Genomic DNA, 262,093 nt, shown 5'->3' with positions numbered 1-262,093 from the left:
CCATTAAGGTCCCAAGAGACTCTGCAAGGCAATCATCCTCCACGAGAGACCTCAGGGATCCAGGCTGAGACAGGCTCTTCCATATTTTGCTGCTCCATCTGGGTTTGTGATCTCTTCGTGAAATGGCAGAAGAGGAGGATGGAGAGTCATGCAGCTGCCCTTAGAAGCATCCTCCTGGAAGTAATAGAATCACGTTAGCCACCAGTCTTCACACTTAGTCATGTGGTTCTGCCCGGCTTCTATGGAGCAGGAAAGTCTAATCTCTGTGTGTCTGAAAGTGGAGGAGAGCCCTCAGAGAACATAGTCAGGTGTACCGCAAACGTTTCTAAAAATGGGATTTATGTTGAGAAATGTTATTTTACCACTAAAATATCATCTCCCTTATTCTTCTTATTCCCTCTCATCGTCCTCCTCTGTACACCTCAACTCTGTTTAGCTTAAGCATAAATTTCAGGAGGATGTAAATTTATTTTCTTTGATCATTCCATTATTTCCAGAACTATCCTAATGACGTCCTATATATGATTTTTCTTAGAGAATGTTTTGATAGTCAGTAGAGTTGAAATTGGCTTAGAACAAATAGGTTGGCTCTGAATTGAAAAGGACTTCTTTAGAATGTTACCAAAAAAACATGTTTTTAAGAGGATCAGAAGAAATTGTCAAAATAAGAGTTCAATTTTCGTGTCAATTAACACTCCCTCTGGCACCTCTGTCAGTATCACCATTTAGTCCTTTCCCACTGTCTTGCCCTAATGTAGAGTCATCTTCCCTCCCTGGACCAGTTAATTGCCTCTTGACAGTCTGCTTGCCTCCCCAGACTCCATCCAACCTGTATCCCAGGATGAGGCCTGATCTTGACACTCATTTGCATTCATATCTGGTTGTAAATATTAGACACGGTCTCTCAGATTTTCTCATTATTTCCTAAGTGTGTTTTGTCTCTCTGTCAATACTGAAAGCTCCTGAGGATTAGAAACATTTCCTATACTGTGGCATATTTTCTCCCATCCTTGTTTCCTGCCTTCTCCAGCACCTGGCCCTGAACACTGTGTGTTCACACTGCACTCAATAAATACTAGATGAATTGAATTCTCTAGACTATACTAATTATTCATTCAGCTCAAGTCCCTGCGTCTATGTAGAATGATGGATTTCCAGACACCAGGACTGAGGGTCAATTCAAATCTCTCGAGAGCCTATTGGATTTACAGTTCCACATCACCTTCCCCTCTCCCCACTGGTAAATAGAGGGCACAGGATGATGTCCCCCAGGATGGCTAGGCAGCTGCCCTGCATTTTATGCCATCCCTAGAATTACTCCTAATGGCAGCATGAAAATAAACCCACTTTTTTCTCCATTCTGTCAACAAAAGGGCCAATGAATGTCAAATTAATGACTCATTGAAAGTCCACCGCATCCTGTGTCTGACTTTTTGGAGGAAGTGGACCCCAAGGTTTCCGAGAACACTCAGCAATTTCACCACTAAACGCGCTTTCAGATGTTTGCAAGAGTGACAGTGTCTCCATTATTATAAGTCTAAGACTTTGAAGGCGTGCTGGTGTGTGATATTTAAATATTATCATGGTTTATTTCTAGTTTGAACTGAAAGGGTGAGTAGATGAGAGGAATGCTGTAAGTCTCACCTCTTTATTTGTTCTTTTGTAATGTGATCATGCAGGTACAAACAAGAAATATTTATTACATAACAGAAGACACTTCTAGTGGTTGGGATCAATTTTAATACTCTATCAAATAAATTGGCAAAACAGCAGTGCCATAGAGTGCAAAAAGTAATAGCAAAACTGCACAAGTCATAACACATACAAACTTTGCCACTGAAAGGTGTTTGATAACTCACTGTGCATCATGGGGACATGCAAGAACTTCTTTGAAGAGGCCAGAATCTTCCTAGTGTTGGGTAATTCCACACAAGTCATCTCACCTGGTTAAGGTATATTATTTAAACTGTGGGTTTTTCAGCATTGTTTGTAATGTTGCGGACTGTGAGTACCAAGTTTTCATTTTTCATAGTGAAGTTCAAGACAAGATGTTGGTATAAATAATTCAAATGAGACAAGAAATCCCTCTGGGGGAGACTGATAAAGAGATCCCACTCTTTAAATATCTCTGTAATGTAACGTAGCTGTACAAGCCTGTATCTCTTACTAACTTTTAGTAAATTCAGTAAAATCATTGTGGCTGTGTACAGGAACAATGTTTCTGGGCTTACAACTACAGAGAGTGTCAGATGAAACTGAAAGTGTGGAATCAATATGAAAAATGTCAGATTCACTGTTTTGAAGTGAAATGCACCTTTACCAAAGGCAAAAACTAAGTTTTATATGAAACTTTGTAAAAGGTCATAGATTAAAATATCCTGGTATCAAAAGTTACCATACAATTAAAATGTATTTTCTTCCAAATAGTGGAGACATATTATCTGAGGGGTCCATTTATTCCTGCTCTCCACATAGAATAATAATAACCAGTTAAAGAATGACAACCCTTATTAAATATTGTTAATGACTGAACTTCGAAACAATCACAAGACTATTCCTTTTTCAAACTTCTAGAACAATTATGTAAGGAGCATTGTTAGATTTAAAGCAAGATTTTTTTTAAAAAATAAGTTTTTTGATTTCTATTCTGGGTAATTAGGATTTCTCAATATTATATCTTCAAAACAAAAAAACAGAGATCAATTGACTAACATGAGATTCAACTGTTATTTGTAACTTCAGATTTAAAGTCATCAAAACAGCCATATTTTGACTGATTGATTTAACAACACATAAATGGTATAAACTTGAAGTTTAAAAAAAACAAACTGATAAAAAATTAGGGATTCAGACAAAGATTTTTAATTTGATAAAAATATTTTTGCTAATACAAATGTTTCTTTAAAGTGAAACAAATTTTAATTATGAAGTCTTTGGAGTTCTAGGACCACGATTGTATCATATTGGGGCACTTTATGTATAAATAATTATTGTTTAATAGGTAAATCTGTAGAATTCAAAAAGTGCATGATAAAACAATATTCATGATTCGTGTATCATTTTACATTTGCCAGGACACTTTCATATTCCTTAGCTCATGTAATCTTCAGACAATCCCATGACATAGAAAATAGCCTTTTAGGGAGCTTGGGGGAAAATGGATACATGTATATGTATGATTGTTTCCCTTCGCTGTTCACCTGAAGCTATCACAACATTGTCAGTCGGCTACACCCCACAAAATAAAAAGCTTTTTAAAAAAGAAAATAGCCTTTTAGGGCTAGGTGGACCTTAGGCAATGTGCCACAGGACTCAGGATTTTGCTGGGTTACTTCAGAGTAAGAATGATGAGAAATCAGTGGATTTGGGGAAGTGACTCAGGGCAAATGAGGAGTGGACAGTAACAATGGAGTCAAATAGTTCCTTGACTTTGGTACAGAATTCTTGAGGGGTATCATGTGGGCATGGCAAGGAAGTTGAAACTAGGGGAGTCATTTTTCACTCTGGGAGAGTCGACATGAATGAAACAAACCAGATACACACAGAGGAAAGCCACTGTGAGTCGCCCACTGAGAACCTAGTCAAAGCTGGTTACACTGATGTGGTTTCTCTTGGTAAAGGACTCATCAAAGTGTTTTACTCAGAGCTGGGGAAACTGAATGGCCCCTTGCTGATAAGTGCACAAGAAGACTAGCAGAAATTTCTAGGTAGCTAAGATATAGAAGGAAACGTTTAAAAACTCCTTGGAATAGAACACATTTATTTTAATGCAAAAGCAGAGCAGAGGAGACTGAGTGAGAAGTCTGAAGTCTACCAGGGAGACTTTTAGGCAAAATCACAAAATTGTAGAAATCAACATTTTCTGAGCACCTGTGTTATTGTCTAATATCCTTCAAACTTTCCTTTAGCCCTACAGAAAAAGTAAGTCTCAAATAGTTTCACTCCCAACATCACATGGCCATTAACATAGCCCGTGTGGGACTTAAACTTGTTTTTTATAACCAACACAGTCTTTTCAGTTCTCTCAGCACTTTTCTGATATGTTGTAAGAAAAACTGTAAAGACTATTAATGCCAGTGGAGAATAAAGAGTTAACATAGCAGCCTAAGCCTGCTATCCTTGGAAAGACCTGTTTGCAAGGTTGGCCTTTGACTGGCATCTGGGAATTTGAATGTTAAACAATTCCCTAGACGGATACAAAACTTTCCCTAAATGATGAGTGGCCCACTGTGCCTGAAGTCTGTGTAAATACTGTAGCTTGTGCTGAACACCTGCTTTCCTTCTGGGAGTCTGGAATTTTGCTCTGTTCTGGGCAGAGGGTATCTATGTGACCAGCCCACAGTAAACACCTTGAATGCTGAGTCTCTAATGAGCTTTGCTGGTAGATGACATTTCACACACGTTGTCTCTAGTCATTGCTGGAAGAATTAAACATGTTTTGAGTGAATGCACTGGAGAAGACTCTCAGAAGCTTGTGCTTGGTTCCCTCTGGAGTTGGCCCCAAGCATCTTGTCCATTTGCCAATTTTATTTTGCATCCTTTAGCTGTAATAAAGCATGGATATAACTATATGCCAAGTTCTATGAGTCCCAGCAAATCACCAAACCCAGTGGTGGTCTTGGAGGCCCCTGATAGGATGCCCCATAAATAGCAAAAATAGTAGTGATGGATTTCAAGTCATTGAAATTCTGTTTTCCCATTTAGGGTTTTTTTTTTTAAGATTTTTTTTTTATGTGGACCACTTTTAATGTCTTTATTAAATTTGTTAAATATTACTTCTGTTTTGTATGTTTTGGGTTTTTTGGTCACGAGCCTTGAGGGATCTTAGCTCCCTGAACAAGGATTGAACTGGTGCCCCCAGCATTGAAAGGGAAAGAAAACCACTGGACTGTCAGGGAAGTCCCTCACATTTAGTTACTGATCCACATGATACCTGTATAGAGTATTAAAGTTCAACAGAAGAAGGGTAAACAAGGGCAGTTTCTTGCTTACATCTTCCTTATACCCCCAGTTCTACTCCTTATAAAGAACATTCCCAACTCTTTCAGACATTTCTTCCAAAATTTATATCCATACTGATATATGTGCTTATACTTAATATTTCTGGGTTTTTCAAGTTTAGTTACTATCTATTGCCTTCCGACCAAGAAGAATGAGGATTTAACTATCTTACACCCACCTGCCCCTCCAACACACCCACACAAACTTTTCTCTTTCTCCTCTTTTGTAGTATGCTCTTTTTCCAAGCATGATTTTTGGGTTAAAAAAAGTCAATATTCAGTGTTAACATTACTATGACTAACTATTATTTACAGCTGAGCCACAAACTGTAGTATGATTAATTTCCTTTCTTACATGAGTTTTTTTTTTTTTTAATGGCCTGGAGGTAATTATTTTTATTTTAATTTGGTCTATCACTAACTCTTCTTCTAAATTCTCTGTCAAAGTTTTAAAACTGCTCTTAGCAAGTCAAACAAGTAAGGTAATCTATCGTTTTCACTTCTTGTTCTGAGATTTCCCTTTAGGGTTCTCTATCCTCCTCTCCCACTACAGATGTGTTGTCTGGGAATTATCTGTCTGTGCTTCTCTCCTACACTGGACATCCTGCTTCACAGCTCCCATATTGTTCCCATTCTTGGTTTGATAAAGCCCGTCTCCAGTAGCCTCTCAGAAAACGGCATAAGGAAGTGAAATGTTTGAGCCTTGCACGTCTGGAAATGTGTTTATTCTACTCTCGCACTTGGTTGACAGCTTGGCTGGAAGTAGAAATCTAAATTGATAATTGTTTCTCTTCAGAATTGGGCAGGCATTCCTTCACTGTATTCCAGTTTTTAGTGTCGCTGATTAGAAGTCTAGTGATTTTCTGGTTTTAGATTTTGTCTTTTACCTAATTGTCTAAAATTTTACAGTGATGCATCTCTGACTCATTGTTCTGGGAAATTGTACTTCCCTTGTACATTAGGGAAGCTCATGTCCTTCAGGCCCAAAAGATTTTCTTGTATTATTTTTTTGAAAATTTTCTAACTTTATTTTCTGTTGCCTCTTTCTAGAATGTCTCTTAGTATAATTATACATCTTAGATTGATGCTCTAATTTTTGTGTTTTTCCATATCTTTGCCTTTCTGGTTAAATTCTAGAGGATTTCCTCCACTTTGTTTTCCAATCTTCTGTTGAGCCTTTGACTATCACATTTTTAATTTCCAAGAGCTCTTTTTCATTTTCTGAATGCTCACTTAAGAATTTTTTTTTTTCCCTTATGAATGCACTGTCTCATAACTTGGGTGATATTAAGCCCAGGGTGTTTTCTTTTAATTCATTTTGTTCTGCTTCTTTGATACTAAAATTTTGTTACTAAAACTATCTTTCATAGTGAAAAATTTCCTGAGACTCCTGGTGATTCTCAGATATGTATTCATATTTATAAGCAAGGAACAAAAAGCTGGTTACCTGCATAGATAGAGCTTTCTGACCAATGGCTTCACTGCAGGGCTATAATGTGGAGCCTGGCCACTTTGTTGCAAAACCTCAATGTGTCAGTGATGTAAACCTTTTCTCTCAAGTCAGTCAGTTTCTCTTTGGAGGAATCTCCTCCTGCCTGAGCGCTATAACCCTGCATGCTAGTGTTTTGGGAGTCACGGAAGGAAGGAAGCTGTGGATCTCACCTTCAAATATGAGGATTTTCATTTATTTCCTGCTTTAAAAACTTTGCACTATATCAAAAGACAAAACCACACTAGTAATTCAAATAGAGGAAATTTTAATATAAAGAAATGTTTACTAGTTAAAAATGGTTAACTACTTTTTTAAAAAAGCATCTAAAAGCTCCAGAACTAGAAAAACAGTTACTAGCTTTAGATTATTTAGACAGAGGAAGTATGGACCATAAAGGAAATGGGACTAGGAACTAGCAGAAGTACTCTGCTCCCCATTCTCACCACACGCACAAGCTGAGATTTGATCTCCTCAAAGAATACACAGCTGCTACAGGAACACGCAGCCTCCCTGGGGCAAAGAGACCTTCCAGAAATAACCCATAGAGGTGGCCTTTCACTGCAGAAGGCACGGATGGGCTAAGTTGTTGTTTAGTTGCTAAGTCATGTCTGACTCTTTGGGGACCCCATGGACTGTCGCCCGCCAGGCTCCTCTGTTCATGGGATTTCCCAGGCAAGAATACTGGAGTGGGTTGCCATTTCCTTCTCCAGGGGATCTTCCCGACTCAGGGATCGAACCTGCGTCTCCTACATTGGCAAGTGGGTTCTTTACCACTGAGCCACCAGGGATGGACGAGCTCCTGTAGAAATGGTCACTAGGTGGAGGCAGTGTCTGGAGGGCCCAGCTAGAGCTGCCATGGAAGTGGCAGTCAGACAGACAGCATGGGCTGAGTGTAGCTGGAACCGATCATGAGGGTCACTGAAGGAAGCACCACTAGACGCCCCCACATAAGTCCACTAGCTCCCTTACAGAATGAAATGGCAGGAGAAACAGATCCAGAAGGGTTGCAAGCACCTCTGTGCTGCTATCACCATGTAGAGTCATTCCAGAACCTTCTATTGACAAAGCCCAATATCAAGCCAGTCAGGTCAGCAAAGAAAAATGTTCATAACATCCAGCTTCCATGTAACAAATCAGGACAAAGAAGGGTAAACCGGCGAGAGACAGTAGACGGATAACTGCACGCCTGCCCTACCCTGGTCAGGCATCTCTGAGCCTAGAGCCTCTTTGTCAATGTCGAGAGCACACACCTGTCTCTTGCTGTCTCTTGCTGGCATAGGAGGAGAGACCTGTGGTCTGACTGCTGCTCACACAGACTGTGAATCAATGCTCCTCTTTTCAGCCCCCACTGCTGCTGCTAAGTCGCTTCAGCTGTGTCCGACTCTGTGCGACCCCATAGATGGCAGCCCACCAGGCTCCCCCATCCCTGGGATTCTCCAGGCAAGAACACTGGAGTGGGTTGCCATTTCCCTCTCCAATGCATGAAAGTAAAAAGTGAAAGTGAAGTCGCTCAGTCATGTCCGACTCTTCGCGACCCCATGGACTGCAGCCTACCAGGCTCCTCCATCCATGGGATTTTCCAGGCAAGAGTAGTGGAGTGGGGTGCCATTGCCTTCTCCGTTTCAGCCCCCACTCCTCATCCCTAAGTTCAGAGGTTTTTGGTACCTCTGATCACCAGGCGTCTATGAGGCTCACTTGAGCAAACTGACCTCCCGTTGTCACTTTCCCCATTGCTTATGGAGATTTCTATTGCCTCCACACCATTACATCATTTACCTCTTGTCTATCCACTTTATGAGTCCCAAAGTCTTGTGGACATCTGTCTTCCACTTTGTTTTTGTGGATTTATGGCTTTTACAAAAAATCCAGCCACAGTTATTTCAGGTGAGGTGAAAATAAGTATATTCTTCAATTCCCCATGTTTAATCCACCCATCTTTTACTGAAAGTTTAAATATTTATTTATAAAATCAACAAAATTAGCTAAATTAAGCAGCGATTAACAAATAATTCTTAGTTTGGAAGGGACTGAGTTTATATCCATAGGTATATACTTCTTCAAACCTTACTTTATAACTGTCAAAATTAGTCTCAGAAACAAAAGCATCAAAATCAACTTATCATATCTGTTCAAAATGCACATTCTCAAATCCATCCTAGATCATACGCATGAGACTCTTGAGAGGATGAGCCAACTAGTCTGCATTTTAAACATGTTCCTCAGATAATTAAAACAGCTCTAAAGTTTAAGAACCACTGTTCTATTTTGTATTATTAATGAATGATAGAATACTTTGATATTTTGATGAAAAGCTATATTTTATAAAGGAAAAGACCACTGAAAAACCACTCTCAAGTAAATAATATCTTGTTCATTTTCTTGCTTTTTGACCTAAACAGTCTTAAGTACCATCATTCATCTGCTGTTTGCTACCTGAAACTGAAGGAAAAGATCCTAAGAACTCATGGATTCCTAAGATTCAGACACATGAATGTGACAGTGAATGGTAATGCCTCTGTTAGACTGTGGATAAAAATGAACACGTGTTCCAAGGCCTTGATGAGCTAAACCAGTTATGCAAAGTGAAACTCTTTGCATAGTCTTTTGTTCCATTCCTAATCTCTAGTTGACTGTACAGTGGGAAATCAACCTCCGGGGGTTCCAGGAGGGCCTGAAGCAACCTCCACCAGGCCTTAGCCACACAGAAGTAGATTTTGTTCTCTAGCAAGCTCCAGGAGTTGACAATGGACAGGGAAGCCTGGCGTACTGCAGCGCATGGGGTCACAAAGAGTCGGACAAGACTGAGAGATGGAACTGAACTGAAGGCAACTGGTACTCAAGATTGTTTCCTTTTCTTTTAAAATGATTACATTTATGCTCTTTCTGATTGTGAAAGCAATATGTGCTCATTGAATAAAAATTAGAAAACTAAGACGGATTGAGAAGAAAATATAATTTACCACAATCCCAGAGATAACCAGTGTTAACATGTTCATATGTTGCTATCTAGACTTTTTCCTGCACTTATGTATTTTACATTGTTGAGATAAGGCCTTTTAGTTGGGTCCTCTGCTTTTTTCCACTTGGTATTTTGTAAGCATGTCTCCTCATAATGTTAAGTTCTTCATAAACTCTTTTAAAAGTTGTATATTACTAGTTGTATATCTATGCATTCATTTAGCTACTTGCCAACTGTGGGATAATTGCAATGTTTCCAACTTGTTACTGTAACAAATAATATAATATGAGGCTTTGCATATACATTTTAGCCTACATTGCTAGCTTCATCTAAAGGATACATTCCTAGAGGTGATGAATATTTTTTTTTTGAGGTGGTGAATATTTTAAGACTTGATAACTGGCACACTATTTCCCAGAAAACTTGCCTCAATACATACCTCTACCAGCAACAGAGAAGACTGCTCTTCTCGCTAACATTTCAATAGGTCTGGATATTAAAAATATTTTCAAAAAATGATATATGCATATTGTTTCAAAAAATAAACATTATCAAAAAGTATAATAGAAAACACTAGTCTCCTGGCTCACTGAGCACCCTTCCTGTTCACAGCCCAGGGGCACTCAAATTTTTAGTTATTGTTTTAGACGCTTGCCTCCAGTATTACTTTTATTCTGTAATTTCAAAGCTGTAGGCATTATTCACTTACTGTTGTGACATGTTAGGATTTGGCTCATTTATATCAGTTGCCCCTGCCCCACTTGCCATTCCCATAACCTTCCAATAAACATATCGCTATATAGTTTGGTAATATTGTTCAGTCGTTAGTTAAGTCATGTCCAGTTCTTTGGCAGCCCCATGGATTGTAGCCCACCAGGTTCCTCTGTCCATGGGATTTCCCAGCAAGAATACTGAAGTGGGTTGCCGTTTCCTTCTCCAGGGGATCTTCCCAACACACAGATCGAAACTGCATCTCCTGCATTGCAGGCAGATTTTTTCTTTTAACCACTAAACCACCAGAGAAGCCCATGTTTCATTTAGCCAACAGTAAGTCAATAATTAATTATTAAGTAATATGACAATGATATCTCTGTGATTATCATTAATATATTTATTAATACTTATGATTAATTTAATATGAATTATTATAACTGCATAAATACTATTCACTGCAGACCCTTGCTGTGTATTAATATTACAGTTACTTTCCCTTCCCTTTTTGTTTGGGCTGGAGTTTCTAGCTGTCCTTTTCTTCTTGCATTGTCTTCTTTGTCATTGTTCACATTTTTAAAAATTACCATTATATCAGGTATTATGTTAAGTCCACCATGATCATGAAGATCTTTCTGCCTCAGTTCTTCACAATCCTGCTTCAAGATGGATCAGGAATCAAAATATTCTTTAAACAGCTTTCTACTTAATCCTCTGGGTTTTAGGGTCCGAGTCTTCTCTTCCTTTTGGTGTATAATCTTTCTGAGAGGGGATGCAGATGTGTTCTGCACCCTACGGTGGCTCAGTGGGCACAAAAAGCTTTGGCTAACTCCAGCCTGTTACATCCAACACCACTCTTCTTCAAGAATTTTTTTGAGATCCTTCACCATCAGATAGCCCTCATCCAGTGGTTCTCAACTGGGGGCAAACTTGCCCCCCAGGGAACTTTTGGTCATATCTGCAGATGTTTCTGGTTGTCACAAGTAGGGTGAGGGGTTGCTACTGACTTATAGTGGGTAGAGATCTGGGACGATGCTGAACATCCTCAATGCACATGACAGCTCCTACAACAATTAATTATTTATCATTTTAGTAGCACAGAGAGGACATCAACATATATATTCAAATTGACATAGTATATTACTCAATCTCAATCTCTTAGAGATTCCGTTTCTTCATTCATACAATGGGATGAACACTTAGGACTAGATGAGATAATGTATAAACAGAATCCAAAGCATAAAACATTCTTCATAATTAGCCAGAAGGTTGTTAGAAATCAAATACAAATGGAAACCAGACTTGAAAATTAACTGAGTAGACAAAATCAGTTCAGTTATACAAGCAAAGCTTAATTTAAGCTTACTTTGCAAGACAAGTCTGGCTAACTTGACTTTGGTCACTTCTTCGTTTTGCTTCAAAAAACCATAAGTGAAACTTTAATTGTTCCCTTGCATTTATATGAGGTAAACACTAATAACCAATTATCTTCATTTAAGAAAATTATATTAATAATATTGTAACAATCACTGTGAAGAGCAAAGATTCACTGCTTCCACCCACAAAAGTTGCTTTGTTACAGCATTCCTCTGAGCCTCATTAGTGTTTTAGTCTGAGTGCTCTTGGTTTGCAAATTGCCTTCTTGGTGTGTGCACAATAAATTTTAACTAATTACCACTTCAGTGATTCATTGGTTTTACTTCTGTTTTTTTTTTTTTTCCCCCTAAACTCTTGACAAGTTATAATTTTAAAATGTGATGGTTTGACAGATTTTAATGTACTATCTTGTTTACATTTCTTTGTACAGGTAAGACTGAAATATTTTCATAGGCTTATTTTGTAATTTGCATTCATTCTGCTAAATCCTTTACTAACATTTATTGATATTCTATGTTTTCTATAACTCGAGCACTCTGGCCCCACCAGTTTGTGACTGTAAAATAGAGCCTCATTTACTATAATACCCAAATTATTACTCTGAATTGCTGTCTCAATAAGAAATCCATTTGTATTTCAGCGATGTTCAAGTATTACTGGGAGTCGCTTGAATTAGTTGAACATTGCTCCTCGGCCCTTGCTGCCCCCTGCTGGGAGAGCAGGAACTTACACTCACTCTGCACCAGAAGGGTGGCACTTTGGGGTTTACCCTTCCTGCCCTCCCTCTGGAAGACCCTACAGGTTTTACGGTGCCTCCCACGCCACCATTCAGCACCGGATGGCCGCCAGTGGTGTCCAGGATAACATGATTGAGCCCTGAAGGCCTGTGGAGATAAAGCCCAGCTGTTCACCTCCCTGTACTCTTGTACTCTTGCCCTCCTGCCACTGGGGTAAGAATTGCCCGATCCTTCCTGGTGGAGATCAGTCCTCCGGATATGATGAAGACCTCAGTGTTCTTTAGTTACTTGGCTGATTTACTTGGCTGTGTCTGGTCTTAGTTGCATCATGCAGGATCTTTTGTTGCCGTGCACGGGACTCTAGTGGCATGCCAGCTCAGTACTCGCAGTGCACTGGCTTAGTTGCTCTGAAGCTTGTGGAACCTGTTTCCCCAGCAGGATTGAACCCACCTCCCTGTATTGCAAGGCGAATTCTCGACCACTGGACCACCAGGAAGTCCCGAGACCTCAGTATTCTTGTTGCCAAGGTCACCATTATCTCCGCTGAATGAGTCACATTTTGTGAGATCCCTGTGAAGAATTTCTAGGGCTGGGACCTGTGTCTGCCCACACAGACACTTATAAAAACCCAAATCTTGATCATCTATTTCCACATTTCAATCTAAGTTTGACCCGGGAGAGAAAATGCTCCGTAAGTTTCAAGCTTATCTAATAATAGAAAGACCTTAATATGATCATGAGAATCCCTACAATTTTAAAGTTTGTATTTAAATTCACAATTTAACTGGGTCTTGATTTTTTTTTCTCTCTTAAAAGCAAAAACACAAAACCTCTAAAGAAGCTTTCTTAGAACTACGAGAGTACTAACAAATCATATGTGTGTCTGAAATAAATGTGAATGAGTGCAAATAAGGAAGCTATTTCCATACATGGCACTGGGTGCCTTGCTTCTTCATTCAGAATGAAGTTGCAATTGGCCAGAATCAGTTACATTTCTATTTCATTCTGTCATGGGAGTAACTAATGTTCTGCATTCAATTTATAATTATTATTCTAAGCCACCATCATGAATTTCTTTTTGTTTTCATTTTTATCACTGTCACCATAACTATCTTTTAAAAAAATTGATTGGAGTATAGATGACTGACAATGTTGACTTAGTATCAGGTGTGCAACACAGTGATTCAGTTATACAGATATCCACTCTTTTTTTTCTCATGCAGATTATCACAGAATGTTGAGCAGGGTTCCCTGTGCAGTAGGGCCTTGCTGGTGTTCTGTCTTATACATAGCAGTGTGTGTATGTGTTCACTCCAAGCTCTTGATTTATCCCCCCTCCCCCGTCTTTCCTCTTTGGTGGCCCTAAGTTTGTTCCTGATATCTGTAAGTCTGTTTCTGTTTTGTAAATAAGTTCATTTGTATATAAATTTATTTCTTAACTCTTTTTAATGAAGGAGTAACATTTTGGTCCTCATAGCTGTGTGTGCCCAAGTTGCACTCACTGGCCAATTCTGCCCCTGGCCGGTTCCTGACGGGGATTCCCACGTGTCAGAGACTTTAGTCTCCTGGGGAAATCACTCACCTTCTCCAGACCTCTTCTCAGAGGCAGACATTCGCTCCTCTGTTCCTCTCATTTTCTCTCCTGTGGTCCTCCAGGTCTTTTTGGCTGCATGTTGAAAGCTCAGAGGTCTGGCTCCCCCTGCTCCACACCGAGGCCCAGCCTGAGCTCTTACTGCCCTGAGGAGGAAGTCTCTCCCCGCCTCTGTCTACCTCCCCCATCTCACCCTGTGGACACTCAGGGAGCAGAGGGCAGTCTGCAGTTTTGGAACCTGGTTCTTAGATCTGACTGGTTTTGTGTCCTAGCAGCCGGACTCCTGCCTAGAACCAAAGTACGAGTTGGGGGTCCTGCTGCTGCTGCTGCTGCTAAGTCGCTTCAGTCGTGTCCGACTCTGCGCGACCCCATAGACGGAAGCCCACCAGGTCCTAGGTGTCTTCTTTCGTTGCCATTTGGGCCTGGATCCCTGTCCCGTAGCCCATGCATACTCAGATCTCCGAATGTCCTCTGACCATGAGGATGGACAACTGTGGCATCTCTGCTTTGGCTGCTCATTCTTTCTGAGTCTACTTCTGGTCATGCCTGAACTCACACTTCCTTTCAGGCAATGGACTTCTTTATTTGTGTACTTACTTACCCCTGTAACCAGCCTGTTTCTCCCACCCTGATTCCGGGTCCTGGCCCCTTCCCTGCTCTGTTCCATCCTCCTCCAGTTGCCCCTCCTGACTGGGCCTCAAGTTCTGATGTGGACAAGAGCTCAGTTAAAGGGATACTGAGGGGCTGGAACAACCAGGCCCAGAGAGTATGCCTTAATGGATTACTGTGTGAACTGCAGACTGAGATTGACAGGGGCCGGACCGTCTTCATCTTTGTAACCTGAGTTCTTTGTGCATTCACTGGATAAATTAATATTTATTTGAGAAGTGCGTATTCAAACAAATGAGCAAGCAAACCTGAGGGAGTTCCCAGGTAGAAGTCTCCCAAACGCTCTCCTTGGCCCTGCCCAGTTCAACGTTTTCATCAGTGGCTGCATGCTATGAAAACCCAGTAAATGGTACTATGGAGGATATGTTTATCAAATTGCAAATGACAGAATGTGAGAGATTATTAATACCATATTTCACCAACTCTAAGATGCACATCCTAACGTGTCTAAAATCGAATGTATCATACAGTCAGTTGCATGTCATAGTTTAATTGGCAATATTTCTTCTTTGTGGTAGTTTTTAAAAATAGTGCATCTTACAATTAAGAGTCTTATACTCCATGAAATGTGGTCTATTGGTTGATGTAATACAAATAAAAAATTATCAATAGGCTAGAACAAATAGGAGTGACTCGAACAGGATGGAATTTTGTAGTGATAAACAAAATAGTCCTGCACTTAAGTTCAAAAAATCAATTGCACAAGTATAAGATGAAGACAGCTTGGCTTCAATTCAGTTCCTGTCACAGCAGCGGGAGTAAGTTTGAGTAGACACTAACAAAGAGTCAATACCAGTGGCGCTCTGCAAAAAGCTAATGCAACTGTAAGCTGCGTTAATAGAAATATAGTTTGCCCAAACAGGCAGTAATTTTCTTTGGTTAGACTGAATTTGAAATGTTTTATTGCCAGATTTTAAGAGGCACATTAGCACACTGGAGTGTCTGCTTTTATTGAAATTAGGCTTTGGAGTTAAGACTTCGATCTACATTGAGAGATAACTTTCTTTCTTTCTTTCTTTTTTTTTTTTTTTGAGAGATAACTTTCTAAGAAACAGTTCAAGTAAGTGTATTATTGAATTTATCATAAGAAAATTGTTGGGTGTGTTTTTCAGGAAGACTCAGAAAATTTTCTTTCATTTCCAGATACAGGCATAGCAGTGTTTCCTATTTTGCTCTTAAGGACATTAAATTGTATAACCACCCATATTTTCCGTTTTGCTTTGGTTGTCAGCAAGTTTAAAAGGCAAATTTAGGAACTACACGGGGCTAAGTTCAGAGAACCGAATGGCACATATCTGTGTACTTGGGTTGGTATTTCCTGCATTTATTTTCACTTCACTAATATCTCCATTGCTTTATAAACCTGCTGTTATCATTTATGGCTTGTAAACTTCAAGTCTCTTTTGGAATACATTGGTAATATGAATGAATAAACAAGAAAATAACTAAGTGGAAAATGGATGCATATTCAGAGGAGAGCAACTTGCAAGGCAAGTGATAAGGAAATCATTCCTGAGAGACAGGAGTGAAAAAATGGGAACTTTTTATAAAGCAAAAGACTTTTGGGGACTGGAGAGCAATCCTACCAATGTTTACAAATTGGAATACTCTTGTGTCAGAAAGCTATGGAATACATTCTATGCAACTCTAAGTAAAATCAGTGGAAGTTAGAGGGAGATATATCTATTTTTTTATATAGAAGAATAATTTGCTAAAAAATAGGCCCAAAATTAGAACAGCTGCATTGTGAAGTAATATGCTCCCTGTTTTTGGAAGTGCTCCGGTGGAGGCTGGAGGACCACAGTTCAAGGATGTGAAAGGTGGGATACCCAAAGAAGCTCCAAATACCACCTGCCGGTGAGTCAGCGTTTTGGCGCGATGCGGGGAGGGGAAGTCACCTGCCAAGGGACGGGTCTCAGCTGAGAACCTTGCCTTGTGGGCCAGGATTCAGGGAGGCCAGGGCCTGTGGGGAGAGAGGCCACCACCCAAGGAGGGTTGTGCCCCTGCCCCGTGGGGCTATTCTTCCCAGCACACTGAAAGCAGCACAAAAGGAAATCTGGAGCACAAAGGTTAACACTGAGCCGCACGGGCCCCCGACTGGCCTTCCTGCTCCGCGCCGTCCTCTCTCACACGGTCTCAAGGGGGGCACAAGAATGTGGCACTCTTAGTTCCCCAGGGGTCTTTTCTCTTCCCTTCCCCGGTTCAAATTCCATTCTTCACTCCGATTGGCCCACAATTACCTCATTGTTCCTCGCTTGTTAGAAAATCACATCCGCCCCCCGCCCCCCTCCTCTCCCAATCCCTCTTACTCCAGAACGGCAGAGAGTCTTTCCCTGGCTGTGTCTTCTTCCCCTCAAGTTCACAGCTCCCCACTGTCCGCGACCTGCTGTCCCAGGGCTCCCAGCCCGCTCTGTCCTGACTTCATTAGCCATGCAGATTTATGCAGCTCTTCTCCCCGTCCCCCACAGCTTCCCTGCTAAGCTAATATTCAACGTTTCCCTTCTCCCCGCTCTGCTTTCAGCAGACTATACTCCAAACTGCCTCAGACCCTCTCTCCCAGCTTGGTGGGGGCAGCCAGGGTGGGAACAGAGCTGGCTAGCGGAGGGGACAGGAAAGCCCCCCGGCCAGCTGCTGAGAGATGAAACTGGGAGGAGGAGGGGAGGCAGTAGCGAGTGCCACCGGCAGAGGCTGGAAATAGACCCGGCTGCCTCCTAGGTTCGCAGGATTAGGACCCCCTTCCTCCTTCTCCATTCCTGCCATCACTCCAAAATAGCCAAACTGCAAATCTCACAACCCTGTGTGGCTTCTCCTGTCAAAGCCACTCAGCATGTTTATCTTGATGTGCTTTTTTGACAGACACAAAGAGGAGGGGGAGGAGCGCTGCCTGTCTGTCCTCCTCCCTAACCCACCTCCCAGGGCAGCCGGGCCCAGCCAGCAGGATCTACGGCCTTGGGATGATTTACAGTCAGAGACCTCAGAAGGCTGGCCCCCAGCTAAGGCCATAAAATTGGTTTCCAGTGCTGTTTGATAGTTTATGGTGAAGGGTAGATGCTGCTTCCTGACCTGGGGCTTGTCCCTTCATTACAGAGCGCCCCTAGTTGCTGTTCTTCTCATAAGGTCCACAGAGGTCTGGAGTCCAGTCACAAATGGATCCTGTGCCCTGGGTCTTCACACACCCAGTCTTCATTCAACCAGGGCCTCACATGTCCAGGTCCTTGCATGCCTGAGTCCTTATGTGCCTGGCTGCTGGGCAGAAAGACAGAGGACAGGGTCACGGAGTACGCATGTAAAGCCCCAGTATCTCCTGTGTCATCAAGTTCTCCCTCCACTGGGCCATTTGCAACACACTTTTGTTCCATCTTTAAAAAAGAAAAAGACACATGGAAAGATGCTCTATATTGTTAGCCATGAGGGAAATGCCAATCAAAGCCACGATGATACATAACTTCACACCTACTATTGATAGAATGGCTATAATCAAAAGAATGAATTAAAAAGTGTTGGGGAGGATGTGGAGAAATTGGAACCCTCCCACACTTCTGGTGGGAATGTAAAATGGTACAGCCACTTTGGAAGCAGTCTGGGAGTTCCAAAAAAAGCTAAATGAAAAGTTACTTCATGACCCAGAAATTCCACTTCTAGGCATACATCCAAGTAAAATGAAAATGAATGTCCACGCAAAAACCTATACATGGATTTTGTAGCGGCATCCTTCATAATAGCCAAAAGGTGGAAACAACTCAAATGTCCATCACCTGATGAATGCATAAGTCAAATGTGATATATCCACACATGGAATATTATTTGGTAGTAAAAGAAATGAACTGCTGATACATGCTACAACATAGATGAGCCTTGGAAACTATGCTAAGTGAAAGAAGCCAGCCACAGAAGGCCCCATATTATATGATTCCACTTATAGCAATGTCCAAACAGACAAATCTATAGACATAAAGAAAATGAAGCTTAGTGGTTGCCAAGGGACGAAGGAGTTGGGAAAAATTGGGAGTGACTGCTAATAGGAATGGGGTTTCTCTTTTTGGGATCATGAGAATATTCTATAATTGATGATGGTAATGATTGCATAACTCTGTGAAAATACTAAAACCCACTGAATTTTGTACTTTATATGAGGGAATTGCATGATATGTTAATTATATCTCAATAAGGATATTATTTTTAAAGAAAAGAAAGAAAAAAGATCTTCTTTGAGCCCTCATTCCCCTTCATCCACTGCCTCATTCTTTGTTCTCCTTACAACCAAAACTTTTTGAAAGTGTTGCCTTTACCTACCATCTCTACTTTCTCACCTTTCCCCATCATGTATCATCATCATCATTGTTATTGTTATGATTGTTGTTACAAAATCGGTGTTATTCTTTTGGAGCCCGGGGTGCAAGGAGCTGAGTTATTCTACTGCTCCGCCTGTGAGTATCATCCTCACTGCAGACAAGACCCCTTTGTGCTTTATTTTGTTCTTTACCCTTCGTTACTGATCTCAACTCTCCTTTCCCTCTCCACCACATGCACACACAAATTTGTTTTGCTTGAGTATCTGAATTTGCATTATTTTTAAAGACAATTTTACTGTGCAGTATTAAAAAACAGTACTGTACCATTCTCACTTAGAGACCATGAGCATGCTGATGAGAATGTAGTCCTGGAATCACATCTCTGCCACCTACTCACAAGGTGACTTTATACAAGTTATGTAACCCTTAGTTTTTCCATACCATGTGTGTAAAAGGAGGACTTACTCAACAAAGATTCACAAATATTTACTGAGGGCCTGCATGTGCCAAGCATTGTTCCAAGTACAAAATCCTTGCCCTCATGAAGCTTATATCTATAATTGCTGTGAGGATGAAATAAATTAAATAATGAATTTAAATTAATAAACAATGATTCATAATTATCAATAATAAATAAAAATAATTCAATTATGTCCAACTCTTTGTACCCCTCTGGACTGTAGCCCACCAGATTCCTCTCTCCATGGGATTTTTCAGGCAAGAATGCTAGAGTGGGTTGCCATTTCCTCCTCCAGGTGATCATCCTGACTCAAGGATCAAACCAGAGTCTCCTACGTCTCCTTTATTGCAGGCAGATTCTTTACCCACTGAGCCCTCAGGGAAGCCCAAATAATGAATTTAAATTAATAAATTAAACAATAGTTAATAAAGATTAATTAATAATTACATTTTTTAAATCATATTTTTAAATATCTGTGAACTATATGTATTGGGTTGGCCAAAAAGTTCATGAAGATTTTTCCGTAACATCTTATGGAAAAATCTGAACAAAATTTTTGGCCAATGCAGTGTCTCTTTCTTCCTGACAACTGCTAGTGGTGTCCCATGGTTTGCATCCCCACCTTATGTTGTATGAGACTCAGAGACAAGGTTATTTAGAAGAGAACAGCAGTTTACATGCAAAGAGGTGCGAAGGAGTCAGCATCCAGAAGAACTGGTTTTTCAAACAAAAACCACGAGGGGTATCTAAATGGAAAGGTTGTTGTTTAGTCTCCAAGTCATGTCCGACTCTTTGCGACTCCTCTATCCATGGGCTTTCCCAGGCAAGAATACTGGAGTGGGTTGCCATGCCCTCCTCCTACAGAGTTACCAATGTTACCAAGCTCTCATATATCAGTTCACAGTGGGAAAAGAGCGTATATTCTTTTTATATGATTTTCCTGTCCAATGAAGAAGGTGACCATCAGCCTTCAGCCATCAGCATGGCTAAAGTCAGTGTAGAATTGTCTCCTCTAGTTCTATTCTCCAAAATAAATGAAAGGACAGATAAACCTGTCCTTTGCCATAGTTGTTGTTATCGTTATATACCATATCTCAGTATTGCTAGAACAAGTAGATTTTTAAAAAAAATAGAAAGGGCTCAGAATATAAGAAAAAACAGTATCAGCCAAATATCAGTTTATTTCAGTGTGCAAAATGCCCTGTCCCAAGATGGCAGGAAATGCACACACTCATAACTGCATGAGGACAAAGGAGGAGTTTTGCTTCCATGATTGCTTCAGAATTCTTACAAGGACAGTACTGTGATGTACAGTCTTGCACATGCCCTCATGGACCTATGCATGAGTCCTGTGCAAAATTACTCAGGAGTGGAAATGCTGAGACATAGAGTAAAAGATAGAGTAAGCAATATATTTAAATAGTACCCAAATATGGGTAAACTATCTAGTAATAAATTTAAAAGGAGCAATAGAGGTGGCAGACAAATGTTGCTGTCTTTTAGTCGCTAAGTTGTGTCCAACTCCTTTGTGACCCCATGGACTGTTGCCCGTCAGGCTCCCCTGTCTATGGGATTTCCAAGGAAAGAATACTGGAGTGGGTTGCTATTTCCTTCTCTAGGGGATCTTTTCAGCCCAGGGATCGAATCCAAGTTTCCTGCAACGGCAGGCAGGTTCTTTACCACTGGGCTGCCAGGGAAGCCAGTGGACAAATATACCAGAATATATTACATAAAATTAAATGGAATAATTGCTCCAATTAAAACAAACAAAGATTGTCAGATTTAATAAACTATTTTGACAGATTGCCTAAACCTAAGGCTATAGAAAGTGTAAATGGAAAAGATTTAAAAAAAAAAGTGCTATGTAAAAACTAACCAAAAAAAAAAAAAAAGGTTAGTGTTACTATGTTAAAATTACACAAAGTGAATGTTAAGGGAAAAAGCGTTACTAGCAGCAAAGAGATACTCTTTATAATGATAAAAAGAGTCAATCCACCAGGAAGATATAAATTTTTAAGTCTATATACAGCTACAAAATAGCCTCAAAATGTATAAAGTAAAAATTGACAAATGTAAGAAAAAAATAAACAAACATATAATGATAGTTGGAGATTTTAATATATCTTATCTCAGTATTGATAGAACAAGCAGATTTAAAAAAATAGAAAGGGCTCAGAATATATGAAAAAACAGTTTCAGCAAAACTGACCTAATTAACATATATAGAGCATAGCACACAACATCTGCAAATACACATTCTTTTTAATTGCACATAAAACATTTAAGAAAAATTGACCATATGTTTGGCCATAAGACAAGTCTCAACAAGTTTTGATGAACTGAAATCTTGCAAAAATTGTTCTCTAGTCAAAACAATTTAACTAAGTCAATAACAAAAATATAGCTAGAAGAACTCCCCCAAATGTTTAAAAATAAAGCAATTTGATTCTAAATAACCTGCAGATAAAAGATTAAATCACACTGAAAAATATAAAATAGTTAGAACTAAGATGAACAATGGTTCTATGAAGACCTACAAGATCTTCTAAAACTAACACCGGAAAAAGATGTCCTTTTCATCATAGGGAACTGGAATGCAAAAGTAGGAAGTCAAGAGATACCTAGAATAACAGGCAAGTTTGTCCTCAGCGTGCAAAATAAAGCAGGACAAAAGCTAACAGAGTTTTGTCAACAGAATACACTGGTCATAGCCCAACACAAGAGACGACTAACGACTAACAACTAATGACTCTTCTAACAACACAAGCGACAACTCTACACACGAATATCACCAAATCAGTTCAATTCAGTTCAGTTGCTCAGTCATGTCCGTGACCCCAGGGACTGCAGCATGCCGGGCTTCCCTGTCCATCATCAAGCTCAAACTCATGTCCATTGAGTCGGTGATGCCATCCAACCATCTCATCCTCTGTTGTCCCATTCTCCTCCTGCCTTCAATCTTTCCCAGCATCAGAGTCTTTTCCAGTGAGTCAGCTCTTCGCATCAGGTAGCCAAAGTGTTGGAGCTTCAGCTTCAGCATCAGTCCTTCCAATGAATATTTAGCACTGATTTCCTTTAGAATTGACTGATTGGATCTCCTTGCAGTCCAAGGGACTCTCAAGAATCCACAGTTCAAAAGCATCAATTCTTCAACACTCAGCCTTCTTTATGATCCAACTCTCACATCCATACATGACTACTGGAAAAACCATAGCTTTGACTAGACGGACCTTTGTTGGCAAAGTAATGTCTCTGCTTCTTAATACACTGTCTAGGTTTGTCATAGCTTTCCTTCCAAGGAGCAAGCATCTTTTAATTTTATTGCTGCAGTCACCATCTGCAGTGATTTTGGAGCCCAAGAAAATTAAGTCTGTTATTGTTTCCATTGTTTCCGCATCTATTTGCCATGAAGTGATGGGGCTGGATGTTGTGATGTTAGTTTTTTGAACCTTGAGTTTTAAGCCAGATGAGTTTTAAGATGGTCAATACTGAAATAAAGAATACTATACATCAAAATTTGTAGGGTAATTCTTAGAAGGACATTTTCAATTCTTAATGCATATACAGAAAAGAAGAAACGCCAATATTCATCCCAAGAAAGTAGAAAAAGATCAGCCAATTGAACTCAAGGAAAGTAAAACAAGTAAAATAATAAAGACCAGAAATCTACGGAATGTAGAACAAATATACAATAGAAATGGCCAATAAAATAAAAGGTCAGTCCTTTGAAAAGATTAATAATATTGTTAGACCACTGGCAAGATTGATTGTAAGAGAGAGAGAGGAGATACAAATAAACAATATCAGGAATAGAAAAGGAACATCACCTGTAGGGAGAGAATCGGGAAGAAATACACTGACTTTACTCTCCTCTTTTTTCTGAATTCCTGTGAGAGAATCGAAAATAATTTAAAATAAATTATTAGACAATAAGAAATTATAAATAACTTTTTGCCAATAAATTTGAAATTTTTAGTGAAATAAACTCCTAGATTAATATAATCTACCAAAAGAAAGAAAACTTCTAAATCACAAATTATTACAAAAATTGAATCCATAATTGAAAATCTCTCAAAGAAAATTCCAGGCTCAGATGACTTCCCCAGCAAATTTTACCAGCCACTTAAAGTGGGAAAATGTCAATATTATATAAATCCAAAGAACAGAAAACCAGGGAACATTCTCCAATTCATTTTGTGAGGCCCACATAATCTGGGTCCTAAAGTTGTTCAGCTAGGAGCTCATAACAAGGAAGAAAAATGTTAGGCTGATCCCACTTATGAACACAGATGTAAAAATCCCAAACAAAAAATTATAGCAAACTAAATCCAGCAATATATAAAAAGGATATCACATCATAATCAAGTTAGGTTTATTCAAGATTGAAAATTGGGTTAACACTCAAACATTAATAAATGTAATTAACAGAGAAAACAGGAAAAATCATATGATTATCTCATTTAATTAAATTCAGCATATGTTTGTAGTTTTTTTTTTAAGCTCCTAGCAAACTAGGAATTAGCTGTAATTCCTTCAATGTAAAAAATATTTTAGAAATTAACTACAGTGCAACTAGAATGAGAATGCTTGCTATCTTAACTTATTTATAGCACTGTACCTGAAAGCCTAGCGAGTATAACATAGCAATGAAAACAATTGGAAAAGAAATTAAACTGCTATTATTCACAAGTGACACACTTGTATACAGAGAATTTTTTTTAATTTAATATAAATTACTAGAATTTTTAGGGAAAATTAGCAAGATTGCTAACAAAAAACAATCGTTTGCTTATCTATATTTCAGCAGCAGAATTAGAATATGAAATTTAAAAAAATATAACAAAAAATATAAAAACTTTCTAGTTCTAAATCTAAAAATGACATGTAAGATTTACATAGGAAAAGCTATAAACATTTTTAAGAAAAATTAAATGCTTAAATAAATGGTGATGGACAGGGAGGCCTGGTGTGCTGCGGTTCATGGGGTCGTAAAGAGTCGGATGCAACTGAGTGACTGAACTGAACTGAAATGGAGTGGGGTATACAATACTGATGAATAGGAAGACTTGATGCTGTAAAAATGTATATTTTCCTGAAATTGATCTATGAATTCAATTCAATCTCAGTGAAAATTCCAAGGGTATGTTGGGAATTTCTGGTGGAATTTGACAGACTCATTCTAGAATTTATATGGGAATGCAGTGGCCCAAGGATAACTCACACTCTCTTGAAGAAGAAAGGGTAAAGATTTTCTCTGCTTGAAATCAAGACTTACTGTGATGCTACGGCAGGCAATGCGTTGTGGTATTGCCGCAGTGATAGAAAAAAGAAGCCAGGAACAGACTCATGTGTATATGGAAATTTGCTATGACAAAGGTGGAAACTCCAGGTACATCAATTCCGCATCTAAGTGTGACATAGAAATAATCCATAAATTTATAAAGAAGAATATCTTCATGGCCTCAAGTTGCGTGCCTTCATGAGTGCTAAGTCACTTCAATCATTCTGACTCTTTGCGACCCCATGGACTGTGGCCCATCAGCCTCCTCTGTCCATGGAATTCTCCAGGCAAGAATATTAGATTGGGTTGCCATGTCCTCCTCCAGGAGATCTTCCTGACCTGGGGATTCAACCTTTGTCTTCTGTGTCTCCTGCATTGCAGGTGGATTATTTACAAATGAGCCACCAGGGAAGCTCAAGTAAATATTTTTAAGTTAGAACACAGAGAGAACTAACCAGGAAGATTCTGATAAATGAGACCACTAAAATTAAGAATTTCTGTTTATTGAAAGACACCATTAGGGGACTTCCCTGGTGGCCCAGTAGTTAAAACTCCGTGCTCCCATTGTAGAGGGCATGAGTTCTATCCCTGGTTGGGAAACTAAGATGTTGCATGCCACACAGCATGGCAAAAAAAACAAAACAAACAAGCAAAAACTCATGCTACTGAATAGATTTCGTTAAATTCTTCAAAAAAAAAAAAAAAAAAAACTCCATTAAAAGGGTGAAAAAGAGCCACATAGTGATGTGATATTGTGATTTTATAAGAAATATTTATATATATATATATATTTTTTTTTTTTTTTTCTTCATCCCATTTCTGGCACAGAGCTCCTAAAACCCTTAGAATTTCCTAAGGGATAAGAACAACACTGGTGTCTTTTGTTATGATGATACGGCAGTTTCTGGAAAGCACCTAAGTATGAGGGCTGGAGCCACCATGAGATTTGAGGGTTGGAACTTTCAGTCCAAACCCCTGACCTCCTGAGAAGGGAGAAAGGCTAGCGGTCCAATCAGTTGCCGATGGCTAATGGTTTAATCAATTATGCCTATGTAATGAAGCCTCCATAAAAACCCAAGAGAATGGGGTTTGAATAGCTTGAGGGGTTGGAGGTAAGCACATGGAAATTTGCAGAGTGGAGCAACCAGAGAGGACACGAAAGCTTTTTCCCCGTACCTTGCTGTATGTATCTCTTCCATTTGGCTGTTTCTGAGCTATTCCTTTAACAATTACTGGTGATAAAGTAAGCACAATGTTTCCTGAGCTCTGTAAGCCATTCTGGCAAATTAATTGAACACAAGAAGGGAATTGTGGAAAGCTCTGATTTATAGCCAGTTGGTCAGACATACCAGGTAATAAGCTGGGCTTGTGACTGGCATCTGAACTGGAGTTTTATGGGACTGAGCCTTGAACCTGTGGAATCTGATGCTATCGCCAGTTAGACAGTGTCAGTATTGAGTTGAATTATGATACCCAGCTGGTGTTGGAGAACTGCTTGATGGAATTGAAACATACAGACATATACACATTGGCCTGGGTATAGAATCGTTTACAGTGGTAAAAGATATCTGCAAGATAAGTAATTGACAAAGGGCATAAATTCAGAATATTTAAATGTCTACAAATCAACAAGAAAAATGTGGTAGGGAAAAGTACCAAAATCTTGAATAAGCACTCCCACCTCCATACACACACACAAAAGAAACTCAAATGGCTAAAACCATATGAAAAAGATGTTTGTACCAGATTAGATGTCTTCTGTTTGCTCCTCCACATTCATCAAATATCCATCCCTATGAGGAGTCCCATAAGAGTTCAGAAAAAGGATGAGAGTGAGGACAAGGTATTTATCCCTTGCTTTCCTCCCTGAGAGCAATTGCCTGAACTAGCTATATTCTTCAAAGGGCAGTGCTTCTTTGAAGGTGGCCTGCTCAATGGAACTCTGTCTCTACCTTTTTGACCTAACACAGAGTCAGACACGACTGAAGCGACTTAGCAGCAGCAGCAGCAGATTGTAACAGATTCACAGCTGCTAGCCTTGAGCTTCTGTATTATACACCTAGATTAAAGTACTCTATACACACACATACAAACACACACAATTATCCTAAGTCAAGTATAGAGTATGCCATCTTCCTCCTGTTGGGGATGTTTTACACATTGCTCAATTTCATTGGTTACAAAGTGAATTGCAAATTAAAACAATGACAAAATACCGCTTCACACCCACCAGAATATCTAAAGTAAGAAGACTGACAAAACCAAGTGCTGATAACAGTGTGGAAAATCAAGGACTTTCTTACAGAATTTGTAAAGTTTAAGTTGGTATAATCATTTTGGAAAACAGATTGATTTTGTCTAACAAAGTTGAACACAAACCCAGCAATTTAATTCCTAAAGACATATCCTAGAGCATAGTTTTCAAACTTCACTCTGCCATTAGCATATCTGGGAAGGTTTGTTAAAACTGATTACTGGAACCCTCTTTCAACATTTTTTATTTAATAGGTCTGGAGGGGAAGTCAAGATTGTGCATTTCTAACAAGTTCCCAAGTGATCTGATGCTGAGACCATACTTTGAGAACAACTTCCCCAGAAAAATTCTTGCATGTGTGCAACAGAAAACATGAACAAGAAATTCCATTGCACCTAAGATTTAATAACAACAACAACAAAAAATGGAAATAACCCAAATGCCCATCAACTGTGCATGCTAAGTCACTTCAGTTGTGTCCAACTTTTTGCAACCCTGTGAACTGTAGCCCACCAGGCTCCTTTGTCCATGGGACGCTCCTCTGTCCATGGAATTCTCCAAGCAAGAATACTGGAATGGGTTGCCACGCCCTACTCCAGGGGATCTTCCCGACCCAGGGATCAAATCGGAGTCTGTTATGTCTCCTGCATTGGCACGCGGGTTCTTTACCATTAGCACCACCTGGGAAGCCCCTCCCTTCAACTGTAAATTGGACAAATAAACTGTGGTATTGTCATCAGCAAAGCCCGTTAGCAATTCCTGGGAAATAAAAATAGAATCTTGGTAATAAAGTCTAACATTTTTTGTTCTCTTTCTTTTCCTTTTCACTTGCTCCTAGGGTGCCACATGCATAGGCTCTATACTGAGCACTTCAGACTGTTTCTAATGCTAAATGGCCACACCCAGTAGTTCAGCTAAGTGGACCACGTGCAGAGATGCTGTAACTGGCACTGTGATCTGGAGCACCATGAACAGTACAGCTGCAACTGCTGTGCAAGAACTCCACACCCCACACGACTGGCAAGAACCCTAGAAAGCTGCCCTGCCCGTGGCCTAGCAGGTAGAGCATGTGCTCTAGAGTGTGAACTCACACCTTTCCATTCTTTGATTAAAAATAAAACTTTCCTTTGCTTTTGAAATGAACTCAGCCTCATTCTGTTGACTCAAATTACACTGGGCAGGAGGACCCCTGTTGGGGCCCAACTCTGAAGTGTCAGTAACAAATTTTGGCAACCCAGATAAGATGGACCATGGCCTTTAACTCATACCTTTCCACCAGGCTATGGGCTCACTCTGGCTCTAGTGGAAGGACAGCAAAGGCTTTGGGAAGTTCACATGGTGTGACTGACTTTGGTCTTTACACTCTGACAGGGTAGAACAGTAGTAGCTTTTGATCAAATTCAGAGCAGCTCTACCCAGTAACCTGATACCCAGGTGTGGCGCATACACAGCATAGCCTCCAGAGTAACCCGGACTGCACCCCCTTGAGAGGATCATACTGTGGCATTACAGGGGACGGAAGACTGAAACTCACATGTATCTGTCCAGTACCTCTGGCTGGTCTTCCCTGAGTTCTGGATGCCCAGGAACAGTGGGGACCTGTGGATGAGCGGGAGCCATGTCAGTCTTGCTGCTTCTCTCCAGTGGTACAGCCCTCTTGATGCCTGTACAGGGCAGTAGCAGCTGCACCAGGGCTTTTTGCCTTCCTTGCTGATGCCCAAGGGTCAACAGTAGTATTCTCCATTGTTACTTTTGTTTTGGTGAAGAAAAGTGGCCAGCCCCATGAACCAAGAGGTGAGATCAGGAAAAGGCCCAGGTAATGAAGATTGCCTGACAAATCAGAATGAGGAAACGATCTGAAATCAGGAAAAGGCACTGGGGACTCCCAAGTGGAAAAGGGTCCCAGGGTAGGTTGAAACCAGTGACTTGACTTCTTTGGGTCAACAATTGTTTCTCACAAGAACAGGAACCCCATTATTGGTCAGCCCTGTGAGCTGCTGGCAAAAACAGGAAACAGTCACCCCCTGACCTCCCCTTCCCCCTCTGTTTGTGAGGCAAACCTTGGGTGATTCTTTATCAGCTGGGATTCTGGGGTAGAGAATTTCCTGGTATAAGCACAGAATACCAGTTGCCGTAGTGATCTGGTACCTAAAATACTCTGTAGGAATTCCCTGTGCTTTTAGCTCTCACCCAGGCAAAAGTCTGAAAACTCCTTTTTTTCTGCTCACCCATTCCCGCTCCCCCTCAGGCAGCTGTACCAGTCTCTAGCGGACCCAATTGGTTAGGAACTAGCATGATGGTTGCTCTGGCTGGGCAGTGGTCTTATGTATCATCAGTGGGCTATTCTGACTAAGAAGGGACTGACTATCTCAAGCATGGGCCATTACACATTCAAGGCAGACCCTCAGTTATACCAGAGTCCATGCATTTGGACACCTCCCATTTTGGCCTCAAAATTCTCCAAGCCAGGCTTCAGCAATATGTGAACCGTGAACTTCCAGATGTTCAAGCTGGTTTTAGAAAAGGCAGAGGAACCAGAGATCAAATTGCCAACATCTGCTGGATCATCAAAAAAGCAAGGAGTTTCAGAAAAACATCTATTTCAGCTTTATTGACTATGCCAAAGCCTTTGACTGTGTGGATCACAATAAACTGTGGAAAATTCTGAAGGAGATAGGAATACCAGACCACCTGACCTGCCTCTTGAGAAATCTGTATGCAGGTCAGGAAGCAACAGTTAGAACTGGACATGGAACAACAGACTGGTTCCAAATAGGAAAAGGAGTACATCAAGGCTGTATATTGTCACCCTGTTTATTTAACTTATATGCAGAGTACATCATGAGAAACGCTGAGCTGGAGGAAGCACAAGCTGAAATCAAGATTGCCAGGAGAAATATCAATAACCTCAGATATGCAGATGACACCACCTTTATGGCAGAAAGTGAAGAACTAAAGGGCCTCTTGATGAAAGTGAAAGAGGAGATCTGTGAAAAAGTTGGCTTAAAGCTCAACATTCAGAAAACTAAGATCATGGCATCTGGTCCCATCACTTCACGGCAGATAGATGGGGAAACAGTGAAAACAGTGGCTGACTTTATTTTTCTGGGCTCCAAAATCACTGCAGATGGTGATTGCAGCCATGAAATTAAAAGACGCTTACTCCTTGGAAGGAAAGTTATGACCAACCTAGACAGTATATTAAAAAGCAGAGACGTTACTTAGCCCACAAAGGTCCGTCTAGTCAAGGCTATGGTTTTTCCAGTAGTCATGTTTGGATGTGAGAGTTGGACTATAAAGAAAGCTGAGCACTGAAGAACTGATGCTTTTGAACTGTGGTGTTGGAGAAGACTCTTGAGAGTCCCTTGGACTGCAAGAAGATCCAACCAGTCCATCCTAAAGCAGATCAGTCCTGGGTGTTCATTGGAAGGACTGATGTTGAAGCTGAAGCCCCAATACTTTGGCCACCTGATGGGAAGAGCTGACTCCTTGGAAAAGACCCTGATGCTGGGAGGGATTGAGGGCAGGAGAAGAAGGGGACGACAAAGGATGAGATGGTTGGATGGCATCACTGACTCAATGGACATGGTTTTGAGTACACTCCGGCAGTTGGTGATGGACAGGGAGGCCTGGCGCGCTGCAGTTGATGGGGTTGCAAAGAGTCAGACACGACTGAGCGACTGAACTGAACTATTTTGGCCTTCTGAGGAATTCTTTAATAGCTTGGTGCTGGAAATTTCTCAAACTGGAGATCTTATTTGAGTCAAATCTTGTGACTGGTGTCCTCTTAGGCCAAGGGCACAAGATGATAATGTTAATGGCTGAGGACAAAGCTCTCCAGACAGAGCAGATTGACCACTCTGGAGTAAATCCTGAGGGTTGGGCCCAGGGAAAGGTGGGACAAGCTATAAGGGCCATTCCTGTGATAGTCCATCTACAACCTCCGACATATATGGCCCAAGAAAAAATAATACCTTCTCTGTTGGGAGGCCTGATTGAGCATTGCCCTGTTATACAGAACCTCGTTGGTCAGGGCCTTATTAGACCGTGCCAATCATCCTGTCATGCCCCCATTTTCCCCACAAAGAAACCCAACATGGAATACCAGATGGTACAGGGCTGCAAGTCAGTCAGTGAAACCACTGAGGATATATATTCAGTAGTCTCTAATCCTTACACTTCTCTGGCCACTCTACCCTCGACCTGCTATTCTGTATTAAATTTAAAAGATGTCTTGTTCTATATTCCATTAGCCCCAGAGTCATGAAAGTTTTTTGCTTTTGAGTGGCAGAAGCCAAACGAGAAACAAAAACAATACTGGTGGACAATCCTGCCCCAAGTGTTAAAAAGGTCCCCCTGCGTCTTTAGGAAAATTTTACCTAAAGGGCGTGAAAGATCTACATCTGGAGGAGCAAACCCTCCTCCAGTATGAGAAAGACATTCTGATCACTAGCCCTACAATGGAGGCCTCTGATAAAAACATTAACCACTCTGAACCACCTAACTGATAAAGGATAAAAGGTGTCCAAGAAAAAGGCTCAAATACCACAAACTAGGGTGACCTTCCCAGGCTTTATTCTCATAGAAGGTCAGAGAGGCCTATCCCAGGAAAGGAAAGAAGGTATTTGAAGCCTCACCCCTCCTAAAACTAGAAGACAGCCTAGGGGATTCCTGGGAATGGCCAAGTTTTGCCCCATCTGGATCTTTAACTATGGTCTCATAGCAAGGTTTCTATATGAAAATTTTAAAGGAACAGATTATGATCCTTTTGAATGGAATTCAGAATGTGGAGGGGCCTTTCAAGAATTGAGAGAGAAATTACTTCAGGCCCCTGCCCTGGCCCTCCCAGATTTAGCTAAACCCTTTGAACTTTATATTCATGAGAGAAGGGGACTTGCCTTTGAGGGTATTAGCTTAAAAACTGGAAGCAACCTAGATGCCCATCAGCAGATGAATGGATAAGAAAGCTGTGGTACATATACACAATGGAGTATTACTCAGCATTAAAAAGAATACATTTGAATCAGTTCTAATGAGGTGGATGAAACTGGAGCCTATTATACAGAGTGAAGTAAGCCAGAAAGAAAAACACCAATACAGTATACTAACACATATATATGGAATTTAGAAAGATGATAACGATAACCCTGTATGTGAGGCAGCAAAAGAGACACAGATGTATAGAACAGTCTTTTGGACTCTGTGGGAGAGGGAGGAGGGGATGATTTGGGAGAATGGCATTGAAGCATGTATAATATCATATGTGAAATGAATCACCAGTCCAGGTTCGATGCAGGATACAGGATGCTCAGGGCTGGTGCACTGGGATGACCCAGAGGGATGGTATGGGAGGGAGGTGGGAGGGGGGTTCAGGATGGGGAACACGTGTACACCCATGGCGGATTCATGTAGATGTATGGCAAAACCAATACAATATTGTAAAGTAATTAGCCTCCAATTAAAATAAATATTTAAAAAAAAAAAACTGGGACCCCTCACTCAGGTGGTTTCTTATTTCTCTAAACAGAGGGATGGCCTCCTATGGGTAGTAGCTGCTACTGTGTGAGTGTGTGCTCAGTCGCTCAATCACATCAGACTCTTTGCCACCCCATGGACTGTTGCTTGCCAGGCTCCTCTGTCCCTGGAATTTTCCAGGCAAGACTACTGGAGCAGGTTGCCATTTCCTACTTCAGGAGATCTTCCAGACCCAGGGTTTGATCCCACATCTTTTGCATCTCCTGCACTGGTAGGTGGATTCTTCACCACTCCACCACCTGGAAAGCCCAGCGGCAGCTAAAGGAGGCTGAAAAGTCAGCGTTTGGTCAGCCCATCTCTGTGGGGGCTCCACACCGGGTCTAGGCTTTACTAAGTTCAAAGAGAACAGAATGGCTACCCCTTGGGAAGTTGATTCAAGTTCAGTTTATGCTTTTAGACAGCCCACTGGCTACTACAAAAACCTATCACTCACTAAATCCTGCCACCCTGCTGCCCACAGAAACAGGGGCCCCGAAGCACAGTTGTGTAGAAAACAATAGACATGATCTCTTCCAGTCACCCTGAACTAGGAAGTGAGCCTCTCCCAAATGCCAAAGAGGAATGGTTCTCAGGTGGGAGTAGTTTTATGAAAGAGGGAAAAAGGCTAGCAGGATCCATAGGGACCTTCGAGACCCAAGTTGTAGAAGCAAGAAACCTACCCCCAGGAACTTCTGCCCAAAGAGCAGAGCTGATGGCCCTCACCTGAGCTTTACAGCTCAGCACTGGGCAGATCTTACATGTTTACACAGAGTCCCCGTATGAATACACCATCCTAAATGCACACAGGTCTATTTGGAGGGAAAGAGTTATGCTATTTCAGAGAATAAACAGGTGAAACATGGCTTAAGCATATTGCAGCTCTTAGAAGCGGTACAGCTTCCCAAAAAAGTGGCAATGATTCACTGTAGGGGTCACCTAAAGGGGGATGCAGAGGAAGAAAAACAATAAGGCAAACACAGCTGCCAAAAGGGCAGCCCTAGAACCAGTGACTTGGCAACAACCCCTCATACCTCAGAGGCCAGATCCATCCAATTACTCCCCAACATACACAAAAGGAAGAGTCTAACTAGACAGAGTCTGAAAACGGGGCTTCAGTGGAGATCCAGGAGCCCATGGGTGGCTGGTTAATGAATATAGGCAATACTTCTTTCCCCAAACTGCAGCTTGTCAAGTCATCAGGGAGGCTCATCAAGCTACTTGCTATTGGAGGGATGCCCTGAATAATTGATTAGTTGAGGTCTTGGTAACTCTTGGCTTGAAAAGTAGAATCAGTCAGATAGTTGAGACATGCCCCATCTGCATAGTAAACAACTCCAACACCAGCTCCCCCCAAGCCCCAGAGGTTCCCAGGTAAGGCCCTTCAGACCAGAGGGACATACCCTGGGGAAGATTGACAGACTGATTTCTCTGCATGCTGAGAGTACCGGTCAATGTCAGGTATTTCTTGATGCTCTTGCTGTCGTTCAATTGCTAAGTCATATTTGACTCTCTGCAACCCCATGGACTGCAGCATGCCTGGCTTCCCATCCCTCACCTTCTCCTGGAGTTTGCTCAGACTCATCTCCATTGACTTGGTGATGCCATCCAACCATTTCATCCTTTGTCATCCCCCTTCTCCTTTATTCAATCTTTCCCAGCATCAGGGTCTTTTCTAATGAATTGGCTTGGTGCTGGTAGACAAATTTTCTGGATAGACAGAAATTCCCTGCTAGAACTGAACCCACAGCTGAAGTGGCTATGGCATTACTAAAAGAAATAATCCCCAGGTTTGGGCTCCCAGGATTCCTACAAAGAAATAATGGTCCAGTGTATACTCTGCTATATTTAAATGGATAACCAACAAGGTCCTACCGTATAGCACAGGGAACTCTGCTCAGTATTATGTGGCAGCCTGGATGGGAGGGGAGTTTGGGGGAGAACAGATACATGCATATGCATGGCTGAGTCCTTTGGCTGTTCACCTGTAACTATCACAGCATTGTTTGTTAATCAGCTATACCCAAATACAAAATAAAAGCTTTTAAAAAAATTATGTTTCAGTATTTGTATCTCAAGTGATGAAGAGGTAATGAATGCCTGGGTATAAAATGGACCTTGCACTTAGCCTGGAGATCCCAATCACTTCGGAAAGCAGAGAAATGCAGGCAGATCTTAAAACAGGCTTTAGCCAAGCTATGTCAGGAAACTCAAGAAAATTGGATTAAATTGCTTCTGATTGCTCTTCTCTGCATCCGGTTAGCCCCAAGGGATAAGTCAATGTTAAGAGCACTTGAACTCTTATATGGTAGACCCACTCCTCAATCCCAAGAGAAGGGACTCTTTAGCTCCCCTGAAATGGAACAAATCATGTATGCCCTCCAGGGAAGAGAAAATGTGAAAATTCTCACTGCATATAGTAACCAGGTGCTATCTGCACCCACTGACCTGGCCCAGGGGACCACTGTACCCCTGCCAGCCGGGAAACGGGTAGACCTAAAAACCTGGAAAACTGGTAGCATCAATAAGATCAGCTCACCCCTGACTGGAAAAGAGCCCACTTGGTGGTCCTAACCATCCTCTCTGCCCTGAAGTTGCAGGGCTCACTCTGAGCACATCATGCTCAAATAAAGAGGGCCCTGAGCCCCAGCCTCCACACAGACAACCTGGGCACCAGACCCCTTGACTATTTATGTGAACCTCTCTCCAAACGGAAGCTTCTCTTCATAAAAACAACAAAGTGTGACCAGGGAGATTCAGGCCACAGCAGTGATCCCTCTACACCAAGGCACGCTTGTGCCTTCAGGCAAAAGACTTACGGGCCTATATTTTTTTTTTTCCTTTATCTCCAAAAGGTTAGATAAATGGTGGTTGCTCAGGGATACAAACAGGGCTGAGGCCTGGTGACCATCAAATACATCTGAAGGCAGCAGGAAGGAAGTTCTGCTCCTCTGTTCCGGGTAATGACGACACTCCAAAATCAGGAGGAAGCAGTTACAGAAGGCAGACCTGCATCCTCGGTGCCCTTCATAGAGGAGCAGGACAAAAGACAGAGGGGGGATTTTTCACCAGCAAAGCCCATTAACGATCCCCCAGGAATAAAAATAGAATCTGGGCAATAAAATAAGGTCTAACCTTTTTTTTCCTTTGTGCTTAGTCTGGCTTCACTTTCTCACCAGGAACTACATGCGGAGGCCTCACAGCTGGCACTTCGGGGTGTGTGCAAAAGCTGCACACAACATTCAGTTTGACCTGGCAGTGGGCTGTGTGCAGAAAGAGCTGTACCCCACACTGTAATCTGGAACCTAAGCAAAGGCCTGTGCCCTCGTTGTGAGAGCTCTGTCCCGTCCCCTCTGTGCTGACAAAAAAGCAGCCGGGTCCACAGCCTGTCGGGAGAGTGTGGACAGCAGTGGGAGAGCTTGCACCTCTCTGTTCCTCAATCAAACAGTAAAACTTTCCTTTGCTTTTGAACAGAACTCAGTCTTACTCTATTGGCTCAAATGATGTCAGGCAGGAGCACCCTTGTTGGGGCCCTACTTGATCAGATCAGTGACAATATAAGACTGCTCAGTTCAGTTCAGTTCAGTTCAGTCGCTCAATTGTGTCCAACTCTTTGTGACCCCATGTATTGCAGCACGCCAGGCCTCCCTGTCCATCACCAACTCCCGGAGTTCACTCAGACTCACATCCATCGAGTCGGTGATGCCATCCAGCCATCTCAGACTCTGTCGTCCCCTTCTCCTCCTGCCCCCAATCCCTCCCAGCACGAGGGTCTTTTCCAATGAGTCAACTCTTTGCATGAGGTGGCCAAAGTATTGGAGTTTCAACTTTAGCATCAGTCCTTCCAATGAACACCCAGGACTGATCTCCTTTAGAATAAGACTGCTAATGTACCAGAAAAGAATGAAATACAGAAAGACATCAACATGGGTGAATCATGAGTAAAAAGAGCCAGTCAGAGAAGAAGACATGGACGATGAATCAATCTAATTAACATTCAAAAACAGACAAAAGTAAGAAAATGGTCTTTAGGGATACCCAGATGTTAAAACTAAAGACAAGCAATGGGACAATAATCACAAAATCGTCTTACTGGTTCCATCTCTGGGAAAGAGAGGAGCTGTGATTGAAAGACAGCAGGTACTCGATCTTGAAATCAGTGGTCTATTCTGATTGCTGACTGATCACAGAGGTGTTTGTTTTATAATTATTTTTTAAATTATCCTTTTTTTTTTGAGCTGCACCAGGTCTTAGCTTGCAGCACATGGGATCTTTAGTTGCGGCATGCGGACTCTTAGCTGTGGCATGTAGGACCTAGTTTCCTGACCAGGGTTCAAACCCTGGTCTCCTTCTCTGGGAGCACGGAGTCTTAGTCACTGGACCACCAGGGAAGTCTCCTAAATTATTCTTTAAATCTATCCTTGGATCAGGCTCTGAGGAACACTGGCCCAGAGACTCCACATGAATCCATCAAAACCTAAAAATTCTATACCAGTAGTTTGCCCACGTCTGGTTCGCTCATTCCTGGAGAGCGAGTGGGACATAAATAGTCTGAACTGTGTCTCCAGCTCAGGATGAAGGCAGGCTAGCTTGGTCCTCCCACGATCTTCTGAATCTCTCCTGAGGTAACTGCTGAGACAAAACACACATTCACACACCTCCACAGGGACAAGTCATAATATATAAATAGTGCATAGACTCCAAATCTGCATTTAGGAAACATTTTTCTCCCAGAAGCTCAATCAGTAGAGATGCAACTTTTCCCACAAAAAAAAGAAAAATATTTTTCATTATTATGCAAGCAGTTTAAGCTCCTGAGAGTTAGGGTCTCAAACCTGTCATTCTAGAAAAGGGTCATTGTACTATATTTGCATTACCAAAGATTCTTCAGGAGGTTTCCACCCACCCCGCCCCCCCCAGAAGAATGAAGCAGTCTGACTCAAAATTAATTGAAGGCAGAAAACTACTTCCAACCTTAAAATGAAATCAGAATGTGTTGTTACTTCTGAATAGAAGCCTCTGGTTTTCTTTTTTCTTTCTTCTTTTCTCCTTCCTTTTTCTTCCTTTAAGTCAGCAGTAACACCCAAGTCACTTCCATTTATGGATACGCCTGCCCTGTTAGAAAGCTCTTTCTTTATTGAAGTATTTCACACTGGGAGCTTTCAGTCATTTGGTTCTGTTTCTGCCCCTTGGGGCCAGAGTATAAATCTAATCCCTCTTCAACATGACAGCCTTTCAAATAGGTTAAGACAGTTACCACATCTTCCTGGAATTTTCTTTTTCTCTCAGTCCCTTGGCCATCTCCCAAAGGGCAGTTCTGAACCCTTCTCATCCTGGTTGATGTGTTCCTAGGCTCCACTTTACCTCTCCCTAAAACAAAGAGGGAGCCCAGACCTGAAGTTAAGTTTCAGTTGTAGGGGAAAAAAAGCTATCTTTCCTTTACCTATCTCATATTCATTGTCTGGGGCTCTGCAAATTAGACCAACAAAAGACAGTTTAACAAGAGAAAAACAAGCAGCAGTTTACTAGCGTGTGCATTCCGCTTACACAGGTGAGGGCTCAGTTATGAGTAACTCAAAGTGGTGGCTAGAACTTGGGCTTATATTAATAAGCATCTTAACAAGAGAACAAACTTTCAGAGAAGTAACAAGGACCAAAACTTTGAGCTTCTAGGAGCAAGAAATTTCTAGAAGGCAAATATATAGGGAAAGTAATTGTAAATCAGGGCTGGTTTTAGCAGGGGTCATTATGTAGATTTCTTTGGTGCTGGCGTCTGGTCTGAGAAGGGTCTCCAGTTATCTCTGGCGATTAACTTCTGCCTCTCCTAGTAGGGAAGGGACAGGGGACCCCTTATTAAATGTGTGTCCTGCTTTGAGGCAAATAGAGGGAGAACAGAGAGCTTTCCTGTATCTGCTTCTTCTCAAATGCCTTTAGATAAAAATAATCCTTGTGCCAAGGGGGATTTGGGATGGCATATTGTGCTACTCCTCACGGTCATAATGTGACCAGCCTAGATTGCAGCAAGATCATCAACCCCTACGTTCTAGAAATGTTATGCCTATTAATCCCACAGTTTTAAGGATGATAATGTGCATAGCATCAGAAGCAATTTTTGACTGATGCCAAGTGTAGGTACTAGAGGAGAAAAAAAGTAGGAAATTAGTTTGTCTTTTAAAAAGCAAAAGCTATTACAGCCACTTTTGTAAAATGTTTATTATTGATGCCTAGTTGTCATGCAGCACAATAACAGCTGATGTCAAAACCTGAAGGGCTGCCAAACAAATGAGGGATTTGTCAGATTACATTTGCCATGCATTGAATTTGACAACAGCAGTTAACTCTAGATAAGTGGCCTCCATCTTCACCATTGTGAAACTCATTGTGTTAGTAACAGATAAACCCTCAAGGCTCAGTGATTTAACACAATAAAAGTTTATTTCCTGTCTCTTTTTATCCCGATGTGGGGCTCCTGTTTGGGTGGTTCTCTTCTAAGCAGGGATTCAGAGATCCAGCCTCCTTCTCTGCCTTTGTCAACAGGCTGTTCCCAAGGTTGCTCTGGGGATGAGCGGCTGGGGCGGGGTGGGGGACAGGGGCAGGGAGAGTCTGTTTCATTCCAACCAGCCTGTGTGGGGAAGAACATAGATAGTCACCCATAGGAGAACTTTAGGGCCATGTGTGGGAGTAGAGGGCATCACTTCTGTCTAGTGGCTAGAACACAGTCATAGGGCCAACCTAACCATAGGCAGTTTGCAAATATAGTCTAGATATATGCCTAAAATGAAGAATTTACTTCTTGTCTCAACATTCCAATGTAGAAGAGACTATATGGAGAATAAATAGCATCTTAATATTGCGAAAATTGTTTTGACGTTCTGGGCCACAGAAAGGGTCTCAGAGACCTCCAGAGGTCTCCAGACCATACTTTGAGACCACTGCCTTAGACTATCAGATGAGGTTTAGGTGGGCTGATTTCACAATAACACAGTATGATATGAAGAAGCATGCAGTAATCTTTCACCTTCCTGAGCATTTTTAAATTTTATTTATTTATTTTTATTTATTTAGGTTTTTGGTTGCTCTAGTCTTCATTGCTTTGCACGGGCTTTTTTTAGTTGTGGCAAGCTGGGGCTTCTCTTGTGGGGCACAGGCTCTAGGCATGCAGGCTTCAGTAGCTGTAACACTCGGGCTCAGCAGTTGTGGCACATGGGCCTAGTTGTTCTGTGGCATTTGGAATCTTCCAAGACCAGGGATCAAACCCATGTCCCCTGCATTGGCAGGTGGATTCTTATCCACTGAACTACAGGGGAAGTCCCCTGAACATTTCATATTTAGAGTTAAAATATTCTTCTTCAGTTTTCTGCCTTCCCCAAGGCCCAGTTCTAAGGGACTTGGCTGAGTGCCTCTCCTCCAGGTTAGGGACCCCTTCAACTGGCCATAACTTCTCAGTTCTTGATTATCTCACTGCTGTGCTCCCGTCTGTGGCTTATGGCCTCTTCCCATCTGTTCCTTTTAGCTCAGACAATGTATGGCTCTCCTGGGGCACCTTGTTCCTGCTGAGTCAGTTCCCACCTCTCCTCCTTGAAAATGACCAACAGAGAACAGCCATGTTCCCTGGTGGTCCCCAATGGAAATGCCATCCTACACCAGGAAATTAGTTTGTCTTTTGAAAACCAAAAGCTATTACAATCCCTCTCCTGGGTTTTCTCAGGAAAAGGAGAGAGCGCTGCCCTCCTGTTCAGCCCAAAAAACCTGGGCTGGTCCCATTCCTCACCACTCAGTAGCCCATGCAACCCTCTCTCCTCTCAAGACTTTCGGACAGGAGACTCTCCAGGCTCTAAGGCAATTCTCTTTTGATCCTGTTCCTCCAACTCCTTCCATCTGGGGATACCTTTTGTCAAGATATCCAAGATAACCAGATGTTTGTACTCTGATTGACTCCTGCTTCCTGACAAAGACTGTCCTCTGAACTGTCTTCTCATCTGGGTTCTGATTTTGGGGCTTCTATGTTCATCACATGCTAAACCACTTCAATTGTGTCCGATTTTCTGCGAGTCTATGAACTGGCTCCTCTGTCCATGGGATTCTCCAAGCAAGAATACTGGAGCGGTTTGCCATGCCCTCTTCCAGGGGATCTTCCTGACCCAGGGATTGAACCCGAGTCTCCTGTCTCCTGCATTGGCAGGGGAGTTCTTTACCACTAGCGCCACCTGGAAAGCCAGTGCCTAAATTTAGCAAGAATCCTACTTAGTCAACTTAGCAAGAACTCCCATCTTAATATCTGATTATCTAAAATATCAGATCGAAAAAAATAAAATAAAATAAAATATCAGATCGGCTTTCTTCTCCCCCACCATCCCCTAGGTGATGTCCCATCACCCTGACCTGCCTTCAGCAAGAATCCTGGTAGGCCAGTTGAGCCAGAACCCTTCTTTATGCCTCAGGCTTCCTCGTAGCAATTTTCTGTCAGCCTACTCCTTGGTCATAAATTATCTCTTTTCCTCATTATATTCAGAGTCGAGCCCAATCATTATTTCCTACTGGAAAACTCCATTGCACCTGAATAAAGTCTGCCTTGTCATGCTTTAATATGTTTCATAATTTTTTCCTTAACAGAATAATTTGTTGTTGTGTCCAACTCTTTTGAGGCCACATGGATTTTAGCCCACCAGTCTCCCCTGTCCATGGGATTTTTCAGGCTAGAATACTGGAGTGAGTTGGCATGCCCTTTTCCAGGGGATCTTTCTGACTCAGGGATTGAACTCCAGTGCCCTGCATTGCAGGCAGATTCTTTACTGCTGAGCCATCAGGGAAGCCCAAACAGAGTAATACTTTTTCTTTAACATCTCATACCTACGAGCTCACATGTAGGAACACTGAAGGCAAGAAGCTCCTAATTTTGAGTTCATCTATATATTCCCTAGGAGAAGGCAATGGCACCCCACTCCAGTGTTCTTGCCTGGAAAATCCCATGGACGGAGAAGCCTGGTGGGCTGCCATTTATGGGGTCGCACAGAGTCGGACACGACTGAAGAGACTTAGCAGCAGCAGCAACATATATTCCCTAAGAACTCCCAGGGAATACATAGATGAGCTCAAAATAAGTCCTCTCTAAGGCAGCAGGAAATGACGCATCTTCTCCTGGACTCTTGCGTAGTTTATCCTGTCCATTGCGGGGACATTGGCTCTGTCTTCCCAGCTCCTGAGACCACAAGGAATAGAGGCAGAGGAGACCCTCTGGAGATGTTGGGAGGTCACAAAGGTAGGAGAAGGGGATGAAGTCAAAACAGGTACAGAGTCAACCATGTGGACATCCGTGTGTGTTGCCCACACAGAAGGGAACTTTAAGAGAGTAGAACTGGATGTTCTACCTGGCCGCCACTGCTGTGCTGCACAGCCTTCCCAGTTGTGCTACAAACACAGATGTATGTGTAAAATTTGGTTTTGATACAACAGACCATGTATTCAAAACAGCAATGATATGTGAGAAAGAACATTGGGTTGAGCAGGCAGTGGGATGTAGTGCGTGCATGCTGAGTTGCTTAAGTCATGTCTGACTCTGCAACGATATGGACTGTAATCCACCAGAGTCCTCTGTCCCTGGGATTCTCCAGGCAAGAATACTGGAGTAGGTTGCCATGCCCTCCTCCAGGGGATCTTCCCAGCCCAGGGATCAAACCTGCTTCTCTTGCACTGGCAGGTGAATTCTTTACCACTAGTGCCACCTGGGAAGTGGGATATAGAGTTGAGTACAATTTGTGGCAAAAAAAAAAAAAGGGCAGGGGGTAAGGTGGAGATGGAGACAGTTTTTCCTTTGAGAATTTTCCTAGAGAATGTTGCCTCTTGAGGATAGGCGTGTCCAGACAGGGCTGTAAAGCTGTACTCAAATAGAGACCCAAGGTTAAAGGATATACAAAAGACCAGGGTGTTGGTAATGGATACAATTGAATGTCGTCTTATGTATTAATAAAATCCTAGTATTTAAACCATGCTAGGATGCTAGTGAGGTCTCACAGATGTGGACATTAGAATGACACAGAAATCATCACGTCCCCTGCACCAGATCACTTGCACCTTCGTGAAGCACTCAATGTTGAGGGACATTTTTCTGCATGATTGAAGACATTCTAATAATATACACAATATTTCTCAGTTTTTCCAAAACAACCAACAAAGTAGTTAAAAAAAAAAAAAAGAATAGAAGTAAGTAAAGGATTAGTTGCTCAGTCATGTCTGACTCTTTGTGACCCCATGAACTGTAGCCTGCCAGGCTCCTCTGTCCATGAGGATTCTTCAGGCAAGAATACTGGAGTGGGTTGCCATACCCTCCTCCAGTGGATCTTCCCAAACCAGGGATCAAACCCAGGTCTCCCACACTGCAGGCAGATTCTTTACTGACTGAGCCACCAGGGAAGCCTGAAAGAAGTAAGTCATGATGTAAATGATGGTAATTCACAGTTGTGAGAATATGAATGGTTGTTCTTTTCTTTTTTGGATTTTTAAATGTTCTCAAAATAAAACAAGGAACTTCCCTGGTGGCCCAGTGGCTGGGAGTCTACCTGCCAGCCCAGGGGATGTGAGTTCTATCCCTGGCCCAGGAAGATCCCACATGCTGTGGAGCAACTAAGCCTGTGTGCCATAATTACTGAGCGCGCCTGCTGCAGCCACTGAAGCCAGAGTTCCCTAGAGCCCATGCTGTGCAACGAGAGAAGCCACTGCGAGGGGAAGCCTGTGCACCAGAATGAAGAGCAGTCCCCACTCACCACAGAGAAAGCCCACGTGCAGCAACAAAGACCGAGTGCAGCAAAAAAGAAAAGAAAAGAAAAATAACAAAATTTAAAAATAAAAACAAAATGAAAAGGCATCAAGATAATAAAAGAAGCTCAAACAAGGCTGACTGAAACTCGGTTTCATAGGTACAATTTTATATAATTCTCCCAGCATCTCTGTGGGACACGATTATTTTTCCCATTTTCAGAAGGAGAAACTGAAGCTAAAGCTGTTACATAATTTCCTCAAGGTCACACAGCTAGAATGTGAGTGAATCTGGACTTGAACCCTGGTCTTTTGACCCTAGCTTCCACGTTCCTCCTTCCACTTCTCTCTGTCTCTCAAGAACAGTAGTCTCTTCTGATGGCTAAAGCAACAGGGTACTTTTCTTTTTTTGGCTAAGCCTTGCAACATGTGGTATCTTAGTTCCCTGATCAGGGATCGAACTCTCATCCCCTGCATTAGAAGCGCAGAGTCCTAACCTTGGACTGCCAGGATCCTTTGGAAGGAAAGTGACTAGTCTTCTCCTGCCATCACCCAGAATGAGTGGCACAGCTGCAAATACCTAGGAACGACCAGGCAAAGGTACTGGCCCTTTAACTGGAGACAGGTGACAAAGACATAACAGCTACTGAAGAATGAATGATCAGGGCTTGCCCACAGACTCAAGGAAGCCTCACATCAGAGCTAAGAAGTAGGCCCCCTTTTAAAAAAATCACCCCTGTAGAATACCTATAATACATAGGCCTTGTTGACTGAAGAAAAATGGGAGTCACGAGTTATGTTTCATTCAGGGACATTACTGAGGACAATAACCCAAGAGACAGCCTCTCAGACATCTCTGAGGAGCTGCTCCAACAAGGTAATGGAAGAGCCAGGATACATAGGAGTTTTTGTGAAAAAACAGAAACCAGAACAAACCTACATAGTCGAACATCAAAAGATTACTACTAATCACAAACAAAGCAGACATCTCAGTTTTAGCGCTTTCAATGTATGTGTGTTTGTGTCTCTCAGTCGTGTCTGATTCTTTGCAACCCTATGGACTATAGTCTGCTAGGCTCCTCTGTCTATGGAATTCTCCAGACAAGAATACTGGAGTATTCCCTTCTCCAGGGGATCTTCCCAAACCTGGGTCTCCCACATCGCAGGCAGATCCTTTATGGTCTGAGCTACCAGGGAAGCCCTTCATTGTATGGGAAGAGGCAATAGTCTGTACTCATTGAAACTATTCCTTTGATATACATCTCAACTAGGTAAGGACAGTATCCTGTTTTTCCTCCATCCTAAATTCCCCTCAGGGCACACCGATGTAGGGGTGGCTGCAGGGGCTGATGGTTTCATAGTGGCAGTGTTCATTGTTTACTAGAAGGGCAGGTGACATTCTTTGTCCCCCGCCTACACACAATCTTGATTTGTCACCTATGCAGAAAAGTCCGTCTAGAGCTCTATTCTAGTTACTACTGTGGAATTACCAATTACCCTAAAACTTGGCACCTTAAAACCACCATATCATTCTATTTAACAGTTCATGGCTGGGCAATTCACACGCAGGTCTTTCACGTGGTTCCAGTCAAATGTCAGCTGGAGCTAACTGGGTTGAATGTGCAAAATGGCTCACTGACGTGAGTGGCAGTTGATGTTGGCTGATGAGCTGTCCACTAGAAAGTCCACATGTGGCCTCTCCAATTTGGCCAACTCAGGGCAGTAGGACATCACACCTGATGTCTAGCTTCCCCCAGGACAGACATTCCCAAAAATCCAGGCAGAAGCTGCAAGTCCTTCTCTGATCTAGCCTTGGAAGTCACGCATCACTCCCATGGCATCTGTTGGCTATAAATGAATAATTAAACAGACTACCTTCAAAGGAAGGAGAATTAGGCTCCACCTCTTGATGAAGGAGTGGCAAAATCACATTGTAAAGATGCATATAATTGGGATTTTTTAAGTATTTTATATTAAGTTCTCATTTAAAGGCTTTCTTCTCTGCAATCAGCCCTCTGCTTTGCTTTTTTTTTTTTTGTCTTCTAATGGTATTGAAGCCTTCAATGGCTGTGTCAATGACCTCTCTTGATAAATGTCACATTTCACTTGAAAATAGGTGGGTTATTCTCAAGTATCTTTTGATATTAATCTCTAATATAATTCCACGGTGATAAGAGAATGGATTCTGCATGTTTTAATAACTTTAGATTATGAAATTTTTGCACCTGGTCTTATGTTCCTGGATATGTTCCAATGTCTTGTAGTTTATAGTCTATAGGAACTTGAATAGAATTTGTATCCTACTGTTGTGCGAAAAGTGCATAAATCTTAATTATGTTGAATTGGTTCATACTGCTTTTCAGGTCTACTATATCTTTCTACTTCTTTGTATATTCATTCTATTAATTTTTGAGAGTTTGATATTTAAACTCCCAGTAAAAAATCTTAATTTATCTACTTAAAAATTAATTGTAATATACAGTGGAACTATATGTAACTTTGCTCTGTATTTTCCAAGTTTCCTGTAAATGTGTTATTGTATTTTCATAATTTAAAAATATGAAATAAAGAAGTAAGCAAAAGAACAAAAGAGGCATGTAAGGTGAGAGATGTTTTAGCCAACTCCAGACAATAAAATCTGCTCAGGCATTTAATCCAGTGTTTCTCGACCTTTGTCACCTCATAGCACACACAGAAAGCATAATATACAGAAAGCATAACAGGTTCATGACACACCTGTTGTGTAGTTCTGACAGGCTCACTATCTATGATCAACAAAGCTTCCTTCCTTTACTTTATGGCTAGTGTGCATTTGAGGACAAGATTTCCCACATGCTTCAGAGTAATTTTTAAGTTTTATTTTATTGAAGTATAGTTGATTTACAATGTTGCATTTAATTTCTGCTCTACAGCAAAGTGACTCAGTTATACATATATCAGTTCAGTCGCACAGTCATGTCTGACTCTTATTTCTCAGGAGGCTTCCCTGTCCATCATCAACTCTCAGAGCTTGCTCAAGCTCATGTCCATTGAGTCAGTGATGCCACCCAACCATCTCATCCTCTGTCGACCACTTCTCCTCCCGCCTTCAATCTTTCCCAGCATCAGGGTCTTTTCCAATAAGTCAGCTCTTCTCATCAGGTGGCCAAAGTATTGGAGCTTCAGCTTCAGCATCAGTCCTTCCAATGAATATTCAGGACTGATTTACTTTAGGATGGACTGGTTGGATCTCCTTGCAGTCCAAGGGACTCTCAAGAGTCTTCTCCAACACCACAGCTCAAAAACATCAATTTTCAGCACTCAGCTTTCTTTATAGTCCAACTCTCACATCCATACATGACTACTGGAAAAACCAAAGCTTTGACTAGATGGACCTTTGTGGACAAAGTAATGTCTCTGCTTTTTAATATGCTGCCTAAGTTGGTCATAGCTTTCCTATCAAGGAGCAAGCATCTTTTAATTTCATGGCTTCAGTCACCATCTGCAGTGATTTTGGAGCCAAAAAAATATAGTCTCTCATTGTTTCCATTGTTTCCCCATCTATTTGCCATGAAGTTATGGGACTGGATGCCATGATCTTAGTTTTCTGAATGTTGAGCTTTAAGCCAACTTTTTCCATCTCCTCTTTCACTTTCATCAAGAGGCTCTTTAGTTCGCTTTCTGCCATACAGAAAAGCGAGGTGGTGTCATCTGTATATCTGAGATTATTGATATTTCTCCTGGCAATCTTGATTCCAGCTTCTGCTTCATTCAGCCCAGCATTTCACATGATGTACTCTGATACAAGTTAAATAAGCAGGGTGACAATATACAGCCTTTTCTGATTTGGAACCAGTCTGTTGTTCCATGTCCAGTTCTAACTGTTATTTCTTGACCTGCATACAGATTTCTCAGGAGGCAGATCAGGTGGTCTGGTATTCCCATCTCATTAAGAATTTTCCACAGTTTATTATGATCCACACAGTCAAAGGCTTTGGCATAGTCAATAAAGCAGAAGTAGATGTTTTTCTGGAACTCTCTTGCTTTTTCGATGATCCAACAGATGTTGGCAATTTGATCTCGAGTTCCTCTGCTTTTTCTAAAACCAGCTTGAACATCTGGAAGTTCATGGCTCACGTACTGTTGAAACTTGGCTTCTAGCCCCACAGGGGCTGCAGCAGACCTGGGTGTGGCATAAGCCCTCTTGGAAGAAGTCACCATTAACCCCATCATAGAGCCACCAGAACTTACACAGGATTGGGGAAACAGACTCTTGGAGGCACAAACAAAACTTTGTATGCACCAGGACCCAGGAGAAAGGAGCAGCGACCCCACAAGAGACTGATGCAGACTTGCCTGTGAGTGTCCAGGAGTCTCCAGCAGAGGCGTGGGCCGGCCGTGGCCTGCTGCAGGATTGGGGGCGCTGGGCGCAGCAGTGCGTGCATGGGACCTTTTGAAGGAGGACTTTCTCTTCATTACCTCCACCATAGTTTGGCCTCAGGTCAAACAATAGGGAGGAAACACAGCCCCCCACCCCGACCCAACAACAGAAAATCGGATTAAAATTTTCCTGAGCATGGCCCTGCCCATCAAAACAAGACCCAGTTTCCCCCTCAGTCAGTCTCTCCATCAGGAAGCTTCCATAAGTCTCTTAAATATATGTATTCATTTAATATCCTTTTCCATTATGGTTTATCATAGGATGTTGAGTATAGTTCCCTGTGCTGTAGAACCTTGTTCAACAGAACAGAAACTTGTTTATCCATTCTTTACATAATAGTTTGCATCTGCTAATTCCAAGTTCCCAGCCCTTCCCTCCTCCACCTGCTCCCACTTGGCAACTACAAGTCTGTTATCTGTATCTGTTAAGTCTGTTTTGTTTCATAAATATGTTCATTTATGTCATATTTTAGATTCCACACATAAGTGATATCACGTTATTTGTCTTTCTCTTTCTGACTTAGTTTGCTTAGTGATAATCTCTAGGTCCATCCATGTTACTGCAAATGGCATTATTTCACTCTTTTTATGGCTGAGTAGTACACCATCGTATATATGCTCCACATCTTCTTTATCCAGTCATCTGTCAATGGACATTTAGGTTGTCTCCACATCTTGGCTTGTAAATAGTGCTACTTCAGAGTAATTTTTGAGCCAACAGAAAAGAAACTCCCAGCTCTCACTCCACTGAACTATAGGTTTCTCTACTGTAAGAGTTTCTGTGTCCAAAAGCTTTGAGATAGTTTTCCATTTTGTCTTTCATAAACACTAAAGGAGAAAACTTGCATTCTTCATGCATTGGGTCGGCTTTAAATATATGCTGCCAATCAAAAAGAATAGCTGAATTGGACACAACAAATATGCTAAAAATTTTTAAGTTTATAATGGTTTCCAAACAACAATGACAGCAATAGAAACCATTATGGCAATCTTTGGAGGTTTCCAGGGTACTAACTCATTCAGAAAGCTGGTTGGTAAAGGGAAAAGACAAAGCATTTATTCTGCCTTTCAGATATGAATTACATTTTATGACATGTCAGTTGTCATTGTATCAGCTCCTGATCTACCCTTCCTGTCTCTGTGTTGTGATACTGCTGGACCCTGTGAATACTTCTCCTGTTGCCACCAGTGGTAAGCTTTGATCAGTAGAGGCTGTTGGAAAGATATTGCAGGAGGAAGGAGTTTCTCTTTCTGGCTCTATTGTGTATTCCTGCTTGCTCCTGCCATGTACGGTGGCCAAGAGTGTGGAGGATACTCAGTGAGTTTTAGCAGCACTCTGGTTGGTTTCCTATGGAGCTTTGTCAGCATCCCAGTGGGTGGTCTTGCTTGCCAGCCCTGGCTTAAACTCCTCCACTATCCAGTGAGGTATAGCCGTACTCTCTCCAACCTCGGGGATAAGGAGACCCCGTCCAGTTCGTCACTCCCTTGGGTGCTCTGACTCAGCTCCAGAGCTATAGCTATTCCCTGGATCTGCTGTTCTTTAGAGTTTCTTAATCCCTATTAGTTAATCCTCTATTACTATTTAATAAATCCTTATAGTAACATTTTTCTGTTCAAGTCACTGAGTGGTTTCTGTCTCCTGTGTGAACCCTGACTGAGTCACATGGTAATCAAATTATTGACATGGGATGGTTCTTTTATATAGAAGAAGACCAGCTCATAAATGTTTAAGGAATGACAGATTAAAATACTTAACAGTTAAAAAAAAAAACATATCTAGGCAATGATAATCAGTGATGCTTAGCCACTCAGTGAAGCTGATGGGGAACCTAATAACACAGGCTGATTTCACCTGAATCCAGAGGCGGATTTACCCTGAGCAGATATACTGTACATTTCAGCAGCCCTCACTTCAGCGATTCTTTTCCAAGTCCTAGAATCTAATTTTATATTTGGAACTTGGATTTCTTTCTCATAAAGAAAACTCTTCAAATGGAAAATCTTCTCTTCCACATACCTGGATCACTGTGTCAACCCACTGATCAACATCAAGATCATAAAAATAAAGACAATCAAACATAGCCCCCTGCTGTGATGGGATAGGAAATAGCACCATTCATGAAACATGGCTGCCATAAGTTTAGTCTCAAACTGATCAAACATCCAGATAAATCACTAGTTGATATTAATACAAACTACTGGGGATAGAAGAACATGTAAAACACATCAAGAGAATACAATAGCCAAATCCAAAATATGGGAGACTTTATAGGACAAATTACCCAATTTTTCCAACTTTTCAATTTCCTGCAATTTCAAATAAATTGCAAGTAATAAAAAAATGGGACAGGGAGAAAGATAATCATATAACTTTTAAAAGACTTCTTGAGAAATATCAGTAAAAGTGATGTGTGTATCTTGTTTGGATCCTGATTCAGATAAAATAACTGTGATATAATCAGAATGTTTATACTGACTGAATATTAGATGGTATTAGGGAATTATTAAGGACTTCCCTAGTGGCTCAGACAGTAAAGCATCTGTCTACAATGCAGGAGACCTGGGTTCGATCCCTGGGTTGGGAAGATTCCCTGGAGAAGGAAATGGCAACCCACTCCAGTACCCTTGCCTAGAAAATCCCATGGAAGGAGGAGCCTGGTGTCCATGGGGTCACAAAGAGTCGGACACGACTAAGTGACTTCACTTTCACTTTCAGAGAATTATTGTTTATTTCTTCTAGATGTGATAATGGTGATGGATATATTTTTAAAAGAGGCCTTATCTATTAGAGATATATATTTAATGATTTTTGAATGAAGCGACATAAAATCTGAGGTTGTTTAAAAAATAATCAGCAAATGGGATTTCTCTGGTGGTCCAGTGGCTAAGACTCTGTGTTCCCAATGCAGGGAGCCGGGGCAGGATCAGTTCTTGGTCCGGGTATTAGATCCCACATGCAGCAACTTAGAGTTTGCATGCCACAATTAAAGATCCCTCATGCTACAATGAAGACTGAAGATCCCAAGTGCTGCAACTGAGACTGGGCACAGCCAAATAAATAAATATTCTAAATAAGAAAAATCTAGCAGAGAGTAAGATAATAAAGTTCAGTTGGCCTTACGTTGATAAATGGTAAAGTTAGGTAATGGGTACATGGAAGTTTATTACAAATATATTCATTATTTTCAAACACTGTAGTGTATATTTTAAAATGTCATCATAAAAAGTTTAGTGAAATAACATACATGTTACCAGTTGATATGTTGTCTGGATATTAATAATAACCAAATTCATGTCATATTTTGTAGTTCACAATGTACTTTTTATGCATAACAACATAATCCTAACCTCAACCCTAGGAAATAGGTTTTATTATCCTCTTTTCACAGGAAACAGTTTCAGAGTCATTAAGTCAGTGGCTCAAAGGCTTTGAGCTAGTAGGAAGCAGAAATGTGATTTAGATCAAAGTTCTTGATTTCTGAATCTCATGTTCTATCTGGGGAGGTAGAGGAAATGCTGAATCTTCCTGGTTAAGTCATTTAACTTCTCTGTCTTAGAAGAACAGAAGCAACACTACTCAACCTGCCTTTTTTTCAGTTGTTGGGAAATTCAAGTCTGAAAATTTCCAGGAAGGAGCTTTGTTAATTGTCAGGTGCCTTATAAATTTATTTTATTTATTTATTTCTAAATAGTTATTTATTCATTTGACTGTATTGAGCCTTAATTGTGGCATGCAAGCTCTCTAGTTGTGGCTCAGTTGCCTTGCAGCATGGGGGATCTTAGTTTCTGAACAGTGATCAAACCTGAGTCCCTTTCACTGCAAGGCAAATTCTTAACCACTGGACCACCAGGGAAGTCCCAAGGGCTTTAAAATTTTAGATTGTCATACATCTATGTTTTCTAGCAGTGTGTGTGTTTGTATGTTAGTATCTCAGTTGTGTCCGACTCTTTGCGACCCCATGGACCTACCAGGCTCCTCTGTCCATGAACTTCTCCAGGAAAGAATACTGGAGTGGGTTGCCGTTCTCTTCTCCAGGGTATCTTCCCAACCCAGGGATCAAACCTGAGTCTCCTGCATTGCAGGCATATTCTTTACCATCTGAGCCACCGGATAAACCCTCTCAAGCAGAGCCCTCTATACAAATGCAAGAAAGTGGAGAGCTCTGGGGGCTGGTCTCAGGCAAGGCAAATCTTCCTTTTGGCATGCCTGTCTTCCTTTTCTGTAGACCTCCTTGCATTCCAAACTCCATCCCTTACATCACTATTAACAGACAGTGGTTAAGATGCTCTTCCTTGTGGTGCATTTGAATACTTGCCAGTGTCCTGATGCGTCGTTTTGTAGCTTGTGGGAACAGAGGCTCTACAACAGCTGTTTATAACTGAAAGTTTTATGGCTTGATTTTAGGCTAGTAAAATGAGTATGAAACTGCGTAGCATTTTCTGGTGTTGTCCAGAATTCTCTATTAGATTATTTGCACTAAGTCATCCAGACCCATGAATTTTCATCAAGCAACACTGGAAAACAAATGAGACACTTTTGATTCTCAACAAATGAGACACTTTTGATTCTCTGGGGCGGGGCTGGAGGGTAGAAATGAAGAACTACAGCTAAAATGGCCAGCGTTAAATAACAGCTACTACAGAAACCAAACACAAAAACAAACCTTTTTGGGGACTCGGTATAGACATCTAAATAACCATTTCAAAATGGCTGCATGCAAACAACCACTTCAAAACATCTGACTCCGAAACACACATTTAATGATTGTGACGTAATTTTGCCAATGTATTATTTAAACACCAAGAGGAGCACTTAAACACCACTATTTGTTTTAAATATATAAGACATTTCACTTATGATTATTTCTTTTAAAATAATAGTTTTAACTATAAAAACTCTGGAAGTTCCATTACCTCTCTGTGTCTCAATTTTCTTAGCTCTAAATTAGGAACAATAATATCTATTTCATGGGTTAAAAATTAGATGGTTATATGTGTAAAAGTACCCGGTACCTTGCTTGGGGCCTGGCACAAAGCAGGTACTAAATGTTAGTATGCCTTTGAATATAGGAGGAGGGCATGGCAACTCACACCAGCAGTCTTGCCTGGAGAATTCCTTGGACAGAGGAGCCTGGCTGGTTGCAGTCCATGGAGTCGCAAAGAGTAGGACTCATTAAATGTTAGTATCTCTTTGAAAATTGTACGTTTAAGTCTATAATTGCCGTAGAGCTCAGAGACAGAGTTTCGTGGTCACCAGGACCAGCGTGGTTGCTGAATACCCATGGTACTGAAAACAGGAGGCCTGGCTGTCTGACAAAATAGCATAGCATGTCAAAGTCAGGATCTCAATGCTGAGTATATGGCTACTCCCTGCACATTTTTTTCAACTTTTCTGAATATTTAAAAATTGTTATAATAAAATGTTGGGACAGAGAAGGGAGGGACACTTAGGGAGTTTGAGATCGGCATGTACACACTGCTATATTTAAAATGGATAACCGGGCTCCTCCCTTGCTTTTTTTTTTTTTTTAAATTTTATTTTATTTTTAAACTTTACATAATTGTATTAGTTTTGCCAAATATCAAAATGAATCCGCCACAGGCATATGAAAGTAATTTGCGAACCCAGAGCTGTTTTTATCTTGTCAGATTAATAGTACATTAAATAAAATAAGATAAATACAAAAAAAATAAAATAAAATAAAATGGATAACCAACAAGGACCTAATGGATAGCACAGGGAACTCTACTCAATGTCATGTGGCAGCTTGGATGGGAGGAGAGTTTGGGGGAGAATGGATACGTGCATATGAATGGCTGAGTCCCTTTGCTGTTCACCTGAAACTATTAATGTCATTGTTAATCAGCTATACTCCAATATAAAATAAAAAGCTTAAAAAAACGTAAGTAAAAAGTCAAAAGTAAAATCTGGTGGCCCCTCTGAGCTATCACATCATAAGCAGCCTCAGTGGAGTAAATGGAGATGCACTGTTCAGATGTATAAACCCATTAAATTGGCACCAGGAAGTAGAAATGGAGCTCCCGACTGCACTGAGGGAAGCGGAGGAGGCAGTTCTTTCCTGAAGGGTGGATCTGGCGAGGGAACCCCAGCCCCCAAAGGGTCCTGCTGCTGCAGCCAGGAAAGTCTGTATCACTTAGAACATCTGCATAGGACTTCTCCTGCCAGACAAGCTGTGATCATTTCCAGTTCTGCTTCCAGCCTGCCTGGGGGAACAGCATTACCAACAAAGACTTTGCTTTCAAAATGGAAAATTGTAGTCCCAGGATCTCAACAGGGGCTTCTGGAGTTTGTGAAAGGCATCTTCCTTCTTGAGAACTGAATTAAATGGGAAAATTTCAGAACTGCTGCAAAAGTGAGCCTCAAATGTCCTGAAAATAGCTTATATGGGACTACTAAGTATTGTGTGGGTGATTTCATTGAAACTTTAATGCCTTGTTTTGGTTTAATGGATCACTCGGGACAGAGGTTAGGAGAACGGTGCAGTATTTATGCCAAACACACAGTAGAGGGTTACTATCGTAGTAGCAGTTCACAATGAACAGAGTTATGGTTCCCCTAAAATTTAGTCAAATGTATCATGTATAGCTTAACTCTGGACAAAATATTTAAATATTTTAAACATTATTAAAGCCAATAAACATCTGTTGAGCACCTACAAGCTACTGAGAAGTACAGCAAACACTCCTTTTTCTATAATGCATCAATTGTATAATTTCAGGAAAATGAGATATTCAAAGCTTTGCAGACACCATCTCTTTAGCGATACTTCTCTGTGAAAATCAGTGTTTGGATGTCTTCATAGTCACCCAAGTATCATATGAGGGAAAAATTGAGACTCTGTTCAGCTGGCCAGCAGTTGTCATCATTATCCGTTTGTATTGTCTGAGCGATATAATTTTTAAAACTGTTTTTAAAGAGGAAATGCTCATGGACTGGAAGGATGTAACCTGAAAAGTAAAGTCTATCTCCATGCAACATCCCAATCTCACTTCCCAGAGGTCACCCTAATAACAGATTTTTGCATCCAACTCTAGAGAATTTTTACATATATACAAATATATATATGACCCAGATGTTGGCTGTCTACTTTATCCATATGACTGGACTCTCTTTTGGTCCCATGCCATGCTTGAGACAAAACTCAGCCCCTGGTCAAGGGGCGTTTACAAGAAACCCAGTCATAGCAAATATATCTGATGAATAAAGTATTATTAAAGGTTGATGGGGTTGGGGAGAAGGGTCACATTGCCGGAGGTTGGCATCTCTTTATTAAACATAACTATGTTTAACGTGCCTCTCCTTCATAGTCTTGCCAGCCCATACTGGGCGTTCTGTATGGGCCTCTATACAGGGTCCATAGTTTTGCCCCTGTTCACACACACACACACACACACACACACACACAGTCTCAGTGATTATAGTCATGCCTTTGTTCCAAGGCCTCTGCATCCCCATCCCAACCCTTTCCTTCTCCCAACCACCCCAGCCAAGTTGTAAGGATGCACTACATTTTATTTCATCAGTCCCTTTTTGATGTACATTTAAGCTGCTTCTAGTTTTCTTTTGCTGTGTTAAATGATGTGATTATTAATATCCTGAAAGATAAATCTTTGGATACTTGTTTGTTGTAAACTCTCAGAAGTGCAATGTCTGGGTCAAGAACATGTACCTTCACAATCTGGATATATTTTGACAAATTGCTCTTTAAAATATGACATGTACATACATTCCTATTGAGTCTGGGAGCCTTGGCCAACACTAAACTATATCATTTTTCCTAATCTAATGGCAAAAAATAGTACCTCATTATCACTTTAATCTGCACTTCTACATTGATGAATGGGATTAAACATCTTTTCAAATACTTATATGACTTTTTCTGTAGATTCCATAGGTATTGATACCAGCAAATCCATATCCTCTTGAAATGATCTTTTTCTTTTGCTTCCAGGACACTCCCGTCTTTTGAATCCTTTGTTGTCTCTTTTCTGGTTTCTGCTTCTTTATCTCGTTCTGGCCTGTTGCTATCCTCCAGGGTTCCAGCCTCATCCTGCTTCCTTTTCATTGTACACGCTTTCCCCCTGTGATTTCATCTACTTATCCAATACTAGTTACCGTTTATTGACCACTTATTATGTTCTAAACATGCTGCTGCTGCTGCTGCTGCTAAGTCACTTCAGTCGTGTCCAACTCTGTGCGACCCCATAGACGGCAGCCCACCAGGCTCCCCCGTCCCTGGGATTCTCCAGGCAAGAACACTGGAGTGGGTTGCCATTTCCTTCTCCAATCATGAAAGTGAAAAGTGAAAGTGAAGTCGCTCAGTTGTGTCCAACTCTTAGCAACTCCATGGACTGCAGCCTGCCAAGCTCTTCCATCCATGGGACCTTCCAGGCAAGAGTACTGGAGTGGGGTTCCATTTCCTTCTCCAATGCACATGCTACTAGACATTCTAAATAAATGCTTGCTTTAACTCTGTGAGGTTGGTATTATCACCCCCATGTTTACAAATGAGGAAACTAGGGTCACAGATTAACTTGCTGAAGATCCATGTACTACCAGTAAATAACGGAGTTGGGACCTGCTCTCCCTAGTGCACAAGCTCTTTTTAATACTCACATGCCATGTCCTCATTCACCATCTACAGGGAGAGCATCGCAAATCTATATTTCCACTCCAAGCCGCTCTCCTGGCCTCCAAACCCAATTCCTCAAGAAATCTCCACATGGACAACTGCAGAAATCTTAGATGCAACATGCTTCCCCATGAATTTCCCTTCCAGTGATCCCTTTCATGGTTTATAGGGCCTCCCAGTCTCCCAGCCTCAGCTAATCCATCAAGTCCCATACAAACAGCTCAGACATCTGAACTTTTCTCACTTTGCCTCTGCTGCCCCTTAGCTCAGGACCTTGCCATTTCTCTCCTAGATTGTCACACGCTTCCTAAACTATTCTCCCTGCCACCAGGTTTTATCATTCTAGTTTATCCCCTACTCTGCTACCATAAGTAGCTTTTTCCAATAAGCACAATAACCCATAAATGATGATGTTCTCTTTTTTAAATATAGTATTACTTCTTCTGTTACTTAAAAAATTTTTTTAATTTGTTTATTTTTGGCTGTGCTGGGTCTTCATTGCTGTGTGTGGGCTACTCTCCAGTTATGGTACACCAGCTTCTCATCGTGGTGTCTTCTCTGGTTGAGAAGCGTGGGCTCTAGAGGGCAGTCTCAATAGTAGCAAGGTTAGTTGCCCTGCCACATGGGAAATCTTCCTGGGCCAGGGATCAAACCCATGTCACCTGCCTTGGCATGCAGATTTTTAACCACTGGACTACCATGGAAGTCCAATGGTGATGTTTTTTATCTTATAAAGCTCTTATAAGAAAGGAGTGAAGTAACTGATGTAAGATATGTAGCTTATGTTAATTCTGTAATAAATATTATCAGGACTTACTTTTTGCTCCCAAAAAGTAAATTCTGGTAATACAAATCCTTTTGGTCTGCATAATAAGGTTTAAAGGCCCAATGGATTCCGAGGACCTGACTTACCACCCTTTCTTCCGGCCTCACACCTCTGCTCTAGTCAATGAAATTTCTCACTTTTCATGTTTCTGTGCTTTTGCATAGACTATTCCCTCTATTTGGAATTCTCTTCCCTGTACTTGCTCCACTAGTGATCTCCTTTGATTAAGATCAAGCTCAAATGGTACCTTATCCATGATGCCAGCCCTGAATTTCTCTGGTCAGATTCATGGGCCCTTTCTCTGCACCCCTTTATTTAATTACAGATTTGCACTACAAATACAAGCTTATCTGCCTATCTAGTATGACAAGGCTGAGATCAAGGGTTGTTTCTTATCCATTTTCATGTCCTCAGCCTGTGGCACACAGGAAGTGCTTTCAAAATGTATGTGGAATAAACATGCTCCCTTGCCTGAAAATCCCATGGACAGAGGAGCCTGGTGGGCTACAGTCCAGGAGGTTGCAAAGAGTCGGACACGACTGAATACATACACACACACACACATACACACACGTGTTAAGAAGCACCAGTCATATTCTCCAGTCTCCTGGAGTTAGTGCCCTGCAGGCAGGAGGCCCAGGCCCAGCCTCTAAGTCCCCACCCTGGGCGGGAAGCTAGATGAGTCATTTAAAGCCTCTGAAACCTCTTGTTTAGACTTGTATAGCCAACCTCAGCAGACTCTTGGACCATTAAGAAGATCAAAGGTCATGCATGAGGCAAGATAGAATGCAGTCAAGATGCAAGATGTTAGGACTGCCAGCCAAAGCCAGAGGGGGAATGACTGCTTTAGGAAATACAATGATTCTGGAAAGAATGCAGGCATTGGAGGCAGATAAATGTAAAGCCACTATGTTATCCTGTGCTCACACCTTAACGCTATGTTATCCTGTGCTCACAGCTTAATACAACAAAGAACCAGTGTCACTCAGTATAAGTCCACCATGAGAATGGGCTCCTGGACCCAGGTGGACAGGTGGCATGCGGCAGGTTGGTGTTCCTGCAAAGCAGGCTCAGATGGGAAATTAACATGCAGGGGGCATGTTAGGGAGCACTCCTGGGATCAACACCTGTGTAAAAGAGCAGAAGGAATAGGATTGTGCAGAGGGAGGAACTGAGCTGATGTATAGTCCCAGAGATGACCTCAGCCAAACCCACAGGATCTGCAGCTTGAGTAGTCTTTTAGACCTGTCCCAGGTTGGACCAAGATGGCTGGATCCCTTATAACCTCCATGGCAGTCCTGGGGTGGACCCCAGGCAAGGTGACTCTCCGCAGCTGAGGTGATCCCCGCAGTGACTGAGCATGGAAGGCTGTCTGCAGGCAGCACTCCAGCCCCTGGGGTGACAAGCCTTTCCTAGAAGGGGATGTGAACAGTGCAACCACGTAGGGTCCGCCTCACATGGTAGCTGCATCCTCAGAACACACACTGAGGTACCCAACTTGAATTCTCTTCTAGAGGTCGACCCTCAGCCCAAGACATGAACACAGATAGCTTATTTGGCCATAAAGAAGTGAGATGGGGAACGAAAGGAAATCAGTGTGAAGTGCTTTAAGAAATTGGATGCTGCTAGAAGATCATGTGAGACAGACTAGAACTTGCCCTGTGTCATCCCACTCTAGGGACAAAGAAGCAGTTGTATTTATCCTCCAAATCCTGTGTGTCATTATGAAAAGCCACTCCTGGAGGCAGTCACTCCCTGGCAGTTCCCACGTACCTGGCTGACTTGAGCAGACTTGCAGGCAACTGTGGGAAGAAGCAAGGGCATGAATGGGAATGGTGAGCACCAGGGAGGGGAGGGGGCAGATGTGGGTCGAGCGCTAACAGAACCTACCACGCTGGGGAGGAGACAGCCTGGGCAGTCTCTTGGGGACATTATGTTGCCTCAGTCCAGGAGTGACATATTCACAAGCCCAAGGGCAGAGTAAGTGGCCTGGCACTCCTATGATGGGTCTGGGAGGAGGAGGTTGCCTTGCCTCCGGAGAGGGAGGGGAGGTGGGTACTACTGAACACTGATAACTTTTTGGTTCATGAATACTTGATCATGTTCAACTCTTTGAGATCCTATGGACTGTAACCCTCCAGGTTCCTTTGTCCATGGGATTCTCCAGACTAGAATGCTAGAGTGGTTTGCCATGCCTTCCTCCAGGGGATCTTCCCAATGCAGGGATTGAACCTGAGTCTCTTGTGTCTCCTGCATTGGCAAGTGGATTCTTTACTGCTGTGCTACCTGGGAAGCACAAGAGAATGACATAGCCTGAGGGCAGGACATAAACTGATTAGAACCATTAATCCAAGATGCTTGCTTGCCTGCTAAGTCACTTCAGTCGTGTCTGACTCTGTGATCCTATGGACTGTAGCCCACCAGGCTCCTCAGTCCATGGCATTCTCCAGGCAATAATATTGGAGTGAGTTGCCATTTCCTCCTCCAGGGGATCTTCCAGACCCAGAGATCGAACTCAAGTCTCTCACGTCTCCTGCATTGGCAGGCAGATTCTTTACCTCCAGTGCCACCTGATAATGTTTAGAAGTTGCTTTATCTCTCTGACCCTCAGTTTACTACAGGCTCTTTACCTCCAGTGCCATCTGATAATGTTCAGAAGTTGCTCTATCTTTCTGACCCTCAGTTTACTAAACTGTATTGAGGAGAACAACACATGTGTCATAAAAATGTGATAGATGGGACTAAGACACATAGAGAATGTACCACAATGTAGCAGTACTGGTAATATTCGGGGTTCCCACCTTGAATCATGTGATAGTTTCATTTTTATTCATTTTATTGTTATATTTCATAACACACATATATTATCTATACTCTTTTTATGTATCAAATGTAATGTTAAAATAGTAAAGGACACTTGCTTGACTTTACATATTATTGAAATTCCTAGATGAATTTCAAACATGTAAGAGCTGACTCACTAGAAAAGACCCTGATGCTGGGAAAGATTGCAGGAAGGAGGAGAAGGGGGCAACAGAGGATGAGATGGTTGGATGGCATCATGAACTCAATGGATATGAGTTTGAGCAAACTCCGAGAGATAGTGAAGGACAGGGAGGGAAACCTGGCCTGCTGAAGTCCATGGAGTCACAGAGAGTTGGACATGACTGAGCGACTGAACAACAACAAAGTATTTGACTATATAAATGTTTTAAATATGAATGTGTATATACGTATTTCTAAATAGTCTACCACAGTTTCTAGTACCTAGCGTGCACTCAGTTAATGGTAACTATTATTGCTTGGGAAGTCCTGATACTCAATCTCATTAATCACAGGCAAACAGTGGATCTGGAATGTGAGTTTCCCAGATAAATAATCAGCTCAAGGGTCTGCTTGGAGAGGAGATCTGATCTAGGCCTGTTGACTCACCATGTAAACACAAGTCATGGTAATTTACTAACAGCAAGACCTATTTCCTGCTGAGAATTCCAGTCCAGTCTCCAGAACTAGACACAAGGAAAGAGGTCAAATATACTAGCATGTAACCTGTTTCCCTTTCCACTAACTTTTGAGCAATGAAACGCTTTGCTTGTTGCAATGTCATCAAAATGAGACATAGAGATTTTTCACCTGCTATAAGCTAGACAGAGCTTTTGAGATGCAAACCATAGCCATTCTCAGAGGAGAGCAGTGGAATAGGAGAGAGAAGTCACTTTCAGAGAACCATCCCCCCTGCATTCCCCTTCCATACACATGCTAAGCACACAGAGCTTTTGCAATCTGCTACGAAAACAGAATTTTAAAATAAACCCTCGTCTGCTCTCTCAAATAAGAATTTAGAGGAAAATGGATTTTTGTAGGGTGAATTTGTTCTCCCAAATTAATTTCATTCACACACACAGGCACACACACATACACACAATGAGGCATTTATTAATAGGCCAAATAATGCAATGAGTGAGTTCACTCTCAGCAACAGAGACATCCGATGATTATGCGAACAGGCTTGAAGCTGTATGAAAATAAAACCCACAGAAGCCAGCAGATGGCACTTAATCATAATTTTTCCTATGATTTCTATTAATTGTTAAATATTTTTTTCATTCTGTCTTCCCAGTAAGACAAATGATATGCTAATATGGCATAGTAAGTAATGTTTTCCCTTTGAGATATTCAATAGGCTTGTTACATAAAATGCCCCCACCTACATAACTAGCCCGAGACCCATTTTCTTCACGCATATATTTATCACATCACAGTATGCATATGCATGCCCATACATCTGTGTGCTTCCAAGCATGCAGAGCACTTGATAAATGTCTGAGGTAAAACCTCACACCTTCAGTTATCTCCACAACCAAATCCAATTCAAGGAATTGTTGTTCCTGAAATAGTCATAGAAAACCATATAAACCACATTGTCTGCAGAAATAGAAATGTAGAAATACCTCAGGGAGGCTGCTTGGCAATTTCCTTCAAGGCTTCTATTACAAGCATTAACAAGGTGACTGACCCCTTATAGGCTGTTCTGCCTCACCTGCCAATTCCCTTATCCGCCCCCCCCACCCCCCCAACCCCCCGCCGTTTTCCCCTCCTCTATGACTCTTCCTTTGCCCCACACTCCATGAAGCCTCAGCCTTTTCTGCTGCCTAACGCCCCTTCTTTATTCTGATTCTCCTGTTTCCTTTGATCTCTCCTTTTCCCTCGTGAGTGCTGGCATCAGCCTCTTAAGTCTTGAGCGGGGACAGATGCTGTACCAGGCAGGGTTCTTGGTTTCTGACACCAGAAATTGACTCTGTTAAGTAGAAAAAAAATACTGGAAAGCCATCAAGTCGTTAGCGGAATCGACAGGAAGCCTGGAGAATCTAACTCAGCCAACAGGCAAGAACCAAAAGAGATTGGCACCAGAGAGGACAGCCAAGGTCACACCACTGAAAACCACTCAGCTGGGACAGTGCCCTCAGCACTACGGCCCCCAGCCGCTAACAGCCACGGCTGCCACTGGACTCTACTGAAAAAGCCTGCTCTCCCTCCAAGGGCTTGATTCATTTCCTCCAGATTCCCAGTTCAGGCTGGAGGACCCAGTGCCAATGCTGGAAGGACAGCCCTCATGAGCTGCTGCCGAAAGCAGAGCTGTAGTTCTGGCTCAGGCTGGAGGGAGGTGAGGGGCGCAGAGCCCAGGCGCTGGTAGTCTATCAAGAAAGCAGGCAAAAGCAGATCTCAAGAATACCAGGTGTCATAGTCATCACTCATTTCAAATCCTCCCCATTCCTGGTTTGCAGATGGCAAGGTCTGTGCTTCCAAGCTGAGTGGGCATAAGGGAAAGGGAAAGCTATTGGGTTGTTAACATATCAATTACACCAATTCTGGAAAAACAAAGTGAAATTCAGCTGATGCTATAGCCTGCAGAGTCAACTAAGTTATTTCATACGTGCTTTTTCCTAGACAAATGGAGGAGTTATAGTTGCTACTCTGAGCACCCTTTGCTTCCAGGATCTGTTTGGCCAACTTCAGTTCCAGCTCCTAAGCACTATTCCTCTGACCTCCCACATCTTAACCCTTAAGGGAACAAGATGAACTCCTTTCTAGGGATGAAATTTGTAACATGATTCCTGGCTTGGTGCAAGAGGCCTCTTTTCTCATCCTGCCAGCTGGTCCCAATTATGAGCTGGTTTGGTAATTTGAGAGTTTGGAGGGTGTCTGTGCAGTAGGAGAAGGGTTTTCTTAAGCACTTAGCTTCCCTTAGGACCCTAAACCCAACGAGAACTAATGGATCCTTTAATAGCCTGAATTATGAGGTGATTTTCACTGGTTTTCCAAAGAAGGGAAATAAAATATATGAATAAAATCACTTGGTGGTGTGCCTGATAACCACTGCCAACGCAGAGTGAAAAATGAAGGCAGCTGTCTATATCATTCGGGCAGAGCTCCAGCTTCGCCTACAGATCTTGGGTGATTGCTTCAGTTTTCCTCTGTGTTTTAACTGAGTGGGCCTGTGTTGCCTCAAGTTTCCTTTGTGATAGGTGACACCCAGGCAAGTCTTTGGGGGAACATCAGCCTAGTTTTAAAGGGCCACATACATATCTGAGTTCAAGGTTACTTTTTTTGTTTGTGGTAAGGTTTATTGAGCATCTATTATACCCAGGCACTACAGATTCTGGGACATCAAAACTGGATAAAGTTTACTATCGAAGAGGATGAATCTCATCCAACCAGTGGCATTCCAAGGTGGTGGAGGGTAAGAGTCAGCCTTGGCTGGGAGGAGCATTTTGTCAATGATATTATTTAGAATCGCCATGGTGCATGGTGATAATACAAACCAGATGGCTTTTAGTTGGTTTTATTATTTTTTTTAAACTCTCTACAGACTAATACATGCCTTATTTGCCTGCACCTGGACTGACTTTTCCCGCTGGCCCTTCACCATAATCTGTTTTCAGTCACTCCCCTAGTTTAGGCCATCATAGGCATTCTAACAAAGGGCAAGAGAAAAAGCTTACATTTGAAGACATGAATGTGGCTGGGAAACAAGTGCCCATAGCTATGTGGGCATGCGTTCCTTTGGCAGGTCAGTGGCAATCTTAGTTGTTTAAACTTCATCTTTGGGGGCCTGTCTAAGGCACATCTCTCACTTCTGTTTCTTGAGTCACATTATCAGCATTTAAAAGCCAGCTCTTTTTTTTCTCACTAAGTTATTATTTCATGTCTTTGGGCCCAAATGTCTTCACGTGTAGAGTATGGATGAGAGCAGTCCTCCCTGGAATTATTGTAAGGATTAAATGGGAGAACACATGTGAAATAAATATTTAGCTATTATTTTATCATTACTTTACTAAAAGATTACAATATGATGCTTAACTCTAAGGAACCATTTTTTAAAATCCTTCCATAAAATTTAGTTCAAGCTTGTGATTTAGAAAGGTCATAAGCAATAAGGAAAGAAGCAAAGCCCAGGAGACAGGGAAAGGTGTACATCCAGGTCAGCCATGAAGGTACAATTCTGAGGGAACCTTGCCTGGCACTGCTACCCACACTGATTCAGGAATGCCCAGGAGATGTGGGATGTGCTTTGGGTCCTCTCCTCACCAGACTGTTACCCATATTCACCACCACCCATTGATGTTTCTTGCCTAAATTATTAACACTGATGATTGTCAAATGGTGTATTTCTAATACCACTATTCCTTCTACATTTATTGGTTGACTTTTTACTGTAAGAAATTTCTTCACATTTATTTGTTAATGTCCATGACTCTATCTGGGGATTCCCTGATGGATCAGATGGTAAAGAATCTGCCTGCAATGCTGGAGACCTGGGTTCGATCCCTCTTTGGGAAGATCCCCTGGAGAAGAAAATGGCAACCCACTCCAGTATTCTTGCCTGGGAAATCCCATGGACAGAAGAGCCTGGCAGGCTACAGTCCATGGGGTCACAAAGAGTCAGACATGACTGAGGAACTAACACCCATACACATGACTGTATCTACAGACTCATAGCTTCTGTTTTTTTTAATGGGTTATCATTATTCATTTTGACCCTCAAATTGTCCCAGATTTGATCAATAGAAGCCCCTTCAAGATTGTTTGCAGAGAAGGCAATGGCAACCCACTCCAGTACTCTTGCCTGGAAACTCCCATGGATGGAGGAGCCTGGTAGGGCTGCAGTCCATGGGGTTGTTCAGAGTTGGACATGACTGAGCGACTTCACTTTCACTTTTCACTTTCATGCATTGGAGAAGGAAATGGCAACCCATTCCAGTGTTCTTGCCTGGAGAATCCCAGGGACGGGGGAGCCTGGTAAGCTGCCGTCTCAGGGGTCGCACAGAGTCAGACACAAATGGAGCAACTTAGCAGCAGTAGCAGCAAGATTATTTCTGTGTTGTTTCAGCATGTGATCATCATTCTTAGAGAAATTCCTTCCACTGTGGTACAAGATGTTCCAGGTCAATCTTGTTCTTTCCCAGCCCCACCCTTGGAATCAGCCATCTGTCCAAGGAAACCACGGTTCCTGTAAGGAGTGGTGTTGAGTAGCACGGTTCTGAGCACTAAGTGTACTTGTTGCTACTTGAGTGTTAGACACCCCAGGTTCTTTCACTGGACAGAGCTAGACAATAAATATATGGACATGTATACACACATTTACATCTCTTTTCCTTCAGCTCTCCATCTATGTATGTCCCTAACCCGTACTATACACAGATAAGTTCCAGTTTCAATCCAACACTGTGAGGTTTATTTTTGTTTCTCCCTTGCCATATTTGTGCCTTCCTTCTTCAACAGTGGTAAACTTGCTCCCACCATCCCAAACTATCTCTATGTAGTCAGTCTCTTACCTCACCAGGTCATGCCCCCTAGCTCACTGCTCCTCCAGCTTGCATCCTCCAAACCGGCTACCTACCTCGTTAAGACTTTTACTGAAGAAAGGAAGCCACCCAATAAATATTTCCCAAAGACAAGAAGAGAAAAAGAAGATAAGCAAATGGGATAGAAATGTAAAGCAAAAGAGTTGGGTTACCTTTTGACTTGCATTTTTAAAAGAGCATTCAGGCAGATTTGTCGAGAAGGAATTGAAGGGCAACAGAATGGATTGTCCTCTTCCTCCTCTTGGCATTCCTAGTAGAATGCTTTGAGAAAGGCACTAAGTAAATATTTTGAGAAGGAAGGAAGTGGTGGAGGGGAGAAGACAGAAAGAGAGGGGAAGGGAGACCAGAGGCTTCCCCACAGGGAGACAACATAGATTAAACTTATCCTTTGCTTTTCTGCAGCAGGAGTTGCTTCTCTCTGTAGTCAAGGGCAGAAAATTGCATTAGAGTGTGTCTGTATTCTCTGAAGAACCTCTAAGTAGCTTCCTGCAGTTGCTTACATAACATAGGAGTATTGGACCTATTGAATCATCCTGAAGCAGGTGCTCCTTGCTCAGTGACAAGTCACTCATCATCTCCCTTAGTTGCATAAATGTAGGACAAATAGGCCCTTTGTCCTAGGAGAAGCTTTGTGTGTCTTATTCGCTCATTGTGTCCGACTCTTTGCAGCACAATAGACTGCAGCCCACCAGGCTCCTCTGTCCATGGAATTCTCTGGGCAAGAGTACTGGAGTGGGTTGTCATTCCTTTCTCCAGGGGGATCTTCCCAACCCAGGGATTGGACCTGGGTCTTCCTCATTGCAGGCGGATTCTTTACCATCTGAGCCACCAGGGAAACCCCTTGGGAAGAAGTTTTAGTAGGTTGATTTTTCCCCCCCTCTCCCTTCTCTCACCCCTTCCTGATGAAAACCATCCCCATTCTTTCTTTTGCAGATTTAGGCCTTGTGGAAGTAGAAGAGCTGTTTGCCTGAGAGATCAATGCCTCCTGGGAGGGAAAGGATTAAAGTTCAAGTCCCTGCTCCCTGAGCCTCCCTGAGTTATCTCATGGTGGCATGACTCAGGGTCTGGGCAATAAAATTCCCAGGAGGCAGGAGAGCAACTGGCATTCCTTTGTCCTTGATAGAAAGCTTTACCAGGTGGTCAGATCCCCAGCAAGTCAGATGAGGCTGGCACCAGTCCTAAACTCACTGTATTTGGCCAGCTTGACACCAGGGAAGTGGGTGGGTGGGTGGGTGTGTGTGTGTGTGTGTGGACAAAAAAGTTGTCTGGCAAAAGCTATAAACTCATGGTATTCTGGAAGTCACTCATAATGGCTTGCAAGAATTGATGGTAAATTTTTCAGAAATTGTGCAAACCAATTGTTAAATATAATCATTATTAAATATTAAATTATGTAAACTTATAATTAAATGATTATATTAAAAACAAAGACAATAAACCCTTGAAACTCATCACCTACTAATTATTTTCTCACATTTTACTATTATCTATGTTCTGGAGGTTATTTACATCTATTGTTGCTGTATGGGGGAAGTTTTGTACATAATGGTGAGCCACTATAGATTACCAGCTCAGCCTTCAGTGATGTCCACATTGCTAGCTTGAAATCAGTCATGGTGAGAGTATTTATACCTTAAAATTGACAGACTCTATTAATCAATGCTTCCTCCCAATCCCCACTCCCTGGGGGAACCAGTTGTTATACATTTAGCAATATATCCAGGACTATAACCTATAACCCTGAAACCAGCTAGGGTGTAAGGTCCTCGTGACTGAGCACACTCAGAGAGCATACACTGGAGGATCTGGAGCAGCTCAGAAACTACCACTATTCTCCAGGCTTGACTGATTCTGGAATTGCTTCCAGTGCTGAGTCGCTTCAGTTGTGTCCAACTCTGTGCAACCCTATGGACTGTAGCCTGCCAGGCTCCTCTGTCCATGGGATTCTCCAGGCAAGAATACTGGAGTGGATTGCCATTCCCTTCTCCAGAGGATCTTCCTGACCCAGGGATCAAACTGGCATGTCTTGCGTCTAACCTGCATTGGCAGGCAAGTTTTTTACCATTAGCATCACCTGGGACCTGAAATACTTACCTTCCATCAGAGAGACTCAACCACTGATCCAACTTTTCCTCTGCCAAGTTTCTAAGTTAGCTTGTGGTAATATCACTCCTTAGTCCACATCTTTGCTCCTGGGTGTCTATGAGATCCTACTGTTCCTTGGGGAAGCAACAGAAGGAGGGACACCAGGGTGTTCTGAACTGTCCTGGCAGTTTGGTCAAAAGTATCCATCACTGAGCATAGCTCTGGTTGAATGGGCTAGCCCTCAGAAAGATGCTTTTGCAAGACAAGGCAGGCCATCCAAGGACCCGAGGTTGATACTAGAGGAAAGGACTTTGAGTAGTCTCCAGATTCTAAATAGGATCCATGTTGGCCAAACTTTACTCAGCCACCAGCATCTCTCTGCCCAGAGAGCATACTAAGAGAGGCCCAGACTGGACTGGACTCTTATTTACACTCTTGAGATCCTCAGATGTAAAATGCTGGCTACAGATTTAGAAGGGTAAGACCGGCTTCTCCTTTTGGGCTTCCTGCTATTGCCAATTGGAGAAGGCAATGGCAGCCCATTCCACTACTCTTGCCTGGAAAATCCCATGGTTGGAGGAGCCTGGTAGGCTGCAGTCCATGGGGTCACTAGGAGTCGGACACGACTGAGCGACTTAACTTGCACTTTTCACTTTCATGCATTGGAGAAGGAAATGGCAACCCACTCCAGTGTTCTTGCCTGGAGAATCCCAGGGACAGGGGAGCCTGGTGAGCTGCGGTCTATGGGGTCGCAGAGTCGGACACGACTGAAGCGACTTAGCAGCAGCAGCAGCAGCAGCTATTGCCAATACATACAATGAGGTGCTCTGTCAACTGACTGGGCACACATTTTGCATCTGAAACTAGGTAGTGAGACATCCCACTTCAACAAGAAGGAAAAAAAGGAAGGGAGGGAGTGAGGAAGGGCACAAATTAGGAAATTAATAAACACAAAATATTCTCCCCAAGACAGCTCCTTCTATTTTATCCTCCATCTCAATTAATAGTGTCTTCATTGTCCAGCGGCTGAGACCTTGGTATCATGCTTGATGCCTCACTTTCTCTCTCAACCCAAATTCAGTCCACCATCAGTGATAGTTTCAAAATAAGCCAGAATTCAACCTCTTCCTCACCATTTGCTGTGGCCACCACCTGGATCCAAGCTGCTATCATGTCTCTCCTGCAAATTTGTGTATGCCTACCCTCTTCAACCTCATCCCCAGCCATTTGCTCTCTGCCCCAGCTACACCTGCACTGCTCTTGGTTCATGACTCAGAAATCATTTTCTCAGTGAGCCTTCCTTAGCAAACCTAATCAAACTTTTCCCGTCCTCCCATACTTCATACTCCCTTTTTCTATTATACTTTATTTTCTCTTAGTGGGTTCATTATTCACATATTTATCTTTTTCATTGCCTATCTCTCCCACTAGCATGTGGGTTCATAAGGGAACGGATTTTTGTTTTGTCCACCTCCAGATTCTAAAACAGCTCATAGTAAATAAATGCTCATTTTAATGATCTGTGATGTACCATAAACCATCTTAAAACATAGTGACTTTAAGCAACAGTTCATTAAAATCCCACTATCCCATGGGTTGACTGGGCTCAGCTGGGTGGTTCTCCAGTGGAAATCTTTCATGCTTGCAGTCAGGTGGCATATGGGGCTGGTGTCATCTGAAAGACATGGCTGACATGTAAGGCTGGCTACTGGCTAGGAGTTGAGCTAAGTCTGTGGTCCAGAGTGCCTGCATATGACCTCTCCAAGTTCATTGTGGATAGCATCTCTGAAGATCAGCTGCCACCAGATTCACTAAGTATTTGTGGGTGGAAGGAAAGCAGGAAGGGAGGGGAGGTTGTGGGAGGGAAGAAATTACAAACTTTAGAAAGAAGGAAAAAAGGAAGGAAAGGGGGAGGGAGGAGAGGAGGGAGAGAAGGGAAAATGGAACTCAACTTCCTTTCCTTCATGATACAATTAAAAAAACCTGTCCTTCTCCTGCCGGACTCTCCTTTCCCATCTCTCCCTCAAGTTGCATAATGACCTGGCTTGGAAGCAGAGACTCATCTAGCATTGCCTATCAGAACTGGAATACTCTTGGCAGAATCTTTTACAGTTTATACCCCAAGTTCAAATTTGAGTCCAGGCATATTTCCAAGGGAAGAACAACACAGCACTTTATCTTGATGTAGCTCTTTCCCCTTAGTAATTTCAAAGAAATTTTATAAACAAGCACTATCATTGTACAAGAGAGGAAATGGAAGGAAACTAGTAATATTTAGGTAACCAAGAGCAAAATCGTTGAATCGATGCTATACTGAAGTGATTAAATAAGGATGTGCATCAGAGGTAAGCTGCAACAGCATCGAACTAATAAGATATCATTTGGAAGAAATCAAATATTCAGTTCAGTTCAGTTCAGTCGCTCAGTCGTGTCCGACTCTTTGTGACCCCATGAATCACAGCATACATTTCCAAATAAAAACTGAAGTCAATGAGGATATTAGGAGTTAAGTAAAAATAGGTTTATACCAAACTAGATGGAACAAAATTTAAACAGTTGTTGGGATATTAAGAATGGATTTACTTTTTCAACAGTTTGGAATAGTTGAGTCATTTTCCAGAGCCACAGATATTCTTTGCCAGTTGGGCAATTTTTCCTAAACCAACTTGGCAGACAATTATCTAAAAAGGGGGCTTTGCAGACAAGCTCCTTGGCTAAAACTCAGAGAAGTAAATGAATTTAATTTCTGAAGCTCCAGTGCCTCAATACAGAGGGATGGGTACTCTTGTTCCCAACGATCCAAAAGTAGAGAATTCCTAGAAACCTTTCCTAAGTCAAGGTGGTGTGAAGCAAAAACCAATTACTTTACAACACATCTTGCTAATAGATGCACAAAATAAATTGAGATACAGCACAGATGCTCACAGTTCACATCCATGGTGGTTTGATACTGAGTGTAGATCCCCTGGAAGGAGCTTGGCAGTGCCATTCTTATTCCTACAGGTGCACGCTGCTTCTAAAACAGCTCACTGTAAAATAATTGTCAGTAAAGCAAAACTTCTCTTCAGATTTCTTTTGGTTAGGGAAAACAGGTACTAATGTAGGTTTTTCTTAAAAGTGAACTGGTGTGAAGCAAATTTTTGAGACCAAGGGATACTTGTATTCGTGTCTCCTAGAGATACTGATGATGAGATAAACTGTAGTATAACAGAATGTGAACACCCTGAGCGTGGGGCCCTCCTACAACTTATGTATCATAAGGAAAGGTGGTATCATATTTACTTTAATTCATAGCTTCTCTGAATGTTTTTGGTCTTCAGCCTCTAAAATATGCTTGTTTTGGGGGAATTGGGATAACTCAAGAAAGTAGTTTCTCATGTACTAGTTAGGTTTCAGAGAAGGAGGCTGAGCTATCCTTACCCTTCTCTCCTGATCCCAAACAAACCAAAACAGTGGCTTAAACAACACAGAAATTTATTTCTCTTTCATATAAAGCTAGATAAGTGGTTCATTGATTGTAAAGTGCTACACAGTAGCAGGGATTCGGGTTCTTTTTCCTTAATTTTCTGCCTGGCATAATCTCCAGTTCCCAAATGATCTCATGATCCAAAATGGCTGCTTTAGCTCCAGCCCTTCATCCCCATTTCCTCCAGGAGAAAGAAGGTAGAAAAAGACAAAGAGAAGAGATCATCTCTCCTGGCTAAATATTAAGGGTTCTAATGCTATAAAGTTGAAGAAGACTAATGTTTTGGGACAATTAAGCAGTTTCTACCATAATTTACCCCTTTGGCCTCCTAAAGGTAAACTTGTACCCTTCTTCCTCCTCATAGGATGCACTCTGTCCCCAAAAGAAGGTACACCCAAATCTTATCCTGGGATTGTCTCCAACTCAGAATCAAGATTTTGGGTGATATATAGTCTCCCTGTTTGAGTCCAAATGCGATGTTACAAGATCTTGCAAACCAGAAACTAAAAGGCTTCTTATCTGCCCCCATCACGTTACATATACAGTGTTGGAGTAAGAATGGGAAAACTATAATTAAAACTGCCATTCAGAAAACGGGAAACCCTCAGAAGTCACAGTCTAAAACATCGATCAAATCCTGCTGAGCAAAAATAGAGACTGTCTTCTGAAACAGAAGAGGTCAGCCAACTGTCCTCTGGGAGGTTCTTTGGCATCCATTACTCTCCATGGCCATGGCTGGGGCAGCAAACAGTGAGTATGCCTTTTGAGGGCTGCTCAGCTTTCAGAGTCTATTTCCTGCTGACGCAGGTTTGGAAACACAAGTTTTGCCTTAGGCGTTGAATAGTCACAGACTTTTGCAGGTTAGGCTTATGGTGTCTTTGGCCATGCAATTCCCTCAAAAACTCAGTAGGCGTCTCTTCCATGTGTCTTCTATCAGTTCCATGCACAAGTAACAACCAAAGATCTCGTCTAAAATTAGCTTTTAAACCTGAAGACTTAGATCTTTGAATTGTAGACCTTTGTCCTCTTTCCATCCCTCCCCTGGTTTAATGACACTTAGTTGAGGCTATCTGAAATAGTAAATTTTGGAAAGACAGCAACACCTTTTTTTTTAACATAGCTAAGCTATCACCTATTGTCTGGCAAAGAGATGGTTTTTCTTTTTCTTTCTTTTGTTCTCTTTTTTCAGTTCAGTTCAGTTCAGCCGCTCAGTCATGTCCGACACTGTGACTCCATGGACTGCAGCATGCCAGGCCTCCCTGTCCATCACAACTCTCTGAGTTTACTCAAACTCATGCCCATTGAGTCAGTGATGCCATCCCACCATCTCATCCTCTGTCGACCCCTTCTCCTCCCGCCTTCAATCTTTCCCAGCATCAGGGTCTTTTCAAATGAGTCAGCTCTTCACATCAGGTGGCCAAAGGATTGGAGTTTCAGCTTCAACATCAGTCCTTCCAATGAACATTCAGGACTGATTTCCTTTAGGGTGGACTGGTTGGATCTCCTTGCTGTCCACGGGACTCTCAAGAGTCTTTTCCAACACTACAGTTCAAAAGCACCAATTCTTCAGCACTCAGCTTCCTTTATAGTCCAACTCTCACATCCATACATGACCACTGGGAAGACCATAGCCTTGACTAGACAGACCTTTGTTGGCGAAGTAATGTCTCTGCTTTTTAATATGCTGTCTAGGTTGGTCATAACTTTTCTTCCAAACAGCGTCTTTCAATTTCATGGCTGCAGTCACCATCTGCAGTGATTTTGGAGCCCCCCAAAATAAAATCTCTCACTATTTCCACTGTTTCTCTATTTGCCGTGAAGTGATGGGACTGGATGCCATGATCTTAGTTTTCTGAATGTTGAGCTTTAAGTCAACTTTTTCACTCTCCTCTTTCACTTTCATCAAGAGGCTCTAGCTCTTCTTCACTTTCTTCCATAAGGATGATGTCATCTGCATATCTGAGGTGATTGATATTTCTCCCGGCAATCTTGATTCCAGCTTGTGCTTCATCTAGCCCAGCGTTTCTCATGATGTACTCTGTATATAAGTTAAATAAGCAGGGTGACAATATACAGCCTTGACGTACTTTTTTTCCTATTTGGAACCAGTCTGCTGTTCCATATCCAGTTCTAACTGTTGCTTCCTGACCTGCATACAGGTTTCTCAAGAGGCAGGTCAGGTGGTCTGGTATTCCCATCTCTTTCAGAATTTTCCACAGTTTATTGTGATCCACACAGTCAAAGGCTTTGGCATAGTCAAGAAAGCAGAAATAGATGTTTTTCTGGAACTCTCTTGCTTTTTCCATGATCCAGTGGATGTTGGCAATTTGATCTCTGGCTCCTCTGCCTTTTCTAAATTTAGCTTGGACATTTGGAAGTTTCATGGTTCACATACTGTTGAAGCCTGGCTTGGAGAATTTTAAGCATTACTTTACTAGCTTGTGAGATGAGTGCAATTGTGTGATAGTTTGAGCATTCTTTGGCACTGCCTTTCTTTGGGATTGAAATGAAAACTGACCTTTTCCAGTCCCATGGCCACTCCTGAGTTTTCCAAATTTGCTGGCATATTGAGTGCAACACTTTCAAAGCATCACCTTTTAGGATAAATCTTTTTTTTTTGGTATTAAATTATTTTTATTTTACTTAAATAGTACAAACATACAGTATAAACTCCTTAGGCTTATAGCTTTTATACAACAATTAAAACAAATTTTAAACGTAATACAGACCATATTATAAAACAATCAAATAAAAAGTAATTTTAATCGCTGAAGTTAAATTGCCACTCAGTGAGACTATGATACTGACCGTGCCTAAGACCTCTCCTCCTGGCCTGTTCAGTGACTTGAATAAATTACCCTTTTAGGATAAATCTTTTAATATTTATTTATTTATTTACTTGACTGTGCCAGGTCTTGGTTGCAGCATGCTTCAGGCCACCTGAGGCTGTCTTCATAAACAAAACAGCCATTACTGAGAATAGGCTGGGAAATGGCGACCCACTCCAGTATTATTGCCTGGGAAATCCCATGGACAGAGGAGCCTGGCAGGCGAGAGTCCATGGGATTGTGAAAGAATGGGACATGACTTAGAGACCAAACAACAACAACCACCTATAGGATAGGACCTTTTGCTATGAAGAGCGATGGAGCCCACCTGCAATCTACACAGCAGAAAAATACATTTTGCTAGGTAGTCAAAACTCAGAGTTTTCATTGAATAGAGTTTTACATGTATGACAATAGTGTATCTATATTAGACAATGTTCATCCCTTAACTGAGAGACTAGACCAGATGTCCAATACCCTAATTCAACCCCACAGCCCCAAGGAGCTAACATAAGCTTTGCAAAAACCTGGGTAAAATATCCCCTACTCCAATTACTTACTACCTCTGTGACTTTAGGGAAATTACCTTATGAATCTCAGTTTTCTTAAATATAGATTAAAAAATAAAACTACTTGTACAGATATGATTATATATACACATATACGTATATGTGTATACATACATGTAGAATGGTCATAATAATTTTATAATGTATATATATTAACATAGATATATATATATACATACACACAATGTTTGGCATTTAGTATTTACTAGATGGCAATGGTAAAGAATCCACCTGCAGTGCAGGAGATGAAAGAGAAGCAGGTTCAACCCTTGGGTCAGGGAGATACCCTGGGAAAGGAAATGGCAACCCACTCTAGTATTCTTGCTTGGATGCTAGAGTATTCTTTGTTGTAGCTTTTTCTTTCATCACTTTGAATATATCATTCCGCTCCCTCTGGCCTGAAAAGTTTCTGCTAAAGAGTAAACTGACAGCCTTAAGGGAGTTCCCTTGTACATAACTAGCTGCTTTTCCCTTGCTGCTTTTAAAGATTCTCGCTTTATCTTTAATTTTTGCTATTTTAATTACAATGTGTATTGGGGAGACCTTGTTGGGTTCATCTTGTTTGGAATTGTGTAGATCTTGGACCTGGATGTCTGTTTCCTTTCTCAGGTTAGGGAAGTTTTCAGCTATTATTCCTTTAAATAAGTTCTCTTCCCCTTTCTCTCTCTCTTCTTCTAGGACACCTATAATGTGAATGTTAGTATGCTTGATGTTGTCCCACTAGTCTTTTAAATCATCCTCAGTTTTTTTAATTCTTTTTTTTTTTTTTTTTTCTGTTTAGCTTGGGTGACTTCCATGAGTCTGTCTTCCAAATCAGCTTGTTGATCCTTCCCTATTTCATCTAATCTACCACTGATTCCTGTTACTGTATTTTTCGTTTCAGTTATTGTGTTCTTGGGTTTGTTTGGGTCTTCTTTATATTTTCTCTCTGTTAAGCTTCTCACAGTGTTCATTCATTCTTCTCCCCAGCTCATTTAGCATCTTTATGATCATTGCCTTGAACTCTTTATCAGGTAGATTGCTTATTTCTATTTTACTTAGTTCTGTTTCTGGAGGTTTATCTTATTCTTTCATCTGGAGCACATTCTCTTGTCACCTCACTTTGCCTAATACTCTGTGTTTATTTGTATGTAGAATGCAGGTTGGTTACACTTTCTGATCTTGCTGCTTCCGTGTGCTTGTGTGCTCAGGTGTGTCTGACTCTTTGCCACCCAATGGACTGGCTCCTCTGTCCATGGGCTCTCCCAGGCAAGAATACTGGAGTGGGTTGCCAATTCCTACCCCAGAGGATCTTCCCAACCCAGGGATTAAACCTGCATCTCTTGCATCTCCTGCTTTGGCAGGTGGATTATTTACCATTGAGCCACCTGGGAAGCCCTGAATCTTAGAGAAGTGGCTTTAGGTAGATGTTCTGTGGGGTCTGGTAGCACACTGCCTTCTGGTCACCAGAACTATATGCTTTAGGGGCACCTCATATGTGGGGTGCATGTGCCCTGCTATGGTGGCAGGACTGACTGCTGTGAGTGTGCTGGTGGGTAGGGCTGGCCCCTGGCACTGTTGGCTGCCAGGCTTTGTGAGGTGCAAAGGCTGCTGGCCCACTGGTGGGCAAGACTGGGTCCTGGCATAGCTGACTACATAGCCTGGGGTGCTGAAGCCAGTGCCTGTCTGAGTTTATCATTTTTTTATTACTTCCTGATTAATAAGGCAGTGTATGCTCAATGAAGTTTAGAAAATACAAAAAGTTAGGAAGGAGAAAATTAGTCAACTGATCTCTCTCTACTTGGGATAACACTGTTAGTATTCTATCATGATGATTTCATTTCAGTCTTCCTTTTTCTATCAGGCTATTATATTTTTAAGACTGCGGGCCACAGGGTACCCTTTGATTCTACACACAGGCAGTTTCCCACTCCGTACTATGAAAGGGAAGCCAGCATTCTCTGCCAGTGTAAAAATAACTCCCCCATTAGAAACAAAAGGACTCGATATAAAACGAGTTTCAAGGAAAGAGAGGGTAATCCTTCCTAAATTACTCTAGATTTATTGCCACCTCAGAAAGAACCAAACCCAAGGAAGAGGAGGCACTGACACCATCTGGGGAAGTGTGTGAGTTTAGGGCGACCGGAAATTCTGGGCCAATTCACAATCTTGCTTCAGGCTAATTCTGCTGGGGAGTGTCCCGTTCATTCCAGTCAATAGGGTATTCTGGTTACCAAGGGGCTGTGAAATTTGGCAAAGAGCATGAAACAAGAAATGCAGACGAAAACACTTAAAAACTGCAATTTGGCACGGAGCAGAAATAAAACCCCAAACTCGGGATTCACATATTCTCGCATACCCTGTCAAGCTGGAATAAAGATTAAAGATTTAAGTTGGACAGCTACCAGTCAGGACTTATTTCCTCCCCAATGGGCTGTATAGATTGGCACTCAAGGAATATTTTTTATAATTATCAGTGATAATCTGATAACAGAATAACAGACCAGTTTGTCGTTTTTAATTTCTATGCCTCCCCTTACCATCATCACTGCTTAGACATTTTGTGTTAGTCTTTAAAATGTAAATTTACCTACAGCTCTTCATTCTGCCTATTCTAATGCCTGTCAAGCAGAGATGAAAGGAAACTGTACCCAGGCAAGTCTGAGATCTCCGTCTCAATCGTAAAATCTTCTGTGGAACCTTGCACTACTTGAGCAAGGCAGATCTGAGCTCTTGATATGGTTAGAAAATGTGACCTACTTTAAAACCCAGCAGTGTGTGTGTGATGAAATGAAAGTGAATTGTTTTGCTGAAATCTGACACTAAAAATAGGGCACCGGATCCTTCCCCTGCTGGAAAAAAAAAAAAAAGGCATTTAAATGAGTGTGTGTCTGTATGTCTGGGAATATGTCTCCATGGCAACCATTGTCCCACCTCCCCTATCAACAGCATTACCCCTCTCTACAGAAAGAGGTCATATGAATGCCTTTCCCAGCACCCCTCCCAATCCCTTACTCCATGAAATCTAATTAAAGAGTGAAATGAATTTTAGTGATGGTCCTAGAGGCTGGGAGAAGTCCAAGATTGGGGGTGGTAAGGGAGGATAACTGAAGGGGAGACACACGGAGACCTGCCCTTCCGCACTGGAGCAGCAGCTCGCAACTCCGTTCTCATTTTTAAAAAGAGCCACAGCTCCCACGCTGAGGAGCTGTAAGGGGGTGATAAACCCGCCATGCAACGATGTTATTACTTTAATGGATACAGGACTGGTGGAGCACTTTATTTCCACCAGGGCTTTTTACTGTTGTCTCTTCTTCCCTTTTCACAACATCCAGTTTTCCTCAAACACACCCCCTCCCCTTTAGTAAGGAAACTTGTCCCCATTTCCAATCCCACTCTGGTGAAGAGGAAAGAAAGCATTACTTGAATCGTAGGTCTGTCTCTAGAACAAGATATGTAAGACAGTCACACTAGTGAACAGCCCCTGCCCTCCCCCAACCTCAAATACTCTTCTTTCGTGAAGATTAGAAGCCAGAAAAGAATCGGGGTAGGGGATGGAGAGGTAAGGATTGAGGAAGATACTCTGGCGAGATTGAAGCTGATGTGTGCAAATGAGCTTGAGGTTTTGTTTTTTTTTTTCCTAGCCTCTGCTGGGGACCTCCCTTGTTCCTTTTCAGCAGCTGCCTCTCGTCCTTCCTCCTCTCCTCACCCTTCGTGTCCAGTCAGCAGCAGCCTCAGTCACTCGCCTCCCACACTGACCATCCCTGCCCTTGGTCTGTCTGGGCATCTGTTCCTCATTCCTGCATCCAGATGTTTTCTCCAGGTTGGATGTCAGTCCCCTGTCATGCTGCATGGGGTCTCAGCTGGAGCAGAACTGTCCTCCCGTGAGGATACGGTCAGGTCTGGGCTTGTCCTGCTGGGAAGAGCGAGGTGGCTGGCAAGAAGACAGGTGGGGCCTCCTGGGAATAAGGGCAGAGTCAGCCACACACAGTCTGTGGCTCATCACTGACTCAGCGGTGGAAGGAGGGGCAGGGTGGAGAGTAGCAGTGTTGTCACTCAGACCTGTCCCGTCCCCATGGACTGAGGGTGAGCGGGCTGCACACACATGAAAAGTGAAAGCCATGCTCTCCCCAGGACAAGGTGGTGGCGCACAGAGGAGACTCACAGTGGGCAGCCAGCATGTGACTCTGGGCATCCACAGGAGATGGCCCCAGCTTTGGCATCTGCATTAGCTGCCGCCCTGACCGCCAGCCCTGCAGCTTCAGCAGCGGGTGCCTCTCTGTCCTTGGAAGGGATAACCAGCCTCTCCACGGTGGGCAGCAGGACTCAGCAAGAGTGGTAGCCAGGGGCAGTGGGGAGGCTTCCTTTTTGCCAGCCAGCTGAGGCAGCCAGGACCCCCTCTCTTTCCAAATACTCATGAATCGTCTTGGAAAAAAGTCGGAGAAGACCTATGAGAATGGGTCATGGTCAAGCCAGAGAAATTCCTCTGACTTAAGCTTTCTGCCCAGGCTGATGTTTCTTGCATCCACAGTATAATCATGAGAGCTAATATTTGCTGAGTGCTCACTCTGGGCCAGGAATTTTTCTAAGCACTCTACATACACTAACTCGCAGCAACTTGTAATAGCCTATGTAACAGACACCATTTTTATCTCTATTTGACAGGTGAGATAAGAATATGCTCAAGGTCACGTTTCGACAAAGTGGCAAAATCGGATCTCAACCCAGACAGGTAGAAGCCAGAGTCCAGGAACTTCCCTGGTGGTCCAGTGGCTAAGACTCCATGCTCCCAACGCAGGGGACCTGGGTTCAATCCTGGTCAGGGAACTAAGACCCCTTATGCCTCAACTAAGACCTGGTGCAGCCAAATAAATTCATTAAATAAACAAAAAGAAATAAAAGAAGAAGAAACCAGAGCCCACACTCCAGCCTGTCACACTGGGGTCTGGACAGTCACTGAATGACACTAATCCCTAGTCTTCATCAGATCGTCTTCCTTTTTTTTCAAAGTACTTAGAAATTTTTTGGACACCAATATCATTATATAGATAACATCGTTAAAAGCATGTTTAAATGAGAAAAAAAATCACCACACCCATGCAAACAATTTTATGCATGCATGTTTCTTCTGTTCATGCACTCATGTATTTCATTCAGTGAACATATAGTTCTGTATTCTGGATTTAAGTGTTAACATTATAAAGATATTTTCATAGGTCATTTTCTCACTTATTTTAATTGCTGTATAGCATTCCCTCAAGTTGCTGCACCGTAATTGACTTAGCCAGTTCCTTGTTTTGGGTATTTAGATTGTTTCCAGCTTGTCCCCATTTCAAAAGAAAGAAACAAAGCAAAAAAGACGATCTTTGCTTCCATTTTTGTCCTTTTCTTGGATACTCCAACTATTCAGTGAAGAGCTGCTTAATCTGTGCATTTGGAGCCATTTTGATAGCCTTTGACCAACCATCAAGGTTGACTCAAAGGTTAGAAGTGTGTGAGCTGGAAGGATTTCATGAGATGTTGTTCTTTACTAAAGGACCTGGAAGGAATCAAAGAGCAAACGGAATTACACTCAAACTGTTGGTGCCAATGTGCTAGAAACCGAGCAGAGAGAGCAGCCAATTTGCAGAAGTCACATTTTTAACTCAGTAACAGATGGCCCACTGGTCAGAGCTTAAAAGGCCAGGGCTCCTTAAGCCAGCAGGATGCAGGTGAATGACTCAAATGCTCCCCACAAGCAAAGGAACTGCCACCAGCCACTTACCACAGGCCGCAGTGACGTGTGTGTATGCAAGAGACATGAATTATTTCTCCTCCCCCAATCTCTGCGATTTCATTTTTCCTAGCCTCAAAGACTTTCAAAACTCTGAATCACCATGGGCTCCATTCCCAACTCCATCTGGGCTCAGCCCCTCTGGACTAAAACTTCAGAGTCTGGTGTGTACTTAGACCAGATGGGATTCAGCTTAAACCCTGGCAAAAAAAAATTATTCATCTCTTCACATCTCAGCAGCTCTATCCTGGGCACTAAGTCAGTCTAGCCAAAGCTCCAATACTTTGGCAACCTGATGCGAAGAGCCAACTCATTGGAAAAGACCTTGATGCTGGGAAAGATTGAAGCGAGAAGGAGAGAGGGGTAACAGAGGACGAAATGGTTGGATGGCATCACCAACTTGATGGACATGAGTTTGAGCAAGCTCCAGGAGATGGTGAAGGACAGAGAAGCCTGGCGTCCTGCAGTCCATGGAGTCTCAAAGAGTTAGACATGACTCAGTCACTGAACGATGAACAAAAACAGTCTGGAGAGGAAAGGGACCCCAATAGCAAGGTAAGATTTGAATAGGCATCTGTCTCAGGTGCCAGGCCTGCATGTGGGTGATGCTAAGACTGATACCTCCTAAAGCTCAGCACCCTGGGCACCTCACTTGCCTCACCCTAGTCTGGTCCTAGAACCAGAGCAAGGCTGTGGCTTATTCATTGCCACGCACCTTAAGCCCACCTCCCTAACAGACTCTGAAAAACCAGTTAAACCTGGGTTCCCAACATCAGGCAGTAAAAATGAATAAATAAATAACCACATCCTCCAAAATGTAGCAGTGATGAAAGAGGGTAGGCAGACAGGCTTTCCATGACTGGTTGGAAAGTGTAAGCCCATGGACTCCAACCAACTCCCAGCCTTGGGGTTATTGACAAACAAGAGGACCAGACATTCCAAAGCTTGACTTTAGGACTGACTGGTGCTTGTGTTTTAAAGCCTGCCGAAAGAATTAACATTCGACAGCTGTGCGTATTCACACTGCTGAACTCATATTACACAATATTATCAGACATTCGCCTACGCAGAACAGCAGTATTGGCCCACCGGGTGATTCACAAGGTTCCAACACAAGCCGCCAGAGAAAGGGAGCTATCAAGATTTTGGTGATGAGAGAAACTGTAGCACATGGTAGCAAAGGAAGACAGACCGGGTATCTTTTCAGGCTGGATCAAGGAAAAACTTTGGCAGAATGAGACATGATTTTCCTTTATTTGATATGTTGCAGGTCTATAGATCTCCATGCAGTTTGTTCAGTGGCTTGAACAATGCAGTGAGTATTCCAACCCTGAAGAACTGGGAAAGGAGAGAGATGAAGAAATCCAGGAGGGAGCCAGGTGAGTTCACTCTGAATAATAGATTCTCTTTGGTAACAAAACCACGGCAAGGGCTAGGGCTCACCGAGGTCTGGAGATAATAAGCACCACCAACCTAGATTTCCTCCTATGCCACCTTGACCTTGTCTCTTCTAGGATCAAGATCCTTCAAAGCTTCCCCATTGTCTGAGCCAGTGGCCTCTAACATTAAGTGTGTGTGCTCATCTGTTGGGATACAGAAAATAATTAGAAAAAAAATTTTAAATAAAGATAATTAGGATTATCTTTAATAATTATCTGGCCTCTGCTTTAATTCTCTTCTTGGAAAGGTTGTATAATGTACACCATTTATTAGTATATCCATGATGAGTATTTATTTCAACAAGGGGTGCTCAAAAAAATGTCATATTATTGGATTGTATGATCAAAACTGTTTGGAAATAACTGGTCTAAGTAAGAAGATACTAGCCTGATGTTTAGGAGCCTCTGCAGTTTACCTATCTGAGCTTCTGTTCCACTATTTCACTTCTCTGACCACTCACTACAATAAAACAGATTCAGCCATCCAGTGAGTCCTGGGTGTGTGTGTGTGTATGCGTGCGTGTATTTACAATTTCTTGCTTTTTTATCTTGGCTAGAAATCAGCAGCTGACACAGTGCTTACCTGGATACATTGAGCCTCCATCCACTGTCCTACCAGCAATTCCAGTCTTTTCCAGGATACTCCTTCCCAAATAGGCTCTCGAAGGGTAACCACTATGTTCGTAATTAATGAAATGCAACCTCCTGGGGAGAGGTAGTGACTCAGGTATCATCAACTCTCAGGGACAAACACTACAACTACCACCCACCGTCTGCCCCCACCCCCCATAGCCGCCCCCCTGTTGCAGCTTCCCCCACTGCCTGGGAGACTGGAGACCTTCACATCGTTGGGTATTTCTTCCTGTGCACCTAGCTACACCAGTCTTGCTAATAAGACCTTGGCAACGTAAGGTAAAAATGATCCCAGGTGGTACAGCATGGAGATTCAGAAAACACTCTCTCCCTCGGTGATTCACCCAGGTCAGGGTCTCCCAAAACACAACTGATGGGCCCGAGGTTGCTGCGTGGGTTTCTAGTTTGTGCACTGCACGATGGGCCTGGCCAGGCAGGGGGTCAAGCCCTTCCGTCTGTGGACCTTCTCCCAAGGTACTCCCAGGCAGACTGCATTTTCCAAACGTAGGAGCCAAAATATCTCCTACGCTTCATGCTCCTCTGACAATGTGACTTTGGTTCTCCTCGCATCCGGTGGTGAGGTCAAAGTCCCCTTTACTTGGGAGGGTCTTTGGGACTGCTTTGATCCATAGAGTAAGGCAGAAATGATGGTGGAGATCATAAAAAAAATGCCATGCACTTCTACAAAAATCTGCCTAGATATGTCTTCATTATCTGTGGCACCTACTATGGCATGGGCCAGATGAACAGGGTAGCAATAAGCAAGCTGCCTAAGTTCTTGGAATCTTAATTTCCTCATCCGTAGAATGGGCACAGTATTTTTAAAAATTTTTATTTATTTATTTACTTTATTTTTGGCTCCTCTGGGTCTTCATTGCTTTGTACAAGCTTTCTTTAGCTATGGTGAGTGGGTGCTATTGCTGTGAGCAGACTTCTCATTGTGGTGGCTTCTCTTGTTGCAGAGCACAGGCTCTAGGCATGCGGGGTCAGTAGGTGTGGCACACAGGCTTAGCTGTCCCTTGGCATGTGGAATCTCTCCAGTCCAGGGATCAAACTTGGGTTCCCTGCATTGGCAGGTGAATTCTTAGCCACTGTGCCACCAGGGAAATCCCCTGGTGGTAATGCCCATTTCCTAAGGATTAAAAAAGGCAACCTTCAAAAGTGCTTAGAGACATGTCTGGCATATAGTAGGCACTCATGGTTAGCAATTATTATTATCAACACCTGGCATTTGGTAGGTGGCCAATTAACGTTTGTTTGCTGATAAGTCAAACTGTGCTGTGCACAGACTGAAAAGAAGATGAAGATCCGATTGGTATCCAAAGACATAGGGAGCTCTTGGTGTCCTGGTTCTGTTCATGTCTCCAGGCTCTAGCCTTCTTTGCATTAGATGCCCTGTGGTTTCATCAGAGCACATCCCCACTACTGCGTGCCCCTACCCCCTACCCCCTTGGTCTTCTCTGCGTTTTCCTTCAAACTCCATAGTACGTCTGGCATTTGCTTTTGCAGTTCTCTCTTCTTGAACGATGGAGAAGGAAATGGCAACCCACTCCAGTATTCTTGCCTGGAGAGGCCTAAGGATAGAGGAGCCTGGTGGGCTGCTGTCTATGGGATCGCACAGAGTCGGACACAACTGAAGCGACTTAGGAGCAGTAGCAGAGTCGGGCACGACTGAGCAACTTCACTTTCACTTTTCACTTTCATGCATTGGAGAGGAAATGGCAACCCACTCCAGTGTTCTTGCCTGGAGAATCCCAGCCTGGTGAGCTGCTGTCTATGGGATCGCACAGAGTCGGACACAACTGAAGCGACTTAGGAGCAGTAGCAGCTTCTTGAAAGATGCCCTTCAGTGCTTCATTCCTGCTTCAACTAAGTTCTGCTGGTACTTCAGTTTCCACTTGCAAGGGCCTTTGGAAGCCTTTCCCGACCTCAAGATTAAAGTCCTCCTCTCCCTGTACCCTAGCAGGGTAGTAGCTTGCTGTACAGCAACTGCTTGTTAACTTCTCTATCTCCTCCATCGCCTGAAAGCTCTTAGAGGACAGGATTCATGTACAGTGCATTGTATTCCCAGGAGTTAGGAGGGTCTAATCCTTACTAGCTACGTACAAAACATCTGTTGAACAAACGGTTGCAAATGAATAGTAACTTAAAGAAAGGCTACATTTCTGAGGTAATGCTAATTGCTTGTAGGATAGTTAAATGTCAGTATTGAAACCTAATCTTTAGCTGCTGTCTTGCAGATAAAACGGATGTTCACCAAGTATGTATTTTGTATTTTGTTGCACTGTACACCCCAACTAGTAAGCCGAGGAATCGACATATGTTAGATAATTGTACTGTTTCTAAAAACCACAAACTGAGAATGATAAATAATCAATTCAGTTTAGTATTTACTAATTAAAAAAAAAAAGTATTTACTAATTTTAGCACACTCTTTTGTTATGTAATGTAGGGGAGTCATAGGGATTATGCATTCTATTTGAGTAAACTTTAAAACCAAATATTTTATGGTAAAGAGCTTTTAAGGTAGCCAAAGCACTGATATGATATATCTGCTGTAAAGAGAACTGCAAGAGTTTTATTTATATTTCTGATGTTAAAAGTTACTTAATAAAGACTTGTTTCCATTAAAAAAAATAAAGACTATATCATGTTCAGTACCATAACTTTAAGAAAATAGAAGTAGAATTGAAGACTTTTTAAGGTAGTGAATTTACACATATATGGGGGTGTGTGATGATACAGATTTTAATCGTCTTTTAATCTCTTTGACCATCTTCTAGTTTTTAGATTTAGGAAAATTGTAAATAACACCCAATGTTCTTAAACTCTTTAATGTCATGTCGTAAATGCCAAAATTTGCTGCTGAAGACAAAAGTGGAAAATAGAATGAAAATAATAGAATACACTGTATTTATTACTTGGTCAAAATGTAGACTACCTAACCGAATCATAGAGGGAATAAGAGCATGAATCTATACAGATGCGCCTTTTTGTTTTCTAGACTATGGTATCTTTGGCTAATGAGTTGCCTATTATTTTGGAAAACAAAGCTAATATATATATACAGTTTTGTTTATATTGTAAATTTTAAAGATCATGCTAATAACATATAAATTTATGTGACTCGGGCCTATAATACGATCTATTACTTTACTAATTCATAAATCTGGAGGGTGAGTTTCTTATGGCATAGGAACCAACTGCACTGCCTTAAAAACCAAGTCACTTTCTATATAAATCTCATGTTAAATTTTTTTTAATTATTATTTTTTTAGGTAGTATTTAAACCAGCAAACACTTAAAGCTTTATTAAACTTTTAAATCAGAGAAGTGACTAAAGCTTTTTATTTGCCATTTGTACTCCTCCGTTCAAAGTGATGAAAAAGGGTGTTTTGCTCTTACAGCCGTAGCAGCAGTTTGAAAGAGCCAAAAACCATGATGTTTATTTACTGGTCTGTGGCCTTTTACTGTGCTTTGTATCAGAGTTCCTGAAAAGATTAATAAATCTCCCCAGTCTTAATTTTTAAAAAAAGAAAAGAAAATAGAAAGCTGTATGATACATTTTGAAAAGATTTCCATCAAAACAAGTTCAAATAAATCCTTGGCACTTAATGAAGTAAGTTTCAGTTATCTGGAAAAGTAATTTGCTTGCAGGGCTTTAACAGAAGATGTTAAATAGATGTGAATGCTCTTTAGTTTTATTCACTGGTTTTTCAAACAGATAAGCTCTTGGGATAATGGGGGATGGGAAGAAGAGACCCTGTAACTTCCATAGAGTCAGAGATAGACCCTTGGATACTTAGTTACAAATGGAGAATTTGATGACAGACTCATAGAAATTTAGAACTTGACGACTGATTGAAGGCTGTTTGATTGACAACTGAGCCATTTAGACCCTGGACAGTGGACCACAAAGCAGCTGTCACCGGCCGGGATAAGAAGGGAATACCTCTTTTGCTCCAGGGATCTGGCCCCAGGTGTCTGCACTGAATGGGTTTCCAGGAACCCCAGTGGTTTCTGCCAAGATTGCATTTTCTGGTTTCACTGCTGAGGCTTTCTGTGTGGAACACGGAAATATCTGCAATACTTTTTGTCCAAATGTGATTAGCACAGCATTCTGTAGTATTCCTTCCCAAGGAAAGGACACCCTTCCTAACCTGAAAGAACACCCAAATTTTCCATTGTGATAGGATCCACTGGTGAGGCTAACAATGATTTCTAACATAACCAAGGCCACTTTAACTTCTTACAGAAGGTTTTCTACCATTCAAGTCACTACTTTGGTTTGTGTGGCCCAGAGCCTGTTGGAGCACTGCATGCCATAACCTGTACTTCTCTGTATGTTACCTGTCTGTCAAAGAACCTGAGACTATGACCTAATGGCAATAACTACGGAATGCTGAGGGAGCCTCCGGCCTGCCTGGGAAAGCCCTCTTCTAGACAGGATGTGACATGCGGCTCTGCGAAATCTTGGGTTAAGCTTTTTTCAGTCACCACCCAGGATAATATGTAGATAGGCATGTCCACTCAGAGATTTTGCCCATTGCTTAGCTTCTTCCCCCCAAAAAAGTACCTCTGCTGACAGTCAAATAACATCAAGTCTAGTGCAGGTGATTCAAACACACAATCAAGTTTTAACGCAACACAAGGAGTTGTGGGGGCCCAAAGAACCTGAGCTCTGTGTCACACAATTCCAGGGGGCACCATTCAGTCAGCTCCTCTGTCAAGCAGCTGATGTTAGCTATCTCATAGTATTTCTTTTTTTTTTTTCTCATAGTATTTCTTTGTTCCTTTAGCACAAAGGTAAAATCTCTAACCCTGGGTTCCTAGGTGCCTCTCTCATCTTAGTCTACAGCCTTCTCTCTCGGGCCCTAACCTTGGGGGCTGACTTTCTTCTGGTTAATACCTTACTTTTGTTTATAGGTAGCAAAACTCTTTCAGGGTTTTTGTTTTGTTTTGTTGATGGCTGTGCTGGGTCTTGGTTGCCAGGACGCACCTTCTGTATTGCAGTGAGTGGGGGCCGCCCTCCAGTTGGGGGGCGCGAGTTTCTCCTTGTGGTGGTTTCCTTGTTGTGCAGCTTCAGTAGTCGCAGCTCGTGGGCTCTAGGAAGCAGGCTTAGTCATTGTGGTGCGCAGGGTCAGTGGGGTCAGTTGCCCTGCAGCATGCGGAATGATCCCAGACCAGGAATCGAACCCATGTCTCCTGCACTGGCAGGCAGATTCTTAGCCACTGGACCACCAGGGAAGTCCTTCAAGGACTTTATATCACATGAAACTCAATATTCTTGGAAAGGAATCAGGCAATTATTAGAGTCCTGTTTTACAAAAGAGGAAAGTGAGGATCAGAGAGATCACCAAATGCCAATGGTCACGTGAGTAGGAAAAAGCAGAGGTCCTGACTCCTGGTTTATTGTTTCTTCCATCAGAACAAGAGAGCGTAGGAAATAAATAGACTAACCCTAATATTTGCTATAGATGGCTCTCTGGTCCTATTCTGGGTACCCTGGGAAGGCTCACCTGTGCTCATCAACAAGTCCTTCCAAGTCCCACGTGACATCCTCCATGCTCCTCCTCTCCTTCTCTGGTCTCCACGGGTCCTCTGATGTTCTGCTGCTGGTACCTGTGGTGAAGAGCACTGAGCTCACTACTCCTCAGTGCCAGAGCCGCATTCTGGATCAGGAGAGGAAGCAGGAGAAGTCGGGGAATATTCCGAAGGTCCCTAGGGCAAATGGAGCTGCCACTAGAAAATGGGAGGTGCTGAGACAAGTTTGTGGGTCTGACTCATTAGGATGCTTCTTTTTCCAGTAATCCTTTCTTCCATGGCCTTTCTTGGCCCTTCATGCAAATAGTCTCCTGGAAGCCTGTCCCTTTAATCTTCCAGATATGCCCAGATGCCTAGATTTCAGTCAGAGCTGGATTAATAAGATCCAGCCAAGCAACTGCCCAGGGTAACAGAACACTGCTGTTATAAATTGGAACGATTGCCACTTAATTTAGATTTCCCCTGAAGTCATGTGACTATTGGTCTGTCTCCACAAAACACACAGCACCCTTGAGTAGTAAATTTAAAAACAGTCTGTCAAAACAGATAAACAGCAAAGTACTACTGTGTAGCACAGGGAACTTTACTCAGTATCCTATGATAAACCATAATGGAAAATAATATAAAAAGGAATATACATAAATAAATATATATATAATTGGATCACTTAGTGTATATCAGAAACTAACACAACACTGTTAATCAACTATACTTAAATTAAAAAAAAAAAAAACAAGACAAAAAACCCACTCTGCCAAATTGACCTACCTCTGTGGATTGTACACAGAAGTGCCACATACACTTGCCTGATGCAGCCATATCTGAAGTTAGCAGTCACGATTACATGAATACCAAACCTGAATAGGGGCAAATAGTGCTACTTACTAAGATCAAGTCAGCTAATTGTTTTTATTTAAATTGAAAACCCTTTCATACTCCCATGATGAAGTTGTCATGTTTAGAAAATTATAAAAGAAAATGGAAGTGAGAATAAGAACATCAGAAAAGTGGAAAATATTTTACCAGGTTTTTTTGGTACAAAGACTCTGTTTTGGCCAATAGGTATAAATTAACAATAGGATCCATTTCTGTACGCAATTTTTATTAACAGAAGATCAGTTTATCCATGGAATACCAGATAAGTGTTGAACAAATATTTCAAAACTAACAAGTTGAAGGGACATCAACTCATTAATCTGCCGGGTGCTCACGGCTTCAGTCTAGCCTTGATCCTAGGGGTCAAGTCAGGTCAGGCTCGTTCAACCTCACTTGGTCTTCAGTTTGCTCTCCTGTGAAATGGAGGTATTAAAGTAGAAGCTTAAAAATTTACCTTTACAAGCATATGACTCTGAAATTCTTCCTTGAAAGAAATAAACAGTCAGCCGGAAAGCAGAAATGTTTACTAGGCGAGGGATTTTACCATGTCAACTTTGCTGTGGTATTAAGATTTAACGGGAGGAAGTAGTAACTGTTCCATTGTGCTGAATGGAGCCTCACCCAGGCAGGCTCGAATCCTCTGTATTACGGCTCATTTTCTTCTACTTCTTGCTTAACTTCTGTTCAGTCACTGTTTGGGAAGAAAGTTGTGGTTAATGTATCTAGAGATGGGTTGAATAATTAGAGGGGATGCTTCCAGAGGCTACCAATTAGGGTCTCCTTAAGGGGGTGGTCAAACCCTACAAAAAAGTGTGTGTGAACACACACACCCAAGTACATGCTCCCCACCCACCTATGTTAACCTCTACCCGCCTGCACCCAGCCTGCTCAAATTGGAATGTACTGCACAGATCATCTGAAAGTGAAAGTGAAGTCGCTCAGTCATGCCTGACTCTTTGTGATCCTATGGACTGTAACCTGCCAGGCTCCTCCGCCCATGGGATTTTCCAGGCAAGAATACTGGAGTGGATTGCCATTTCCTTCTCTAGGATCTTCTTGACCCAGGGATCAAAGCCGAGTCTCCTGAATTGCAGGCAGACTCTATATGTGAGCCCACAGGGAATCCAATCAGATCATCTGGGGTACCTATAAAAATGCAAATTCTGATTAAATAGGTCTGAGTGGGGTCTCAGAGCCTGCATTGCTAATAAGCTTCCAAGTGATGCTGACACAGCTGGTTTTCAGACCACATTTGGAGTAGCAAGGCTCATCCCACATTCTCTGACACATGAATACAGCATTTCTGGTGTTAGGGGCGGGATGAATCAGGGAGACCAGAGTCTAGAAGTGATAAATACACAGGCCAGTGATTACACGATGATGTTATAAGGGTTCGTAGCAAGGAGAGATAAGAAAGCCTTCCTCAGCGATCAATGAAAAGAAATAGAGGAAAACAACAGAATGGGAAAGACTAGAGATCTCTTCAAGAAAATCAGAGATACCAAGGGAACATTTCATGCAAAGATAGGCTCGATAAAGGACAGAAATGGTATGGACCTAACAGAAGCAGAAGATATTAAGAAGAGGTGGCAAGAATACACAGAAGAACTGTACAAAAAAGATCTTCACGACCCAGATAATCATGATGGTGTGATCACTGACCTAGAGCCAGACAACCTGGAATGTGAAGTCAAGTGGGCCTTAGAAAGCATCACTACGAACAAAGCTAGTGGAGGTGATGGAATTCCAGTGGAGCTATTTCAAATCCTGAAAGATGATGCTGTGAAAGTGCTGCACTCAATATGCCAGCACATTTGGAAAACTCAGCAGTGGCCACAGGACTGGAAAAGGTCGGTTTTCATTCCAATCCCAAAGAAAGGCAATGCCAAAGAATGCTCAAACTACTGCACAATTGCACTCATCTCACATGCTAGTAAAGTAATGCTCAAAATTCTCTAAGCCATGCTTCAGCAATATGTGAACCGTGAACTTCCTGATGTTCAAGCTGGTTTTAGAAAAGGCAGAGGAACCAGAGATCAAATTGCCAACATCTGCTGGATCATGGAAAAAGCAAGAGAGTTCCAGAAAAACATCTATTTCTGCTTTATTGACTATGCCAAAGCCTTTGACTGTGTGGATCACAATAAACTGTGGAAAATTCTGAAAGAGATGGGAATACCAGACCTCCTGACCTGCCTCTTGAGAAATTTGTATGCAGGTCAGAAAGCAACAGTTAGAACTGGACATGGAACAACAGACTGGTTCCAAAGAGGAAAAGGAGTACGTCAAGGCTGTATATTGTCACCCTGTTTATTTAACTTCTATGCAGAGAACATCATGAGAAACGCTGGACTGGAAGAAGCACAAGCTGGAATCAAGATTGCCGGGAGAAATATCAATCACCTCAGATATGCAGATGACACCACCCTTATGGCAGAAAGTGAAGAGGAACTAAAAATCTTGATGAAAGTGAAAGTGGAAAATGAAAAAGCTGGCTTAAAGCTCGACATTCAGAAAACAAAGATCATGGCATCCGGTCCCATCACTTCATGGGAAATAGATGGGGAAACAGTAGAAACAGTGTCAGACTTTATTTTTTGGGGCTCCAAAATCACTGCAGATGGTGACTGCAGCCATGAAATTAAAAGACGCTTACTCCTTGGAAGGAAAGTTATGACCAACCTAGATAGCATATTCAAAAGCAGAGACATTACTTTGCCAACAAAGGTTTGTCTAGTCAAGGCTATGGTTTTTCCTGTGGTCATGTATGGATTGAGAGTTGGACTGTGAAGAAGGCTGAGCGCCGAAGAATTGATGCTTTTGAACTGTGGTGTTGGAGAAGACTCTTGAGAGTCCCCTGGACTGCAAGGAGATCCAACCAGTCCATTCTGAAGGGGATCAGCCCTGGGCTTTCTTTGGAAGGAATGATGCTAAAGCTGAAACTCCAGTACTTTGGCCACCTCATGCAAAGAGTTGACTCATTGGAAAAGACTCTGATGCTGGGAGGGATTGGGGGCAGGAGGAGAAGGGGATGACAGAGGGTGAGATGGCTGGATGGCATCACTGACTCGATGGACATGAGTCTGGGTGAACTCCGGGAGTTGGTGATGGACAGGGAGGCCTGGCGTGCTGCGATTCATGGGGTCGCAAAGAGTCGGACACGACTGAGCGACTGAACTGAACTGAAAGGCATACAGGTGTGTGTAAGTATAGGGGAGAAAGGGACTAGGTAGAGAGGACTAAGACTTGAAAGAATTTTAAAAAAAGGTCTGGCAAAAAAAGATGCATTTCTATCTATGGATTCCCTTGACAGTGTCTAGGAAGGAAATGAGTCTAGTTTGGCTAGACTGTATTTGGCACCTTGGATGGTGACCTCTTTGGGAGCAGTAACATTTTTTACTCTCTGTTTGTATTCGGTCTAGTAATACAACACTGGCATATGAGTTCCCCATAAATGCTCATTAACTAAGTGAATAACTAAATTACTTAATGCGTTTCATTTAATTTTTGTAGTAAAATATACAGAAGTTTACCATCTGAACCATTTAAGCGGACAATTCAGTGGCATTAAGCACATTCACATTCTTGGGCAGTCAGCACCAATATCCATGTCTAGAACCTTTTCATCGGCATGACTGACGTCTTTATTAACTCTCCATTCCCTACTTCCCCTGGCAACCACCATTCTTCTATCTCTATCCTTTGACTACTCCAGGTACCACATATAAGTAGGATCCTATTTGTCCTTTTGTGACTGTCTTCTTTTACTGAGCACAATGTTTTCAAGGTTCATTGATGTTGTAGCATATGTCAGGTTTCCCCTTCCTTTTTAAGGCTGAATAATATTCCATTGTCTGTATGTACCAGGTTTTGTTATCCACCCACCTGGTGATGGACATGTGGGTCACTTCTGCCTTTTCACTATTGTGAATAATGAAGCTGTGAAGGCTGAGGTACAAACATCTGTATGAGTACCTGCTTTCAACTCTTTGGGGAATATCTAGAAGTGGAATTGCTGGGTGTATGATAATTTTTAATTTTTTGAGAAACCTTCACAGTGTTTCGTTTAATTTTAAAGTTTAAAAATTTAATTAATACAGGACATAGGAGATTTAAGCATCCAGGTTCTCCTTGCTGGGTTTCAGGGGGAGGGACCTTCAAATCTGGTGGTTTGTAAAATGGGTTAGCTTGCTGAACGTCCCCTGTGAGATGCCACGAAGGTGGAGCTGGATGTCATATCATTTTACCCAGGCTGGAAGGACCACTTAGCAAGGGGAGTGTCAGGCTTTCATTGATCAACCAGCACAGGCCTTCCAGCAAGTCTCCCTATCCACACTGCAGTTGCGGAGAAGAGAGCTCCCCTCATCCTCATCCCTCCCCTCCCTATGGGAGAGCCTGAGAAATTAAAGCCAGCAAGGGCCCTCATGCCAAAGGCAGAATGCTTTCTGCAACCAGTGACATGGGCAGTAACATTTTCCAGGGAGCCGATCTAACTCCACCACAGCCAAACCTCAGGGAGCACAGACTGCCCAAAAGCAGAGTGCTCTGAGGGTGTGGTCAGGGCTAAGGCCTGGGAGGGGCTGGCCCGGCAGCTGGAGGACATTAAAATATGGCAAAGTCTCCCTTCTTTGTTCTCAGGATCAATTTAAAGTGCTACCAGCCCCTGGGGCAGCAAGCTAAATTCCAGGACAGGGATTTAGGACTACCCAGATGAAATCCTGACTCTCAAACACAGGATGTCATTTTTAAAGAGCTATGTATTGAAATAACAGATTTTTTTTAAAAAGCATCCACCGTCCCACCCTCCCCCACCAGCAAATTCGCTGTTTTCATTTTTCCTTGTTCTCCTCCATAGCTAATGCAATTTTTATTGCTCTTTTTACTCAATCTGTCATGCCTTAGATGTCTCTTGTCTCCTCCCCACTTCTGAAGGCAGTTCTACCCAAATTATTGTCATTTTCAGACTTCTTGGCATTGGGGAGAAAGACGAGTCCCCTTCCTTCTGTCTCTTGGCTTATATCCCTACAACACACACACACATACATGCACACACTCCCCCCATCCCTCCAGGTACCCTCCTTTCTGTTGGTGATGTGTTTTCACTGCCTTGATGACTCATTCTGGTTTATTGCCCAACCTATTTGGGAAAGGCACTAGTTAGGAACAGAAATGTGCTTTTTCAGCCTCATGCCCATTCTCATCTTGAGTCTGCCTAGAGTCAGTCATTGCAGAAGGATCTTTCTACAATGATCTACTGGATCGCCTGGATCCTGTGCAGTTGACCCACTGGACCCCAGCTCTGGGCTTGCTGCCCTGCATCAGTATGGCTCATCTTCTTGCCTGCTCCTGAGTTTCTCCACCTTTCTCTCTCTCTCTCTGCTGACAGCAGCTCTCAGAAACTTCACTTATACTAAGTGACTTATAAAGAGTTTCCTAGAGGATTTACTCCGTATCCACCAGAATGCAGTCCATTTTTATATCTCTCAAAGTTTTAAAGCTATCACTTTGGCATTCCTAGCACAAACAGAGTAAGCTTTAAGGGCTGTGGCTCTTTCCCTCTTTCCAGCATCTCTAAACAAGCATCGTTCAGTTTCCTGATAGCAGGGCTATGACATGGGACTCTGGGCTTTTCCCAGCAACTTCTGTTTCCTACCTCCTGTATCCCTGACTCTGACTTGAAAACTTCCTTCAGGATGGGTGGCCCTGACAATGCTCCCTGGTTGCTGTTTCAGCCTTGTTGCACATCTGGATCTTTTGCTGCTGGGGACCTAACTCTGATTCCCAGATGCTTGCCTGCTTCAGGTGGTCTTTATTCTGATTGGGCCAGCTGTCCTGACTTAGCAGAAAGCACTCAAACTTTATCCTCAGAAATGGCAGGCAGGGGAATTTAGGATCCAGGACTAGATTAGAACTTTCTCTCTCCTGACTGAGCTAACATTTGGGTGTCCTGATTTCCCATCTTGAATGGTACTTTTTTTCATTGATCAGTTTTCTCCTTTTAATGAAAAGATCTGTGGTCTAGATTAAGTTTAGGGACTTAAAAACCAGTATTAGAAAGACTAAATAACAGTGTAACTTTGAAGTCAGAGAAGCCAGCGATTGGATTAAATCTGCAAGCTTGAAAACTGTGCTTTTCTCTCAGCCTCAAGTTCTGCATCTGTAAAGTGGGGTTGGTACTCACTACCTACTAGGTTGGCTATGACATGAAGTGAGATAGTGAAGTTAAAGTCGTTCAATCGTGTCTGACTCTTTGCAACCCCATGGACTATACAGTCCATGGAATTCTCCAGGCCAGAATACTGGAGCGGGTGGTAGCTATTCCCTTCTCCAGGGAGTCTTCCCAACCCAGGGATGGAACCCAGGTCTCCCGCATTGTAGGCAGATTCTTTACCATCTGAGCCAACAGGGAAGCCCTAAGTGCGATAATTACACATAAATCTCTCAGTGCACAACCTAGATGGCACACAGTGTTCTACAACTGTATATCTTTTATTACTAACGAGTACTGAGCATTTGCTATTTTATTAGTACATTAATTTGTATTAATTACGATACCTTTGATGTCAAGTAACAAAAACTGCAACCCAACTGGCTTAAAAATTAAGAAAAAAAGTTTTTCACATACCAATAATTCTTCAGGAGGGGTTCCCCAGTTGATTAGTTCAGTGGACCGATGATGTCACCAAGGACACAGGCATTCTCCCTTTGTCCCTGCCACAATTTTTTAAAAAAATGAATATTATTTTATTATTTATTTTTGGCTGTGCTCTGCCTTCGTTGCCGTGCACGGGTTTTCCCTGGTTGCAGCGAGCAGGGGCTACTCTTCATTGCACTGTATAGGCTTCTCATTGCAATGGCTTGTCTTGCCGTGGAGCATGGGCTCCAGAGCATGAACTCAGTAGTTGGGGCGCCCGGGGTTAGTTGCCCTGCAGTGTGGAATCTTCCTGGACCAACGATTGAACCCATGTCCCCCGCATTGGCAGGCGGGCTCTTAATCACTGGACCACCAGGGAAGTCCCTGCCATTCTTGTCATATTAGCTTTGTCTGCAAGCCAGCTTTTCTCAAGTCTATTACTTGGCTAACACAGCCATCATCACAATCAAGCACAGCAGCCAAGAAAGAAGACACCATGTGTGTATGTGTTTTGCTTTGTTTTTTTTTAATAAGAAAAAGGAGACTTTTCTGTTTCTGGCTATGAAACTGTAGCTGATATTGGAATTGATTTCTGTCACAAACAACTATCAAACTGGATATAATATATGAAAAACTGTTTTCCATCATCATTCACAAGCAGTGCAGGGTAATCCCCAAGAGAAGGGAAAATATAGATGAGCCCCACAATTGCTTTGACTTTCTTCCTGCAGACATTTCTGGATCACAGAGCAGGAAGGGGACCCATGCAGAGAAGGTAGCCTCTCTGAGTTTGGGAGACACAATCAGAATCTAGGATGTAGGGTTTGAAATGCAGGGCAGAATGCTAGAGAGACAAAAGCCACAGAGAGAAAGAACCCCCAGTGATCAGCTTTAGGGAAAACTTTGAGTCTTTGGTTGAATACTAAGCTGAATAAACTCAGAGTAAAACTGTACAAAACTGGGCAATAAAACAAGTCTTGAAGCTGCACAGTTCCCAGTTCTCACACAGGAAAAACAGCTGTCTGTATAGCAGCTACATGAACAGGAGGGTCTTCTCTGGATACCTGAGCATTCAATAGAGATTCAGAAGGATCTTGCATTAGTAGTAAGGCTAAACTAACGCTAGAGTAATTCTCAAAATTCTCCAAGCCAGGCTTCAGCAATATGTGAACCGTGAACTTCCTGATGTTCAAGCTGGTTTTAGAAAAGGCAGAGGAACCAGAGATCAAATTGCCAACATCCACTGGATCATGGAAAAAGCAAGAGAGTTCCAGAAAAACATCTATTTCTGCTTTCTTGACTATGCCAAAGCCTTTGACTGTGTGGATCACAATAAACTGTGGAAAATTCTGAAAGAGATGGGAATACCAGACCTCCTGACCTGCCTCTTGAGAAATTTGTATGCAGGTCAGGAAGCAACAGTTAGAACTGGACATGGAACAATAGACTGGTTCCAAATAGGAAAAGGAGTACATCAAGGCTGTATATTGTCACCCTGCTTATTTAACTTCTATGCAGAGTACATCATGAGAAATGCTGGACTGGAAGAAGCACAAGCTGGAATAAAGATTGCCGGGAGAAATATCAATCACCTCAGATATGCAGATGACACCACCCTTATGGCAGAAAGTGAAGAGGAACTCAAAAGCCTCTTGATGAAAGTGAAAGTGGAGAGTGACAAAGCTGGCTTAAAGCTCAACATTCAGAAAACAAAGATCATGGCATCCGGTCCCATCACTTCATGGGAAATAGATGGGGAAACAGTAGAAACAGTGTCAGACTTTATTTTTTGGGGCTCCAAAATCACTGCAGATGGTGACTGCAGCCATGAAATTAAAAGACACTTACTCCTTGGAAGGAAAGTTATGACCAACCTAGATAGCATATTCAAAAGCAGAGACATTACTTTGCCAACAAAGATCCGTCTAGTCAAGGCTATGGTTTTTCCTGTGGTCATGTATGGATGTGAGAGTTGGACTGTGAAGAAGGCTGAGCGCCAAAGAATTGATGCTTTTGAACTGTGGTGTTGGAGAAGACTCTTGAGAGTCCCTTGGACTGTAAGGAGATCCAACCAGTCCATTCTGAAGGAGATCAGCCCTGGGATTTCTTTGGAGGGAATGATGCTAAAGCTGAAACTCCAGTACTTTGGCCACCTCATGCAAAGAGTTGACTCATTGGAAAAGACTCTGATGCTTGGAGGGATTGGGAGCAGGAGGAGAAGGGGACGACAGAGGATGAGATGGCTGGATGGCATCACTGACTCGATGGATGTGAGTCTGGGTGAACTCCGGGAGTTGGTGATGGACAGGGAGGCCTGGCGTGCTGCGATTCATGGGGTCGCGAAGAGTCGGACACGACTGAGCAACTGAACTGAACTGAACACACATTCAACTGGAGTTCAGAAACACAAAAAGGGCTTTTGCGTCAAAAAATATATTTGAAAAAATAGTGGCCAAATTTTTTAAAATTTTGATGAAAACTATAAGCCATGGGTCTTAAAATTTTAATAAACTCAAGAGAAGATAAATATAAGGAAAATCTCAGCAAAACACATCATAATAAAATTATTGATGGCTTTCCTGGTTGTCCAGTCATTAAGAATCTGCCTTGCAATGCAGGGGACATGGGTTCAATCCCTGGTCCAGGAAGATCCCACATGCCATGAGGGCAACTAAGCCTGTGTGCCACAGCTGCTGAAGCCTGAGTGCCCTACAGCCCATGCTCTGAAACAAGATGCCACTGCAAACAGAAGCCCACATACCACAGCTAGACAGTAGCCCCCTCTCTCTGCAACTAGAGAAAGGCCATGCAGAGCAACGAAGACCCAATGCAGCCAAGAATAAATATATAATACATATTTTTAAAATTCTTTAAAAAAGTTATTGAAAACCAATTTTAAAGAGGAACTCTTTAATGTAGCCAAGAAAGAGATACATTGTGTACAAGAAAACAAAAATAAGGCTGACAGGGCTGACTTCTTGTCACAAACACTGCCAACCAGAAGACAATGAATGACATCTTTAAAATAGTGAAAGAAAAACTTACAATCTAAAATTCTACATCCAGGGGAAATAGTGTCCTTCATAAAATGAAGACAAAATAAAGACGTTTTCAGGCAAACAAAAGCTGGAGAATTTATCATCTGCAGTAGCACACATATAAGAAATGTTAAGGTAGTTTTTAGTGGAAGGAAAACAATACTAGATAGACATTGGCAACCACAGAAGGGAATTAAGAGCTCTAGAATGTAAGCATGTGGATTAATATGAGATATTTTTCCTTAGTTTAAGACTACTTTAAAAGGCAACTGTCTAACCACAAAATAATAATAATGTAGTCTGCGATTTATAACAAAGGTAGAAAAAGTTAATGAAAACAATAGCACAAGGGAGGAGAGAGGAAAAAGGAAGTAGTTTGTAACTTCTTATATGAACATGAGGTAGACTGTGACAAGTTAAAGATGAGACTGTAAATACAGAAACCAATTTTAAAAAGAATAGCAAAGAGGTATACATAAAAACCAAAAGAAGAGATAAAAGAGAATACATAAAAACCAAACAAAACTCAATCAAATAAAGGCAGAAAAAAAAAAGACCATATGAGATGAATAGAAAACATCAGAATCATAGAATTAAACTCAACCATACTGAAATTACATTAAGTGTAAATGTTTCAAACAATCCCATTACAAGGCAGAGACAGATTAAAAAGGCAAAATCCAACTAGGTACAACCTGTTAAAATTGCATTTTAAGTAAAAAAGTCACAGATAGGTAAAGATAAAAGGTGAAAAAGATATACCATGCAAATATGAATCTGGAAAAAATGTCTGCAAAACACGTAGCTGATAAACGACTTGTTTTCAAAAACAATGAAATTCTATAAGTTATTCATAAGAAGAGAAACAACCAGATTAAAAAAATTCAGATGGCAAATATACACATGAAAAGATACTCCACATGATTAGTCTCTAGAGATATACAGACTAAAACCACATTGTAATTCTACTACAGACTCACTAGGATAGCTTAAGTTAAAAATTCCTGACAAAACCAAGTGTTGGCAAGAGTGTAGAAGAACTGAAACTCTCATATGTTTCAGGTAAAGATGCCAAACAATATATTTCAAAATGTTATCTGGAAAACAGTTTGGGAGTGCCTTATAAATTTAAACATAAACCTACCATGTGATCTAATAATATCACTCTTAGTCATTTTCCCAAGAGGAAAAAAAATGTCAACATAAACACTTGCTTGCAAATGTTCATAGTAACTATGTTCATAATAGACAAAAAAAACTGAAAAGAACATAAGTGTGCATCAGCTGATGAGTGCATAACAAATTGTGTTATATCTATAATGGAATACTGCTCAGCAATAAAAAAAAAAAAAAAAAGATGAACTGCTGACACATATAATACCATGGATAAATCTCAAAAGCATTGTGCTAGGTGAAAGAATCCAGACATGTAAGACTATATCTGTATGGTTCAATTTATATGACATTTTAGAAAATATAAAACTCTAGTGATAGAAGGCACATCAGTGGTTGCCAGTGACCAGGGTGTGGAGGAAGGAGACTGATCTCAAAGGAGCATGGGAAACTTCTGGGAGAAGAAATAATTTTTATAATGATTTTGGTGGTTGTGGTTACATGACTGTCTAGATCTGCAAAAACTCATCAAACTGTGTATTTATATTGGTCAGTTTTATTATACGTCATCTCACTAAATCTTAAAAATAATAAAAAGAAAATGAAAATCAAAAAAAACAAACCAAAAAACCCTGTAATGAGAAGAAAGCTAAAATACCTATATTAATAGAAGAAAAAGAAAACCTTTCCAAAAACAGCTCCCCTTCAGAAGACCTACCCGTCACATCTCATTGACCAGATTTTGCTCATGTTCATGCTTAAACCACTTCCCTGGTGGCTCAGACGATAAAGCATCTGCCTACAATGCGGGAGACCTGGGTTCAATCTCTCGGTCTGGAATATCCCCTGGAGAAGGAAATGGCAACCCACTTCAGTACTCTTGCCTGGAAAATCCCATGGAGGGAGGGGCTTGGTAGGCTACAGTCCATGGAGTCCTAAAGAGTCAGACACGACTGAGCGACTTCACTTCCACTTTCACTTTCATACTTAACCAATCACTGACAAGGGAATGGAATTTCTGAAGCTTAACCTTGGAGCTCTGGAGATCTCCTGTTATAGAGCAACCAGGAATTACCTATCAGACCTGAGGGGATGGAGGCAGTCTCCCTTGAGGTATATGGTTCAGTAGAAGTGGGTGGGCCCCTTAGCAACAGTGAGGTTCTATTAGAAAAAGAGGAAGGGAGGTGCATTACTTACGGTAACTGTAGCAGCTGTAACAAGTAAGCCCTCAACTTTCAGGGACTAAACACCTTCAAAGCTAATTCCTACCTAGCCTGGCAGGACAATACAGATGTTCCTGGTTGCAGGCAGCTTTCCTCCATGGGGAGATTCAGGGATTCTTATTTCTTCCCCATCCTGTGGCCCTGAAACCTTAGGTGTCTGCTTCCATCTAGCAGATGAGGGAAAGAGACTGTAAAGAACCCACAGAATTACTTTAACTGCTCCCCTCAAAGTTACATGTGGAATTTCAGCTCACCACATAAACACTTGGAAAGGGAGCTGGAAATATAGTCCCTGGCAGGAGAGCCAGTGGTAACTCCACACTGTGGAATGTGACATACATTTTGGTGGCAAGCTGGGTGTCCCCTCTGATGGGGGTTGGGGGGTGGGGGCACTCACTGTTGAGTGACAAACCAACAGTTTCTACCACGGAAATGTTATTTATGCTTTCTCAGTTATGCCCCAAACAATATTATTTTTGTCCCCATCTTACAGATGTGGAAAAAGATCCAGAGAGGTTAAATAATTTGTGTCAGGTCAGAGAGCTTTTGTAAGTGGCAGAGCGTGAATGTTCATCTATGCTGTGTGATCCCAATTCGGTTCCTACATCACCTGAAAAAACCCATCACCACTTCTTTCTTTCTTGTTTGACTTTCAGTGTTTCTGGCTCAGATGAGTGTCAGAAGGAAAACTTTTAAGAATGGACCACACAGATGAGGAGCAGGTATCTGCCGTACACCCACCAAGTTCTTTTTTTTGTCACCGTAATTTAGACCATGGAAGTGCTACACCAGCCCCTCTTTTCTAGAGTAATGTTGACCCATGTCTGGGCAAATAAGAAAAGTGTAGTACAAGCAGGGCTGTTCAAATAAATCCTAACTCTCTCATTTGTCAGGAATAAGTAGTTCTCATGACAACCCCCACTCTTTCCCCACAAAATACAATGTTTCACTCTTTTCTCTTTCTTATACTAGCATGCAGGGCCTGAGTTTGTGTGCTCAGTCCTGTCAGAGTCTTCGCCACCCCACAGAGCATAGCCCTTGAGGCTCCTCTGTCCATGGGATTTTCCTGGCAAGAACACTGGAGTGGGTTGCCATTCCCTTCTCCAGGAGATCTTCCCAACCCAGGGCTTGAACTCGAGTCTCCTGTGTCTCCTGCACTGCAGTCAGATTCTTCAGGGAAGCCCAGCCTGCAGTGAGAAGTGATCAGATCTTACTTTTCTTGGTTTTCATCATAATCTTTCACCACGCCTGGCATTCTGTATGTCACACACGTACCCAAGATGGCAGCAGAAGTGTGGTCTTGAAGGAGAAAGGATGTTCAGGCAAAGGGGAGGGCTGACAGAAAGCTTTTCCAATTTATTCAAATGGTAGTACTGTCCACATCTCATTTTTAAAATTAAAAACAAACACAACATTTTCCCTATGCTGCCACTGTGAGATGAACAGGGTGGAGGAAGAAAATGCTAAATGAGTTCCTCCTGACTCAAAGTCCTTGGTACGTTACCTGAAAATGTGTTTACCGAGGATGAATTTCTTCTCCTCGAGGAGAGAGCCTCATTCCAGCCATTCACCTCTTTAATCAGAACTCAAGAACTTTCCAAGTTAATTTATTTTAAGCAATTTCCTCCTGGAAACCCAGCACAGAGGTGGTCATACCCTCCATTTGAAGTGCTAATAACTCACATTGTAACTCCAGTCGGCTCCCTTGTCTGCATTTGGCGTATTTTGTGAAATCATTTTAATATTCCATAATCACTTTAATACATGGTGTAATCGTGAACAAGTTACTTAGGCTCTCTGGGCCTCAAATGGCTCCTCTGTAAAATGAGGAGGTTAGAGTAGATAGTGGTTTTGGATTATTTTTCCTTCAAATAAAATTTTTACATGGCGTTCCAATAGATAAGGGATAAAATTATACCAGTTCTAGTTGGAGAGGAAGCCTTTACTAAACAGGCCTGCTGCTGCTGCTGCTGCTAAGTCATTTCAGTCGTGTCCAACTCTGTGCGACCCCAGAGACGGCAGCCCACCAGGCTCCCCCGTCCCTGGGACTCTCCAGGCAAGAACACTGGAGTGGGTTGCCATTTCCTTCTCCAATGCATGAAAGTGAAAAGTAAAAGTGAAGTCGCTCAGTCGTGTCTGACTCTTATCGACCCCAGGGACTGCAGCCTACCAGGCTCCTCCGTCCATGGGATTTTCCAGGCAAGAGTACTGGAGTGGGCTGCCATTGCCTTCTCCACTAAACAGGCCTACCAAGTGTCAAATACTGGTGCTGGGTGAGTAGAACACAGCTTCTTTTCTCATTCTGGTGGGGGAGACAGAGGTAAATACAGGACAGCTGTTCAACTATAAGACACATTCAAATACAGAGCTAGAGAGAGGCACATGGCACGGGCAGGTGGGGGACAGCAACCTGGGGGAACAGGGAGGGCCGTAGCCATAGCAGATGGTCCAGGCACAGTGCTGGGGCCCTCCAGTGGTTTCCACACAGTCATGTGGGACAGTTCAGCGCATGCTGCCAGTGGCCCAGCCCAAGCACACCTGCATCTGTCCACCTGCCTGCATCAGGACTCGGGCTCAAAAGCTGCAGACAGAAGCGTCTCAGCTGTCAAGACATGAGGACCAGAGGGTCAATGCTTGAGCCTTCTGTCCCCTAGAGGACGGTTCTGAGGCACAAGGGACACAGAGGGCCCGCAGCAGGGCCTCCTCGAAGAGCACACTCTTTCTTCTCTCCCTCTCCTTCCCTGACTTGCCCCCCTGCTCCCTCAGCGCTGCTTTCTGAGAGCACTTCCCAAGTCAGCCACTCACACCCAAGTCAACATCTCCAGTTTTGCTTTCAAGGGAACCTAACCTAAAGGGGTGGCCATGTGCTGCAGTGTGAGAGTGCAGAGCTGGGACAGGACAGCAACAAACACTGAGAATGAGAAGCCGCGGAGTAGGTCAGGGGCTGGCTGGACCGGCACATTTGAGCTCGAGCTGTTGTCTGCATAGAATCTGGGGTCAACTACCATCCATCTGCCCAGGACGCTCTCAGACCACTCCAACCCTCCAACCCATGTGTGCTTGGAGAGGGCAAGCTCATTCTAAGATTTGCTAATCAGGGCAGACGAATCAACAGTGCACTTTTCAAGGGTGAGCAGAGGAGAGGCCACCGCCAGCTGCTGGGTTGCAGCGCCCTCCTCATCCCACCAGTCCTCAAGCTGAAGGGCGGCTGACACAGGCAAATCAATAGCCAGCCTTTCCCTGGAAGCAGAGTTCATTCCTTGTGATTATTACCTTATTGTATTTAATCTGCAAATGAGGAGTTAGAATTTAAAATGTGTCTTGAAGAGCAGGAGGTGTGGAATAGAATTTTACAGTAGGGAGAATAGAAAACCACTTCCTATGTTGTGCCCCTACCTGAACATAATAAGAGAAATGAAAATGAAAAAAGGTAAAATGAGGGAAAGGAGTTCCTTTCCCTTGCCAATTATAGTGGCGAGATAAGGAGGAGCTGAAAGTGAGGCAATTCAAAATTCATGGGGGATGTCCTATTCCTGTCTGCTAGAGGAAGGCCACAGATTGGACCATAAGCTTTCTAACCACTATCATGAAAAGGAAAACTGCCAGTTACAATATTTACAAAGTCCATAGGGAAAGATGGAGGGCAGGAGGAGAAAGGGATGACAGAGGACGAGATGGCTGGATGGCATCACTGACTCAGTGGACATGAGTTTGAGCAAGCTCCGGGAGGTGGTGAAGGACAGGGAAGCCTGGCGTGCTGCAGTCCACAGGGTCGCAAAGAGTCGGACACCACTGAGCAACTGAACAACAACAAGGTAGAAAGAAACCGGTCGCCGAGATCAGCACAAGTCTTTGTAGCACTGAGACCACGGTAAAATTTCTCCATGGGTCCTAAGTAGAGAGGCTGCTGCTGGAAGTGATGAAGCGCATCTGTAAACCTGTCCTTAGGGCTGTTCCTTAGGACGTCCCTCAATGCAATTCAGTAAGAGCAACTCTATGGGGTGATATTAGGATAGAGCTAGGTGTCACACTCGCTGATGGTCTACTTAATTCATAATTCAGGGGTAGGTTCTCAGGGTACCTAAAGGAATATATAGACCACATTCACATAGGGCAATCTTCCGGAAATATTGTTTCATGCAGCTGAGCTCTTAAAAGTGTCGGGCAGAAGAAAGTCTGAAATCATTATCTGGATGGTGGCTGGTCCAGGTGGCTGGTTAAACACAAAAGCACCTGCTCTAGCCATCCATCAGCCCACCTGGGGCGGGTCTGCCGTTGTCTTGTGAAATGCTGGGGCCAGACCCAGATGCCCACTATGACTGGGATGCAGACCTCCACATTTCCTTGGGCAGGTGGCCAAGATTCTCCTCGGAAAGTAACTTCGTATTATTTCTAACTCAGAGGCAAATGGGTGAGCTAGGCCCCACAAGCTTTAGGTCATAAAGCATGGATGTAGCAATTTTAGACCACCAAAAAACATATTGAAGCAGGGACCCCAAAGGCTTCTGCCACAGGGAAAGAAAAGCCATTCAGTAAAGTGTTCCTGAAGTGGTTTGCTGTTACCATTCCCCACGCACCTTCCAGGAGAGACAAAGTTACCAAAAAAAGTACCTCTCTATTAAATGACTTGCAGAAGACGATTATGAGCTACGAAGTGGATGAAAATGGGAAGATGTCTATCAGAAATGGTGGCTTGGTTTTAAAATCACTACTCAGCATCCCCACATAGAGTAGGTAGGTAGCAGGGGTAGTAACCCTCCTTGTTGTCTGAGTTGTTCAGTCTTAACTAACTCTTTGTGACCCCATGGACTATAGCCCCTCAGGCTCCTCTGCCCATGTGGTTTTCCAGGCAAGAACACTGGAGTGGGTTGCCATTTCCTTTTCAGAGGCTTTTCCTGACCCAAGGATTGAACCCAGGTCTCCTGCATTGCAGGCAGACTCTTTACCCTCTGAGCTACCAGGAACTAGTTTTGTGCAAAGCTTCCACAGACTTTGCTCTGTTCTCTAACTGCAAGGGCACACACCAGCCCAGCCCTAAGGGGTGGAAGTTCAAGAAAAGGAAACAACAGGGACAAAGACTTAACTTTGGAAGAGGAACTAGAAAAGACAGTTGGCTGGATTTAGATAAATCACACAATCTTGAGGACTTCCTTCCAAGGCAGCTTGTCTGGGTCCCCACCCAGTACAGTAATCCCCTCACAGCCCCCCTTACAGGTAGGCATGTAACTTTTCACTAAAAGGATAACACCAAATAATAAAGCTCCTCTCATCACTGATGACTAACTTCTAATGTCAAATGATGCCAGTACAGTTCTCTAAGCAATTTTTACCCAATGACTCAATATAACACCCGAAGCAAGTCTATTTCTCCTTTGAAAGGCAAAACTTCCACATAATCCAAAGATAACTACTCAGAGCTCCCTGTTGTCTTCTCCAAGTCTTCCATAAGAGCCTATTTCCATATAAGGTAACTCCTCTCTGGAAGAGGGTTGCCAGATTTAGCAAATACAAATGTGGGATGTCCAGCTGAATTTGTGTTTCAGATAAATAAGGAATACTTTTTCAGTATAAGTATGCTTCATGTAATATTTGGGATGTATTTACACTGAAAAAGTATTCCTTATTTATCTAAAACTCAAATTCAACCAGGCATCTTGTATTTTAGGTAGCAGCTCTACTCTGGTTGCATTTTAGTTTGCAAATGTTTTTGAAAGGTAGTGCCTAGAACTTAAGGCATTGTTCCATTTGAACCTTCAAGCAGAGCTCAAGGTGGGTGAGAAAGTCTGATAGAGGAACGGGGACCCCCTCACCCCTTGACCAGCTTCCCATTACCTTCACTCATGCTTCTGTGTGAAGAACAGGGTAAAGCGCCTTCCAGTAAAGGCAGAAAGCCCCTTCCCTGACATACCATCTTGGGACCAGGGCACAAGGTCAGGCCAGGTGGGCACCTTTGGATACCATGATGCTTGGCAGCCGTAACTTGGTAAAGCATCTCCTCCAACATCCCTAAGCCCCCTCTAGCTATTTCCGACTTCTGTGATGTGGCCACACTTCCTTCCCGTAATGGACTCTGCTGTCTCTATTCATTGTTGGAGGTATTTCCAGCCCGGATGATAGCATATTGGCACAAAACTATACACGATAACTGGTGCCTCTCTCTCTACTTACCTCCCCTTCAATTTCCTTTGCTCTTTTGGCATCAATCTTCTCCCCCTTCCTTTACAGCATTTCAGGTCTTTTGATACATTAAACTAGATTATAAACTCCTCTAGGGCAAGGGCTAGGCATGCTCTTAATATAGTAATAATGCCTCACTTCTGTAGAAAGCTTTTATTGCAAAAGCCTTGTCTCATTCCATTTTCTTATTTTTCTCCTCACACTTTCACCCCAGCGTCGCTGCAGGAGTAAATGATTGGAAGTCACTCCTGGTCTGGAATCAGGGTCAGTTCTGGACATCTAAGAACACTTTCTCTGTTATCTCCCATTTTGGTCTTTGAGGCCAGAGGTCACAGAGCACAGCCTTTGGCAGGACCATACTTAACCCATTCCAGGCAGATAAGGCCCCTTTCTGTTTTTGAAACTTGTCAGATGGGCATTCCACAACTTCCCTCATGGCCTCACTGAATGACTTTCACTCATCAGGAAATGAAGGCTTCCTCTCTCCAACCCCTACCTTTTTAACTCTTAATTCCATTGTCTCATTCTGTGATTAAATCTTAAAGTTCTTTTTGATTAGTAATCCCCGTGTTTAACTTCAATAGGAGAAATAGACACCTGGAACCAATACGAAGGAAACGTTGTGAAAATGATTAGTGGAATGAAATGTTGCTGTAGAACATATTCTTTTGCTGGCCATTCTGCTAAAGTAGCATCAGGGTCATCTGTAGAGAAACAGAGAGAGGCAGAGAGAAAGTGAGGGAAGAAGAGAGAGAGAATGGGTTGATGGAAGCAGAACAGGTAACACACAGGGTCTGGGTGACTCTTAGGATAATCGGCAAATTCATTCATTGGGACCTTTTGACATTTGCATGTTCACCTTTAAACAGTAAGGTGATTTTACTGATCTCAGCAGGAAAACCTGTTACAAGTGAGAATGTAGGACCCTCGGGGGTTTTCAGGGGCAACGCCTGCAGACAGATCCCTGTAATCAAGAGACAGTAACGGTTGGCTGTTGTGACCGGAGCCTCTGAGGGTCTCCGTGATCTGGCAGGAAACCTACAGAGGCGGGACTCTCCTCCTTGGGGATGGGTGTGGATCAGAGTTACTGGAGAGTGAGGCTTCCTGCCCCAGGCAAGCCTACAGACTAAGCAAACTGAGAACAATTGGTTGGGGCAAAAGCCTTACCAATGGGGTTACTCACTCGAAAATATTAATAAAAGCCTTTCATAATGAAAGCATCATCAGATTCCAGAGTTATGACTTAACACATTGTGTTGGTCTGTTTCAGGTGCTCTGTTCCTTTAGCTGGAAACATATTTTATCCTCTGGTAGTCAGGGCTGTGCAAAGGGTGTGGTGCTATGTCCAAGCACCTGTAGTGATTAATTTAGCCTCATTTTCTGCTACATAAACGGTTATCTAGGGCTGACTCTCATGACATGACACAGCTGACTACCCACTACCAAGAAACCATCCACTTTTGTCCTCATTGTTCTGGCCCTGCCTGGACAGTCTTATTTCTTCTTTCTATTTCAACTAACTACTGCTGTTTCAATGACTGTAAGATGCACCATTAATTTAATAACATCTGGGTGTGGGGAAGGGAGGAGAGAAGAATCCCTTCCGCATTGAATGCACAATTGCTATTGTTGGCTCATCCGTCCACCTCACAGCTAGAGACCTGCTGGTCGTTCAAGACTTGGTTCACAGTCATCCCCGCTGAGCTTTTTTGGACAAGCTTCCTCAGGACTGACCACTCCCTTGTGTCACAACTGCATCTGGCAGTGCTTTCACACCTGCTGAGTCAGGACACAGACTGTAAGCACCTCAAGGGCAGGAACGGTTATATTTACCTCTGTTTCCCCAGGCTCGAGCCCAGTAAGTGGCATTAATTCACTCCACAAATGTTTACTGAAGACCTACCATGTGCCAGGCACACTTCCTGACTTGCACTTTGTTAAACAAAAGAGTTTTTCGCAAACATCGACTCTGCAGTGATGTGAGAGACGTAAAACGAGTGTATGACAGTCTGTCTTCCACTATCAGACAGAGACGGAGCACTGTGTTTGCCGTCAGCTTGAGCTGATACAACAAATATCATGAACTGGGCGGCACAAACAACAGACAATTATGTTTCCCACTTCTGGAGGCTGTGAAGTCTAAGATCAAGATGCTGGCCCATTCAGTACCTGGTGAGGGCCCTCTCCTGGTTTGCAGACAAATGCCTTCACACAGCACAGATATAGATATAATGCCTCTCACGTTTCTACTTATAAGGGCACTAATCCCATGCATGAGGGCTCCATCCTCTGCACTTAATTACTCCCCGAAGTCCCCACCTCCAAATACCTTTGGAGATTAGGGCTTCAATATATGAATTTGGTGGGGGGACATAGTACATTCAGTGCGTAGCATGGGCTAAACTGAATGTGACCAAGTGCCAGAATGTGTGCTTCAGGTGTTAAGCACTGTGGGTAGTTAAGAAAGGGAAAGGTTTGAGCTTCTGGAGGGGTCAGGTCTTACTCTTCTCTGTAGCTTCAGCATCTCTCAAGGCCTAACATGAGGCTTGCATTTAAGGCTGATTGAATTAAATTGAAAGACTTCCCAGAGAAATTCTAGAGGATTCCATGGGATGGGAAATGCAAAGGAACTGCTGGGTGGGTGAATAGCATGAAGAAAGGCTTGGTGATAAAAATAAATCTAAAAAAATTTTTTTAGCATGTTAAAACATATATAACCTTTTGTTGTTTAGTTGCTAAGTGTTCTTGCCTGGAAAATCCCAGGGACGGGGGAGCCTGGTGGACTGCCGTCTATGGGGCGGCACAGAGTCGGACACGACTGAAGCGACTTAGCAGCAGCAGCAGTTGATAAGTATTATCTGACTCTTTGCGATCCTATGGACTGTAGCCTGCCAGGCTCCTCTGTCCATGGGATTCTCGAGGCAAGAATACTGGAGTGGGTTGCCATTTCCTTTTACAGGGGTCTTCCCAACTCAGGGATTTAACTGGAATCTCCTACATTGGAAGGCAAATTCTTTACCACTGAGCAACTAGAAAGTCCCATATATAACATAGAATCTACCATTTTAACTTTTTAAAGTCTACAGTCCAATGGCATTAAGTACACTCATATTATTGGCCCAACAGGGACGAATTTTTAAGTTTCTTGCAGATGGGTTCATACCTGGCTAAAGTCACTTTTGTTAGTGGAAATAAGAAACACTTGTTAGTGGAAAAATGACGTACTGAGGTAAAAGCAATGTTCCTCTCCCCAGTTGGGGCAGTTTCCCACTAACATCTGTGATTTGTTTTGCATATATTAATGAGAGGCTGTGGCACTGGGTGGGGGGGGGGGGGCACCAGTGCTGTGTTTGAATTATCCTTGAGAAGTTTTAAACAATGAACACTAAAAATTTCCCCCTAATACTGGGTCTTTTGTATTCAAATTAAAAGCACAAAGCCCCATTGTGGGAGAAGAAAAGAATCTTTATTGGCAACCAGTTCTGTCCACTTAAAGCAATAAATAAAAAGTTTAAAGAGTACATTCCATATGAAGTACTGAAGCTATTAATACACTTGGGTTCTGAGCGTCCGCGTCCCCCCCACCGTGGGTCTATTTGTGGTAAGTGTTAATCAATGCCATAGGCACTCCGGAGAAGGAAGGAGGTGGGCGAAGGGAGGTGAGGCCTACCCAACCACAGGGCAGTGAGCAGAGCCTGTGAGATCTGGGTTTTGATCTCGACACTTCGCGGTGAATCTTCGGGCAAGGCACCCAAACACTTCACGCCTCTGCACCTTGGAGGCTGGCATCCCCGGAGTTTACAGTCCTTCCATCTCTTTCAGTCCTATCTGGATAATATTTAGCCAAGTCCTAGCGGCTGGTTGCTGGGTGCTTCGTTCGGGACGAATGGGTGACCGTGCGGGGAGTTAGCTGAGGGACCCGGAGGCCCACGTGGGGACTCCAGAGTGGTGGGACGCGGGGTGGCTCGGAATGGCGCTCAATCGATGGGATTTCCAGACGAGTCTTTCCAAGGCCAACTTTTAAAGGTCGGAGGAAAGTTTGTGGCGGGGCGGGGGCCCCGAGGTGGGGGGAGCTGGGTGGGCTGCGACGCCTCCTCCCCTTTAAGCGGGTGGTCCCAGCGCTGCCTCCGTTACCTGGAGCGGGGAGGGGCTTGGGAAAGTTTGTGTTTGTTGCTGGCAAAGCGCCGGATGGGAGGCGCGGGCGGGCGGGTGCTGCGGTTCTTCCCTCCTGCTTTCGGGAAGCGGTCGGGGTTGCAAGCTCGGCTCGGCGGGGCGGCCCTGGCGCCCGGCTCCCGGTGCCCGGCCGGCTGGAGGAGGCGGGCAGAGGCGGGCGGGAGCGGAGCGGAACGAGGGGCGCACGTCCGCCCCAGCGCTGGGATTTCTCGGCTCGCGAGGAGAGCGGAGCAGGCGCGCGGCCCAGGCGGAGGAGCGCTGACTCTGGAGCAGCCGGAGCTGGAGGAGGAGGAGGAGGAGAGGCGGCGGGGAAGGAGGAGGAGGGGGAGAGTCGCTCCCGCCCGGCGAGCATGGGGCGCCTGGCGCCGAGGCCGCTGCTGCTGGCGCTCCTGTCGCTGGGTGAGTGCGCGCGGGGCCCGGTGAGGCGCAGGGGGCTCGGCCGGGTGCGGGGGGACTGGCGGGGCGCGGCTGCCGCGCGCGGCCTGGAGCGCCAACGGGGCCGGGGCCGCTCCCGGGAGACCTGGCCGGGGTCCGCGGGAGGTAGGGCCCGGCTGGGGAGAGGGCGCGGGGCCGCCCGGAGCCGGGCGCGGGGTGCGAGTCGCCGTCCAGTAGGCCGAGCCTCGCCCCCATGTGCGGGGGGGAGTGGCCCGCGGCCGGCTTCCCCCGGCCCTCCGTACCTGTTAGTCGCCAGCTGCCGGCTCACCTTGAACTCCCGGCCCGGAAGGTGCCCGCGGTCCCGGCCCTAGTCCCAGGCTTGCGAGCGGAAATCTGCGGCTTTCATCTGCCCCGCCATGGCCGAGAGCGGCAGAACCGCGCTCCGCACACCCTACCCCGCGCCCAGCTGCCTTTCCAGGGAAGCGAGAGGATCCACCAACTTCCTTCTCCGAAGGTCACTGGGTGGCCCCGAGCGCTACAGTCAGAATGGGTGTGCGGGGCCCTCCGTTGTGTTAGCTGTAACTAGCTCTTCTCCCTCAGTCTTCTCCTTCAGCGCTTGTAGAAGCTGTCTCGCTGCATATTTGCACACAAAGACCTGGGTGCCTTGGCTTCTTCAACTTTTCCTACCTGTTACTTTTCTCCCTTGCTGTCCCCTGTCTTGCACACTCTCTAAACCTAGGTCCCTCCTGATCATTTGACCCAGCGCCCTCCACCCAACCCAAGGAATCTTTGGTGTTTCCCCCCCCCCGCCCCCATCTTCCATACACACAGACACCATCTTCACCTCGTATAATGTGGTTATATTAGTATAACCAAGTGGTTATCAGCCACAGAAATCATCTGCTTATTAAGTGCCCACCGTGGATCAGGGAGGCTGACTCTTAAAAGCTGTTCTTGAAGCCTTCAGTCAGTGTCAACCAGAACAGAAGGAATCCTGTGACCTGCACGGGGATTTTCTTCCTCACCCCTGGAGATGGCAGAACTGAATCTTTTATAAGGCCACACAGTGTGTGGTGTCTGTCCTAGCCAGGCCCCAGCTGCACACAGGCTAAGTGACTACACTGCACTTATGGTCCAAGGGTCCCAGTGGAGGCCTTGCATTGCCACTCCCAGCCTGGCATCAGGTCTCACACTGCCCCCACCCCTGTTACTCCTGCCGCCGGTGGGGGCCAGCCTTTCCAGCTGCTACTGTGTTTTCTTCCTTCCCCTCTGAGGGGTTTTCTGGAACTTCCTCCCTAAGAGAGCTCACCCAGCCACCACACTGCTTTAGATGCCACCAGGTGCAGAAAGCTTGCACACCTTGCACTTGATTTTGTGGCGTCTCTTCTGTGCTCTCAGATCCTAGTGCTTTAGTTCTCTTCCTTTCACTCTGGGACCCTTGTGGGTTTTCCCTTTGTTGCACACCGCTGGTGATAGTCCACACCCATTACATAATTGGCTGATGTGTCTGGGTCAGGCAGGGCCACGGCCACTGGTTGCACTGATTGTGCACTGCTCAGCTCTAGGAACAACTCGAGGAGCTGCTGTCACTTTCTGCCTGTGTGAATGACCCTCCCTAGAGTTGTGTGATTCACAACCCTTGCACTAGTTAAGTGGGTGGGGCCAGGTAGAAATTTGAAAAGAATGTCCTTGAGTAACTGTGGTAAGAGGAAAAGAGAGAAAGGGCAAAGAGAGACTAACAAAAGCAAAAACAGAAGTGGGGAGAGCCCGGCTTGTAGCTTTGAGGTATACCAGTCCACGCTGCCTGGCTGGACATCTCATGTCACCTATGCACAGGGAATGTCTCTGGTGTCACCAGTCAATGCCTTGTCCCCTAACAGTTACTGAACTTCATGTTTATGTGGTAACTCTGCCATACCGAATCTCACTTGGTGTGGCTTCAGTTTGACCTCCCAGATGCCCTCCCTGTGATACTCTACGCTGTACTGATCCCTGCCACCCAGCGTGTTGATAAGCTAGATCATCTTTCCTCTTGTATTGCAACCTGGGCATGATCTTACTGTCACTCTCTTTGACCTCCACATTCACTCTGTCTCTCAACTCTGTCGCTTTTCCCATAGTGCAGACTCCAGCATCTTCTGTTCTTCCTTTATCTAAAACTACTGTCCTAGCCCCAGTTCTGACAGCTCCCCACACAGATCTGACATCTTCCTGTTTGACTTTTCCTACCGGCCTCCCTTCGGATTGTTTTTGGAGGTGCCACCTTAATTCCATGATCCCTTATGATTTTCTTCTGAGGATGTTCTGTCCCTTGTATTCTCTCCCCTACTACTTCTCTCTGAGTAGGGACTCTCATTCTAAGGAACTTGTTTGCTACCCTTTACATTGAATGTATGTAAACCTTCGGGCCTTTCCATTTCTCATGATCTGGAAAACTGTCTCCTTCTTCCCTCTTACCTGTCTATTTCCTTTCCCCCTTAAAACTGCTTCCTCCATAAAGCTTCTCTAAATGAGTCTACCTATCACGATCACAGCAGAACACACTCAGCTTCAGGTTTTCACTTCCATGGCCTATGTCTCATCCATCCATTTAATACAGCATTTCTAGAATGCCCACTGTGGCAATAAGAGTGTCCCAGACAAATGACCAAGACATAGCGTCTCACTGAGTGGTCAGGTGGGATGGGCGGACAGTTAATAATAAAAGCTAACTACAAGCCAGAATGACGTACCTGACATAGAAACCAGGTACTGGTAGGAAGCAAGGAAGAGGATGATTAATTTTGACTTGGGATTGAGGTTGATTTTGCTGAAGAGGTGACATCTGAGCTGAGCTGAGCCTTGAGGATAATTAGTATTTTGAGAGAAAGGATGGGAGAGGCTTCCAGGCTCCGGGGAAAGGCATCCAGCATGGATGAGTGGAAGGACATGGTTCATTCAGAAAGGGCATGGAAGTTCCATGAAACTGGAGAACGGTGGAGGATACACTAGGAGGGAAAAGTGGGTCTGGGCTGGATTCTGAAAGCTGTGCCTGCAGTGCTGAAGTCCTTGCCATTTGGATGGGCTTGTTGGCCTTGTAGGTGCTGCCACACAACTGTGCTTCTCCCATCAGAGCACTTATTTATCACTGTATATGATTTTTCCTGCTCTAAATCCCCACTCTGATTATATCCCATGAGGCAGGGACCAGGTTGGTATTGTTCGCTATGGTATTCCTCATACTGAGTGTCCAGCACAGAGTAGGTGTTTGGTAAATACTGGCTGCCTGAATGAAGGCATGTATATATCATTTTGTCTGTGGGTTATGGTCTGCCATTGCAAATTCGCAGTGTGAGATTGATACAGCATGGTGATGTGTTTGAGGAGGTCAGTCCTAGTGTGCAGCATGAATTAGAGAGTGGGAGGTGTGAAGACTGTGGAGAGAGATTAAGATACTCTCTTCATGTGCATCTTTTTTAAAAAAGTTGCAAATCCATCAAAATAGTTTCTAAACAACAAAAACATTACATCTTTTTTGAAATCCAAATTTCATGGATGGGTGCTGTATTATTCTATTGGGTAGGCTGAATTGTTCTCACAAATAGACTGAAAGCACAGTGGTTCAAACAACAGAAGTGTCTTTCCTAGCCGTTCTTGGGGGGCAGGGTAGGGGGTTGGGGATGTTTCCAGTGAAATGGTTGGGTGGGATTGCTGTTCCACATGGGCATTCTGAGCTCCCAGGCTGATGGTGGTTTTGCTGTCTTCAGCCCATAGTTTCTAAGTTTACCTGGGTTGTCATCATCACCTTTCCAGCCCAGTAAATAGGGGGCTTCCCAGGTGGCTCAGTGGTAAAGAATCCGCCTGCCAATGCGGGAGACACTGGAGATGCAGGTTTGATCCCAGGGTCAGGAAGATCCCCCGGAGTAGGAAATGGCAGCCCACTCCAGTGTTCTTGTCTGGAAAATCCCCTGGACAGAGGACCCTGGCAGGCTACAGTCCTATAGGGTTGCAGAGAGTCAGACACACTGAGTGAGCGCATAGCACAAAGGGAAAAGAGCATGGAGGAGGCTATCTAGAGGCTTCCTGGGCTAAGCTCGGAAGTGGCTCCTATCACTTCTGCATACACTTCATGGCAGAGGATTTGGTCCAGGCCACACTAGGTGCCAGGGAGGCTGGGAAATGCAGAGGAAGCTGGTAGCAGTGTGCTGACCACTGTGGAAGAAGAGAAGAAAAGATCTGGGGGACAGCTGGCTGTCTCTGTGTTACTTATAAAGAATATAAGGTAAAAGGATGAACGTGCCCACCCTCCCACTGCCCAGGCATAGCCACTCGTGTATAATGTACATGTGTCCATATACTAAATATTGTGTTTGATTTATATATATATAATTTTATTTATATATTTTTATGGTTGTCCTGGCTCTTTGTTGCTGTACGAGTGCTTTCTCTAGCTGTGGAGAGTGGGTGGGCTACTCCAGGTTGTGATGTACAGGCTGCTCCATGCGGTGGCTTCTCTTGTGGAGCCTGGGCTGTAGGGCACACGGGATCGGTAGTTAGGGCTACTGAGCACAGTCTCAATAGTAGTGGTGCACGAGCTTAGTTGCTCTGTGGCATGTGGGATCCTTCTAGATCAGGGATCAAACCTGTGTCTCCTGCGTTGGTAGGTGGATTCTTTACCAATGAGCCATCAGGGAAGCCCTGTTCGGGCTTTTTTCATAGCTTCTGCACAGCGTTCCACTCAGAACAGGCACAGAGTAATAATAGCTGCTATTTGAAACATGCATACCAAGCATGAGACTATTGAATTCTCTTGACAACAGTTTGAGAAAGGTACTGCTATTTTCTCCATGTTACAGATGAGGAAACTGCCAGCCAGAAAAGTTAAATAACTTGTCTGGATTCATACAGCTAATCCATGGTTGAGCCAGGATTTGACCGCAGGACCCAAATTTGGTCTCTGCCGAGTTAGGATTGACTAAGGTTCGCCATCATCTTCGGCTATGTACCCTGAAAGATTAGTTTAAGTGAAAAAGGATGCAAGTGGTTTGGGGTGAGTGCAGCCCAGGCAGGATTCCCGAAGGGAGGGTCCATGTCAGGATGTAATCCCTAAGGCATCACCACCCTGCTCTGAGGACACGGACCAAACTACAGCTTCCTCCAGAAAGCTCTGGAGGAGGAAGGCTGGCGGGAGGAACCCTAGTCAATCCATCCAGCTCCACCGTCTTTGAAGTGCCGTGGCCTTCAGAGAGTCCTCAGCTCTCATTTTAGCCTTGTTAACAGAATTCCTGTATCTGCCAAGCTGATGAATGCCTGCCCTGGCTATAATTATTCTTATTAGCCTGCCGAATAGGAATTCTAGTCATCGGCAATCATTCCTTACAAGGCAGTCGGGCCAGTCGGCATGTATAGGGCTATTTTGTTGCTGTGCCTAGCTGCCGAGTTGATTTCTACCCCATAGACTGAATGTACATTTCCATACTGGCGCTGTGTCTCACAGCTGAAGAAGGTGTGTGCTTATCTGTCAGTGTACGTCTGTGTCTCACTTTATCAAATGAAGTTGGGGGAAGCTGTCAGGGCAGTTCATAGCTGTTTGGTTTAATTGCCTTGGTTCCTTAAAGGCAGGGTAGCAAGGCCATTTGACGCTCTGCTTTGGGAAAATAACTTGAACTGGCAGAAAATTCGTCATAATTTATCTTCTGGAAAAGGCAAAGTGCTGTAGTTGGCACACCCAGTGCTTTTTAGATCTTGGAATATTTTCCTCCATACCAACTGTAGTCTTTGTGAAGCAACAGAATTAAACCCAGTAACTAACACTCTCATGGACCAACAGTGTGGTTTCCAGGGTCTAGAGATACTGGCACTGTGGGCAGATTTGTGTTCTTCGAAGTGTTGATTTCCCCCCAACACTCACAGTGTGTTCGTACTGGATTATGCGGTCGCTAAGCAGCTGGATTCAAGTTTAAATATAACATTCTGGGACCTCAACTGCATCCTACTTTGCGCTGTTATAAGTGGCTGAATGTGAAGGCATTGATATCCCTCAGGATGTTGCAGGGCATTGGAGAAACAGTGTTTGGCTTAGAGTTGCTCTTGTCTAGGATGAATTTGCCTTAGAACTGTGAAGAGCAGCATTGTACATAAGGGTTCAGGGGACTTTTCAGAATGGGTGATACCTTGGAATCCTAATGAAATAGAGGCAGCAATGCAGACAGATGGGTTACTTCTCAGACCTTAAAAGTGATAGCAGGACTTCCCTGGCGGTCCGCTGGTTAAGAATCTGCCTGCCAGTGCAGGAGAGATGAGTCCATCCCTGGTCCAGGAAAATGCTACATGCTGCGGAGCAACTGGGTCCGTGTGCCACCACTACTAAGACTGTTCTAGAGTCCAAGGGCCACAATTACTGAAGCCCGTGCGCCCTGTGTTCCGCAACAGGAGAAGCCTCTGCAATGACAGAAGCATTACAACTAGAGGGTAGCTCACAAGCTGCAACGAAGATCCAGCACAGCCATAAATAATAATTTTAAAAAGTGATACTAAGCCAAGAACATCCTTATAATGGTTCTTCCTTGTTGTTACTTAGGGTTGCTGCTGCTAAGTCGCTTCAGTCGTGTCTGACTCTGTTCGACCCATAGACGGCAGCCCACCAGGCTCCCCTGTCCCTGGGATTCTCCAGGCAAGAACACTGGAGTGGGTTGCCATTTCCTTCTCCAATGCATGAAAGTGAAAAGTGAAAGGGAAGTCAGTCAGTCCTGTCCAACTCTTCACGACCCCACAGACTGCAGCCTACCAGGCTCCTCCATCCATGGGATTCTCCAGGCAAGAGTACTGGAGTGGGTTGCCATTGCCTTCTCCCTACTTAGGGTTAGACTGGACCAAACTTCCCTGCTTGTGGGTCATGATAAGGGACCCACATGGGGTTCGAGTGGGTTGTAGGTATATCATTATACTGACACCCTCAGCTCCTGGAACTCACAGGTCAGAGCTGCCTCAAAACCAGAAGCCCTGTCTACCCTGACAGCCATAGAGCTATTACCGTTTCCTGTGTGTGCTGTGATCAGATGAGATTGGCCATTCTCCCTCTTACCTGGGGGAGAGCCTTGCAGCCCCTGAGCCCCAGCCTGGCCTTGGGATGAGTAGTTTCAAGATGGAAGATGAGAAGCTAAGTGACATGGCATGTCGCTCATTGATTTATTTAGTGAATATTGAGAGAGTACCTCCAGCCAGGCCAAGCATTGTTCTCAGCTCTGGGGATGCTGCATCAGACAGAGCCAGTTCAGCTCTGCCCTCCAAGGATGGGACAGGATGGACTCAATGCGTGGTTGGTGGTGTCCCCGGAAAGTGCAGCACCACCTGCCCTGGATGATAGAGGCAAGGGTCAAGGGCGAGTTCGTGGGAATGCCTATAGCAAGGGGACAGGAAATGGGAGGGAGCGTTCTCGAAGGAGTAGTCCCAGGGAGGAGAACCAGGAGATCACTGTCAGAAGCCAAGCAGAGGTGAATGCTGTAGATTTGTTAAAGGACAAATGGCCAGTGGGCTTCCCTAGTGGCTCAGTGGTAAAGAATTGCCTGCCAGTGTGGGAGTCATGGGTTCGATCCCTGGTCTGGGAAGACCCCACATGCCATGGAGCAACTAAGCCCACGTGCCACAACTGTGGAGCCTCTGCTCTGGAGTCCGGGAACGAAAACTACTGAAGCCCATGTATCCTGGAACCCGTGCTCCGTAACAAGAAAAACCACCACAATGAGAAGGCTGTGCTTTGCAACAAAGAGTAGACCTGCGCGCGCCCCCCCCCCCCCCCACTGCAACTAGAGAAAGCCTATGTAGCAATGAAGACTCAGCACAGCCAAAATTAAAAAAAAAAAAAAATATATATATATATATATATATATATACACACACACACACACACACACTTGGGGGAGAAAGAAATGGCAACCCACTCCAGTATTCTTGCCTGGAGAATCCTGTGGACAGAGGAGCCTGGTGGGCTGCTGTCCATGGGGTCACACAGAGTCAGACATGACTGAAGTGACTTAGCATGCATGCATATATACTTGGGCTTCCCTGGTAGCTCAGCTGGTAAAGAATCTGCCTGAAATGCGGGAGACCTGGGTTCAATCACTGGGTCGGGAAGATCCCCTAGAGGAGGGCATGGCGGCCCACTCCAGTATTCTTGCCTGGAGAATCCTGTGGAGAGAGGAGCCTGGAGGGTTACAGTCCATTGCAAAAGAATTGGACACAACTTAGGGAGCAAAATGACAACAGCAACATATTAATCCCTAGAACTTTGCTACTCAAAGTGGGGTCTGGGGGCCAAGAGTGTCAACAGCTCCTGAGAAAAAGCTCAGGACCTGGTCCAGTCTGCTGAATTCGAGTCTGTGGTTTAACCATATCCCCAAGGGATTCAAATGAGGGATTTAGAGGGATTCAAATTCTCTGAATTTTGAGATAGCCTTATCTGGAAGAGTGCTTGACACATGGGCTGTTTGGTGGCCTGGACATCCCTGGTGAACTCTGAGGCAAAGGCCGTGGTCAGAGCATCAGAGCTAGAGGAGTATGGGATGGTGTGGGCTCTGTGGGAATGAAGCAGGTCGTCAGTTAGCCATGAAAGAAGGTCTATAGTGGAGGCACTTAGCCTGGTCTCCTGACCTTCTCTACCAGGTTCAGCAGCTGAGGAGCAAGACAGGGATGTGGTGTGATCTCTCCAAGAGAGGAGGGTGCAGGAATTCATAAAAAGTTCTGACAACATCATGGAGACAGTTGGCCAAAGGGTCCAGGTGGGACTGGCAGCTGAGGGGCTGGAAGGCCTGGTGAATCACAGAAGGTTTGAGGGCGTGGGGGACAAGATGAAGGTGAAAAAAGGAGATTCCGAGGTCCAAGGGCACAAGTGGGCCAGGAAGGTAGGAGGTGGGGGTTGGAAGAGGTAACTTCTGAGTCCAGAGTCTCAGAAATGCAAATCTGAGGGGCAGTTGGCCTGGTGGGTAGTAGCCAGAGCCTTCACCTCTCACATCATTTTGGCCAGTTTCTCTCTAACATCTGACTGGGTTGGGCTGAATGGATTAAGAGACAAAGGTGTGAGGTTTTAGAAGCTCCAAGTACTGTAGGAACAAAGTCTTAACCTGTGACGAAGATGCATGGGGGTTGGGAGCAGGTGTGCTGGGGAGGAACCAACATTAGGATGAGGGTTATTCCTCCTTAAGAAATTCCTTCTTACGTGTATATGTATGGCTGAGTCCCTTTGCTGCCCACCTGAAACTATTACATTGTCAATCGGCTCTGCTGTGCTGTGCTTAGTCACTTAGTCTGAACCTTTGTGACCCCATGGACTGTAGCCTGCCAGGCTTTTCTGTCCATGGGGATTCTCCAGGCAAGAATCCTGGAGTAGGTTGCCCTGCCTTCCTCCAGGGGATCTTCCCAACCCAAGGATTGAACCCAGGCCTCCCGCATTGCAGGCAGATTCTTTACCACCTGAGCTACTAGGGAAGCCCATTAATCGGCTCTACTCCAATACAAAATTAAAAAAAAATAAAGAAATTCCTTCCTACCATTTATATAGCACTTATTTTGTGCCAGGCACTGTATTTTCCAGTTATTAACTTATTCAGTAGGCTACATAACCCAGTGTTGTTCAGTCGCTCAGTCATGTCTGACTCTTCTTGACCCCATGGATTGTAGCACTCCAGGCTTCCCTGTCCTCCACTATCTCCTGGTGTTCGCTCAGGCTCATGTGCATTGAGTCGATAATGCCATCCAACCATCTTATCCTCCGTTGCCCCCCTTTTCCTCCTGCTCTCAAATCTTTCCCAACGTCAGGGTCTTTTAACCCAAGGGGGTAGGTATATAACCCAATGGGGTAGGAACTATTATGACCTCCATTTGATAGAAGAGAAAACTGAGTCACAGAGAGGTGAAGTAACTTACTCAAAGTCACACAGTAAGTGGGTGAGCTGCTGTGGTTCAAGCCCAGATGGCCTGGCTCCAGAGTCTGGGCTTATCCCCACAACACACTGTTCTGCCTCTCTGTCTTAGTCCAGATACTCAGTCAAACACATATTTGAAAACACAGAAAGGAATTGATGCGGTTAGTTAATATGTGATAACATTTGTGTCCTTGTCTTTTAAAACAGGAGGCTGGGATTCTGGCCCTTGATCTTCCACTCACTGGTTTTGTGACCTTGAACAAGTTGCTGAATAGCTCTCAGCTTCTGTAAAGTAAAAGGCTGGGCTAGGTGATTGCAAGGCCTCGGTTCATCTCCAGAAGTCTTTGAGTTCACGCTGACCCCTGCTGCGGGCCAGATGGGCTGCTTGGTCCAGCCCTGGCTCCTCGCCCATCTTTCCCACCACTCCTGTCTGCAGCCTAGGCCTTTTATCTCTCACCTGCCTGGCATCTCTCCACAATGGGGCTTTGGTGCCTCAGAGGGCTGGGGAACTGTTTGCTGTTTAGTCACTGCTGCAGCAGCTTTGTCCTCCTAGCCCATCCCGTGCCCTGAAACTGGGCTCTCTTCTCATAGTGCTCTAGGTTACTGAGATGTCCCTCCCATGGACTATCTGCGGTTTCCAACGGATCTCTGAGAAGTCACAGAAACCGTAAAACTGATCAAGATTTCTGGGTGGCCGTTGTTGCTTAGTTGCTAAGTCCCCATGAACTGCAGCACACCAGGCTTCCCTGTCCTTCATCATCTCCCAAAGTTTGCTCAAACTCATGTCCATTGAGTTGGTGATGCCATCCAACCATCTTATCCTCTGTTGCCCTCTTCTCCTTTTGCCTTCATTCGTTCCCAGCAAACTGTTCCTTATTACTGATTGTGTGTGTGTGTGTGTAAGTTTTGTTGAGGACCTCAGCCACAGGTAAGTTTCAGTTGAGTAATATGTGTTTTCTTCCCCATTTAGAACTGCCCTTGAATCAGTAGATGGTTATGCACCACTGGTTCTCCTTTTCCTGACTCCCCCAAACCACAGCGAGAAGAGACACAGACACCTTTCACTGGATCCAAATGTTGACACTACTTTGGATTTTTCCACACTCCTATAGAGTAGGAGAGTTGAAATTCCAGCATCTCCAATCCATAGCCTTAGTTGGCTGAGCAATGTGTTCTAACGTTTGTGGACTTTCTTCCTTTTCATCCTCTTAGTCTGAAAGGGGAACGTGCAAATGATGTTGGCTACAATAGCAATGAAAAGGATACATTCTCAAAAACTCCATATTGTTGGTAGGAGCTTGTGTTAGGACCTCAGTCCTTACTGCATGCTGGCTGCTGCCCAGACCTCCTGGCTACTCTGAGGTACACCTGTGGATGGTGGTGTTGACCCATGTCCTGGACGGGGGTCTTTCTGAGGCTCATCAAGGACCCTCATCAAGCTTCCCAGGTGGTGCTTGTGGTAAAGAACCTGCCTGCCAATGCAGGAGACATAAGAGATGCATGTTCGATCCCTGAGTCTGGAAGATTCCCTGGAGAAGGGCATGGCAACCCACTCCAGTATTGTTGCCTGGAGAATCCCATGGACAAAGGAGCCTGGTGGGCTGCAGTCCATAGAGTTGTACAGAGTCGGACACAGTTGCAGCAAGGACCCTCTGGGAGTGAATTCTCCACTGTGTTTGAAGTGGCTTGCTGTCATGAGCTATCCTGGAGGCAAAGCAGAGGATAGTGCTTTATAAATGCATTGTCCCTCTAGGATGTCCTCAGAACAGAATGTTAGCTAATTTAATGTCTGTCCTGCATGCTGCTACTTGGCTTATGCTGTGGTGAGGAGTTAAAAAAAGGCAAAACCTAACCACTTTTGGCACAGCTTTTCATCTTTCCATTTTCTCAAGGCTGGCACACCCAGATGTTTTATTTATTAGAAGGCATTATAGTCCATCATCTTTGATTGGGAAATACATGCAGGAAGTTCCAGCTGAAGACCATAGTGCCCAGCCCAGAGCCTGGCACATGACAGGTGCTTGGTCACATTGGTCAAGTGAACACAGATGTGAATGAATATGTTGTGCCCAACTGTTAATATACAACACTCCTGCTTTTTCTTATGGCCTTATTTTTTTCACACTTCAGCAGCATTTCGGGACTCTTTACTATGTTTCTGGTCTTCCCTGGTGGCTCATATGATAAAGAATCTGCCTGCAATGCAGGAGACCTGGGTTCAATCCCTGGGTTGGGAAGATCCCCTGGAGAAGGAAATGGCAACCCATTCTAGTATTCTTGCCTGGGCAATTCCATGGACAGAAGAGCCTGGTGGGCACGGGGTTGCAAAGAACTGGACACAACTGAATGGCTAACACTATCATGTTTCTGACACTGAAAATGACATAGGGATTAGGAAGTGGAGTCCAAAGTGGAAACTGAACCAGTTACAACTGAACAGCAGGAATGGATGGTGGGTGCTTTTTTAAAATCTTGAGTGGATGGATTACTGGACAGCTGTGCATATGGGGCTTTCACAATTATAGGGATAAGATTGAGGCTGAGAGCTGCTTTATCATAAAGCTCCATGGAGCAGGTGGGTCTGGAAAGCTGTTTGAGCCAAGAGCAGGAAAAAGCACTTCAGGTGAGAAAATGACCAGCGCAGCATCTCAGATATGGGGAGTAAATCAGCATGTGCGGGTGGTGTGCTGTTTGGGGATTAGCTGACTTAAGGTGGAAAAGGAAAACAGACCTCAGGGGTTGTGGAAATTAAACTCTGGGGCCAGGAGGTTGGTGGAGGGGAAGAACGGGAGCAGAGTCACCCTGAAAGGTGTCAGCAGCATTTTTGGTGCCCACAGAGCAGCTAAGAACCCACATACATGAGGCTGGCAAGGTCCACTGGGGCCCACAGGAAGCTACTCTGCTAAATTAAGGTGATAAGTCAGGCCATAATCTTATTTTTGGTTGTTTCTTAGGAGGAAAATGGCTCACAAAACAATTGCCGATGTTCCCCTTAGGTAGTGTATCAGAGCATTTCTTCAAAGGACTATCGCCTGATAAGAGACACAGATAAGTTTCAGAGGAAGGATGGAAAGTTTTAGATGGTTTTCTCTGGGACCAAAGCTAATGCAATCATGTGGTCTATTCATCAGAGTCCCACTTTAATAACAGTTTATCCCACAAACTAGTTCTTTCTGAACATCAATATGAGTCCCAGAAAGCTTAGTGTTGAACCTGGCTTCTAAGTACCTGGGGATGGTGCTTCTGTTGCTGCGTCTGTGGAGTGTCCCAGAGGCACGAGGTGGTATGCACTGCCCAACTGCACCTTCAGGATCCACAGACCTAATGGGAATTACCCCACAGCACTGTGGTCCTAAGAAAATGGCACAGGTAAGACAAGCTCTGTGTTCTCTCTGGTGTGTTCACTGACAGTGTGTTAAGTCTCGGAACAAAGAAGTACAAAATCAGATTTAGAAGAAATTTTATTTGGCTGTGCTGGGTCTTAGTTGCAGCAGGCAGGATCTTTAGTTGTGGCATGTGGGATCTAGTTCCCTGACCAGGGATTGAACCTGGGCCCCCTGCAATGGGATCATGGAGTCTTAGCCACTGGACGACAAGGGAAGTCTCCATAATCAAGTTTTGATGACACCTGTTGAAGGCTTTTCAAACATCCCTCATTTCATGCCCTTAGAAACAGCTGTATAATCTGCCCACACATTGCCCCTGTTATGCTTATATATTGTCTTGGAGTTACTGCTGTTTGTTTAATTCTTTGGAGCCCGGTTCAAGCCTCACGCCCTGGGAGTGGCGAGCACGCATCCTGACCCAGGGGGAGACTGCCTGTAACGTAAGCATGCAGCTGCATCCTTTCCTGTGTCTTGGGCTCTCACTGGCCCCATTCCTTCAGAGCACAGCCGGAGATTTATAACGATCTGCTTACTAGGTTGAGTGTCTGTCTCACCCCAGACTATACCATACAAGCAGGGCCAGGTCTGTTTCTGTTTACTCCAGTGTCTTAGGACTTTGAGTCTTTGAATGATTATGTATTTAGAAAACGCCTATATATCTCATGTATATATCTCATATACATACATATATATATATACACACTACATATGACATGTACAAAGCATATATGAGATACATGTATAAAATCTGTATTGTGGGCCTTAAGCCACAAAGGGGATGGAGCTTATCTATGTGTCCTCAGTATCTTTATCTTCCGTTTGTGTACTTTACTGGTTTTTTTTTTGTTGTTACTACCATAGCATTTTCGAAGTAATTGCAGAGCAGGGGTTTGTAGGGTTGGGTAGGGGAGGGAAAAAAATGGAGTCCACCCATGAAGAGGAAGAGGTGAGGAAGAAGTCCTCTTTCTTCCTCATCTTTCTCAGTTTTTCCCTTTGCAGCTCCTGTGGAAGACAAATGACTCATGTGTTCTCACTATCATCTCTCCACCCGCTCTGACCTTTGTGGGACTGGCACAGCCTCTCCCATCCCCGACTGGCATCTGCTCCCTCCTAGGCTTCACCTTAGTTGCTCACAGCGTGGGGAAGCACTCTTGTTGAGTTCCAGTACAGGTTTCAAGGGCCTGGTGGCTGGGTTAACCACATACTGCCTCCTTGCCATCACTGTTCTCATAGACGGCAAGCTCTGGGCACGTCTGCAGGAAGGGGCAGTGGGGCTGCTGCCTGCAGCATGTGTTGACCTGGCTTGTGACGACTCCTTATTATCTACCCTGTGCCAGGCATTAGACCTGAGCTCTGGGCATATATAAGGACGTAGTCACAGACCCTCAACTCCTGGAGCTGCCGGTCTCAATGTGGAGGCCTGACATATACCCAAGAAGAGAGGTGGCCTGGAAGAAGTGTCTAAGGGGATTTCCCTGGCGGGTCCAGCAGTTAAGACTCTGTGCTTCCACTGCAGGGGGCATGGGTTTGACCCCTGGTTGGGGAACTGAGATCCTGCAAGCAGTGTAGTGCAGCCAAAATAAAAAGTGTCTAAGGATTGTTAGGAAAAAAATGCTACAACTTCAAAGGAAAGGCGGAGTGTTCTGGGCTAATTTAGACAGAGGTGCTCTTACAGAAAAGGTGGGACAGCTGACATAATCCTTTACACCTGCTTGTATCACTACCTGTATCCTCTCTACCTGTACAGAATATGCATTTTTTAGGTTTTAGTGCCATGCCTGGATCGGGAATATTTTGTAAGGATCCGGAGCATCCAGGTCATTGGCTTCTCTAGCACCAAAGAAGAGTGATAATAAAACTGACGTGGCAAATTTGGGGGTTTGGATTATTGAGATGTTATCACTTCCTGAGTGATCACTTCCTGGGTGCTGAGAACTGGCTTCTTTTTTGAAATGTATTTATGTTAATTAGAGGATAGTTACTTTAAAAGTAAGCTGGTCTTGCCTGAAGAAAACCTTTCGGTGGCTTGAGTTGGGGGTAAGTTGTAGGGGCTTCAGAAGGAAAGGGTTGAGTCTTAAGATTGGGAAGAGCCTGGAATGTCACCTGGAGGAGTTTAAGCCTGATGTTGTGAGTGAATGTCTATTTTTCACTAGTTCTGCCTGCCCTAAGTCCCTTGTGTCCTTTATTTACTCGATACTTTAAAAGGTTCTCATTGTTGGAGGACTCATCTCTTTTTTTTCTTTTTTTATTGGGGTATAGTATTTATACTGTGTTAGTTTCTGTGTTGTGCTGGTCTGTGCTTAGTCACTCAGTTGTGTCCGACTCTTTGTGACCCTATGGACTGTAGCCCACCAGGCTCCTCTGTCCATGGGGATTCTCCAGGCAAGAATCCTGGAGTGGGTTGCCATGCCCTCCTCCAGGGGATCTTCCCAACCCAGGGATCGAACCCAGGTCTCCTGTATTGCAGATGGATTCTTTACCATCTGAGCCACCAGGGAAGCCCGTGTTAGTTTCTGGTGTACAGCAGAGTGATTCAGTTATATATGTGTGTACATGTGTGTGTGCACAGGCTCAGTCACTTCAATCCTGTCTGACTCTTTGCAACCTATGGACTATAGCCCACCAGGCCCTTTTGTCCCTGGGATTCTCCAGGCAAAAATACTGAAGTGGGTTGCCATGCCCTCCTCCAGCAGATCTTCCTGACCCAGGGATCGAACCTGATTCTCCTGTGTTTCCTGCATTGTGGGCAGATTCTTTACCACTGAGCCACCAGGGAAGCCCATGTACACATATATGTACACATGTATGCATATGTGTACATATATATATATTATTTTTCAGGTTCTTTTTCATTATAGGTTCTTACAGGATATTGAATATAGTTCCCTGTGCTATACAATGGGACCTTGTTGTTTAACTATTTTATATATAGTAGTTTGTATCCACTAATCCCAGACTCCTAATTTATCCCTCCCCACCCCCACCCTGAGATTTTCTATGAATCTGCCACATTGTTCCAACATCCTTGACGTTGACCCTTGGCCAGGTGTTGACTCACCTGATGATATGGTTCTGCACCCAGCAGGTGTGCAATAAAGAACCGCTGAATGAAGGAATGAGAGGTCAGAGTGATGGAGTCAAGGCCTGTTCCTTAAAGGGCATGTGAACTCAGAGTCATTTTCAAGTCAGTCTACCACACTACACCCCTCTCTGGGCCTCTCCACCACCCATGGCATCTGGTGGTGTGTCTGTAAATATCAAGGATAGGCTTAAGCCTTGCTGGGGGAGAGGGATGGACAAGGCAAAGGAAGGGCAGAAAATGGGAAATGGTAAAATCGGGAAGGAGAGGACACAGCTGCCCAAGGAAAGGAGCAAGGGAGGATTTCCCCAACAGTTGTCTCAGGTGCATTCGCGCCCAGATGCACGTTTAAACTCACGTGAATCCTCCATTCTCCATAAACTTGAGACTGCAAGGAGGGCCAGGTGTTCACACACAACTTGGCAGGCTCTGCTGGCCTGTTTGAACACAGGGAGGATTGAAAATGGCTGAATAGTAAGGGGTGCAGGGCAGTGCTGAGGCCTCCAGCAGCTGTTAATTTTACAGAATGTTCTAAAATAATCCTCTTGGATAGATCTTGCCTCAGCTCTTCCTGTCTCTGGTCCTTGGACAGAGAATTGTTTGAATCATGTCACGTGTTGTTATTTTGGTTACCCACCAGTAAAGATTGTCTCAAAGTGCTTTTTGTGTCTTTTTGTTCTTCTGTGGTCACCTAACTTCTCCGAACCTCAGTTTCCTGATTTAATCCTCTCAAGGTTGAGTATTAAATCATGTGAACAGGATTTCCAAACTGTAAAGCCATGCTATAAATGTAAGGTGGTTTCTGTCAATTACTGAGTCCTTGAGGGCAAAGCTTTCTGCTCGATACTTGGCTTACGTATCAGGGCTCCATCAGAGGAGCAGAGCCGCTGTGAATGTTATGGAATAAGACATCTAGTAGAGGAATTAGACTGTACAATTTTGGGAGGAGCTTGGTAAATGAAGGTCTGAAAGGGGTCAAGGAAAAGCCGGCTGTCCTGAAGCACTGGTAGGGGTGGACATGTCGAAGCTGGCCGAGGAACGGAGGAGCCAGGCAGGGTGGGGCCATGAAGAGGCGGAATGGTCTGGCATAAGAGTTTATGCAAAGACAATTGCCTCTTCATAGCTACTACCTGGTGGCCCTGGAGCCACTTTGGCCAGTAAAGTTAACATTCGGGAAGAAACCCAGAGCAGAAAGAAGAGCAAGAACAAACTAGAACCCACCGACACCTGCGCATCTGTCTCTCGCTTCCTTGAACCTTGATGACCCCTATAGCATTATGGCTCCTGCTTCGTTTCTGCTCCCAAATCTTGCATGTACTCACTTCCCTTTTGTCCAGCTCTAACCCGGAACTGCACAGGAAGGAGGACTCTGGGAGGTGTAGTTCATATAACCATATTGACTCAGTACAAACCTGCACAGTGTCATAAGGCAGAATTAAAGATTTGGCATGACTCTGGCCTCTCAGGATCTCTCAAAGGCCACATTGCTGGAGTGATGTCATGATTACATGGTCTGGGGCTTCCCTGGTAAGAAGTTCACTTGGTTAATGATCCAGTCTTTAAGAAGTGACTTGCAGCTGTGTTCCTCATTTGCCTCTCCTGTCTTCCTTGCCTTTCCTACTTGTAGTGCCGGAGGGAATGGTTATCTCAGCAGCAAAAGCTGTGGAAAGTTGCATTGACTGAAGAGCCTGTCAATTCCCAGGGAGCGTGAAGTCTTTTTTAAGGTTTTATTTATTTATTTGTGGCTGCTCTGGGTCTTTGTTGCTGCACATGGGCTTCCTCTAGTTGCAGAGAGCAGGGGCTGCTCTACTCGCAGTGCCAAGGCTTCTCATTGTGGTGACTTCTCTTGCTGTGGAGCACAGGCTCTAGGGCATGTGGCTCAGAGGCTTTGTTGCCTCTTAGCATGTGAGAGCTTCCAAGATCAGGGATTGAATCCATGTTCCTGCATTGGCAGGCAGATTCTTAACCACTGAACCATCAGGGAAGTCCCAAGCACGAAGTGTTTCTACCATCAAGTTCCTGTTTGACCTGGAGAAACACATACTTACTCTTTCTTCTCTTCCATTACGAAGGCTAAAAGAAAATTTGCAGATGTGAATGATTGCAGACTAGAGCCAGGAACTGTCGTGTAAACGCTAAGTGAGAACACAGTTTAGATCCCTGTACCACCCTTCTTCGAGGTTTCCCAGGCGGCTCAGTGGTAAAGAATCTGCCTGCCACACAGGAGACACTGGAGATTTGGGTTTGATCCCTGGATCAGGAAGATCTCCTGGAGAAGGAAATGGCAACCCACTCCAGTATTCTTGGCTGGGAAATCCCATGGACAGAGGAGCCTGGTGGGCTACAGTCCATGGGATCACAAAGAGTCAGAATGATAACTCCACCCTTCTTTACTCCTGTGGTCTGTTGGTCATATGGCCCCTTCCTCGTGTTTCTGCAGCTATCTCAGGTCAGTGAGGGCTAAGGAAGTGCCTTCTATGGTCACCTTAAGTCGCTCACTCTGTTGTGTCCAACTCTTTGCGACCCCGTGGACTGTAGCCCACCAGACTCCTCCATCCATGGGATTCTCCAGGCAAGAATACTGGAGTGGGTTGCCATTTCCTTCTCCAGGGGATCTTCCCAACCCAGGGTTCAAAACCAGGTCTCCTGCATTGCAGGCAGACATTTTAACCTCTGAGCCACCAGGGAAGACCATATGGTCACCTTGCTGCTGCTGTTGCTGCTAAGTCACTTCAGTCGTGTCTGACTCTGTGCGACCCCATAGACGGCAGCCCACCAGGCTTCCCCGTCTCTGGGATTCTCCAGGCAAGAACACTGGAGTGGGTTGCCATTTCCTTCTCCAATGCATGAAAGGGAAAAGTGAAAGTGAAGTCGCTCAGTCATGTCTGACTCTTAGCAACCCCATGGACTGCAGCCTACCAGGCTCCTCTGTCCATGGGATTTTCCAGGCAAGAGTACTGGAGTAGGGTGCCATTGCCTTCTCCATGGTCACCTTAGCCCCTAAGAAAATAACACACTTTATAAGATTTAATGGCCACACCTGGACCTTGTCGTCATTCAAAATTCTTTCACCTTTTTGATTGTCCATTCTGATATTTCCCTCTGTGACCACAATTGCGTCTCTTTACTCCTTACAAGTTCCCTCATATGTGTTGAACCTACTCTTCATCCTCATTGTTATCCCCTGATCTTGAAAATTCCTTTTTCTCCAAGCCATTTTCAGTTCATGAGCTCTTATCCTGGTGGTCAGCATGTCAGCAGTGAGTTTGTTAACATCCTAAGGACCCTCTGCCTCATTTCTTTGCCAGTCCTCATATTGTGGTTGAGTAACCCACATCAACCATAGTCTCTAAGTCTAAGCTTTATCATCTTGCAAAATCTTAAATCCTGCCCACCTCATTTTCTTACCAGTTAGGTTGTCTTTACTGCATCTCAGTGAACCTTGTAATAATTTTGTGATGGTTTGCCATTATATTCCTTCTAATTCGTATTCTAAGCCTTGTCCACAATCTCCAGGATCTAATCCCTTTTCTACTACTTCACTGTGACACTGGAGACTAGCCTAAGGCTCCTCGAGCTTTTTTTGCCTTAAAACCTTGCTGTATTTTTACCCATCCTTTTCTCCTAAATTCTGAAAAAAAATAAGGACCCTGTCTTTGGCTCTTTTCTCTTCTGTATGTATGCAGTGTGTCTTTCTGTGACTCCCGGGTCACTTGTGGCTTTGAGTACCATCTGTGTGCTGAAGACTCTTCAGTGATTGTCTCTGGTTGGACCTTCCCCCTGAGCTTCAGACATATGTACCCACTGCCTACTCCACTGCACCCCTACTCATGTCCAATAAGCATCTCGAGCTTAAAAGGGCTGGAAAAGAGCTCTAGTCTTGCCTGATATGAATTCCTTCCTGCCAGTTACTTTCCCATCTCAGTAAATGGCTTCACCATGAACCCATATGCTCCAGCCAGAGCCTGTACCACCCCTATTCCTGTCTTCCTCATTCTCCACATTCAAAATAGCAGTGCATCTTTTCACTTTATTTATAAAACATGTTTTGGATCTGACTCCTCCTGAGAGTCACCACTACTACAAGCTGAGGCCCAGCGTCCCTCATCTTTTGCCTGATTTACCGTAACTTCTCCCATTCCGGTGTCCTTACATCCAAATTAGCCCACTGTTGTCCATCTTTCACAGAGCAGCCAGGGTGGACTTTCTGTGATAAAGTAAGCTTCATCATCCCCTAGTTTATGTGCTTCCCATTTCAACCAGAGTCCAAGGCCTCTGCCCCCTTGTTCATTATAATCCAACCACACTGGTCTTTTTTTCCATCCCTTGAATACCCCAGGCTTGCTCCGGTCTTAGTGTTTTTATATTTGCTGGTCTCTCTGCCTGGAGCAATCTTACCCTGGAGTTCTGCCCCTGCCTCCTCCTTATTCAGGTCTGAAATCATTGGTGACCTCAGAGGAGACTTTCCTGACCACACTGGCTAAAAGCAGCCCTTCACCATCCCCATCCCCAGTCACCAGCTCATCAGCCTATTTTATCTTGATAGCATTTATCAGCCCTCCCGGCTTGTTTCCCCACATGCTCCTTAACTGGAGCTCAAGCTTCTTGTGAGCAGGGACCCTTGGCTGAATGTCCGCCGTGCCGAGAAGGTGCTTAGAGGACCAACTGGCTGACTTTCCAGGATAAACTGCCCACTTGTGCCCTTCATTGCCGCTTGCCTACTTTGGGGTCTCTTTCGTGGCTGTACCCTCTCTTCCTTGCATCTGGATTATTCCTTTCTCCTGGCTGTTACTCGCCAAGTCCCACACCACATCATTGCAAATGCATTTCTGTGGAGGTTACCAGTGGTTACTTGATCATCAGTTCAGAAGTCTTCTCTCAGTACCCATCTTCCTTGACTTCTCTGCAGGTTTGAGCGACACTGTTGCTCGTTTTTTTCCAAACCGAAACATAATAGGATTCTGCTCTGGATGCTGTGCAAGATGCACGTAGTATAGGAGCCAGATCCTGCCATAGGAGCTTGCAGCCTCCCAGGAGCAAGTTTTGGGTTGGCCATCAAGTTTGTTCCGGGTTTTCTATAACACCTTATGGCAAAGTGCAGACAAACGTTTTGGACAGCCCATAGATGGGTATGTCCGTAAGGAAAACAGTAGATGTCACTCCCCACCTTTGCTTCTTGGAATTCTTGCATCCCTTGGTGGCTGCTAGGACATAAGCCTTTTCTGGTTTTCTTCCTAACTGGCTGCTGTTCCTTTTTCCTTTTTTTTTTTTTTTCTGGTCCCTTTTCAGTCCTTTTCTTCCGTTTGTGTTTAAATAATAGAAATTTGCAATGGTTCTATGGTTTTGTTCCTTTCCTCTTGTTTGCACTCTGTTCCCTGGTGACTCCATGGACTTCCATATCTCTGAGATCTTCACCCACTCCCCTCTCCAGGCACGTGACTCCACATTGTTATGGGGCTCAAATATCGCAGGTTTCCATTCCTGGTGGACCTTTCAACTTGTCTGAGTCTCACTGACTGCTTTCCTCCTCAGTATTTCCTCAGCAGCTCTCGGCTTCCCTGGGACATCTCTCATCTCAGGTATGTCAGTGGATTCTTCTTCCAGCATGGCTCTCAGAGCTGCTGCCTTTCCACTCCCGCCCTTGTTCTTCTTTTGGTTGTTATACCAACCTCCCCACCCCCATCTCGTTGAGGATTCCTGATTGACCTCGCCTGTGTGTGTCCGTTCCAGCCTGCTCATACTGCACTCTCCACTCGCCCTACTCTTCACCGCAACCCACATGTTCCCTCTAGGCCTTTGCTTATGCTCCTCCTTTTAACACTGGTCACCTTTCTCCTCAGTGTCCCCTGCCCAACCCCTAGCCCCCAGCCATTTTTCAAAGGCCCGATACAAATGTTGACACTGCATGAAGCTTTTCCCTAATCTCTTTAGGGACACACCCTCAGTTTCTGTCAAACCCCTGGCACTTGTTAGTACCTTTCTTTGGTTACAAATATTCTTCCTCCTGTTAGTTTTTCATGTGCCCCTAAGACTCAATATGCCTCTAAAACTCAATATACCGTTAAGTCTCTTAAAAGAAGGTCCAAGGCTGATTTACCTTCCTCTCTCACATATCATCTAGCTAGGGGGGGTTCTTGCTCAATAGTTGTTTGTTTAAAAAGTCATATTGTATTTGTCTAGTTTATCTCTGTAAGGTCTTAGCTAAATCTTTTTTTTTTAAATGATTATGAGGCCTGCTCTAGTAGACCCTTATTTGCGTTTGGATGAGGTTTTGAAGTAGTGCCATATGTGACTTCATTACACATTCTCTGCTGGCTGTAACTTGTTTAATGTGTACATTGCTGCATTTTCATCACATAGGGACTGTCTAAATGAAAGCCGGCGTATTCCCTTCTTGCCAGACCTCTCAGTGGCAGTCATGCAGAGACAAAGGTTTTGCATTTGTTAAGTCAGATGCTGCAGTGAAGGCCCCATGAGGGTTTATAGGTTTGACCTTGTATATCCATTTCTAAATCTCGTGTGGACTAGAAATTTCATGTAGAAATCCATAGGCCCCTAGTCTCTCTTAAAGGGCTTGTAAGGACTGGGAAAGAGGGATTTAGGTGTCATTTGACAAGGCAAAGTGAAAATACCACAAGCTCTTCAGTTTCAGTATTTCTGTTCTATCTGTGCTATTGGGTTCAGTAACTTTCAATACTTTTCTTAGAAATTACTCTGATTGGAAAGTCAGATTGTTGCTTCTAGACTGCTCAGTGAGGTGATAACATCTGAGCAATAATAGAAACAACTGCAAATATCCTTTGCAGATCTTCTTTACTCTGCAGGTCTTGATTTAGAATAATGTTGATGGTAACCCAGGAAATAAAATCTATTTCCCATGGCTATCATGAGGGCGTGAAAGAGGCTGGATAAATCCAGTTCGTCTTCATTAGCTGGTCTCTCTTAATGATTCCTCATGGTTGCCAATAATGCTTATTGAAATAAACATTGCAGGGATGATTGCACTGAAAAAGTTGCCTGATTTTTCTTGCCTCAGTTCCGTTCAGTCACTCAGTTGTGTCCAACTCTTGGTGACCTCATGGACTGCAGCATACCAGGCTTTCCTATCCATCACCAATCTCTGGAACTCGCTCAAACTCATGTCCATCAAGTCGGTGATGCCACTCAACCATCTCATCCTCTGTTGTCCCCTTCTCCTCCTGCCTTCAGTCTTTCGCAGCATCAGGGTCTTTTAGAATGAGTCAGCCCTGCACATCAGGTGGCCAAAGTATTGGAGCTTCAGCTTCAGCATCAATCCTTCCAGTGAATATTCAGGATTGATTTCCTTTAGGATTGACTGGTTTGATCTCTTTGCAGTCCAAGGGACTCTCAAGAGTCTTCTCCAACACCATAGTTCAAGAGCATCAGTTCTTCGGCTCTCATCTTTCTTTATGGTCATACTCTCACATCCATACATGACTGCTGGAAAAACCATAGCTTTGACTATGCAGACCTTTGTTGGTAAAGTAATGTCTCTGCTTTTTAAAATGCTGTCTAGGTTGGTCATGGAGAAGGCAATGGCACCCCACTCCAGTACTCTTGCCTGTAAAATCCCATGGACGGAGAAGCCTGGTGGGCTACAGTCCATGGGGTTGCTAAGAGTCGGGCACGACTGAGCAACTTTACTTTCACTTTTCACTTTCACTTTTCCCTTTCATGCATTGGAGAAGGAAATGGCAACCCACTCCAGTATTCTTGCCTGGAGAATCCCAGGGACAGAGGAGCCTAGTGGGCTGCCGTCTATGGGGTCGCACAGAGTTAGACACGACTGAAGTGACTTAGCAGCAGCAGCAGGTTGGTCGTAGCTTTTCTTCCAAAGAGCAAGCCTATCCCCATCCATTCTACATGATGGAAGAAAGTTGAAGGCATTTAATTATTTTCTTGAATACTTCAAAGGTAGGCAAATAGAAATCTGGAAACGGTTACCGCTTGCATATTAATTGTCTGTACTGAAGAAAGAGCAGTAGGCTTCCAAAAGTCCTTCCTATATGTTTTTAGAATAAAGTCCTCTTCACCTTATTTGAATATGAAAGTGTAAGACATAGAGTTAGTATCACTTAAAATAATGAAGACAGTCTGTCAGAAAAAAATTTTTAAGAAACTGGACGTTATTTTTAATAATCCTGTTTTTCTATTTTTCTCCTCTGTCTACTTTATATCAAGAATATATATTTCTTCTCTTTAGTAACTCATTTTGGTTACTTTGCTGCCTATCTGATTCACATTGTCCTTGGAGAATTTGAGATATTTTATAGGGAATGTCAAGCTGTTCCTTCTTCCCACTCAGCACAAAGACAAAATCAACAGAAGGTGGTAATATCAACAGTGCAGTTGAAGACAAAACCAACCCAGCCAGTCTTTGTCCTGACAGGGCAGTGCATGGACCAGATAAACCTGGCTGGAGTCCCTCACTTCATGGTTTCATGCAAGTTATTAGCTTGTCTGAGTCTCGGTTTCTTCGGTTCAGTGATGGGGGTGTTCTGGCGTATAAGAGAGACATGGGATGTTACTATTCCTCCTCTTACTCCATCTCAGCCTTGTGGAGAGAAATCTGGTGATGAATCAAAGTGAACAGATTACAAAGTAAATACTTGAAAAATGCTTATGTCATTTTAGCTGAAATTATAGATTCTTTTATTAATCAAGTTTTTAAAATATATGTTTTAAATTTATTTAAGAATGGACTAGAACGGTGACTCTTTTTTAAAAATTGTTTTTGTGTTTATTTGTTTTGGGCTGTGGTGGGTCTTCGTTGCTGTGCATGGGCTTTCTCTGGTTGCAGTATGTGGGATTCTCAGTTGTGGTTTCTTTTGTTGCAGAACACGGGCTCCAGGGCACGCAGGCTCAGTAGCTGTTAGGCAAGGGCTTAGTTGCCCCGAGGCTTGTGGGATCTAAGTTCCCAGAACTGTGTCCCTTGCGTTGGCAGGTGGATTCTTTTTTTTTCCTTAATTTATTTATTTTTGGCTGTGCTGGGTCTTTGCTGCTGGGTGCGGGCTTTTCTCTAGTTGCTGCAAGCAGGGGCTACTCTTTATGGTGGTGCATGGGCTTCTCAATGTGGTGGGCTCTCTTGTTGTGGCTTGCAGGCTCTAGATGTGTGCATCATACATCGCTTCACTCCTATCTGACTCTGTGACCCTATAGACTGTACGGGGCCTGCCAGGCTCCTCTGTCCATGGGATTCTCCAGGCAAGAATACTGGAGGGGGTTGCATGGGCTTCAGTAATAGCAGCACACGGTCTCAGTAGTTGTGGTAGAGGGCTCAGTAGTTGTGCCTGGAGGGCTCTGGAGCCCTGGCTCAGTAGTCATGATGCAGTCTTTGGTTGGTCTGGAGCATCTGAGATCTTCCTGGATCAGGGATCAAATCCATGTCCTGGGCATTGACAGGTGGATTCTTAACCACTGGACCACGAAAGAAGTCCCTAAGCAAGTAATTTTTATTATCCCTCTCTCTTTAGTTTGTTATCTATTCTTTTATTTTTATGATTATTCTAGAGATTAAACATATATTGTTGACTTTTTAGTGTCTACCGATGATCCTTTTATCATATGCAAGACCTTAGAAAACATTTAGGCTCCATTTATTTCATTCTTTCCCTCATTTTTTGTGCTGCTGTTGTCATATATTTTAATTACACATATATTTTAAATTCCCGAAGACATGATTAATATTGTATTATATAGTCCCCACTCAGTAGGTTTACCCACACACTTAACCTTTCTATTGCCCTTTATGTCTTTGTACATCTCCATGATTCCATCTGGGATCATTCTTCTCCTATTTGAAGAATGCCCTTTCGTATATCTTTTTGGTATTTCGTTACTATTTCTTTTTATTAATTCTCTTTCCCTTGTTGAGAGTTAGTTGAAAGCATATTTATTTTGCCTTCCTTTTAAAATTTATTTTGGCGTTTCTGTGTAGAATTCTCAGTTGGTGGTTACTTTCTTTCATCACTTTAAAGATGTCATTACATTGTTTTAAGAGCATCATTTCTATTGAAAGTCAGAATCATTGTATTGTTGCTCCCTTCTCTACTATTCAGCAGTTTTACAGTCGTGCACTTAGGTGTGGTTTTCTTCGTCTTTGCACTGCCTCTGATACGCAGTACTTCCTGAATCTGTGGCATGCTGCATTTGTCAGTTTGAGAAACATCTTAGCCATTATCTCTTCAGAAATTAATTCCGCCCAATTCTATCGCTTTCTTTCTCTCTCATCCTGGGTCTCTGTTACATGTTTGGCCTTTTTGCTATCTCTCATGTGTCTCTTAGACTGTTTCCTATATTTTTAATCTTTTTTACACCCTGGGCTTCAGTTTGGATATCTTATGAGTGACTGATAGTCGCTCAGTCATGTCCTACTGTTGCAACCCCATGGACTGTAGCCCAGCAGTCTCTCTGTCCATGGAATTCTCCAGGCAGGAATACTGGTGTAGCTCGCCATTTCCTTCTCCAGGATTGGATATCGTATACTGACTTTTTTCTCTGCATCTAATCTGATATCAAACCCATTTATTGGGCTCTTAATTCTAGATTTTTTTTTTTTTAGTTCTAGATTTTTATCTGATTATTTTAATAGATTAAGTTAAATGAAATCCTGTTGTCTATTTCTTTGGTAAATTAATTGTAGTTATTTTAAGCCCATGTCTGATAACACCAGTATCTGGGTCCCCGTGCCTCTGTTTCTATTGTCTGTTTTGTTGCCTTTTGTTTTCAGTCATTTGCTGCTGTCATATGGGGTGTCTGGTAGGTTTTGATTAAATATTGAAAAGTTGTAGAGGCTCTGTATGATGCCATCTTCTTCACAAGATGTACTTTCTTTTTTTCTTAGCAGGCTAAAGAGTAAGAGAAACTCACTGTCACCCAATGAGGAATTGAGATGTTTTGAGATGAGATTTCAGTATTGATAGAGCAGGTTTTTTTCTTCAGCTTTGCTCTTACTCCAAAGGCATAGCCCTTTCCAGGGCTGTAATCCATTCTGGGGTGTTTACTATAGTCCACCTTCCTTTGTGAACTCAGAACTTCAGTTTTTGTTTCCCCAGCTCCCCAGGTGGTGCAGTGGTAAAGAATCTGCCTGCCAGTGCAGGAGATTGAGGATAGAGGAAAGAGACAGTTACTAGAAAGTTAGGTTGTGATGGTTTCCGTATTTCACTATCATATTTAGTACTAGATTTGCTTGAAGCTAAGGCACAAAAGTGAAAGTGTTAGTCACTCATTCGTGTCTGACTCTTTGGGACTCCATGGACTATAGAGCTCGCCAGGCTCTTCTGTCCAGGGAATTCTCCAAGCAAGAATACTGGAGTGGGTTGCCATGTCCTCCTCCAGGGGATCTTCCAGACCCAGGGATTAAACCCAGGTCTCCACCATTGTAGACAGATTCTTCACCCTCTGAGCCAGCAGGGAAGCCCAAAGTACAAAAGGACACGCGAATTTTATATATGATGGGGAAAACAAGACTTGGAAGTTGGAATAGAGAAAAGAGAGATGATGAAGTTAGTAGTCCCAGTTGTATTCAGGGGTGTGTGTGTGTGTGTGTGTGTGTGTTTACTGGGAGGTTTAGGCAGAAATTTTAAAAACAGGGATTAGGAAGCAGTGCAGGGTTCTGAGACCTATGTAAGAAGGTCTGATCTAGTCGGGGCATGGTGATGTGGTACTGGTCCACTTAGTAATTGGGATTATGAGGAAGAGCCTTAGCATCAGAGCCTTAATATACTGCACAAAATGTGCTATTAAGGTGCCCTAATTTTGTGTTGAGTTTCAAAGGTACTTGGGCTGTGGTTTCTGGCCTGAGAGATGCCTATGTAGTTCTTACTTTCTGGGGAAAGAGCACACAGTGGGCCGTCAACAGGAGTTCAGGTACTAAATTTTAAGAGTCTTAGCATATGTTTTCTTGTGTCACTGAACAACACAGTAGTGCCCTCAATAGTCCTTCTAAGGCTAATAAAGAAATGTATCTCATGTGAAGGTCTCTTATATTGACCTCTGAAAACAAATGAAACTACAATTTTAAATTATTTCTTAGTAAAGATATTTTTCTAGAACGTGAAACGAATACAGTTCAGGTGCCAAAGTATTTGGGACTCTTCATGTGAAATTTGGTAGAATTTGGAAAACCAGAGGAGAGTTTTGTTCTTTTTCCCTTAGTTATCAGCTGTTACGAGAGGTTTCAACTAAAGTTGGCAATGTGTGACTTTGCAGATATTCTTTTTGATTCTGAAAGAGCCATCTGCTCTATGTTTCACAAGTTGTATTTCTTTTTAAATATTATTAACTGTTATCCAACAGTATTAAAGGAAATATGTGCTAAATACCAGCTTGCTGTTAGCAAGTTGAAATTCTGTTCTCTCAGCTTCAAAATCTTGCTTTGCCCAGATGAGAGGACATCCCAGATCTTCATGTATGCCACCACGCAGGTTTCTATCTTTTTCAGATTAGAATTTGATCTTTCAAGCATCTGTTCATATCTCCTTGGCTTTTCCCAGTGGCACTGTAAAGTAGCCAGCATGGAAGAAGGTACTTCTGCAGGTTGAGTTGGATGTGGAGGCGGGCGTGCCTGAGTGACCCCTGGGGAGATGAGGCAGGCTTCACACAGGAGATGGGGCTGGAGCTGCTTCTTGCAAGAGGCTGAGAGGTTGTTGGGATGGCAATTCCAGATGCATGAGGCCCAGAAGCAGAGTCTGTGGCACACGAGAGAAGCATGGCATTTCCAGAGAACGAACTGTCGTTCGTTTTGTTAGCACTAAGCTAACTAAGCACTAAGGGCTGGAAGAGTGATAGCTGATGAAGCTGGAATGGTAGCCATGGTCCAGACTCTGAAGGATCTTGTGTATTTTTATTCATCCACTCATTTAGCAAATATTTACTGAACATCTGGTATCAGGTCCAGTTCTAGGCACTGGCATTCAGGAGCAAAAGAAACAGATAAAATCGCAGCTCATATAGTCCTTACATTCTAGTGGGAGGAGGTGGATAATAAATAATAGTAAAAATATATGGATACACGTAAAGAATATTATTGATAAGTGACAAAATACGACAAGAATAAGGATGGGTATGTGCAGTTTTAAGATGGTCAGGAAAGGGAAGGCAACATTGTAATGAAATGTGGAGCTGATGATGGAGCATAGTGAGCATCTGAGAATATTCTGGACTTAGCAATGTGCAGAGACCCTGAGGCTGGAGTAGTTCTGTTTGCTCAAGAGCCTTAGGAATTAAGGATGGCTAGAGTACAGTGGAAGGAGGAGCAGGAGGGTGGAGAAGCAAAGAGGGCCCTGTCCTGTGAGGTCTTGCCTTTTATCTGAAGCTTTAAACAGAGTAAAGATGTCAGACAACTTGAGTTGTTAAATGATGGCTTGGCCATGTTGAGAGTAGAGGGCAGGTGGGCAGCCAATTGGGAGACTGTTGCAGTAATTCAGGTGAGAGGGAAGGTGGCTTGAACCAGGGGGATCACAGTGGGGGACCTGGAAGATAGAGTGAATCCTGCAGGTGATGAGGAGCCGTGAAGGACTTCTGATCAGTGAAGTGACACGATTTATGCCTTAAAAGATGATTTGGGCAGCTGTGTGTGGAAGCAGGACTGGACAGCTGAGACGAACCGGCTGTCCCCCAAGCTCTGCTCACTAAGAATAAAGACAGAGACTTTACAAGGAATATAGCCTCATGCCAAAGGGCCCTGTTGAGCTGGTTATTAACCTGGTCAGCCTCTTGACAAGGGCTAGGAATTGCAAAGATTGACACATTAGGAAATTCCTTTGTAAACCTGCCAGGGAAGCAGAGTGAATGAATGTGATCAAGTTTATTATAGATGCCACCTGCAAAGCAGAGCCTTACCGAATTTCATGCACTGTCACGGGGGCTCTGTGGCTCATTTAAGCTTTACAAAGCCCTAAGGGGTCATGTGTCCACTTCATAGAAGAGGACACTGGGCATGAGGAAAAAAAGCATTAGGCTGTGACCCCTCTTACAGGTCTCCATTGTGACCTTCCTTCTGAAGGGTTTCTGTGAGATTTGGGATTATCCGGTCATCTCTGAAATTAAATATAAAAAAGATCTCCTGTTTCTTTTGTGAACTGTGGTGATGATGACCTCACTGCTGGGTAGGTATGTTTTATTTCAATGCCCTGAGTTGCCAGTGGCAGATATTAGCTTAAGGACCATAAGTGTGAGTGGAATTGTAAGGAATTGAAATGTCTGGGGAAGACGTGCACATGTGTGTGCACGGGCGAGAGTGTGGCCAAATCTAGTGGCTCAGATGAGGCTATCTGTCAGGAGGACACATTCCTTGCACCTCTCCTGGTGTTGGCCTGAGTCTCTTCTGCCATAGACAGCTTTCTCGCCTAGTCAAGAGGGCTGCCCATGTGCTGCTTCAGAGCAAAGCATCCCTTTGGTACCCTGATCCCAAAGGAGGTAAAAATGTCTTTCTGAGAAGTTTCAGCAGAAACGAGCCAGGAGGACTTGGACTTGGTTTCAGTCTCAGTGTCTGTTCCTGAGACTGGGGTGCAGGGCATTCCTTGGATCGTAGACAAATCTCTTCCTTGAGCTTCACCTGGCACTCTCCTTGAGTGCATATCTACGTTCAAATTCCCTCACCCCCCTTTAAAGGATACTGGTCATTGGATCAGGGGCCCACCCTTCTCTGTGTGACCTCATCACGGTTAAGCTAATTACAACTGCAACAACCTATTCCCAAATAAGGTCATACTCTGAGGTGCTGAGGGCCTGGACTTCAGCATATGAATGGGGAGGTGGTGGTAGGGAGACACAATTCTACCCAGAGCAAATGACAAAAACACAAAATTGAAAATAAATAATAGAAGATCCCTTTGGTTGAACTCTTCTTACATGATGGAGTCTCAGCTAGCGGTTTTATTTCATCAGCTCAATGACTCCTCCTTTCCTCATTTTATTGTTGAGGAAGCCAAAGCTAAAAGAAGTCTCTCAAATTTCAACTTAGGTCCCCTTGATTTCAGGGCTTCTCTGGTGGCTCAGACAATAAAGGTCTGCTTGTAATGCAGGAGACTTGGGTTCGATCCCTGGGTTGGGAAGGTCCCCTGGAGGAGGGAATGGCAATCCATTCCATATTCTTGCCTGGAGAATTCCATGAACAGAAGAACCTGGTGGGCTACAGTCCATGGGGTCACAAAGAGTCGGACACAACTAAGAGATACACACACACACACACACACACCCCCCCCACACCCCTTGATTTCAGAGCCCATCCTTTCTCCTGTATATCTTAATGCTGGACATATTCATAGAACCTCAGGAAAGAAACATGCAAGTTCTTTGGGTCCAAACTGAAATGCTTACACAGGTGGTAAACTCACTACAAAGAATGTGCCAAAGTTCATCACAAAGAAGCTATCTTAAAGGACACCCACGACAGGCCCCAAGGGCCTGCCCAGAGGCCCGAGAGGTCTGTGCTCTTGGGGCGGGAAATGCCAGTGAACTCTTGGTGTTGTCCACCCGGCCCATGCCCAGTAAGCTGCTGCATTCCTACCAATGCCCAGCAACAGGCCAGAGCAGCACTCTCTCACTTTATGCTTCCCTAGCCTCATTCTGCATTTGGATCAGGGTGAAGAGTAGAGAGAAGGAAATGAGCCAGAAAATAGAAAATTAATACTTGGTAGAGTCGTCATATTTTAAAATTAATTTATAGGCAATGTCAGATAACCAGAGCTAAATCATTTTATCAGCAGGCTGCTTCAGGATTTAAAAAATTGGCATCTATCATTGTAAATCAGGTCTCAGGAGCCCTGGGGAATGGTCTCTAGGGAAGAGGGTTGATATAGGGTGGGCAGAAATGTAAATACTTGATTAGCTGTGTCCTTTTCTTTCACACAAAACCTAAAATATTTCCACATCACGTTGAGTGATCACAGTAGGTTAAATAGTAACGGGAGGGAGAAAGCTCTTCAAATTTATAGTTAGCCTACTTTTAGTACTTACCTTCCTCCCTGTTGATCCTAGGAGACTGGTGCATGAGAGATGCTCACTGTAGGGGCTATTCCTGGCTCGGGGTCCTTGGGGTGGGCTGAACCTTTTGCACAGACACTGGCAGCATGTTGGTCAGTGTCATGTTTTCCATCATGTGCCTGGGAGCTGAAGCGCCCCCAGGCTTGCCACATTTATTCCGGGAAGAGCTTACTGGATTCAAGCCTGCCTCTTTGACTTCTTGTCGTTGCAGCTCTTTGCCGAGGGCGCGTGGTGAGGGTCCCTGCGGGCAGCCTGGTGCGGGTGGTGGGCACCGAGCTGGTCATCCCCTGCAACGTCAGTGACTACGATGGCCCCAGCGAGCAGAACTTTGACTGGAGCTTCTCGGCCTCGGGCAGCAGCTTCGTGGAGCTTGCCAGCACCTGGGAAGCGGGCTTCCCAGCCCAGCAGTACCGCGAGCGCCTGCAGAGGGGCGACATCCTGCTGCGGCGGACGGCCAACGACGCGGTGGAGCTGCACATCAAGAACGTCCAGCACTCCGACCAGGGTCACTACAAGTGCTCTACCCCCAGCACGGACGCCACCGTGCAGGGCAACTATGAGGATACAGTGCAGGTTAAAGGTACATCCTCATGGGAGGAGGGGAGTGCTGTGCCAGGGGGCCATGCTTCCCTCTGCCACCCCACCATGAGTGACTGTGCCTGGGGCTCTGCTCCCTCCTCTGTCCAAGGGAGTAATAGTATCTTACCTGATGAAAGGCAGAGGATGGGCCAGGGGGCCTCTGAGGTCCACTCTTCATTCCATGGTGCATATGAACTGTCTCGTGGCTGGAGAGCTGGAGGCAGCATGGTGTGTGGTGGAGAGTCCAACTCTGAGCCAGGTTGCCTGCGCTTGGTTCCATGGCTGGCTCTCCCGTTGGTCACCTCTCTGGCTGTTTGTGTGTCCCATGCCTCAGCGTCCTCCTCTGGAAAACAGTGCCTCCCATAAAGGTCAAAGTGAACTGCTGTTATTTAGTCGCTAAGTCTTGTCCGACTCTTTTGCGACCACCTGGACTGTAACCTGCCAGGCTCCTCTGTCCATGGGATTTCCCAGGCAAGAATACTCGAGTGGGTTGCCATTTCCTTTTTCAGGGGATCTTCCTGACCCAGGGAAGATCCTGCATTGGCAGGCAGAGCCTTTACTACTGAGCCACCAGGGGAACCCCCAAGGTGAATTAGCACATGTAAAGCCTCAGCAGTGCCATTGTAAGCACTCCATCAAGTTAGGGATGCGAGGGTGGTGGTCACGTGGACACTCTTCATGTTTATGGGGATAAGAGATACTTCGGAGCTCATGTCTTTCTCTGTGCTCTTCATGATTTAAGTACCTGTGTTTTCTAGAAGTCGTATGGGTCATATGTAGAGAAAGCATGATGTGGTCACTGCAAGCTGGTGGGCCTGGCTGTGCAAGTGATCACACCTAACATAGCTGGAATATTTGGGTTTGTTTGTTTTTTCATTTTCTAAGTCCTGTTTGATTTACTCACCCATTCAGTTCTCAACCCAGTGAAGAAGAGAGGGCAGGGTATTTCCCTAATTTACACACAAGGAGATGGAAAAGTGTAGGTTAATTACTTGCCTAAAATCACACAGCTAATTGGTAAATGAGCTAGAACAAACAATTTTAATTTGAGGCTAGCAAAATAGAAACATTAATGTTGTTATTATTATTACTTAATTATGCATTTATTTGTATCCTGCCTTGTTCCAAAAAGAAATTATGTCAGGGTAGTAGTGTATTAAATGATCAAGAAAGCAGAAAATCTACATGATATGATATAAAAAGAAGGGGTTGATTCAGGCATTCATTCCTTCTGTAATGATTTCTTAACTCCTACCATATTCCAGATTCTGTTCCCCGACTAGACTCATAAGGGGATAAAAACAGCCACTTCCATTATACAAGCATTAAAATGTCAAATCTACCTCTTCTATTACCTCTTCTCATTCCTATACAAAAATCAAATATGTCTTTTTAGAACAAAGTCTCATAATGCATTCTTGCATTGGAGTTGAGTGATCCATTGCTTCTGTAGTCCTCACACACATGCTACACCTCCATTAGATCAGATACACACTTGTCTCCATGTGCGATGCCCATCTTCAGGAGTTGGAGGCCGCAGGAGGAACTTCCTGCCCCCCCCCTCCCCCCCACCCCAGTATCTTTCTGTTTCTTCTCCAGTCTTTGGAAGGAGAAGCAAGGAGAGGCTTTCTTCAGGGTCAGGAAAGCAGATGGATGGCCATGAAAGAGACTGGCTGGCTGCCCAGATGGAGCCTCTGGTGGCTGCCATGCATGATCTAGGGTCTCTCTGGCCTTCAGCTTCACAGGTCTTAAAACTATATATCCATGGCCTCAGAGATAACTGGTCTTGGGAACTGAGTCATGTTAGCTGGAGTCACAGACTGATGTATATACTAGAAAGTCATTATATTCATTTGCAGTAGAGATAGGACTTTGGGATATGTCCTTCTAAAAATGTAGGAGTTTTTTCTGTTATTTAAAGTAGTCCCTTTTCAAGGACATTGAATTCATTTCCGAGCGTGGAATGGCAGGAGAACCCAAGGAGATGGTGAACAGTGGTGTTTGGGGAATTCTCTCAGCCAGCCCTTAGGCAAACCTGAGAGGTGGTGGTCCCTGCAGTCTCTTTGGTAGGGGCCTCCTCACTGCTACATCAAGTGTGGCTTCCCTTCCTCATAGCTCTCACCAACACTTGCCTGATCTCCTGCCCCCTTTTTCTAGACTGTAGAGAAACCCGGCCTTTTCCCAATGGGTCCTAATAAATAACTAAGGCTTCGGTTTTCCTTGATGGGTTCCTACCCTGCAGATGCCCTCTTCTCAACCTAGTTATTCTTACTCATTGCCTAGACCTGGGGGCGCAGGAAGTTCTCCCACACTTTAGTGCTCTTCAAATTACACTGCTTTAACTTCTGGACAATCCCCCAGGCTCCCTACTCCAGCCTGTGTCCCAACAAAGATATGTTGGACAGTCATGGCTGGTCATCACTGAGTACCAAGCGCTGTCCTGGGAACCTTCCCTTATATCTAGTTGAATTCTCAGTCAGCTTCCTGAGTTGGGTCTAGTTGTCATCCCATTTTAGAAATGAGGAAACTGAGGCACAGAGGGGTTTAAGTGATTTGCCTAAGGGTCACAGAAGTATAGCCCAAGGCACAGCTTCCCAAACGGAGTTTGCACCACCCAGTTCTAGCAGGGGGGTCTTATTAGTGCTACCTGTTTCCTCAGATCAGAATGTCAGCTGAGATGAGAGATGTAGTGAAATGGGCAGATGGGCCCATCTGGGCATTAGAACAGGGGAGGGGAGGAAGAAGTTGTCCCTCAAGGCCTGGAGGTTGGTGGGCCCTTGCCCAGTGCTTGGGGCAGCAGTGTTCCGACCGCTCTGCTTTCTCCCCACAGTGCTATCCGACGCCCTGCATGTGGCCGCCAGCCCTCAGCCCTCCCCGGGCCCCAGCCTGCGCGAGGGCGAGCCCTTTGAGCTGCGGTGCTCGGCCTCCACCACGTCGCCGCTGCACACGCACCTGGCGCTGCAGTGGGAGGTGCGGCGCGGCCCCGCCCGGCGGAGCATCCTCTCCCTGACCCACGAGGGCAGGTTCCGACCCGGCCCTGGCTATGAGCAGCGCTACCGTGGCGGGGACGTACGCCTGGACACTGTGGGGAGCGACGGGTACCGCCTCTCCGTGTCCCGGGCCCTGTCCTCCGACCAGGGCTCCTACAGGTGCATCGTCAGTGAGTGGATCGGAGAGCAGGGAAACTGGCAAGAAATTCAAGAAAAAGCCGTGGATGTGGCCACCGTGGTGATCCAGCCAACAGGTAAGCTTCTGAAAATTGCATGTTTTAGACTATTTGTTGTTGTTATTTAATCACTCAGTTGTGTCCGACTCTTTGCAACCCCATGGACTGTAGCCCACCAGGCTCCTCTGTCCATGGAATTTTCCAGGCAAGAATACTGGAGTGAGTTGCAGTTTCCTTCTCCAGGGGATCTTTCCCACCCAGGGTATAACCTGGGTCTCCTGCCTTGCAGACTGATTCTTTTCCGCTGAGCCATCAGGGAAGCCGGATAAAGAGCTAGGCCAGAGCCTTATTCCTCTCTGACAAGATCTCTCCTCCTCCTGGAAGGCCTCCTGTTGATGGGTGAGGGTATAGGGTGGTGGTGATGGTTTGGAAAGGATGCATTTGTTTTGTGCCAAATGCCGAGTTTTGCTCTGCAGCTGCTTTTTCTCTGGATTCATACCCATGGGAAGCTGCAGGTTACATAAGACACACAGAGAATTTTGTGACTGAAAGATTAAGTCCTTTTAAGTGCCAGGACAAGGTCCAGCCTGGTGTTCAGAGGGGCTTTGGGGTGGGGCTGCCCCCGCCTTGCTCCCATGGCTTCATTTTGTTTGGTGTTTCCTAATCTCTGGATCTGCCCTTCCCCACAGCTGTTGGGGGCGTGTTTGGCTCATCCCCAAACCTCTGTCTGACTTGGGTCCCCTCTGATGTGACATCCCCTTGTAGGTGAGGGATTCCCTAGGGCTGGGCCTCTTCTTATCTCCTTGAGGACACAAACCCCAGAAGCATCCAACTCTGGGATCTATATGCAAGGAGTTGTCTTCATCTGTGAACCATCTTTTTAAAAAACAATAACCAAAAACCTTCTTACTCTTACTAGAGAAGTAATTAAAGAAATGCAAAATACATTTCCAAAAACCCATAAAAATAAATGACAAACAAGAAAAACAGGCCAGTTTTGCCTCCAGTGTCCAGCAAGCATGAGTAGAGAACCTACTGTGGGCTAAGTTCTGTCCTGGGCTCTGGGGTCAGAGATGCTTGGGGATTGTGCCCAAGCCTCACGGAGCTTCTGGCTCGGCAGAGGGAAGGTGTAAAGAGACCCTCTCAGGGGGATGTCCCTGCGGGTGGTTGGATGACTTGGTTTGCTGGGAGTCTGACATTGCCAGATTGCAGAGTGCTTTGCACTGTTGCTGCTGTCTCCTGTTTTGGAAACTGAGAAGACCTTGGGTGGACTCGTTTCCTGACTGTAAACAAGAGAGCGTGGCCACTCTGTTGCTCAGATTCCCATCTGAGGAAAGCAGGCAACGATACACATGGGAAGTGTTTTTCCTCTGCAAGCCGTGCTGTCCTGAGCACTTGCCCCTGAATTTACACCACAGCATGAGAGCTGAATTTGGTAAAAAGCAGGACCAGTGTTCTTGACTGTGGCAGTCAGGCAGGTTGGAGGTGTTCTCGCCGACAAGAAGGGCCACAGGTTGCACTCAATCTTGATTCTCCTGGCTGCCGAAATCACTTTCCAGATGGATTCAGGTCACCTGCCTTTTCGGAAATGATCTGTCAGGAATCTGACATAGGAAACCTTGGATGTTCATCTTGCATCAAACAACTATTTTAAAAGGAGAAAGGGTTAAGAGTTTCAGATTTAACAAATGCAAGAATTTCAGTTGTAAAGGTTTGTTTTTTTAATTTCAAACAAGCCACAAAACCCAGAATGTAGTTATAAGGCTTGAACACTCTGAGCCTATTAGGCAGGCAGTAGCATCTGGCTCTTACTCAAGCCTGAGGATTCATAGCCTTTTGTGCATGGGTGTCTTTGACAGTCCTTTGAAGCTCACAAGCCGTTTTCAGAGTTAATATATTTTAATTAATAAAATACATAAAGAGGATGACATAGGAAAACAATAACATTACAATAGTTATCAAAAATCTTTAAGATAAGTTTGTTGTATAACAGTATAGTGTTTTATTGCGTGTGTGTGTATGCAGTCTCTCAGTTGTGTCCGACTTTTTGTGGCCCCATGGACTATAGCCCTCCTCTGTCCACGGAATTTTCCAGGCAGAAATACTGGAGTGGGTTGCCATTTCCTACTCCTGGGGATTTTCCTGACCCAAAAATCAAACCTGCATCTCCTGCATTGGATTCTTTTACCGCTGAGCCACCTGGGAAGCCCAGTGTTTTATTAATGCATTAAATAATAAGATAGAGTGGCAGACCTAACAACTACTGTAATTTCTGATAAGTGAGGAATGTAAATAATATTTTAAGATATCTGCAACAATTGAAATGTAATGTGAAAATATCTGTGATTTCTATTGGGAGCAAGATCCCAGGGACAGATAATACTAACTGGTTTGTTGCTTAGTTTCATAATGAGAGGAGATGTTGTCTTTCAGGTAGAGGTTAGTAAAAGAAAGGCAATTTGTTTTCACATCCATGTCACAGACTCCTTAAATTCCCTTTGTGGATCCTGGATTAAGAACCACTGCACTAGAGTGATAGTCTTTCTCTCATTGTAAACACTTGCATTCTCCCTAGCTAGCTTCTTTTTTTTTTAAATTAGAGTTTATTTGATTTATAATATCATATTAGTGGTGTTGGAGAAGACTCTTGAGAGTCCTTTAGACTGCAAGGAGATCCAAGCAGTCCATCCTAAAGGAAATCAGCCCTGAATATTGTTTGGAAAGACTGATGCTGAAGCTGAAGCTCCAGTACTTTAGCCATCTGATGCAAAGAACTGACTCATTGGAAAAGACCCTGATTGTGTGAAAGACTGAAGGCAGGAGGAGAAGGGGGTGACAGAGGATGAAATGGTTGGATGGCATGACCAACTCAATGGACATGAGCTTGAGCAAGCTCTGGGAGATGGTGATAGACAGGGAAGCCTGGAGTGCTGAGTCCATGGGGTCGCAAGACTTGGACACGACTGAGGAACTAAACTGAACTGATTAGTTTCACAACATTGTGATTCAATAGTTTTATAGATTTTGCTCCATTAAAAGTGAAAGTGTTAGTCACTCAGTCGTGTCCAACCCCATGGACTGTAGCCCATCAGCTCCTCTGTCCATGGAATTCTCCAGGCAAGAATACTGGAGTGGGTTGCCATGCCCTTCTCCAGAGGATCTTCCTGACCCAGGGATTGAACCCAGGTCTTCTGCATTGCAGGCAGATTCTTTACCATCTGAGCCACCAGGGAAGCCCCATTTATTCCATTAAAGTTATTTTTAAATATTGGCTCTATTTTCTGTGCTGTGCATTACATCCTTGAATCTTACTTACTTTCTACTTAGTAGTTAGTACTTCTTGCCTCTTGACTCCCTGCCTCTATCTTTTTTTAAAAAAAGTATTTACTAATTTGTATTATTTATTTGGCTGTGTTGGAGCTTAGTTGCAACACGCAGGATCTTCAATATGTCATGTAGGATCTTTCCTTGTGATGTGCAGGCTCCGTGGTTGCAGCATGCAGGCTTAGTTGCTCTGTGTCTTAGTTCTAGGGCTTAGTCCTTCAACCAGGGATCAAACCCAAGTCCCCTGAATTGCTAGGCAGATTCTTAACCCGTGGGAAGTCCCCCCTTCCTCTATCTTGCCCCCCCCACCTCCCCCCTCCCCATTGGTAACCACTAGTTTGTTTTCTGCATCTGTGAGCCTTTGTTTGTTTGTTTTTGTTATATTGTTTATTTCTTAGATTCCATCTATAAGTAAAAACATAATATTTGTCTTTTTCTGTCTGACTTACTTCACTAAGTGTAATCCCCTACAGGTCCATCCATGCTGTTGCACATGGCTAACTTTCATTCTTTTTTATGGCTGAGTAATAATCCATTGTCTATATACACCATGTCTTCTTTAACCATTCATCTGTTGATGGACACAGGTTGTTTCCATGTCTTGGCTATAGTAAATAGTGCTGCTATGAAGTTGTCCATAGCTAACTTCCTAACTATTCTTACTGCATTCTTATGATAAATGGCACGAAGTGACTTACATGGTGGGGCTGTACCATGTAGGTGGCAGTAAACCCCCTGTAATGCTGAACCTGGTGTCTTAATTTATAGGGTCAGTTATATCCAGTAGGAGAAAGCTTACACCATCACAGACTTTGTCTGAAGTCTCCTCTATGAGTCCTTAGAACTGATTTCCTTTTTCCCTTCACCGTACTTCATCCCGTTCCAGTAGTGAACCCTCCGATCCCATAGAACATGTAAAAACTGTGCTGAGTGATGTGATGAGATATTTAGCCACTTGCAGAGAAAAAAATCAGAAAGCGAACTATATTGTTACAGAGATGCTAATATTTCTAAATGCAAGAATCCATTTTCTCCATGCATACTGTCCGCAATTGCTTACTGTCTACTTCTTTTCTTGGCTGGCTCCCTCCTGGGCCTTCTTTTACAACTGCTGTAGTGGTGGCTGGCATAGAGCAACTCTGGTAGTATTCCAGAGTCTCTGACTGTTGCACATGGAGTGGTTCAAACAGCAGCACGGGCTCAGAGCAGCAGTTTCCTGACTCCTCTCAAATGGTATCTCATATTGTTTTTGGCTTCTTTAAAGGGGTGAAGGAAGAGGAAGACTTTGGAAGGAGGTGGGTGGTGGTTAGAAATTAGACTTTAAATTCCTTTTTCTAATACTATGCCTACCTCATTTTCTGTCTTCATCAAAGTGAAGCTTGAACTTGGCCTGAAACTCTTGTTTGAAGTATCATCAGTCTTTGGAAAAATCTATAATGAAAGTCATTTACTTCAAAGCACATGGGTTCGGGAGGTTGGGTCTTTTCTGAACCAAGTGCCAGCGTTTGTCGCTGACCTGACCCAGGTCTGTAGCTGATGCTGAGCAACTCTGGCTGGAAGACCAGGCCTGTGCTGTGCTTCCACTTGAATCCCCTGGGAGGTGTCGGCTCCTCATCATCTAAGCAGTTGTTCCCAGAGCATTACCACGTGTTGAATGTTTTTCTACTCTGATTTCAGATGTTCAACTTCTTTGCAAAAAAATCCCTCGAATGAAATGAAATGTTTCCATATAAAAAGCTTTGATAGGGGAATGCTGAAACCAGATCTGCCTGGGGACTGTCACACCAAATCCTTACTTTTAATTATCCACACTAATGAGAGAGGGCAGTGGCATTGTCCAGAAATCACTGTGTTTTGGTTTTAGAATATCCTTTATCCTTGACTTTAAGGTGGGGGTGTAGAACAGCATAAATGATGCTCTAAGTACATTGCATTTGGGAGACTTGACCTGCTCGGCATGTGGTCTGGTTTCCCTTTCCCAGTCCTTCTGTTTACATCCCCAACCCCGTTTCACCCAGAAGATGGTTTTACCCTCACTTCTACCTTCCATCTCCTAGCCCCCAAGTGACAGTATATACCAGCCAGAGCTGAGCTATCCTTTCTCTGAAAGTCACCCAAGTCTATCATGCATGTGGAAAAAATATAAATTTAGTTTTGTAATGTTCAACAGAGTTGTTTTCAAATGGTAATGTACGTAATGATGGTGTAACACTGAAGAGCAGAGTCCCTAGAGGCAGGCAGCCTGAATTTGAATCCTAACCCTGCCACATAGTAGCTGTGTGACATTGGGCAAGTTACTTAACTTCTCTGTGGTTCAGTTGCCTTATTGGTAAAATGGAGATGATAATAGAACCACCTCGTAGGGTTGTTTTGAAGATGATATTTATAAAGCACTCAGAAGAGTACCTGGCATATAGAAGGATCTATATAAGTGTTTGCTGCTGTTATTGTTTTAATGCAATAAAAAGAAATATGTCGTTCATTTATTCAGTATATTTCTCAAGCACATAAAACTGTACAAAGTCTCCTAACTTGAATGTCGTACATAAGAAGGTAAAAGGAGGTGATCTAAGGGGATGGGGTGGAAGTGGCAAATGTAACTGAGATGATCTCGATGACCTTGTTTTTGGTTTTCCAGTTCTCCGAGCAGCTGTGGCCAGGAATGTGTCCGTAGCTGAAGGCAAGGACCTGGGCCTGGCTTGCAACATCACGACGGACCGAGCGGACGACGTCAGACCCGAGGTGACGTGGTCCTTCAGCCGGACGCCCGACAGCGCGTTGCCTGGCTCCCGTGTGCTGGCTCGGCTGGACCATGACTCCCTGGTGCACAGCTCTCCTCGTGTGGCCCTGAGTCACATGGATGCACGCTCCTACCACCTACTGGTTCGAGATGTCAGCAAAGAAAATGCTGGCTACTATTTCTGCCATGTGGTGCTCTGGACCCCCGGCCACAACAGGACCTGGCACAAGGTGGCGGAGGCTGTGTCGGCTCCGGCTGCCGTGACTGTGACCTGGCTAGGTGAGTGGTTTTGGAGGGTGGCTCTTCACCTCCCTGGCTTAATTCTTCCCCTGGGATCTGGAGAGGAGTCAAGGAGCTGTGTGTTTTGCATTATTGTGGCATTCTTGATATCGACAAGCATACTTTCTCCTGGATATCCCAAGCTGGGGAGGAGAGAAGGCAAAACTGGCTGAAACAGAATCTGGCAGTCAAGGGAGATGTTTAGATGATGAGGCCTCAGTTGTCTCAATGCCCTCATTTGAGAGGATACAGTTTCCTTTTGTGGTCAGAGATTTGCAGGCTCGGGGGTCCTGCTGATTGGCTCTTTGAAATGGATCTTTGTTGGAGGGAGCACACTGCCATTCTCCCTCTCTTTTCCCTAGACTCCTAGGTATTCTCTGGTAGGAGGAGCTGTTGCTTTCTAAAGCCCAGGGAAGAAAAAGAATTCCTTCAGTTAATGGAACACAGTTTTTCACTGAATGCCTTGGCATCCCAAAATGATTTTTTTTTTTTTTTTTCAGATACCAATTAAATGTAAGGGCCTTCCTGTTTCCCCACCTTTTCTGGAGGGTCCTCTCCCCAAGTCTGATTCCCTGGGGAGAGGCAGAGTGCCCTCAACCGTTGCCCACCTTGCCACTCATGCAATTGCTACTTGTCATATATATGAAGGTCATTGTCATATCCTTTTCTTCTTCTTCTTCTTTTTTTTTACCACTGTCATCTTCCCCATCTCTTATTTTTCTGAGTGCTTTTCCTAATTTTGTTACCATCTTGTAATTAATTGCAAGTGAACTTAGGCAGGATGGGACCAAGGGGAGGATGAAGCGCCTTGCTTCCCATGTCCATTACTGCAAAGATGGACACAGGCCTGCGGGTCAGCCTCTTCCCTGTTTTGAGCTTGATCTCTCTACTGTCCTCTGACCATTCTAAGCCCACACGAAGGCATTTGGCATTGCTCTACTAGGAGATGAAACCGATCTTTAAAGGCTAGGAAATCATTTCCTCCTTTGTTTAATGCTATACATCCTCGCTCCATGAGCCCCAGCTCATTCCTCAGCCCTTTCTTGTCTCTGCATTGAAATCTTCTCCCAGGCTAGTGGCACATTCACTGTCTTGTTTCTTCCTAATAAGCCATTATTTGGCAGAGATGGGGAGTTGGCAAGTGGGGACAGAAGGGGGGCAGGGAGGGGAAGAGTAATAAGAAAGTAAGCAGAGGGTCCTTCCAATTCAGAGCAAGACGAGGCGGGCTGTTAGTCATCCCTGGTAGCAAAGTGATTCTTTGATATCTACAGAGTGAAAGGAGCGGGGTTTATCTGGCGAGCTTTTATTCCTGCCGCCTGAACCCTGCGCAAAGAGACTCACTATGAAGTACTGAACTGGAACAATGTTAGCCCAGCTAGAACTCTCCTTAGCAACCTTCAAAATAAAACAGATGTTGTCAGCACCGAAAGAAGAGTTTTCATCTCGAGCTGAATGTGTCTCACAGCCCTGATCCTCGGTGCGTTGTGCCCTGCTGTCAGATCCCACCCCTGCCTCCTGCATCCCTCCCCCACTGGCTTAGACTCACAGCTCCGGCGGGTTTTTTTTCTTTCTCTTTTTTTTTTTTTTAAAGAAAGTGCTGCCTGCACTCCAATTTGAGGGCCTCTTTGAAGTCCTCCTGCATTGATCCCAGCCTACCCTGGGGGGAGATGGCGGGACTGGCGGGAAGAGGATGGGAGCTCTGGGAGGGAATGGGCTCTTTTAGCTGGGAGGGATTTGTTGGTGGCTGTGTTCTCCGGAAAGTGGGAAGAAATAAGGAGACTAAATTGCGGGGAAAGGTTTAGTTATTCTCCTAAGGGTTCAGTACTGCTGTTGTGAAAGCTGTGAGTGTGCTTTTCCCTGACTGACCTACCCCCCTCCCACCTCCACCCCGAACCTTTGTAAGTAATGGACCCTCGGTAAACATTGGGCAGATGGGGAGATAAGGCAGCACCAACACACAGATATGTTAAAATATGTGCATCGGAAAAGAAGAATTGCAAAGAAAGCAGTAATGTTCAGCTCAGAATATTCAGAGGCACACGGGTGAACCTGCCAGAAGTGTAAGTGGTATTCTTGTCTTCCCTTAAATCTCTCCTCCTTCCGTGTGCCTGCGACTCACACCACGAAGCTCTCTGGACATTTGTCAGAAGGCGAGTTGGGCACGAGTACAGCAGTTGATCTTCCCCCAGGACCTCCTGAAAGGATTCTCTGCCCGGCAGGGATCAGGCATGGCTTGACACTATGTGACATTCTCTAGATTTACAACACGTATGCATATGCATGTCGATCCCATGCCACATGCGGCCTGTTGGAGGTAATAAGACAGGAAGTATTCTATTTATGTAGGTCATCTTATGTTGTGTGACTGTGGAGTGTTGTCACAAAAGAGCTCTTGAGAAAGCCGGCTCCCTGTGCAGGTATGACTCAAAATGCTCAGTTTTGTTACTTAGACCAGTTAAAAATGATCACTGCCATGTGTTGAACACTTACTGCATGCCAGGGACTGGGCCAGAGGCTTTCATGCATTAAATATTTGATCCTCGCCATAGTGTGAGTTAAGACACTGTCCCAGTCCCCATTTGAAAACCACTGATTTTCATTTTGCTTACAATTTTGAGGGTCAGGAATTAGGGAATGAGTCAAGATTCATCTCTGATGCACATGGTGACAGCTAGGACAGTTCGGGCTGGGGATCCCCTTCCAGATGGCTTTCTCATGCATGTGTCACCATATTCTGGGGCATCTCTCTCTGTCCCCACATGGTGTCTCATCCAGGCCCTTTCCTTGTGGTGCTTTTTATGGCACTGTCTTCTCGGGACAGTCATGCTCCTTTTATGGCAGCTGACTGCCAAGACACAGGAAGTGGAAGTGCCAGGCTAGTTAAAAGCTGTCCCTGGGACTGGCACAACACACTCCCACTGTTTCCTATTGGCCAGGCCCACTACAGAGTTTGTCCAAGTCCAAAGGAGTAGGGAAAGAGACCCCATCTCTTAACGGGAGACTAGCAAGGTCCCTTTGCAAAAAGGGCGTGTGAAATGGGAAATGTTACTGCAGCTCTCTTTGGAAAATAGAATCTACACAGTGGTTAATGCTTGTTTCTTTTATTTCAAAAAAAATGTTTAGAATGGCTTGGACAAATTATGGCTGTGGGTCAAGTCTGTCCCAAGTGTTTTTATCTTAAGGGGGGGTCTGTCCCAAGTATTGTCATCCTGAGTGAAAACATTTTGACTTTGGGAATCAGCTTGACTCCTGAAGCTTGAGAGCATAAAATCCTAAAAGCTGGGTGGTCCTTGTTCTCATTTGCTTGGGGTTGGTGCACTAAGTAGGTGAGGGGTTGAAGCTGATTGGGGTCTTCTCATGTTCACCGTATTAACCAGACAGATTAGGGCAAAGGCATGAATGGGTCTGTCAAGTCCAAGAGCACTTGTAGCATCTGGGAGGACTATGATTTTTCTTAGAGGGTAAGAAAAAGCCTCTTTACTTAGGATGGATGTCCTACTTTTGAAGGGAAAAAGATATAAGTTGGCTTGCAAAACGAAGTCCAATTTAAAGCAGGAGGCACAAAAATAAAATCAAGATCAAAAGGGGTAAAAAAAAATCAAAGAATAGATATGGCAAGATGGTTGGGATGAATTAGTTATTGCATTTGAGTACTGAATTTGCCTCTGAAGTTTTGGAGAGTTGAGGCAAAAAGAGATGTAATTATGCAGTCCTCTTCTGCATATACAAAACAAATAAAAGAGAAACAAACTTTTTATTGGCACTGAATATATCACGTGCTTTTTCTTTAAGGGGCATCAGATAACATAACGGACAGTGCTTTCAACTGTTCTTTTACAAAAGCTCTGGGTGATTGTTTAAATGGATGTTTCTTATATCCATTCCCTATAAAAGCCAAGGGCATAAACCTTAAGCGTATGAAGGAGTTTTTGTAAGAAGCTGAGTTACTACAGAGGACAAATGTTGCCTTGTGTCTATCCCATTTAGTATATGGCTAAAACTATAGAGAATCTGGAGGAATGGCTGGTTAATCTGCATATTAAGCCATCTCTCTCTGCTATCAGATGTCTTAAATGAGCCCTTGGCGAGAGTTGGATACTAATCAGTTCATGGTTGAGCTGTCTGCCCGAAGTCCCAGACTTCTCTGGTATTAATTGGAGAGGGTTCCACCGGCTTCAGATAGGAGAGCGGGAGGAGGCAGAGCCGAGTTCTGCTATTCCGGCTTAAGCACTTAATTTGCATTCTTCTCCACTCGAGGACTGTCCCCTCTTCCAGCCGAGAGCCAGTGAGGAAGGTAATTATTTTTCTTTAAAAGGAGCTGTTAATCTGCTAAGTACTTGGGAGAGATTTGAAAGTTCTTTGCCATCTATAGAAGATAAGGTTTAGATCTGCAGAATTTTACAGGCAACTACAATCCACTGTCTGTCCAAGATTATCTCTGAAGGCCGAAGAGCGATGGAGTCCTGTTCCACCACCTTCTAGGCCTTCTGTCTCAGGCTTGATGCCTGTGATTTCTAAGCTTTGGTTTTCTTGGCTTTGTGGGATAATGCATATGAAGTGCCTTAGGGCAGTGCCTGGCACTTAAGTGCTCCACACATTTTCGTGGTGGCAGTGGCAGTTACTGATTTGTGTTTTGGAGGAAGAGTCCATATAGAACATGCTGTTCTCCATCAAGCTCTTAACTAAATAAATCATGGGAAAAAAAAATAAGCCATTGGGGGTGTCTTAGGACATGGAGAACGAGGAATGTGTGGGTCCAAAGAGGAGCTGAGTTGAGCACACCTAGCCCTTATGCCCCCCCAAATCTGATAACTTTTTCTTCTTTCTCTGGGAGGAGTGAGTGAGGATGAAGAAAGAAAAAACAAAATGGAACAAGTGTCACTTGGGGTGTGGGGCACTGGTATCCCATTTGAATAATGTTATCTCTGTTGCCCTGAAATCCATAATGCTGAATGCAACCTCATCATAACGGCTTTCCTAGGTGGGGTAAAGTGCCACCCCTGCCGATAACAGCTACTTATTTATAGTCTTCTCTGTTTAAATGTTAGAGAATATTTAATTATGGTATGGTAAAGAATCCACCTGCCATTGCAGGAGACACAAGAGACGTGAATTCGATCCCTGAGTTGGGAAGATCCCCTGGAGGAGGAAATGGCAATCCACTCCAGTATTCTTGCCTGGGAAATCCCATGCACAGAGGAGCCTGGCGGGCTATAGTCCATGGGGTTGCAAAGAGTCAGAGACGACTTAGCGACTGAGCACACATACACGTACCAATGATGATAATGGCAGCTCTTTGACAGTCAACTCATTCAGCTGCCTCTAAAGTACCTGCCCAGTTCAGGATGATAAAATCGGCATTGGCAGAAACCAAGGCCCAGTTCCTGCTGTTTCTTCTGACATGTGCGTGCAGCCTGTTCATCTAATTAGCTCTTCCCAGTTAACTAAGCCTCAAAGTGGGTATTAGAACATGGCACTGTACACAGTTCAGGATTAGTGCCTTAGCTGTTATCATCACTCTTGTCTTCTGGGATGGAGCCGGCCTTGAGAAGCATTAATCATTGGGTGTGTAATGATGTGCAGTTTGGTGCTAGTGGAAGCCAGGCCATGGAGCCAGAGCCTCTCCTATGATTCTGCTCCCCTACACCATGCAAGACCTTAGTCTTTGAATTTAACCTCCTTTGAGCTTTGGTTTTAGCTTTGTTTTTGTTTAGGAAATGTACGTAAATAAGTAGTACCTATTACATAAGGATATTCTGAAGATTAAACGAGATTGCAAGGAAAGTACATGGCGTGGTCCCTGGCTCACAGGAGGCCCTGCACACATTCCAGTTCTTAGTATTCTTGTACCTTCCGCACAGAACTGTGAGAGTAAAAGGAGGAGGTAACCCATGGAAACCCCCAGTTCAGGGTCCTGCATGCAGTAGGCACAAAATACCTGCTTTTACACACTTGCCAATAATCCTGAATATTTTCATTGTCTTGAAAGTAGTAACAAAGGAGTTTAATAATCCATAATCAAAAAATAAAGTCTTTCTTGATGGTGATAGGGTTTGCACTATGGGAGGCGAAAGCTTCGGGAGGTGATGTGTAAGTGAGCAGGTTGACCTGAGAGACAGGTTAGGGGGGATCTTTGTTTCTGGAAGGTTAGTGATGTCGTGCCTTACGCTGGCCTCAGTACTCTGTGAAAGGGTTGACTATGTGGGTGGGCTGTTTGTTTTAAGCTTTTGGAACAGAAGTTTACACAGTAGTAGAACAAACCACCAGCTTCAACAATTACCAATATTTTGAGATCTTACTTCATCTCTCTTCCCTCCCCTGGATACACACACACACACACACACACACACCCTGTTCCTCTCTCTCTTTCTTTTTTTCCCCTGCCGCCCTCTTTTTTTTCCTTCTGAAAGAATTTAAAACACATCCCAGACATCATGTCATTTTGCCATTAAATACTTTAGTATGCATCTTTCACTGATAAGCATTTTTTAAACATAACCACCATTACGTTCTTAGATGATTTCTTGATGAGATCAAGCAGAATATAGCAGTAATCAGTAGTGGAATGCTTATGCTGAAAATGAGCATTTTTATGCAAAGTATTAAATTTAGTCCAATTCAGCAAGTGTGTTAATGTCTTTTATGTACAAGGCACTGTATGCACAGTGCACACAGATGAATCAAGTCGGGGGTCCCAGACCCAGTGAAGGGCCCTAATGAAGGTCCGTGAGGCAGACAGACATGTAACTGAAATTCAAGGCAATGTTCAAGGAAAGTCCTTAGAGAGCAGGGAGCCTGGCAGGTGGTAGGGTCTCTCTGAACGTTTGCTGAATAAGAAGTAGAGATGGGATGGGCTGGTGAGTTCAAAGGAAGCCTTCCTGTTCAGTAGGAGAGGCTGTTTCTGTCTGTTCAGAGTGAGGTCTGTGTACCTTGGACCATGAGGAACAGGCCCAATCTCTGCCAACAGTTTTTAAAAATTGTGAAACAGCAATAAAGGAAGATTTCCACACATGCACCAAAACAAAAAGGAAATAAGAACCCATGCACACCCCTACCAGTCGGATGCAGTGACGTCCTATCTTCTCCAGCAGTGTAAGTCTGAAAGACGATCTCCAAGGCTGGGGGATAGTTCAGATGACCTTTGAGCATCCTCTAAACCAGGGGTCCCCAACTTCCAGGCCTCAGACCGGTATCCTGTTAGATCACCAGTGGCATTGGGTTAGAAATAAAGTGCATAATAAGTGTAATGTACTTGAGTCATTCCAAAACCACCTCCCCCCTTTCACAGTCCATGGAAGCATTGTCTTCCCCGAAATCAGTCCCTGGTGCCAAAAAAGATTAGGGGCCACTGCTTTAAACCACCGTAACTTACGCCTTGTAAGTTCACAAAAATCCACGTGTCTGTTTGTTTTTTAATTAGGTTCCTCCTCTGGGGACCTAAGATTTAGTTTTAACAGAGAGCAAGGAGACCAGCCTGTCAACGAAGAGACTTTGCTCTTCTGCCAAGCCAGATGCACACGTGCTGTACCCCCTGTGCTGTCCTCGCTCCACATTTGAATACACAGACTTAAACAGACCCTCTGTGGGGAGCGGAGGAGAGGAATCTGTTCAGTCTTTTACTCAGTGCTTGACTCAGCAGGTGTCCCAGGCGCTCAGGCAGAGGCGGCAGCAGGAAGAAGGCAGAGGAGGCGATGAGGGAGTGGAGTCTAGAGTGGATACTGAGGGAAGCGGGCAATGGGGCTGGACAGAGCGGTTCTGTAGGGCCTTGAATACCAGGCTGGGGAGTGTGTTCTTAACTTAGTGCATGTGTGTGTGTGCTCAGTTGCTTCAGTTGTGTCTGACTCTGTGCGACCCCATGGACTATGGCCCTCCAGACCCTGTCCATGGGATTCTCCAGGCAAGAATACCGGAGTGGATTGCCATGCCCTTCTCCAGGGGATCTTCCCGACGCAGGGATCAAACCCGTCTTCTGCACTGGCAGAAGTGTTTACTGCTAAGCCACCAGGGAAGCCCTAACTCATTAGATGACAGGAAAAGCTGTGGCAGCCTTCTTGAACAGATGCCCTAGTGCTGGTGTGAACTGAGAGGCACGTTGGAAGGTTATCACTATAGTCTTGGATGGAGGCAGCGAGCCAGGATGGGAGTGGCGGTTGTGAGGTTTTCACTTCTATGCACAGCTATCTATCCAGCACCTACTATGTGTGAGCCCTGGACATCGAGAAGTGGCAGAGACACTGAGGAGGTAGAATTGTGAGACTTAGGGACCATCTGCACGGAGAGTGGGAATGGGCACAGGGGTGAAGGATGGGGTCTGGTACCAGGAACAGTGGTTGAAAAGGTACAGGGAGGAGCCGGCTGTCTTTGTGGGGGGTGGTGTGCTTGTGCCCCTGCTTTGGCCCCAGCTCTTTCTTAGTCTCCAGTTTCAAACGATGGCACCAAGCTTTGTCCTTGGCATCTTGACTTGGTGTCTCCATTGCATCTCAACAATAACGTGTTTGCAACCCAGTTCATCTTGCTCCCCACCTGCCTCTGCCAGTATACCCTCTCTCCCCCAACCCCAGGACTAAGCAACCAGTCTAAGCACTTTCACCTATATTTTAACTACTAATCCTCACGATAACATCATGAGGTAGTTACTGTTATTCTCCCCAGTTTTGCAGATGAACCACTAGAGAGCTTGAGTAATCTGCCCAGTGTCAGACAGCCAGTCATGGCACAGTCAGGTTCAGACCCAGTCTGTCTTCCAGACCCCTGGCTCCTCACCACTGCTCTTTACGGCTTCACGGTTTGTTGTTCAGGTTAATGTGGTGACCCATGGGAAGGGTCAGAGCGCAGCAGGTTGCTCCTGCTTTGAGAGGACTCTGGTGATTCGGTGTTCGTGGCTGATCCTGCCAGGACTGAGGAGGGCAGTCTGCTGCATGCACAACCTGTTCAAGTCTGTCCTTTCCGCGTTAAGTAAACTTGGGTGACCTTGTCCTCACCCCTGCTGCCGTGCCCAACTCTGACATGAGGGAAGGATCTGAAACCCTGGATGTGGGGTCATTTGGGAATGCCTTGCCTTATGCATGTGACATTTCAGTGTCAGCTCCAGAGTCAGCAGTTGCTGGAGAGGCAGTGTGTGTGTTAGCACTCTGCCCAGGGCCAGGAAACCCCCCAGCGATGCGTCGTCAACGCATTCACCTGAGACAAGGTGGCAGATGATAGTCTAGCGTGTTTCTCTGTAACATCCGTGTCACTGCAGACATTCTCTCATCAGCAGGCAGAGCAGCATTGATTGAACTTTTTGTGGCACGGGGTCCAGCCTCACTTGCAACTAAATGCTTGTGAATATGACATTTGAGGGAATTAAGATTTTGAGTTCTTTCCATTTCCTGGCCACTGAATCACTCTTGGGGAAGTCATGATGTTATACATTTCGTTAGAAGTATAAATCACAAAAGAACAGTTCCTTGACCTCAGCAGTTTATAATTTGTATGAGTCATAAATAAAAGCAACATTAAATAAAACTAAACTGTCTGATGGAGGTGATGTGAATATCGTATTGACAAATGGAAAATTCTGTGTAGGTAGAATTATTCTTCTCCTAACAGGCAAAGTGCTACAGGAGAAAAATGTAGCCTTTTTAAAAGGCTTCACACCAAGTGACTACTGCATAGAAGGCTGTGTATTTGGAGCTTGGGGACAAGACCTTCAAACAGGGAGTAACTTGCTGCTTATGGGAGCGTAGAGAAAGGGTGTCACGCCCTGGGGACCCAGGAAGGGGGCGCAGAGGAGATGAAAGAAAGAGCGCATTTGTAGTGAAGTCAAGAGGAGAGGCCTCGGCAGACAGGTCACCAGAGGTGTGAGACTGTGATGAACAGAGGACTTCAGATGACTAGGTGTGACACCCAGAGAGGGTGGTGGTGGAGGGAAGGAAGTGTGAAGGGGCCTCGGTAGGAGTTTCTGGGAGGCTGTGAAATGTTGAGTTGCAAAAATGGATTAGATGCCAACATGACCTCGTAGCAGGAGGGCTTTTTATACAAGTGAAAAAGAACCGGCCTGTGACAGTGGCAGTGGGGACATGAGGAGAACGCTGACTTCCCTCCCTTCCTCATCAGAACCTGCCTGGCAAGAAGCAGAGTGGTCATCATGAGCAGGCTTTACTAGAGCCAGGATCACAGTGAGCTAGCTTCAGGGTTGGTGGAATTGAATGGGAGAGTTACATGTGTCAGTGGAAAAAAAATGCTATTTGGGGAGTTTAAGTATGACTATACATGGGGACTTCCCTGGTGGCTTAGAGGATAAAGAATCTGCCTGCAGTGCAGGAGACCTGGGTTCAATCTCTCGGGTTGGGAAGATCCCCTGCAGAGGAGAATGGCAACCCACTCCAGTATTCTTGCCTAGAGAATCCCATGAACAGAGGAGCCTGGCCAGCTACAGTCCATGGGGTCGCAAAGAGGTGGACATGACTGAGCGACCAACATACATGGGAAATGAGGACCTTACCTGTGGACCAAAGCCAAGGAGGGCAGGAACCGGAGCCATGGGGGGTTGACTGGCCTCAAGGACAAAACGTATTCTGAGATTCTGAGATTTTCCAGTGAGGGCTTTGGAGGTCTCTGGGCACTGCCTGCATGCTAGAGGACATGTTGGTCAAGCATGGATACCAGTTAAGAGATTCTCAAAAGACTAACCTCCAGGGGAAACTGACAGCCGACCCCACCCCTCTGGGAAGATAAAGATTCTGATTGGAGATATTTAGCTTCTGGCCTTGGGAGTTTTTCTTGAGGGTCATAGTGGGGCCAGTGTTTGTCAAGTTTTGTGATAAAAAAACTTGTGATATCAAGTTTTGTGACAACCTCAGAGGATCCTTGTGCATTGTAAAGACTTCAGTTTCTTTCTCTGTAGTTGGTAGGATGGGCATTTAATCGTCAGGACAAGAATAGTGCTTGTCTTGTTCCTTTTGTTAATTCTTGGGAAATTGCTGTGTCTGATTTGATTGGTTGATTTTTTTTTTCTTTTATCCTGGCCCCCTCTTATTCAGAACCAGACTATCAGGTGTACCTGAATGCTTCTAAGGTCCCCGAGTTCTCAGACGACCTCACCGAGCTAGAATGCCGGATAGTGGATGTGAAGAACCCAGAGGCGAGCGTCCGTTTCACAGTGTCCTGGTACTACAGGGTGAACCGGCGCAATGACGATGTGGTGACCAGCGAGCTCCTGGCCGTCATGAATGGGGACTGGACACTCAAGTACGGAGAGCGGAGCAAGCAGCGGGCCCGGGAGGGAGACTTCATTTTTTCTAAGGAGCACCCAGACACGTTCAATTTCCGGATCCAAAGGACTACAGAGGAAGACAGGGGCAATTATTACTGTGTTGTGTCTGCCTGGACCAAACAGCGTAACAATAGCTGGGTGAAGAGCAAGGATGTCTTCTCCAAGCCCATCAACATATTTTGGGCGTTGGAAGGTAGGCACTTTCTTCTCGTTCATGAACATTTTTGGTTTGTTTTGGCTTTGGTCGTCCTGCTCTGCATTTCAGATTCACAGTCACCTGGCAGGTTTCCCTTTAAACTAGGAATCTAAGAAATGCAGTCAAGAGACTGTTCCTTTTATCCTCAGCATGAATCCCTTTGCAGTGCTGACCCTGAGAGGGATAAGTCCTAATGAGAGGGCTGGGGCTTGGTTGGAGATAGAAGACTATCTCACGGAAGCTCTCAGGTGCCCAGAGAAGCCATCAGCACTCTTGCTCCATTGGCTGGTCTCAAGCGAAACTTCACACAGTCCTTTGGGGATATTTCAGTGTCCATGAGTTCCTGCTAGACGCAGGCACATTCGAGATAATCCCAGAGTGAGTGGGCAGCCCCAGGCCATGGCACCTGCCCCTGAGCGGCCAGTCACCCATTCAGAGAGACCGTTCCTGGGGCTAGCTGACAAGAACTCCAGGGAAACAGTTTCTTTGATGCAGTCTCCTCCTGAATGCTCAGAGCCCTGTGTGCCTTGGGACATCAGACTGGTCAAGGCTTTTATCCTCTGTCTAGTCTGTCACTGCAGGAAGGCCAGGCCTCCTGGGACCTCCTTCACAGCCCTCCACATGCTTTTGTAGCCTCATTGCCATGCCTCTGAAATCCCCAAACCCCACACTGGGCCCTCTAGAACTTGGCAAAATCTCCCGCTTCCTGACCTCATCTCTGAATATTCCTTTCTCATTCTCCCAGTAAATATGCCCCACCTAGCTCTCCCCAAGGACACCATTTTCCCCGAAGTCTTCCTGAGTGGTGCTGTTTTCTTCTCACTGTGTAATCCATTCTAGATGGGGCAGGTGCCCTGCTCATCCCTCACTGCAGCCTCCAGGCCCTTTTCCCTCCTCCCTAAAAACATCCAACTTCAGGTCTCCAGTCATCAGATGGTTGAACCTCCTCTCATTGCCATCACTCCTGGGTCCTCCCCATGCATTCTGTGGAGATGCTCACTCTTGTTTCACAGTCCCTCTGTCCTGCTGTCTTCATGATCCTTATAGGCACTGGGTCATATTTGGCTGCATGTTGGAGTCACCCGAGGAGCTTTAAAAAAGTACTGAAGCTTAAGTCGCACAAGAGGTTCTGTCTTAACTGGCCTGAGGTTACTTGCAATCTGGGCATTGAAATTTTCAGATGCACCCAAGATGGTTCTCAGGGGCATCTGAGGTTGAGAAGCCTTTCATTCTCAGTCTCCTGTCCCCTTCTCTAGTCATCATGACCTTTGTCCTGTTTGGGTTATTCACTTTCAAGCTTACACCCTACACTAGAAATCTCACTTCTGATAACTGAGAGCCCTCCATACTCTGAATTCCACGCAGCCTATCCTCTCAACACACCTATCTTTCTAGATCACTCCCATTGTTGCCCATTGGCCTATTAACATGCTGTTAGATCTCTTGTTGTGGTCTTTTTAAATTAAAGCTAAGCTAATCTTGATCAAAAAAGATCTTCACGACCCAAATAATCACGATGGTGTGATCACTCACCTAGAGCCAGACATCCTGGAATTCGAGGTCAAGTGGGCCTTAGGAAGTATCACTACAAACAAAGCTAGTGGAGGTGATGGAATTCCAGTTGAGCTATTTCAAATCCTGAAAGATGATGCTGTGAAAGGGCTGCACTCAATATGTCAGCAAATTTGGAAAACTCAGCAGTGGCCACAGGACTGGAAAAGGTCAGGTTTCATTCCAATTCCAAAGAAAGGTGATGCCAAAGAATGTTCAAACTACCCACACAATTGCATTCATCTCAAACACGGTGGTAAAATAATGCTCAAAATTCTCCAAGCCAGGCTTCAACAGTACTTGAACTGTGAACTTCCAGATGTTCAAGCTGGATTTAGAAAAGGCAGAAGAGCCAGAGATCAAATTGCCAGCATCCTTTGGATCATCGAAAAAGGAAGAGAGTACCAGAAAAACATCTACCTTTGCTTTATTGACTATGCCAAAGCCTTTGATTGTGTGGATCACAACAAACTGTAGAAAATTCTTCAAGAGATGGGAATACCAGACCACCTGACCTGCCTCTTAAGAAATCTTTATGCAGGTCAGGAAGCAACAGAACTGGACATGGAACAAGAGAATGCTTCCAGATTGGGAAAGGAGTACGTCAAGGCTGTATATTGTCACCCTGCTTATTTAACTTATATGCAGAGTACATCATGAGAAACGTTGGACTGGGTGAAGCACAGGCTGGAATCAAGATTGCCAGGAGAAATATCAATAACCTCAGATATGCATATGACACCATCCTTATGCCAGAAAGCGAAGAAGAACTAAAGAGCCTCTTGATGAAAGTGAAAGAGGAGAGTAAAAAAGTTGGCTTTAAGCTCGACATTCAGAAAACCAAGATCATGGCATCTGGTCCCATCACTTCATGGCAAATAGAGGGGGAAACAGTGGAAACAGTGACAGGCTTTATTTTGGGGGGCTCCAAAATCACTGCAGATGCTGACTGTAGCCATGAAATTAAAAGACTCTTGCTCCTTGGAAGAAAAGTTATGACCAACCTAGACAGATTATTAAAAAACAGAGACATTACTTTGCCAAAGTAATAGTAATCATCTAGTCAAAGCTATGCTTTTTCCAGTAGTCATGTATGGATGTGACAGTTGGACAATAAAGAAAGCTGAGCGCCAAAGAATTGATGCTTTTGAACTGTGGTGTTGGAGAAGACTCTTGAGAGTCCCTTGGACTGCAAGGAGATCCAATCAGTCCATCCTGAAGGAAATCAGTCTTGAATATTCATTGAAAAGACAGATGCTGAAGCTGAAACTCCAATACTTTGTCCACCTGATGCAAAGAACTGACTCATTTGAAAAGATCCTGATGCTGGGAAAGATTGAAGGCAGGAGGAGGAGTTGACAGAGGATGGGATGGTTGGATGGCATCACCCGCTCAATGGACATGAGTTTGAGTAAACTCCCAGAGTTGGTGATGGACAGGGAGGCTGGCGTGCTGCAGTCCATGGGGTCGCAAAGAGTCAGCCATGACTGAGCGACTGAACTGAACTGAACTGAATCTTGATCTTGCTTCCCCCACCTCCATCTTTCTATTCTCCACACCCCTTGCCTACCCCTTTCTATTTCTTTCCTTTGATTTGTCTGTCCTCAGCATCTCTACTCTGTCTCCTCCTGTTCTCTAATCTCCTCTCGTCTGGCTTTTGATCCAGATGACTAGTGAGTGACATATTGCAAAATCTAATGGTTAGTCATCTTACTTGACTTACCAGGATTTACCACGATGATCATTCCCTCTTCTTGGAAATACTTTGGGTTCTCCTTGGTTTGTGGGACACCATCCTCTCTGGGCTGTTTTCCAACCTTGACCTCTTCTCAGCTTCCTTTGCTGCTTTCTGTTTACTTTTCTGACCCTCAAACATTAGATGCCTGAGGACACAGTCCTTGAACTCTTTTCCTGTTTAACCTCTAGTTATCTCTTCTAATCTCACAAATTGAAGCTTCAAGAAAGAATGTGAATGGCTCAGTGGAACCTCAGGAATCAGTAATTCTGGAGAGACCCTGTGACATACGTGTTGTCCTAATAGTTTGATGGAACAACTATTCCTCAAAAAACCCCAACATAAAAATTTTGTTTTGTAACTGGATGGGTTACAGAATTATATCATTAAAGGGTAAAAGGGTTATATTTAACTCATTTATCCATCCACTCAGCAAACATTTAGGTATCTTCCAAGTGCCTGGAAGATATTGAGCTATTAATATTATAATATAGATGAATTCTAATGTTTATATGCTTAGAGATTAATTTTTTTTTTTTTTTTACAGAGAGACAGGAAGTAACACACTTAAACCTTTAAGATAGTAGCCTTGGATGCTGGTTCAGAATTAAAGTTAATTAAATTTTAATTGCGTCTCTGGAAATGACTATGCATCTTTGTAGTCAGATCTTCATACAAAGATCTACACGTGTATGTTGCAGTCACTTTAGTAATGACCTGTTCTATAATGTTACCATCGTATGGTGGAACAGCAGTAGAACCCATTTCTCACTTGCTCTGGTACTGTCCTTGCACCCAGGGGAGCCCCAGTGGGGAGAGGCAGGTGGAACTGCCTAGAGCTGCATCTTCCCCACTTTACTAGAAGCAAGTTCTCGCTCACATCCGTGATGGCACCAGTAGCTTCCCAAATTCTCACTCTGGGTGAGACTTCTCAAGGACTTGAAAATCCTTAAAAGCAAATTCTCACCCATCGATCCTCTGTTCCCTCACACCTATTAAATTGAGGCAGACTGCTCTGCCTCCTGCAGCGTGGTGGTGTTCAGTCTACTTTCTGACACACGCTATTTTCTTTCTGAGTTTCCAGATTTTCCCAAATGCTATTGTGCGGCAATTTGCAAATAAATTTCTATTTCCTTGACATTGTGCTTTCAGATACATATCCATTTAGCTAATCCTGTTAGAAATCACATCTTTCTGGTACTTCATTGCAGATTCTGTGCTTGTGGTGAAGGCAAGGCAGCCCAAGCCTTTCTTCGCTGCCGGAAATACATTTGAGATGACTTGCAAAGTGTCTTCCAAAAATATTAAGTCGCCACGCTACTCTGTTCTCATCACGGCTGAGAAACCTGTTGGGGACCTCTCTAGTCCCAACGAAACCAAGTACATCATCTCCCTGGACCAGGATTCCGTGGTGAAGCTGGAGAACTGGACAGATGCATCGCGGGTGGATGGTGTTGTGTTAGAGAAAGTGCAGGAAGATGAATTTCGCTATCGAATGTACCAGACTCAGGTCTCAGATGCAGGCCTATACCGCTGTGTGGTGACAGCCTGGTCTCCTGTCAGGGGCAGCCTATGGCGAGAAGCAGCAACCAGTCTCTCCAATCCTATTGAGATAGACTTCCAAACCTCAGGTGAGCAGGGGAGCTTGGTAAGTCATAGATTGACTGGAAGAGACCCTAGGGTTTTGATCCAGTGTCTTCATTTTTTTTAAACAGCTTAAATGAGATGTAATTCACATGCCATGCAATTCACCCATCTAAATACATAGTATGTATTTAAATACACTATGTGTGCGCTCAGTTGTGTCTGACTCTTGGTGACCTCATGGACTATAGCCCACCTGGCTCCTCTGTGCATGGGATTTCCCAGGCAAGAATGCTAGAGTAGGTTGCCATTTCCTTCCCCAAGTCATCCTTCCAACCCAGGGATTGAACCCGAGTCTCCTACATGTGCTGGAGGATTCTTTACCACTGAGTCAACAGAGAATATACTATACTATAGTATATTTAGTATTTAAATACTATACTATGGTGTTGGGTTGGCCAAAAAGTCCATTCAAGTTTTTCCATAAGATGTTACAGAAAAAACCCAATCAAGCTTTTTTGGCCAACCCAATATTTATACTACACTATTAATATAAATGCATAGTATATTCACAGAGTTGTGTGACCATCACCACTATCAATTACAGAACATTTTCATTACAATCAATAGAAACCTGCACCCTCAGCTGACACCCTCAGTCCTCCCCCTCAACACCCCCAACTCTGCTCCCCAACCTCCTGTCCCCTGGCAACCACTTATTTCGTTCTGTCTCTATAAACTTGCCTATTCTGGACATTTCACATAAATGGAATGTAATATAGAGCTTTATGTCTGGCTTTTTTCATGTAGCATGTTTTCAAGAGTCACCCACATTGTAATATGTATCAGTACTTTGTTCTTTTTATTTTTTTAGTATTTTTTCTTTTTTGTTCTATGTCTATATTTTTTTGGTTGTACCTTGCAGCTTGTTGGGTCTTAGCTCCCTAACCAGGAATTGAACCTGTGCCCTCAGCAGTGAAAGCAAGAATCCTAACCATTGGACCGCTAGGGAATGTTGTGTATATACATTAATGTTAGAGAGTTGCAGCCTTTTATTTAGTACCCAGAGAATGCCAGTAATTTAACATGCTATCTTGGTAAATGTTGCTCACAGAGTTTTAACAAGAACAAAAATAAATGTAATAATTTCTGTGTCATTTTTGGCATGTTGTAAATTCAAAATGTTAGCTGCTTTTTCTTTTTAGCAGCACTGAGAGGAAAAAAACAGTAAAAAACTGTAAAATGCAGTTCTGGATTTGGTCTTACATGAAAAATGTAGTACAATGAAAACTTGAATGTCAAAAGGAACAGGGCTTTAAAGAAGAAAAGGAGAGTTAGTTGCTCAGTTGTGCCCAACTCTTTGCGACCCCATGGACAATAGCGAACCAGGCTCCTCTGTCCAATGAATTCTCCAGGCAATAATATTGGAGTGGGTTGCCATTCCCTTCTCCAGGGGATCTTCCCAACTCAGGGATGGAACCCAGGTCTCCTGCACTGCTGGCAGATTCTTTACCATCTGAGCCACCATTGAAGCCTGCTTTAACTAAACCATTTATAAAATAAATGAGATATAAACTCCTAGTCAGAAAAAGAAAATATCATTGTCTGAATATTGGGGACCTTTCGTTTCATTTGCAGCTTTAAAGTTTTTAAGTACCTGTGAATCAAATTTACACACAACTTTTACTTAATGTCATTTTTGTCTTGAGAAATGCAAAGTAATGCCAGTAAATACATTTTGTATATCAGAAAATAAGTTTAGGAATCTCAAAGTGCTTGGGAAGTGTTAGCAAGACTTTTTTTTTTTTTTTTTGGTGGCTCTAGCAAACTGTTCTCTCTGCAAAAACCCATGTAACTCACAACTACAAATACCACTGATTGTTTTTTAAAGAATCAAACACAGGAAAACCACATATTCCCTCCTTTTTGTACTTGAGCATTTAATGCAAAATAAACTCTCATTAGCACTTCATTTTTATGACTGAATAATATTCTATAATGTGAGTATACCACATTTTATCTATTCATCAGCTAATGGACATTTGAGTGTTTGCAGTTCTTGATTATTCTGAGTAATGCTGCTGTGAACATCTGGGTGCAGATTTTTGTGTGAACATACTACCTTTACTTTGACCCTTAGTTAGTCCCCAAATATCTATCTATTTCTTTTTGGTTGTGCTGTGTCTTTGTTGCTGTACACAGGCTTTCTCTAGTTGTGGAGAGTGGGGGCTGCTCTCTAGCTGTGCCCTGTGTGGGCTTCTCACTGTGGTGGCTTCTCTTGCTGCAGAGCACAGGGCGTAGGCGTGCAGGCTTCAGTAATTGCAGCTCCCCAGCTCTGGAGCACAGGGTCAGTAGTTGTGGTACACAGGCTTAGTTTCCCTGCGGCATGTGAAGTCTTCCCAGGCCAGGGATTGAACTCATATCCCCTGCGTTGCAAGGCAGATTCTTAACCACTGGCCTCCCAGGGAAACCCAACCCCCTCATTTTTAAAACAGATCAGTTGACACACAGCTATATCAAATCCTTCAGGGAACATGGCAGAGTATAAAGATAAGAGGGAACTGGGCCTCTAGAGGGATTAAATGACTTGCCAAGAGTGAAAGATTCAGAGCTAAGACCCAAGTTTTATCCAGCTCATAGCTTTCACTCTTTGAGGTCCCTAGGACTGAAGGTGGTAGGTGCTATTCTTGGTCTGATTTATCACAGCAATATTTCCATACACGAGTGAGTATCCCAACCTTGGGCCTCACCTTTGCTTTTGGACTGGGAAAAGATTTCCAATTAGTCGAGTCTCCAGAGCTGTGCTGGTATGTGTGACTGTGTCTGTCAATCTGCTTTGTTAACAGTAGTTATTAGCAGTGTTCATCTGTGAGAGGGTTAATTAAAACAGGAGCATTTTGGTGTCTGTTCTGAATGATTTATCTTTGGTAAGTCAAATGTTTTTATTTTATTTTATTTTTTTATGCCTTAAGTTGGGAAGATCTACTTTTTTTTTTTAATAGCACACATCAGTTCAGTTCAGTTCAGTTCAGTCGCTCAGTTGTGTCCGACTCTTTGCGACCCCATGAATCGCAGCACGCCAGGCCTCCCTGTCGATCACCAACTCCCGGAGTTCACTCAGACTCACGTCCATCGAGTCAGTGATGCCATCCAGCCGTCTCATCCTCTGTCGTCCCCTTCTCCTCCTGCCCCCAATCCCTCCCAGCATCAGAGTCTTTTCCAATGAGTCAACTCTTCGCATGAGGTGGCCAAAGTACTGGAGTTTCAGCCCCAGCATCATTCCTTCCAAAGAAATCCCAGGGCTGATCTCCTTCAGAATGGACTGGTTGGATCTCCTTGCAGTCCAAGGGACTCTCAAGAGTCTTCTCCTACACCACAGTTCAAAAGCATCAATTCTTCAGCGCTCAGCCTTCTTCACAGTCCAACTCTTACATCCATACATGACCACAGGAAAAACCATAGCCTTGACTAGACGGACCTTTGTTGGCAAAGTAATGTCTCTGCTTTTGAATATGCTATCTAGGTTGGTCATAACTTTCCTTCCAAGGAGTAAGCGTCTTTTAATTTCATGGCTGCAGTCACCATCTACAGTGATTTTGGCGCCCCAAAAAATAAAGTCTGACACTGTTTCTACTGTTTCCCCATCTATTTCCCATGAAGTGATGGGACCGGATGCCATGATCTTTGTTTTCTGAATGTTGAGCTTTAAGCCAACTTTTTCACTCTCCGCTTTCACTTTCATCAAGAGGCTTTTTAGTTCCTCTTCACTTTCGTATTCTCAAATGGAAATGTTTCTTATTCATCTGTGTAATTCATTAAACTCCTCTGACAAATCTATGTGTGTTTCAGCAGGTAGATAATTTAAAAATTTTTGATTCCCAATCTTATTTAGAATATCAAAGTGAAGGATCATCACTTTTGAGTTTAATACTGAATGTTTTCACTAAATCTGCCAGTTAGAAATTTCTAAATGTATAAAATCATACTCACCTATAAAGATTCAAGTGTTAATTGAATCAGTACAATGAATGCAAGATATTTGTTGAATTGTACTTATATTAAAGGTAAACTAAATCTTAGTAAAGTTTATTTTATTTTAGTATTATTTTGTATTATTGTAACTTTTTATAGTGTATAATGAAATAATCTTCTGGCATCTAATAATCTCTTTTTTGTTTTTTGTTTTTTTAATTTTTTAATTGGAGGATAATTGCTTTACAGTGTTGTGTTGGTTTCTGTTCTGGCATCTAATAATCTCTCAACCTTTAGATTAATAAAGAGTGAATATTGATTTTAAACCCTTGGAATTAGAAAGAACAGAGAAAATACCAAGTGTCTCTTATTTATTTTCTAATAATAGCTTTATTGAAATAAGGTTAATATACCATAAAATTCACCCATTCAAAATATCAATTCAATGGTTTTTAGTATATTCACAGATATATATTGTACAACCATTGCTAGTATCTAATTCTAGAACTTTTTAATCATTCCAAAAAAGCACACTCTGTACCTGTTAATAATCACTCCTAACTCTACCCCTAGCCTCTGGCAACCACTATTCTACTTTCTGTCTCTATAGATTTGCCTTTTTAAACATTTCATATAACTTGAAACGTATATGTGGGCTTTTGTATTGTCTTCTTCTCCTGTAGCATTATGTTTTCAGAGTCTATCATATTATATCATGTATCAATAACTCATTCCTTTTTGTCGCTGAATAATATTCCAGTGTGAGAATATACCACATTTTGTTTAGCTGTTCATCAGTTGATGGACCTTTAGATTGTTTCCATCTTTTGGCCATTATAATAATAATATGCTGAATAAACGTTAGTGTACAAGTTTTTATGTAGACATTAAGTTTTCATTTCTCACCTAGGAGTGATGCTGGGTCATAAGATAACTCTTTAATTCTTTGAGGAATTGCCAAATATTTTTCCAAAGCAGCTGCACCATTTTGCATTCCCACCAGCAATGTGTAAGGGTTCCAATTTGTCCTTATTCTCACTGGTTAGTTATTGTTATTCTCCATCTTTTTTTTTTTTTTTTTTTTAATTATAGCCAACCTAGTATACGTGAGGGCTTCCCTCGTGGCTCAGTGGTAAAGAACCTGCCTGCCAGTGCAGGAGACATAAGAGATGAGGGTTGGATCCCCGGATTGCGGAAGATCCCCTGGAGAAGAAATGGCAACCCACTCCAGGATACTTGCCTGGGATATCGCGTGGACTGAGGCCCGTGGCAGGCTACAGTTCATGGGGTCATAAAAAGAGTCAGACACGACTTAGTGACCAAAGAGCAACAACAAGTGTAAATGAAGTAGTATTTCATTGTGGTTTTAATTTGTATTTCCTTAATGACTGTTGATGTTGAGCATCTTTTCAGATATTAATAGCTTTCGGTCATATGTGTATCTTCTCTGGAGGGATGTCTTTTCATACCATTTACCCTTTTTTCATTGACTTTTTTTTTATTGTTGGCTAGTGGAGCTTTTCGTAGTTTGAATACAAAAGTCCTTTAGCAAAATATGTGATTTGAAAATATCTATTCTGTATGTAGTCTTTTCACTTTCTTAATTGTGTCCTTTGAAGCACCCAAGTTTTTAATTTTGATGAAGTCCAATTTATCTATAGTTTATTTTTGTTGCTTGTGGGTTTGGTGTCATATCTAAGAAACCATTGCCTAATCCATGGCTGTGAGGATTTACACCTATGATTTCCTCTAAGAGTTTACGGTTTTAGCTCAAACATTCAGGGCTATGGTCCATTTTGAGTTAATTTTTGTCTGTGGTATGAAGTTGGGACTCTGCTTTATTCTTTCGTATGTGAATACTTAGTTGTCCTGGCACCATTTGTTGAAAAGTCTATATTCTTTCCCCCATTGACTTTGGTACACTTGTCAAAAATAATTTAACCATAAATAAAAGGATTTATTTCTGAACTTTCAGTTCTATTCTGTTGATCCTTGTATCTTTTCCTGTACCAGAATCCCATTGTTTCATTACTATAGCTTTCTAGTAAGTTTTGAAATAAGTGTGACTCTTCTCTGACTTTGTTGTTTTTCAAAACTGTTTTGGCTTTATGGGCCACTTGCATTTCCAAATGAATTTTAGGATCAGCTCATTAATAGCTGCATTTTACAGATAACTGGGACTTTGATAGGGATTGTGCCAAATTTGTAAATCAGTTTGGAGAGTATTACCATTTAACAATATGGTTTTCTAATCCATATACATTAGATGTCTTTCCATGTATTCGGGTCTTTTAAAAATTTTCAGTGGTGTTTGTAGTTTCCAGCATACAAATGTTGAACTTCTTTCATTAAATTTGTCCTAGGTATTTTATTGTTGATACAACTGTAAATTAATTGCTTTCCTAATTTCCTTTTCAGGTTATTTATTGTGAGTGTATAGAAACTGAACTGACTTTTATAAATTGGTCTTATATCCTGCAACCTTGCTGAAATTGTTTATTAGTCCTAATAGTTTTTTGTTGTTGTTTTTGTTGGTGGCTTAGGCTTTTTAAATATAGGACCATATCATCTGCAAATAGAGGTAGTTTTACTTCTTATATTCAGTTTTCCTTAATGCCTTCTAATTACTTTTCTTGCTTAATTGTCCTGGCTAGAATCTCTAGTAAAGTGTTGAACAGTACTGGAACAAGTGGACATCCTTGTCTATTTCCTGATCTTGAGGGAATTTTTCCTGTTAAGTATCTTTTACCCTTAAGTATCTTGCTAGCTTTGGGTATTTCATAGACAGCAAATATTGAGTTGAGGAAGTTTTCTTTCATCCCTAATCTGTTGAATGTTTTATCACGAATTAGTGTTGGGTGTTATCAAATGCTTTCTCTCTGACTATTGAGATTCAGATGAATATGTGGGTTTTGTTCTTTGCGTTATCTGTTTTTATTGTCTATAGGATTTTATTCCATTTTGTTTTGCATTTGTTATTTGATGTTTCTTTAAAACTATTATGAGAAAGAAGGGAGACATAAAATCTTTTATATGTATTTCTAGGTGAGGAGTGGGTATTGAATCTATTACTCAGTTCTTTAAATCTCATCGTAACAGATAAAATCACTGTAGCTTACAGGCTGAATAGACTGCTTAAGGTTTTTGCTTTATTGAATCCAGGGAGTTGTCATGGGCTCACAGTTTAATTAAGAGGAGCTGCATCAAATCTAACACCCAGCACATTACAGTAGCCCTGCATAGCTCCACGAGAATATTGACTTGATGCTGAAGAGCTTTCACTTCCTAAAAATCATCGGCACACAGTAAAATACATGTAACAGAGAGGTCTTTCCTGGTACCCACCTTTTTGTCCTCTGTTTTCAGCACACTTACCTGTTGGTATAAGGACCATGTTCCCCAAGGGGCCTTACTGAGTTGTGACATCTTCTGACTCAAAGAATCAGGGGTTTAAATGTGGTTATATGGTTTAAATGTGATGATGTTAAATATTTAATATTTGATGTTAAAAGAATAATAATAACATTTTTCTTCTTAATGGAGAAGTTTGAAAATATAATAAAATACAAGGAAGAATCACCCAATCACCCTTCATCTTACCAGAGACTGTTAATTAGTGGTATTTGTTATCTTAGAATTTTTCCCTTACATGTTTTCTTCGTGAGTTTGAAATCAGGCTGTATATGCAATTTTATGACCTGCTTTCCCCCACTTTAACATTATAAGATAAGCATTTTCCATGTTATAAAAAATTATAGGTAAATACCAACTTTAATGACTACACCTGCTAGAATTTGACTAACCACTTCCCTACTGATGACATGCAGATGGTCTGCAGTTTTGGCTTTCACAGAAATACTGTCCTTTATAGCCTTTTCTTAGGGGCTAGAGTTGGAGCATGGTTTGTGTCAATGTTTGTGTTTAAAAGTTAAGTGGTCCGTGTACTCTACAGATAGGAACCTGGGGACATGTAGTGGCCCTAGAAGTTCACTTAGATTATCTGTGCCATAATCTGTCATCTGTGAAGTTAAGCAGACACATTCCCTCACAAAAGCAGCATTACCCAGAAATTGACCACAATAAAAATATTTCTAAGCCTGGGATAATGACCCGTATTAACAGTGAGTTGTTGATTTCGTCCGAAGGAAATCCACTGCTGTGACCAGTTCACAATGCAGGCCTTTTCCTTGGTCCTCATCTGTGTGGTGAGAATGGCACAGATCCTCTGTTGTTCCCACGGCCACGAGGAGAAACGAGAACTGTAACGTGTGATCCAGAAGGCATGTTGGGTTTCTTTGGAAATGTAAAGGAAAGAAAGTGAAATTTGTCCAAATTAGGTAGGGAAATGTGTCCAAATAAGGTAAAGAAAATATGTCCAAATTTCTTTGCTGTTTCTAATTAAGTAAAGAGGAACCGGAATTCACCATGAGGCTCTCCTTGTGTTTTATTATCTCATGTTCTCTGAGAAGGCGCCTGGAACACTTTAAGAAAGCCCCATAGTATAGTTCTATTTTTAACCATGAAATTTCGAGTCAGAGAAAAAAAACGTAGTCCCCGTTGCTCACCATGGTTGCTACTAACCTGTCCTCACAGATGACCATAAATGGCATGAAGTCCCCCCAGTCATCACCACTGAGCCAACTCAGAGCAATGGGCTTGATCCTTTCCCACCTCACTGCTATAAACAGAGCAGATCCAGGGTGGTAAGGACCTGAGCAAACCGTGGCCAAGAGCCCAGTTACTTGAGGGACATGATGCCCAGAAGTGCGTAAAGTTTCCTTGTCCTGTTCACTTTCATCCCATTCCCTGTGTCCTGGAACTGCCATTCTGTTGGGTTCTCCATCCCCTAGGCCCAATCTGAGTGCTCAGCAGAACCAACCAGAGCTGTCTGATGCCTCAAGGTTTCCATGTTCTACAACCATCCTTCACCTTTCTCCCAGCAAACACAGATTACTCATGAACTCCGTGTTAGAAAAGCCCTCTGTTGAATTCATCTTACTACTCATGTTGAAATAAAAGTATAGGCTTTTCAATTCTTTGCCTCATTGGTTCACATGACCTTTTACTCTCTTTCTCACAGTCATTTCTTTTGGATGTTAAAAAGTACCTTTTCCTTCCTGATAATCTGATTTTAAAGGTAGCTACATCTGTATTCTTAGCTTCGAATGAGTTTCAGAATCAGTGTCCAGGGCCATCTATCTTTGCTTTCAAGAAAACACAAGGGAAATCCCATAGCATTGGTATTCTGGAATCATCTTCGGGCTTGCCTATTCCTAGATGTTAGAATTGGGATATGGTAACTATTAAGCTCTTAGGATCAGATTAGCTTAAAGCTGCTTAATAATCTCACCTAAAAAGTAAGCTATCAAAGGGTTAAAACCAAAGAATGCAGTACCTAGCCCCTCTCTCTGCCTCAGGAGGGGATTGGAGCCACAGATTTCTTCCATACAAGGCATACCTTTTTTTAATATAAGTCATTTATTTGTGCCTAGTAATGAAACAGCCAATGATGATTATCCCTACAGCCAAATGCATCCAACTGACTGTGGTAAATATTACTAACTTCTAGCCCTAAATTTTTATTTTACCCTTCATATTTTCTTGTCCATACATATGCTCATTACCTTACAACTTACAGCAGTGAATCAGTGATACTGTGAGGAGTCAGCATGGTTTGTGTAGATCCATCTTCTGGCCTTTGGGAGAAGTAAAGGGGTCATTTATAAAAGTAAACTGGGTATTGAGGGAGAATTCCAGTGAAGCAGGCAGGGACAGGTCCTGTCTGGGTGGTATTTAAAAGGAATTTACAAGCTGCCTCCGTTTCCCCCAGCAGAGTGAAATCGCCTTCAGCCGAACCTTGTAGCAACATCATCATTGTTGGCTTGCCCATCTCCCTACTGGATGTCAGCCTCGTAACAGCAGGGCCCGTTGCCAGCACCCAGCACAATGAAGCTACTCAGTCTGTTGGGACCAAAAGCGTCCCTGACTTAGTCCCAAGTGCTCTGATCTCTGAGCCACTCTGGCCTGGAAGTGAACTGTGTGGAGCCAGAAACATCCCTGACTGTACCAGGATGGGAGGTGGGGTGGTCTCGAAATGAGACAGTGGTTGGAATCTTAAGGTGAAGCTCAGTTGGAAGTAGCTTAATTCATGTCTCTCTGAAAAGAAGAAAAACATCCTTAAAAACCTATTTTGTGGACTTAAAAACCTGTTTAGTGGATTTCTAGCCCAGTTCCAAGGAAAGGGAGCCCACATTTAGATGTACATTTGTGCACCAAGAATGGGGTTTAAACAAAAGTGTGAAAGAGGATCATGAAGTGATGTTACTTTCTTCCAGGTCCTATATTCAATGCCTCTGTGCATTCGGACACGCCGTCGGTTATCCGGGGAGATCTCATTAAATTGTTTTGCATCATCACTGTCGAAGGAGCAGCCTTGGATCCAGGTACCTCTCTCCATCCTTTCCCCTTCCTCATACTGCTTTTCTAAGTGTTTCTCATATCATCCCTACTGTGTTACAAATGTGAAGGTCGGGGATTGGATTGGCTATTTATTCCCAAAGTGCCTAGCTCGGTCCTTTGTATTCAGTAGATATTTACTGAGGACTTGTTAAAGTGGATGCCACTATCTGTTAGATGGTTTGAAAACACAGCTAGACATTTGAATGTAAGTTCTCATGGTGATCCAGTGGCCACTTCAGGGGCTAATTCAAGCTGGTTTGCAACCCACTGGAAGAGTCCAGCTCCCTTCCATTTTGTCTTTCGTTTATTCCTTCAAATAGTTATTGAACTCCTATAAACAGGTGCTGTTCTAGATACTGGGAATAGAGAGGCATGATCAAAATTTTCTACGTCTTCTTTCATGGCGCTTGCAGCCTGGTTTATTAAACAGACAAGAAAGAAATCACCATATATGTAGTATCAGATAGTGATTAACACTTGAGAAATACAAATCAGAGTAAATGAGTGGCAAGTAACCAGAGTATGCTATTGCAGTTTAAACTTTTAGGAAATCTTTGTAAATCTTTTCTCTGCAGAAAATATTAGCAGGGCCAACAGGATGCCCAAGAGTTGTGGGCCAGCAGCCTTACACCTTTCCTGCTTGGCCCCCTTAGTATGAGGTGCTGTGCTTCTCACTTAGATCCTCAGGGTTTGAAAGAATATTAAATGTATGCAGGTGTGTCTCTGCCTCCTACAGAGCCTGTGGAGACCCTGACTCCCTGCCTAGGGGCCGCCCGTGCTCTGACCTCTGGTGTCTTGTGCTGCCTTCTCCATCGTAGGCAGAGCCTTGACCTCACACAGATTAGCACCTTGAAAAGGCCAAATTGTGCAGAGCTCACTGAGTTCTTTGCGGAGACCACTGGACATGTGGCCCTGGGGTGGAAATGAAGCAGGTCTTCGTTCTATGTTAAGGGCAAGCTGTCCGTAAACTGCGGGTGGGCTGTAGTTGATCTTGTGTGACCAACAGGAGCAGAGGCCCGGGCCTCCACCCCCTGAGGTCTGACTCCTGCATGGCCCCCAGCTGAAGGTTCACGTGTGTCTAGCTCAGGGTCAGCAAATCTCTCTGTAAGGGACCCAGGTAGGGAGTATTTTCAGTTTTTTTGACTCTGTGGGCCAGATGATCTGTGAGGCAGTTACTCTACTCTGCTGTTGTAGAGGGAAAGCAGCCAAAGAGAATAAACAAATGGGCCTGGCTGTGTTCCAGTGAAACTTTATTTACAAAAACAGGTGGTGGGCTGGCTTGACCTGCAGGCTACAGTTTACTGAACCCTGCACAAGTTGATTGATACCAAAATTGACTCTTGTCAGGAACCTAAATATGATTGAGCTTTAGAGGGGAAAAAAAAAAAAAGGAGAAGGGTTTATGGAAAATGTAAGAAAAGGAAAAGGGAAAAAAAAACCATCCAAAACAAAGATCAGTCAGCTCTGTCCTCTGGGGTCAGGAAGGAGCCAACGCTCCTGTGGAGGCTGCCAGGAAAGGGGGAGCAGGGAGGTACTTTGCAAAAGTTGAAAGATTTAATAGTATTTTTGCCTCTAAAGTTTATTTATAAAAAAAAATGTTTTTTAAACTTTTTATTTCGTTTTGGTGTATAACCAATTAACAAGCAATGTTGTGATAGTGTCAGGTGAGCAGTGAAGGGACTCAGCCGTAGGTATACATGTATCCATTCTCTCCCAAACTCCTCTTCTCTCCAGGTTGCCGCATAACACTGAACAGTGTTGCCTATACTATATAGATGGTCCATTGCAATATTCTTGCCTAGAGAATCCCATGAACAAAGGAGGCTAGTGGGCTACAGTCCTTGGGGTTGCAAAGAGTTGGACATGATTGAGCACAAGCCACCTAGGTTCTTGTTGGTTATCCATTTAAAATATAACAGTGTGTATATGTCCTCCCTAACTATCCCTCCCCCACAATCCTTCTGTTTATAAAAAATTTAAAAAAAAATGTTAAGCTCATTTATAAGTATACAAAAATGTAACATTTCAATGTCTTTCTCATAAATTAATGGGTCACCAATTGTGCCCTTAACATAAGTCTTTCCCTCCAATGTAATTTCAAAAGCTATAGGTAATTGCAATGTAATTGCAAAAGCTATAGGTAGCTGTTATCTTACACATCACAATTTTCCAGAACTTTGCACTCTTGGACTACATGGGTAGAAGATTCTGAATAATTAAACACAAGTTGTGGTTTCATTTTTCCTCATGTTTCCTATGGGCTGTGAAGGAATTCTCTTCTGGAAAGGACATGTGGCCCAAGTGGGCTGAGTGCCACCGCAGCGGGAGGGGTGGAGAGGATCACAGCTCTTTAGAGGCGGGGTCTTAAGTCAGATTCCCTAGAAGCAAAGCCTGAGACAAGCGAGCGAGTGATTAATTGAAGATGTGCCCTCAGGAGGAACCACAAGGGACTGAGGGAATCAAGGTAGAACTAGGAAAGAAGCCAGGCAAAGATCTGAATTCAGAACAAGTGTAACTCCCTATGGGTTGCTGCAGAGCATGGATTATACCATAAGTGTGAGTGACCTTGTTGAGCTAAGGCTTTTATACCTACCCTCCCCAGTCGTTGGTCATGGTCCACAGTGAATGGCTGGGGAGGGGTAGCGTTTCTTCACCTCCAGGGGTGGCTCTCCTGGAGGTGGCTTCTGTCAGCTAAGGACAGTCCTCTGGAGAAGGTTCAGGTGTGAGAGCTTAGCAGCCGACCCCTGGAGCAGTTGGGGGCCCAGCGCTCCAGCTGGTCAGGGCAGAGTGCCAGGAGCATCTGCTGCAGGCGGCAGTGCCCTTCCTGTCAGAGCATCTCCTAGTACAGAGTGTGTATGTTGAACTGTGGAGATAAGGATGTTCATGGTGGCCACCTTTTACTGTGCACTTACTACATTCCTGGTGCTATTTTAAGCATTTTATACAGCTGACTAACCATGGGTGCTATTGTAATTTCCTTTTAGAGAGGAGGCAACTGAGTCACTGTGAACTTAAGTGACTCACCCAGGTCACACAGCTGATGAGAGCTAGGATTCTAGCCCGAGTAGCCTGACTCGACAGCCTGGCCACCATACTGTAAGGCATAGCGGGACAGGGGTTAGAGTCCGGGCAGAAGTAATATGGACACAGCTGTGACTCTCTGCCTTCAGTAACACCCAGCGTCTGCAGGTGACAGCCGCGCTGAGCTGGTTTTCACTGAGGGCCTGGGAGTGATCTGCTGTGCCCAGGCACTGGCCAGGATGTGAGGACACTGACCACACGCCCTCTGCCCTCCGGGAGTGGGTCATTTGCCAAGAGATGGCCTGCATGCTGGGAACAATCAAAGGTTTTGCTCAAATGCCTTGGTGGATTGATGGGAAGGAAAAAAATGATGTTTTGGTGCCTCAGAGTAGAGAGCTGACATCACATGTAGAGTTGAGATTTGCCTGTGGCCATTAACAGTATTCTTGCCTGGAGAATCCCATGGACAGAGGAGCCTGGCAGGCTACAATCCACGGGATCGCTGAGTCGGACATGACTAAAGCAACTGGGCACTTAACATTTTTATTGTGAGTTGAAAAGGAATTATCATCTGAACAATTTTGTAGAAATTCTCACTTTAGGGGAATTCTTGGTGGTCCAGTGGTGAGGACTCCATGCTTAACCACTGCAGGGTTCTATCCCTGGTTAGGGAACTCATATCCCACAAGCTGAGAGACGTGGCCTCCCACAAAAAAGAAAAAAATTCTTGCTTTTAATTTTGCTTACATTCTTTTTCTCTGTGTAAGCATCTGAATATGATTTATTTGCCTTATAATGTGCTTTTTGAGGTTATTAGTGTATTTTTACCAAATGGATATTACTTTTTGTTTAATAAAAATTGTGTCATTTAACATTTGTATAGAAAGTCTTGTCAAGTGAATTTAAGATAAAGCAGTGTTTGTGGCCCGCTTTCTTGCCTGCTGGGTGACTCTCGGACCTGACGCAGCTGGTGTCACTTGGTAACTGTTAGTAGAAGAGGTCAGAGGCTTAGGATGTGCAGTCTTATTTCCACGTTCGATGAGAATTACCACTTGTGCCAAAGTCATCTTACTCTTGTGCCCACATTAATTTATTTGAGGCTGTTAGAACCTTAATTTTGCAGAGTACTTTACGATTCCACAGCATTACTCACTGGGACTGTTAAACCGTGTTCAATTTTCTCAGCTTGACATTTTTTTCCTCTTGTTTTGAACTTAAGCACTTCAGGGGGGAAAAAAAATCACAGTGAACGATAAAAATCTAAACTGTTTACAACTCTCCATTTTGTACGATTCATTTTATTATTTTTTTTCCGTTTTTCCCTCCAGTTTTATTAAGATAAAATTGACATACATCCCTGTACAGGTTTAAGGTACACAGCATAATGATTTCACTTATATACATCATGAAATGATTATCACAATAAGTTTAGTGGACATCCATCATCTCACATAGATACAAAAAAGTGTTTTTTTCCCTGTAATGAAAACTCTTAGAATTTATTCTCTTAGTGTTCATATACATCACGGAGCAGTGTTAACTATCGTCATCATGTGTATACTACATCACTAGTATTTATTTTCTTATAACTGAAAGCTTGTATCTTTTTTTTTTTGAGCCAATTCAACATAAATAAGATTTATACAATTTTCACACAACACTAGAATACAAATTCTACTCAAGTTCCCATAGACTATAAACTAGGAGACACTGGAACATATCCAGGGACATAAAACAAGGTGCAAAAATTTCATGATCTAAAGATACTGAAATCATACAGAGTCTTTGAACAATTCACTTTATGTCCGTATTGTCGCTTACGACTAGTGACCTTCCAGTCTTGGGTTCTTCTGCCTGAAATGCTGAAGGGCCTTGCTTTCTTTGGAGGAGAGAGCATTCTATGTCACCACACACAAGCTTTCCATCCCAAGTTCTGTAGAGGAGACATTTTGGGGCTGTGCTCCTTCAGCTGGGTGGTGGCAGTGGCCTGGTTAAAAGGGTGGATTCTGCAGTTGAACTCCTGGGTTAAGCCACATGCTCTGCAACCTCCCGGCTGTGTGATCTCAAACAAGGTTAATGGGTCCCTCCAGAGATTAGAAAATGTGACCGCACCTTCATGTATGGTTGTTGAGAGGATTCGGGGACACCTAAGGTCCCCAGAGCCGTGCTGGCCCCCAGTCAGGCTGCACGTGTGCTAAGTCACTTCAGTTGTGTCCGACTGTTTACAACACTGTGGAGCGTAGCGTGCCAGGCTCTTCTGTCCATGGGATTGTCCAGGCAAGAGTACTGGAGTGGGTTGACGTGTCCTTCTCCAGGGGATCTTCCCAACCCAGGGATCAAACCCGAGTCTCTTATGTCTCCTGCATTAGGCAGGCGGGTTCTTTACCACTAACGTCACCTGAGGTGTGTTATCCATACATGGAACTTCTTCTGCCTGTGCCACTGATCCCAGGGTTTTGGCTTGGTCATCCGTAGACGACATGGCCTTTGACGTGTCCTGGTTTGCCGTGCACTCTTTTGGCCTGGACAAGGCTCCCGTCCTCCTGTCGTCACTGGATCGGAAGGGGATTGTGAACACGGCCCAGAGGGACTGGAAGAGCAGCCTCAGCCTGGAGCGCATGAGCATGCTGGAATTCTTGCTGCAAGTGCATGGCTCCGAGGACCAGGACTTTGGCAACTACTACTGCTCCGTGACTCCGTGGGTGAAGTCACCCACAGGTTCCTGGCAGAAGGAGGCAGAGATCCAGTCCAAGCCCATCTTTATAACTGTGAAGATGGATGGTAAGAATGACACACAAATAACCTTCTCAGTGTTTGGGGAATGGCTTCTCCGCGTGCTTTGCCACCGCTGATGGGATCCAGGTTCTCACCCTTGAGGAATGTGCCTGCTTTCTCTCTAGCCTGGCTCAGGCGTGTACCCAGAAAGAGCACACTCAGCCCTTGCTGTTTTCCCAGCTTAGGTACCGGGTGTGCTGGAGGCACCACTGGGAAATGATTTTTTAAACTTACTGGACAGATTTTCAATGCATTCTGTAAATTCTAGACATAGTCGCTTTGTTGTATGCTAGGGTTGGCACGGATTCTGCCAGGCAGGGGCAGAGAACAACATTGAGAGAGTGGGTCAAGGTCTCTTGGAGGGGCCGTGAGTGAGTTCCTGCCCCTTTTACCCTTCTACTGGTCCTGTGCTGTGCTAGTCGCTCAGTCGTGTCTGACTCTTTGAGAACCCATGTACTGCAGCACACCAGGCTTCTCTGTCCTTGGGCTTTTTCAGGCAAGAATACTGGAGTGGGGTGCCATTTCCTCCTCTGGGGGATCTTCCTGACCCAGGGATCGAACCCCCAGTCTCCTTGTCTCCTGCATTGCAAGTGGATTCTTTACCCACTGAGCCATCTGGGAAAGCCCCTTACTGGTCCTACCTTTGGTGAAAGGGGGCTCCTCCCATTCACTCGCACGGGGAGGGTTCTTCACAGAACCCTGAGATGGGAGGGGGAGCTCCCCATCTTGTTGGCTCACACTGAAGACCAGTCAGCCTAACTAAGTGGTCAGGGGGCCCCCTCCCCACCCTTCTGCTCTCTAGCCTCCTGGAGTGGGGGACACATTTTCCTTGGTTAACGGAAAACTTGTCTTCTCTGCAGAAAGTGTCAGAGTAAGTGTGAATTGAAAAAACTCACAGACAGAATTCAAGTCCAGGTGCCTGGAAGGATTAAGTAGGAGCCTTCGAGTGCGTTTCCCTGACGATGTGTCAGTTTGGTGGGGACTGGAATTGGAGCCCCAGCTCTTCCACAGATGACTTAGTCTTTCTAATCCTGTGTGTCCTCTCTTGTTAAATGGGATGATAATCTCTCATGGGGCTGTTGTGCTAAATGTCGGGCAAACAACCATGGTGCCAGCCTCCACCCAAGGTTTGCTGGTAATTCGGGGGACGGGGACTTTGTAGGTGCAGGATCTGAACTGTATGCGTTCCTGCAACTTAGTCAGTGATACCATATTTGCCTCTTAGAAATGTCTTGCTTGAAGTCATTCCATATGAAAATCCAGATTTACTGAACAAGCAGGGAGTGATTATTCACTTTGCTAGATAATTTACTATAGTGTTACTTAAAATAGCTCCCCTAGTACACTTCAGTTATCTGATGCATAGAATTGATTTATGTAGGTTTTTTTTTTAAGGATGCATCTGCTGCTGAATGTGTGGTGCCCTTATACTGACTTTTAAAAATCAATCTCCTGCCAAAACCCTAAAAAGCAAGTTGACATTCAAAGATATTGAAGGAAATCTTTTTTTTTTTCTGGGTTCCCCCCACCACCACCCTGCCTGCTATGGAATTGGGTGGGGATATATTTGCTCATTTTTGGACACCTATGGCTGAGCTGCTCTTGTTTCAAGCCCTGTGCTAGGTGCAAGACCTGTGAGGTCAGACTCCTGGGGGAGACCCGGGGCAGTGGAGAGGGGAGGCGATGGTCTTCCCTGAGCTGTCCCCATCCCCGCAACACCCCCTACACCCTGCAACTTGCATCATGATTTCTATCCCTCTGATCTCTCCCTCCCAGTGCTGAACGCCTTCAAGTACCCGCTGCTGATTGGCATCGGCCTGTCCACTGTCATCGGGCTCCTGTCCTGCCTCATCGGGTACTGCAGCTCCCACTGGTGCTGTAAGAAGGAAGTCCAGGAGACCCGGCGAGAGCGCCGCCGGCTCATGTCCATGGAGATGGACTAATTGGTGCCAGAAAGGCCGAGACCGAGGGACGGTCGAGGAGCGGTTTGGGCGAGATGAGGACAGCAATCTTTTAACGCGAAGTGTGTTACACTAAAAACCAGTCCTCTCTAATCTCAGGTGGGACTCGGCGCTCTCTCTTTTCTGCATGTCAAGTCCTGAGCGCAGACATGTTTACCAGCACACGGCTCTTCTTCCCACGGCACTTTCTGATGGAACAATCGAGTGTGTGTTTTCCTGACGGCGGCTTTTTAATGGTTAACCTCTAATTTTTTTCTCCTACTGGCTTATAGATCTCTGACTTGTGTGTGTTTCTACCTTTTGTTTTGAGGGGTTGCAGTGAGAAAGGGGTGAAGGCGTTCAGAGTTCTTTGTCTCGGGTGAGATCCGTACGTCTTCCGAGTCAGAGGAAGATGTGCTGAGAGAGCTGCTAAAGGCGACCCTCTACCCCGGCCGAGGGACAACACAGACCAGTGCTGAAGGCTAATGTGTGGCTTTTACTACCCTCCCCACCCCCTATTTTCCAGGGGGTTTAGGCTACATTTAAAATCTAAACCTGCAGTCCGTGACTTCCTATCAAGCCCAAATGCATTTTGGTTTTGGTTTTCTGCTTCTCTGCCCCTTTCCACTTCTTTCGTATTTGCTTTATGTGCGAGTGCTGAAATGGCCCTGGAATTGAGAATTTGGCTCTCCACCAAGCACCTTATCTTGCCACCTTAGCCTTAAGAATGAGTATGAAGAAAAATGCACAGCCCCCTCTGTCCAGGGCAGTGAGAAGCCCTGCAAGGAAGAGGTCGGAGACAAGGAAAGGAACAGACAGTCACTCCCACAGTTCCGAGGCTACCATGCCTCAGGGGGCCCCAGGGATTGCAGAAGGGGGATATCCTGGAAGTTCGATTTCTGCAGTTTGTGCCAGAGGGTCAGTGGTGCAGGGGTGTGTCAGGCGGACGGAGCCACCTCTCTTCCCTGTCCTGCCCTTTGTTAGAGGCTAAAGCCTTGTGGGTCTTCAGGGGGAACCACTGACACCCCATGTCCTTCACGAGCCACTTGGGCTCTTTAATGTGAAGTCGAATTGCTGCTTGCAAGACTGACTTCACAGAATCAGAAATTACCCAGAAGAACCATGCATTTTCTGTCACCTTGTCAGTCCTTCAAGTCTTTTAAAAAATCCCCTGCAGGGGGTTAGTGAGAAAGGGTATACTTTGTGGTGTGTTTGCTTTCCTATTAGGAACACAAAGGAAACCCAGCAATTTATTGCTGTGTGAACAGCCTACAAAGTAGATCTGAGAGTGGTCCGCTTTGCCCGATCACTCGTACCAGGAGTAGGACAGCAGTCCCAAAAAGATTTGTGTCTTGCCCCCACACAGCGCTGGCCTTTCAGAAGCATCCCAGTGGGGTTTCCTGAGGCTCACTGGTGACTCAATCCCCACATTGCATTCTGCCTGCTTTTACCCTGAAGGACCTAATACTACTTTGTCTTCCAAAAGGGAAAAAAAAGATTGGTTTGTTTTGAGCAATAAAGTAATACAAAATGATGGCCATTCACGTGTGGCTCTCTGTCACAATGGGCCGGACGAGCTAGACTGCTCCCAGCTCACCATCTTCCCTTCTACTTCCCTCCTCTGTTGCCCACGATTCGTTTTGCACATATGACCAAGTCACCCCCCAGACAGCAGATTGCCACCAAATTTTTCCTTTTGGTTTTGCCCACCCAGGGGACCCCTCATATGATTGAAACTAGATTCTGTACTAACGGTAGCAGAACAGAGGGATTCCGGGCCTAGCATCTGTGGCGGGAAGACGTACCGCAGGCCCGCTCTCCCAGAGCACGAACGGTCAGGGGAAGGGGAAGAGGCTGCGATAGCGCTAGATTTGGGTATTTCCTACATGCCATTTCCCAACTGTGCCGTCTCAGAGGAGGTGAGTCACAGGTGATTGTGCAAACAGGAAATAGACACAGGTGCTGCGTTCAGAACAGCCAGTGCCCTTTGAGCCCTCACAGTGATCAGCCTCCTAAAAGAAAGTTTAGGATTGTTGTAGTACAGGCCCTTGGAAGGAGGAAAGGATACTTGGCTTTGGATGTGACCCGGGGGCCCCAGGTGTGTGTAAAAACGTGGACGGGTCGCAGCAGACAGCCGGTGGCAGTGAAGGTGGCACGTGCTCACACACTCTACCTTCTCCTTTCGGACTGCTGTTGCATTTCAAGGCTGGGGCTTCTACGGCATCTACCATGCCCCGAGCCCCGCCCTCCATCCACTGGGCTGGTACAAAGTAGGGAGAAGTCACAGGGCATGGTACCAAGGACCGCCTTCCTTCCAGGGACGTGAACATGCTGGAACGTGCGTCCTGGTCAGAGTGTGAGATGTACTCTTGTTATACCAAATGGGGCCCCCTGCTGAGTGCTCTTCTGGAAAAGGTTACCGCAGAAGCGCTGGCATGAAGGCAAGGACCCAGCCACGACTGACACGGATGAAAGTGCACTGCTTAACACAGAGAACCTTGATAGAAAGTTTGACTTTGTTTTTTTTCTTCTAATCGTAAAAATATCCCCAGAAAGAGCCTAAGCTATATTCAGATAAACGCCTGAGAAGTACTTTCCATTGTTTACTTTATAATGTTTACATACACTTTTCACTTTTTTAAAAAAAAGAAAATGCCAGCTCTGACTTTTTAACAACTTTTCAGATTTTTCATGGGACAGTGGAACTCTGACTCACCAACTGGATTTAAAATCTTAATTTAGAAATGTATTTATTTGTGTCTTTTCTCCTCTCCTATCTATGTGGCTTTCCCTAAGATCCTGGTCAAAGTGGCTTCTCCTGCCCAGATCCTTGTCTGTTTTCCCTGGTGGCTCTTGCTTCTTGCTTTGCAGACTGCCTGCAGCCATGATTTTGTCACTGACATCTGTGAGCCAAAGACTGAGCCTCTTTAGCAGGAATAATAAGCAATACTACACAACTTGCTACTTTCAGAAAACCCTTTTTTTTTTTTTTAACCTTCACCGATGACAACAGAGGAAGAAGGGAACTGGGATTTGGGTAAGTTCTCCTCCGCTGTTTGACCAAATTCTCAGTGATAATTATTGTGTGCAGATCACTAGGAGAAAAAAGTTGACTTTCTTTCTTTTTTAGCGTGGCACATACAGATCTGCCGAATTTTCCGTAGACAAAAGAAAGGGTCTTGTGTATTTTTGTCCATATCCAATGTTATATGAACTAATTGTATTGTTTTATACTGTGACCACAAAATATTATGCAATGCACCGTTTGTTTTTTATTTCATTAAAGGAAGTTTAATTTAAACTGAAGTTGTGTGAGGAACTTGATCTTGGCCTCTGTTACCCTTTCATCTCCTCTGCATAAGGGACTGTGGCTGAAGTCCCTTGCCACTTGAGCACCTTCTCATCTCTTGGAATCCCATGAACATGTTGTAGATGTTCACCAAAGATAAAAGAAGAAATGGATTTAACAGGACTAATAGTGAGATTTCCACCAAGCAGATAGGTGAGGGCTGGGGCCCCCTGCTGAGGATGGTCTCTAGGTCTCTCCCTGCATTCTCACGACCTTATAGGACCCTTGTCAGGAAAGAGAGAAGTTAGAGGCTGTTCCTCTCTGCGGATGAGGAAACACACCCAAGTTCTGTGACCATGTCGTGCCTGGAACAGAACAGCTTTTCTGACTCATGACCCAGTCTTGGAGCCAAACAGGTCCAGAAGGTGTTAGCCCCTGTATTAGGAAAAAACAATCCTTTCCCCAGGCTGCTGGCTTCTGAGTTCAGGATAGGAGAGAGTGCTGGGGCTCCCACCTCCCTGCTGGCCCCAGGAGCAGCTGCTCAGCCTCGGCCAGCCTTCCCTATTTGTGTCTCGGGCAGGGACCACCTCACTTGTGAGGTGTTCAGAGGCTGGGTCTGTGTCCTGGTTAACTAACCTCGCCTGGGGCTTGGTCCCAGTCCAGACATATGGAAGGGACTTGTTTTTAGCTGCCAAGTCATGTCTGACTCTTTTGACTCCATGGACTATAGCCCACCAGGCTTCTCTGTCCATGGGATTTCCCAGGCAAGAATACTAGAGTGGGTTGCCATTTCCCTCTCCAGGAGATCTTCCCAGACCAGGGATCGAACCCACATCTCCTGCATTGGCAGGCAAATTCTTTACCACTGAGCCACCAGGGAAACGCCATAGAAGGGACTAGAGGTTTATGAATGCACAGTGACGCTGTCCTGTGGGAAATGGCCCAATGCTGCATGCTTCTCCATGAAGAGGGAAGATTCTGCTCACATCGAAACACTGACACAGTCAGAGCTGGTCTGCAGCAGTCCCACACCTCTTGCTGAGCCTGTACCTGCCTCAGTTTATATTAAAAGAAAAATAAAAACTTGCTCACATAACTCCTGTGGCCAAGGCATTGTGCTCAGCGCAGAAAACCTCCCACTTATATCCTTTCCTAGAGGGTTTGGCAGCTGCTGTTGGCTCATCCAGAAACCTCTGTCCACCTGTTCCAACTCCTGCTTCTCTGTCAGGTCTCACAGGGAGCCTTTATCTGCCTCTGTAGGCTAGAAGAGAAACCCCTGACAGATGCTCTGGTTGTCTGAAAGTGGCCCGAGGGCAGGGACCTCTTCCCACTGTGACAATAGCTAACCAATACTGGGGATGCTTTGATGTGCTGTGCACTTGGGCGAGGGCACGAGGGCTTCCCAGGTGGTTCAAGCAGTAAAGAATCTGCCTGCCAATGCAGGAGATGCAGGAGATGCAGGTTCAGTGCCTGGGGTGGGAAGATCCCCTGGAAGAGGAAAGGGTGCGCCACTCCAGTACTCTTGCCTCAAGGAGTCAGACTTGACTGAGCATGCATACGCATGCACTCGCACCTGGGCAAGAGCCTCAGGTCACCCGAGGTGACCACTGCAGATTTCTTATGTGCTCTTCATGTAACTGGATCTTCGAGCTAACAGCCACCCCATGTCCTCTTACCCACAGACCAGTGTGTGTAGCACACCACTTCAAAACACAGGTTTTATTATTTCAGTGAAGCAGGGCCAACCATTGAGAAGATAGCTTGTTTCACTCACAGATCCCAAGAGGAGGGGTCACGCCACACCCCAGGGGCCACACGGGGAAGCACCAGCATCCCTCAGGCAGCAGAGGGAGCAAGAGAAAAGCATGGACTGCAGCCCTTGTTTTGGTTTTCACAGGAAGGAACAGGCAAGTCAGGGTAAGCTGGCTTCGGATTGACTAGTTTGGAGAATTTCAGCGGATTCTGGGGCGTAGCAAGTGTCCCTAGTTAGCAGGTGTGATGAGAAAACAGCTATTTTGAGTTGCTGCCTAGGATTTTACAGGATAATAGTGCTGCTCACAGCCAAAGCCTGAACGTATAGATAAGGACCTGAGCTTACGGTTCCTGCCCCAAGTCCCCACTTTGCTTTTCCCCAGGCTCCTTTTAAAATAACCCTTTTGAGTTGAGCCTGCAGCCTCCACCGCAGCCACCTGATAAGTAATGGGCGCTTGTTACCCTGCTCTCTATCTCCTGCTCACTGGACACCTGGACGTCGCAGGACTACCCTTCCCCTGGCTCGCTGGGCCCCCAGCCCTGGTTTCTGGGGTCTGTAAGTAATAAATCTTATGACTTAACATTCTTTGTGTGAGTGTATTGAAATTGTGCCTTCAATCAAAATGACCCTGGGTTTCACTTCCTCTGGGTGGGGGTTCAGATGCTGAGGGAGCAACTTGCTGACCCGATGTGGGTGGTTTGTGCTCCTTGTTCAATAGGTCGTGGTCTGCATATGCCTAATTTAATACTCCAGCTATTCCCCTTCTCCCCCCAGCACATCTGGTTCCTGGCCTTGGGGTGATCTGAGCAGGGAACAGTGGTCCTGAGTGTAAGAGCTCAGTGGAGGAGGGGTTTGTACACAGAAGGCGTGAAAGTGAAAAAATGAAAGTTGATCAGTCGTGTCCGACTCTTTGCAACCCCATGGACTCTACAGTCCATGGAATTCTCCAGGCCAGAATACTGGAGTGAGTAGCTGTTCCCTTCTCCAAGGGATCTTCCCAACCCAGGAATCGAACCGGGGTCTCCTGCATTGCAGGCAGATTCTTTACCAGCTGATGGAAGACATGCTCACAGGCAAATTGGAATGACTTCCTTTCTCTAGGAACTGGTTAGTCCTGGGAGGAGCAGTGTCTCCGGGGTCATCAAAGCTCTGGATGTCAAAGCATGAAAAACCAGAACTAAAATGACATGATTAATACACTCACTGCTTGGGGCTTGTACACCTGGTTGGCTCAGCTCCACTAGGGGTGGGGAGTAATGCTCACCTGAGTCCTCTCTGTTCTGTTTGCCAGTGTATTTGTGCCACCAGTACTGGTTACTCTGATTATATAATTTCATTGAACAATATGTAAATCAATGAAATATGAGTGCCAGAGAAAGATGTGTTGATGAAAGGAAGATGAATTCCCTGAAGAGACTAGATAGAGGCAGATTGCTTTTTTTTTTTTTAGTGCTGTCAATTTAAGTCCAGGCAATACAACTATAAACGATTTATGTTTTTATAAATCATAAAAGCATAGGAAGATCTATACTCCATTGACTTTACAAACGTTGGTTTTTTTGTTGTTGTTAATTCTTACTCCGTTTTAAAGAAATCAAACCTGAAAGTTGTAGAAGAGAAGATAGGTTTAGTTTATGCAAAAAAAGAGAGGAGACTCCAGATAATAGACCTGGGCCTGTGTCAAGAGATTGTTGAACAAATACATACTATATGATTGAAGTGAAAATAAAATTTTTAAGATACATAAATGTCTTTTGATAATTCTCATCTTTACCTAACATTTCTGTTAATTGATCAACTGATAGCTCTAATTGTGTCAGATAATGGAGTTTCTCCCATTATTGTCCCCATTCTTAGAGATGAGGAAATTGAGGCTTAAGGAGACTAATTTGCTCAAGATTTGAACCTAGGTCTTTCTGGCTCCAAAGCGTGTACATGTTCTAAATCACTGCACCGGCTACAGTGTCTATTTTAGCCATTCAGTATTTTTTGAAGAGATAGAAAGATGAGTAAGAACTGATTCCTGCCCTTAGGAAATTCATGGACTTGTAGGAGAGGGCATGGGCATGTAAATCATTCATTTTATTATGTGGAATAAGTAAAATTATAGCAGTTCATGACAGAGATAGAGGAAGGAGTGGTACATTTTCCAAGGTGTCAAGAAAGGTTTTGCATAGGAGATGCAAACCCAAATTTTAAATTTTTTAAATAAATAGGCATATATCAGGTAGGGAGGGCTCTTAGCAGAGGGGACAGTATATGCAAAATTAGAGAGGATGGTAAGAGCCATTCAAAGAAACACAGTGGTTCTGTGTCTGAAAGGTGAGGTGATGGGAGAGTTCTCAAGCACCAGCTCATGAAGATCCAGTCAAGGAGTTGGGACTTGGTCATCTAAAAGTTTGGCAGGGGGGAGGCACAAGATTTATTTTATTTTTTGGCTGTGGCAGGTCTCCCTTGCTGCATGCAGGCTTTCTCTAGTTGTGGTGAACAGGGTCTCGCTCTTTGTTCCTTTGTGTGGGCTTCTCATTGCCGTGGCTTCTCTTCTTGTGGAGCACAGGCTCTGGGATGCTTGGGCTTCAGTAACTGTGGCGTATGAGCTTAGCTGCTCTGCGGCATGTAGGACCTTCCCAGACCAGAGATCGAACCTGTGTCCCATGCACTGCAAGGCGGATTCTTAGCCACTGGACCATGGGGAAACCCCTGAAAGTCTTTATTCAGGAGAGTATGTGGCTATGTTTGCATTTTAGATTACTCTAGCAGAGCGGGGGCTGGGTGCAGGCAAGGCTGGAAGATGAACTGGACTGCATTAATCCAGGTGAAAAATCACTGCTCTCAGTTGTGACACCAGCAGCTACAGTGAATTCATTAAAGGTTTTAGGAAGAACTGACAGGACTGTATAACTAGATGTGGAATGCAGAGGCCAGCCGTGGGTCTGGGAGGATGTCGGTGCACTCAACCACTATGAACAACAGTACCAGTGAAGGATAAAACAATGATTTTAGCTTTGGACACAAGTTTGAGTTTTCTGCAGGACCTTCAGGTGGAAATGTTCAGCACAATTAGATAATTGGCCTGGAGCTTATGGGAGAAGTTGGGGCCGGAGATAGATTAGTGATTGTCAGCATACAGACAGGGCATGAGATGTGGAAGCAGCGTGAGGAGAAAGGGCTGGTGACAGAACCCTGAGAAGGGCGTCACTGGGAAGGAACTTCTGAAGCGGGGAGGGAAAATCCCGGCAAGACCATGGTATCAGAGAAGGAAGGAAAGAATTCCGAGCAGGTATGCCAATGGCCGGTCATACCTCATGCCACCGAAGGACCAAGTCAAGGGAGAGCTGAACACTGTCCATGGCTGTGACCTTGGGTGTTTGGGTGAAGTCAAGCCCAGATCACGGTGAGCTCAAGTGCTGGCTAGTTAGGAAATCAAGCAGAATACAGAATATGGGGAAACTCACAGATTTGAAGAGGGGAGGGAAGAGGAGGCAGTTTGAAACTATGGTGAAAAGGTGACTATTTAGTAAGGGAGTAGGCACCTGGGCTGCTTTATGGGCCAAGGAGACCATGAAAGGTCATCTGTGTCAGGGGTACACCTGTACCTAAAGCCCAGGTAAAGCAAACTTCCTGTCCCTTCTCCCCCTTTCTTCCTCCCTTTGGGGCCTATTTTGAGCACTCCTCCCCCACCCCTTTCTTGTTTTAAAATCAGAACTCATTGTCAGTTACTCCCTGTTAGGGAATTGAAGAAGTAGCTCTTCCCAAGGGTATATCTGAAACCAGAAGATGGCCTGGGAATCCCATCTGTTGCACTTTCTCTGCTGCCACCAGCTCCTAGTCCCCATCTCCTCCTTCACCCCCTTTCTTTTACATATGCAGTATTATAGAATAACTCATGTCACTATATGATCAGTTCAGTTCAGTTCAGTCGCTCAGTCATGTCCGACTCTTTGCGACCCCATGAATCGCAGCACGCTAGGCCTCCCTGTCCATCACCAACTCCCGGAGTTCACTCAGACTCACGTCCATCGAGTCAGTGATGCCATCCAGCCGTCTCATCCTCTGTCGTCCCCTTCTCCTCCTGCCCCCAATCCCTCCCAGCATCAGAGTCTTTTCCAATGAGTCAACTCTTCACATGAGGTGGCCAAAGTACTGGAGTTTCAGCTTTAGCATCATTCCTTCCAAAGAAATCCCAGGGCTGATCTCCTTCAGAATGGCCTGGTTGGATCTCCTTGCAGTCAAAGGGACTCTCAAGAGTCTTCTCCAACACCATATGTGATAGGTATTAACTAATCCCGTTTTACAGATGAGAAAACTGAGGCTCAGAGGAATCAACTGACCTGCCTAGATTGTGTGGCTAGAAAATGCCCTTCTTGTGCCCTGGCCTTTGCCCACAGAAATCTACTTAAGGTTTTCCCCACAGATAGGAGTTGCCACCCACCTTGAAAAACTCAGCCTCAGTTAGCTAATTGTCAGCTCCTGGTGAAGTCAGCCTGGTGAGAAGTAAAGGGCATGAGAGTTGTTCTCCGTCATAGGACCCAAGCTGTACCTGGTCTGCTCTAGGCCTCAGTTTCTTCCATTGTTGTATGATTGATTGAGTTCACAGTGGTGTTCCATGCATGGAGGAGCAAGGCTCAGAACCCGGGGCTTCCTGTACCTTGGTAAGACCGACACCCATGCGGGTAGCAATCACTGACCTAAATTGCAGGAGCTCAAGTAGGGAAAGGGGCAAAATTCTGATCAGGTTTCTGCTCACCCCTTCAGGATCTTCTTTTCTGTCCTCCTGTCACTGACTGTCCCACATACTCCGCCTTCTGAAAATCGTGAATGGCAAGCTAGAAAGTATAACAGAAAGGGCACTGAGCCAAAAGTGAGAAGGCAGCCATAGAATGCACCCATTCCTAGCCGTACAACCTTAGCCAAGTTAATGGATCCCTCTGAGCCTCAGTTTTCTCATCTATAAAATGGGATTAATGATGTGAGCTATTGTGTAACACTGCATAGGTGAAAATGCCTCACACAGAACTTGACGTGTAAAAGGTCTGCATTTAAATATTTCTTAGGTCTGAATGCTTAGGCTAGGAATCCGTGATACTTGCAATTTTTGTCATTTTGTGGAATTAATATTTGAACATGTCAAACTTGAAAAAAAATACATCACTTCTCATTAATCTTCTAGGAACTTACGAAAATACTTTTTCCTTTAGTACATTGTTGTGTTGCTTTGACTATCACTGGCCCTGTCCCTCCATCTGAATTGGGAATTCCATTTTTACACTCCTTTCAACTGATACCGTTGCCATGCACTACAGTGATTCCCAAGGTAATAGAATAACTGTCTCTCTCGCTGGTTCTATTTTTTCTTTCTTCTCATTTTTTCTTTTCCCCTTAATAACATAAAGCTTCTTTTTTCCTTCCAGAAAAGAGGCAGCATCACCCTGTCAATGTTAAATTCTGGCAGAAACCAGAGCCGCTAACATGGAAAGAAAAAAAAAATTGGCAACAGCCAGGAGTGAAAAATTGCTATAGCATTACTTAGTTGGGCTTCCCTCATAGCTCAGTTGGTAAAGAATCTGTCTGCAATGCGGGAGACCCCGGTTCGATTCCTGGGTAGGGAAGATCCACTGGAGAAGGGAAAGGCCACCCACTCCAGTATTCTTGGGCTTCCTTTGTGGCTCAGCTGGTAAAGAATCTGCCTGCAATGCGGAAGACCTGGGTTCAATCCCTGGGTTGGGAAGATCCCCTGGGGAAGGGAAAGGCTACCCACTTCAGTATTCTAGCCTGGAGAATTCGTCCATGGGATTTCAAAGAATCAGACACGACTGACCGACTTTCACTTCACTACTTGGTTGTGTGTATTTCAGGAATACAGGGTCCTCTACATTATTGGCAATGATTGTCTCTGTGGTCAGTGCTTATTTCTAACATAATTCTCTCTTCAGTGCATGTAGCAGATTGATTGCATAGGTGGCCCCAGTTCCCTTCCACTTCTTTTGCTTTGCCACTTTGCTGTTTCCTTCACTCAAGAGATGGAGTCTATTAACCCATCTCTTGCTTTTGGACTTGGCCGTGTGACTTGCTTTGATCTGAGGATGTTAGCAGTCATGATGCAAGCAGAAGCTTTCCAAAGTACTCATGTGTTTCTCCTAGTCCTTTTGGACCCCTGACATTACTGTGAAAACGTGCCCAGGCTAGCCTGTTCAACGACTGTGAGAGGGAAACGTGCCCAGGCTAGCCTATTCAACGACTGTGAGAGGGGTCCAAGCTAAGGCCATCCTAGATCATCCAGCTCTCATCAGCTGATCCATAGGCTTGTGAACAAAAATCTGTACTATTATTGTATGCCACCAAAGCTTGCTATTTGTTATGCAGCAATAGCTAACTGATACAGTAAATTTTGGAGCCTAGGGGATAACCCATGACTTCTACAACTATAATGGTGAAAAAATTCTTGTACTTCAAGCCCTACTGATGCTATAGTTAACCACCTGGAGAGGTAGTTTGAAATCACCATTCCAGGTAAGCTGCCCTTTAATTGTTCCCTGAATGCAACCTGTATATTCCTGCTTCAGTATCTTTGTACATTTCATTTCTCCCTAGGGAACGTCCTTTCTTCTCTCTTCCCTATTTGAATCATTCCAGATCTCCAAAGACCTAACATAAACTACATAAACCAACCTTTTCTGAATGACCTCTGGCTGCCCCCTGCCTGCAGTGGTCCTGCCTGAGTCATAAAATGGATACCCAACACAGGCTGCCTTCCATGGCTACCATTTCTTATCTACAGTTCTTTAGCAAACTAGATTCCAACTTCCTGGAGGGCAGGGCCTATTTTTTACCTCTTTTATCCCCCAAGCACTGCATCAGTTCAGTTGAGTCACTCAGTCGTGTCCAACTCTTTGCCACCCCATGAATTGCAGCATGCCAGGCCTCCCTGTCCATCACCAACTCCCGGAATTCACTCAGACTCACATCCATCAAGTCAGTGATGCCATCCAGCCATCTCATCCTCTGTCTTCCCCTTTTCCTCCTGCCCCCAATCCCTCCCAGCATCAGAGTCTTTTCCAATGAGTCAACTCTTCACATGAGGTGGCCAAAGTATTGGAGTTTCAGCTTTAGCATCATTCCTTCCAAAGTACACCCAGGGCTGATCCCCTTCAGAATGGACTGGTTGGATCTCCTTGCAGTCCAAGGGACTCTCAAGAGTCTTCTCCAACACCACAGTTCAAAAGCATCAATTCTTTGGCACTCAGCTTTCTTCACAGTCCAGCTCTCACATCCATACATGGCTACTGGAAAAACTATAGCTTTGACTAGACGGACCTTTGTTGGCAAAGTAATGTCTCTGCTTTTGAATATGCTATCTAGGTTGGTCATAACTTTCCTTCCAAGGAGTAAGCGTCTTTTAATTTCATGGCTGCAGTCACCATCTGCAGTGATTTTGGAGCCCCCCAAAATAAAGGAAAGGACAGGGCCTTTTAACTGAAGATGTTAACATTTGTAGGTTGACATGGAGAAGGGTTGTTGTTGTTCGGTGTCCTTGCTAATGAATAAAACCAAAGGGAGAGCACTGTGTTGTATACCTAAAACTAGCACAGCAGTGGTGGTGGGGGGTGGTGGTTTAGTTGCTAAGCTGTGTCCAACTCTTGCGACACCATGGTTCCTCTGTCCATGGGATTTCCCAGGCAAGAATACTTAAGTGAGTTGCCATTTTCTTTTTCAGGGGATCTTCCTGACCCAGGGATTGAACCTAGGTCTTCTGCACTGTAGGCAGATTCTTTACTGACTGAGCCGCCAGGGAAGCTCAACTAATACAGTGTTATATGTCAATTATATCTCAATTTTTAAAAACTTGAAAAGAAAAAATTAAAAAAGAAGTTAGAGGCTTCAAGGACTTCCCCAGTGGCCCAGTAGTTAAGATTCCATGCTTCCACTACAAGGGGCAGGGGTTCGATCCCTATTCAGAGAACTAGGATCCCACGTGCTGTGTGGCATGGCCAATAAATAAATACTTTTTTTAAGTTATAGGCTTCCAGATGAAAGCTTGTAGAATCTTACCCTACTCTACTCTAATTCCCCCTGGGAAAATAAATCATAAAATGCTACTTTTCCCTGAAGATTCCTGACTTCCCATTCTCCTCAAATTAGATACATTCTTTCTCTTCTTCAGCTCTCCATGTCTCGTTGCCACCGGTATTTCTCCTAGTGGACCTCCCAGAATTTACCTTATGTGATAGCCAGTCATGTTCTTCTTTCTTTCCTGTTCACCTGCACCAGGCTCCACCATCAAAATTTCCTAAGATCAGAGGCTACACTTTTCCATGTGTGTCTCTGGCACCTGGTAAGGTGCTTATCCTAAAGCAGGTGCTCCGTGAAGTAATTCATGACCTCATCATCTCTCCCAGCTCTGGCTTTATGTTAAATGCCCTAATTCAGGCCCGTACCATTGCTCCTACAGAAAATTGCAAAAGGCTGTATCTGGCCTTCCTGCTTCTAGCCTTGCCTCCCTTCCTCATCTTGGTGCTCAGCTTAAAAGGAAAACATGACCAGGCCATTTTCCTACTTAAAACACAAGCCAACAAACAACGTCTTAATAGCTTCCCTTTTCTATAAGGTTAAGACCAGTTTCTTAGGCCTGGTGTACTTGACCAACTCAGGTCTGTTCCAGCCCACCTCCATAGACCCTTCTCCCTTCACACCAGCCTCTAACTTTACTCCAAGAGGGCACAGCTGATGCATCACGATCCATGCTGGATTGTCTCCCCAACCGCGCACCTCGGCGCCCCCCACTTCCTCCCTGGTTGCCTCAGGTGACCCAGCTGATCTTGACCCTCCCTCCCACCCACTCACTTCCCAGACTCCCTTGAGGTACCCCACTGATTGTTGTGCTTGCAAAATTACCTTGTGGTTATCTGAGTAAGTGGAAGCTTCCTGAGAACAAAGACTTTGTATTGAGTTGGTCAAAAAGAAACATTTTGTCCACCCCAGTATGTGCAGCACCTGCCACAGCACCCAGAAGATTAAAAAAAATAATCGTTGGATGGATTGGTGGATGGATGGAGCAGGGATCTGCTGTAACTGTGGCCTGAAGCAGACCAGACCATTCCTGACGTATCTAAATAGAGGCCTGGTCTGGAGAACTAACATCCTTAGTAAGCTTGTCCCTTGTACAGTCTTGTCTTCGAGTACTAGGATTAATTTGGCCTGGATTCAGGGCCATTCTTAGTGGCCAGGTCCACACTGAGCAGCTGAAGATTCCCTTAAATGTTCCTTGATATCCATTGGGCACTTCCTATGTACTAGATGTTGTTCTGAGCACTTTCAGTGAATTAGTTCATTCAATTCTCACAGCAATCTTATGGGACGTACACAGTATCTCTATTGTGTAGATGAGAGTTAGGAAATGTTAATTAACTTTTCTAAGATCAACTACTAAAATCAGAGTCTGTGTGCACACCCAGGCAGCCTGATTCGAGAACATGCCAGCATCACCGCCACCTCATGTTTCCCTGGGTTCCTGTTTTCCACCTGTGCTTCTCTCTTTTCTCAACCCTTTCCTCTCCCAAGATGGGAGGCAAGGTAAGGGCTAAGAAGAGAAAATTTCTTCTTGATTGTTTTATTTATTCTGTCTACTTAAATTCCCTCATTATGACCTAATTATGCATATTTAGCCAGAAGGAGGTCATCTTTTCTTATTTGTATCTATATATAATTACCTGCCCATGAAGATAACTTTTCACACCGAATTTGAATGATTATCAAAGAGCCATATAAAGCAAACTGTATTGCCCTTTGCAGGCCATCTCTGCTTCTCAGTGGGCTGGAAACCGCACGATTGCTTCCTCTTTATCTTTGTAGTGAGAGCGCAGCATTTGTCACTCGGCGTCTGAGCAACTTCAGTGACACCACCAGGAAAGGTCTACATTGGTCCAAATGGCACGCTTCCCACATGTGGCATCATTTTTTCTCTTTCTGAGTAAGTGTCATACTTTTGTATGTTACTGTTGCCACAGGAACTAGTCAAACAGAGACTGTAGGGTGATAAAATGGGACAGTTTGGTCTCTATAGGGAAAACACGTCTCCGGTGCTGGCAATCATTTTTGACTTTTGATGATGTTCTTGGCTACCTAGACAACCTTGATTCCAGGTGGTGCAATGCTTGGTTGAGCCCCATGAACCTGATCCCATAGGTTTTTATATTTGTGTGCGTTGCTAGATCTGCCAGTTTTGCTGGCCCTGCCTTCACCTTATTTTCTTGGGCTAACTGATTCCTGGAGATAGGATGAGGCTTAACTCTTCAGACTGACAGGGGATGCCTGATAAGAGCTTGTCTAGATTAATTTACCTTGGGGATGTGGCTGGATGAAAGGCTTATGAGAGCATGTAATAGTTTTAGGCTAACTTAAAAGAAGGTTCTGACTTCACCTGTGAGCTGAAGTGGGCGTTGACTACTGTAAAGCTGAGAAGGGGGCAGGAAGAGTCACATGGCTCTGCTGAGGGGCATGTGGAAGGGCCTCAGTGAGCCTAGGGGCATTTGTACATGGTTGAACAGGGTGGAGGAAGTAGAAATTTGGGGGTGGATGGAGAACAGATGAACTGGGAAGGGCATGAAATAGTTTCAGAGCAGACAGAACAGGGAGCAAGTACTCTTTAGTGCTATGGGTTCGTTTAGCATCTGGTGAAGCTCATCTTCACCCCCATCTCAGAACAGTTTTTAAATATATAAATTAAAACATATAAGATTATAGGGAAAAACAATCATATTGAAATGCAGTTATCAAAATATTTTAAAGTAAATCATAATGTAGTCATTTATTTTCTTCTTTATTCATTATATGATAAGATCTAGAGGTGGTCTATTAACCCCCAAATTTCAATTTAGTAATGAGTGTGAACAATATTTCAAGACTCTGCAATAGATGTGATGTGAAAATATCTATGGTTTGTTGTCTACCTTCATAGCTGAAGAAAATACTGAATTTCCATAAAGGTTAGTGAAAATAAAGATGTAGGGTGTTTTTCCACCCAAGTTTACGAACTCTTTAATCCCCCAAGTGGACTCAGGTTTAAAACTTCTGCTTTAGAGTGACTAGATGGAATTAGTGAAGGAATTCTGACAACAGGGGAACGAAAAGAGCTTAGAATCAGAGTAACCAAGGCTGTGGCTAATAGACAAAAAGGGTGCTGCATTCAGCTCAGAGGGGCGCTTAAGAAACCCTTGGCTTGAATTGAACTGGGCTCATGTCTCAAAGGACATTGGGTAGTGAGAGGTGAAGGATCTGGGGCCTGATGGGGGAGATAGCCTGAAGGGGAAGTTACTGGGAGCAGTTGCTGGTTAATTGCTACCCACCAGACTGGCTTTGCAGGCACTGATGACCAGGAGACTGTTGGGGTCCTCTGGGGACTTGCCTGCCATGTTCCTACTTGTCTTATTTGGGTATCTGAGTGTGATTCTCAAGTGTCTGTGCCTTGTGTCTCTGAACTGTGTTTTGGCTTGTGTAAGGGGAAACTGGGCTTACATTGTGCAACAAGTCAGACGGTTGCAAATTTTGTGTCTTTTTTTTTTTTCGGGGGGGGCGGGCGTTGGCGATGGGGGGTGAGCGGTCTGGAAGGCCTGGGAAAAGGAAAGTAACCAAGGTTCAAAAAGGGGAAGCTGCCAGGCTTTCCCTAGTTCATTTGAACCATTACCTGAACTGGGTTATACATTTATTTCTTCTAAATTTAGATTCCATAAATACTAATTTTGTATAGAGCCACATATAATTTTGTATAAAAACACATTAATCAGAAAGTAACTTGAAAAAGATGTTGCAAGCCTGCTATTTGTCATTACAAATACAAAGGGAGAAATTAAGGAAATACACTAAACGATGGATGATCAGTTGAGCACTTGCATTGTTTAGCAAATGTTTACCTTGTCCTAATTAATTTTAAAAAATAAATATGTAAATGTATATGTATGGCTGAGTCCCTTCACTATTCACCTGAACCTATCACAACATTATTTAACTGGCTATAACCCAATATAAAATTAAAAGTTCAAAAAAATATGTAGAGACTGATGAATCCTGTTAGAATATGGGCCCAGATGAGGTTAAAGTCATGGATAAATGAGTCCTTGGACTTAGCTTTCTCCTCTTGGTCTGTCACCACTCACCCTAACTAGCTGCCCTACAAATAAAAGTCATTAACTTGGGAGGGTCCTGGGGAGGACATACTGTTTGTCCTACTACGACTGTATTCATGGAAAAAAAAAAAATCCACTAAATTATGGATGAAAACGCTTTCAGCCTCCAAGCATGCAGAGATTTTGTATGGGTAAAGAAAGAGAAGTTGTTTGTTGTGTTTGATGTTCTCCAGCTAGGTTTTGTATAAGGTGGAAGTATTTGAAGTTGCTGTTTTTGTATATCAAAAATGGTCAGGTGTGGACCATTTTATATAGTTCAATCAAATAACTTCAATTCAAATAACACTGAAATAGAAAATTTGGCAATGCCAGTGATGTTTTTGAAAAAAAACCAAAACCATCAGGAAATTCTTCATGTATCAAAAGTGTTACTCTGATGCAGTATGTCATTATTAAGCTGTGTGTGCATCAGTCAGCAAGAATCTGCTGTCCAGAGGTGCCTAACCATCTGTCCATTAAAACAGAAAGCAACAGGCCAGTCCTCTAAGGTATTTTCCTCTTTTGGAGGAGAGATATGTGCAACATCCCACAGAAAATAGATTTATAATAAGATGCTTCAAGTGTATGATTCCCCATGCATGACCATTTGAACTGGCCTCTGTCCATCATTCCTTTGTACCTCCATAATGCCTATTAATCCTTCACATTGTCTTTTTCACTTTTCTGAGAAAGTGGTACTCTCCCAAACAAGTTCTTGACCTCATGCTTCCACTAAGACCTTACTGCATTCATCATCATCTCTCTGGCTTCATCCATCTCTCTCCCCTCAGCAGCTCCTCTGCCCATAAACATGCAGAGGCACCCGTGTCCATCTGTCCTCACTGCTCTGCCCCATTGAGCTGCTCTTTCTAACTACCACCCTATTTTTCTCTTTCCCTTCTACATGAAACTTCTTGAAGTAGTTTAGTTTAAGCTTCTTGTAGTTGCTTCTTACCCTTGAAATGCTCTGCTTCTGCTCTCTTGAAATCTCTTTTACAAAGATCACCACTGACATCCTCATCATCAAACTAAAAGGACACTTCTCTGCCTTTCGAATCCTTACCCTCTCAGCAGCATTCAGCAGTGCTGACAAGCTCTTTCTTCTTGGAACTTTTTGCTCCTTTGGTTTTCAAGCTGCAGTGTACTGGCTACCCTCCCACCTCCCTGATTCTTCTTTCTGTAGCATGCATTTCTCATCTTATTTCCTAAATAGAGAGATCCTCTAATAATCTCTCTTTAGCTCTCTTCTTATATCCCCTAACATTTTCCACTACTTAACGTGTAAATGACTTAATCAGCATCTACAACCCAGAACTCTCCCTAGTTACAAACAAGTGTTTACAGGAAGCAGTGAGGAAGCAATGGAGACAGTCAGGAATTTGACATTGGTAGATCCAAGTTCAAGTCTGGCTCCACCATTTACAACTTTGACATTGCTAAATACGGGAATATCACAGAGTTCTTAAGATAACTAGATGACAAATATTTTCAAAGGGTATATTTTAAAGTATAGAAAAAGATACAGATATTGACATATATTTTAATAATATTTCTAAATAATTGCTGGATTTCCTTGTTTATTCCATAGCACTCTAATTTAGTGTTTCCAAGATTAAATTCTTTATCTTCTCCTTCACCCTTGAAAGCACAATAGTACTTCTTCCTGATAGCCTTATTCCTGTTAATAGTACTGTTACTCCCAGTCACCCTTACAAAATCTGGTATCATCTTTGATTTCCTCTTGTCTTCCATCCACCTCTTTAACTTCCAAGCATCTAAGACGCTGAAAAACTCTATAGATTTATCTCCACAGTGGCTCTCAAATTATAGCCCCTTTCTTTCCATTTCTACTGCCTTCATCACTTATCTCCTGAGCTTCTGTAATTATCTGATATCTACTTCTAACTCCATCATCCTACACACCATCAGGTTAATTTTACTAAGAATTTTATAACACTTCCTGTGGGTTCCCCATTGCCTATCAATCAAGCCCAAACTTTTAAACATGCCAGTTAAGCCCTTCATGCTTTGGACTCAAAATTTCTGCCCAATCTTACCTCTTTCTATTAGTCTTTGTGTAACCCACCCCCGAATCCAACTGATTACTCCCTATTTCCTGAACAATTCTTTTGATTACTACTTATACAGTCTTTTCATGAAGTCTCCTTCACTGAAAAATACCCTTTCTCTCCACTTAAATTGCCATAACCTTCTCCAAGGTCCATTTTTAATACTATCTCTTCCATACACCTTACCTATTTTCCTCCTCTAAAATGTAATCTCTCCTTCCTTCAAATTCCTCAAAGAAGTTTTATCATATATCTTTCCAGGAGAGATGACAACCACCCTACTTGACTAAATTGTAAAATCGAGAAGTCAGAGACTATCCTAAACTCATCTTCATATCTTAGTCTTTGAAGCATCAGAAATACTATAAGTGGTTAGATAAATATTAATTGAATTAGCAACTGAAGCAGAAGAAAATAAAGTACTACTTTTCACAATAAAATGTTTCAAATGTACCCATCTCTCTGAAAAGTCATAAAAAATCTGGAGTAAATGCTGCCTAGGCACAAAAAATAATATTGTGGAAACATCCCCTGACATAAATGTATCAGTGGAACCTCAGAAATCATATTTTTTAAAAAATTTCTACTGTGCAAATATAACACATAAGAAAAGGGACTTCCCTGGTAGTCCAGTGGCTAAGAATCCACCTGCCAAGGCAGGGGACACGGGTTCGATCTCTTGTTGGGGAAGATTCCACGTGCTGCAAGGGCAGCTAAGCCCACGTGCCACAGCGACCGAACCCGTGCTCTGGAGCCCCTGCTTGGCAACAAGAGAAGCCACCGCAAGGAGAAGCTCTCTCACACCGCAATGAAAGATTAGCCCCCGCTCACCGCAAGTGGAGAAAGCCTGCTTGTAGCAACGAGACCCAACACAGCCAAAACTTAATTAATTAAAAAGGAAAGCTAATAAAACACAGCAATGAAATTTAATAAATAAAAAGTAAAAACCATGTAATCGCTATGCAGGAGAAGAAATAGAACATCGCTAGGACCCTAGAATCACCCATCTACCTTGCTGTATGCCCCACCAGATACACACACAATCACTTTACTGACTTCCATGATTACTACTTCTTAGTTTTTTTAAAAAAAAAAAAAAAAAAGGTTTAATTTCTTTTGTTTGCATCACTAAACAATACAGTGTGGGGTTTTTTTGCCTTTCTTTAAATTTTATATTCATTTTGCATACAGTCAAAACGATTCTAAGTGTTCAGCATCTTTCCTTAAACACAGGGATCCATGTTTCTGCAGCCAGCTGCAATTCACTCACTTTCATTTCTGTATAAGATTCCGTTTTATGACTGTACCATGGCCTGCCTGTTCTACTACTGATGGACCTATAGGCTGTCTCCAGTTTGGGGCTGCAATGAACGGTGATGCTGTGGATGCTTTCCCATGTGTAGGCTGGTGCAGTGCTCACATTTCTTTAAGATGTATGCCTAAGACTGGCTAGCATTGCTGACAATGTTTCACATTGCCTCTGTAGAATAATTTTTTGGTAAATAATATTTTAAAATTTGACTACTGTATGGCGTAGGGAACTATACTCAATATCCTGTAATAACGTATAATGGAAAAGAATTTGAAAAAGAATAGATACATAAGTATGTATAACTGAATCACTTTGCTGTACACCTAAAACTAACACAACATTGTAAATCAACTACACTTCAATAAAAAGTCCTGTTTTGAAAAAAATTAAAGTAACAAAATCTTTTCTCATATTTTCTAACTTCTATTCCTAAGTGCTTATTACAAAAAAAAGCCTAGTGTATATGTATCATATTTAACTGGGATTTATGAATAAATTAGTATATTTTAAATGATTACTGGAAATGTATACAGTTGGTTGATTGATTGGATGTTTGTTTTCAGTTTTGCATTGATTGTATCCATATGCAATTTTTAGTTGACTGCATCGTGACCAGTTACACTTTCTCCCTGTTTTTGCAGGTCCCCTCCTATCAGAACTGTTTTCATTCTAAAATTTCTATATTTAACCTTACCATGGTCTCTGTAATGTCATTTTTCCTTTCTCCCACTTTTTTTTCCAATCTGGTCTCCCTTACTCTTTGTCCTTGTGGATTCACAAAATTCAGCAGATGCTCTGCTTCTTCCATTCCTGCTTATGAACTCTACTCTGTAATTCCGTAATACCAGTAATTGCTCCCTGCTGGACTCTTCTGATGTCTTTCCCCTCGGCCCTAGGCCCCGGGGAAAGACCTAGCTCACCTTTGTGGCATCTCTATCACTTGTTCATTGTTCTTTCTATAACACAGAATAAACCAGCCTTTAATATTAACATAAGAAATAAACACATACACTTTAATTTCTTAAAAAGTCTTGATTTTGAAAATGTGTATGTCAAAAGAAATATTATCACTAAATAATATTTTCTCCTTTAGATCTAATACTTGAGCTTTGTCCTAACATGAAGCATTCCACTGTGATCCCAACAGAAAGCTTTAAATAAGAGAGCAACTAAACTAAGTCTGATCCCGGATCCTGTTGGACTTGACAGTCATCTTTTATGAAGCTTTTCAATAAAGCTGTAGTGGCTCTTTAAAAAATTACAAAATGAAAAACCCTCTATGGTATAGAAAGGAAGTACTGCTGCTTCTTCAGATGCTAAGTTTAGCTAATCTTGCACCAGACCTGGCCGGGAGCTACAAATAGTTCCAACCAACCAGCAGGAAAAGGCATAGCACCAGGGCAGTACCATGGACTCGGTCTCTCCAGCAATCATTTCTGTCAGGACAGCTCGATGACAGGTACCTAAGAATTGGAGGCTTGAGGAAGTATACTGAGAATTTTTCCATAAAATAATATAAAAGGTGAATTATCATACATCATATTTACTTCAGGTGCACTTAGGTAAGTAGGTGTATTTTATAGAAGTGGTCATGTTACACTGATGAAGCTATTCTTTTTTAAGAGACTAGAGATTACTCTAGAAGTTAGAATTATAAAAGGACAATTAACTCATCAAGCCATTCCACTGCTCCTCACCCTGAAGAAGGTATTGAACATTTGAGTTGATTATAGCTAATAACCTGCGATCTCATTTTCTAGAACTGTAATACAGGGAGCTACATAATGTGGCACATTGGGAACTGGAGCACTAATCTATTTTTATTCCCTTTTCTTTCTCCTACTTGCAAGCTAAGCTCAGCATTGGCCAGCGAGAAGTAACAGTTCAGAAAGGACCGCTGTTCAGAGCTGAAGGTTACCCCGTCAGCATTGGCTGCAATGTAACTGGCCACCAAGGACCTTCTGAGCAGCATTTCCAATGGTCTGTTTACCTGCCGACAGCCCCGACACAAGAAATCCAGATCATTAGCACCATGGATGACACCTTCTCTTATGTGGTGTATGCAAACCGGGTAAAAAGTAGGGAAATCTACGTGGAGAGGGTCCAGGGTAACTCAGTCTTTTTGCACATTTCCAAGCTCCAGATGAAGGATACTGGCGAGTATGAGTGTTTTACACCCAACACTGATGAAAAATACTATGGGACTTACAGTGCGAAGACTAATCTTACTGGTAAGCTGTGTGTGCTTCTTTGCTAGCCAGCCCCTGACAAACCAGAGTCTCCATCATAACAATGCCTTGCACTGTGACATGGCTTTATATTGTTCTGTTCGTTTTAGCAAAAGAGCCCATGAACCCCTCTGGATATTTTGGAGTTTGTCACAGATAGATATCTCATGTTCTCTAAACCTCTCAATTCATTTTCCCAATCAACTTTGTCATGAAGAGTTAGATATGATGTGGTATTCCTAGGCCTTGCCCACAGCTATCCATAGGTTGATAATAACACAGCATCAGACAAAGCTTTGAGAGTTCTCATGTCTCTTCTTGGAAGCAGAATATTAACTTGATAGAAGAGCTGGTATTGATATAATACATTTATATATAACACGACTGAGTGACGGAACTGTACTGAATATCATACGAAGTAAGTCATTAATGTGGAAATAGTTATTCTCAAACTACCATTCTCTAGTGTATTTTCCTATGTGGCAAGGATCATATTTGAAATTACTGTTTTGTCCCTTTGCCTAGAATATCTTATCACTTCCTTTTCAGCCTAGCAAACTCCTACATATACTTTCAAACCCAGTTTAAACATTTCCTCTCCGGTGAAACCTGTTCTGACTGTTGTGGGCAGTATTCCCATCTTTGTTCCTTGTTGATGTTCTATTCACACCACTGTTATTAGCACTCACCCAGTTTATGTGGTAATTGGCTTCTTATATGACCATCTCTGATCTTACCCCAAGCACTGTAAGAGAACATTTACTTCACTCCCTAGCACACTGGTTAGCACTGAGTAGAGGCTCAATAAACATTCATTGTTGAATCTAAATGTTGCTTTCACATAAACTTAGGCTGTGTGATCTCCTTTGAGGAGGAAGAGAATGTTAGGGTATAGGATGGTTATGAAAACTTTGGTAAGGGTTGCATTTTGGCTCTGAAAGATAAATCATAACAGATTATTTCAGAACTTTGTTTTATAAAGGAGCAGGTGAAGGCCCAAACAAGTGAAGTGACTTGTTCCAGTTCCTGGAGTCAAATAGGGACAAACATAGGATCAGAATATAGGTCTTCTAGCTCCTTGTGCTTTTCCCATTTAAAACCTCTGTGTCTGAGTAGCTAAATGGGTTACAGACTGTGCTAAAAACATAACAGTGAACCAAGAGCTTTGCCAGGTTCCGTAGAGTGTATGTACTAGATGCCAATGTTCCTGTTGGTAATAGGTAAAGCATACGGCTGATGGGAAGCAACTCAAAGAATGTACTTTACAGATGGAGGGTCAGGCCACCACCTTCATCTAGAGAGGCTAGTCTAACTAAGCCTCTAATTGATCTAAGTCAATTACCATCATTCCTTTGTGTCCAGTTATTCCAGATACCCTCTCGGTGGCCATGGCTCCCCAGACTCTAAATAAGGAGGAAGGTGAGCAGTTGGAACTTACCTGTGAGGTGTCCAAAGCCACAGCTCAACATACCCACCTCTCTATCACCTGGTACCTGATGAAGGATGGAGAAGGAAGCCAAGCCAGCAAGATTATTTCCCTCTCCAAAGATTTTACGTTGCTCCCTGGGCCCTTGTTTACAGAGAGGTTTGCAGCTGGTGACGTGCGACTCGACAAGCTTGGGGTCACTACCTTCAGGCTGTCTATGGGGAGGCTCCAGCCTTCAGATCAAGGTCAGCTGTTCTGTGAGGCATCTGAATGGATTCAGGATCCTGATGAAACCTGGACTTCCATCACGAAAAAGCAAACAGATCGAACAACTCTCAGGGTCCAGCTGACAGGTAATTATCTTCTCAGGAAATTCATTAATATGCTAGTGGTGGGTATTTGGGGCATATCTTTCTGTTTGTTTGGGTTTTTTTCCCTTTTTTTGGCTGTGCCCCATGTCTTGCGGGATCTTGGCTTCCTAACAAGGGACTGAATCAGTGCCCTCAGCAGTGAAAGCCTGGAATCTTAATCACAGGACCACCAGGGATGGAGTCTTAACCACAGAACCACTAGGGAACTCCCGATTTTTATTTTAAAATCTTTGGTTGAATATAAAACAAGATCATTTAGAAAGTTTGGGTAAATTTTGCTTTTGTCATTTTTGGAGCATAAATAATAAGGATATTCATTTGGGGCTCTGTCCACAGGCTATGTCCACGGGAGGTTTTATATGGAATAAAATCTGTTGACTCTTAGGTAGATTCCACAAACCATACAGGGAAATAGTTCTGTTGCCATTTTTGCCAGGCTCTGTGTAAGCACTTCAGCTGCATTATCTAACGTAGTCCTAACAACCAGCCTCAGAGCAAGTTGTCAAATACCGGTTTTCAAAACACAACCCAGAGCCCCAGCTAATGGTCTGCCTAAGCTTGCTCAGCTGGTGAGAAGTGGAGCTGGTGTTTGAAGACAGGTGTGTCTCTCCAAGGCCCTCTCTCCACAGTCACTTAGGCCTCAGAATAGCCCCAGTTTCCAATGTGAAGCCTTGTCAGTGCTCCCTCCGCCTGACTCCTTTTCCTTGCAATAATGTCGCTCTTCGTGATCCATTGGCATTTTCACCAGAGCAAGCAGGAAGCCTCCATTGTAATTCCTGGTCTCTCCACATGAGCTTCAGTCCACTAGGAGGGGATCTAAAACCATAAACATTCAGGCTAACAGCAATGATCCAGTGGTGGTTGACTGAAGTTTTCTTTCTTCTTTTTTCTTAAAGAGGAGTATTATTCTGTTCCATTAAAAACTGTCCTGATGATGTTACATGTCCAAATTATACACGGGGAGTCCTGTGGAGACACATCATATATGCTTTTTTTTCTCCCCTTTCTTTGAAAATAAATTTTTTTAATGTAAAAGTCTTTATTTTTAAAATGTATTTATTTAAATCAATAAAAAATTGGATATGTTTAAGGTGTACAGTACTGTGTTTTGATATCTGTTTGCATTGTGAAATGACTATGATCAAGTTCGTTAGCATATCCATCACCTCACATGGTGTGTCATGTATGTGTAACACTTAAGATCTACTTTCTTAGCAAATTTCAGGTAACACCACACAGTATTACTAACTGTAATCATTAGATCTCCAGAACTTATTCATCCTGCATAACTGAAACTGTACTCTTTGACCAACGTCTCCCCATTTACCCACCTCCCACAAGCCCTGGCAACCACCAGTCTACTCTGCTTCCATGTGGTCAACATTTTTCGTTTCCACAGTCTTTCTGTGTCTGGCTTATTTCACATAGCAAAATGTCCTCCAGGTTGATCCATGTTTTTGAAAACAGTAAGATTTCCTTTTTTCTCATGGCTTAATAATAGTCCATTGTGTATATATACATTTTCTTTGTCCATGTATCCTTTGGTAGTCACTTGCGTTGTTTCCATATCTTGGATATTATGAGTAATGAACATAGTGCAGTATCTCTTTGAGACACCGTGTCGTTTCCTTTGGATATGTACCCTGACGTGGGGATTGCTGGGTTATGTGGTAGTTCTACTTTTAGTTTTTGAGGAACCTCCACACCGTTTTCAATAATGATCATACCAATTTACATTCCTACTAACAGTATACAAAGGTTCTTTTTTCTTCTCCATCCTCACCAACACTTGCTATCTTTTGTCTCATGATGACAGCCACTCTAACAGATGTGATGTGATGTCTTGTGGCTTCAATTTGCATTTCCCTGGTGATTAGTGATAAGCATCTTCCTTTCCATATTTTTAGCCATTTATATGTCTTCTTTTGAGAATATCTAGTCAGATCCTTTTTCATTTTTATGTCAACTTATTTGGAATTTTTTGCTATTAATGTGTATGAGTTTCTTACACATTTTGAATAGCAACCTCTTTTTGAATACATGGTTTGCAGATAATTTCTCCCATTTTATAGATTGTCTCCTCACTCTGCTGATTGTTTCTTTTGTGTACAGAATCTTTTTGGTTTGATGCAATTCTACTTGTCTATTTTTGCTTTTGTTGCCTGTGCTTGTGGGGTCATATCCAGAAAATCATGGCCCAAACTAATGTCAGGAAGGTTTTCCTTCTATTTTCTTTTCTTTTTTCCTTTGGCCATGTTGCATGACATGTGAGATCTTAGCTCCCTGACCAGGGGTCGAACCCATGCCCCCTGCAGTAGAAGCACAGAGCCTGAACCACTGGACCACCAAAGAAGTCCCCCCTTTTTATTTTCTTCTAGTAGTTTTTCAATTTCAGGTCTTGGGTTTAAATCTTCCATTCATTTTGAGTTTATTTTTTTTAATATGCTGTGAGATAGGGGTCCAGCTTTATTCTTCTGCATATGGATATCCAGTTGGTTCAACACCATTTATTGAAGAGACTATCTTTTCCCTGTTGTGTGTTCTTGGCACCCTTATTGAAGATTAATTGACAAAGATTCATGAATTTATTTCTGGGTTCTCTATCCTGTTTCATTGGTTTATATGTCTTTATGCCAGTATCATAGTTTTGATTACTGTAGCTTTGTAATGCATTTTGAAAACAGGTAATGTGAAGCCTACAGCTCTTGCTCAAAATTCTTTGGCCAGTCAAGGTCTTTTGTGGTTCTATATGAATTTCAGAATTGTTTTTATCTATTTCAAAATGCTATTAGAATTTTGACAGGGATTGCAATGAATCTGTAGATTGCTTGGGTGATATGAGCATTTTAATAATATTAATTTTTCTAACCCATGAACATGGGATATCTTTTCATTTATTTCTTTCATCTTCAGTTTCTTTCACCAGTGTTCTACAGTTTTCATTGTACATCTCTTTCACCTCCTTGGTTAAATTTATCCTTAAGTATTTTCTTCTTTTTGATACTATTGTAAATGGGATTATTTTCTGAATTTTTTTTGATAGTTTACTGTTAATGTATAGAGATACAACTGATTTTTTTCATGTGTTGATTTTGTACGCTGCAGCTTTTCTTAAATTCTTTATTAGTTTAACAGCTTCTTGGTGGAATTTGGTGGGGTTTTTTCTTTTTTTCTTTTGGTTCCTATATGTAAGAACATGTCATCTGCCAACAGTGAGTCTTTCTTCTTTTTTTCCAATGTAGATGCTTTTAATTTCTTTTTCTGTCTAATTGCTCTGGCTAGGACTTCCAATACCATGTTGAATAGAAGTGGTGAAGAGTGATCATCCTTGTCTTATTCTTGATATTAGATGAAAAGCTTTCCATTTTCCACTATTAAGTGCGATGTTAGCTGTGGATTTGCCATATATCACATATGCTTTTAACTTAGGAAAATTCCACTGGATATTCTCAGCCAAAAATGAGAGCAAGAAATCACAATTTATATCAGTTCAACATAGTATAAAATATTTTATTTTAAAAGATACATTACTATGTACTTTACACATCCATGCATTCATCTTGCTTAATAGTATTGCATTTAGAAAATCACATGTGTTGTTCTTTCCAGATAATTTAAAAAATAGTCAAGGGCATTTTGATTCTAGGCATTTCTTTGGCATCTCTGATCCCCCACATTAAATTCAATCCCTGTACTATCCTGATAGGAGATACCATCTCTCTCTGGTATTAAAGGGATAGGTGCAGTGACCTCTCTAAATATCTGCCTTGCTTTTGTTTCCTAGTGAGAGATTTTCAAGTCAACATTAGAGCTGAGAGCACAGTACATGAAGGAAAATCCTTAGAACTGGTTTGCCTGGTCATGGGCGGTGGCCAGGACCCACACCTTCAGGCCACTTGGTTCTTCAATGATGTTGAAATGGCCCACATTGATGCTGGCGGAGTTCTGGATCTGAAGAAAGATTACCAAGAAAGAGCAAGTCAAGGACAGCTCCAGGTTTCAAAGTTAAGCCCCAAGTCTTTCTCTCTCAAGATCTTCTCTGTGGGCCCAGAGAATGAAGGTGCATACAGATGTGTAGTGGCGGAGGTGACAAGAGCTCAGATGGGCTCCTGGCAGGTGCTTCAGAAAAAACAATCACCAGACAGCTTTGTGCGCCTTTGGAAACAAGCAGGTATGTGAATTCGGGGCCAGACACGGTTGGGCTGCATTTCGATGTCCTCCTTTTTGAGTACTGGATACCTTCATGGACACGGGAGGTCTCCTGAAGTCAGGTATCAATCAGGTCACTCTGAGGTGGAGTGGAATAAAGGGAAGCACCCAAACTAGCTGAAAACCTGGGAGCTTCCCAGGTGGTTTAGTGGGTAAAGAATCCGTCTGCAGTGCAGGAAACCCAGGAGACTCAGGTTTGATCCCTGGGTTGGGAAGATCCCCTATAGGAGGAAATGGCAAGCCACTCTAGTATTCTTCTCTGAAAATCCCATGGACAGAGGAGCCTGGTGGGCCACAGTCCATGGGGTCACAAAGAGTTGGACACAACTAAAGTGATTGAGCACGCACCCATATAGCTGAAGACCTGAGTCCTACTCCTGAGCCAATAAACAGGCTGTGACCATGAACACTCCATGTACTTCACTTCACTAATTCTCAGCTTCCTCAGTTGTAAGATAATCTAATTTCACTGTCTTTAAGTCCCTTCTTGCCATCTTAGATTCTTGATTCTATTTGCTATTATTTCTGATTGGTGTGTTGGGTTTTCTTTCAGCCGAGAATACCTGCATTCATGAAGCCCCTGTCTCCTTGTGTGTGTGTGTATTTTGAGTTGATTAAGGGAAAAGAGCTTATACTTGCCTCTTTCCTGAGAAATAAACACCCACATTACCCCCTCTACTTTTTCAACATCTTTCAGGTGTCTTTCATCAGTTCTCTGTGTTCTTAACCTGATACAGGGAACAATACTTAGTCTTAATTCTGCATCCACCCATGACACAGAGTAAGAAAAGAAGAAGCAAGAGTGGGCAGGCTCTATTGCCTGCATGTTGCTGTGATGTGGTGAGATGCCTATCTGACCCAGATAGGCTGGGTCTGATTATCTGGAAGGCCATCCAGCTCCTGTTAAGTTTCTGAAGGCTGTGTGACCTTAAGCATGTTTGAATAATCAGTGCTTTTTGTGTGGAGAGAAAACTGATAAATCCACAAGCAATACTACGATTTTCTGGGCTGAGTATTAAATTCAAAGTCTAGGAAGATGAATTGCCCCAAAGCAAAAACCAAAAAAATTAAATAAATAACAAACCCAAAATGAAGATGTCCTTGTTGTACTCGCTTATTGGAGGCATCTCCATAGACACAAACACTTCCATGCTCTTCTCCATCACCCCATTTGCTTGGAGTGGAGATGCACAGCTTTGGCCTAGATTGGCGAGCCAGGAAGTGTGTTGGTGTTAGTTTTTACACTAAACATTTGGTCTTTCTTGTTAGGATTCAGAAAAAACTATGTAGGCGTGTTTACATATTTACACAGAGCTAAATCTCAACCTTGTGTATCCATCTCCACTGGAGCAGAACTGTAAACCTTTCATAAACTCAGGACATAGGAATCTGTGCCAGAGGGACCAAAAGGTATGCTTTGGGGCACACAGATCACACGCCTATCAAGTAGGTGGTCTGCCCAAGCTGAAAATAATACTCTGTGCAGGCTGGAGTCCAACCTGTTTCTTTTTATGGAGAAACAGAAAAAGTTAGTAGCAGATTTATTAAAGACCCTATTGAGCACTTGGTTTTGAAACTCAAACCATTACTTGAGTATGAGCAGTTTCATCATCCCGTGAATGTTTTAAACAGAAGAGGGTACTTCCCTACCACTATGCAGGCGCGCCTCACGCATGCCTGGTGAGTGTGTCACTTCTGACTCAGAGACAGCAATGACCACAATAAAGTAAGGAAACCACAGTTTTTTTTAAAAAACTGAAACTGCTCGAAACCTATCATAATGGTTATATTTGAATAGTAAGATTATGACTAACAATTTCCCCTATAATTTTGAAACTTTAGTTATGAGTCTATTTTTAACTTCAAAAAAAAAAAAGTGTAATAATGCCTCTAATACCCCAAATTTGGAAGCAAGTTTTATATAAATATATGTTATGTTATATACATATATATATAATAGGTAGATATATATTAATCTATTTGTGGACATTAGCCTTCTTTCTGTCTTGGTAACATATGTTCATCCATAAAGCTGTTAAAGACAGAACTCTTCTTCAGCAGAGAAGATCAGTTTGCAAATTCATTTAGATCCTATTAAGATTTCAAATGCCAGTTCTGTTTTGTTTTCCTGGAAATTCCCTGGTGGTTCAATGATTAGGACTCCATGCTCTCACTGCTGAGGGCCCAGTTTCAATCCCTGGTCAGGGAACTAAGATCCCACGAGTCTAGAAAATATAAAATTTTTAAAAATCTTTTTATTTTCCTTTTCTGACTTTGAACACCTCTGCTCTCACGAAGGGACTATCATTACACACTAATGCTAGTAGCTCTCTTTTGCTGGGAACTTTTCCTTGCCAGCCAGGGTAAGCCCTTTGCACGTGTCATTCACTTAGTCTTCTCACAGTGCAAAAGTGAGGTGCTATTATTACCCCCTTTCCTTTACAGGAAAGGAAATTGAGGCTCAGAGAGGTTCACTTTGTTGTCCAGGGTAATTCTATAATAACTCCAGGGACCTTGGCCTTAAGCATGAGGCTGGGCTGCCTAGGATGCATGAGCTTGAGGGATCTTTGCATTGCCCGCAAAGCACCCAGGACAAGGCCTCGCACAGGAAGTATCTGTTGAAAGGAAGTCCACATTTCTGATCATCTTGAATTTTCCATCTGGGAGCCGGACTTACATTTACTGTTTTACACTGTAGTTCAGGTATAGGAAGGATGTCCCTTCAACCAACAATATATATGAGTGAATATATGATTTGAAAAAAAGAAATGTATATATATGTGTGTGTGTATAGGTGTGTATATATATATATATTTTAAAAATACTTAAGGGGGAAGTATATCTGTATTTATAGTATATATATTTATATATACATACATTTTCCCCCAAATAATTTTTTAAAATAAGACATTTTTAATTAAAAAAATTTTTTTATTGGAGTTTAGTTGCTTTACAATTTTGTGCTAATTTCTGCTAATTAACAGAAAAGCTAATCAGCTATACATATACATATATATACATATTAGCATATTAGCAGAAAAGCTAATAATCAGAAAAGCTAACCAGCTATACATATACACATATCCCCTTTTGTCACCACGGAGCATTGAGTAGAGTTCTCTGTGCCCCAACAGAGGTCCTTGTTAGTTATCTGTTTTATACATAGCAGAGTATATATGTCAATCCCAGTCTCCCAATTCATCCCACCCCTTGTTTCCCCTCTTGGTGTCCATATGCTTGTTCTCTACATATGTGTGTTTGTTTCTGCTTTGCAAATAGATTCATCTGTACTATTTTTCTAGACTCCACATATACGCATTAATACACAGTATTTGTTTTTCAACTTCTGACTTTCTTCATTCTGTATGACAGCTCTAGGTCCATCCAAGTCTCGGCAAGTGGCACAATTTCATTCCTTTTTATGGCTGAGTGATATTACGTTGTATATATGTGCCACATGTGCTTCACCCTTTTCTCTGTTAATGGACATTTAGGTGGCTTCCATGTCTTGCCTGTTGTAAATGGTGCTGCAATGAGCATTGGGGTGCATGTATCTTTTGTAATTATGGTTTTCTCTGGTATGTGCCCAGGAGTGGGATTTCTGAGTCATACAGTAGTTCTATTTTCAGTTTTTAAGGAACCTCCATACTGTTCTCCATAGGGTCTGTATCAATTTATATTCCTACCACCAGTGTAAGAGGATTCTCTTTTCTCCACGCCCTCTTCAAGTAATTGCTTTTTAATGGCAGTATTTTGAACAGAAATATAATTAACAGTACTTCTTCACTGTTCAGATACATACTAATTAGGGAAAGATAAGTAAGGAGAGGAAGGTCATTTTGAACTGTGAAAGTCTGAATTCTAGAAAACTAAACATTGAAATAAACACAGCTTCATTACTTTCAGTCTCATACACCAACTCTAATTAATTTAACAAAATAATACCATGTGTTTTCCCAACTAGATGTGCCTAAGGAACAAATCACTAAAACTTAGGGCAAACTGTAAATTGTTTACATGTAAATTAGTTCTTCTGGTGTTCTTTCTGCCATTTCTACTATTTAAGTGTTGATTAAATCTTTTATTCTGGGGGATGGTGCAAGAGTGAACAATTTGATTGGATTTGTCACAAAGTAGTCAAGTCTTAATTAATGAGAGTTCACTGTTTTTTAGAAAACTTTTCATTTACTCGAAATATCTTTTTCTTCTAAAACCTGTAATCCACAGCAAGAAATGTGGTCGTGTCTACCAAGAACCGGCAGCAAGCAGTGTGGGAAGGAGAGGCATTAACCCTTCTCTGCAAGGCAGATGGAGCTGAGAATCTCCTGACTGTGGCCTGGTGGCATGTCCCACAAAACCAGACACAGCCGGTGTTTGTGGCTGGCATGGAGCAGGATGGCACCGTGAAGCTGGGTGCTTCCTATGCAGAACTCGATAACCTCAGAAATGCAAGACTGGAGAAAATGGACTGGGCCACCTTCCAACTTGAGATTGCCTCCACCACCCTCACAGACAGTGGCATGTACGAGTGCAGAGTGTCTGAGAGGACCGGGAGCCAGGCCAGAAACCAGAGCTGGACTCAGAAGTTGTCGATCACTGTAAAGCCCCTTGGTAAGTGTCAGGGAAAGCCTTTGCTGAACTTGCATATCATCAGTATCTTCCTTCTGTAGTGGGATGCCGTGGAATTTGATTGCATGTCATCCTGAATCCTCTAGTTACAGTACGTATACCCCAGAATACAGAGCAGAGTCTCTGGTTACCATGTCTGCCAACTGGTCTCTAAAGTTTACTCATTTTTATAAAGATGGTCTTTAGGGTGCAACTTATTGTTGTTATTCAAGGCTAAGAACAAAATCGTATCATTTGGAGTAGACTTAGGAAAGAGATATGCCAAGCGAAGCGGACCCTCATACCTTCAGGCTTCTGACAGCTGCAGCCTGGGATTGCGGAATCTCCCTTGCAAGTGTAGAACAGGGATAGCGCACCCAGCAGTAGGGTAAGGGAAGGAGGCTGGCCAGCAGGGCTGGGGCGCGCCCCACCCCCTCAGTAGCAGCTGTCTAAGCAGTGGACTGGGGAAACACTGCCTGTTTGTTGTCTCTGCTGAGAACACTCTTACAAGAGGGTCAACTTTAGAAAACTGAGGTCAGAATTCAGGACGGCCTGTACTGTGAATCAATTTCTAGCCCCAAATATTTGATACTCCCAGTGTATGAACACATGGTTCAGTGTGAAGAGGTAATGACTAGGAAAACTTAGAAGCACTGTACCTTGATTTGATAAACATGTTAGGAATCGTGTTTTGTGTTTCTGCCCACAGAGTCAAGTTTACAAGTTAGTCTGATGAGCCGTCTACCACAAGTGAAATTAACCAACACCTTTGACCTGTCCTGCATAGTGAGGGTTGGCTACTCTGACCTCAAGGTTCCACTCACCGTGACATGGCTGTTCCAGCCCCCCAGATCTCGAGCCTTTGATCTGCTTCTTCAAATCACCCACAATGGCACTATTGAATGGGGGAGGGGCCTACCCCAGTTCCAGAGGAAGACGAAGATTTCACAGTCTTCATTTCATTCTCGGCTCCTAATCCACGATGCCACTGAGGAAGAAGCAGGAGTTTATCAGTGTAAAGTAGAAGTGTATGACAGAAATTCTCTGCACACAAACAGCCCTGTGAGGGCTTCTGCCTCCTCTCACCCACTAAGGATCACTGTCACTTTACCAGGTTAACACTACTTGAAATTAATTCCGCTTTTTTAAAAAACATTCTTCCCATTTAGGGAAAGTTGTGGAATTAAAGCATAAAATACTTTCTCCCCATGTTTGTACTATAAGTAAGTACAATATATAAGTGATATCCAGGAAGCGGGGTAGGGATAGATTAGGAATTTGGTATTAACAGATTTAATGGACATGACAAACTCTGGGAGATGGTGAGGGACAGGGAAGCGGTCGATGGGGTCACAAAGAGGCGGACACGACTTAGTGAATCAACAACAACAACATTAACAGATGCTCACTAGTATATGTAAAGTGGATAAGCAACAAGGACCTGCTGTATAGCCCAGGGAACTATATTCGATAGCTTAGAGTAACCTATAATGGAAAAGAATCTGAAAAAGAACATAGAAATCACTTTGCTGTACTCCTGAAACATTGTAAATCAACTATATTTCAATTAAAAGAAAATTAACCAGAAACAAAAACATACCCCCCACCCACACACACACAGACACAGACATGCAAAGTGATATAGGTTAACATTGAGCTGATATGCACAAAATGGCCACACTGGTTTTTAAAACATTGGAATACTTCCACACTAATAATAACTGTGGCCCTTTCCTCCTTTCCTGTAAGTCCCCACCACTCAGCAACTGGACACCGCGTGGCACAGCAGGGGGCCTCCAGGCTCGGCTCCAGTGCTGGGGCATTCTTTCAGATTGGTCCCTGCCTGTGCCTGGCCAGTCATTAAATGTTTAGAATGTCTCTCCTAGTGGTATGGATAATGCAAATTCCATTCAATACACTTAGCCATTCATTTTGATATGTTAATGTATAAGAATTAGAGAATTTGTGATTATAGTCAACATAATTTACCTTGTCAATTGGTAATAGAGCATAGAGATGAAAAGTAAGACACAATTTACAAATTCTGCTGTGCCAGTATCTTCTTTCCTGATTTCCATCCTCTTAAGGTGGAGTGTTCAAGAGCCTTTGACATCACTTAGATCTAATGAGAACTTAATCTGTCCAAGCCTACTGACTCCATGGGTAAATTGCTGATGTGCAATTTAAAGATGGTGACATGTTTCTAGTGCAATGCCTGACAAACCAAGCAGATGCTCAAACATGTTAACCATCATTCTCTCAGCTACTGAGCAATAGTTTTGGTTATAGTAGTCATCTCCTTGTTGATTAACTCATGCCTTAATTTACTTGTCTTTTCTGATGTATTTCAAATTGTTGGTTCAATCCTTTCTTCTTAAAACTTCTTTTTCCATGGCCTTGTGACACAAGATTTTCTTGGTTTCCTTCCTAGCCCTCTCATGGCGCCTTCTCATTCTCTTTTGCAGAGTCCTCTTCTCGCACTGACTCAGCCCTTTGGGCTTCATTCTCAACTTTCTCTCTTCTCATTCTATACAGTCTCCCAAAGTAGGTTTATTCCTACCCAGGGATTTATGCTATGTATTGACAACTCCCAAGTTCACTATCTTGAATGACTTCTCTTCTGATCTCCAGACTCATGCAATTGCCTTCAAGACGTGTCTACACTCAATATGTCAGAACATAAATACACCATTATCATCCTGCCAAAGCTACTCCTCTGACATCGTTCTCTATGTCCCCACCATCCATCAGTGATCCAAGCAAGAAACCTGAGTCATCCACTACTCCTCCACATCCAACTCATGTTCAAACTCACGTTACATAGCAGGCAAGGTCCTTTGTGATCTGGTACATTTATGTCTTCCCAGCACCATCTCTTTCCACTTTCCATCTTGAATTTGAGCTTCAGCCACACTGAATCACTTGCAGTTCCTCCAATACACTATGCTCTCTCTCATTTTTAGTCTTTGTTCAAGTTGCTTCTTTTGCATGGAATTCCTTTACCTCTTCTCCATCAGCTTAATTCCTATTAACCCTTAAGACTTAGCTTAGAGATATCTCCTCCAGGAAGCCTCACTCCCATATTTGGGTTATACAATCCTGCTGTGTGCTCTGATAGAGCTCTTTTGCAGACTTCTGTCCTGCTTGGGTGACACAATCCTATAATCTCTCAGCCTCTGTCCCAGTACTAGTCTCTCCCTCTAGGCAGAAACTGAGGGGAGGGATCCACAGAGCCTGGAATAGTCTGGCACATAAAATAGTATGCATTAATAAATGTTTGTTGAAGGAGGAATAAAGAGACCTACTGGCAGCATCAGTAAGCAGCCACAAAAGTATAATCTGTGATGTCAGCAAGAAGATAAGAATAAGATTTAGAAGCCAGGTTTTGCCATTCATCTTTCTGACAAAGCAGAAAAGCTCTGGGGTTAAAGGATAGTTGACTCCATATCCATACAATGTTCCCAGAGTTGAGTGACTGCAAAGAGACATTCAGTTTTAATAGTGAACATACAGCTTTCTCTTGTTTACCCATGTCTGCAGACAGGTACAACTAGACTTGGGCAAATTATGGGTCAAGGAGTATTCTGGATAGCAAACACCCAGACAAAGCATCCAAGGGCCACTTTCTCTCAAATTGATTTATGAAATGCTATAAAAGAGAAGATGTCTGTGCCTAAATATTAAAGAATTTTCTTTTTTAAAATTTTATTTTATACTGGAATATAGTTCATTAATAATGTTGTGTTAGTTTCTGGTATACAGCAAAGTGATTCAGTTTTATATGTATATGTTCTTTTCCTGTATGATTTATTATAGGATGTTGAATATAGTTCCTTGGGCTATACAGTAGGTCCTTTTTGGTTATCTAATATTGAAGCATTTTCATGTGGGAGAGATTGGCTTTCTGGCTTGATACTTCCTCCCTCCCCTCCCCATTCCACTCTCAGGGCAGGGTAGAACTAGGACCAGTGGGTGGAAATTATGAAAAAGTAAGATTCAACTTGATATTGGAAAGAATTCTCAAGTGGCAGCATATCCAAAGATGGAATGGGTGCTTTGTTAGTGAGTTGTTCAGAGGCTGAATGAGCAGTTAGTGGGGCTACTAAAGAGAGAATTCACACAGCTGAAGGATCTAGGAGCTGTGGCCTTAGTTGACCTCTAATGTTCCTTCTACCTTCAAGTTCTATTTTCTAGCAAAGTAACAAAAGTAATTGTACTGTTCTTCTCATTTAGAGAGCAAACTGAAGGTGAATTCAAGCAGTCAAGTCCAAGAGATTTCCATCAATTCCAACACGGACATAGAGTGTAGCGTCCTGTCCCAATCCCCTGGACACCTTCAGTTGGTCGTGACTTGGTACTTCTCTCCCATTTCCACTGATGCACCCTGGCTGAGGATCCTGGAAGTGGACCAAAACCACGTAGTAAAATATGGGGATGAATTTCAGACCACACGGAGAAAACAAAAATTCCACGCTGAGAAAGTTTCCCAAGACTTGTTTCAGCTACACATTTTGAATGTGGAAGACAGTGATCAGGGCAGATATCGCTGTGCTGTGGAGGAATGGCTCTGGTCTACAAATAGCACTTGGCACAAGCTTGGAGGACAGACATCAGGTCTCACAGAATTGAAACTCAGGCCCACAGGTAAACCTTGCAAGTGTATTCTCTAGCATCTTTCTGTAGAATGACCCCCTTCTCTTGGGCAGCTGTTCTATGGGATGATAATATGCAGCTGAAAATATGACCTAGAGTCATAGAAATAGTGGCCACCAGCACAGTGACTGCAGGACGGAATAGCCCATCAGAGGAGGTAGGGGTCATTTCCGGTGAGTCAGTCTGAGATTTGGAGAAGTTTAGATGGGAACAAGATGCCTTTGAATGGTTGGCTTCTCAGCCTGGCTGCCTGGTCTAGGCAGCTACCCAGGGTATCGTATCTCCAGCTCTCTATAATAACAAGCTGTGTCATTCCAGTGGGGCTCTACCGTAATTTGGCAGAGAAAGAGTAATACAAAGCATATTTCTCCCACTGTGAACAGAAACTGTACAACTCTATAGGGATGTGTAGAGAGATTGCTTTTCAACATTCGGCCGCCTCAACATAAGGCAAATAAGAGTAGTTAACTGTTGGAATGGCTTACTGAGGGCATCTCCTCCCCCTCAGGAGATCTTTAAAAATGAAATAGAAGTTCCATTCATTTGCATTTGTCCAAGAGTGCTGTGGTCTAAATGTGGGCAGGGTTGATTAGATCTGTCAGCATTAGTTAGGTCACCTCCAATGTTGATTAAAATTAAATGAATGTCACATCTAAGGTTCGGGAACTGGCCGAGATCCAAACGCACAATGCAAATAAGTTAATCTAGTTTGGCACTTAAAATTCTATTTTCAATGTAACATCAAAAAATAAGATTATAATGAACATTGCTTTGTGTTAGGCAATTAGGGCTCCAAAGATAAATAAGGCAGAGTCTTAAGGAGCTCACAGTCAGTTGGGAGCAGTAGGGGCAAAATAGTAGCTGAGTGCAAGGGTCTCTTCCTTCTGCTCTGGCTCCCCTTCTCCATGCCCTTCAGGCCCTTCTTCTTCTCCCTGCTCAATGTAAGTGTTCCTCAGGGACACATGAACCCATTTTTATTCTTACTCTCTGCTCCCTTCAGAACCTCCTAAACACTGCCTGGGTTCCAGCTACCACCTTCAGTGAAACAAGCTCTAAGTTTTTTACGCTTAGCCCCCATCTCCTGAACTCCAGGCCTTTCCACTCAATTGCCTGTTGCACATTTCTACTTGGCTGCCCCAAAGACCCTCACACTCCACTTGTTCCAAATCATCCTTATGTCCCGTATTATGATACTGTCTATCATCTGGTCCATCTCACAAGGCTTTCTGTTGTTGCTGCTCAGTCCCACAAGGCTTAGGCCCACTCAATTCTCCATCTGTGTGGCTGGCATCCCTTTCTTCCAATTGTCCAGGCTGAATCTTGATAATGCGTGCCCACCTCTTTAAAAAGTGCACACCAAGGGACCTGCCTGGTGGTTCGGTGAATAAAACTTTGCCTTCCAATGCAGGACGTGTGGGTTCCACCCCTGGTCAGGTAACTAAGATCCCATATGCCTCCTGGCCAAAAAATCAAAACATATAACAGAAGCAATATCATAACAAATTCAATAAAGGCTTTAAAAGTGGCCCACATTAAAAAAATCTTGGGAAAAAAAAAACAAATTGCACACCATTTCTTAGCTGGAGCCAGTGCTTCCTGTTCAGAAATGAGGAACCAGTGTTGTCCAATCTTTTAGTCTATCAAGAAATGCCTGAGCTCTTTTTTTGGTGGCATCACCCATTTTGAGACTGTCCATAATGAATTCAAATTCTTTTAAAATACTGAAGATGTCAAATAAAACATTACTGTGGTCTGGGTGTGGCTGGCTGGGGGTAGCTAGCTGGTTACCCTGGTGTAGGAAGTAAGGTAAGGAAGAGGCCCCAGGGAAGGACACTGAGGATTGGTCAGAGCTGTAGGAGGGGGCAGGGATGTTTTCTCTGAAATCAAAGGATTTCGGAAGAAAATTGGTTTTGGTGACAAAGACTGCAGAGAGAACAGAAAATCCTGGAGGGTCTCCTGAGTTGGGAAATTGCACCTTTACCGGGAGGGAACCTTGGCCAGAGCATAGTGATGGGATTGGAAAGCTGATGGCAATAAGTTAGAGAGTAATTTGATGTGAGGAAGCAGACACAGTATCATGTAAACTAATATTTCACACACTTCTCTACAAAGAGGAGAGAGTAAAGATGTAACTAGAAAAGAATCTAGGAGCAGACACAGTTAATCTTTTAAAGATAGACCAATAAATATGTTTGTAGTAGAGCTGAAAATTTAGCACATACTCATTGGAAAAGGGGGCTTCCTAGGTGGCGCTAGTGGTAAAGAACCCACTTGCCAATGCAGGAGACATATGAGATGCAGGTTTGATCCCTGGGTCAGGAAAATCCTCTGGAGAAGGAAATGGCAACCCACTCTAGTATTCTTGCCTGGAGAATCCCATGGACAGAGAAGCCTGGTGGATTACAGACCATGGGGTCACAAAAGAGTCAGACATGACTAAAGTGACTTAGCAAGCACATTGGAAAAGACTCTGATGCTGGGAGAGATTGAAGGCAAAAAGAGAAAGGGGCAACAGAGGATGATATGGTTAGATAGTATCACAGACTCAGTGGACATGAATTTGAGCAAACTCCAAGAGACAGTAGAGGACAGAGGAGACAGGCATGCTATAGTCTACGGGGTCACAAAGAGTTGGACAAGACTTAGTGACTGAACAACATAATTTCTTTATTTTGTTTGTGACTGCTCTAGACTTCCTTCCAAGTCCTCACCTGCTGGTTAACAGGAGAACATTTCAAAAAAGCAAATGTCAAAATCTGTTAAAAAGTTAATCTAATCTAGTAATGTAAATAGTCTCCTTGAATAGTATTATCTTTTAAAAAATATTTATTTGGCTGTTGTATTTTAGTTGCAGCACACAAGATCTTTTGTTGTGGCCTCAGTAGTTATAGCTCCTGGGCTTAGCTGCCCAGTGGTATGTGCGATATTAGTCTTCCCACCAGAGATTGAACCTGTGTCCCCTGCATCGCAAGATGAATTCTCAACCACTGGACCACCAGGGAAGTCCCTTGAGTGATATTCTAACACATGTGTGAAAATGTTCAGTCTCTCACCTAACCTCCTCTTTTCCTGTGTCCATACCTGAGGTTGATATCTAGGTATATGGGAAGAGGGTAATTTTCTAAGAAAAAGGGGTAGTGGTGGAATACAGGGCTTGAGGAGAGGACTAGAAGTTTCCTATGACCTTTCTGAGTAGCAGAAGGGAGAGCTGACGTGGGAGAAGTATTGATAAAAGCAGAAGGGCAGAGCTTCCCACAAACCTGGGTGGTTTTTCAGTGACAGGGCCAGTGGACAAGGGGCGGGCTGAAGAATAAAAGTGGCTGGCTTGATTCACAGCAGAGAATGTTCTGGCAAATATGGAAGAAGGACAGGAGTCAAGGCAAAGTGTTAAAGATGAAGGACCTGATATCTAAAGGTTATCAGACAGCATCACTTCAACGAGAAGTAGTTTTTTCAGGGGAGGTGTCCAATCTGAAGTCTGGCTTCCTCTCAAATTTACTGCCATTTTGTTTCCTAGGAAGTAAGGTACGCATCTCCAAAGGGTCCCGGACAGAAAATGCCTCTGAGCACAGTGAGGTAACCATCTGCTGCAGCCTGGAGGGTGCCATCAGCCCTGCCGCCCTGTTCTCTGTGATGTGGTACCGGCAGAGAGAAGATTCTGGAAGTAGGATGTTGGTGCACCTGCAGCATGATGGCTTGCTGGAATATGGTGAAGAGGGGCTCAGGTGGCGCCTGCATTCTTACCGCTCATCCGCTGCTGACTTTGTCCTGGCGCTACAGCGGGTGGAGATGAAGGATGCTGGAAAATATTGGTGCAAGGTGGCGGAGTGGCAGCTCCACGGCAACCCAAGCAAGTGGGTCAGCCAAGCATCAGACGAGTCACAGCCTGTGGTGCTCAGAGTGCTGCCTTCAGGTAACCAGAGGTTCATCGGCCACGGCTCGCAGTCAGGAGAATCTCTGTCTCTGCTCCTATGCTTTCCTGCCCTGCTATGTTTTGCTTCCTCTCCGGCTGAACACAATTTACAGAAAGAAAATGACTTCTCCATTTCTCTCAATAGTAACTCATTCAGACAGACAAGGTTACATGAGGTTTTGGCATGGACGTTTAAATGTCAAGGGCATCTGACCTCCTCCCCCACTTCCCCTCATAAACAAAAAAGCCATCAATATTGTATCCCTTTAAGTAACCAAATAATGTTTGAAGCAGACAGCTTTATCTCTTAGCTGACACTCCAATCTCAGAATACTGACCGGTGGTGAGAGTGGGGTGAGGAATAGTGACATGGTGACTTTGTCTGTAACCTTGTTCAACCAAAATCAGCTACATCTAAATGCTCCCTGAGTCAAAAACCAATCAAACAAACAAACAAAGTCTTTCTCAATGAATAAGTGCCAAGCTTCTTACTGATGTGCTCAACAAACTACCAGATCTTTGATCGTGATAGTCACTGGGTGTGCCTCTCCTAATTGCACCTCGAAAGGCATCACAGGAGCAAGTATGCCCCATAGAACTTGTTTACAGGCTCTAGCAAAAGTGCAGGTACGTGAAGACCATTGGCTACAATGGTCTTCTCTGTGTGGACAGTCAATCTATTCCGCTGAGCACTCAGCTTCAGGAGGCATGCAGAATAAGAGGTTGTGAAGGAGAAGAAAGGTTCCTTCCAGCCAGTGCAGTGCCAAGCATATAACAGGCATTCATTAAGCAAAATTTCCTCCAGCCAGACCACTAAATCTTCCCAGGTGATCAATGAGCTGGTAGATGTCATAGTCTGCTCATCCTTTGAGCAACTTCTTTCTGGTGGGGTTTAAGGAGAAGGCGAGAGCTGAGCTATAGGTTGCACTTGCAGTAAGAGAGGATCACTGGAGAGGCAGGGGTGTGGTCTTGATGCCCCACGCCAGGAAGAGCGCTGCTGCTAAGTTGCTTCAGTCATGTCCGACTCTGTGCGACCCCAGGGACAGCAGTCCACCAGGCTCCCCCGTCCCTGGGATTCTCCAGGCAAGAACACTGGAGTGGGTTGCCATTTCCTTCTCCAGTGCATGAAAGTGAAAAGTGAAAGTGAAGTCTCTCAGTCGTGTCTGACTCTGAGCGACCCCATGGACTGCAGCCTACCAGGCTCCTCCATCCATGGGATTTTCCAGGCAGAAGTACTGGAGTGGGGTGCCATTGCCTTCTCCAGCCAGGAAGAGTAGAAAGCATCAATAAAGATGACCTCCTTACAGTGCCAGCTAGCTTTGGAGACAGACCATAGGTGGGAACGAGGGCTACTGAGAATGAATGGCATTGTCTCAGAGTAGTAATAGTTGCATCCCAGCCCCAGCAAGGCTTCTGGAGTGGAAATCAGAGTTATCTAACCTGTTCCCTGGAGTCCATCACTCCCTCTCCCTGACTATTCTTCATCAGGATTCTTTTGCCAAGTTTCCAAGCAGAATTGATTTTCCTATCAGCTTTTCTTCCATTCCAACAGTTGTAGGAAGTCCTTACCTTGAGCATATTCTGTAAACATTTTCCCACTGGAATTCCTGGGCTCTGTAGATTCAGCAGTTTGTATAGTAAAATAAATAGATAATAACTGTAAAAAGTATATATTCTATGACTAAAAAGCACATCTCTCCTGAGACAGATGGGATTGTTCACAGCATGTGTGTGTGTGTGTGTGTGTGTGTGTGTGTGTGTGTATACCGCTCATCTTTGTGGAATTCTTAGAAAGCAGGTGTAAGGTTTTTTAAAAAATGAACTCTGAAAAGAAAGCGTTACAAACCAAATGGTCTTTGTATTCTTCACCAGTGAAGGTGCTTAGAAGTCTGTGCCGTAAGAACCTGAGGGTTTTCATTGTAAGTATAGTTATGTGTTCCCAAGTCAATCTTTATAATACAGCATCTCACTTCCTCTACCTGACTGTTCCTTTCTGGTATTTGGGGAGACAGTGTGGGATAATAAAAATTCCAGCATTTGGAATCAGAGAAGCCTGGGCTCAAATTGTTGCTCTGTCATCTCCCTACTAGCTGTGAAGTCATCCCCTGGTTACTCAGCTTTCTCATAAAATGAGGGTCGTAATACAAATGCATATGAAGTATCTAGCAAGTCCCTGGCATGTTGTAAGTGCTTAACAAATGCTACCTCAGTTTCCCCTTATGCCTCCAGACATGCTAACACACACACACATCTACATTTGTATATTTCTATTTGTGTGGGAAGATATTTTAATTTGTTCAATAAATAACCGTATGAGATTCTAAGGGCACATAAAAAAATATATTATGAAGTCTGTTCCCACAGAGCTGAGGCTGGTAGGGGCAGGAGAATCCAACATAATAGGAGTCATGAATGAAGTAGTCTCAGGATACTAAGGAGGGAGCAGAGGCAGGGCTAGGTGGGGAGGGGGGTCTGGGAATGTTCCCAGAGTATTGGGCCTGTACAAAGGAAAGCACAAATTTTGGGAAAAGGAAAGGATATGCAAGATGATCAGAGAAATTGTGGTAGGATGGCAAGAGAGGAGGCTCGGGAGATGGAAAGGGTACTGATGTCAAATGGGTCCTCTGTACAGAGCCAGGAAAGGTGAACTTTATCATGGAAGTTACAGAGTGTCATTGAACAAATTCAGGCAGGGTAGTGACATGTCAGATTTGCATTTTAGAAAGCTCCCCCTGGGAGCAATGTTAAAAGTGAATTGGAAGGGAGGCAGGCACAGACCTGGAAGAACTATTTGAAATTGACTGTAGGGGCCCAGGAGAGACGAGATGAAGGCCCAAATGAAGTCAGTGCCCATGAGGGCTGAGAGGATAGCACTCGGCATTCCATATTAGGAAACGGCGTCTTCGGGATTTAGAGACTGATTATGTGTATGTGGCTTCCCCAGTGGCTCAGGAGTAAAGAACCTGCCTGCAAAGCAGGAGATGCAGGAGACGCAGTTCGATCCTGGGTTGGGAAGATCCCCTGGAGGAGGGCACGGCAACCCTCTCCAGTATTCTTACCTGGAGAATCCTGCGGACAGGAGCCTGACAGGCTATAGTGCGTGGGGTCGTGAAGAGTCGGACATGACTGAAGTGACTGAGCTCACATGCCTATGTGTGTATGTGGAGGGTGAATGAGCAGAAGAAGAGAATCAAGAATAAATACCAGGTTTCTGGTATAGTGGGGACAGTCACTAGATGAGGTAATATAAGAAAAGGATCTAAAGAAGATTAGTTCAATTTTGAGTAAGTTGGGCTGGAATTGAGTTTGGAGTACCAGTGTATTATCTAGGGAGATCTATCCAATAAACTTTGGAATTTCCAAGTGAGATCTCTGCCAGAGTTATAGATTAGAAATCAACTAATAGCCTATAATGATGCCCAAGGATGGACCCCTGAGGTACCACTATTTCTCAGGGGATTGCAGAAGAGAAGCCTGTGAAGGAGAATGGAAGGAGTAGCCAGAGACAGGAGAACTGGGGTTTGGTGGTATCACAGACACCAAAAGTGGAAGGGTATCAAGAAGAAAGGGAGAGCCAACAGATTCAGCTGGTTCAAGGAGATCAATTAAGACAAAAATAGGAAAATATCCTTTGGGTTTGACAACATAGGACAATCACAGAAAAGTAGTAAAATGAGACTGCAGGGAGAAAGTGGACACATCAAATCCAGCCCATGATTTTAAGAGCTTGTGTGTGTGTGTGTGTGTGTGTGTGGCTGCACTGGGTCTTCATTGAGGTTTATGGGCTTTCTCTAGTTGCGGTGCAAGGACTTCTTGTTGCAGTGTGTGGACTTAGTAGCGCTACGGCATATGGGATCTTAGTTCCCCAACCAGGGATCAAACTCATGTCCCCTGCATTGGAAGGTGGGTTCTTAACCATGGGACTACCAGGAAAGTCCTTCAAGAGCTTTGACGTGAAGGGAGAGAAGACAAAAACAAAAGGCAAGAGGTTCACTGAAGCTTTGCTTTGTTCTGTTTTGGTTTGAAGTTAGTAGGGAGTTGAGCATGTTTATATTCTAGAGAGAAAAGAGCCATTGGAGAATCAGAAGAGGAAGTTTAGAAGAGAGTGGATAAGACTGACAGTCCAACATCTTGAGTGAATTTATACCACCTCCTGATTGGATTTCTCCTTCATATTATCTGTCCCTGGTCAACACTCACTAATCCTTCACCAACCAACTCAACTGCTACATTCTCAGTGACTTACTTTTGTCTCTTAGTCATCACACTTGTTTGACATCCATCATCAGGGCCAGACAGTACCTTCTGGGAAGGCAAAGACTGAGTGTCTTGTTCTCAGCCCCAGCACAGTGCCTGGCACACAGAAGATGCTCAAATACACTTACTGAATCAGTATAGCTGCCCTCCTGGTCAGGACCAGCTCTGTATGTTAATGAAGTTCAGGTCAAATGCAATAGGCTACCAGTTCTCGCTTCTCAGATGGTTTTCTACCATCTCTATTTGTCATTACTGGGTTGGGTTAGTTTGGGGCTACTTAATAAAACCATGAAGCATGTGACTCCTGCAAAGGCAGAAAATGGAGAAGTGTTTCCCTGGTGGATCTCATCTTGCATTTTTCTCTCCATCTTACTTTCTTAGCTATGACTAAGCCAGCGCAGGGGCTAACAACTACCTGAGTTGTTTTGTATCTCATTCTAGAGAATTCTCTGATTAATTAATAGGCAAGGTTATAAGGCTTTCTGGGTGCTGGATTATTTGTAGTAGTATGGTGTTTGTTACTATTTCCCAGCTTTTGGGTGGTAAGGATATGTTTAGAAAGCAAGTCCTCATAGGAGACTTGAGCCCCTATCACACTGACGTTTCTGGAGAGGACGTGTCATTTATCAATGCTACTCCGGTGCTTTCAATAAGGCCTGGCACATAGCGCTCAGTTCAACAAATGCCTGATGAAAGAATGGGCAAGCGAGTCTTAATGGAGTTGAAACCAATGCTGTCAGGGGCTCATTTATTCTGGGATGTACTTGTATCACATTACCTACTCTTGCCTTCCGTTCTTGGCAGGAGCCACCTCTCCCACATGGCCACACCTGGCATGTCAGTTGCCCAAGGGTGGGTTGGGGTTGAGGGGGAGTTGCTAGTCCCCTCATTATCCTCTGCCTTTCTCCTCCAAAGTCTGTATGCATGTGTGCATGCTAAGTTGCTTCAGTTGTGTCCGACTCTGCGACGCTATGGACTGTAGCCTGCCAGGCTCCTCTGTCCTTGGGATTCTCCAAACAATAATACTAGAGTGGGTTGTCAGGCCCTCCTCCAGGGGATCTTCCCAACCCAGGGATAGAACCTGTGTCTCTTACATCTCCTGCATTGGCTGGCTAGTTCTTTACCACTAGCCCACCAGGGAAGCCCAAAGTCAGTATACCTGGGGTAGTATCAGACAAGAACACTCCTCATGCTATGCTTGGCTGCAAGGTGGAAACAAGTTATGAACTAAACCCTGTGATGAAGCATTCTCATTACACTTCTGGCTCTGCCTCACAGGCCTTGTGCTTGGAGCACGGGTCATTTACTAGGATTGCTTCAAAACGCCAAACCTTAATGGTTCTGAATGTCACTACTGCTCATCCAGATATGGGTGAGAGGCAGATGGTGGGAACAGTGACTGTGGGACCCAGAGCAAGTGCTGCCCTCCCAGGAGAGGTCATTTAGAAGCACTGGAGCTGACAGCTTCTAGCTGTGGGCCAATTCAGCTCTGTGAGGGGTCTGTTTTGTCGTCCTTGGATGACAGGTTGCTCGAAGTCAAGCAGCCTCCTCCCCATTTATATAGTCAGGCCCTCTGGCAGTCCCTTCATGCTGAAGGTTAGAGTCTCAGTGGCAGAAAATCCAAGAGCCAAGTTTCTTTCCACCTTCTCTGCGCCGGCCCTGTCTCCCCATCAGCATGCCACCATCCTAGCAACAGTGACACATGGGTGCCATGGGACTCTTACCTCCCAATTCTCAGCTTCCCATGATTGGAAAAGGAAGCCAGAGTCTCACAAGCAATCATTTGACTCTCAACTGAATGTCTCCCTGCCTTGGGACAGAGAGATTAGAGGTTTGAGGAAGAGGCTTGGGCTGTGGAAGGACAGAGCCAAGCCTGCGGCCCTCTTTTCTGCCTGGTCTCCTGGGGAAAATTTGCTTGTGATTTTCCTAACTTTGTTAGTAGCTTTCTAGCTGATATTTATTCTTTGTTGATTCAACAAATGTGCCAAGCGCTGTTTAATGCTTTACTAAGCATTATCTCATTATAACTCTGGAAATTATTATCCTCATTTGATTGACAAGGAAACTAATGATTAGAAAGAGAGGATAAGTAATGTGTCCAAAGTCAATAATGGTAAGTTGTAGAGTCATAATTTGAACCCAACTATCTTTGAGACAAAGATACTCAACCCTGACTCCCTACATGAGTAGTGTGAAGTAGCAAGGCCAGAACTCTTGCTCACTGGTCTCTATAACACCGTTCTTTTTGAACATTGCATTCTGTACCTTTTTCTTAACTATATGCTTTCAAATGTATTCAGATAAGACCTAGAAGAATCATTATAGGAGGGCCTTGGAGAGAAGAGTCAGGAAGGATGTGGAAAGGAGTGAGAAAGAATTCAAAATCTAGCTTTATCATTGCCCACTCTTTCAAAAACAAAAGCCAGATTTAGGGTGGAGAATATAAATGAGGCCAGAGAAAAGCCAGGGAATAAACCCTTGTAGCTCCTTGCCAGCCCTGTGCAAAGCTGCCAGCCTTATGTTTAGAGATGATCTGTATTCTGGGGAACATCATGGCAGTGACCCCTGACTTCCTGTGTGTGCAAATCACTCATGCAATTATCTCATTCTTTAATCTCCACTGATGACCTGTGAACAAAGAGCTACACAGGAGGAAAAGATGCGTAAGACTTGGGCCTTCTCCTCTGGAAGTTTGCAAATGCAGGAGCTGTACCCAGGTTAAGATTCTTTCTTGACTTCCCACAAAGAGACGTTCTTCAAGGTACAAAATGTATTAGCAATGCCAAAAATGGAATTCTTGCAGCATGAGGTTGGTCACAAGGACATCTCAACCTGTTGTCCTCATCTGGAAGCATCTGTAATCCCACGAATCCTATAGTTTTACCTCTGAAGAAGAAAGTGCTTAGGTCATTGCAATTTTCCAATAAAAGCACAGCTACCATTAACATCAGATTTTTCAGAACAGCCCTGATTTTGAATATCCTGTTGTAAATAAACGTAGTTGGAAGACTGCATTTAATAGTTGGTGTCTCTTTAAGTATGTGTCTTTCTGCACCAAGAGACTAAATCCCTGTCCTTTGACTAGTAACTCAGGGCGCTGCTTCCTAGAGCCTATGGTGTTGGCAGTCCGCTTGCCTTTGCTTTCCTGGTTGCAGGGCCAGGAACCCCTCGGGGCTGCTGGTGCATGCTCTGCGTGTCTGTGTGCTGATAGCACTTCCCTGCGGGCTGCAGCTGCCAGATGCTTCAGCATGCCTTTATATAGTAGCCTTTGCCCATGAGGTTGCAGGCCAGACAGTTTAATTCAGATCAGTAAGCATTATCAAGGCACATGTGCTAGGCACTGCAGGGGCTATAGAAGCAAAGGACACTGTGAGACCTACTGGAGTAACTGTGATGACAAAGATGGTTAAAAGGGAATGAAAGAAGTCTAAACAAAGGTATATGTGAGAAGAGGATGGAAAGAAGAGAAAAACTGTGCCTGAGGCAAGGTGGGACGGCCAATGTGATGGACAGTGAGGCCGGCAGGACCCAGAGGCTATAGGATATGATAGATGGAGGATATGATAGGGGAGCAGAGAGCTCACAGGTAGAGGCAACAGTAAGAGGGAGAGGTGAAGGGGCTGAATGGGGTTGAGGCGGGGCTGCCAGGGGATGAGAGGCCAATTTGGAGATTCAGGAAGGCATGGTGCTTCTCATTTGTGGGTGCTCTTGTTATATAAGGACAGTGTAGAATGTGTGTGTGTGTGTGCTCGCCTGTGTGTGTGTTTCAGAAGCAGCCAGTGGGAATAACTCAGTTAAAAATTCAGGATCGGCAACAGAGTTGGGAACGAGGGTTGAATTATAGATATCTTTTCTGAGGAAAGAAGATTAAAGGAGAGGTTTTCTTTTTTGTTTTGTTTTCATTTCTGACTGTTAGTTTTAAGTAGGTCATCAGAACCTCTGGTGGTTGGAAATTGCTGGGTGAGGGGGAGTCGGGCTGGAAGAAGCCGCCCTAGAGCCCTCTTCTCCCAACTCCCTTTCCTTGGCTCCTCGAGTGTGATTTAAGGGGCCCCCTGCTATCTGGCCCCGTTATTTTTACATATATTTTCCTGTAACAATAAATCCCAGAAGTGTTTATAATTGATGAGTACAAATAAGCTGGAGACTAATGATTCTCTTTATTTTCTTCCTTTTTGGTACAGAGCCCACGCTTCCTTCCAGGATCTGCTTGTCAGCACCTTTAGTCTATTTCCTATTCATCTGCCCCTTCGTCATACTTCTCTTTCTGCTCATGTCCCTCCTCTGCCTGTACTGTAAAGCTAAGAAGTTGTCAGCTCTGCGTCTAAGCATGCAGAAAGAACAGAGCCTCTGGGTGAACTTGAAAGAGGCTGGAGGCAGGACCACAAACAGGATGGGAGATGACGATGAAGACAGCTGAATCCTGAGAGGTGCCCACAAAGAGGAAAGACTTTGGAACTGGACTGCCCAAGATAGGCGCACCCCTCGGTTCTGTCCTCTGAGTCTGTGGCCTGGGGTAAAGTACCTAGGACTCAGAGGGAACATGTATTGAACGTGTTTATGGTTCCAGAAACAGTTAAGTGTTTCTTTGTATTTCATCTAATCACCCCCTTGCATCCCCTACAGGAGCTAGGTCTTACATTTGCCACACCTCCCAAGGCTTAGGCTCCTCATCCGGAAGACCTGTAAGGAGAAGAGTACCTCCCTCACTCAGTTGCTGGGGATGAAGTGAGATCCTATGGCAGACTCCAGGGCCATGCTTCTTTTGCCTTGCTCTCTTAGGTCACTGATTATCTGGAGAATACTCAGCGGTCCAGCCCCCCTGGCTCTAGGTGATCTTTGCCTCCAGATCAGAGGCATAGGAAAGGACCAGAAGCCAGCAAGGCAAGAAAAGTTGGAAATGTGCCCTTCATTCACATCAAATGTGCCTCCCAAACAGACTGTGACAACCTTGAAGACAGAAATCCCATCTTCTCCTCCACCCCATCGCCATCTCTTCTCTAAAAGCTACTCACAAACAAGCTCGGCATAGTAGGTTCATAATCAATATGGGTTCCTTAATGAAATGATCAAGTATTTTGTAGCCTTTCTTTCTTTTTTTTTCCTCCATAAGACTTAGTAAGTCATTGGTAAAAAAAAAAAAAAAATTTTTTTAATTTTTGCAACAGTGCTCCAGTCAGCTCCCCAAGGCCTCAAATTCCCTTTCCTCCCACACCCAAAGGTCCATCTGGCTTCTGGCTCTTCTTAGCCAAAGGCCTTATTTTCCTTGACCTGACAGCACTGAGTAGCTGGAAAAGGGGCTGTGGTAGGTATTTGAGGGCAGAGGGTTAACAGTGCTTCTCTCCTGCCCTGCTCTGGCAGGGACTAGGAGCTCCGGGGGAGTAGTGGGTCAAACTGGCTCCTCTGCGTCCTCTATTCTCAGCCAGGAAAATCAGGGGCTGGGGGATGGGGAGTGTCATGGCTGATGACTTTCAAACACCATCCCCTAAGAGATATCAACTGTCCCCACTGAGCCTGAGGTCCCCTCACCTTTGTTTCAAAAGCTGCTCAGGCCCTGTTGTAGCCAGAATTGGAAATCAATCAGTGCCACCTAACAGACTTGAGAAAACACGTCTATTTATTAGCTATGTGACCAACAGGGTTGCTCTAACACTCGTTAATTTGGATTTCCAAGGAGAGCAATTTATTTTTAATTATTTTATCAGGCACACACGTCTTCTCCAAACATAATTAGTTCCTTTGCAAGGGGATTATGGGTGACTATGAGAACTCCCATTGCAGACCTACAGGTTCCTTGAATTCATCTTCCATTGTAGCCTTATTTGAAATATTCCAAATATATTCTTAAACAGGTCAGTGCATTTATTTCTTCTCTCTCAGGTGAAGGGAACAATGTTTTCCAAAAACAAAGCTAATGTTAAGATATCTTAGAAAGTGTGATGCCTTCCGTACCCCCACCATTTTTTCCCAGAAACCTTTATTTTAATTAGATATTGAAGGGAAAGAGTGGAATGGAGCTCCATCAGAGAATCAGAGTAGATTCTAGCGCTGCCCCTGCTCGGGTACCCTTTTCCCCAAACACTGTTCTCCCTCATTACCTGAATACTGCTTTTCAGCTCTCAGCTCAAACAGCAGTTCTTGACATTTGAATTCAGCACAGAGATTGCACAGAACACACACTCAGATATCCAACTGCTCCCCCTGGAGCAGATTTATTGAACAGTGAGCACTTCCTGGGTGTGAAGATTGCTGTTGTGACTTGGGGAGACGTAGCCCCGTCCCCCTGGGGTGATCACCTTGTTTTGTTCTGGACGCTCTGCTTTCCTGAATGGGGGCTGGAGCACATTAGATTTTCTAAGAAGTCACATCATGCTGTTTGGCCCACAGTAGTTTTCTGGCAGCTAAAACCTGAGTGTCCTCTTTTTACCTTTCTGAACTTTTTTAGAATAAAATTTGTTTTTATCCAATTCAGTAGGCATTTTATATGGAATCTCTCTGATTATGGGCTTGTTCTTTTTAGTTTTTTAGACTCCACAGAGATCTCCTCCTTGGCAATGGGACAATCCTCTACCTCAGGAGTTGGCTACCTGTAGCCCACAGGCCAGAAACAGACCCACCGCCTGTTTTTATAAATGCAATTTGTTGGAATACAGACGCTCTTGTTTGCCTACATATTATCTATGGCTGCTGAAATGATATAAAGTAGTTGCCACAGTAACCTAAAATGTTTACTATCTGACCCTTCATGGAAAAAACTGGCCACTCCCTGCTCTCTTTCAGTAGCTTATGTTCTATCTTAGCCATGTATTATATTCCTAGGAAGCTTGATTTGAGCAATTATATCTGTCTCTGTTATACAGCTGATGACTTTAATAAATAATTTTAGGCTCTCCGGATTGGTGTCTAGTCCAAGTAGTTCTGAAGCATGAATCCTTTCCTGCACATTCCCACTGAAGATGAGAAACACATCACCCTGAGGTATTCCACACCATCCTAAATTGCAGGATGAGATGACACAGAGAGGAATAAGGCATGAATACATTCCTTTTGGTATTTTCAGTCTCTTGAGACATGTATGGAAACAACTGATTCATGGCAGAAGGTGAATGCCATTGGTACAAAGTCATGTGCCATGATAATTTCTCACAATTGCACAGGAGTTGTTCATCATCTCAGAGGTTCACAGCATCCCCATGCGAAATGAACTGTTATCCTTCTCCTGCCGATAAGAAATTAAAGCTCAGAGATTAATTAATTAAAGCTCAATATTAGGCCTGCTGACAGTAAGTCTAGACTCTTTCCACAATCAATACTGTGCTCAAATCCACTAATATCAGAAAAATCTGGTGATAATTAATTCCACCTCATATGGTTGTTATGAGGTGATCAAATCAGATACTTACATGAAGATAAGTTTTAAACCATTTCAAGTCATAAATGAACATTTGTATAACCCAAGTTTTTCCAGGCCTTCCTTGTCTGTGCACATAAATGAAATTGAATCAACACTAATAATCCAAATTCTATAGGCTTTTGCCCCAGGTTTATACAGAGTCTTGTGTGTGTGTGTGTTAGTCACTCAGTCGTGTCTGACTCTTTGTGACCCCATGAACTGTAGCCCACCAGGCTTCTCTGTCCATGGAATTCTCCAGGCATGAATACTGGAGTGGATTGCCATTCCCTTCTCCAGAGGATCTTCCCGACCCAGGGATTGAACTCTGGTCTCCTGCATAGCAGGCAGATTCTTTACCATTTGAGCTACAGGGAAGTCCTTACACAGAGTCTTGGCCATCTATTAAGCATTCTTAAAGCATTTCTGAGGCTTCCATCAGATTCTGGGAATTCAGATGAACTCACAGACAAGTCCCTTCCCACAGGACTTCCCACTGCTCTGATCAGATCTATGGGCTCCCCATGCAATGCTGGAGCCCACGAGATGCCAAAGCTGGACTCTAAGACTGGGAGAATGCCCACCCTCATTCTGTCTTTGCATGACACTCTGCTTGGATTGCAGGCAGATCCAAGGTTGCTTGTGCCCCCATATCTCTAAAGATTCTCTTGTGAACACTGCTCCCTTAGGTTCACGCATCGTCTCCTTTTTCTCTATAGGGCCCAAATGCTGGCCAGTCTAGAACCAATATGGGAAACAAACCTTGCACTGTGCTCTTCACTTCCCATTCTCAGCTCCCAGGAACCCCTGAAACGTCTTCATCACAGGCCCCCTTTTTCCTGCAGGTGTGTCATGCAGATTGTGCTCGTGGGAGGCTCCCCACTCATCAGACAGGTCTGGAGAAATTGGTATTCCTGGTAGGCTCAGTTCAGATTTCTATCATGCTAGCTTTCAATTTTTACCTCCCCCTCAGTGCAGTGAAGTGCTGTGGGCAATGGGAAATCAGAGACAATTTCACAAAAGAGGTGTCATTTAAACTTTCAAAATGTCAGGAAATATTTTGATAGAAGTTGGAGTAAACAGTAGTCTGAAGGCAGAGATTGTTCCATGTAGAGCACAACGTGTAGAATATCTTTGGTTTGATTTTAAGGGTCAGATTTATGAAGGGGAGAAATGAAAGAGTTTGTTACATGGAAAGGTAACAAACTCTAAGGGTGGGGAGGGGCAGGAAAAGAGGTTGCGAACATGGGTAAGAACTTGGACCTTAAACTGGAAGATTGGGATTGACACATACAGTCTTCTATATATAAAATAGGTAACTAATAAGAAGCACTTCCCTGGTGGCTCAGTGGTAAAGAATCCACCTGACAATGCAGGAGACTTTGGTTTGATCCCTGGATCGGGGAAGATCCTCTGGAGAAGGAAATGGCAACTCACTTCAGTATTCTTGCCTGGGAAATCCCATGGACAGAGGAGCTTGGTGGGCTACACAGTCCATGGGATTGCAGAAGAGTGAGACACAGTTTAGTGACTAAATAACAACAACAACTAGTAAGGACCTTCTGTATGGCACAAGGAGCTTCCCCGGTGGCGCTAGCAGTAAAGAACCTGCCTGTCAATGCAGGAGACGTAGGGCATGAGGGTTCAATCCCTGTGTTAGGAAGATCCCCTGGAGGAGGGCATGGCAACCCACTCTAGTATTCTTGCCTGGAGAATCCCATGGACAGAGGAGCCTGGTGGGCTACAGTTCATAGGGTCACAAAGGAGTCAGACAGAACTGAAGTGACTTAGCACACACGCACATGTAGCACAAGAAACTCTACTCAATACTCTGTAATGGCTTATATGGGAAAAGAATCTTAAAAAGAGTGGATATATGTATATGTATAACTGATTCATTTTGCTGTACACCTGAAATTAACACAAATTGCAAACCAACTATACTCCAATAACTTTTTTAAAAAAAGAACTTGGATCTTATTTGGTGGACAAGGTGGGTCATTTGGGTGTTATTTAATAGGGAAAAGAACAGGTGTCCTTTAGGAGGATTGAAAAAGCAACAGCTTAATGGAGACGCAGACACAGAGAACAGATTTGTGGAGCAGAAGGCGGCGGGAGGGTGGGGGAAGGAGAGGATAGGATGAATGGAGAGAGTGCCATGGAAACACATACACCACCATATGTAAAATAGATGGCCAGTATGTATGACTGGCTATATGACTCAGGGAACTCAAACTGGTACTCTGTGACTACCTAAAGGGCGAGATGGGCTGAGAGGTGGGAGGGAGGTTCAAGAGGGAGGGGACATATATATATACCTATGGCTGATTCATATTGATGTATGGCAGGAACCAACACAATATTGTAAGCAATTATCCTTCAATTAAAAATAAATAAACTTTAAAAAAAGCAGCAGCTTGGGTGATGGAGAGGGTTTGGGGTGAGGGCTGTGGTTGTACCATGATAAAGCAAGGTAGCCATCCTCAGCAAACTATCTCTGCTTTCCCAAGTTATATAATGAAGATAATACCAATTTTTGTGAAGATTTTGAACACTTAACAAAATTATCAGAAAGTTTCAAGTATTCGATCAAGCTCACAGAGGTAGCTAGTATGTGTGCTTAGTCACTCAGTCTTGTCCAGCTCTTTGCAACTTCATGGACTTTAGCCCAGCAAGCTCCTCTGTCCATGGGATTTCTCTAGGCAAGAATACTGGAGTGGGTTGCCACTTCCTCCTTCAGGGGATCTTCCTGACCCAGGGATTGAACCCATGGCTCCAACATTGGCAGGCAGATTTTTTTTTCTTACCACTGAGCCACCTGGGAAGCGTTTAGTAAATATTTGTTAACCAAATTTCCTACTGATAAGTGTAGGGACAAGATAGAGTTACATTGTTCATTATCTTAACTGGTTTTCTATTTATCTTTTGATACTTGATTTTACATTAGAAATTTGGAGTTCCTACCATGTCATGTTTGAATCCAAGTCTCCTTCTGCACCTCATTCTGCAGCTCTGACTGCCAGATAGAGATGTTTTGACTAGAAGCATATTTATCACATTAAACCACTTACTAAGATGGAGGATCACATTGGATAAGGAATTATTAATAAGTTCATAAGTTATAAATAACCCTCAAATGAAAACTCAAATTCATTACATCAAGATGGCTAAAATTGAAAAGACTGACAATATCAGATGCTCGTAAGACAGGGGCTTCCCTGCTGGCCCAGTGCTTAAGACTCCATGCTTCCAGTGCAGGGGGTACAGGTTCTATCCCTGGTCGGGGAACTAGGATCCCACGTGCCACACAGTGTGGTTAAAAAAATAAAATTGAAAAAAAAGGAAATGCTCATGTAAGAATTTGGAGGAATTGGAATTCAATACATTGCTGAGGAGAGTATAAGTCTGCACAACTATTTTGTAAAATAATTTGGTAGTTTCTAATAAAAGTAAACATACAATGACCCTATGACCTAGTAATTCCATTCCTTGCATTTACCCAAGAGAAATGAATGCCTACATGCACTAAAAGATGTACACAAGTATATTTCTAGCTTTATTCATCATTGCTAAAAACTGGAGACAAACCCACTGTCCATCATTAGGTAAGTGGATTAATTACAGTTTATATAAACCACAGAACACTGCACAGTGGAAAAAGTGAACAAACTACTGATGTACATGACAATATGGATGAATCTCACAGCACTGTTGAATGAAGGAATCCAGACACAGCAGGGAACATAGTCTAAGAATGAGCAAAATGAATCGACGGTGACAGAAGTCAGAATAATGATTTTCCCTAGCAAGGGGAGCCTTGACTACAAATAGCGTGAAGGAAACTTCTGAAGCAACTGAATTGCTTTTTATTATATTTATCTGGGTGGTGGTCCCATGATTGTATAGATATGTAAAAATTCACTTAAGAATGAGTCCTCTTAAGATTGAGTACTTTATTGTATGTAAATAACTGAACTTAATACTAATAATACTAATACATAACTTAATAGATAGCTTATATGTAAATAACCTAAACCTGAGTTTTTTAAAAAAACATCTTTCTCTTTAAAAAGCATTTAAGAATCAACTAGATGACCAACATATAGAGAGGTATTTTAACATATGAGAGAAATGAGACACACATTTTACAAGCACTTTTTGATGTCTAACATAAGCCAAGACATACACTAGGAGCTGCTGCTGCTAAGTCGTTTCAGTCGTGTCCGGCTCTGTGCGACCCCATAGATGGCAGCCCACCAGGCTCCCCCATCCCTGGGATTCTCCAGGCAAGAAGACTGGAGTGGGTTGCCATTTCCTTCTCCAGTGCATGAAAGTGAAAAGTGAAAGTGAAGTCGCTCAGTTGTGTCCGACTCTTAATAACCCCATGGACTGCAGCCCACCAGGCTCCTCCATCCATGGGATTTTCCAGGCAAGAGTACTGGAGTGGGGTGCCATTGGAGCTAGACATGCAGAAATAACTGACATCATCCATTTCTTCAAAGAGGAAAGAAGAAAGGGGTTCATGAGTGATGATGACTAGATCTTTATGACAACCTGCAAAGAAATGGAAATTAAACCACAAACCAGGAAAAAGCAGTTAAACATTATGCCTAAGGTCACCAGGCGTTAAGGGGCAGAGCACGAGCTTGGCCTCCAAAAACAATGCTCTGTCACAGCATGCCTCCTCTAGCTGTGGAGATTCCACAGTCTGATCACCAGCGAAAATCTATATTTACAAGGTAGTGAGAGGATGGCTGGGACAGAAAACAATGCCATCTGCTTCTTTGCCGCTTGCTCTCTGAGGCCAGTTAGCTCTACAAAGGGGAGATGAATTTGGACTGGAGGACCAGGGGATCCCATTGCCCTCTTTGCCCTGGTTCCCACAGATCTCCATTCAGCTCAGTGCAAGTTGATTAAATGGCTACTCTGCGTTGCCTGATGATGCTGTTCAAATAGACACACGAGAGCATGTTTTGTTACAGTCTCCCATGACTAAAGGCAGATGCTATGAGTTCTTAAGACTGTCTTAAGGGAATCTTTGTATTGTTTAATGGTCTGTCCAACAACAGCTATTTGTACCACACTGCTAGCAGCAGGAAATTATTTGAAGATTCTTCTGTTCTCCATATCCAAGATAGAATCAGCCCAATAAAAGGATCCAAGTGTTAGGGTGCCCTTTTTTTTCCCACGTGTGGGCCAAATATCTTTTAGCCTTAAAATTGGCAAATGAGGATGCTTGTGTAAAAAGCATCACCATGGAAGCAAAAAATTGAGCAGTATTATAAGAGTCTGAAGTGCCTGTGGGCTGGCCTTTAGCATCCATACTGAATGAGGGTTCCTGGCTCCGTCTAATGTCAGCGCCTAACACACACGTCTAAACTCTTCACTTGAAACAAGTGAATTTGTTTAAATTTTATTTTTATTTTAAAATTTATATTGAAGTATAGTTGATTTACAATGTTGTATTAATTTCTGCTATACAGGAAAATGATTCTGTTAAACATATATATATATATTCTTTTTCATTTTCTTTTCCATTATGGTTTATCACAGGATAGTGAACATAGTCTCTTGTGCTATACAGCAGGACCTTGTGTTTATTCATTCTCTATATACTAGTTTGCATCTGCTAATCCCAAACTCCCAATCCATCCCTCTTCTACTCGACCTCCCCTTAACACCCTCAGGTGTGTTCTCTACGTCTGTGAGTTTGTTAAACCTTTTTCTTGATTGATGGAAGGTATTCAGTATGGTATGAAGCATGAATCATTCAAATGAAGTAAACCAGGAGACTTCCCACCTGGCAACAGAAGGCTAAACGGCGAGGTCATATTTAGTAACCCTTCTATACAAAAGAAATAGTCAACATATAAATCCTCCTGAGAAGTAAACTGTACTGAGACAAAATCCAGGCTGCTAACTACTCCTTCTTAGGGTCTTCCACTTTGATTTTTGGGTCTTTTTAGATGGCATGCCCCATGAATTCTTCTGGTAACTTAATAGTCAGGAATGTGAGATCTGGATTTAGATGCCTAAATTCAAATCCTGATGACATCACTCACTGGATGTGTAATTTTTGGTGGTTAATCTCTTTCCCTCACTTCCCTCATCCATAAACATGGAGAGACTGTCCCTTATGTCATAGCATTTGTCATAAGGATTAAATGAATATTTGTAAATGTTAGATATCATCCTTATCATCATCGAGAAATTGGCCATTTTAATCCTTTTTGCTCCTGTAAAGGAAACCAGTTACTTACATTTAAGTCCTAATTTTTTAACATAACAGCAGAAAGGCAGGGTATGGAAATGAAATGAAAGCATGGGCTTTGCTACAAAATGGGGTCATTTTTTTGGGCCCACAGTCCAAGAGGCTAATTTAGGGATAGATAGGTGTAAAGTTTCAGGAAATGGTCAGGATATCAAGGTAACAGGGACAGGAGAACATTTAGATAGAACTGTCTGAGTGCTTTACAGTTAAATGAGAAGCCAATATAGTTTAATCCAGGAGTTCCAAGGGAAGACATATAAATATACAGGAATTAATGGAAAATGAAGTCACCAGGGACTCCTATCCTGAGGTATTTTATACCTGTATTAATTAGCTAATTCAATTTACATGTAGATTTGAGTGCAAATGGCACATTTGGAAAACAAATGCTATGGCAGATAGCAAATAATTAGCCTGGGAATTTGTATCAGTCTGCTCTGGCTGCCGTAACAAACACCATAAACTGGGTGGCTTAAGCAACGGAAATTTATTCCCTCCCAGTTCTGGAGGCTGGGAAGTCCCAGACCAAGGTGCCAGGTCACTGGCAAGGGTCTTCTTCCTGGCTTTTAGACTGCCAACTTATCACTGTGTCCTCACAGGACTGAGAGAAAGAGATGGACAGACAGAGGCTCTCGGGTATCTCTTCTTCTAAGGACACTAATGTGATCATGAGGGCTCCACCCTCATGATCTCATCTAAACCTAATTATCTTCCAATGGCCCCACTTCCAAATACCCTCACACTGAGATGCAGAGCTTCATCATAAGAATTCAAGGGAACACAGTTAAGCCCACAGGGGATCTGACAGTGCAACGTGATGACCTGAACTGTGGTTTGCCCTGTACCTGTGCCCTTCATGCCTGTTTACATGTGTCAGATGGAGAAAGTTATTTGAGTGCTACATGTTTGGTATTTTCTACTGCACACACATGGATAGGGTGTACAACTTAGAAGCAAAGCCATTCAAACCTGCAGCATTTTCCCACCTCCTACTTAGCCATGCTTCAGCTCTTCCGTCACAAAAAGGTGATGACTGAAGTGGCAGGTATGGTGTCATCATGAGAAAAGTTGCAGGCTGAAAAGGGACTGCTTATTGCAGAGCTCTGGGTGAGAATATACAGAACCTGGAATATCATCCTCCACAGCCAATCATTAATGTTGGGTTTGTCTCTTCTGGACCAAAGGGTTGGAGGAGGTGTAGTGGGGGGGAAATGAGGAAAAAAGGGGAATGGGAGAGAAGAAATGGGCAATTAGCACATACAGCAAGAAAGCAGAAATTAAAGCCACAAACTACAGAAAGAAGACCCTCACAGCCCCAGCCCCATCCAAGCTCTTCTCTTGATGCCCTGCACCAGGTGCTGGTGGCTTCTGAAGGAAAAAGCTTTCAGAAAGAAACCCTTTGGATGCCAAGGGAGGCAGCAGTCCCACAGCCCTGGGGCAAGGCTCACTGTGTCTCCAGAATAGTAGAGAAAGTTCCATCTACTGTGTGTGGAAACAGACCCGTCAACTTCTGCTTAGAGTAATGTGGGAGTCAGTCCAGGAAAGGGAGGGTGAGAGAGTATAAAGAAGAACTGAAGAGCTAGGAAGAGCTACATCTTTTGAAGGGGATGTCCTGGGCTACCCAGGAAGGCTGCCTCAGATCTTCATCAAAAGGATTACTAGCTCTTCTTCTTCTCATCTTTGGACTGAAGCAAATCACTCCCTTAGAACTTCCTAGCCTTCATCCAAATGCATGTAAATCTTGAGAGAGGACCAAGAGAGAGAAGCAGCAGGTGGCAGATTAGATAAGAAGTGAGAAGTGAGAGGTGCTGTGAGGCAAATCAGTGAGACAGGAGATGTTGTGACTGAACGAATCATTAGGCCAGTGCAAAGCACAAGCCTTTATCCTGAAGAACCACATCCCCCTGAGGGTTCTAGGCTGCTTCCTGTGCTGCTCACCAAGAAAAAAAAAAAGTCACCCAGATTCACCTCACTTCCTTTTCTGCTATGCTTTGCAGGCTGAGATATCAAGGGATAGCTATACAGATAGAACGTGAATGGCCTGCAATGAGGCATTTGAACAAAAAGGAGCAATATGCATTAATGAGACTCCACGCCTGACTGAATGACCAAACCCAAAGTGTGATGTCCAAGGCGCCATGTTTACCTGGAAGAGATCTGTCTAAGTTGTGCTAATGTGTCTGCGTTGTTCAGCATTTTTACTGGCAACTTGGATAAAGTCAAAATGAGCAAGCCTGTCAAGGGTTCAGCTGACAAAGAGCCATGAGATAGCACTAATAAGTCAGCTGACAGGAACAAGATTCAAAGAGATCTAGACAGGTTAGAATGATGGATCAGAACTAACAAGATGAAAGATGGAAGCCATAGTTAAGTTCAAGCAATTAGATGCACCAGGTAGGGAGACTTGAGTACATGCATGAGAAATGAAAACAGTGGTTTTGGCTGATTGCACTCTTGATATAAATTACTAGCATGACATTTGTTAGAAAAGAGAGAAAACAATTTTTGCAGCTTTTATTACATACATAAAGGGGTCGTATTAAAAAAAAAAAGGGGGAGATAATTACCCCACAGTATTCTTCATATTGAATTCTATTTGAGATGCCTCAAATTAAGCAAACATTCATTGAAAAATGCTGGTGAGGGGGTGTGGTGGGGGGAAAAGTAATTGAAGCAGTTGGAGCCGTTTCTCTGAGGAATGAGAATATGTGTGGAGTGTGGGGAGGAAGAGATAGTCATATTCAAATATTTGAAAGTGACATTGAAAAGAATTACGTCTATTATGTGTACCTCCAGATGACAAGTAAAGGGAAGTTTCAGACAGAAACATAGATTTCTATTCAATATACTTTAGAATTAGTTGACATTTTGAGATATCCAAATACAGCGTTTGCTGTGACCCAAAGTTTCTATCTTGAACTCGTTAGGAAAGATGTGGAGGGAATTGAGAAGATACACTAGGTGACCTCGGGGTCTCTTCCACTCTATGGTTTAATTTATTTCACTTAAAAGGTATATATTGAAATTCTATGTCCTGTGTATATAGTGAGTGGTGAGCAGAACAGAAGCTGCTCTCTCGGCACCTACCTATGTAATCGATGGAGGAGATAGACAATCAACAGGTAAGGAGACAACCGACTACGTTAGGATGCTGAGACAGAGATCAATTAGGAAGGCCCTCCGTAGCCTTCTAGGTGGCACTGGTGGTAAAGAACCTGCCTGCCAATGCAGGAGACATAAGAGATGTGGGTGAGATCCTTGGGTTAGGAAGACCCCCTGGAGGAGGGCATGGCGACCACTCCAGTACTTTTGCCTCTAGTGAGGCTCAAAACATCATGGCGGAAGCCTCTGAAGCACTGGGCAGTGTATGCATTCTCAACTTGAGAACATGGAATCTACCCTAGTGTCATTTGTTGCCTTCTAGAAGAAGTGCAACGCAGGGTGAATTCCAGCAAACAAGTTCAGAGCCTCAGACACCTTGAGACTCTGCTGCTGCTGCTAAGTCGCTTCAGTCGTGTCCGACTCTGTGCAACCCCATAGACGGCAGCCCACCAGGCTCCTCTGTCCCTGGGATTCTCCAGGCAAGAACACTGGAGTGGGTTTCCATTTCCTTCTCCAATGCATGAAAGTGAAAAGTGAAAGTGAAGTTGCTCCATCATGCCCGACTCTTAGCAACCCCATGGACTGCAGCCCACCAGGCTCCTCCGTCCATGGGATTTTCCAGGCAAGAGTACTGGAGTGGGTTGCCATCCTTGAGACTCTAGGTTATCTATAATTTCTAAAGAGGTAAAGGTCTTAGAAAACAAGTGAGAAATGTCTTTGCTCTCTAGTAATATTTAGAATTGGAACTGAGGATATGGTTAGAATTAAGCAAAATAACAACTAGAATAGAGTTAAGGGAAGAGGGATTTGCTATAAAATTGAAATTAGATACCAAGAGGGAAATGGGATGAATTTAAAAAAAAATAAAGGATCAATTATTGGAAGGTCAGGATTGAATAGCTAGATTAAGAACTAAGCAGATTTAAGAGGGGCTGTGGTGAGGCATGGAGATGTGGTTCCCACAGTCACTTTACCCAACAGTATCATAATACTGCAGGCTGTATAGTAAAAGGGGGAGAAAGAGAAAAAAGCTACCAATAATCCTTCCACCTTCGATTGGCATCATTATTAATTTTGTGTATTTCTTTGTTATTTTTCCTTTGTGTCTGCTTTTAAGATCTTTATTGGATTTTTTCTAAGTCATAAGAGCAATACATGTGAGCTGTAGAAAATGAAAACTGCACCCAAAACAATCTCTCAGAGGTATATAAATGGAATATAGTCCTAAAAGTTAATAGTTTGTTAAAAGAAGATATGACACACACACACACATACACACACACACACACACAATGGAATACTGCTGCTGCTGCTGCTAAGTTGCTTCAGTCGTGTCTGACTCTGTGCGACCCCAGAGACAACTGCCCACCAGCCTCCCCCGTCCCTGGGATTCTCCAGGCAAGAACACTGGAGTGGGTTGCCATTTCTTTCTCCAATGCATGAAAGTGAAAAGTGAAAGTGAAAGTGAAGTCTCTTAGTCTTGTCCGACTCTTAGCGACCCCATGGACTGCAGCCCACCAGGCTCCTCTGTCCATGGGATTTTCCAGGCAAGAGTACTGGAGTGGGGTGCTATTGCCTTTTCCGCAATGGAATACTACTCAGCCATAAAAAAGAATGAAAATTTTGCCATTTGCAGCAACCTGGATGCACTTGGATGGCATCATGCTAAGCAAAGTAAGTCAGAGAAAAACATTGTAGGGTATCACTTATATGTGGAATCTAAAAAATACAACAAATTAGTGAACATAACAAAAAAGAAGCAGACTCACAGATATAGAGGGCAAACTAGTGGTTACCAGTGAAAAAATGGAAGAAGTAAGGGGCAGCACAGGGGTAGGAGAGTAAGAGGTACGAACTATTAGGTATAAAATAAGCTACAAGGCAGACTTCCCTGGTGGTTCAGTGGCTGAGACTCTGAGCTCCCAATACAGGGTGCCTGAGTTTGAACCCTGGTCCAGGAACTAGATCCCACATGCCACAACTAAGAGTTTGCATGCTGCAAATAAGACCCAATGTGGCACAGGCAAATAAATAAACTAATTATACAAATATTAAAAAAAATAAGCCACAAGGATATATTGTACAACACGGGGAATATAGCCAACATTTTATAATTACTATAGAATATAGCCTTTTAAAATTGTGAATCATTATATTGTACACCTGTAATTTATATAACATTATACACCAGATCAGATCAGATCAGATCAGTCGCTCAGTCGTGTCCGACTCTTTGCGACCCCATGAATCGCAGCACGCCAGGCCTCCCTGTCGATCACCAACTCCCGGAGTTCACTCAGACTCACGTCCATCGAGTCAGTGATGCCATCCAGCCATTTCATCCTCTGTCATCCCCTTCTCCTCCTGCCCCCAATCCCTCCCAGCATCAGAGTCTTTTCCAATGAGTCAACTCTTCGCATGAGGTGGCCAAAGTACTGGAGTTTCAGCTTTAGCATCATTCCTTCCAAAGAAATCCCAGGGCTGATCTCCTTCAGAATGGACTGGTTGGACCTCCTTGCAGTCCAAGGGACTCTCAAGAGTCTTCTCCAACACCACACTTCAAAAGCATCAATTCTTCGGCGCTCAGCCTTCTTCACAGTCCAACTCTCACATCCATACATGACCACTGGAAAAACCATCAACTATACCTCAATTATAAAACGTTAATAGCTTGTTGTTAAAATATTTCTCACAGGGGACTTCCTTGGTGGTCCAGTGATTACGACTCTGCACTTCCACTGCAGGGGGCATGGGTTCCATCACTAGTCAAGGAACTAAGATCTCAAATGCCATGTGGTGGCACAGCCAAAATATATATATATTTTTTTTTTCCCACAGAACTATATTATAGTATATATTCAATTTTCTTACTTAATGTACAAACATTAACATTATGCATTAATATTTCTTTGGTTTCCTTGAGTTAATAAAAATTAATGCCAGCAAATTTGGAGCAAATTTGGAAAACTCTGCAATGGCCACAGGACTGGAAAAGGTCCGTTTTCATTCCAATCCCAAAGAAGGACAATGCCAAAGAATGTTCTGACTACTGCATAATTGCACTCATTTCATAGGCTAGCAAAGTCATGCTCAAAATCCTTCAAGCTAGGCTTCAACAGGACATGAAGCAAGAACTTCCAGATGTACACACTGAATTTAGAAAATGCTGAGGAGCCAGAGATCAAATTGCCAACATCTGTTGGATCACAGAAAAAGCAAAGAGATTCCAGAAAAACATCTACTTCTGCTTCACTGACTATGCTAAAGCCTTTGACTGTGTGGATCAAAACAAACTGTGGAAAATTCTTCAAGAGATGGGAATACTAGACCACATTACCTGCTTCCTGAGAAACCTGTATGCAGGTCAAGAAGCAACACTTAGAACCAGACACGGAAAAATGGACTGGTTCCAAATTGGGAAAGGAGTACGTCAAGGCTGTATGTTGTCACCCTGCTTATTTAACTTATGTGCAGGGTATATCATGCAAAATGCCAGGCTGGATGAAGCTCAAGCTGGATTCAAGATTGCCAGGAAAAATATCAATAACCTCAGATATGCAGATGACACCACTCTAATGGCAGAAAGTGAAGAGGAACTAAAGAGCTTTCTGATGAAGGTGAAAGAAGAGAGTGAAAAAGTTGGTTTAAAACTCAATATTCAAAAAGCTAAGATCATGGCATCTGGTCCCGTCACTTCGTGGCAATAGATGGGGAAAAATGGGAACAGTGACAGACTTTATTTTCTTGGGCTCCAAAATCACTGCAGATTGTGACTACAGCCATGAAATTAGAGGACATTTGTCCCTTGGAAGAAAAGCTATGACAAACCTAAAGAGCATATTAAAAAGCAGAGATATCACTTTGCCAACAAAGGTCCGTCTAGTCAAGGCTATGGTTTTTCCAGTAGTCATATATGGATGTGAGAGCTGAACTGTAAAGAAGGCTGAGCGCTGAAGAGTTGATGCATTTGAACTGTGGTGTTGGAGAAGCCTCTTGAGAGTTCCTTGGACTGCAAGGAGATCAAACCAGTTAATCTTAAAGGAAATCAGTCTTGAATATTCATTGGAAAGACTGATGCTGATGCTGAAACTCCAATATTTTGGCCACCTGATGCGAAGAGCTGGCTCATTGGAAAGGAACTGATGCTGGAAAAGATTGAAGGCAGGAGGAGAAGGGAACGACAGAGGATGAGATGGTTGGATGGCATCAAGGATTCAATGGACATGAGTTTGAGCAAACTCGAGGAGATGGTGAAGGACAGGAAAGCCTAGCATGCTGTATGTAGTCCATGGGGTTGCAAAGAGTCAGACATGACTGAGCGACTGAACAACTACAGCAAATGTCATTTTTGCTTTTTGGTTTGTTTCATACAAACCTTTAAAGGAGAAAGCCTTTCAAGACCATCATAAAACAGGAAGATGATGCCTAATAAGCATGTGAAAAGGAGCTCAACCTCAGAAGTCATTAGGAAATGTACATTAAGGCTGACATAAGATACCCCTTCGCAGCTGCTAGAATGACTGTAATAAAAAAGAAAGACAATAACAAGTGTTGGTTAGGACGTGGAGAACTTGGAACCTTTATATGTTGCTCCTGGGATTATAAAATGGTACCACCACTTGGAAAACAGCTGGGTAATTTCTTAAAAAGTTACACATAAACTTACCACCTGACCAGCAACTCCTCTCATAGGTATCTATAGAAGAGGAATGAAAGCAAATGCCCACATAAAGACTTGTTAATGTTCATAACAACATTATTCCTAGTAAATGCAAAGGGAAAACAATCCAAAGATCTATCAACCGGTGATGAATATAATGGAATACTGTTCAGCCGTAAAAGGAGTGAAACACTGATGTGCATTACAACATGGATGAACCTCCAAAACATTGTGCTAAATGAAAGAAAACAGAGGAAACAGGCTACATAGTGTAAACTCTACTTATAAGAGATGTTCAGGATGGGGAACACGTGTATACCCGTGGTGGATTCATGTTGATAAACACATTTATAAACACAGAAAACAGATCAGTGGTGGCCTTGGCATTGGGGTTCTTACAGCAGGCAGGTAGCTAGGTATGAGCAGAGAAATGGGGGAAGGGGCCTGGTGGCAGGAAATCAGGCAGCTTGTAAACAGCAGGGGTCCAGGGGCAGACAAAGAAAAGCAGAAACCTCCAGACTGACAGGAAAATACACAGGATGTTGGATGATAAGTGCCATGGAAGCGTACAAAGAAAGGTGAGGGAAGGTGGCAATCCCCTGCATAGGAATGTAACCTGTTGCTCATCATGATCTCATTACAATAAAATTAGCCTTGCAGATAAGAAGTACCCATCATGCACTGACACTGATGCTTCTTTTTTTTTTAATTTTATGTATTTATACATTTTTGGCTGTGCTGGGTCTTTGTTGCTGTGCAGGCTTTTCTCTAGCTGCAGCAAACAGGGGCTGCCCTCCAGTTGTGGTAGGCTTCTCACTGTGGCGCCTCCTCTTGTCGTGCTCTAGGGTACGTGGGCTTCAGTAATTGTGGCGCATGGCTGTGGCATGTGCAATTTTCCCAGACCAGAGATCTAACCTGTGTCCCCTGCACTGCCAGGTGGATTCTTCACCACTGAGCCACCAGGGAAGCCCAACACGTCTATAAAGACAAAAATCCCTCCTCCCTTTGGGAAGATGGAGCTGGAATGAAAATCAGGGAATATGACAGTGTGATCCCCAAACTCCTCCTTCTCCAGTGAAATATCCCGTCCCTTCATTTGTATGCCCCTCAAAACTGGCTTGCCACAGAAACCCAGGAGAGCAACTCCTCACCCATCTGCCTGCTTTCCGTCTGAGAGCATCAGTTCAGTTCAGTTCAGTTGCTCAGTCGTGTCTGATTCTTTGTGACCCCATGAATCACAGCACGCCAGGCCTCCCTGTCCATCACCAACTCCCAGAGTTTACCCAAACTCATGTACATTGAATCAGTGATGCATCCAACCATTTCATCCTCTGTCATCCCCTTCTCCTCCTGCTCTCAATCTTTCCCAGCATCAGGGTCTTTTCCAATGAGTCAGCTCTTTGCATCAGGTGGCCAAGGTATCAGAGTTTCAGCTTCAACATCAGTCCTTCCAATGAACACCCAGGACTGATCTCCTTTAGGATGGACTGGTTGGATCTCCTTGCAGTACAAGGGACTCTCAAGAATCTTTTCCAACACCACAGTTCAAAAGCATCAATTCTTCAGCGCTCAGCTTTCTTCACAGTCCAACTCTCACATGCATACATGACCACTGGAAAAACTATAGCCTTGACTAGACGGACCTTTGTTGACAGGGTAATATCTCTGCTTTTCAATATGCTGTCTAGGTTAGTCATAACTTTCCTTCCAAGGAGTAAGCGTCTTTTAATTTCATGGCTGCAATCACCATCCGCAGTGATTTTGGAGCCCAGAAAAATAAAGTCAGCCACTGTTTCCCCATCTATTTGCCATGAAATGTCTGAGAGCATATTCTAGCTTAAATAAATTCTCACTTTACATTCTTAATCTCCCTGCTACCTCTCTGAATTCTTTCTCAAGATGAAGCAAAAACCTTCAATTCATTGAGAACAAGTGTGTTGTGTCAGTTGAGTATACACAGGTTTGAGGGAAGTTTTGGGGATGATGGATGTGTGCTAAAACTAGATTGTGGTGATTGTTGCACAACTTTATAAATGTACTAAAAACAGTACTGACTAGGACTTAATGAAAAACAAAAATAGAGAAGGGGTGCCAGGTTTGAACCATTTTGGGGATAATAATTTAACACCAGTGACATTTGGAACCTAATAGAAAATATTGGCACAACAAAAGAATTTGTAAAATCTCTTTCCTTTTCCAAATAACCAAATTTGTCCTTAGTACAGTCTCATCTTGACTACGCCTTTATCAATGGTAAAGTTTAAAATGGTCATATATTTGAAAGGCACAAAACAAAATGAAACGGAATTTCCATTGCTTATCACTAAAGAGCGGGGAAGACAGAAGTGGGCCTTGTGTTCGGTTTCTATGTTAATATGCTGCCACCTAGTGATCGTTTATAAAACAGCAGGACTTGGTTTGTTTGTTTCCTTGGGTTTGTTGGGCTGCATTTGTATAAACACAATATCTGAATGCTTGGCTATGTATAGGTTAAATGTCTGAATGCATCACCAAACAATTTATGCTTCCTAAAAATACTGTGGTGGCAAGAACTGGGATAGGGGTCCCTCCAAAGTGACTTCCAGTTCCTGATCTGTCTGATGTCAGCTTTGTGACTTGGAGGCAGGAAAAGATTAATCTTTTGGTTCCAAAGTTCAAGTAGTGGGGCTCGGTAAGAAAGTGGCTAATAGCTCTCTAAACTTTGGTGTTCCATTCTTTAAAATGGGGATAAAGGAATACCTGCTCCCAGGGTAGCTGTGTGAATTAAAATCACTTAGAAGTGCTGTCTGTAAAAGCACTTATCTCAGGGCTTTCCTGGTGGTTCAATGGTTAAGAATTCATCTTGCAATGCAGGGGACACAGGTTCTACGCTTGCTCTCAGAAGGTCCCTCAGGCATGAAGCAACTAAACCCATGTGTCACAGCTACTGAGCCTATCTATGCCTTAGAGCTCAGGAACCACAGCTACTGAGCCTGTGCTCCATACCGTGAGAAACCACTGCAATGGGAAACCTGCACACTGCAGCTCGAGAGTAACCCCTGCTTGCTGCAACTAGAGAAAGCCCACATGAAGCAACAAAGACCTAGCACAGCCAAAAATAAGTAAATAATTTTTTTTTAAAAGCACTTCCTCAAAATATATTGCAGAAGTAGGCTACAGTGATGTTTCCCTACAGTAAATATGCCTCACAGGGACAAAAAATCCTTTACCTACTCTTTAAAATTAGTTAACCCTCCCACCCCACCCCAAAGCAATGAGCAAAAACCCAGAAGGATATAAAATCGAAATAAACTTAGATTATCAGCTAATTGGAGAGGCATATTTGGACAACTTAATGTTTAAAACAGTGAAAAGGAAAAAAGAGGAATGAGTTTTTCTATTCTTTCCTGAGAACAAAGAAGATAGAACAGTGAGCAGGCCTGATCATTCCTAGTTTTCACTGTAACCATTCCTAATTATTGTCTACAACTTAAGTTTGCTTTTCTGCCCTCTAGCGCTGCATGAGCTACATTCTGCACCTACTTCTTTTAACTCTATGCTAATTACATCCTATATCTGGTGCTCACCTTTACAGCACTCTCTTGGAGACCATCCCTTGTAGTTTTTCTCTTTTTGCATTATATTAATAGAAAGAAGGCCACAGTACAATACACAGAAGACAATGGACCCAATTACCAGGCTACCTGACACCAGCCTGTGACCATTTTTTTTGAAACAATGCAAGAGGAAGAATAAAAGATCCTTACACCTTTGAACAGCTTTGGTCATCACCAACCTCTGATTTCGAGTCTTCATCCATATAACCCCTCAGATTTCTCATGGTGGGGGGGCTTGAGTCTGCTTTGTCTCCCCTCTACATGCTGAGGATTAAAGCCACCTTTCTATTTCCTCCAAAGGCTCTCTCCATACTTTTTATTTGGCTTCGGTGGGCAGAGAAAGCCAAGATTTTGGGAGGCATCAGTTGCATAGAACGTGAATTTTACAAATAACTTAAAACTTAGAATTGCTGATTATTTCCATCACTCACTCAATGGACATGAGTTAGAGCAAACTCCAGGAGATAGTGAAGGACAGGGGAGTCTGGTGTGCTGCAGTTCATGGGGTCACATAGAGTCGTACATGACTTAGTGACTGAAAAACCAGAAGTGACAAGAAAGTCAAGGGGTGACTTCTAGCTGATACCCTCACCACCAGTATCTTATAGATGCCTTTCATGTTTAACATATGCCACCCAGCACAATGCTGACTAGATAATATACAACTGCTTTATTTCCCAAGAATTAAAACGTGTGTTTGTACCACTCTGGATTTTATTCCACAGGTCAGAGAACCAGTCTGCTTAAGGATTAATACCATCTAAAACTAAAGAGCCCTTAGGATGCTGAAACATTTAGGTGATTGAGCCGAGATTTTCTTTTCCTTGCAGATGTTTTGGTATTGCCTATACACTGTTTTTAACAGCTTTACTGAAGAATAGACACCATAGAATTCACCTATTTAAAGTGTATAGTTCTCTGAGTCTTAGGAAATGTATACAGTTGTGCAGCCATTACCACAACCAAGTTATAGAACAATTCCATCATACACGTTATGTCTGACCACCTCCATGGACAAATAATTTATTGGCTCATTAACCTGTGGATTTAAACCACTGAGCTTTAGGACCTAGCCTACGCATTCATTTTTGAATACATCAAGTTTTGAAGCAAAACAAACTCAAAGTCTCAACTTTACTCAAAATAAGGGTCCATAAAGCACATTGTGTCCAAAGGGCTCTCCAACAGTCTATAGGCTAATTAAGGATATAAACAATATACACACACTAATGTATATATTTTGAAAAGTTTATATTGTATAATTCTCTATGTGTGTTAGTCAGTGTGGACTGTGACCAAATTTATGGGAGAAATAATCCCCCATTCTGTGATTTGGCTGTGCACCCTTTCATGGGGTTTGACCTGAGACACTAGCTTGAATACTTGACAGAGGAAGAGTTCCCTCCTTAATGGGACATTTAAGAGGCCCTGATTTTGTCTTGTTTCAAAAAGGCATTTTTAAAGAAATAATTAAATTATCATGCCCCTTGTCCTGTAAATCCAATATTCATGTTATACTTCTCCTAATATAGCATTTATTAAACATATGAATAGAAATCTCTCAATGCAAGAATTACAATCTGGGTATAATGAAACTGTCTCTATTTGCTTTTTTACTCCTTTCCTATTTCTACATTTATCTATAGGTGTTTCAGAAGGGATAATTATGTATAAACTTACTCTACTTTGATTCCAGACACATCTTTAATCCTAAGAGTTTACTGGGATCTCCAGTCATCATGCCATTCAAATGCTATTACACTGTTATGTAAGTGTTCAGTATGTGCTAGACCAGTCTCCTCCAAATACTGATCAAGTTCTTTGTGGTTAGAACAGCCGTCTTAAACTTTATATGTGAATAAATAGATTGTATATTTCCTAAGCACCTAGTCCACATTGAGTATACAAAAGGCTATTTATTAAGAAATTGTTTAATTCTTAATAAACAAGAAGAATTGTTTGTTCTCAGGTTTGTCTCCCGTCCTCTGGCTCCCTACGACATTTACATTCACCATTTAGCTCAGATTTCCTAGAACTTGCAGATTTTCCTGTCCTACTGTCTCTGTAAATACAGTTACACACGCCACACCATATGTCTGTACATATGGTCCTCAATAGTTGTAAGATTAAGCCGTCTCTCTTGCCATGTCTGATTCCTATTCCTCCCTTTTTGTTGACTAAGAGATCTGATTACGATTTCAAATCGTCCCCTTTCTTTTAATTACATCCTCTATTTTTAATATTACAAACGCATACCAATAGAAAAAGTCTGACAATACAAAATGTACAGTATAAAACTCCCTTTCACCAAAGGCGATCCATTCCTCCTGTTGTTTCCACTTTGACATTTCTAACTCAGGTCTCCTACATTGGGTGCCTAGAGAACATACAGGACACACAGGAGGCAGTTTTCTGAACAATGTCGGCCAACTGCCAACTCACTAATTCTCTGACCTGGGGGGACTCACTCAAACTTTTGAATCTCGGGGTCCTTAAAATGCTGCGCATCCCACCAGGTTGTCAAGACAGACGTGTATGGATAAGGACTATGTTGTGGGTTCTAGAGAGGTCTTTAGATCCGCTCTACCACAGACTTGTCAGTTCA

At 43.5% G+C, this 262,093-nt stretch overlaps 2 protein-coding genes and 1 long non-coding RNA gene across 7 annotated transcripts; all 3 read left to right on the top strand.

The window, feature by feature from the left end:
* The first annotated feature begins 12,515 nt into the window (after positions 1-12,515).
* Positions 12,516-27,955, top strand: LOC139182155 (uncharacterized). Its single transcript, XR_011565727.1, has 3 exons — positions 12,516-12,967; positions 16,313-16,393; positions 27,662-27,955. It is a non-coding gene; the product is annotated as an uncharacterized lncRNA (long non-coding RNA).
* A 52,163-nt stretch (positions 27,956-80,118) lies between these two features.
* PTGFRN (prostaglandin F2 receptor inhibitor) lies at positions 80,119-191,532 on the top strand. 2 transcript variants are annotated; one of them, XM_070785847.1, is made up of 10 exons: positions 80,119-80,606; positions 81,322-81,430; positions 143,860-144,228; positions 147,058-147,471; positions 153,356-153,736; positions 164,761-165,186; positions 169,687-170,106; positions 180,367-180,474; positions 185,987-186,292; positions 188,063-191,532. In XM_070785847.1, the coding sequence occupies exons 1-10, from the start codon at positions 80,430-80,432 to the stop codon at positions 188,227-188,229; spliced, it is 2,877 nt and encodes a 958-aa protein (XP_070641948.1). In that variant the 5' UTR covers positions 80,119-80,429; the 3' UTR covers positions 188,230-191,532. The 2 variants fall into 2 exon arrangements, with proteins under 2 accessions (XP_070641948.1, XP_019812292.2); XM_019956733.2 differs by lacking the exons at positions 80,119-80,606; positions 81,322-81,430 and adding an exon at positions 110,215-111,300.
* A 9,670-nt stretch (positions 191,533-201,202) lies between these two features.
* On the top strand, positions 201,203-241,365 carry CD101 (CD101 molecule). 4 transcript variants are annotated; one of them, XR_011565726.1, is made up of 10 exons: positions 201,205-203,235; positions 210,658-211,038; positions 212,398-212,814; positions 216,617-217,003; positions 221,269-221,652; positions 222,359-222,763; positions 225,883-226,293; positions 229,820-230,215; positions 238,654-239,500; positions 240,990-241,365. XR_011565726.1 is itself a non-coding variant. In XM_019956732.2 (9 exons), the coding sequence occupies exons 1-9, from the start codon at positions 203,193-203,195 to the stop codon at positions 238,887-238,889; spliced, it is 3,060 nt and encodes a 1,019-aa protein (XP_019812291.2). In that variant the 5' UTR covers positions 201,205-203,192; the 3' UTR covers positions 238,890-241,365. The 4 variants fall into 4 exon arrangements, 3 of the variants coding, with proteins under 3 accessions (XP_070641945.1, XP_019812291.2, XP_070641946.1); XM_019956732.2 differs by having other exon boundaries at positions 238,654-241,365; XM_070785844.1 differs by lacking the exons at positions 238,654-239,500; positions 240,990-241,365 and having other exon boundaries at positions 201,203-203,235; positions 229,820-231,884.
* Positions 241,366-262,093: the final 20,728 nt, after the last annotated feature.

This window comes from Bos indicus, chromosome 3, assembly GCF_029378745.1.
Source record: "Bos indicus isolate NIAB-ARS_2022 breed Sahiwal x Tharparkar chromosome 3, NIAB-ARS_B.indTharparkar_mat_pri_1.0, whole genome shotgun sequence".
NCBI classification, from domain to species: Eukaryota; Metazoa; Chordata; class Mammalia; order Artiodactyla; family Bovidae; genus Bos; species Bos indicus.
The sequence above is the reverse complement of the archived record's forward strand: the minus strand, read 5'-3'. Positions and strand labels throughout refer to the sequence as shown.

Coding starts and splice junctions, on each gene's coding strand:
- PTGFRN (XM_070785847.1), top strand. CDS start 80,430: ATGGTTGGATGGCATCACCAACTTGATGGACATGAGTTTGAGCAAGCT. Junction 80,607..81,321: donor AAAGGGACCCCAATAGCAAG/GTAAGATTTGAA, acceptor GATATGTTGCAG/GTCTATAGATCTCCATGCAG. Junction 186,293..188,062: donor TATAACTGTGAAGATGGATG/GTAAGAATGACA, acceptor TCTCCCTCCCAG/TGCTGAACGCCTTCAAGTAC.
- CD101 (XM_070785844.1), top strand. CDS start 203,193: ATGGCACGCTTCCCACATGTGGCATCATTTTTTCTCTTTCTGA. Junction 212,815..216,616: donor TCTCAGGGTCCAGCTGACAG/GTAATTATCTTC, acceptor TTTGTTTCCTAG/TGAGAGATTTTCAAGTCAAC. Junction 222,764..225,882: donor GATCACTGTCACTTTACCAG/GTTAACACTACT, acceptor CTTCTCATTTAG/AGAGCAAACTGAAGGTGAAT.